Raw genomic sequence first — 273,200 nt, 5'->3', positions numbered from 1 at the left:
ACTCTTTTTAATTTTCTATCCTCCTAAGTTACTACTAGCTTAGGGTAATTATACCTAATTAATCCGTCCTTACCTCTGTATAGCATTGCTTTTAATTATTTTTTATATTTTTTTTATAGTTTAGTCTTTCTACTAAATGCGTCTACTTTTATATTTTTAGTCCCTTTAGTATACTAAATCTTAAAATAGTATAAGGTTAAGTAGATAGGCTATAGTAAGACTACCTAGAAACTACAATAGAATTTAAAAAACGCTATAAGAAAGGTATAAGAGTATTTAAAAAAACAGGTTAAGTAATATTAAAAAGAGCTAAAAATAAAGGGATTAACTAAGGGTAATAGACAAGCCGGATTACCTAAGAGATCCACTACCGGCATATTAACTATTTCTACCTTAACTTAACTAAAACCCCTTTTAGCCTTCTTAACCTTAAGTTTAGATAGACCTTACTCTACTAAATATAACTCCTTTAAGCGTACCTTTTTATAACCCTTTACTAGATGGCTTAGGCGAGTATAGGTATTTAGTTAAGCTTTTAGAGCCTAAAACGCTTTATTAAAATAATACTAAACTTTAGTAAGGGCCTTAGCCAGCTTACCCTTTAGTTTTTTAGCTACTACTAATACGCGTAACCCTAAAGTAGATTAGATAAGAAACTAGATAACTATAAGAAATAATAAGACACGTATACTTAGCGTTAGAGATAGATTAAATATTATAGGACAATTATATATTCGCTCGCGTATACTTAGTATAGAAAGAAGGTTAGTAAATAGATAGAGCTGCGATCGCAATATATACTAACTTCTTCTCTATATAATAAAAATAAGATAGTATAACTTTACTAAGTAAAAGAATAAATGTCACTAGCTAGTTATAATAATTAGACATAAAAGATCTAATAGGAGATATTAGAAATAATAAAGGTCATTAAATTAGAAATAAAAATGCCATACCTCTAATAAATAACTTAGAGATAGGAGAAATCTTTAAGGACAAAGATAAAGAGGAGGAGGATAGTATTACGGACCTTATATTAACAGTAATACGACTACTAAGAAGAGATATAAATAGGTTAATTAAGATAGTATAGAAGGCGCTAGAACTAATTAAGCTATAGAATAAGGGGTAGCTAAGTTATATAGCTAGTTATATTATAAGTTTAGAATATAAGAATATAGGAATATAGGAACGTAATGTACTAATATACTAACGTACTAAACCCTTTACTATAGGAGGAGTTATATATTTTAAGACATATAGTTTTTACAAATAGTTTCTCTTCTTTAGAGTAAATCTTAAAATACAATTAGAGTTAATCTGTTAGGTAACTACTCTACTAGTTATATTTACGTTATTGCCCGCAAAGCCCTACTACACGCGTCCACGTCGCCGCGGGTGGAAACATTATTAGGAAATCGTTTCTTTTGATGGCCAAGTGCAGAGGCGATAGTAGGGAGCCGTCGCAGCGCGTGCAGCGCGCTGTCGTCGCGGTTCTGTAGTGTTGAGCTCGCGACGCGTACGAAGCATCGCCCTTAACAACACTAGGAGTCCTACTGCCCCCGCTTAGGGCTCCTGCTCTACCATCTAGGGGGGCCATTAAGGGAAACTAGGATATGAAAACCACCCAATGTACGTCTACCTGGCTTATAGCCAGGCCCGAAACTGGCCTTATTTAGCCAGTTGACGTAGACGACCTAGACGTATAATAGGATACCTTTAGGCTTACACTAGCTCTAAGATCGCAACAGAACGCGATAAGGGCGTAGGGGATCTCCTTTTTATAAGAACTTATTAAGGCCCTACCTAAAGAACTCGTTAAGGCCCCTCTATAAAAGCCTATTTGGTATATCCAGGAGACTTAGAAGAGGGTCTTAATAGGCGTAGTGCGCGCGACCTAGACGAGATAGTAACGCAATAGTAACGCGATAGTAATATAACGGCGACGCGATAGCGACCAGATGGCTTAATGAGGTGGAAACATGGGCAAAGCTCTAGGTAGCGGAAACATAGGCTAGCTTCGACGGCCCTATAGCGTTCGGCCTACGGTCGACCTATAGGTAACTTATAGGAGGGTTTTAATAGGCGTAGTATATGTAACCTAACGCATGTATATATATAAGGTGATTTATAGGAGGGTCTTAATAAGCGTAGTGTATATAACTTAGTATGTATATATATGGGGGAGGTTTTAGAGGAAATATAGGCCAGTTAAACGAGGTCTTAATAGTTAAAGATATAGGCCAGCTTATAAAAGGGGGGGACATAAGCTTAGTTAGTAGGAGAGGGGGGAGTAGGTTGCCTGGCATAGGACCTAGTCTATAGCCCCCTCCTATAAGACACAGTCGGCCTATTATAAGGAGACTTTTATAGGCAATATGAAATGGGAACTGGCGGTAGTATAGGGTGTAGCGCCCCTATACTACTACTAGCCTCCCATAGGGCGTAGTATATAGTAGCTACTACTAGCTTTAGGGACCTTACCCCTTAGTTAGGCTCTAACCCCTAGTATACCTAGTAGGTAGGTAGAATTATATCCTAACTAAAGAGACTATTACGTGGCTTAAGAGAATGGATACGCGTGTTAATATACTAAAGATAGAACTACTCGTTAGGGTAGTACGCTAGTAAGGTACGCTTAAAGAGTAAATAGGAGTTATTTAGGCGGGAGAGGCTTAGCTAGCCTTAACCGTAGATAGTACCTAAGGCTTTAACCATACTATAGGATGCAGCTACGACGCCCTTATAAGATTACGTTAGTAGGCGCGTAAGATGGGAGTTATAACCCCTATAAATAGCAGCCTATGCCTATACCGGCGGAAATAATAAAAAGAGGCGTAAAACTAGAGGCTATAGAAGGCTCCTAAGCCGTATAAAAGTGTACTAACTCTAGGAGGAGACTCTTATATAGACTACTAGGGGGTAGGCTAGTACTTAGGCTAATAACCTATTATAAGATATTTAAAAGAACTAGTAAAATTCCCTATATTATAGGTGGTAGCAGCTAACTGCTTATGGAAAGCCCTAGGCCCTTAGGCCTAAATAAATAGGAAAACTATTAAAAAATTGGGGTAGAGGCCTAGATAAGTAGGTATATTAAACTCTACTATATAACTACCTACCATCTATAAAGCTATAAAGCGCCTTATGCCTAGGATAGCTATTAGCTGAATCCGATAGCTATACGACCCTAAAGCGCAGGAGAAACGCTAGGTAAACCCTAGTAGCACCTAGAGAGAGCCCGAGAAGACTAGAGGAATAATTATAATTAGTGTCCTAACCTAGGCAATTTAACAAAAAATTATAAAAAGTGGGATAGTTATTAACTCCTAGCTCTTTAAAACTAGGCTATTTAAGAACAGCCTAATTATAAAGTAATGCTACTGCTATAACTAATAGGGATATATATAAAGCGTATATAGAAAGTAAATAAAATACGGGTAATATATGGGACTATATAGCACTATAGATTACCCTAAAAAGAAGGTATCCTACGTTAATTACGGTAAAGCCTATAAAGTATAATAAAGAAAGGAGTGTAGGACCTTCTAATATAACGGAACCTTATAGTAGGAACTACAATAGGTCCTATTATTAGGCTAGGTGTATAGGAAATGTAAATAATAGTAGTTAATAAGTAATAATAACTGGTGGAGTGGTTGCCTAATAGATTAACTCTAATTGTATTCTAAGAATTACTATAAGGAAGGAACTATCTAGGTAGGGATTAAGGGTCCTTAAATATATAACCGTACTCTTATAAAATCCTTCTTGTATATAATATACGTATACTCTATTTACTCTATTACGGATTATATAGATCCTATAGATTATATAGATTACGTTATATAACCTTAGTTACTATTCCTTATTATATAGCTCTATCGGCTCTATCTTAGACCGTACTTATATTAACTAACTAGCTTCTTTTAACTCTTCCTTAAGTAGTTATAATATTGTACTTAAAGCGTCTATAACACTATCTCCCTTCTCTTTATCTTTGTCTTTAAAGATCCTTAATATCTTTAAGTTATTTACTAGAGGTATAATATCTGTCTAATTAATTTAGTTAATATCTTCGCTTATTATACCTAAAGTAATTTCTTCTTCTTCGACCGCTTATCGTGCTTGTACTATTACTGCGATACTATCTCTTAGTAAGATTATACTATCTCTATGTTCTTGTTATTTAAAAGAGGGGTTAGTTTATATTACGTTGGCGAACCTATCTTCGCAATAACCGTTTTCTTACTTAGAGTGCACTAAAGCGAATATTCGTTTATCTTATAATGTTTGCTCTATCTCTAATGCTAAATATACGCAACCTATTACTCTTAATAGCCGTCTAGTTCCCTAATTAATTTGTCTTAGGGTTTTATATTTAATCTACTGCTGCGTAGCTAGATAATAAACTATCTATTACTTTGGCGAAATTATATCGTTCTTATAACGCAGAACGGGAGGCTGCTAATACTTAGTAATGGGCCCTTAAGTCTCGTCTTGCGGTGTTTACTCGGTTAATCTATCTTAAGAAGGTTTATAAGAAGGTTTGTTTTAAGGAGTAGAAACTTATAGAATAAGGTTTATAGAAACTTAGTAATAAAAGAACGGATTCTTTTCTAATAGAGAAGGAAATAGATCTAAGTAGTTCGGCAACTGCTTTTCTTAGGTCCCCCTTAGGTAACTTATTCTTTAGTAATCCTTTTTTATTAATGCTGCCTAACCTAATTTCTTTTAATACCCCTATACCTTTTCTATAGCGTTCTTTAAATTTTCTAGTAGTTCTTAGGTAGTTTTATTATAGCCTATCCACTTAACCTCGTACTATATTTTATTGTTAACGTCCTTATAACTAATAATCTTTAAAACTTACTATTTATCTTTTTCCTATCCTCTATATATGTCTGCTTTATAAACCAGTGGCTTAATATTTCTATATACTAGCTCTAGTATTGCAATATACTATATAGGGTAGATCTTTATTTTAGCTAGTAGGTTTAACTTAAACATAACCAGTGAAATCCTTTAAATAATTTTAAAAGGTCCTAGTCTAACGTAGTCCAACTTCTTACTTAGTTATTAACTCTTAAAATTTTTATATAGTAGCTATACTTTATCTCCCTCCTTAAGATCTAGTTCCTTAGATCTCTTAGCATTATAGTACTTTTTTATTCTCTCTTATACTTTCTTTACTAATTTTATAAGGTTTATATATAGATTTATTAATATCTTTATTCTTTCTTTAGCTGTGCTACTTGTTTTTCTTGCTTGCTATAGTAATAATAATATTCTTAGCTTATATCTATAATTTGCCTTAAATAGTAATATACCTATTTTTTTAAGGTGTTATATTATATGTAAACTATATAATTGGTAATAATAATACCTAATTATTCTGTATATAATCAATATAATGCCTTAGATACTATTCTAGCGTTTAATTTAGTCTTTCCGTTTAATTATCTATCTATAAATAATATACGGTAGAAGTTGCTGCTTAAACTCCTTATTCCGCTAAAAATACTTCCTAGAATGCTGCTACGAATCTTAGATCCCTATCCGATATAATTTTACTTAATACTCCGTGTTTTGTAAATACTTCTTTAATATAGATTCTAGTGATATCTTCTACTAATATTTCTTTTATATATGCTATAAAGTATCCCCACTTTATAAGCTTGTCTATTATTACTAAGATTATATTATAATCTTGTCCGGTAATAGGATCTCTTAACTTTAGCAACTTAATAATAAAGTCCTATAATATAACCTCCTATAGTCTCTCTGGTATTTTAATAGGTTATAGCCCTCTATATGGCTTATGCCTTATTAGTTTATTCCTTTAGCAATTTAAACACTTCTTTATAACTTTTCTTATAATATTTTAGATTCTATTAATAATATATTCTTTTTAGAGTCTCGACACTAAGCCTATAGCTCTATTATGTCCTTAAGTTAATCCCTTATAGAAATCTTCTATAAAATGCTTTACTATACTTCTTAGGATATACTTTACTTCTTAATTTTCGTATATATCCGTTTATAGGTCTTCTAATTATGCTTTTAGAATTCTTTATACCTAAAAGCTTTCTAGTATCTTGTAGACTTTATCTGGTTTATTGTCTTCTTAAGTTGCTATAATTTTTAGATAATTATACCTAATTAATCCGTCTATATTTTTTTGCAGTAAAGCCCCTAATGGCTTTCCATTATTTTGCAGTTTAGCTTTCCAACTTAGAGCGTCTACCTACGTATTGTCTATACCCTTAGTATACTAAATCTTAAAATAGTATTTTATAAGTATCTCTACCTATCTAACCTATCTTTAGTTAAGTTTCTTTATTGTTAGGAATCCTATTAAGTTCTTATAATCCGTCTTAACTATAAATAGTTTTTCTATACCTTGCAAGAATGCTCTTTATTCCTTTAGTGCTATAACTATACCTAATAACTCTTTATTATAGATGTTATAGTTTAACTCTAGTAGTATTATCTTTTAACTATAATATGCTACTAGGTGCTATTTATTTTAATATCTTTATATAAAGTACGCCCCTAGTATATAGTCTAATATATCTATTTCTATAACCGTCTCTAGTCCTAATTAATAGATTTTAAGAACTAGCTCCTAGGTGAATAATTCTTTAACTTTTTTTAAAGAGTTCTTACTATTCCTCTCCCTATATCTATAGTTTTTCTTTTTTTATTAACCGCGTAAATAGTTTAATATTCTTTAACCATTATACTATAAACCTCCTATAGTAATTGTAAAACCCTAAAAACAATCGTAACTATATAACGTTCTTTGGTTCTTACTAATTTACTATAGCCTTAATCTTCTTTAGATTTATACTAAATTGGCCTAGTTTAATAATAAATCTAATAAAATTAGTCTTTCTAGTAAAGAACTTATATTTTTTAATTGCTACTAGCATCTGTTCTTTTTATAGTCTCTTTAAGACCTATTTAATGTGTTCTCTGTGCTCTTCCTTAGTTATAAAGTAGATAATAATATTATTAAGGTATACTATAATAAATTTATCTAAGTGTTCTCCTAATATATTGTTAATACGCTTTTAAAACGTTACTAGTGCGTTTATAAGCCCGAATTGTATAACTAATAGTTTATATAGTCCTTCCTTTAACCTAAAGGCTGCCTTTTATTTGTTGCCTTCCCTAATTCTAATCTAATGGTACGCCTATCTTAGATCTATCTTTATAAAGATTTGCGTATTACCTATCCTGTCTTAGATTTTGCTAATTAAGGGTAAAGGATACCTATCCTTTCTGGTAATGCTGTTTAACTGTCTATAGTTAATACATAGTCTTAGTTTACTATTCTTCTTTGGTATAAATAGTACTAAATAACCCACTAATAACTGCGATGGTCTAATATATCCTTTTCGTAGATTTTCTTAGATAAACTCTTTTAATGCTCTACCTTCTTCTTTAGTAAGCTTATAGATTGGAAAGAACTTTAGACTTATTCCTAGTTCTAACTCTATTTTATAGTTCTATACTATATAATCTAACAGCTTTTTACTTTCTAGTGACTATGGTTTTTTGCCGTACTTATAGTATCTTTTTAGTATATAACTTAAGCCTCGCTTAGTTTCTTTATATATTGCTTTAACTTAGTACTATACTAACTTAGTTTATTATCGCATTTTACAGTATTAAGTATTTTTAATATTAACCTAACCTATAATTTAATCGATTTTTGGATTATATTCCTATAACTAAGGCATACTTAATACTGCCTTATTCCGTCCTAATGGTAGGATATTAAAAGATATCTTAATTTGTCTTCCTTTAATAGTTATTTAAATAGGTCCTGTTTTAAGATTAATAATCCCTCCTTTATAGGTTATTAAATCTCCTAAAATTGTAACTAATAGGTAAGGTTGCTCCTTCTATCTGTAAGGTAATCCTATTCTCTTAACTGCTGCTAGTAAGATATAGTTTTACGTTACTCTATTATCTATTAGCGCTTTAAACTGTTAATCTTACCATTTAACTTATAAATTTAGGTGTTGTCCTTAAATTCCTTTAAGGGTCTAAGGCTCTATTACTAGCTCCCTCTAGTTCTATAGGCCTCTACTTTTCCTAACTATTAGCTACTTAATCCTATTATATTTAGCTTACTCTTTAGCTAATACCTAGTTTACTTTTTATCTTTAATATACTATAGATATATATTCTCTAGGCATTCTTACCACTATTATCTATCTAAGTATTCTTCCGTAAGGAATTTTTCTAGCTAAAGTATTAAATCTCCTAATTCTTAAACTTCTATTAGATACTAGCTATGTATATACTTAGCATTCCTATACTATTGCTTGTTTAGCGCCTAATATATCCTTATAGGGTATTTCCAATTCTTTTCCTTTAGATTCCTATATATTTTGTATTTATTATCTATATATGCAATCCATAATAGCGTATAGTGTGCTAGGTGCTTTGGGTTAACTCTTAGCTCGTCTTTATCCTTAAGTTTAAACCTCTATTATGTTAATCTAAATATTATAACTTTATTCGCAGGTACTAAGATACGTTTTTTACTTCTCTAGTCCTCTAAACGCTCCCCTAAATCCTTTAATATTATAATTAAGGCTCCTTTAATATAAGTTATAGCCTTTTCTATAATCGGGTGGTCTTAAATAACTCGTTTATCTAACTATATATAAAAATATTCCTACTCGTTATTGTGTCGTTGCCTATACTACTTTTAGTACAGCTACTAGAGTGTATACGGTTTGTCCATAAGGAAGTATCTTCTTATTACTACGTCGTAATAGCCTTTTATATATTATTCTTTGAACCTAGTAGGAATTCCTAAATCCTCTTTATTTTTTAGTTTGGTAAGCCACTTAGCTCTTAATATGCCTACCCTAGGCCTATTAGTAATTCTTTGTACTAGTACTCTGTCCTTTATACGTCCTAATATGCTAGATTTCTTATCTAGTTTCTGTTCTTACTATGTGATAATTCTTTACCTAAATTCTTCTATAGTTTTTTTTGGTTTGCGTCTTATAGATAGATTCTTAAAGTCTTCCTACTTCTTAATCTTAGTATTGACTTTTTAATCTTTAGGCTAAACACTGTGTTCTTCTAGTAAGTCTTCTGGGTCTATATATTTATCTCCTAGCTTAACTACTATTTATATTGCGGATTCTCTAATCCCTTATCTTTTACTTATAGGTGTCCTTATTCGTACTCCGAATTTTTAATCCCTTAGATTCTTCAATCCTAAGCTTACTTCTAGCTTAAGCTTAGCTCCAGCCTTAGTCCAACTAGGCTTATTTAGTATTCTTATCTTATCTTAAGAGTTTTAAATCTTATTTATCTTGTCTTAAGAATCTTATACCTGTGGGAAACTTCGTCCTAAGCTTATTCGTATATCGCTGAACTAAGCTATTACTTTACTCTATCGGTTATCGTCTATTATAGGTCCTTAAGCTTGCCTTATCTTGTCTTAAGAATCTTAGTTATCTTATATCTTATCTTAAGAATCTTAAGCTTGTGGCCTTTTGCCTTTATTAAGTGCCGAAGTGGTTTATTATTTTACTTCTCTTATATCTTATAAAGCGATAGATATCGTATCTAGTAGGGTCTTAATCCCTACTAATATTCCCTATTCTATAGTGGAATTATCCTTTATCTCTAGTATAATATCTCTAATAGCTACGTATTCCTAGTAAACCGCCCTTATTGCCTTATTATTACGAAATGTTTCGCCTATATTAAATTTATCGTCTTTAATGTCCGATCTGCGAACTAGTTTATTAGTTTCTTTATACTCTACTAAGTGTGGCTCCTATAGCTAATAGCTTACGCTATACTTAGCGTCCTTATAAATTCGGTATGCGTTATTATAATAAAACGTAAAACTTTTAATTAAATATTCTTTTATTCCTTATAGCATATTATTATCCCTCTATACGTATATATCGTCTACTAGTCTTATCCCTTTTACTATATAGTAACTCTAACCACTTCTATAGTCTTTAATATAATAATCTTATTTTCCGTAATTTATATAAGCTCCCTTTTTAAATTATTTTTCTTGTTATAGAGTCCGCCTAAACGTCTTCTGCTATTAAGATCCTTAATTTAACCTCTACTCCTTAGACCTTTAATTACTTAATCCTTATCCTCTAGGTTTCTATAATTTCTTATTTTACTTCCTAAATTCTCTAGTACTACTTAGGTCCATTAACTCTGCGCTATACTATAGTTTTTAACTTAGCTTTAGTTATTGCGTACTCTACGCCTTATATAATAATAGAACTCTATCCTAACCTCTTTTAGCCTATTCCCTTTAGTAGAGCTAATTATTAATCTTAATTGCTTAATCTATTAATTCCCGTAGGGTTTCCGCATCTTCTATTAAGATAATTACGTTTTAGACTTTAGCCTTAAGTCCCTATTTATACTATGCTATAAGCGCCTTATTATTCTACTTAACTTATATTGCTAATGTCTGAAATTACATTATATACTTAATTGCTAAGGTTTATTATATAATGTTTTGGAGTTTTCTTTCCGCCGTAGTTGCTGCCTTTAGGTCTCTAAATACTTATATAAGTCGCTTTATGAACCCTTCTTAGCTTAAGAATATAAATCGCACCTCCTAATTAGTAGTCGTTATTCCGTTTATCTGTATCTCCGTAAGGTAAGGCTTAAACTATTTAAGTGCCCTTCCTAACAGAAATAATCCCGCGTAGGCTATTTAATCCATAAGTGTTAGTAGTTTTGCCCCTTTCTATATAACCTTAAAGTGCATTTACGTAAGAAATCCTTTAAGCTTAGATTTTTCTCCTAAGTACCTTTTAATTAATGGTAACTTAATCTTCACTGCTCCGATCCCATTAAGCCTATTTTCTAATATTATATTATTTTTTATTAGCTGGTCGACTATCTCTTATAGCTGTCCAACCGTTATAGGTTGCTATAAGTTAGTATCTGCTATACTAGTGTTATTACCTAACCTTAAAGTAGTTGCCGCCGTTAATGGCGTTGTGGTAGCTGCTTTTAGTAGCATATTATCCGACTTTCTGTTATTTAATACCGTAACTAGGTAGTAATTATGTAACGGAACCGTAGCAGGAACTACAATGGGTCCTGTTATTAGGCTAGGTGTATAGGAAATATAAATAACAGTAGTCAATAAGTAATAATAACTAGTAGAGTGGTCGCCTAATAGATTAACTCTAATTGTATTCTAAGAATTACTATAAGGAAGGAACTATCTAGGTAGGGACTAAGGGTCCTTAAATACACAACCGTACTCCTATAAAATCCTTCTTGTACGTAATGTACATATACTCTATCTACTCTATTATAGATTATATAGATCCTATAGATTATACAGATTATATTACGTAACTTTAGTTACTATTCCTCGTTACATAGCTCTATTAGCTCTATTCTAGACCGTGCTTATATTAACTAACTAGCTTCTTCCAACTCTTCCTTAAGTAGTTATAACATTGTACTTAAAGCGTCCATGACATCTAAAGCTACCTTAAGGGTATCCAAACGAAAAGAATAGCCTTCTTAACGCAGTCGCTCCGCATATAAGAAGCTATAGAAATAATACACTAATCCCTAATACTAGGAAATTTCATAATTATTACTAATAAGAAAAGAGGACGGGAAATATTATACCTAGAGACCTGAGAATAACTACTTAAACGGGGACTAGGCAAACTATTATTTATTAAAAGAGTAAGTAGAGATAGATTATAAGCAAAGCTCTAGCTTCGCGCTAATAGAGTAATAACAATTACTAGCAAAAACGAAGAGGAATAGGATATAGATATAGATAAGCCTATACCTACTTAAAATAAGTAGGTGCATAATTATCTAGTATAACTGCGGAAATGTAAACTAAGAGGCGTATTACCCCTTCTTTAATAGCGTTATACTAGCGGACTACTAGGTCCTTATAGTCTAGAAGCTGGTATATAACAAATATACTAAATTAACTTACTGCCCTAAGGGATTTACGCTTATATATAACCCTCTCCCTATAATAAAGGTCTGCTTTATAATTAGCTAAAATATTAATACCGCGTATTAGAAACGCAGATAGTACGGCCCCTTTATTATAGCTCTTTAGCTACGCCTAGAAGGACTAGAGACTATAATTATTAACATTTATAACCTACGCGGAGATAGCCCCTAAATTAGGACATGGCCGAAGGTTAAAACGGCTATTAAGGAGGCTAAGGGAGAAATTATACTCCTAGGTAATTTTAATGCCTACTACCTAATATAGGGCGGAAAATATATAGCCAGCGAAGAGCAGGCGAAACGCCTCCTAGCCGAAACTGATACTAAAGGTCTTATACTTGCCACACTAAAAGAAGAACTTATATGGAAAAGAGGGTAATAGGAGAGTATAATTAACCTCACGTTTATATTACCAGACCTATACAGGAAAGTTAATTTCTATAGTATAGTTAAGAAATAGGCCCTTATAAAAGACCATATACCTATTTATATCTAAATTAATAATATAGACTATTCGCTAGCGAAACGCTAGCGCTTCGCCCTTAGAAAGCTAAACTTATAAGACTTCCTCTAAAGCATTTAGGAGCTTAACTAAACCATATCTAAAGATCCCCTCTATGCCCTCTAGGAAGGGATAAAGTAAGCACTTAAAGAATACTACCTATAAGTACAGCCTAGTAAGCAGGCCCGCTAAGAATAGTTGCTATACGCTATATAGCTACACGCTAGCGCCCGCTAGGCGCGATAACAGCTCTAAGCTTATAATAACCCCTAGAACTATTAAAGATATTTAGTACTAAGCAATTAACTACAAAAAGAAACTAAGAGAGTTAGTCGCGATAATTAAAGGCGCTTTATTTATAAACTTACTAAGGACTAGATAAAACCTTATAATAAGGGACTCTAGATTCTATTAAAGTAGAGTAAAAAAGTAAGCGTAGTAAAGGCGAACCCCTACCTACTAGACCTTAGGAGGTCTGCTAAAGATCCCCTAATAGATAACAATACTATAAAAGCTAAGATTCTTATAGCTAAGTTCTTCCCTAAAACGAGAATAGCGGACCTAAACAATATTAAGACAGAAGTAATAATGGAATAAAGGGTACTTAATATTAGCCTAATTATCTTAATAGAAGAACTTAATAAGCTAATTAGGAGCCTTTTAAATAGAAAAGCTCTAGGACTAGACGGTATACTAAATAAAGTTCTTAAAGTAGTTACCCTAGTTATTATAAAAGACTTAGTAAATATAGCTAGTTACTACTTAGCTAGCGGAATAATACTAGAAAGCCTTAAAGAATCTATAACTATAGTTTTATAAAAGGAGGGAAAAAAGGACTATTCTCTCCTAGGCAGCTATAGACCAATTACTCTTAAAAATATACTAGTAAAAGTCCTAGAGAAATATATAGCTAATATTATATCTAAGGCAGTAGAGGAGTATGGGCTACTTCCCTAAAACTAGATAAGAGTAAGGCGTAAGCGATCCACACTATTAGCAATAGGACTACTTAGCTCCTACGTATAGATAGCGTAGCGAACGCGCTACGGGTGCGTAGTATTAATGCTAAGCCTAGACCTAGTAGGGGTATTTAATAATATCTTATATAAAAGGCTTCTACACATCCTAAAAAGAAAGGGCTTTTTAAAGTAGCTTATAGACGTTATATAAAGCTTCCTAATAGTATATAAGACCTATATTAAGTTTATAGGATATAAGAGTAACTAGATTTAGACGCAGACAGATATCCCCTAGGGGTCTCCCCTATTACTAATTCTATTTCTCTTCTTTATATTAAAGCTCCTAGAGGAATTCTAAAGCCCTAATAACAGTACGCTAGGATTTAGCTTTATAGATAACATAAACCTTATTACCTAGGGGGACTCTATAGTAGAGAACAATTGATAGTTAAAGACTACTTATAACTACTACGCGGTATAGGCAAACTGATACGGCGTAACGTTCGCCCTAGAAAAATACTAGCTTTTATACTTTATAAGGCAACAGCGCCACACTATTATAGACCTTACGTTTACCATACACATTACTAGCTGCGAGATAGCTCCCTAGAAAACCAGTATACGGGTCCTAGGGATTTAGGTAGACCCTAAGCTCTAATAGAAAAAATATGTTAAAAAGGCTATAAGTAAGGGCTTAGCAGCCTTTAAAGCGATATTAAGGATCACTATGTCCACATAAGGCCTATTAATGCGCCGCTTGCGCCTCTTATATACGGCTATAGTTCGACTAGCGATGCTATATAGTGCCTAAGTATAGGGAGTATGGGATAATAATAGAACGCTAGTAAAAAGCCTAATTAAACTGCTATAGAAGGTCTAGAATAGGTGTCTTTATAAGATTATAGGGGCATATTAGTAAACACTAATAGCTATAATAGAGAAGGAAGCAGCTATCCCCCTAATACAGCTCTATATAAAAACGATAGCCCTCTAAAGAGCTATTAAGACGGCTTTTAATAGGGTAGAAAAGGAATTAGCAGAGGCACTTAACGGTATTTAGAAAACACTAGTAAAGCGCTAGTGAAAAACAAGACGGCTACTAGTACTACTAAAAGCGCTTAAAGACTACGTAAGGGACCATAAAAATAAGATATAGGGCTTTCTTATATACTAGAGAGACTATATAAAGCGAGAAGCTATAATAAATCCCTATAGGCGTAGCTAGCGGAACGCTAGCAGAATATAGATGGAGCGCCGCTAACGTATAGGAGGTTACTAGTACTACTAGTAGGTAACCACCCTTATTATAAAATAGGCTGACCTAAAATAGCGCTAATAGTAGTAGGTAAAGGCTAAAGACCGTATAGAAACTATATAGAGGACCCTATAGGGCAAACCTATAATACTATTATATAAAGACCTAATAAAAGTAGAGGCTATAGTACTGTTTCTTCTTTATATAGAGGTAATAGGGCTTAATACATAGCTTATATCTATTAGAGTACTAGTAATTCTATTACAGTATAAATACGGCTAGATAAGATAGATAGTTTACTATATATTACTCTAGTGTCTATACTACTAAAGGGTAGACTTTATAGCAAAATACGCGTCTAAACGCCTTTAGGATATTTTAAGCAATAAAAAAAGCGCCTAAGTGGCCGTAAAATAGCTAGTATAGTTAGGTGCCTTAACCTAGTTCTAGGCTATAAAGGTAATAGATATAGAGGATATAAGTAAATACTAGCCCTTTTAAAGCTTAGAGGACTAGTAAAAGAATATAGGTAAAAGAATAAGGGAAGAAGGGGTAGAGTAAGATCGTCCGCGATACGTAGTTAGTCGGCTTAAAATATAGACTTTTAGATAGGTAGAAGGCGAGCTACTAATGCCCCAATATCGGAACGCTGTTATCTCTCTAGCATAGCCCGCGACCGGGTTTTCTCTAAGTTAGAGTTTTTCCTATAGAAGGCACTAGCCTATATAGACCTACTAGGGGGACCGGGACGGGCGGTAAATTAAATTAATTATTATTATTATTATATTTACGTTATTAACTATTCTATACCTATATACCTAGCCCATTAACAAGTTTACCGTAGTATTTCCTACAAGGCTTTATTATATTAGTACTTCCTATTCTATAGGGACCTATATTAAAATTAACAATACATTTTATAATAGGTTTACCCCTTACTAAAATAAGAATAGACGAGGTTGCTAACGCTATTTTAGTAATTATTAATAGATATATAAAGTTTTTTGGGGTACTTTGCTATTATAATAATAATTATAGTAGCAGAATTAGCAAACCTATTTTTAGAACGGTAGCTCTTATTTAGTATACTAAGGGGAATTATATCTAATAGAGGTACTGTATTTAATAGCGCATTCTAGTCTTTATTTTATCTCTTATTAAAAGTATAGCAAAGAATAAGTATTACCTTTTACCTATAAATAGATGGGCTAACGGAGCGTCTAAATGCGTTATTAGAACACTACCTCCGCTACTATATTAATTACTAATAGGATAATTAGATATTATAGTTAGCTTTAGCGCAATATATATATAATATAAGTATTTATAGTAGTATAAAAATAACCCCTTATAAAGTATTCTTTGGGGTGGGAGTAAATAACCTATAGAACGTTAAGGATATTATTCCTAAAAGGGAGGTGCTAATAGCGTCTAAGAGAATTAAGCAAATAAGAATTTGTAAAGAAGAACTTAAAAAGCATTTACTAGACGCCTAGGCTATATAAAAAAGGTACTATAATAAAAAAACATATGCTAAACGAATTTAAGATAGGAAATAAAGTCTTACTATTTATAAAAAATATCTAAATAAAACGTATTAAGAAGAAGCTGGATTACCGGTGGCTCGGACCCTTTAAAATAGTTAGGAAAACTAAAGGAAATTAAGCCTATAAATTAGATTTACTAAAATTATATCTAATATATCCTATATTTTATATTTCCTTACTAAAGCTATTGTCGGGAATGAGGCAAGCGGTCGTCACGTATCGTCACGTGTCGCCGCGGCACTAGCGTGGTGAGGAACCTTAGGTTTCTTACCTACCCCCTAATTCTTAACAACAAGCTTTATTAACCAACATCACTATAACCCTACTCGAGTAGTCGTTATTAGTGAGTTACCCTATGTAACCAATACTGATTAGTGGTTAAATATACAGTCAACTATAGAGCAGCTAGGTTTTTAAATAGAAGAGATAGTCTTATATAGGGGTGCTATATACGCTTATATGGAATGGATCCCGGCGATACTGTGCTACCTTAGACTTGCGAAAAACTAGTAATAGAAGTGTTACTAAGTACTAGGAGATACCAAGTTGCGTCTATTACGCAGAACAATTACGTTTATAAAGATTTAGTCGAGTACTTTAGGTTAGAAGTGTTACTAAACCTAAGGTCCTAAGTTAACGTCTAAAACGCGTTGAATAATATCTTAAATTGCCTACCTTTGGACAGTAAACCTACGAGATCCTATAAAACCAAAAATCCTGCCTACCTTTAACGTACGATACCTCGTTAATTCTACCTACTATAGCATTAACCTATCCAAAGAAGTATAAGAAAGATATTAACCTAAAGATATAGGACAGAGCTATAACTAACTTTATAACCGCCAAGTAACAGGACCTAAATAGATTTTTAGTATACCGTATAGAATACTATAAAGATAGCGAATATAATAATACCGCGCTATAGTATTATATAAAGGAGGACTTTATTAAATGGATAAAGGAAATATAGGTTCCTATAAATAAAGATATCATATAGGACTTCCGTAACTTCCTTTAGGAGTATAAAGTATTTGTCCCTATAGATAGGGGTAGTATTAGGGATAATATTTAGGAATACGTTATTAATATAAAGGAAGAGCATAAATGGACTCTATAAGAGATTAAGCACCAACTACGCACTATAAAGAAGCTTAAATCATAATAGAACCTAAGTAATACACCACTAGAGACGTGTTCTAACTCTATTACTCTAGGCACAAGTTCTAATATTCTATATCCATTACCTCCACCTCTGTTTTTAACTCCCCTGTATTAACCAGCTTAACCTATAGCCTTAATTAACAACCCCTAATAAGCGCAAGATCCCCTTACTTCGCGGTCTAATAACCTTTAAACTCCGCCAACTAGATCTACGTTACTATCGCAGCCTACAATATAATACAGCTAAATACTAATTAGAGGCACCTTAAAAATGCTTATAGAGCTTATAAAGCTCTATTTAAAATAGGAGAAGAAGTTTAGCGGAGAACTATATAATATCCTTAATTTAAAGTTACGTATCTTTTATAACTATTACTAGAAGGTTAAACTAAAACCTAATTAATACCATATTACTTATTTAGTTATACTTAAGGGCCGAGCTAGTACCTTCTATTATAATTATTTGGTAGAAAAAGGATATAATTTTAACTAAATAATATATAAAATAAGATGCCACTTTAAAATAGAGGAGAATAAGTAGCAGTATATATTGGAGTAGAGAGAGACTACCTTCCTAAGAATTATTGCTATAAACCCAGGTACCTCTTAACTTAATTATCTTTAAAAGCTCTTTAATTAACTTTAGATAATTTAGCATGGTTTATCCGAATTATATTAAAAGGACTTTAGCCTACGCGATTAAGTTATTAGCGTATACTAAGGTGTTAAAGAATATAACCTTACTCTCTTTAACCCTATAAGTACTTATAAAGGAGTATATACTTAATTAAGATCCTCTATCAGCACCGCCCTATACTCTTAAGAAGTATAGTAATTTAACGCCTAACTCTAACCTACTTTAATTAACCCGGCTATCTAACACAATTATAACTGGACTAATTAAATATATAGTGGTTATAGCAGGGGATATGGTAGAGGGTATAATTAACGTTAACTATAAAGCAATTGTGGAGGTCCTTATAGAGGTTTATTTTATAACAATCGGCAGAAGAAATACTACGTTTATAAGAAGCCAAATTGCTAGTTAACTAGACACCCCCTTAATAGACAAAAGGAGGCATATAATAAGTTTCGCTAGAGCGCACAAAATGTCGGAAACTAAGAAGTTACTATAGCCTACTTCTAAAGCTTCTTGGTTTAATATAAAGGCGAAGAAGACCTTAAGGGTAAAATTAACGAGGCTAAATAGCTCCTTATAGATATAGAAATTGAGGACTACTCTCCTAACTAATACTTTACTAAGTATAGTGAGGTAAATAGCACACAAACCGTTGCTATCCTTAATAACTAATCTACGCTCCATTCTATTATAAGGTTAGATATCTTTAATAAGCTAAAGAAAAGTTCTGCATTCTCCTTTAACAACAAATACTTAGCAAACATCTTTTATAGTATTATACCAGATACTAAAGCCGCAGGAGTATCTATAGTAGGAGAACCTTAAGTCTAAGCTCTTTAGCAGCTTAATAGTTCTGTTTAGATTAACTAATTAACGGTAGGCTAATATACAATTTGCTTTAGCAAGGGTACTATAATCTTTTTTAGCATAATTAAGGTCCAAACCCTGTTAGGATATATTACTTTCCACATTATTCCCACAAATACCCCGTTTCTATTCTATATCCAAAATATAAATAAATTAGGCGTTAAGCTTAACAACCTTAAGAATATGCTTATTTAGGGAGATAATTGGGTACCCGTCGTACGTAAGTAGGGTCACCCTTAGTTGCTCCTTTAATAGCCAGAAAGGAGCGTTGCTTAGAGTTACTTAACCGAGTTAGAGCTACGTTAACTATATTATTGTTTTAGCTACCTATCCGTTTACTAACTGCTTAGGGTTCTTTAATAAGCAGGTTATAAAGTTAAGGTTAAGGCGATTAAATATCTTATAAAGTACTACTATTACTACCAAATAAACCAGAAGTCCCCTGGCTAATTTAAGTTTACCCTTAAAGACAACTATAACTTTAACTTCTGTATTATTATAGATGTTATATATCTTAGCGGTAAGCTAGTACTCTAAGTTATTAACTTCTTAACCTCCTTCTAAGCCGCACGCTTTTTAAAAGATATATCAGCTAGGAATATATAGGATACTCTTTAATTATGCTAGATTAATGTCTACCTAGGACCCCCTAATTAAATCGTTTATAATATAGGAAAGAACTTTTTATCTACAGAGTTTCGATAATAGGTAAAGGCAATAACAATTAAAATTAAGGAAGTCCCCGTTAAGGCATATAATAGTATTAAAAAGGTAAAACGATACCATACGCCATTACGCCGCGTATATAAGATTATTTCTTTAAAACTAGAGGGTGCTAGCGAAGAGCTTATTCTATAGATGGCTGTTAAGGCTGTTAATAATACCGCTAGCCCAAATAGGCTCGTACCTATATTGCTAGTCTTTAGCGCCTACCCTTAAATAACTACTAATTCTCCACTATCTCCCTCTATTATATAATAAGCTAAGGCGATTTATAAGGTAATAAAGGAGGTGCAATATCTCTATACTATGCGCTAGGTTAACAACGCACTAGGAATAAAAAATGGCCTAAATACCTTAACTATGCTTAATCTGCCACTCTAATCTAAGGTATATGTATAGTGTAAAAAGGGAGGATGGTTAGGCCCATATAAACTTATTATAATTAATAGTTAAACTTACACTCTTTAGATGCCCTATAGACCTACTTAATTCCGTTTAACTATTATTAAGCTTTACTATAAAGATAATAGTTCTAAGCCTTTATAGGATACCCTAGAAGATACCCTAGGAGATGCCCTAGAGGAGAACCACAATTAACGTACCTTAGAAGGCGACTACGACCCTAATATAACTATAGTAGATACGCCGTAACTATAACGCGGTAGAGGTCGCCTAAAAGGATTACAAAACCGCTAACATCTTATCAATTTTAAAGAGCAACTTATTGCCGCTATTAAGAATAGAGTTAAGCTATTAATAGCCTTTATAACAGCTAAAGAGAAGGCTAACTTTAAGCTCGTAAAATAGCTTTAAAAAAAGGCTATATTATAACTCTAGGAGCTCCTTTCTAAGCATCTAATAAGCAGGAGATTAACGGTCTTATTATAAGAGGAGTTTTTAAGTTTAAGAAGTATAACCTTACTAAGTTCGATAGGGTTTGTATATTTAGGTTAAGAATAGTTAATAAGATTAAAGGTAAAGCTACTGATACCCTATTTAAGAAGTTAAGGCTAGTTATTTAAGGTTATAATAATAATAGTAAGGAAGTAATTTTTACGTAATCCCCTATAATTTAACAAGCTAGTTAGTAAGTTATTATTACGCTAGCTCCCTCCTTAATAAAGAATAGAATGGCGGTTTATTTATAAGATATTACCTAGGCCTATACCTAATTAGAGATACGCCTTTAGCGCTTAATACTAGCATACCTTCCAGAGCAAATTCGCTACCAATATCCCGAAGATATAATTATAGTTATACTTAAGCCACTATATGGAATTGCAGAGGCAGGAACTTATTAGTGGGCTACTTACAGCAAGCACCATAAAGAGAAGCTTTTAATAACTACTTCTATATTTAATCCCTACTTCCTTATTATAGCCACGGGAACTTTATTTAGAATTATTGGTATATAAACGGATAATATAATTATCTTAGGAGATAACTAATTCTTAGCTCTTAAAGAAGATAAGCTAGTAAAGGTAAATCTTATAGCAAAGCTAAAGGAAAGACTTAATTTAATAACACCATTACTCTTTAATAGATGCATTATTTCCCTAAATAAGGATTCTATTACCTTACGCCAGAAAGGTTAAGGCAAGAAGATTAACGTTATTAACGTTAATTCTCTAAAGTAAGGATATATGGAGCAACGCGCTTGCGGAGCTTATATAGCTTCTATCTATTAACCTAAAGCTTCCTTTAATCTCTTTATTGCCGCTTAACACTAAGAACTAACTAAAAAGGATATTCTTGCCCTAAATAAGCGTCTTTTCTAATAAAGGAGCCATCTTAATTAAGGACTACTCTACGTGCCTATTAACCTTCCTACCACTAAGCTTTTTGTATTTGTTAATAGATCGTTTATAAATAATAAAGATTTTAGCTTTTAGCTAGGATATAAGATTATTATCGCAAACAAATCTACTAGAGAGAGTAACTTTATAATCTATAATAATCTTATCTATTAGAGCTTAACTAAGAGCAAACGTATTACTTAAAGCGTTCTAGTGTTAGAGATATATAGAATAGTTAGCGGAGTTAATATAGTAATTGCAATTGGAACTATCTTAAAGATAATTATAGATCAACTTAAACTCCCTATTATCCCTATAATTGTATGCACCAACTTATATTCCCTCTACAAGTATTTAGTTAAGCTTAGTACTATAAAGAAGAAGCGCCTTATAATTAATATTATGGCACTTTAGTAGTCCTATAAGCGTTAAAAACTCTTTAAAATCTAATAGATTAATAGCTAAGATAACCTAGTAGATGCAATAATAAAGGCAAACCTAAATAAGGTACTAGAGACATTTGTTAACACAAATACTCTATATATATAAGTTAAAGGTTAGGTTAAGAGGGAAATTTAGAGAAGTTAAGATCTTATAGAACTTTAACCGCCAGTTAAAGTTATCTAATTAGTAAGATTCTTGCCAAGAGCGCCGCGCCTAATTAATTTAGGTAGCGGTATAGAGTTCTACTAACGCTATTCGTTAAGCTAGCCAATTAGGATTTTCTATCCCCGGGATAGAAAATCGCCATTGGCTTGGCTAAGAGCGGTAAGCGGAACTAATATCTTCGCACGAACCCGTACATCTACCTACGCTACCCCTTCCCCTTTATTTCTTCTTCTTCTTCTCCTTAGCTTTATATCTTTATATATTAGCAATCTATAAGTGTATATAGATAGCAACCATAAAAGAAGAGTTGTTAGTGTTAGGAATGAGGCAAGCGGTTGTTACGTGTTGTCACGTGTCGCCGCGGCACTAGCGTGGTAAGGAACCTTAGGTTCCTCACCCACCCCCTAATTCTTAACAACAAGCTTTATTAACCAACATCACTATAACCCTACTCGAGTAGTCGTTATTGGTGAGTCACCCTATGTGACCAACAGCTATACTAGAGAAGAAATAGTATAGAACCGCTACTACCTAGCGAAATTAATAGGGAACTAGAATAGAATATAGAAGATATTTTAGACTAAAAATGGCGCTAAAAGAAGCGTAAATTTTTAGTTTATTAGGAAGGATACTTTAAGGCGTATAATAGTTAGGAACTTAAGGAGTACCTTTAGCTAGGATATAATATAGTAATTAAACCCTTCCTAAAGATTAAAGGTAAAGATTAAGTAAGGGTTCCGGATATACTATAGATAAGATAATAGGGAAGACCTTATAAATTAAAACTATAAGGTTAAGCATAGGCATTAAAAATAGAAATGTTTTATTACTATAATAGGGATCCTAGAACCCTATAAGGGGAAGCCTATAGGATCTATAGGAGAACTACTAGGGATACTATTTAAAGAAGACGCTGTTTAAGAATAAGTAGTAGTAATATAAGAAAAGGTTTTAGGGATTTAGAAGGACCCTCTAAAAATAAAAGGAGAGTATTTAGTCTAGCACTAGAGATATATAATAAAGTTAATAGTATAAAGAAGAGTAAAAAGACAGCCTATAAAGAATAAATTTTTTTAAGAAATTATAAAGTACCTATAGGAATACTACCCGTTTATTATATATAGGGATTATAGTAATATACTGCCTTTATATAAATTGTTACTAAAGCTTAAAATAATAATAATAATTCATTGCTTAACGTCCGATTTGGATCCCTATTGGGCCTACGCGGACTACTTCTTATGTACATGTGGGGAGAAAACTCTATTTGAGAAAACCCCGTAATCTATCTCCCTGCCTTTTGGGACTCGCCTATAAGGCGCCTATAGGGCGCCTGCGAGTTACCTATGGTGCTCCTACTACCTTACTTTTTAACCTCTTTAGGAACTACTGCTGCCGTAATAAGCCTACGGACGCGCTAGTATCGCATACTTTACTCTACTACTGTAGAGTTATTAGGGGGCGCCCGTTACTCGCCCCCCCCCGCTCTCTATTACTATTTCCCTTATAACCCAGAACTAGTTTAGTACATTTTAGCTAATAAGCCACTAGGTAACCGCCTTAAGGCCTTTTTATGTTAAGAGCAGTGTATTATAGTTCTCTATGCCAGCTACTAAGAGTATTACTTCTTGGTTAGTGCGTAAGGGGCATAATAGTATTACATATTTTAGTGTCTGTCTTAGCCAGCTATATTCGCATCTTAGGCTACCTACTAGGACACCTACCTAGTAGAGCCAGTCTTTTAGTCCTATTATTTCTGTTCTTAAGAGTATTGCTATTATATTTTCTGCCTTTATTAGGCCTTCTTAGAGCCCTAGAGTATTTACCCCCTATAGCGTTAACTATGCTACGGCTTGGGTTCCTCTTGCCTTAGTTAGCCTCTATATCTTTAACTCCTATACACCTCTCTAGCGTTGGTCTAACCAGTATTACATTACGGTAGATAGTTTCCCGGCGTTCTTTTATGCTCTACTTTAGCTCCTTTCTCTCTCTTGCTGTTATCTTTACTGGCCTTTTATACGTCTTCCTTTCTCCTCTATATGGGCCTAGGCCCTAAAGCAGCACCATTCTTCTTCTGCTTTTTTTATTTGTTTCTCTAATATGTCTTCCCTACTTTGGGGTTATTGGTTTGTTCTCCTGTAGGGCGCCCTAGGGTCCCTCTATAGTTTATTTAGGCGTGTCTTAATATACTTTATAACATTAGAGTTGCGTTTATTTTGCGCCCTTTATATTGCAGCGGCTTTAATATATAGTTATAGGGGGGGAATATTGGCTTCCTTCTTAAGTAGTGCTGTGGCCGTTCGCTTATATGCGCCTATTATACTCCAGAGGTAGGCTATTTAGACCTTTTAGAGTGGTTTAAGGAGCGACTTAGGGGGGCCTTTCTTAGATTCTCTAATAGCCCAAATACTGGACCTATACGTTATGGTTAGCCGGATAACTACTATGTATAGTAGGCGTAACCTCTGGAAGTATAGACCCTATATGGAATTAACGATCCTAGATAATATGATGTACTATACTTGGCCCTTACGGGCCGCTTGCGCCGTATATGCGCTCCACCGGAGCTTGCTGTCTACCTATACTCCTAATACCCTTAGGCCCTAAACTAGTTAACCCCTAAAGCCTTAGATGCGAATTATGTGCTAAAGATCTGCAGATTGGTTACGTTTTCTTATAAAATGGATTAGCTAGTATTTCTCTGGTAAGAATTGGACTTTATATCGTCTTGCCTATTCTATATAGGTGTTATAAGCTTTCTCTAGTATTCTGCAATTCTCTGCGGCTGTTGGCCCATATATAATTAGGTTTGTATCGTCAACAAAGCCTATCCCCTAGGTCGCCCCTTCCTTAAAGGAGTCAAGTAGGTTGCTTATAAAGAAGAGGAAGAGTATAGGCGAGAGGGGTGAACCTTGTGGTATTCCTGTTGCAACTGCGATAGGGGGAAAGCTTAAAATAAAGGCATCCCTAAAGTATAAAGTTAATTCCTAATAATAGGGCATCTTAGAGATACCCAAGTGGCTCTATATAAAGCTATTCTATAAATAAATAAAAAAAGGAAAGAGCCAGATAATAACTTAAATACTAGCAGTAGTAATAGGAGCCTCCTCTTTTATCTTAATGTTATTATTAACGGTATTATTAATACTTCTATCCCTAGAAGCATTAGCACTTCTACTAATATTCTTCTTAAAATAATAGGAACTAAAAGGACTAGTACGGGTAAAAAACTAGTAAGGAGAACGTTTATTTAGACTTTTATTACTATCTTTAGTATTTCTAGGCTCTAAATTAGTATCTAAATAGGGATCTAAAAGCTATTAGCTAAGAGAATTAGCATAGTTCCTAAACGTAATATTAGAGAAACTTACCTAGCTAAAAAGGCCCGCGTAAGAGTATAAATGTTATTATTTATAAGGGTAAGCTGCTTGTATATATGCTCTTAAACACTATATATCTAAGATTATTACGTCTCTATAGTAGTAGAGACCCTTATTAAATTAAAAAGCCTATAAGTAAGGGTAGATACCTTTTATCCCTATTTATCGCTATTTAGATATAGGCGGAAATTCTAAATAATGTAATAGAGCTTATAAGTCTTACGCGTATAAATAGCGGGGATCTAATATAATTAGTGAAAATTTAAATTAAATAGAATGGAAAATACTAGAACGTAGGTTTTTCTCCTACTACAGTAATAGAAATACTTAGATTTATTTTTACTAAAGTAAGGCATTTTATAGGCGTAGGACGGGTCTAGCGTAAGCGCGTAAATGTAATAATAGCAGCACTTTAAAGAGATTACTATAGGAGCAATAGAGGTGGTTTAGGGTAGCACTAAAACAATACTACTACTAGTTTAAGGACGTGCAGTACAACTATAAGCTATTATAAGAAAATACTATAGGAAGTTAGTATTATTAACGGAAATAAAATAGGGATTTTATTACTTATAAAGGTATTATAAAAAGAGAATAGAGCAGTTATAAAAGAATAGCTAAAGATATAGAGGCTAAAAGCTAAGATAGGGTAAAAATAGTCTGCTAAAAGACGAGATGAATAGTGTTGCTAATAAAAAGACGCGTAAGAGGCGACAGCTTATAAACTAGAAGAAAATTAAAATAAAGACGTTATTACTAGACCCTATTTTAGGTAAATGGAGATAATAGCTAGTAGACGTATTATATAGGATAACCTCTAGATTAACTTATAACAAACTCTTATAGTAAAAAAGGTAAATCCCACCCTATTGTTATTATTATTATAGTTCTATTATAAAGGCATTATAAAAAGCTATAGTAAAAGAAGAGCGGAGGAACTAAAGATAAAGTAAGGTTCTACGCTAGTAAAGAACTGGCTATAAACCGTATTATAGAGTACCTTTCTACTAAGAATTTCTCTAGTAGTTTTACCTAAAACTTTATAAAAGCTTAGTAAAGGCGAAGTCTTAAAGGACTAAGACCCTTAAAGGGGAGGCAATTATAATAGAATCCCCTAGAAGGTACATATTAGATAAAATAGTAGGAGGTTTTATTTATATTCTATCTATATTTTAGAAGATATAGTTAGACAAATAAGGGGCGAAGGGTTTTACTAGCGTCTTAAAAGGATTATATAGGGAGCTAGTTCTCCTTTAGAGAAGAACTAGCAATTAGTCTCTAAATAGAAGAGGTTAAAAAGTATATATCCTTTATTACATAAAGCTCGTGCTACCTTAACTTATCTTTTACTTACCTATAACTCTTATTCTACACTCTTAATTAGATAATTATACGTTCTGGTTAAACTGGCCTCTTATACTATATATATATTAATTAAGTAACTAAGTCTACAATATATACTCTTTCTTCCTGTTTTTCTTATCTTCTTTCCTTACGCAACAACTTAATTTTATTATATAGTTTATGTATATAGCTTAATAATATCTACTTTGCTATATATTATCATCGCTTATACTTACTCTATAATAAGGCGCCTACTTAATATACGGTAAAGATACTATAGTTGTCTTCCTTTTAACTTCCATTTAGGTTCTATATAGCTTTCTTTTCTATAACTTCCTTTTCTAAAGCCTACTGCTTATTTTCTTAATTTTTATAGCCACAGCTTTATCTAATTTCTAGTCCTTTAATTAAACTAATTAATTAATATAAGGACAGTTCTTAAACTAGCAAATAGCTCTATAGTAGCATAATAGGGTATCTTTCTTCTATAACGTCCTAGATAGTATAGTTTTAGAAGCCTTGTCCTTAAAGGCCTTAGGAGCTTTATCCTTATAAGCTCTATTAATTAACTTACCCTAAAAGCCTACTATATTAGTACTAAGCTAATTTCTTCTATTTTAGGTAGTCTCTAATTATTAATAGTTGGTATATATTTTAACTAGTTAGTATATAAATATTATATAGTTACTAGCCTAGTCGTATTTATTAAATTTAACCCTCTATATTAAGGCCTAATTTAGCAATACTAGCTTTACTACTATTAGAAAGTCTTTAATTGCTTAGTCGCCGTATATATCTAGCAGGTTAATCTTTTAACAGTTATTATATATTTTCTTCTAGTACTATAGCTAGACCTTAAAGTTCTGGTTCTTTAGGCACTTTTTTACCTTAGTATATTAAGTAGATAGGTAGAGCTGATGTGCTATATTAGTAGGGGCAACCCTTTTTTTAAAAGCTACTAGCATATTATATACTAAGTTAATACCTAGTATATAGGTATTAAGGTTCCTGGCTACTATACTAGTAATATAGCTTTATAAAGAGGTTAAAGCTGCCTTTTACTTCTTATATTCCTTCTCTACTATCTTATACCTTTTATAGAGAATTTAAAGCTCGTCCTTCTTATCCTTAGAGAGAGCTATATATAAGGTTATTCCTAGCGTTATATCTTAATGCCTAGGAAAAACTAGTTTAAGCAATTAGGGTAACTAATCCCGTTTAGTTAAGGGGCTAATATACTCCTATACGTCTCCTATTTAAGCTTAAAGCCTAATAAGGTTAATCTATTTGTCCCAATTAGCTTGGTTTAATAATATTACCTTTACGGTAACAGCTTAGATAGGTTAAGAAGTTATATTAAAAGGTGCTTACAAAGATAAATTAAGTATTTAATAATAGAGTTAATTAAATTAGTTAATTAAATTAGGTGTAATACGGCAAGCTACCCAGGCTTATAGCTGTTAATTAGTAGTCTGTATACCAATTATAGGTTAAAATAAGGAAGACTTTGTCTATTTAAACTATAATTAAAAGAAACTATTTATATATAAGGAACGTGTTAGAAATTAAAGGGAAATAAGGGGGTAGATACGTAATAGGAATAGGGGGTAGTAGTATAACCAGAATGAGAATAAGGATAGGGTAATAGGCTAAATCCAACCTAAATCAACAGAAATTAATAAAACGGCAAAAATACTACGGAGCAGCAGCACTAAATTAGATAAACTAATTAACATCTTTATATAATAAGCAGAAGAGATAATATATTAACCTTTCTAAGTACATAAATATCTAGGCTTTGACGAGTAAAGCGAGAACTCTCCAATCTATTTGCATAATTGCTTTATAAAGGCTTTTTCGTTTATGGGCTTGCAAATTATTTAACCCAACTCAATTAACACCTTAAGTTAGTTAAATTGAAAGCTTTATAAGCAAAGGGCTTAATTAATTAAATTAATTAAATTAATATTATAATAGTTGCAACTAAATCTAACTAGTATAGTAGTTAGTAACTATTACGAGTCTTAGTATAGTGTTAATGTAAAAGGACCTACCTTATAACACCTAGGTTGTTTTTTACCGGCGTTTCTTTTGCCCTAGCTATTAATATAGCCTATTGCGAGTCTCAATATAGTGTTAAGTTACTTTCCTACTGTATATATTCTGTTCCTTCTTTCTATAGGCGCTTTAACTACCTATCTACTATATTAATTATGCCTTTCTTATCCTATAATCCTACTGCCATTAAAGCTCTAAATATATTAGGTTATAGTTATACACAATTAGCAGTAAGGAGTAAGCCTATAAGGCTAAATATACGTTTAGGGTCTGCTAGTATTAGCAGAATTATTAATAAATTAAGAGCTATATAAGCGAGTTATTAATAGTAAGTTCCTTTTAGTCTAGCTTGCCAATAGGCAATTAAATTAGTATAGTAAACGTTTTTAGGGTAACCTACTTATATAAGCTAATTATTATACCCTATAATATGTACCTAACGTTAAATAAGGAAGGTAGTAGCTAAGAAGGCGTTTCCAGTTAATATCTACGTAATTACCTAGCTGGAAATTAGTAGTAGACGCGTTAGTATTACCGTCTAAGCTATAATCTAAGGCGCGTTAGAGGTTTATAGGTGCAGTAAAATTAGAACAATTAGTAGGAAGGTTTAAGGTATTTATTTAGCAATTGTTTAACGCGTTAAAAGCTATAGAGCGAATCTAGTAATAAAACTCTACTTACCTATAAGACTTTAGCGCTAATATAATAGTGTAAATAACGGGTAATACCTAGATAAACTTTTTTAATAAGGTTTAGGGCATTACTATATATAAACTTTAGTATATTTCTATATAATATTAAAAGCTTTAATATTTTTTAATTAACTTAATTTAATTAGGATCTTTAGATTAAATACGTTGCCAAGACCGCGAGCTCTTAGTTAATTGAATTAATTAAGTCTTAGCATTTAATTCAATTTAATATTAAAGCCTCGTTGTTATAGTACGTGCCAACTATCAAGGTACGATGTACGAGGTGACTGTATATGATTGATAAACGATGTCGTGTAAGGATCTATATAGGAGATAAGGCGATATATATACACGTCGCTTAGGGGTTAAGTCTATGCTCGTGTTATAACAACACTAAGTTATAATAACGTGTTAGGTTAGTAATATAACACTCGTTAAATAATTGACCCAAGGTATAAGTGGTCTATTACTTTCAGGTCCTAGATTTTAAACTTCGCCAAGCTAGCTATAAGAGTATATATATTAGGTCCCGCCGCGCTTACGACAAGTTCGCAAGCACTCTCAGTCTTTTTGGCCGTATGGCGACGTGGAGGCGGGCCACGTTACAATTGTGCTTGCGAACTCAATTGTAACGTGGCCCGCCTCCACATCGCCATACGGCCAAAAAGACTGAGAGTGCTTGCGAACTTGTTGTAAGCGCGGCGGGACCTAATATATATACTCTTACAATTGCCCTCTCCTCTGCGCGCTCGTCCTCGAGCGCTCGCAGGGATTCCTCTGTGCGCCCGTTCGCGCCACAGGGATTAAACGCTAAGAGTATCACCATATTAGTTAGTCCCTAGTAACATAAGCGATCGGAATCTTTACTAACACCTTATTGCATGGATATGCGTTAGACTGTACCAGAGCGAAGTAACTAATAGGGATCGAACCCACGATACCTGGCCCCAGTAAGTTCGCAAGCACAATTGTAACGTGTCCCGCCCGCATGTCGCTATACGGCCAAAAAGACAGAGAGTGCTTGCGAACTTGTTGTAAGCGCGGCGGGACCTAATATATATACTCTTACACTAGCTTTTAATTAGTTGGAAAGCCGGCATCTAATTAGTTAGAAAAAAAGTTGTGGGCGGTATCTACCTGTAGAATACACGTGACGAATATTAAAATATTTAAGATCTCACTATTAACAAATCAATCTTTTTATTAATATCTCTATTAATACTACTATACGCGTCTTAACTATAGTAAAACCTCCTTTAATTAAGCGTAGCAAGTGCTGTTTAATATATCCCCATATTAATTTTATTAAAAATAGTCTATCTACTAAGCTTTTAAAGTAATATTAATCGTATTGGTTAAAGGCGCGTTTTTCCTATATATTACTTCTACTTTTACTTACTTTCCTAGGGCTCTAAATATAGTTTAAATAGGTAGAAAGCAAAGCTTAGCTCTACTAAGACTTGTCCTATAAAGCGCTAGTGAAATACTTTACCTAAAACTAATACTAAGGATATCTTCTTACCTTACGGCCAGAATAGTTAAAATACCCCTAAAATAGCTTAATAGCGGAAAACAATTAGGGCAATATAATAGGAGCACTATATTCTTAATTAGTAGGGTAAAGCTTACTCGCCTACTCCTTTGCTATATACTATAGATAAAGCTCTATATAGTAAAAGAGGCACTTTAAATAACCTAAATACGTCCTTACTAGAACTAGCTTCTATACCTACTCTACTACTAATACCTACTCTACTACTAATACCTACTCTACTACTAATACCTACTTTACCGCCAATACTACCTTTTTTACAGCAAGTTCCCTCGCGGCAAGCTTCCTCTTAGCAAGCTCCGACTATAACTATACTACTACCTATTTTAGCTGTCGATTAGGAGCAAATTAAAAAGTTTAGGAGTATACTATAGGCTAAATAAATAGAGACGTGCAGTTGCTATAAGGAGCGGTAGTTCTAAATAGGCCTGGCTATAGAGGGTAATAATATAGGTGTATATAAAGCCTGCATTAATAACACTAATAGCCTTAAGGATCTATTCCTTTCTTTTTTATTTAGTAAAAGCAACGGGTTTAATCTAGGGCCTATTCCTAGCTTCCTGCCTATACTTACCGTGGTAGAGGAGCCTCTAATTACGCGCGTATATATTTATCTATAAGTCGTGCTTATACGCGGCCAGCAATACCGCTATACTGGCTATATTTGCTGCTTTAGCTAAAATATACTAAAGACTTAGAGGTAGCCACTACGGCTACCTACTAAACTTGATATACTAGTTATAAGGCCTATAGCAGTAAAGGGTGGCTAATATCTAAGTTAGTAGCTCACTAAGCGGTATACTATAAGGCGCTTTACTATATTCCTATAGCTTTACTTTCTAAAGGTTAATTATCCTAATTATTGTAATATTAAAATATATAGCACCTAGCTTACTAGCTTACCTAAAAATAGCTCTATATTAGATTAGCTACCTTATATTAATAAATTAAAGTTAGATTTTAGTGGCCTAATAGCTTATCTTACTACTTCTATATAACTTCCTCCTACTAATTCTCTGCCTACTAAGCTTGGTAGTAATATATTAGATAGCGAATTTGTAAGCTTTATAATGTGTAGGAATTGAATAAGCAACTTAATTATAAGTCTATGGAAATCAAGAGGTATATATATATAAAATGGTAGCTGAAATGGGAACAGTGATCTGCAAGCAATATTGATCTGCGATTAATATATAGGGTGGCGTTAAGGCTGTCTCGGCAGCACCCGTAGTCGGTTACAGAATTTAATAATAATATACTAAATACTTTAGTTCCTAATCTAGTGCCTAACCTTAATAAATTAGAGCTTTTAGGTTGCAAGGTTTAACACTTATAAGACCTATAAGCGGGCTTAGAGGTTCCTACTATACGATAAATACCTCTCTTTAAATAATTAGCTAGCTTTATTATATATAGCGCCTTTTTTTTACTCTATTTCCTTATAGTAAAGCCAATTTTAATATATTATAAAGCCGTATAGTTACCCTAGCTGCGTACGCCAAGTATATACTTAAGTATTAGGACAGTTAGTTTAGCTACTACCCCTTATTTTGCTACTATGTATTTAATTAAATAATAAAAAAGTAGGCCCTTATATAACGAAGCCTTATAGGAAATACTATAGTAGACTTGTTAATGGGCTGGGTATATAGGTATAGAATAGTTAACAATATAAATATAACTGGTGGAGTAGTTACCTAATAGATTAACTCTAATTATATTCTAAGATTTACTATAAAGAAGAGAACTACCTAGATAGGGATTGTGGTCCTTTAAATACACAACCATACTCCTAAGAAATCTCCTTTATATATAATGTACGTATAGTATATAAGGTACGTAAGTTCCTCCCATTCCTTTTATTTAATATATAGTACGTTATATAACCTTAGTTACCATTCCTCGTTATATAGTTCTACTAGCTCCATTCTAGACCGTGCCTTAATTAACTAACTAGATGCTTTTAACTCCTCTCCTAGTAGTTATAATATTGTACTTAAAGCGTTTATAATACTATCTCCTTCCTTTTTATCTTCGTCCTTAAAGATTCCTAATATCTCTAAGTCGTCTACTAGAGGTATAATGTCCGTCTAATTAATTTGGTTAATATTATTACTTATTATACCTAAAGCTTCTTCTTCTTTACATACCTAACGTCGTGCTCGCACCGTTGCTATAATATTATTGCTTAGTGAAATTATACTATCTCTATATTCTTATTATGCGAAAGGGGGGTTTAATTTATATTACGCTAGTAAGTCCGTCTTTATAATAACCGCCCTCTTATTTAGAGTATACTAAAGCGAATATTTATTTGTCCTGTAACCTTCGCTCTACTTTTAATGCTAAGTATACGCGTTTTATTATTCTTAATAGTCGTCTAATTCCTTAATTAATTTGTCTTAGGGTCTTATATTTAGTCTACTACTACTTATCTTAATGGCAAGCTCTCTTAAGCTCTTACTAAGTTAAAATGTTCTTATAATGCGGAACAGAAGGCCTTAAATACCTATATTACAGCGTTTACTTAGTTACTCTATCTTAAGAAGGTTTATAAGAAGGTTTGTTTTAAGGAGTAGAAACTTATAAAATAAGGTTTATAGGAACTTAGCAATAAAAGAACGGATTCTCTTCCAACTAAAAAGAAAATAGATCTGAGTAGTTTAGTAACTACTTTTTTTAGGTCCCCCTTAGGTGACTTATTCTTTAGCGATTTTTTATTTATTAATACTGCCTAACCTAATCTCTCCTAATACTCCTGTACCTTTCTTATAGCGGTTTTTAAATTTAGTAGTAGTTTCTAGGTAGTCTTATTATCCCTTAACCTGCCAAAATTCGTCCACACGTTATCGATAAGGGTTGGCTAATAGAATTAATAAGATTAAGGCTCCGTGACCATACGCGTACTTTTAATTCTGTTGTTCCGCACAGACTACCTACATTATAGACGTTGGCAGGTTAAGGGATAGCCTATTTACTTAACCTCGTACTATATTTTATTATTAATGTTCTTATAACTAATAATCTTTAAAACTTACTATTTATTTTCCTCTTATCCTCTATATATATCTACTTTATAAACTAGTAGTTTAATATTCCTATATACTAGCTTTAGCATTAGAATATACTATATAGAGTAAATCTTTATCTTAGCTAGTAGGTTTAACTTAAATATAATTAGTAAAATCCTTTATATCATTTTAAAAGGTCCTAGTCTAATATAGTCTAACTTCTTACTTAGTCGTTAACTCTTAAAATTTTTATATAGTAGCTATACTTTATCCCCTTCCTTAAGATCTAGTCCCTTAGATCTCTTAGCGTTATAATACCTTTTTATTCTCTCTTATACTTTTTTTACTAATTCTATAAGGTTTACATAAAGATTTATTAGTATCTTTATTCTTTCTTTAGCTATACTACTTATTTTCTTTACTTACTATAGTAATAATAATATTCTTAGCATATATCTATAATTTGCCTTAAATAGTAATATACCTATTCCTTCTTATAGTATTATATTATATATAAACTATATAACTAGTAATAATAATACCCAATTATTCTATATATAATTAATATAATATCTTAAATACTATTCTAGCGTCTAATTTAATCTTTCTATCTATCCGTCTGTCTGTAGATAATATACTATTAATATTACTACGCAAACTCCTTATTTTGCTAAGAATACCTCTTAGAATACTACTATAAATCTTAGATCCCTATTTAATATAATCTTACTTAGTGCTCTATATCTTATAAATACTTCCTTAATATAAATTCTAGTAATATCTTCTACTAAAATTTCTTCTATATATGCTATAAAGTAGCCCTATTTAGTTAACTTATCTACTATTACTAAGATTATATTATACTCTTATCCGGTAATAGAATCTCTTAACTTTAGTAACTTAATAATAAAGTCCTATAATATAACCTCCTATAGTCTCTCTAGTATTTTAATAGGTTATAGCCCTCTATATAGCTTATGCCTTGTTAGTTTATTCCTTTAGCAATCTAAATACTCTTTTATTACTTTTCTTATAATATTCTAGATTCCGTTAATAATATATTCTTTTTAAAGTCTTAACACTAAGCCTATTGCTCTATTATATCCTTAAGTTATTCCCTTATAGAAATCTTCTATAAAATACTTTACTATACTTCTTAGGATATACTTTACTTCTTAATTCTTATATATATCCATCTATAGATCTTCTAGCTATACTTTTAGAATTCTTTATACCTAAAAGCTCTTTAGTATCTTATAGACTCTATCTAGTTTATTATCTTCTTAAGTTGCTACTAGCTTAGGATAATTATATCTAATTAATCCGTTACTATTTTTTACGTAGAATTACTCCTAATAGTTTCTTATTATTTTATAGTTTAGCCTTCTACTAAGTATATCTGCTCTTATATTTTTAGTTCCTTTAGTATACTAAATCTTAAAATAGTATTCTATAAGCATCTCTACCCATTTAACTTATCTCTAATTAAGTTCTTTTATTATTAGGAACTCTATTAGGTTCTTATAATCCATTTTAACTATATATAGTTTTTTTGCGCCTTATAAGAATGCTCTTTATTTCTTAAGTACTATAACTATACCTAATAACTCCTTATTATAAACGTTATAGTTTAACTTTAGTGGTATTATCTTCCAACTATAGTATACTACTAGATGCTATGCATTTCTATACTTCTATAGTAAGTACGCTTCTAGTATAAAGTCTAATTTATTTATTTTTATAACCGTGTCTAGTCCTAGTTAATAGATTTTAAAGATTAGTTCCTAGAATAACTTCCTTTATTTATTTCCCTATATTTATAGTTCCTCTTTCTTTATAAGCCTAGTAAACGGCTTAATATTCTTTAACTATCATACTATAAACCTCCTATAGTAGTTATAAAACCCTAAGAATAACCTTAACTATATTATACTTTCTAGTTCCTACCAACTTACTATAGCTTTAATTTTCTTTAAGTCTATACTAATATAACCTAGTTTAATAATAAATCCTATAAAATTAGTCTTCCTTATAAAGAACTTATATTTCTTAATTACTACTAGTATTTATTCTTTCTATAGTCTCTTTAAGACCTATTTAACGTATTCCCTATATTCTTCCTTAGTTATTAAGTAGATAATAATATCGTTAAGGTTTACTATAATAAACTCATTAAGGTATTCTCCTAATATACTGTTAATTTGTTTCTAAAATATTGCTAGTATATTTATTAACCTAAATTATATAACTAATAGTTTATATAGTCCTTCTCTTAACCTAAAGGCTGCCTTCTATTTATTGCCTTCCTTAATTCTAATCTAATAGTACGCCTATCTTAAATCTATCTTTATAAAGATTTACGTATTACCTATCTAATTCTAGATTTCGCTAATTAAGAGTAAAGGATACCTATCCTTTCTAGTAATACTATTTAACTACTTATAGTTAATGCATAACCTAAGTTTTCTATTCTTCTTTAGTATAAATAGTACTGGATAACCTACTAATAACTATAATAGTCTAATGTATCCCTTTTATAAGTTCTTTTAAATAAACTCTTTAAGTACTCCTAACTCCTCTTAAGTAAGCTTATAGGTTAGAAAGAACCTTAGACTTATTTCTAGTTCTAACTCTATTTTATAGTCCTATACTATATAATCTACCAGCTTTTTACTTTTTAGGCTCTATAGTTTCTTGCTATATTTATAGTATCTCTTTAGTATATAAGATAACCCTTTCTTAGTCTCCTTATATATTGCTCTAACTTAGTACCATACTAACTTAGTCTGTTATTATATCTTACGGCATTAAGTATTTTTAATATTAACCTAGCCTATAATCTAATTAATCTTTAAATTATATTCCTGTAACTAAGGCATTTCTAATACTACCTTATCCCGTCCTAATAGTAGGATATTAAAAGATATCTTAATTTATTTTCCTTTAATGGTTATTTAAATAGGTCCTATTTTAAGGTTAATAATCCCTCCTTTATAGGTTATTAGATCTCCTAAAATTATAACTAATAGGTAAGATTACTCCTTCTATCTATAAGGTAGTTTTATTCTTTTAACTACTATCTATTAGTGCCTTAAACTATTAATCTTACTAATTAACTTATAAATTTAGGTGTTGTCTTTAAATTCCTTTAAGGGTGTAAGGCTCTACTACTAGCTCCCTCTAGTCCTATAGGCCTTTACTTTTCCCAACTATTAGCTACTTAATCCTATTATACTTAGCTTACTTTTTAGCTAATACCTAATTCACTTTTTGTCTTCTATATACTATAGACATATATTTTCTAGGCGTTCCCACTACTATTATCCGTCTAAGCATTTTCCCGTAAGAAATCTTTTTAGTTAAAGTATTAAGTCTCCTAACTCCTAAACTTCTATTAGATAATATCTGTGTATATATTTAGCATTTCTATACTATTGCTTATTTAGCGCCTAATATATCCTTATAGGGTATTTTTAGTTCTTTTCTTTTAGATTCTTATGCATTTTATATATATTATCTACGCACGCAATCCATAATAACGTATAGTATACTAGGTGCTTTAGGTTAACTCTTAACTTATTTTTATTTTTAAGTTTAAACCTTTATTATATTAATCTAAACATTATAACTTTATTTATAGGTATTAAGATATATCTCTTACTTTTCTAGTCCTTTAATCGTTCCTTTAGATCCTTTAATGTTATAATTAAGGCTCCTTTAATATAACTTATTGCCTTTTCCGTAATAGGGTAGTCCTAGATAACTTTCTTATCTAACTATATATAGAAACATTTCTACTTATTATTATGCCTTTGCCTATACTACTTTTAGTATAGCTATTAGAGTATATATAGCTTATCCATAAGGAAGTATCTTCTTATTACTATATTATAATAGCCTTTTATATATTATTCTTTAAACCTAATAGGGATTTCTAAATCCTCTTTATCTTCTAGTTTAATAAGCCACTTAGCTCTTAGCGTGCTTGCCCTAGGCCTATTAGGAATTCTTTATATAGGTGCTTTGTTCCTAGTATAACCTAATATACTAGTTCTCTAATCTAGCTTCTGTTTTTACTATACGAGGATTCTATCTAAATTCCTCTATAGTTTCTTTTAGTTTTCGCCTTATAAGTAAATCCTTAAAGTCTTCTTACTTCTTAATTATAGTTTTTAGATCTTGTTACTAAGCCTTACTTATAATTTCTTTAATAGTCCTTATTCTATTGCCGAAATCTTAGTCCTATAAAATTCTTAATCCTAAGCTTGCTTCTTTCTTAAGCTTAGCTTTAGCCTTAGTTTAACTAGGCTTTCTTAGTATTCGCATCTTATTTTAAGAATCTTAAATCTTACTTATCTTGTCTTAAGAATCTTGTGCCTTTAGGAAACTTCGTCCTAAGCTTATTTATATATTACTAAACTAAGCCATTACTTTACTCCATCGGTTGTTATCTATTATAGGTCCTTAAGCTTATCTTATCCTATTTTAGGAATCTTAATTATCTCTTATCTCTTCTTAAGAATCTTAAGCCTGTGGCCTTTTACCTTTATTAAGTGCTAAAGTAGTTTGCTATCCTACTTCTCCTATATCTTATAAAGCAATAAACATCGTATCTAGTAGGGTCTTAATCCCTACTAATATTCCCTATTCTATAGTGGAATTATCCTCTACCTCTTTTATAATATCTTTAAGGTTTATATACTTCTAGTAAGCTGCCTTTATTACCTTATTATTATAAAATGCTTTACCTATATTAAATTTATTGTCCTTAATATCCGATCTGCGAACTAGTTTGTTGGTTCCTCTATACTTTATTAAGTTTAGCTCCTATAGCCAATAGCTTATGCTGTACTTAGCGTCTTTATAAATTTGGTATGCGTTATTATAATAAAACGCAAAGCTTTTAATTAAATACTCTTTTTGTTTCTTATAGTATATTATCGTCCCTTTATATATATATATTATCTACTAGTCTTATTCCTTTTACTATATAGTAACTCTACCTATTTTTATAGTCTTAAATATAGTACCCTTATTTTCCGTAATTTATATAAGCCCCTTTTTTAAACTATTTTTTTTGCTATAGAGTCCGCCTAAACGTCTTCTACTATTAAGATCCCTAGTTTAGTCTCTACTCCTTAGACCTTTAATTACTTAATTCTTATTCTCTAGGTTTCTAGAGTTGTTAATTTTATTTCTTAGTTTCCTTAGTACTACTTAGGTCTATTAGCTCCGCGCTATACTATAGTTTTTAACTTTAACTTTATTATTACGTACCCTGCGCCTTATATAACTATAAAACTCTAACCTAACCCTTCTTAGTCTGCTCTTTTTAGTAAATCCTATTATTAATTTTAATTGCTTAATTAATTAAATTCCTAAGAGTATCCGCATCTTCTATTAGGATAATTATGTCCTAGACTTTTACCTTAAGTCCTTACTTATACTGTGCTATAAGCGCCTTATTATTCTATTTGACCTATATTACTAATATTTAAAACTATATTATATACTTAATTACTAAAGTTCTTTATACTAGGTTTTAAAGCTTTTTTTTACTATTATAGTTGCCTCTGGGTCTCTAAATATTTATATTAACTATTTTGCAAACCTGCTTTAACTTAAGAATATATATTATACCTCCTAGTTAGTAGTTGTTATACTATACTCTTATACTTCCATAAGGTAAAATTTAAACTACTTAAGTACTCTTCCTATTAAGAATAGTCCTATGTAAGCGACTTAATTTATAGGCGTTCCTAGTTTTACTCCTTCTTATATAACCTTAAAGTGCATTTATATAAGGAATCCTTTAAGCTTTAACTTTTCTCCTATAAATCGCTTAATTAAGGGTAACTTAACCTTTGCTGCTCCGATCCCATTAATCCTTTCTTTAAATATCCTATTATTGTCTGTTAATTAATTAACTATTTCCTATAGCTGTCTAACGGTAACTAGCTAAGAGTTAGTGTCTACTATACTAGTATTATTACCTAATCCTAATATAGTTACTGCTATGGACGCTGTTATAGCAGCTACTTTTAATAGCATATTATTTGACTTCTTTTACTATAACCTTAGTAGTAAATATATAATAAAGCCTTATAGGAAATACTACGGTGGACTTATTAATGGGCTGGGTATATAGGTATAGAATAGTTAACAACGTAAATATAATTAGTGGAGTAGTTACTTAATAGATTAACTCTAATTATATTCTAAGATTTACTATAAAGAAGAGAACTACCTAGATAGGGACTATGGTCCTTTAAATACATAACCATACTCCTAAGAAATCTCCTTTATATGTAATATACGTATAATACGTAAGGTATATAAGTTCCTCCCGTTCCTCTTATTTAATACGTAGCATATTATATAACCTTAGTTACTATTCCTCGTTATATGGTTTTACTAGCTCTATTCTAGACCATGCCTTAATTAACTAACTAGATGCTTCTAACTCCTCTCCTAGTAGTCGTAATATTGTACTTAAAGCGTTCGTAATACCTTAACGCTACCTACTTCCTTTACGGCCGATTAAATAAAAATAGTTTATCTTTAGATAAGCTTAGTGATTTTATAAATAGTAATAAGGGTAACTAGGTTCTAAATAAGATTATACGGTATATATAAAAGCTTAAAGGCACTAGGCCCTACTAAAAGTAGAAGAGAAATAAGCTTATAGCTTATACTAAGAATATTAAGAGCGAGTCTCTATTCTTTACACTTAGCGCAACTAATCTATATTAGTATAATCTACACTCTTATATACCTCTATTTAATAAATATAAGGCTATTAATAACGCTTAATGCTATCGGATTACTTCTTAGAATCTTAATAATAATCCGTATATTACTGCTTACTAGCTATATTACTACTTTAATCTATTTAAAAAGCACGTGCTTATAGGCCTATTTAATAGCACTAACTTTTAGTCCTAATATAAGTAGTAGGTGTAAGGTAGCGGCTATATAGCTTCTTATAGAGTTTAATAGCCCTAAAGCTAAATCCGTTAACTAGTAAATTAAGGGCGGCTTTTACTAAGTACTAGGCTGCTTTTATATCTATAATAAATCCTAATTAATCTAGGCCTCCTAATCTCTAATATCCTTCTACTCTTAGCTATAAAGAACAGGTTAATACTAGTAAGCTTCTTACCGCCTACCTTATTTAATTTTAATGGCACTATAAGTGCACTAAATTTTACTGCTTAAGATTAAAAAAAGGCTCCGCTAGAGTAAAGGAGTGCCGCTTTTACTTTTTACGCTCTCTTTATAATAAGGCTGCTATATTAAAGGATTAAAATCTATATTACTAAATATTATATCTATAGTGTAATAATAAGCTTCTTAATAGCTATAATACAGCTATAATACTAGTGTAGATGGCAAATATTAATACGTTACCCGCTATAAGTATATTAATAATAGTTAATTATATAGGCAAATATTATAGTACGGAAGAGAAGAAGTTAACTTCCTATTAGGAATTACTCTAATTAGTATAGCTATACGCTAATAGCCTTTATACCTTTAGTTTAGTTATAACTAGGTTTATATATAAGCTTATTACTAAATATAATTAGTTAGCATAGGAGGTATACTATTTACTTTTTAATATTCCCCTTTATAAAGGCTCTAAAAATATAATAACTTTAAACTACTACTAGGAGGACGATTAAAGCACTATATATAAGCTTAATAATAGGCAACTAAGAGGGTGTAAATTATCTAACTATAAGAAATATAAGCGCCGCCTAAATAGGGTAAAGAATATTACTTTCCTTAATTTTCTACTCTATATTAATTACTTTACTTATAAGTATTGGCTAAGAGTAAGGCCTTAAGTTATATCGTACTTTCCGCAATATAACGGCGATTATTTCTATCTATAATATCCTAAGTTCTACTATATATAGCTTATTCTTTATTATCTATAAAGAGAGTATAAAAAAGTAGCTATTTATACTAATAGATTTAGGGCCCCTAATTATATAGCTTCTTATTAGGCTTATATTAACTCCTATTAGTACCTACTTAACTATTTCTATAATTAGAAACTAGAGGAAGGTTATAAAACTACTAATAATATTAATAAGTTTAAGGGCGATTTTATAGATAACTTAGAGCTATATTAGTCCTTTAAGGCCCTATATACCTATATTTAAAATACTAATAAAGTTAAAATTAAGAATCTTAATAGGCTTAATAATAGGGAGCTTAATTATAACTATAACTAGAGTATATATTAGGGTATATACCCATAGCTTAATAAGAGGACTTATTAGTAGGAAGTATAGCTATAGCCTTTACTATAAAGCCGCCTATTTTAAATAGTAACTCCGTCCTCCTTTATTAGGAAAAAATTTACTAGTATTTAGCTAACTATTTTAGCATTTTTAGTATTTAAAAAAGACTATACGCCTTAAGCAGTATATAGGCAGCTATATTTATACATTATATAATATTTTTTATAAACTACTTATAAATTACGTAAGTTATTTTTTAATTATTTCAAAAAAAATTACCTTTTTTAGAAGTAAAATAACTTACATAATTTATAAGTAATTTATAAAAAATATTATATAATATACTATATCTAATATACTATCTAAAAATAAAATTATATTATATTATATATAAATATAGCTGCCTATATGCTACTTAAGGCGTATAGTCTTTTTTAAATACTAAAAATATTAAAATAGCTAGCTAAATACTAGTAAAAAAATTTCCTAATAAAGGAGGACGGAGTGTAAGGGTTATTTTGGCCCTTACTCGGCTGCATCGCCTAGGGGCTCTTAGGAGTCGCCAAGGCTAGCCTTCGGCTAGCCCTTGGCACCTCCTTATAAGCTTTTTAGGCTTACAGCCCTTTCCCTCCTTATCGGTTCGTCTTAGTATGAGGCTATTGCCTACCCTTATTACCATATCGTCCTCTTTTATCGACTCCCTATATGACTTATGCTCGGCTTACCTACTCCCTACTATACACCCTAGTAATACTGCCTTACATTCAAACCGATCCTACCTTTATTACCATATCGTCCTCTTCTATCGACTCCCTATGTGACTTATGCTCGGCTTACCTACTCCCTACCGTATACCTTAGCAATACTGCCTTACACGGAGTTACTATTTAGGATAGGCGGCTCTATGGTAGAGGCTATAGCTATACTTTCTATTAATAAGTCCTCTTATTAAGCTGCGGGTACGTACCTTAATATATACTCTAGTTATAATTATAATAAAGCTCCCTATTACTAAGCCTATTAATTTTAACTCTATTAGTATTTTAAATATAGGTATATAGGGCCTTAAAGAACTAGTATAGCTCTAAGTTATCTATAAAATCGCCCTTAAACTTATTAATATTATTAGTAGTTTTATAACTTTTCTTTAGTTTCTAATTATAGAAGTAGTTAGGCTATTATTAATAAAAGTTAACGTAAGCCTAATAGGAAGCTATATAATTAGAAGCCCTAAATCTATTAGTATAAGTAGCTACTTCCTTATACTCCCTTTATAGGTAATAAAGAATAAGCTTTATATAGCAGAACTTAAAATACTATAAATAGGAATAATCGCCGTTATATTATAGAAAGTATAATATTACTTAAGGCCTTACTCTTAACTAACGCTTATAAGTAAAGTAATTAAAATAGAGTAGAAAATTAAGGAAAGTAATATCCTCTACCCTATTTAGGCGGCGCTTATATTTCTTATAGTTAGATAGTCTATCCCCCCTTAGTTACCTATTATTAAGCTTATACATAGCGCTTTAATTATTCTTCCAGTAGTAATTTAAAGTTATTATATTCCTAGAGCCTTTATAAAGGGAAATATTAAAAAGTAAATAGTATACCTCCTATACTAACTAATTACATTTAATAATAAGCTTATTTATAAACCTGGCTATAACCAAACTAAAGGTATAAAGGCTATTAGCGTATAGCTATATTAATTAGAGTAACTTTTAGTAAGAAGTTAACTTCTCTTTTTCCTTACTATAATACTTACCTATATAGTTAACTATTACTAATATACTTATAGCGGGTAACGTATTAATATTTACTATCTATGCTAATATTATAGCTATATTATAACTATTAAGAAGCTTATTATTACGCTATAAATAAAACGTCTAGTAATATAGCGGCCTTATTATAAAGAGAGCGTAGAAAATAAAAGCGGCACTCCTTTACTCTAGTAGAGCCTTTCTTTAATCTTAAGCAGTGAGATTTAGTGTAATTACGGTATTATTAAAATTGATTAAGGTAGGTAGTAAGAAGCTTACTAGTATTAAGCTAATCTTTATAGCTAAGAGTAGAAGGATATTAAAGATTAGGAGGCCTAAATTAATTAGGATTAATTGCGGATATAAAAGTAGCCTAGTACTTAGTAAAAGCCGCCCTTAATTTACTAGCTAATAAATCTAGCCTTAAAGCTGTTAAACTCTATAAAAAGCTATATATATAACCACCACCTTATACCTACCACTTATATTAGGACTAAAAGTTAGTGCTATTAAATAGGCCTATAAGTATATACTTCTTAAATAGATTAAAGCGGTAATATAGCTAGTAAGCAGCAATATACGGATTATTATTAAGATTTTAAGAGGTAATCTAGTAGCGCTAAGCCTTATTAGTAGCCTTATATTCGTTAAATAGAGGTATATAAGAGTGTAAACTATACTAATATAGATTAGTAGCGCTAAGTATAAAGAATAGAGACCTGCTTTTAATATTCTCAGTATAAGCTATAAGCTTATTTCTCTTCTACTTTTAGTAAAGTCTAGTACCCTTAAGGTTTTGTATATACCGTATAATCTTATTTAGCAACTAGCTACCCCTATTACTATTTATAAGATTACTAAGCTTATCTAAAAATAGACTATTCTTATTTAATAGCTATAGAGAAAGTGGATAGCGTTAAGGGCTTACTCTTTTATAATCTAATTAAATACGTAGTAGTAAAATAAGGGGTAGCAGCTAAACCGACCGTCCTAATACTTAAGTATATACTTAGCGTACGCAGCTAGGGTAATAGTACGGCTTTATAGCATATTAAAATCGGCCCTACTATAAGGAAACAGAGTAGAAAAGGCGCCGCGTATAATAAAACTGGCTAATTACTTAGAGAGAGGTATCTATTATATAGTAGGAACCTCTAGGCCTACTTATAGGTCTTATTAGTGTTAAACCTTACAACCTAAAAGCTCTAATTTATTAAGGTTAGGTACTAGATTAGGAACTAAAGTATCTAGTATATTATTATTAAATTCGCCGTCTAGTATATTACTGCTAAGCTTAGTAGGTAGAGGATTAACAATAGGACATTATATAGAAGTAGTAGGGTAAGCTATTGCCAGGCCACTAGAATTAAACTTTAACTTATTAATATAAGGTAGCTAATCTAATATAGAGCTATTTTTAGGTAAGCTAGTAAGCTAGGTGCTATATATTTTAACATTATAATAATTAGGATAATTAACCTTTAAAAAGTAAAGCTATAGTAATATAGCAGAGCGCCTTATAGTATACATTAAGAGAAAAAAAATTGGGCTAGTTGTTACGGTTTATAGCAAATTGTCGCAAACTGTACAATTGCGGTAGATGTATATAGTTAATAGCAATTTGCGTAAAACGCACGTTTTATAATAAGTTTACAGCACCCTAATAGCAATTTATACATTTTATAATAAGTTTGTAGTGTCTAATAGTAAATTACGGCAAAACTCTACCCTATAAATAAATAGTGCGTAAACTATATAAGTTATATAAATTATATAAACTGTATAAATTATAAAAACTATATAAATTATAATTATATTATATAATAACCAAATTATTATATATTTCTATAGATTTCTATAGTATACCTTTAAATATATTTATATTATAACTATATAAAATATAAAGCTATTTACTTTAAGTATTAAGGGGGAAGCCTCTTACGGAGGCTCTAAATTATCTACCTATTTACTTACTTACCTACCTACCTACTTACCTGCCTACTTACCTATCTACCTACCTATCTATTTACCTATCTACCTACTTACCTACTTACTTACCTACTTACCTACCTACTTACCTACCTACTTACCTACCTACTTACCTACCTACTTACCTACCTACTTACCTACCTACCTACCTATCTACCTACCTACCTCCCTATTTACCTACTTACTTACCTACTTACCATTAACTTACTTACCTACTTATTTATCTACCTACTTACCTACTTACCACCTACCTACCTATATACCTACTTACCTACTTACTTACCTACCTACCTACTCTTACTTACCTACTTACTTACCTTACTTACTACTTACTTACCTACCTACTTATCTACCTACCTACCTATTTTACTTACCTACCTACCTATTTATCTACCTACTTACCTACCTACTTACCTACCTACTTACCTACCTTACCTACCTATCTTACCTACCTACCTCCCTTATTTACCTACTTACTTACCTACTTACCTACCTATTTACCTACCTATCTACCTACCTATCTACCTACCTACCTATTTACTACTTACCTACCTATCTACCTAACCTATCTACCTACTTACTTACCTACTTACCTACTTACTACCTACCTACCTATATACCTACTTTACTACTTACACTACCTACTACTTACTTACCTACTTACTTACCTACTTACCTACTTACTTACCTACCTACTTATCTACCTACCTACCTATTTACTTACCTACCTACCTATTTATCTACCTACTTACCTATTTACCTACCTACCTACCTATCTACCTACCTATCTACCTACCTATCTACCTACCTATCTACCTACCTATCTACCTACCTATCTACCTACCTATCTACCTACCTATTTACCTACCTACCTATCTACCTATCTACTTACCTACCTACCTACTTACCTATTTACCTACTTACCTACCTACCTACCTATCTATCTGTCTATCTATACCTACCTATCTATACCTACCTATCTATGCCTACCTATCTATGCCTACCTGTCTATATTACCTTAATTTAATTAATTAATTAAATCGTTTATTATGTTCGCTAGCTAGTTATATAAACGGTTATTATATAGCTCTAGCGACGGTTATATAGCAATAACGACGATTATCTAGCTCTGGCGACGGTTATCTAGCTCTAGTAACAGTCGTCTAGCTCTAGTGACGGTTATCTAGCTTCGGCGACGGTTGTCTAGCTCTGGCGACGGTTATCTAGCTCTAGCGACAGTCGTCTAGCTCTGACGGTCGTCTAGCTCTAGCGACGGTTATCTAACTCTGGCGACGGTCGTCTAGCTCTAACAGTCGTCTAGCTCTAGTGACGGTTATCTAGCTCTGGTGACGGTCGTCTAGCTCTGACGACAGCTATCTAGCTCTGGCGACGGCTGTCTAGCTCTAACGACAGTTATTTAGCTCTAACGACGGTTATCTGGCTCTGATAGTTATCTAGCTCTAGCAACGGTTATCTAGCTCCGGCGACGGTCGTCTAGCTCTAACGACGGTTGTTTAGCTCTGGTAACGGTTATCTAGCTCTAGCGACGGTTGTCTAGCTTTAACGACGGTCGTCTAGCTCTAACAGTTATCTAGCTTTAGTAACGGTCGTCTAGCTCCGGCGATAGTTGTCTAGCTCTGGCAATAGTTATCTACTAGCTATTGTTCTAGTATCTTTCTAGGTAGGGAGGATATAAAAAAGGGTAAAAAATAAGGTGGCTACCTAGGTGTATATAGGGGGTATACTTAGCAGAGGTATATATAGAGGCTATTAGGAATATAGCGGGGACCTAATAGTAGTATGTCGCGCGTATATATAAAGGCTTTATATAAAGCTTTGTATAGAGCCTTTATACATAGAGCTTCGCGTAAAGCTTTATATAAAGCCTTTATATATAGAGCTTTATATAGAGCTTTATATAAAGTCTTATATAGAGCCTATAATAGAACCTTATAGTAGGAACTACAATAGGCTTATTATTAGGCTAGGTGTGTAGGAAATGCAAATAATAGTAGTTGATAAAGTAATAATAACTGGTAGAGTGGTTACCTAACAGATTAACTCTAATTGTATTCTGAGAATTACTATAAGGAAGAAACTATCTAGGTAGGGACTAAGGGTCCTTAAATACACAACTATACTCCTATAAAAACCTTCTTATACGTAATATACGTATGCTCTGTCTACTCTATTACGGATTATATAGATCCTACAGATTATATAGATCACGTCACGTGACCTTAGTTACTATTCCTTATTATATAGCTCTATCGGCTCTATCCTAGACCGTGCTTAGATTAACTAACTAGCTTCTTCCAACTCCTCTCTAAGTAGTTATAATATTGTACTTAAAGCGTCCGTAACAGAGCCTCTATATTAGGGGGGAAAAATTTAAGTATATTATTATAAGCGAAAATTAGTGTCTGCGTAGGTTGTAATTTTAGCAATTTACTATAAACATATAGATAGGGCAGGCGCGTGTATAGGTAGCCTATATATTTATAGCAAATTGCTAAAATTGCGTCTTACGCAGGTTTTGCAGACCCCGATTTTCGCTTACAACAACGTAGGTAAAAAAAAAATCCTAATATACCGCTTAGTAAACAGTTAACTTAGGTATTCGCTACCCTCTATTACTATAGGCCTTACGACCAGTATATTAAGTTTAGTAGGTAGCTATAGTAGCTACCTTTAAGTCTTTAGTATGTTTTAGCTAAAGTAGTAGATATAACTAGTATAGCGATATTACTAGCTACGTACATATACGACTTACAGATAAATATATACGCGCGTAATTAGAAGCTCCTTTATCACGGTAAGTATAGGTAAAAAGCTAGAAACAGGCCCTAGATTAAGCTTATTGCTTTTACTAAATAAGGGAGGAAGGGTTGGATTTTTAAGGCTATTGGCGTCCTTAATATAGGCTTTATATATACCTATATTATTACCCTCTATAGCTAGGCCCATTTAGAACTACCGCTCCTTATAACAACTATACGTCTTTATATATTTAGCCTATAATATACTCCTAAACTTCTTAATTCGCTCCTAATTAACGGCTAAAACAGGCAGTAGTATAGCAGTAGTTAGAGTAGGTATAGGAGCTAGTTCCGGCAAGGACGCATTTAGGCTATTTAAAGTACCTCTTCTACTATATAGAGCTTTATCTATAGTATATAGCGGAGGAGTAGGCGAGTAAGCTTTACCCTACTAATTAAAAATGCGGTGCTCCTATTATATTGCCCTAATTATCTTCTATCGTTAAGCTAATTTAGGGGTATCTTAACTATTCTAGTCGCAAGGCAGGAAGGTATTATTAGTATTATTTTTAGGTAGAGTAGTTTACTAGCGCCTTATAGAACAATTCTTAGTAGTAAAACCTAACTCTATAAGAGCTCTCCGCTTAAAGGCCTATAAAAGTAAGTAGAAGTAGAAGTAATATATAGGGAAAACGCGCCTTTAATCGATATAACTAGTAAAGCTTTAAAAGCTTCTTTAAAGGGCCGTTTTTAATAAAGTTAAGGCGGGGCTTATAGACATAGCACTTGCTATACTTAATAACAGTAAGGTCTGCTGTATTTATAATATATATAGTGGCATTAATAAAGGTGTTAATAAAAAGGAAGGTGTAATATTAAGATATTTTAATATTCGTCACGTGGACTCTACTATAACTTACTACCTATACTTTTTTCTAACTAATTAGAAGCCAGCTTAGCGGGGTTTAAATTCTAGGACCTAAAAATATAGACCACTTATACCTTAGGTTAATAATAGGTATTCCTAAAATATCTACCGGTTTAAATCTCTATAATTAAACGTTGTTAACGTTTTATATAGGGGTTGTTGATTAAGCTCCCAGGATATAATTTTTAAAGTTTAATACTATACTAATATTATAACCTTCTTATAGTGGCTAAGCACCCCCTAATCTCCTCCCCCTCCTCCTCTCCCTCCTATTACTTAATGCTAAGCTATTACGTTGTCGCTGGGGTGGGCAATAACGTGGTTAATTGATTATATTAGCCGTCGCTATTATAACCGTACCGCCTCCGCCTGTTAGGGGGAGGGGTCTTGGTATATAGTTATATCTCTTCTTATACGTATATTTAATCGAGTTGGGGTAGTAGACTTACTTTACTTTTAGCCATATAGCGATTTAGTTATTAGGTATTAAAAATATTTAGTATATAAAGCTTTATATTGGAATTATAATCTACTATATTAGATCCTATATAAAGGGCTTTATATTAGGGCTCTGCAGTTTAAATATATACTAGATCTGTAACTAACACAATCTTTAAGCCTAGCTTAAATAGGGCGCCTTAGTCACTATAGTAGATTACCTTGTAGTAACTAAGGCGCCTTAATCTTACTACTACTTTTAAATTAAGTAAAAGCTCTATATAGGGGGGTCCTAGGGGGTCTCCCCCTGGAAAACCTTATCTCTATATGTATTAATTAAAGTCTATATAATAAAGCTCTAAATTAAAGCTTTGGGTTAATTAATTGGCTTATTACTTATAAACTCGTGTCAAAATTTCCGTTGGGGGGTACTAACGATCCGCATGTTTTGCAAGCCTGTTCGTTTGATTGTTGTTATTGGATTCATTGTTGTATTTATGCCTGAGGCAAGTAAGAAGCGAGCGCACTCAAAGGAAGCAATGTCGGCGGAGAATTTTTTGAGGGCTATGAGCAGGTAGAAGCAGAAGTGGGTCCGATTCATTCAATACGTGGTTATGAAGGCTCCAATATACGCCGGAATCTAGATGTTACGACAAGATGTCCACGCATTTCATCGAGGATGTTTGGGTTGCTTGTGCACCACTTTCAAAGATCTATGGAGTTAGGAGAGCTTAGTTACGCATGGCACCTTTGAGGAATTACAACTAAGAATGTATGCCACTCGTCAGAACAAAGCCAGAGCACTCTTCAATGCTTGTGAATTATTACAAAGCTTGAACCAGCGCCCTTCTTACGATATTTTTATTATGACGGAAGAAGTGAGAATGTGATACGAGTCTTCTCTTTATACGTCCTTTCTTTCATTGCATTATTTAGGTTTTAGGACGGCAATTAAGCCTCTTTCGGTTTCAGCGTGGTTTTCAATATCAATATTGCCAATTAGATTGATCAATATTGTTACTAATCAATATTGGCGAGTATTGGCGAGATTTGTAATATTTACAGATTTTCTTGGCACCCCTTTAAAATTTTAACTTTAATATCGTATAGATAAATTATTAAATATTATAGCTTCTAAATTAGACTTATACTTTTTAATATAGAGGAGTTATTTAACTGCTAGTAAAAAAAGACTTTTAACCTATAGATACTAGTTAGTAGGGATTTGCGAAGCAAATCCTATCCCTCCATCATACTACACAGCCCCCCGCCCCGCTACGCTCCCTCTATAGAAGATATAAAGTTGGCTGCTGCGCAGCCTCCTTTATATCCTCACAGAGGGAAGCGTAGTGAGGTAAGGAACTGCGCTGCGGGGGATAAGCTTTAGGCAGAGCCTCGTGTAGAGCTTTAGTAGAGCTTCGTGCAGAGGTTCGCGCAGAGCCTTATGCAGAACCACGTGCGGCGTGCAGGCGTGTAGACGTATAGATGTCTAGACGTGCAGACGTTCGTATAGGCGTTTATATAGACGTTCGTATAGGCGTTCGTGTAGGCAATTAATTAATAAATCGATTAATTGTAGAGCCGTTCGTATAGACGATTATAGAGTCTTCCTAGTATATCAGTGCTGCGTATTAGTAGAGCTTAGAGTGGAGTGTTGTGTAAAGCTTCGAGTAGAGCCTCGCGTAGAGCTTTTGAGCAGAGCTTGAGTAGAGCTCCGTGCAAAGCCTTTGAGCAGAGCTTCAAGTGGAGCTTTGATAGGGCTTTGAGTAGAGCCTCGTGCAGAGCTTTAAGCAGAGCTCCGATAGAGCTTCGAGCAGAGCTTTGAGTAGAGCTTTGAGCAGAGCTCCGATAGAGCTCCGAGCAGAGCTTTGAGTAGAGCTTCGAGCAGCTTCAAGCAGAGCTTCGAGCAGAGCTTGGTTAGAGCTTTAAGTAGAGCTTGGTTAGAGCTTCTCTATATAGACCTTGTATTTGGGCTTGTTTTTAAAGGCCTTGTGAAGGGCTTTATATAGAGCTTTAAGCAGAGCTTTGTATAGGCGTTCGTGTAGACACTCGTAAAGACGTTTGTAGAGACGTTCGTATAGACGATTATATGGGCGTTCGTACGGGGCGTTTATATAGGTAATTAATTAATCGATCAATTGATTGTATAGGCGTTCGTACGGGCAATCGTGCGACATTTATAGAGCCGTTTGTAGAGACGATTGTATAGCGACTAATCGTATAGGCGTGCGTACGGCCGATTGTAGAACCTTCCTAGTATATTAGTGCTGCGTGTTAGTAGAGCTTTAGAGCTCTATATAGGGCTTTAAGCAAAGCTTCGAGTAGAGCTCTAAGTAGAGCTTTAAGTAGAGCTTCGTGCAGAGCTTTTGTAGAGCTTTAGTAGGACGCGTACGGTTGCAAAAAAATCTAACTACCTTTCTACTGCGCCACTATAAGGCTATTATATAACCAGCTACTTGTAAATAACGTAGATAGCAGAGTAAAGAGGCTATATTAGAGACATAGAGCTTTAATTGCGTATAGTTGTGGTGCAGTTAGGGGTAGTTAATATTTAAATTAATCGATTTTGGTAAGGGAGCGCGTGCTAAGACATTTTATAGGATGCAAATACTTTTATACGAAAGAATATATTATAAACTGGCAATCTATGCCAATAATTTATATAATATTTATTTTTAAAAGAAGTATATTTCTATTATAATAATTTTATCTAAAAATTGCCAATATTCCAATATTGACACTGCAAATATTGACAAATGCCAATATTTTATTGGCTGGATTTTCGCTTATTGAAAACCACGCTGTTCGGTTTATGTATTACCTTATCATTGTGTCGATTTAGGTTAAATTTAGCCTATTACCTTATCCTTGTTCTTATCTCGGGTATACTACTACCCCTATTTTAGTTATATACCCCCCCTCCCTTTCCTATTTTAAACACCTACCTTATATATAAATAGCTTCTTTTCTTTATAGTTAAATAGACAGAGTTCTTATTCTTTACTTACTTATTAGTGTATAGACTACTAATCGATAGTTATAAGCCCGGGTAACTTACTATATTATACCTATTTAACTAATTAATTTAACTAATTATACCCCATATTAAATACTTTATTCGTCTTTACAAGCACCTCTTAGTATAACTTCTTAACCTACCTAAGCTATTACTATAACGGTAATATTATTAAACTAAGCTGATTGGGACGAATAGATTGACCTAATTAAGCTTTAAGCTTAAATAGAAGACGTATAGGAATACGTCGACCCCTTAACTAAATAGGCTTAGTTACCCTATTTGCTTAAACTAGTCTTTCCTAAGCCTTAAGATATAAAGACAGGAATAACCTTATATGCAGCTCTCTCTAAGGATAAGAAGGACGAGCTTTAAATTCTTTATAAGAGGTATAAAATAGTAAAGAAGGAATATAAGAAGTAAAAGGTAGCTTTAACCTCCCTATAAAGCTATATTACTAATATAATAGCCAGGAACCTTAACATCTATATACTAGGTATTAACTTAGTATATAACGCACTAGTAGCTCTTAAGGAGAGGGTTACCCCTACCGATATAGTATATAAGCTATACCTATCTACCTAATATATAAAGGTTAAAAAGGGCCCAAAGAATTAGAACTTTAAGGCCTGGCTATAGCAGTAGGAGAAGATATATAACGACTACAAAAAGATTAAATTTCTAGACGTAAACGGCGACCGTATAATTAGAGATTTTCTACTAGTAGTAGAGTTAATATTACTAAATTAGGCCTTAATATAGAGGGTTAAATTTAATAAACACGACTAGGCTAGTAACTAGATAATATCTATAAATCGACTAGTTAAAATATATTAAAACTATTAACAAATAGAGACTGCCTAAAAGAGAAGAGATTAGCTTAGTGCTAATATAATAGGCTTTTAAGGCGAGTTAATTAACGGAGCTTATAAAGACGAGGCTTTTAAGGATAAGGCTCCTAAGGATAAGGCCCCTACTATACTATTTAGGACGTTAAAGAAGAAAGACGCCCTACTATACTACTGCGGAGAAGTTTACTGGTTTCCGGAGTGTCCTTATATTAACAAATTAGTTTAATTAAAGGACTAGAAATTAGACAAAGCTATAGCTATAAAAGTTAAGGAAAGGATTATAAGCGCATTAAATTAGACTAAGTTAAAAATTAAGAAGATAAGGAAGGAGGCTTTAGGTAAGGAAGCTTTATAAAAGGAAGCTGTATAGAGCCTAGACGGAAGTTAAAAAGAAGATAACTATAATACCTTTGCTGTATACTAAGTAGGCGCCTATAACGTAGGTTCTAACTATAAGCTATATAATAGCGTAATTCTTAATAACGGAACTACGATATACGTTATTAATAATTAATTAAGATTCGTTAACGAGCTCTAACTAAGTAATGACTTTATATATACCGGAATGGGCCTAAATCCGGTTAAGGGTATAGAGACAGTAGTAGTTATAATCTAGACGCTAATAGGCCCTAAAAGGATCCTACTGGCTAATATAGCGTATATACCGGCGTTCTATACAAATTTGGCCTATTTAGATAGGTTTAATAATAAGAATATATAGTGGGATAATAAAAAGAACCTACTATATTATAAAGATAATTGTAAGATGTTTACTTATTATAGGCGATATTATAACTAAAACACGCTTAAATATAATAAACTAAAGGCCTTATTTACAATCTAATTGCGAAACCCCCTTCCTAATTAGGAAGTAGTAGGAAGGCTTTAATATAAGAGACTAGGTTATATAGGACCTAACGCGATTAAGTATCTACCCTGGGAAATAGGTGGTGCAAAGCTTTAAGGACCAGCGATAATTGACTATAATACCTATGCTGTTAGTAAGGCTTACGAAATTGTATTAAGAAGAGCACCTATTAATAAGGTAAAGAGGCCCTTTAACTATATACATATCGACCTATTTTAAGAGATTGTGGCGTATAACGATTATATTTAGACGATATATTTCTATAATAAATTTCTATAAATAAACGAGGTAGAGACCTTTACTTATAAGTTGTTATTAACGTAAGTAATTATATAATATTTAAATAAGGTAAAGCGTTGATATAATTAGAAGATTAGGGTTATCTAAATTAATAGTAAAACTTCCCTTAATGGCGACTTCTATAGTTAGACGGCCTAAGAAGGAATTATAGTAGAGCACTCGGCCCTATATATAAAGTCTTAGAATAGTTCTATTAAACGTTCTAGGGGGGTGATTATTATCAAGTCTTATTATATGCGAATTAAAGCTTAATTACTAGAAGAGCTCTAGTTAGAGATTATTAGAGCTATAGCGTATCTAATTAATAGGACACCAAACGCCTAGCTTGACTAGATAATACCTTTTAAAAAGCTTTAGTTAGTACTAGGGCTCTTACTATTAAAACTAAATATAGCTTATTTATATATATACGGCTATAGAGCTTACCCACTTAAATATAACCTTCTATATACTTAAAAGCTTAAGTTAAGGGCTTATATTAGATACCTAGTTAGGTACTAGTTAATAAATATCTTTAGGGTCTATATACCTAGCGAAAATAAGGTAATTTAAATAAGAGATGTTATATTTAATAAGTAATTACTCTATAATAATAATTAGCTAAATCTTGTAAATCTGCTCCGTAAACGCGCTGATTAAATTTTAAAAGTAATTAATATATTATAAATTAGCAGGACGCTTTAGGAAGAGCTTAATAAAACATTAGATAAGGATAATAAGACTTTAAATAAGATTTAAGTGGATAATAATAGAAATTAATAGGTAGATTTTGGTGGAAATTAAGACTAAGTAACTAATTAAGATAATAATTATAAGAGGCCAGCTTAACCGGAACGTATAATTATCTAATTAACAGTATTACTAGTAAGTAGAAGGTAGAATAAGTTTTTATATATTAAAGAACAAATGCTTCTAACTACTTCTATTTAGAGACTAATCGCTAGTTCTTCTCTAGAGGGAAACTAGCTTCCTATATATTCCTTTTAAAACGCTAATAAAACCTTTCGCCCCTAACCTGTCTAACTATATCTTTTAAAACATAGATAGGATATAGATAAAACCTCTTACCGTTTTATTAGATATATACCTCCCAGGGGATTCCGTTATAATTACCTCCCCTCTTAAGGTTTTAATCCTTTAAGACTTCGCCTCTACTAAGCTTTTATAGAGTTCCGGCTAAAACCACTGGGGAAACCCTTAGTAGAAAGGTACTCCATAATGCGACTTATCGCCAGCTCTTTACTAGCGCGGAACTTTACTTTATCTTTTATTTCTCTGCTCTTCTCCTACCCTAGCTCCTTATAGTGCTTTTATAATAGGATTTTAATAATAGTAATAAAAATTTAGTGGGATTTACCTCTTTAATTTTAGGAATTTGTTATAAATAGATTTAGAGGTTATTTAGTGCGATATATTAACTAACTACTAACCCCATTTACCTAAATGGGCTTTAATAATAACATTTTTTATTTTAATTTCTTTCTGTTTATAAGTTATCGTCTCTCCCTTATCCTTCTATTAATAATACCATTTATCTCGTTCTTAAATAGGCTGTTTTCATTACATCTCGCCTTTTAGCTTCTATATCTTCAGCCATACTTTTATTACTGCCTTATTATCTTTTTTTAACGCGTTTATAAGCAACAGGATCCCTACCTTATCTCTTATAACAATGCTAACTTCTTAAAGTATTCTCTTATAATAGCTCGTAGTTCTTTTACGCGTCCCTAGACCGGCGGCAGTATTATTCCTCTCCTAGTAACGCCCTAGACAGCGTCTATTGCTTCTACAGCAGTTTCCCTAAAATGCTATTATCGCTACATTTATACTCTTACGTAGGATCCTTCCTATATCTATAAGATGCCTTATTCTAGTAAAAATAAATCTAAGTGCTCCTATTATTGCAGTAGGAGAAAGACCTACGTCCTAGTATTTCCTATTCCGTCCTATTTTAGATTTCGCTAATTATACTAAATCCCCGCTATCTATACGCATGAGACTTATAGGCTCTAATGCGCTATCTAAGATTTCCGCTAATATTCTAATAGTAATAGGCGGGGATAGAAGGTATCTTCTCTTACTTATAGACTCTTTAATTTAATAAGGGTTTCCACTACTATAGAGACGCAATAATCTCGGATATATAGTATCTAGGAGTATATATACGAATAGCTCGTCCTTATTAATAATAACATTTGTACTCTTACGCGGGCTACTCTAGCTAGGTAAGTTTCTTTAGTAACTTGCTTAGGAACTATACTAACTTTTTTAGCTAACGTCTCTCTAATCCCTACTTAGACGCCGATTTAGAACCTAGGGATACTAAGGATAGTAATAAAGGTTAAGATAAACGTTCTCCTTATTAGTCTCCCGCTTATGCTAGTTCTTCTAGTACCCATTATTTTAAGAAGAATATTAGTAAAAGTGCTAATGCTTCTAGGGATAGAGAAGCTGATAATACCGTTAATAATAACGTTAAGATGGAAGAAGAGGCTCCTATTACTACTACTAGTATTTAAGTTATTACCTAGCTCTTTCCTTCTTCTTATAGAATAGCTTTATATAGTGCTTCTTAGGTGCCTCTAGAATGCCCTATTATTAGGAATTAACTTTATACTTTAGGGATGCCTTTATTCTAAGCTTTAGTAACAATCTATATAAACGCAGTGCACTACTATAATTCCTATATATAATAAACGGGTAGTATTTCTATAGGTACCTTATAATTCCTTAAAATTTCTAATTCTTTATAGGCTATTCTTTTGCTTCTCTTCGTACTATTAACTTTACTATATATCTCCAGTGCTAGGCCAGATACTCTCCTTTTATCCCTAGGGGATCTTTCTAAATCCCTAAGGCCACTTCTTATAGTGCTACTACTCCTTCTTAGACAGCGTCTCCTTTAAATAGTATCTCTAGTAGTTCTCCTATAAATCCCTATAGGCTTCCTCTTATGGGATTTTAGGATCCCTATTATAATAGCGAAACGTTTCCGTTCTTAATACCTATACTTAATTCTATAGTTTTAATTTATAGGGTCTTCCCTATTACTTTACCTATAGTATATCTAAAACCATTTCTAAATCTTTACCTTTAGTTCTTAGGAAGGTTTTAATTACAGTATTATATTTTGGTTAAAGGTGCTCCTTAGGTTCCTAACTATTATATGCTTAGGAGTATCCTTCCTAATAAACTAAAAATTCGCGCTTCTTTTAGCGCCATTTTTAGTCTAGAATATCTTCTATATTCTATTCTAGTTCCCTATTAATTTTGCTAGGTAGGGGTAGTTCCGCACTATTTCTTCTCTAATATAGCTTTAGTAAGGAAATATAAAATATAGGATGTATTAGATAAGATTTCGGTAATTCTAATTTATAGGCTTAGTTTCCTTTAGTTTTCTTAACTATCTTAAAGGGTCTAAGCCACTAGTAATCCAGCTTCTTCTTAATATATTTTATTCGGATATTTTTTATAGATAGTAAAACTTCGTCTCCTATCTCGAATTCTTTTGGTATATATTTTTTGTTATAGTACCTTTTTTATACAGCCTGGGCGTCTAGCAAGTACTTTTTAAGTTCCTCTTTATAAATTCTTATTTGCTTAATTCTTTCGGACGCTATTAGTGCCTCTCTTTTAGGAATAATGTCCTTAACGTTTTAGGGGTTATTTACTTTTACCCCAAACAATGCTTTATAAGGGGTCATTTTTATACTACTATAGATGCTTATATTATATATATGCTGCGCTAAAGCTAACTACAATGTCTAATTATCCTGTTAATAATTAATATAGCAGCGGAGGTAGTATTCTAATAACGCATTTAGACTCTCTATTAGCCCGTCTATTTGTAGGTAGAAGGTAGTACTTATTCTTCGCCGTATTTTTAATAAGAGATAGAATAAAGACTAAAATGCACTATTAAATACGGTACCTCTATTAGATATAATTCCCCTTAGCGTACTAAATAAGAGCTACCGTTTTAAAAATAGGTCTGCTAGTTCTACTGCTATAATTATTATTATAATAGCAAAGTATCCTAAAAACTTTATATACCTATTAACGATTACTAGGATAGCGTTAGCAACCTCTCCAGTTCTTATCTTAGTAGGGGGTAAGCCTATAATAAAATCTATTATTAATTTTAATATAGGTCCTTACGGAATAGGAAGCACTAATAACTCGCCGTATAGGCGATGCCTAAATATCTATATCCTTTGGCACGTATTATACCTTAATATAGTAGTAGATTCTTTAATTAACGTCTAATACGGATCCTATCTAGGCCCACGCAGACTACTCCGTACACAAGGGGAAAGTAATATTAACAGGAAAAACCCCTTGCTATTGGGGGGAGGAAAAACCCTATGAGCCACCTTAGTAGGATAAAAAACCCCGAATTGCCATGCCTGCACGAGCAGCGGCCCTGCGGGCCTATAGCTCGTCCTCCTCCTTAGATGTTTTAAACTCCTTAGGAACTACTGCTTCCTTCTCTAGCTTATCTAAAGCTAGGGTTTACTACGTCCTAGCTAGGCCTTGCCGATCGATTGCTGTGTGCTTGTAGTTGTGCCCTATATCTTAACCACCCCTATATACTGTCTTTTGTTAACTATTGCCATATACGCCATGCCTTTCCCCCCCCTAAGGCCTATCGAAGGCGTAAGGGGGATTCATCCGTTCTACTATCCTAAAACTAAAAGATAAAAGCGGGATGTGTGTGTGTGTGTGTATTTAGGTATCTTTTGTGCCTAGGCCCTAGTCACTAGGCCCTCTCTAAGGGCACCACTCCGTTAAGAGGAGATAAGGAAAACCGTACGGGGTTATCCAGCTGCCGCTTTTAGTAGTATTATAGCAGTACGGCGAGTGACCGCATGCTCCGCAGGCGATCGCCCTAGGGGTTAGGAGGGGCTGTATATTTGCTCGTTCGTTTATTCGTTTACGTTTACTTATTCGTTAATATAAGGTCGTTAATGCTTTCTACTGGGGGACGGGGGGTGATATCGAATACTATGTATCCATGTTGGATCGTATAGGTGCCCTGGATAAGAGAATGTAGTAGTCGTTGTACTGTAGAGAACCAACAGTAGTGGTTTTTAAGATTTGGCGTATGCATAAACACATGGAATCCTTGGCGCCCGAATCTCCGAAAAAACACGCCAAAAAACCAGAGATTTCAGCACCTGCCATTATTCAGATTATACACCTAATATACACGTGAGGCTTAAGTTTATATACAAAATAGAGTTTATATACTAACTTTTGGTGTTCTTTTAGCAATGGATCGGGTTCCTACACGCGTCCCACGCTCTCAACGCGGCCTCTCTCCTTCAGTCCGAGCACGAATAGTTCGATACTCTCTTCTTGGCTGGCGGCTGAGTATTATTGCTGAGGAATGCAGAGTATGCCCTTAGACAGTATACAACATACAGAACAATATAGGCAGATATGGGAGTGTTGTGAAGCCTTCGTATTTACTTCTTGGGCGACCCCCTAAGCTGCTGGCGGCGGACATAAATGCTGTATTAGAGTGGCTACTATATGAGGGCTGGAGACAACAAGCAGAGATTGTGCATTGGCTTGCCTTTGAGCGAGGAGTCCTTGTAAATCAGTTAACGGTATCACGAATGTTATAAAAACAAGGATGGAGTAGACAGGTCGTATACCGTATATCTTGCACGCGTAGTGAGACACTCTGTGAAGGCTGGCGACAGGATATGCGTCGATTTACTGCAGATAACTTAGTGTTTCTGGATGAGTCTATTTTTAATGAGAAGACTGGCTGGCGCCACCGAGGATGGGGCCCAATTGGTGAAGAAATTCGATACGAGGCCGACGTACGAAGAGGGCCTATATGGAGTATCTTAGCCGCAATGGGCCTTGACGGTTACCTGCCTTGTATAGGTGTTCGAGAAGGATACTTTAAGAGGGAGGAGTTCCTTTATTGGCTATTTAATAACTTATTACCGGCGCTGACAGAGAAGTATGGCCATTGTACACTGGTTATTATACTTGACAACAACTCTGTACACGTTGATTGACAGGTTATTGAGATTATTGAGGGAGTAGGTTACTTAATACGCTTCTTACCGCCGTATTCGCCCGACTTTAATCCTATTGAGTTAACCTTTTCTGTCCTTAAGGCCTGGATAAAACGTTACTATCATTTTATACGGTTAGCCTACCTAACCTTTGGTGACTTTCTACGAGCGGCAATTGCACAGAGTAGGTGTGATTAATTCGCGAGGGCGCATTTTTGTCACGCAGTAAATGGCCTCTATATGGAACGTGAGGAGTTAGATTGGGTGCGTGAACAGCTAGCCGCCTTTGAGAGGGGTGAACTTGATATTACGGGGGTAGAAGGGCCTGCTGATGAAAGAGTTATAGGAGAAGTAGGAGGGGGGGTAGGGGAGGTGCTGCCGGTATAACTATATAGGTACTCTAAATCTAAATCTGATATTGTAATAATATAAGGTATCTCTGTTACTGTAGGCGCCACCTATAGTGACAAAGACACCCTATATTACAGTAGTAATAACTGTTTATCCTTGAGCAAGCCCTCCTAATAGAGCAGCAGCAGCTTGCTGTTTACGATATATAGGCTTAAAAGTAGACAACTCTTCCCTAAATCCTTGCGCTAACCTATTACTTATACCCAGCTGAATAGCAAGTTGATATAGCCTTGATGAGCCGTTCTCCATCTGCTTAAGATCCTTGATCTTCCAGTCCTGTTCCTCAGTAATATCCTTTGCCCGCTGCCACTTTAACTTCCGCCGCGGATCTCGTATGAACCCTATCTTCTAATCAAAGAACCTTTATACAACATCTGCCTCGTCCTCTTCAAGTGAGTGTGGTTGAATAATAGGGCTCGAACCCGCGACCTGCTGCGGCGGTAGAGTGCTTACTGAAGGCTGCGTACCTGTAGGTGGGGCAGATGGTGTATATATAGGACGTGGCAGCTGCTGTTGAGGCTGCTGAGAGTACGCAGGAGGCTGGGCGGGAGGCTGAGGAGAAGGTTGGGGGGGCGGAATACTCGGTGGTGCGTATAAAGGAGGGTGCTGTATGTAAGGACCTGGTTGATACTGGTATGCAGGTATCTGTGACTGTAGCTTTTGGTCCCGTCGCTGCTCACGAGCCTCTTGACTCTTCTGCATAGAGCTTATACTGTCTATTATCATCTGCTGGGCAGTTATTTCAAACTGCATCTTTTGCATATCCATTATTTGCTGTATTGCGCTCTTTGTTTCTTGTGCGGCAGTAGCCTTATTTGATAGTCGAGAAGCTCTTGTAACAGGGCCGTTAGATCTAAGAATTGCATAGACCTTAGGAGGAGGACTGTGTTGTGTTGCCTCGCCACGGGTTATAGTAATTGACTAGGCCTCATGTTTACCGACGCCGACTCTATAGTGTTGGTTATTATACGGGTCTATAAAGCAGACACCTTTGCGATTGTTGCACTGCTTAGAAGTACACTGCCACCGGTTATAAAGCTCCTTTTGGTAGTCGCCTGCACGCTGTAAGGATTCCATACGTATAGTATTCTGATCCTCTAGTCTGCTTGTACGAGTTTTACGCTTCGAGGGCGTTGTATCTGCAGGTAGTGTATCCTCACTAGGTATATCCTTATTTGACAATGCCGCTTTTTTCTTTGCCTGATAGGTGCTACATTGTATCCATAGCTTAAAGATACCCTGTAGAATTTCACGCCGGAACCGCAACGCGTATTGGTGATATATAGCTTTAAGGTCGGCAGCTTCCTCCTCGCTAAAAGTATTAAGATGCTGAGTATACCTAGATCCGCGCCCACCAAGTGTTTTAAGAATAGCAACGCGTTTGTTAATAGTATAGTCCTTATTATCTAGGACGCGATCTACCTCGGCGTAAAGAGCAAGCTCTACGTCTGAAAGGTTGAACTGAGGGAGCGGTATTGAGCGCAGAGTTTTTGTATGAACCAGCCGGTTATTGACGCAGACCTTTAGAATAACCTGTAGAGGATTATCTGGTATAGAGGCCGGCTCACTGCCCTTATCCAATTCGGAAGTAGGAGGCTCCTGGCGAACGGTAGTCTTGCGTTGATTCTTGGCTGGCCTCTTTTTACTGCCTCTACTAATTACTGGCTCTGGAAAAGTAGCTGCTTCTGGCAGGGGGTTATTATCTTTAAGATCTATTATCTCCTGATCCTCCTCTGAATATCCGTGTGGCTCCTCTTGAATCTCCTCCTCTGACTCCTCTACTTCTCCATTATCTGTATCGCCTTGCTGCTTAAACTGAACTTGTGTAGACCTCTGCTTTGGGGGCTTAAGCACTAGCCTTAAAGTAGGCTTTACAGCGGACTTTGTAGGAGGCTTTATTGCAGACTTGGAAGAACTTGCGGTAGGCTTCGCGGTCGGCTTCGCAGTAGGCTTCGTAGCAGGCTTCGCAGCAGGCTTCGCGGCAGGCTTCGTGGCAGGCTTCGCGGTAGACTTCGCGGTAGACTTCGCGGTAGACCCCGTGGTAGACTTCGTGGTAGACTTCGAGGTAGAGGATCTACCCCCTTTCCTTGTACCAGAGGCTAGAATACCGGCGCGAGTGCGAGGTGACACTAAAACACCAAGAATTAGTATACAAAATAGGTTCTCATATAAAAAAAAAGCTTCACGAACTTTTAAATCTGAATAATGGCAGGCGTTGAAATCTCTGGTTTTTTGGCGTGTTTTTTCGGAGATTCGGGCGCCAAGGATTCCATGTGTTTATGCATACGCCAAATCTCACTATCTGAAAATTTTTCACTACCGCCCTTAACGCCTACAACCACCACAGGTCCTGTCCGCACGCTGTGCGACGTCTCTGCGTTGGCTCTGGATCTGAACTTCGAAGACCAGGTTCGTAGCCGTCACTACGTACAGGTGCAGAGTCCGATTTCGACGGCCTTATACCTTAATATATAGTCCTTAACCTCTTTAGATATTCCGTCCTAAAAGTATTTCCTTTAAATAGCCTTAAGGGTTCTGTTAGCACCGTAGTAACCCCTAAGAGGGTTGTTATAGAAGACCTTTAGAATTTTATCTTAAATCGCTTGGTTCTTTAGGATATATATAGCACCCTTAAAGCGCAATAAACCCTTTTAGTCTTGCTACTATAGCTTCTTAGTAACTCCGGCTAAGTTAGTCTTTACTATATTTTTCTACCTCTCCCTAAAGGCGAAGGCGTTTTTTTATTAAGCTTAAAGAAGAAGATCTAGAAAGGTTTTGTATAAATTACTTACTTCCATTTTACCTACCGCTATTATGGACTTAAGGCATAGTATAAGACGTTTTGAACTATTAGTGCTAGTAGATTCTCCTACTGTTATATAGTATGCCACGCTATAAATAGGTATCTCGCCTATCCCCCTTAGATCTAAAAACTTATAGCTAATACGCCATTGAGTTAAAGGTGCCGCGATACCTCTAGCATATCCTATAGAATTCTTGCTAATTCTAGGGTACGCTAACTTTATAATGTCTGCTTAGTCTATAACCTAGTCTATAACTATATCCTACAGCTCTATAATTATATTGCTTTGTAGCTATATTGCTAGGACCTCTACCCTATTATAAAATTCTATAGTTCTAGGGAAAGAGTCTTCTTCCTTTTTAAGCAAATTTTGCAATATAGGGATTATTTCCCCTATACTGTTCTAGATTCTCCCTATCTTATAATCCGGACGTCTTAATAACCTATTAATAGGATTTATCTTTCCTGGGCAGTATATAATTTTAAAGTTATACTATAATAGTGCCTCTACCTATCTCGCTTGTTAACCGCTTAGCACCTTTATAGTTATAAAGTATTTTAGGTTGTTATGGTCTATAAGGACTTTAATAGGATAATTACTTCCCATATAATAATATCGCTAGTGCTTTATTACTGCGATTATTGTGAGTAGCTCCTAGTTATATATTATATAACACTACTCTATAGGGGTTATTTTCCTTAACTAAAACGCCACAGGATATTATTTTCCGTCTTTTAATTAAGATATAATTGCCCCTAGGGCAAAGCCAGATATATCCGTTTTAAGGTATATACGTAGCTTCTAGCAGAAGTATATTAGGATAGGCGCTAACGTAAATAAATCCTTTAACTGGTCTATTACCTACTTAGCAGCTTCCCTAAATATAAAGGGTCCTAACTTCTTGCTATTCTTAAATCCTTTTAGTAGATTAGTAATTAGGAGTATTACTTATAAATAGTAAACAATAAACCTTTAGTAGAAGTTCGCCGTGCCTAAAAAAACCTATACTTCTCTAAACGTTATAGGGTATAGCTATTCCCTAATAGCATCTACCCGGCTTTTCTCTATTAATACTCCGTTAACGCTAATAATAAAGCCTAGAAAATTAATGCTAGTAATATAGAATAAGTATTTTTTTAGGTTTATGTAGAGCTTATATTCCCTTAGTTTTTTAAGTACTATTCGCACGTAGTGCGTATATGCTTCGTAGTTATTAAAATAGACTATAATATTATTAAAATAGACCACATATATTATATCTAATAGGCCTAACAATACCTTATTAATATAGGCCTAAAATGTCGCCGATGCATTAGTAAGCCTAAATAGCATCACTAGGTACTTAAAGTAGCCATACTATATTTAAAACACCGTTTTCTATTTATCGCTGGCTTTAATCCGGATTTAATAGTATATATCTTTTAGATCCAGTTTTATAAATATCTTTGCGCCCAACAGCCTATTAATAAGCTCCCCTATTAAGGGTAGCAGGTAGCGATTCTTTATAGTAATCCTATTAAGCGCCCGGTAGTTAATATAGAGGTAAAGGGTTCTATCCTTCTTTAGTATAAATATAATTGGTGCCCCTACCGGGCTTATAGAGGGCCAAATCTATTCTTTCTAAAGATTATCCACTATATACTAACGTAATACGGCCAGTTCGTTTTCTAATAAGTTATATAGTGGTCTAAAAGGAGGTTGCTTATCCCCTATATCTATCTCATGCTTAACCAATATAGGGTTAGGTAAGGTCTATATAGCCTCTTTATTAGAAACCTCTTCTAGGTCCGTATATTTTTACAAAATCTCTAGTTTCTTAACTGTATATAGCCGGATATCTGAAAATAAATACCCTATGTCTTTATTCTTGGGGTTAAGAGTGGCATATATGGTATATGCCTACCCTTCTTCTTACACATAGCTTAGGAAAGTCTCTTAATCCTTAACTATAATACGTAATTAAGACTTCTGGTGTTAATACAAGGCTAAAGGCTAATTAATATCTAGATTAACTTAGCGAAGCTATAGGTATCCCAGAACAAGGTTATACCCCTTAATTTCTGCGGCGTAGAAGTGTATCTCCTACGTGTTCTATAGACCGTTACGGTCCTAGCTAGTAACGGGAAATGTCTATTCCCCGTAGTATAGAATCCGATAGCCTTTAATACTTTAAATAGTGCGCACCTATAAGCCGCTAAGGTCCAAATCTAATTCTTTTACTAGTAATTAGGAAATAAACCCTATACTTACATTACTGTCCATAAGGTAGTCTCGCGTTACCTATTTATTATTAACTTAAATAGAGACAGGAATAACTATACGGTAGTTTACTTCCTCCTTCTCTAGCTAGCCTAGTATAAGGGAGTAAAGATTTACTAGGCTATCTCTTTTCCTAATTAGGCCGACTCTTACTTCTTTTACCGGCAGAAGCGGCTTATATGGCCCTTCTTACCGCAGTTATAATAGGTGCGTATCTCCTAGTTCCCTTCCTACGGATTAGGTCTCTGCCTATTATTATTTTAGGGTTAACTAGCGTTGCTCTAGGGCTACGAGGCCTGCTTACATTGTCCTTTTATAAGGTAGTTAGGTCGGAATCTACTGTAACGGAACCTTGTAGCAAGAACTACGATGGGCTCGTTATTGGGCTAGGTGTGTAGGAAATGCAAGTATAAAAGTCAACAGCGTAATAATAACTGGTGGAGTGGTTGCCTAATAGATTAACTCTAATTGTATTCTGAGAATTACTACAAAGAAGAAACTATCTAGGTAGGGACTAAGGGTCCTTAAATACACAACCGTACTCCTAAGAAAGTGGTTGCTCTATCTACTCTGTCTGCTCTGTTTGCTCTATAATAGATTTTATAGATTATATAGATTATACAGATTATATTACGTAACTTTGCTTACCATTCCTCGTTATATGGTTCCACGGGTTTTATCCTAGACCGTGCTTGTATTAACTAACTAGCTTCTCCTAACTTCTCTCTAAGTAGTTATAACATTATACTTAAAGCGTCTATAACACTATCTCCCTCCTCTCCATTTTTGTCCTTAAAGATACCTAGTATCTCTAGGTCGTTTACTAGAGGTGTAATGTCCGTTTAATTAATTTGGTTAATATTATTACTTATAATACCTAAAGCACCTTCTTCTTCCTCTACAGCCCGTTAGTCTCGTACCGTTGCTATAATATTATCTCTTAGTGAGATAATACCATCTCCGTGTTCTTGTTGTGTAAAAGAGGGGCTAGTTTACGTTGCGTTGGCAAGTCCTTTATCCCGGCAACCTTTCTTTTATTTAAAGTGCACTAAAGCGAATATTTAGTTATCCTGTAACGTTTGCTCTATTTCTGATGTTAAATATACGCGACCTATTATTTTTAATAGTCGTCTGGTTTCTTAATTAATTTATCTTAGGGTTTTATATTTAATCTAAGGCAGAAAAACTTAAGGATGATCTTGCTATAGCGCTAGCGGAAGCCTATTATTAATCCAAAGAATCTGCTCGTGCCCTTAAGGCTTAGTAGTCTGCCTTTGCGAAAGTTTAGCGTCTTTAACGCGTTTATAAGAAGGTCCGCTTTAAGGAGTAGAAACTTATAGAATAAGGCTTGCAGGAACTAGGCGATAAAAGAACGGACTTTCCTCTAATAGAGAAGGAAATAGATCTAAGTAGCTCGGCAACTGCTCTTCTTAGGTCCCCCTTAGGTGACTTGTTCTTTAGCGATCCTTTTTTATTAATACTACCTAACCTAATCTCTTCCGATACTCCTATACCTTTCCTATAGTGTTCTTTAAATTCTCTAGTGGTTCCTAGGTAGTCTTAGTATAGCCTATTTACTTAACCTTGTACTATATTTCGTTATTAATGTCCTTATAATTAACGATCTTTAATACTTGCCATTTGTCTTCTTTTTATCCTCTATACGTGTCTGCTTTATAGGCTGGTGGCTTAATATTCCTATATACTGGCTTTAGTATTGCGATATGCTATATAGGGTAGATCTTTATTTTGGCTAGTAGGTTTAACTTAAACGTGACCGGTGAAATCCTTTATATAATTTTAAAAGGTCCTAGTTTAACATGGTCTAATTTCTTGCTTAGTTATTAACTCTTAAAATTTTTATATAGTAGCTATACTTTATCTCCCTCCTTAAGATCTAGTCCCTTAGATCTCTTAGCATTATAGTACTTTTTTATTCTCTCTTATACTTTCTTTACTAATTCCATAAGGTCTATATAAAGATTTATTAATGTCTTTATTCTTTCTTTAGCTATACTACTTGTTTTCTTTGCTTGCTATAGTAATAACGATATTCTTAGCTTATATCCGTAATTTGCCTTAAATGGTAATATGCCTATTCCTTCTTAAGGTATTGCATTATATATAAACTGTGTAATTAGTAATAGTGATACCTAATTGTTCTATATATGATTAATATAATGCCTTAGATATTGCTCTAGCGTCTAATTTAATTTTTCCGTTTAACCGTCTGTCTGCGGATAGTATATGGTGGAAGTTACTACTTGAACTCCTTACTCTGCTAAGAATACTTCCTAAAATGCTGCTATAAATCTTAGATCTCTATCTAATATGATTTTACTTAGTGCTCTATATCTTATAAACACTTCTTTAACGTAGATTCTAGCGATATTCTCTGCTGAGATTTCTTCTATGCATGCTATAAAGTATCCCCACTTTATAAGCTTGTCTATTATTACTAAGATCGCGTTATAATCTTGTTTGGTAATAGGATCTCTTAATTTTGGTAACTTAATAATAAAGTCCTATAATATGACCTCCCATGGTCTTTCTGGTGTTTTAATAGGTTATAGCCCTCTATACGGCTTATGCCTTGTTAGTTTATTCCTTTAGTAATCTAGATATTCCTTTATAATTTTTCTAGCTATCCTCTAGATTCCGTTAATAATATACTCCTCCTAGAGTCTTAACACTAAGCCCGTAGCTTTATTGTGTCCTTAAGTTAGTTCCTTATAGAAGTCTTCCACGAACTACTCTGCTATGCTTTTTAGGATATACTTTGCTTCTTAATTTTTATATATATCCGTCTATAGATCTTCTAGCTATGCTTCTAGAATTCTTTATGCCTAAAAGCTTTTTAGTATTTTATAGACTTTCTCTAGTTCGTTATCTTCTTAAGTTGCTATAATTTTTAGATAATTGTACCTAATTAATCTGTCTATATCTTTTTGTAATAAAGCCCCTAATAGCTTCTCCTCATTTTATAGTTTAGCTTTACGGCTTAAAGTATCTGCCTGCGTATTATCTGTACCTTTGGTATACTAAATTTTAAAATAGTATTCCGTAAGCATCTCTGCCCATCTAACCTGTCTTTAGTTAAGTTCCTTTATTATTAGGAATCCTATTAGGTTCTTATAATCCGTCTTAACTATAAATAGTTTCTCTATGCCTTGTAAGAATGCTCTCTATTTCTTTAATACTGTAACTATACCTAATAACTCTTTATTATAGATGTTATAGTTTAACTCCGGTGGTGTTATCTTCCGACTATAGTATGCCACTAGGTGCCATCTATCTTAATACCTTTATATAAAGCACGCCCCTAGTGCATAGTCTAATATATCCGTCTCTATAACTGTCTCTAGTCCTAGTTAATAGATCTTAAGAACTGGCTCCTAGGTAAACAACTCTTTAACTTTTTTAAAGAGTTCTCTTTGCTTCTCTCCCTATGCCTATAGTTCTTCTTTCTTTATTAACCTCGTAAGTGGCTTAATATTCTTTAACTACTGCGTTATAAACCTTCTATAGTAATTGCAAAACCCTAAGAACGATTTTAACTATATAACGTTCTCTAGTTTCTACTAATTTACTATAGCCTTAATCTTCTTTGGATCTATACTAAGTTAGCCTAGTTTAATAATAAATCTAATGAAATTGGTCTTCCTGGTGAAGAACTCGCATTTTTTAATTGCTACTGGCATCTGTTCTTTTTATAGTCTCTTTAAGACCTATTTAACGTATTCCCCGTGTTCTTCCTTAGTCATTAAGTAGATAATAATATTATTAAGATATACTATAACGAATTCATCTAAGTATTCTCCTAATATATTGTTAATACGCTTTTAGAACGTTGCTGGTGCGTTTATAAGCCCGAATTGCATAACTAATGGTTTATATAGTCCTTCCTTTAACCTAAAGGCTGCTTTCTATTCGTCGCCTTCCTTAATCCTAATCTAATAGTACGCCTATCTTAGATCTATCTTTATAAAGATTTACGTATTGCCTATCCTGTCTTAGATTTCGCTAATTAAGGGTAAAGGATACCTATCCTTTCTGGTAATGCTATTTAACTATCTGTAGTTAATACACAGTCTTAGTTTACTATTCTTCTTTGGTACGAATAGTACTAAATAACCTATTAATAACTGCGATGGTCTAATATATCCCTTTTATAGATTTTCTTAGACAAACTCTTTTAACGCTCTACCCTCTTCTTTAGTAAGCTTATAGATTAGAAAGAACTTTGGACTTATTCCTAGTTCTAACTCTATTTTATAGTCCTATACTATATATTCTAATAGCTTTTTACTTTCCGGTGACTATAGTTTCTTACCGTACTTATAGTATTTCTTTGGTATATAACTTAGTCCTTTTTCTGTTTCTTCGTAGGTTGCTCCTACTTAGTACTATACTAACTTGGCTTGTTGTTGTATCTTACGGCGTTAAGTATCTCTAATATCGACCTAACCTATAATCCAGTCGATCCTTAAATTGTATTCCTGTAACTAAGGCATGCCTAATACTGCCTTATCCTGTCCTAATAGTAGGATATTAAAAGACATCTTGATTTATCTTCCTTTAATAGTTATCTAAATAGGTCCTATTTTAAGATTAATAATCCCTCCTCTATAGGTTATTAGATCTCCTAAAATCGTAACTAATAGGTAAGGTTGCTTTTTTTATTTATAAGGTAGTCCTATTTTCTTAACTGCTACTAGTAAGATGTGGTTTCGCGTTGCTCTACTATCTATTAGCGCTTTAAACTACTAATCTTACTAATTAATCCGTAAATTTAGGTGTTGTCCTTAAATTCCTTTGAGGGTCTAAGGCTCTACTACTAGCTCCCTCTGGTCCTATAGGCCTCTACTTTTCTTAACTATTGGCTGCTTAATCCTAGTGCACTTGGCTTGTTTTTTAGCTAATACCTAGTTTGCTTTTTATCTTTAATATGCCATAAACATGTATTTTCTAGGTATTCCCACCACTATTATCCGTCTAAGCATTCTTCTATAAGGAATCTTCTTAGTTAAAGTACTAAACTTCCTTCCTCTTGGATTTCTATTGGATGCCATCTATATATATATTTAGCATTTTTGTACTATTGCTTGTCCGTTATCCAGTATATCCTTATAAAGTATTTCCAATTCTTTTCTTTTGGATTCTTATATATTTTGTATATATTATCTATATACGCAATTTATAATAATATATAGTGTGCTAGGTACTTTAGGTTAACTCTTAGCTCGTCCTTATCCCTAAGTTTAAACCTTTATTATACTAATCTGAACGTTATAACTTTATTTATAGGTATTAAGATGCGTCTCTCGCTTCTCTAGTCCTCTAAACGTTTCTTTAAATCCTTTAACGTTATAATTAAGGCTCCTTTAATATGCGTTATAGCCTTTTTTATAATTAGGTAGTCCTAGATAACTTTTTTATCTAACCATATATAGAAATCTTCCTACTTATTATTATGCCTTTGCTTATACTACTTTTAGTACAGCTACTGGAGTATATATGGTCTATCCGTAAGGAAATATCTCCTTATTGCTGCGTCGTGATAGCCTTTAATATATTGTTCCTCGAACCTAGTAGAAATCCCTAGATCCTCTTCTTATTCCAGTTTAGTAAGCTACTTAACTCTTAGTGTGCCTACTCTTGGCCTATTAGTAATTCTTTATACTAGTGCTCTGTCCTTTATACGTCCCAATATACTAGATCTTTTATCTAGTTTTTGTTCTTGCTACGCGATAATTCTTTATCTAAATTCTTCTATAGTTTCTTTTGGTTTGTGCCTTACGCTCTAATTCTTAAAGTCGTCTTACTTCTTAATCCTGGTATTAACTTTTTAATCTTTAGTTTAAACACTTTGTTTAACTAGTAAATCCTCTAAGTCTATATATTCGTCTCCTAATCTGATTACTGTTTATGCCGTAGATTCTCTAATCTATAAAGAAGCTCTTTGCCTCTTGTCTGTGGGTGTTCTAATTTATACCCCGAATTCTTAATCCCTTAGGCTCTTTAATCCTAAGCTTGCTTCTAACTTAAGCTTAGCTTTAGCCTTAGTTTAACTAGGCTTACTTAGTGTTCTCATCTCGTCTTAAGAGTCTTGAATCTCACTTATCTTGTCTTGAGAATCTTATGCCTGTAGGAACTTCTGTCCTGAGCTCATTTATATATTTTTGAACTAAGCTACTGCTCTACTTTATCGGTTATCGTCTGTTATAGGTCCTTAAGCTTACCTTATCTCGTTTTAAGAATCTTGGTTATCTCTTATCTTGCTATAAGAATCTTAAGCCTTTGGCCTTTTGCCTTTATTAAGTGCCGAAGTGGTTTGCTATCCTACTTCTCTTGCGTCTCGCAAAGCGATAGACATCATGTTTAGTGGGGTTTCGATCCCTACTAATATTCCCTATTCTATAGTAGAATTATCCTCTGCCTCTAGTATAACATCTCTGAGGTCTGCTTGCTCCTAGTAAGCGGCCCTTATTGCCTTATTGTTACGGAATATTTCGCCTAGGTCGAATTTATCGTCCTTAATGTCCGATCTGTGAACTAGTTCGTTAGTTCCTCTATATCCTATAGGTGCTAGCTCTTATAGCTAATAGCTTACGCCATACTTAGCGTCCTTATAAATTTGGCATGCGTTATTATAATAAAACGTAAAACTTCTAATTAAACATTCTTTTGTTCCTTATAGTATATTATTATCCCTTTATACGTGTATATCGTCTGCTAGTCTTATACCTTTTACTATATAGTGACTCTGCCCACTTCTATAATCTTTAATATAATAACCCTGTTTTCCATAATTTATATAAGCTCCTTCTTTAAACTATTTTTCTTGTTATGGAGTCCGCCTAAATGTCTTTTGCTGTTAAGATCCCTAATTCGGCCTCTGCTCCTTAGACCTTTAATTACTTAATCCTTATCCTTTAGGTTTCCCTAGTTTGCTCTATCTCTTATAGGCTTTTTTAGTACTACTTAGGTCTATTAGCTCTGCGCCGTACCATAATTTCTAACTTAGCTTTTATTGTTGTGTACTTTGCGCCTTATACAACTATAGAACTCTATCCTGGCCTCTCTTAGCCTGTTCCCTTTAGTAGATCTAATTGTTAATCTTAATTACCTAATTTATTAGTTCCTTTAGGGTATCCGTATCTTCCATTAGGATAATTACGTCCTAGACTTTAGCCTTAAGTCCCTGTTTGTATTATGCTATAAGCGCCCTATTATTCCACTCTACTTATATTACTAGTGTCTAGAACTATATTATATACTTAATTGCTGAAGTTCGTTACACGAGGTTCTAGAGTTTTTTTTCCGCTGTAGTTATTTCTTCTAGGTCTCTAAATATCTGTGTAAGTTATTCTACAAATTCTTCCTAATTTAAGAATATAAATTGTACGTCTTAGTTAGTGGTTGTTATTCCGTTTACCTGTATCTCTATAAAGTAAGGTTTAAACTACTTAAGTGCTTTTCCTAATAAGAATAGTCCTGCGTAGGCTATCCAATCCACGGGTATAGGTAACTTTACTCCCTCTTATAAGACCTTAAAGTATATCTGCGTAAGGAATCCTTTAAGCTTTAACCTCTCTCCTATAAATCTCTTAATTAATGGTAGCTCAATCTTTGCTGCTTTTATCCCATTAAGTCTTTCTTCCAACACTATATTATTATCCATTAGCTGGTTAACTATTTCCTATAGCTGTCCGACCGTTATAGGTTGCTGTAAGTCAGTATCTACTATATTGGTATCACCTCCTATCCTTGAAGTAGTTGCTGCCGTTAATAGCATTATGGTGGCTGCTTTTGGTGGCATATTGTTTAACTTCTTATATTAATACTATAACTAGGTAGTGATTATATAACGGAACCTTGTAGCAAGAACTACGATAGGCTTATTATTAGGCTAGGTGTGTAGGAAATGTAAGTATAAAAATTAACAGCGTAATAATAACTGGTGGAGTGGTTGCCTAATAGATTAACTCTAATTATATTCTAAGAATTACTATAAGGAAGGAACTATCTAGGTAGGGACTGAGGGTCCTTAAATACATAACCGTACTCCTAAGAAAGTGGTTACTCTGTCTGCTTTGTCTGCTCTATTCGCTCTGCGATAGATCTTATAGATTATATAGATTATACAGATTATATTACGTGACTCTGCTTACCATTCCTTGTCATATGGTTCCACGGGTTCCATCCTGGACCGTGCTTGTATTAACCAACTAGCTTCTCCCGACTCCTCTCCAAGTAGTCGTAACATTGTACTTAAAGCGTCCGTAATATCTACCCCTGTTATTAAAGCTAGGTCTAGTCCTACGCTCTTTATTATTAGCGTCTCGTTCCTTTTACTTACCTAGATGGTCTCTTTTAGCATTTTTAATCTAAGTAGCTTTAGAGATAAGCTTTTCTTAAAAGGTAGGAATTTCGCCCTTTTCTTATATGGCCTGTTGAATCTTAGGTTATAGCTTAGCGAGTAACTAGTAAAGTTATATAGCGTTATCCTATAGATCTAAGTAGGGTATATTATCTTCTAGTTCTTCTAAGTAGTTTATAAACTGGACTACAGTCTAACTATCCCACTATTTAGCGTTGTGGTATCGCTAGTTATAGTCTATCCCTTAATTAGTAGGGTCTTAGACCTAATTAACCAACCAGGTCCTAAGTTCGCTAAATTTAAGGGGTATAGTAAGTTTCTTCTTATAGCGTATCTATAAACTCTTAACAGTGCTATATAGAAAGGTAGAAGTAATCAGTATCTAATTATACTTATTAGAGTAACGTTTTAGATCTAGCCGAAACTTAGTTTTATATTAACGGATAAAACGATTATAGTTCCGGAGACTATTACTATAGTACTTATTAGGTTCCTTTATACGGAATTTAGGTTTTTCTAATATTACAGTATAGTGTGGCGTTACCCCTTTAAGTCCGCTTCATGTCTAGGGTGTTTATACTTCTCCCAACTATTTTTATAATTATTCTTAGTAATCCTAATATACTTATCTTAATTATATCTCTAACTCTTTTGTTTTTTATAGGGTCTCGCGTAGCGACCGCTTTAATAACTCCCTAGCGGTAATCGTTTCTAAGGGTCTCGCAAGGTTGGACGGACTAGCTATAGCTTCTTTATAGGAAGAGGGAATGCGCTCCTCTGGGAAGACTCTCTAAGCCTTTTGTAGTGGGGGCGTTATTTTAAGGGGTAAGGAGGTATAGCCCGTTATCGTTAATTAATAGCCATACGTTCCTTCCGTAAAGGATTAAGAGCGATTAGAATTATAAGAGGCTAGCCTAACCGGAACGTATGATTATATAATTAACAGTATTACCAGTAAGTAAAAGGTAAGTCAAAGGTAAATAAAAGGTAGAATGAGTTTTTATATATTAAAGGACAAATGCTTCTAACCACTTCTATTTAGAGACTAATTACTAGTTCTTCTCTAGAGGGGAACTAGCTTCCTATATATTCCTTCTAAGACGCTAGTAAAACCTTTCGCCTTTAACCTGTCTAACTATGTCTTCTAGAACATAGATGGGATATAGATAAAACCTCCTACCATCTTATCGGATATGTACCTCTTGGGGGATTCCGTTACAATAATATAGCAAGCTTATAAACCTTAAAGGACGATTTTCTATCTACCCTAAATAAGACGCTAGAACCTTAATTAATTCCTACTAAAGAATCCTTAAGCTCCTTCGCTCCCTCTACCCGTTAACGACTATATTACGAATATATACCTATAGAGGATAACTTATAGGATAAAGACGGCGTAGCCGTTAAGGAAGATAATATTATAAAGGGTAAGTAATTAAAGAGGCTACCTAAATAGTATATAGCTTATTTAACTTACCTTAAGAAGGTAAACAGCTTTAAAGTACTTTAGGTAGCCTTCCACATAAGCCTAAAATATTATAGGAAAATCTATTATAATAAGCTACTACCTCTGCTTAAGAACTGGAAGGAGCTTATAAAACACTAGTATAGGAAAGAGTTCCTTACTACTACTATAAAGGAATATATAGACCTAGACGGTTATAGAAAATTTAAGGTTATAGATAAGACTCTATTAGTTAAAACGGTGCCTATAACCTAAAGATTTACCTATAAAATAAATACTAATGGATATCTAACGAAGTTTAAAGCATAACTCTATATAAGAGGCAATCTATAAGAATTAATCTATAAGGACACCTATATGGCGACTTTGGCAGCTAAGGTCTTTAGGGCTCTTATAGTAGTTATTACAGCATTTAATTTGGATATTTAGCAGGGCGATATTATTAACGCGTTTACAAATAGCTTAATTAATAAAATAGTCTATATTAAGTGTCCTAATGGATTTACTATTAAGGGTAAATGTTTACTTTTATATAGAGCTCTCTACAGACTTTAATAATTGCTATATCTTTAGTATAATAACTTAAGTTAGGAACTAACCAAATTAGGGTTAAAGCCTATTAGTGGAGAGCTATATCTCTACTATAGCAATCAACTAATTATATTTTTCTATATAGACGATATCTATACTATAAGTACTAAGGGGAACTAGTTAAAGCTTCTAAGCTTTAAGAATGCGCTTATAAAGAGATATAAGATAAAGGACTTAGGTAAACTATTCTAGTTTCTAGGAATTTAAGTCTTAAGAGATAGGAGTTAGAAGAAGCTATAGCTCTATTAAGACTCCTATATTAAGAAAATTGCTAATAACTTTTATTTAACTAATATACGCTTAGTTAGTATACCTATAAGTACTAATAAGCTCCTACTAAACCTAGAGGAAGCTTTAAATTAAAACACCTATATTTATTAGAGGATAATTAGCTTACTTTTTTATATGACCTATATTATAAGACCTAATATAATAATAATAATTCATTGCTTAACGTCCGATTCGGATCCCTATTAGGCCCACGCGGACTACTCCTTATTTACATGTGGGGAGAAAACTCTATTTAAGAAAAATGAGAAAACCCCGTAATCCATCTCCCCGCCTTTTGGGACTTGCCTACTTAGCGCCTATAAGTCGCCTATAGTGCTCTACTACCTTACTGTTTAACCTCCTTAGGAACTACTGCTGCCGTAATAAGCCTACGGACGCGCTAGTATTACAAACTATTACTCTACTACTATAGAGTTACTAGGGGGCACCTACTACTTGCCCCCTTGCCTTTTATTACCATTTCCCTTATAACCTGGAACTAGTTTAGCATATTTTAACTAATAAGCCACTGGGTAACCGCCTTAAGGCCTTTTTATATTAAGAGTAGTGTATTATAGTTCTCTATGCTAGCTACTAAGAGCATTATTTCTTAATTAGTGCGTAGGGGGTATAGCAGTATTACGTGTTTTAGTGTCTATCTTAGCTAGCTATATTCGCATCTTAGGCTACCTACTAGGACACCTACCCAGTAAAGCCAATCTTTTAGTCCTATTATTCCTATTCTTAAGAGTGTTGCTATTATATTTTCTGCCTTTATTAGGCCTTCTCGGAGCCCTTAGGTATTTACCCCCCATAGCGTTAACCATACTATAGCTTAGGTTCGTCTTGCTTAAGTTAGCCTCTATACCTTTAACTCCTATTTACCTCTCTAGCGTTAGTCTAACCAGTATTACATTACGGTAGATGGTTTCCCGGCGTTCTTATATATTCTACTTTAGCTCCTTTCTCTATCTTACTATTGTCTTTACTAACCTCTTATACGTCTCCCTTTCTCCTCTATATAGGCCTAGGCCCTAAAGCAGCACTATTCTTCTTCTGCTTTCTTTACCTGTTTCTTTAATATCTCTTCCCTACTTTGGGGTTATTAGTTTGTTCTCCTATAGGGCACCCTAAAATCCCTCTATAGTTTACTTAGGCGTATCTTAATATACTTTATAACATTAGAGTTATGTTTATTTTACGTCCTTTATATTATAGCGGCTTTAATATATAACTATAGGGGGGGAATATTAGATTCCTTCTTAAGCAGTGCTATAGCCGTTCGCTTATACCCGCCTATAATACTTTAAAGGCAGGCTGTTTAGACCTTTTAAAGTAGTTTAAGGAGTAATTTAGGGGGGCCCTTTTTAGTTTCTCTAATGGCCTAAATACTGGATCTATATGTTATGGTTGGCCGGACGACTGCTATATATAGTAGGCGTGACCTCTAGAAGTATAGACCCTATATAAAATTAACAATCCTGGATAAAGCAATAAACTATACTTAGCCTTTATAGGCCGCTTATGCCGCATATACGCTCTACTAAAGCTTACTATCTACCTATACTCCTAATACCCTTAGGCCCTAAACTGGTTAACCCCTAAAGCCTTAAATGCGAATTATATGCTAGAGATCTATAGATTGGTTGCGTTTTCTTATAAAATAGATTAGCTGGTATTTCTCTAGTAAAAATTAGACTCTATAACGTTTTGCCTATTCTATATAAGTGTTATAAGCTTTCTCTAGTGTTCTGCAATTCTTTGTGGCTGTTAGCCCGTATATAATTAGGTTTATATTATTAACAAAGCCTATCCCCTAGGTCGCCCCTTCCTTAAAGAAGTTAAGTAGGTTGCTTATAAAGAAAAGGAAGAGTATAGGCAAGAGGGGTAATCTTTATAGTATTCCTATTATAACTGTAATAGGGGGGCTCTAGTATCCGCTAAAGACTAGTAATATTTCTTTCTGGCCTGTAAACCCTTAAATAAATTATATAATCTATTCTGGAAAGCCCTTTACCCTAAGGATATATAGGAGACGCTTATGGGGTATATTGTTATAGGCACTACTAATATCTAGGCTAAGCATTAATACTATAAAGTCCTTTCGCATCGCCTATGTAGATTTAATGGTGGTAGCGAGTAGCGTAAGTGCTAATAGTGTTAGGCGGTTCTTTCTTGCCCCTATTTAGCTTTGTAGTAGTAGGGCGTGTTCCTCTACCGTATCTGCTATATGTTCCGCTATTACCCTTTCTAAGATCTTACTAAGGGTGTTTTCTAAGGTAATAGGGCGGTAGCTTCCTGGGATTAAGTAATCTACTTTGCCTTCTTTTTATAGGACAACCGTTATTATAGATCTTCTAAGTTATGGGTAGTAGCCTATAGCAAAGTATGCTCTAGCTATATCTGTAAGCCAAGGTACTATAAGTAGCCCATAGGTTTTTAGGGCCTTATTTAGAATCCTATCTAGTTCTAGTACTATATTATTTAAAAGGCGGCTAATAGTTCTAGCCATTTCCTTTATTATTATGTCGCTGTTAACCCGCAGGCAAGTCACCGGTATTTCGCCCGTAATATTACTAAGGTCTACTAGAGCTAGTTAGGGGAAGAACCTTTCTATAAGGATCTTTGCCTTCTTATTATTGTTGTTTATAGCCTATAATTCTCCTACTCTTTATAGGGGTGGTAGGTATAGGTCTTCTACTAGGCGCCCTGCCTTTTTCTTTACCTATTTCGCTATAGCCTAAAGGCCCTTATTATAGGGGAGGCTTAGGTTAGAAGTATACTCGTTTATAAACCGTCTCCAGTTATTCCTTACTTCTTTTTTTAGGGTATTCTTTAGCTGGTTTCTTATGTCTTTATATTATCTCTCGTTTTTAGGGTTATAGCTACTTATATATTTCCTTCTTACTTATTATTAGCTGGTAACTAGAACTGCGCATTATATAGACTATATATGTCGCGCGTAGGGGCCCGGTTTTAAGATCAGGCAGTACTCTTTTAGCCTATTTTTAATCGCTACCTAGATCCTTTCTAGTCTTCGGTTAATTTCCTTAGGGGTAGCTAATAAGCCTTGCTTATTTAGTATTAGGTGGATTTCTTCTAAGTCTTAGAGTTGTTATTTAACTATATTAAGGAAACTATTTATCTTAAGCTTCCTTATTACGTATCTTTTTCTATTTAGTTACGCTTTAGTATCTAGGTCTAGCTATATCTAGATAGGGATATAGTCTAGGGTAAGTGCCCATTCTTCTTTAGGGTTGTACCTTTTAAGTCTCTGGTATAGGCCTTCGTCTATAAATATAAGGTCAATTGTACTTCTAACGGTGCCTTATTGCCATATAATTACTCCTAGGGGGGTAGCTAGCTTAAGGCCCCAGATATCTATAGCTCTTAGTAGGCACTCTAACTATTAATCTATAGCAATATGGATACCCCCCTACCGCGGGTGGTAGAGGTTTATGTCTCCTAGTAGAATAAACTCTATACCTTCAGTTTCTAGTAAGCTTATTACTAATATAATATTCTTTATTTATAGGACCCCTTCGACCCTAGGGTTATATACATTAATAATTTATACCAGTCCCCTATATATTTGGATTATTATAACTATAATATCTAGGTTAATTACCTACGATAACTATAAGGACAGGCTAATAGCCTTGCTAATTATAAAGTATACGCATATAGCTACTTTTGGTTTGTATAGGAGCTAGAATCCTTAGGGGCAGTATATTAATTGTGTAAAGGTATTGTAATACGGTTCTTATATAGTAAGGATATAGTATTTCTCTAGGTCTAGACTGTCTAGTAGGGGCCTTATAAGGCGGTGGTTTATATTACCGTAGTTATACTATATAATAGATAGGTAGTAGACCCCCGATAAGGGTCCTTTAACTCTCCTTTATTCCTCGCTTCTTCTATTTCTACTTTCTCTAAAATATTTAGAGCTTCTGTCTCTTGTGTCTATACCCTAGTTACTACTTATTTTATATAGAGCTTTCTATTCCCATATCTTATATTCCTATTAGCGCTTCTATATTTAAATCTGTTATTATTACTAGTTCTTCCCCTGTTCTTACTAGTCGGCTATATACCCTTTATAGGTTGGCTACAAATGTTATATTTGCCGCATTAAGTCTAATTCTTAATTGTCTTAGTCTTAAGCCTACTGTTACTGTCTATAGGGGTCTTCCTACGGGGCGTTCTCTCCCTTGTGTCCCCTATGACCCTTATATCCCTAATTAGTCTGGTAATATCACGCGGCGTTACTTTTAGCCCGTTAAGGCTTGGGATAGCTAGCCTAGCCCTCTAGTATTAAAGGTAGGAAACGCTAGGAAGGCGCCTATATCCCCCTAGCTTATTACCTGTTATTTCTATTTATATAACCTAGCGTATAGTTATTCCCGTAGCTGTTAAGCCCTTACCTTCCGTCTCCTGTATTTAATGCAGTCTTCTCTCTCCTACGCCTTATATATACTTTAGTAGCAGTTCGCGCATTTTATTTAGTCTTAATTTAAGTAATATCTTATATTATAGGGGCCTATACAGTGGCCGCAGTACACCTATACTGCGCATATAGATTAGGTATGTCCCTATTATATATAGCAATAGCATTATTCTAGGCGTAGTCTGTAGTTATAGAGCCTTATATTATATATAAGGCCATTTATAATTATTCCTTTTTAGATAAGGAGTTTTTNCATTCCTNGTATATNTNTNCTAATAATAAGGNAGCNATNCGTTNGTCNNGNATCTCCCTANNAAGTCTNCNGCGACCCTTATATCCTNTTATTATTCTNATTATATACTTAGTTTNCATTTTCCTATTAAAGCTATTAGATTTAGGTGATTTTAAGTCCTAGTATAAGGCGTTCCGTTTATCTTACTATCTCCTATATAATTACTATATTATCTACTTAGCGTCCCTTTTCTACCCTAAGGCTTATAGAAACCGCTAGGACTTTAACTAGGTAATCCTCGCGGAGTACTTTTATGCCAATACGTTCTCCTAGCCTATCCCCTACCCTTACGGCTTATTCCTTTGCCTATTGGTCCTTTAAGGTAACTCTAATATCTCTACTCTTAAGGTATTAGACTATAATAGCGTTATAAACCTCTTTACGTATCTCTATAAGGACTTCTATTTCTAATTATCCCCTAAGCCCCTCTACTTATTCTGTATTTAGTTATATTATAATTATATACCTAGTTATTAACTTAAGGGGGGTAGGTTCCCTATACTATAAAAGCACAGCTACGGCGGCCTAGGTGCGGTTCGCCGGTAAGGGGGAATTATACTTATTTTTAATTTTACTTAGCCGTTAGAGGATTTAATTAAGGGTTTACTAAAGGGGCGCCTAAGATTTACTGAACTGGCGGAGCCATTCTGCTAGCTGTATTAGTTTATTATAGCTAACGGTTACTCCCCCGCAATTCTAGATACTAGACGCGTCTAATAGGCTTTATATTTTATTAGATGCCTTCTTAATAGAGGTATTTCTGCTTTATGGTGTGGTATTCGCCCGTCTTTATTATAGAGGGCTATTACTAGGCGTAGTTCTAGCGGTCGCGCGCGAGTGCGAGCCACCGTCGTTCGACGTGTGCCTCCCCTGCGATGCATGCATCTCAGGGGGATTCTCTAGGTGTTTTTTAGGGTTCTTTTGGTTGGTTTTAGTCTTTTTGGGCCAGGTGTAGCAAGAGCTCCTAGAGTTGGATCGAGTGTCCGATATATATATATAGAGGGATAATAGTGCACTATAGACCTCTTATATAAAGAAGTAAGGTGTAAGGCAGTATTGCTAGGGTGTACGGTAGGGAGCAGGTAAGCCGAGCATGAGTTACATCTAAGACCTAATATAGTAAAAGCTTTAAGTAAGCTATCGGAATTCCTATAAAATCCCTTACCCCTATATAACGCCGCAGCTTATTAAGTAATCGCCTACCTATATTAAATAAGGATGCTTATAATTAAATATTTAGAATATAATATAGGGAGTTAAGTCTTTACGGGAGTAAGCGACGTAGTATTTAGAGATAACTTAATAAGTAGACGTAGTACGAAAGGATATTTATTTACCCTATTTAGGGGACTAATTAACTAGCGCTCTACTAAGCAGACGTTAGTAATAAAGTTAAGTACTAAGGTAGAGCTTATAGCTCTGTTATATATAGGAACGGAATTAATCTAGTAGAGTTACTTCTTTAAAGAAATTGGATTAACCTTAGATAATAGGCAAATAATTAACTATAACAATCTATAGACGATTTAACTACTTATAAAGGACGGACCAGAGCTATCTATAAAGCTCCAACACGTCGATATACACTACTACTGGTTACGTTAAGAAGTACGTAACAATCGAATTAAGATTAATTGGACGCCTACTGTAGCAATGGTAGCAGACGGCTTAATAAAAGCTCTGCCAAGGCAGAAGCACGAGACATTTATTTATTAATTAAATTTGGTTAATATTAAGGACAGGATCTAAATTGACTAAGGCAAGTAAGAAGATATGGGGTATTTTTGACTTAACACTATACCAAGACCCGTGATATAGCTTTGACCTATGAGGGCTTAAAGCTGGGGGGGTGTGTCGATTCAGGTTGAATTTAGCCTATTACCCTATCCTTGTTCTCATCTCGGGTGTACTACTACCCCCGTTTCAGTTACATACCCCCCCTCCCTTTCCTATTTCAGACACCTACCTCATGTATAAATAGCTTCTTTTCTTCATAGTTGAATAGACAGAGTCCTCATTCTTTACTTACTCATCGGTGCACGGACTACCGATCGACACATTGGAGTAAACGCCACATGAGAACGCCGGGCCTGTATGCAAGAAATTTGCAACACTAGAAACGGTGTTGTGGCAACAGCCTCAAAAATGAAGACTCAACAGGCAAATCACTTTCCCAGTTGACTGTAATACTACTTGTAACTCTTCCTAAATTAAGAGCAAGAGATGGAGAAGTTCAAAATCACGTGACGATAGGCAGTCATAAATTAGACGCTCCGTAGTAGAATTTAAGCTGAACTCGTCTTGCTTGGTTACGGGGCAGGCACGGCAGAAAATTGCTTATATATGCTCCCTATATTTTTAAAATTCTATAATAAAGCGTCTGGGAGCTCATAGGTGTCGCTTTAATAGTAACTAAAGGTTTTAAGAATTAATCTTTTTCCTTTTTATAATTATATTTTTTAAGTAATTTAGTATTTAAACTTAATAAGTATATGTTAGGTGCTATAGTTTATTTAGTGTAAGTTTTTGTAACGTGGCGTATTTGAACACTACCTGAGATCTTAAGAGCACTCTCCGAGGCTCGGATGAGGAGGGAAGGGCTAAGCCCGAGGAGCTTATAAGGAGGTGCCAAGGCTTAGCTCAGCCCCACTAGCCATTGAGGCCATGCAACACAGGATAGTAAGGTAAATGCGATATTTCGTGCTCTCTTCATTTCTACTCTCGAGGTGCAAAATCAGCAACTTGTGTGTTGCGTCCCCTTTTTGTAAGACTTCTGTTGTTCTCATACGCTAATTAGATGCCCTTTCACCGCCTCCTCAACGTTTAGGACGAGTTCTTCAATATAGGGCAAGGACTCTGGGATGGATAAGGCTTCGAAAGGCTTCGAAAGGCCGACCGATACCGGGAAATCGGCACCGCTATCGTGGGATCATGGTTCAGCATGCGATGGTCATACCTCAGAGATTTACTCTGTTTCCGACCTTCCTTTAGGCAGCAACGAAAGCTCTTACCACGGTTCACTACTGTATAACGCTCTACAGCTCCCGGGAAGTTTCCCGGAAGTACCTCAACTCGTGCCTCAGCCATTGCAGCATTTTACACCTGCTGATAACTTTAGGCCAAGCCCAGATATGGACATCCATGGCCACAATGGCTCCTCCAAGCGCAAGCGTCCCATGAGCGTCTCGTGTGTGCTCTGTGAGCAACGAAAGATCAAATGTGATCGTGGACAACCAAGCTGCGGATACTGCGTCAGACTTGGTCATATGTGCGAATACAAAGAGCGAAAGAAGCTAGGCTTGAGGGCTGGCTATGGCCGCGAGCTCGAGAGTGGGGGACATAATGCCCAGGACAATCCAGCAGGCAGCCAAGACATTATGTCGAACATTGAATTTGCTCCTCCAGAGACCACAATCCACTTTGCGCGTCCCGCTTCTCCGCCACCACAGGCACCACAAGTCTCTGTATTTAGATCTTTTTTAGCGAGGCCCGCGGCCTTCACTGGCCCAGCATCGAATGCCTGGAAGAAACCTCATCTTGACACGAAACCTACTGCGCAGTACCCAGCTCTCGCAAGTATAGATTGGAGCTCTACACCCAGCGTTAATATTAGCGGCAAATTCGAGACTACCCCCGATTCTTTCGATTTTGGTTACTATGAGGGTTACTATGAGTACCTATCGGATGAATGGGAAGCTGGCCCTGCAAAAACGCATTCCAACTCGGATAGGAGAGAACAAGCTAGACCTGAAGTGCTGCCTTGTGTGGTGGCAGAACAGGAGCAATCTTTTACAGATCCATCCTTGAACCAGCCAAACTCGACATCTCCACCACTGGAAATGGTGTCGCTAGATTCCATATCACTGCAACAGACTCAAGCGCCAACTACTGAGGTATCTCACGTGCAGATGGGTCAAGATATGTACGAAACCGACCAGAGCATGACACGTACTCCCCATCCTAGACCGTATCATTCCACTACCGACCTTCAGAGCCTACAGCAGCGACATTATCCGTCTCGTTTCGTGAACCGACAGGCAACCGGACAAGCGGTTGGCATGCCATGCCATCCAACGTGTACCTCAATGATGCCTCAGAATATGTCACGGCAGGCATCGCCATCAGCTCAGATTGGTCCGAACAAGACACAGAATTCCAAGGATATGCCTGAAGACATCGAGACCCCATCGTCACTGCCTTCCCTTCCACGTGCCTTAATAACGCCTCTGAATATGTCACGGCAGGCATCGCCATCACTTCAGATTAGTCCGAACAAGACACAGAATTCTAAGGGTATGCCTGGGGACATCGAGATCCCATCGTCACTGCCTTCCCTTCCATGNGCCTNAATNACGCCTCNGAATATNTCACGGCAGGCATCGCCATCNNNTCAGATTNGTCCGAACAAGACACAGAATTCNAAGGGTATGCCTGGGGACATCGAGATCCCATCATCACTGCCTTCCCTTCCACATGTGCACGCTGAACCATCAAATCGATATGAGCTAAAAGCTGAAGAGGGAAGTGAAGTGATGACATTCGAGCCCGACCGTCGAAATAGAAAGGAAATCGATGTGGGCGGCAAAGAGATCCTTCGTAAGCCAGTGCCTTCTGATTCGGGATATCACAGTGGCCTTGGCACAGATACACAATCCGTGTGCTCGATAGGCTCTGTTGGAACTTCCGCAGGACTTCCGCAGGACTTCTTGCAGGAGTTCATCTCCTTCTTTGGGGACATGCTAATCGACAAAGCTGGTGTCCGTGCATGGGCAGGATATGCTTTGGCTCAACATACTCCAGAAGATATCGAGCAGCGTCTAAATGGGCTGTTGAAGGACTACACTGTAGAACTATCGCTAGCGACAGAGTCCTCACAAGGAGTGGCTGTACAACATACGATCCCAAATCAAGGTGGCAGAACGGATAATCGCATTGCTTCAGGAGCTATCAAGCTCATTCGCCGATATCGACCGAAGATTGCTCGCTATTTCCGTGACAACGCCGTTTCAGCCCCATTGACCCCCATGTCGATGACCGCGCGCTTCCGGGAATTAAGTAGGCAACTGTTCCTCACTGAGAGGCTTGATCTCTTTGGAAGGACAACACCAAGTCGAAGGGATCCCGATGAGGCTATTAACGGCATGCAACCGGAGGACGATATCGAAGACGATGCCCACGATGGCGAGTATCTGGACAATCTAGCTCCGATGCGAGACTTTCTTGTGTCAGGTGAAGCGTTTCAGAATTTGGCCACTGCTATGCGCCGAAGCCTTTACTGTGATGACCGGACCGGTATGGATGAAACCAGACGCCAAGTCTTGGAAGGGCTGTCCGAAGCCGCTGATTTGACCTACTGTCCGAATTGTTCAGACTCCCAAAACGACAGGAAAAGATGTAGCAATCACCAATCATTCTACAGCGTTCAGTTCAACGTTACATGGGGTCTGCGGGGGTTTCTGCAGTCTCAATTTGGGAACCGTGCACCTCGAATTGGTTCACTAGTCGCTTTAACTGGTTCTGTTTTGTACGCTCAAGCAACAACGTGCTCTGACTATCTTCAAACCACTTGGCCTCGTAGTGGTGTATTCTTTCTCTCTACATTACAAGCCGCTGTTGACTCTGACGGGAACTTAGATAATCAGAAAAATGGAAATAGCACAGGTAAGGCCAGTTTGCCCCTCCTAACACCCTACATTACAAAAACCGCTTGGATCTTGATATCTACTCTTCGGTGCTTGTATGTGCTTCCCAAAGACCACCCTACGAACATTCTACGGCATCTCTTATTCGCTTTCACGGCTATTGAAGTCTTTAGCTGACACGAAACCAGCTTCTACTGAAGGCCTTGATCTCAACATCGCGCTTCCCGAAGGGAGTTCAGAAGACGATGCCTCCGTAAGCAGTGTGGTGATTGATGCTCATGGAAGCGACCAGATGCTCATAGAGCTAGCGCAACAGCTTGCCTGGACTGGAGCAGTATTGAGCTCTTCGCCATATGGGGAAAAGCTAGCTTACTCCCAAGCAGTGATCCAAAGCGTTGTACCAGGACACCTATTCACCATAAAGTTCCAATCCGAAGAATTACATCCTGTCGAAGACCCTTGCTGGCTTCCGCTCTTCTGCGGTGCATCCATTGCGCGCGGCTTCCCAATACCTCCTCGCCAAGACGAGATGGGTCTAGAAATACCATTGGAAATTATGGCCGGAATAGCGGGTGTTCGACATGCAGTGGAGTATGAAGGTGGAGTGATCATGAAAGGATTCTCGAACATGCTCGTTCCAATAAAACGAAGCGGAAATCGTGTCCAATGGCATCTTGTATCGAGTCCTAATTGCGAGACGCGTCTGTCCTACCGAGATGTCCTCGACCGTTGTCAAACCCGAGCTTCCTTAAAAGAAGTCAGCCTCGAAAGCCTTCGTATAACCCGCGCTATAGTTGGTTGGTGCAGCGCCGTGAGTTCGCTCTTAGGTTCTAATACAGCCGACTATGAAAACATAGATTATTCAGGGGCCGAGGATGCCGATAGTCCTCTGAAATTTTCAGGGGGCACTCTTGGCTTCCAGCAATTTGGAATTGCCCAACTTGACTTTACACTTGGACCCAAAGACGGCAAATGCCACTTTCAGCGAAGTGGTCCTTACAAAAGGATCCTTGCTGCTGCGGAAAAGGCTCCCATTGTCCTATACGATACGGCAGAGAATCGAGCATGGCTCATGCCAGCTTCTAGTGTTATACTTCACGTAGCTCATCATCGCAACTGGTTAGAGCCTTTCGAGGTGGGCGGCAAGAGGATCAAACTATTGTCAACGAGTCCAAATGGTCCGTCTGCCAAAGAGGCGCTCTTGAAAAACGCCTCTATCGAACTTTCGGACTGCGAGCAGTATACATTCAAGGACATGGTCATCGACATCTGGTCACTCCTCGAGTTTCTTATAGACCAAAATGTACGAAGGGATCGAACGCCAGGAGCTACGGTCAAGGGCACTCTGCAAGATGTCGTTCAAGGATTCGAATTCAAAGCTGTGGTTGAAGAACGCTCTCCATTCAGGCAAAAGCAAACAGTGATCAAGAAAACAAGCGGTGGTTGGCCAACCCTTGCCCGGGACATCGACGCTCTAGTGCTTTTTGCGAATGGGTATGGAGATGTTCTACGACCCCTGAGGAATAATAACCAGGGTCTGTGTAACTCTTGGCAGAGCGTACCAAAATGGAATGACTACCTTGCAACGACTGTTAAGACCTTAAAGGACCTCTTCGATGTCGCTGGCTGTCGGCTGAACCAGACGTACTTGACTTCAACCCATCTGCAGTGGCATCGAGGCAATTCCTCCCTCTTTGAGCCCTGCAAAATGCCAGGAGAATACCAGTGCCAATGCGACCGTTTACAACAGATCATCCCGAAATCAGCCGTCGGCCGAGTTGTTCCACCGGGCATACTTATCGATGATGGTGCCGTTGTTTTTGGTCGATCAGGGTCTCTGCTCCAAGGCTTGTTATCGGCTCCACAGTTGCAAGAAAGCAACAGCATCTACAGCCAGCCGAATGTTAGTCTTGCGCCAATACTTGTGCGACAGGATCCCGACGAAACACTCTCTGTCTGTTTGGACAGCGAACCCTCTGCTCGGAGTGGCTCGGATGCCACAGATTCCACACCATCAAGTTTCACATCATGCACGTCTCAAGAGAGTGTGGCTGCTAACATGGTCGATCCAAATCTCGATGCGGACCGTACCCCATGCGCGAAAAAGCGATGTTGGGTTCCCCATGACTCTGTGCAGGTCCAGAAAGCTCAACAACGGGATATCTTCTCACCCCAACCGAGTAAGCGAGCTAGGAGAAGTCAAAACTTCGATGCGGAAGGGTTTCAGCACCAGCAGACATACAAATCGGTTGCCTGGCCCAAAGGCTCATCTCTTGAATCTGTCGATACTATGGACCACAACACCACAATCCAGCGAGAGTCTCGTCAAGCCTTGCATATCCATAATGATAAGCGGAGTGAGCGGGACTCGGAGAATGTCTTTAAATCTACTGCGGAGGATGCTTGTAGAAGCTCTCTTTCATCCAGAGAAGCCGACCTATCCGAAGAAGATCAATATCCCGAATGCGGTACAGCCTCAATGTCCTTGTGTAGTGACAACTTAAGCTTTCCTTCCCCGTCACAGTGTTTTGAGTCTGCAAATAAGGCCCATTCATTGCGACGACAAAGGAACTTCACCCGGAATGGCAATGCTGGGGCAAGCGCGGGCTGAACACCGTTTGCAGTTCGGCCTCGAACACACACTTCCATCCATTGCTCGGAAAAGTAGTCAGCAATGAGACACCTAGCTCTTTTCACACGCATAAGTTGTACTGTACGCAAAAGCACCGTCGCGGGGGAACATTGGAGAATTTTCGCTCAACTTCCACTCCCCACCCATCAGCATCCGCACCCCGCAGCCATTATCAACACAGCATCGAATGCTCTCTGCGAACGACTAAGGCATTTTCATAATGCTTGCGAGTGGCCTGATACCTTGCAGACTAGCAGTGAGCGCAGTGATCTATTTGAACTAGTGTGGCGTGGATCTGAGGTCAAATCCACTCCAATGCTCCAGTCCAAATCCAATGCACCATACCAAAATAGGAATAATAGTTACCTATATAGGCCAGCTCGGACCCCAGTTTAGGACCTAAGCCTACTGATGGAATGAGCTAAGGCCAGTTGGCGTAGCGGGCATGAGGCGGCTCTAATTTGTTAAACTTTATCGAGGATAATTTCCTTATTTCTCTTTCCGTATACTTGTTTTACTCGTTTGCTTAATATATTGTCCAGAAGTATCTGACTTGATGAGGTTTTGAGGGCCGCAGTCTGCTCAAGCTTTCGAGTGAGTTGGAGGGTCTCTGGGGAAAGCCAATATGCTAGCGCTGTAATTGTGCTCATGAAAGTTTGAGACTTCCTGTAGCAGTTTGCGGAGATGGCCCCTTTGACAGTTTGGATGAGATAATGAGTTATTTCGGAGGTGTCCGGTGCTAAAGAACATGCCAGAAGGTTTAAGCCACTATGAGTAAATGCTGTCGGTGAAGCGTCGACAAGTTGCCTGAGTCGATAGGGGCTGGGATTGATGGAGGCTTGGAGTACGACAACTGATAGGCCTGCTGGGATTCGAGAGCCACGGTTTGATCCATCCAAGCTCGCTCCAAGACAAATTCCCATTGAAACTACATGTAGGCATTAGTTCGCCTAGCTAGAAGCCCCAACACAATACCACTCGTTCGCCCAAAACTCGCTCCCGCAGTTCTCCCCATTCGAACCCAGAACGGCATTCCACTGGTAGAGCTGCGCAGGTGTAATGCCATTCTGCGTCGCGAAATCGTAGCATCCAATGCCGCCCGTGGCCTCCGAAAATTTGTTGCAGTTACTCGCGATCCCCGACTGCGTCGGCCCTGGCGCGGTGACTGCAGTCGAAGTCGCTGCTGAAGTTTTCGTTGTTGTTCCGCCCGAGACACCGACGCAGTACCACTCGTTGGCCCAGAACGAGCTCCCGCAGTTTTCACCATTGGTGCCAAGCACGCTGTTCCAGGCGTACAGCTGTGCCGGCGTGATGCCATTCTGCGTCGCGAAGTCGGAGCACCCGATGCCGCCTATAGCTTCGGCGTACTTGTTACACGTGCTGATGATTCCTGACTGGGTAGGGCCGGGGCTGATACCGACGTTGTCGATGTCGTTGGACCACTTGTACCAGGCTATTAGGTGAGGCTCCAAGAACCCGGGGAGGGATCGCTTACTTTGAGGTTATCGGACCGGTGGCCACCACCACACTACCGTTCCCTTGTACAACACTTACGTAGTAGTACTTTTAGAACTAGAACTGAGTTGCGCAGTTCTCGCTGGAAGGTCTTAGCACTGGGTTCCACGTGTACAGCTGTGACGAACTGATACTGTTGAGCGTGGCAAAGTCGACACATCTGAGTCCTTGGGCAAGCGTCTGCCACGCGTTGCATAGCGGCGAGACGCCAGTTTGCGTAAGGCCTGGTGCGGGTACAGGTGTGCTTGGCCCAAGAGCGATTGTGGTGGTTGGGGTGACAACACCACGTGAGAGAAAGTCAAGACGGGAACTCGAATTGTCCTCTCGTCTCGGGCATCTCCCAAGGAGTGAGGCCCCTCTCGAACGCCGGCGACTGGAAGTAGTCGCGTCGATAATCGCAGGGAAATGTGTTGTAAGCCACCACATACTGGCCTTTTCCGTCTATCCTGATGTACGGCAGGTGGCGGAGAAGCGCAATCATCTCTTCGTTCTTGCCAAGAAAGGCGAAGTTTTCCTTTGTGATGTTGGGCCAGCCGCTCTCCGGAGGATACAAAATGTCCCTAGACTCGAGCCATGGGAGCTTGGAGAGGAATTCGTAGAAGTCCGTCAGCGTCGCGGTGATCTCTTCTCAGTTGTAAGATGGCAGCTCCGGCGAGGGAGGTTCCGAAGATGTCAACATCGTTATGATGGTATGTGACTTATGCTCAGAAGTGAATCTCAGTGAGATATGCTCTAGGCGAACGAGCACGGGCTAGCGAATTAGAGCTACCCCGGGCTGAATTTTGTGACGTCAGAGAGCACGCTTGTGTAAGCGGAACACAACTTAAAGGGGGCGATTCGAATCGCATGGGTGGCCAAGACGTTAATTGTCTTTTATCTCCTTTAGCGAGTTGCCGATATTTGCGAAAACGCAGTAACGCAGCCCCATCAAATTTTCACTATGCTAGCTACCAATTGTACGTTCCACATCCATCACGAATGTCAAAGCTGTGTTTGAAACCTTCTCTCCTTCAATCCGCTAGCGGACCTCTCCGTGCTCATCTCAGTATTTTCTCCCTGCCCCAAGTCTTGCGACCCGCCTCTCGGCAGAGCAGCATGGCCTCCTACCTTCAAGAATCTCATGACCGCATCTTCGAGAACAATCGCGCTTGGGCCGCCAAACAGAAAGAAAAAGACCCTGAGTTCTTCACAAAGCTCTCCGCCGGCCAAGAACCAGACTACCTGTGGATTGGCTGCAGCGATAGCCGTATTCCAGCCGAGCAGATCACGGGACTCAGCGCCGGCGAGGTCTTCATCCATCGCAATATCGCAAATCTAGTTTGCAATACCGATCTCAATGTCATGAGTGTTGTCGATTACGCTGTGCGACATCTCAAAGTTAAGCATATCATTGTCTGCGGGCACTACGGTTGTGGAGGAGTCAAAGCTGCGCTCACACCGCAAGATATGGGACTCCTCAATCCGTGGCTACGAAATATTCGAGACGTATATCGATTGCATGAGGATGAATTGGATGCGATTCCAGATGAGTCGAAGCGGTATGATCGCCTTGTGGAGCTTAATGTGATTGAGCAGTGTAGGAATATTATCAAAACGGCCGCGGTGCAGCAATCTTATGCTACGAATAAGTTTCCCATCATGCATGGCTGGGTGTTTGGATTTCAAGATGGTTTATTAAAGGATTTGAAGGTAGATCATGAGAAGATGTTGCAGGGAATTCAGAAGATTTATAACCTTACGCGAGGGTCATGACAGGGACTTGTGAATCCGGAGATTGGATATACGGCATTCACGGACGGTCGAAGAACTATACACTATATGGCTACATTTCAAATTTTTCATGTGCTAGAGGCTCTTTGTTAATTCTCTTACTATAGCCTGTGGCATCAAAGGTATCATACCCAGGGTGGGGCATGAGCGGTATCAATCCAATCCATTGCAATCCGGATTGAAGTAGTCCGATCCAATCCAATCTTGCTGAGCCGCAATCTATGGCAACCCAATCGTGGATCCGGATCAATCGGATTGATGACGATTGAGATCTATGTAATTAAGCCGCAAGTAGTATAATGGAGTATGTCGTCAAAAGTTATCATAAAATATAGAAGATTCTTGGAAATTTATCTAGTTCGATGTAGAGTTATTGATTATCGTCATAGGTTATCGTCATAGGCTATCGTCGTAGATACTAGCCGTATATAATTAAGGGGCCGTTCGGTTTCAAAAGCGTCAGATTGAATCTGAACTAAAAGTCCGGCAGAAAGAACGCGTTCCTTCCCTATTTGACACGCGTCTGTGGCTCTACGGATTGCACCTGAAGCCTTCAGATTCAATCTGGAGTTCAAATGAGGAGCTTCGAGCTCCTGATTTGAACTGACGCCAGGACCTCAGTCCAGATTCTATATAGTTTTAGCGCGTTTTTTGGGCGGTCAGAGGGAAACAAAATTTTGTGGCTGAAGTCAAGTTGAACTGGAATTCAATCGAACAGTCGCCTCGGAATCGGATTGGAGTTCCAGATCAACTCCATTCTGAAGCCCTCATTCTGATCTGAACTTGCAACCGAACGACCACTAACTAGATACTCTTCGTTCTTACTCGACACCGTGCTAAGCCTCGTGATATCAATCCAGTGCAATCGGATTGATCCAGATTAATCTACCTCGATCCACTGATATCACCAATCCCCACTAGACTAGATTGGATTGATTGAGTCAGCTCATGCCCCACCCTGATAATACCTAGTAAACCATCTTGAAGTCTTGTTCCGTTACGAGCGGACTGATCAAGTTGCTTATCCCATTAGTTTTAATTTGCCAGCTTTGCCATTTTTGGTCACTCAGAATCTTTCCAATATAACTCCCGTCGAGATTCATGGAATATACCCTGACAAGGTAAGAGTACTGGGGTGTTGTCCACATGAGCTCGGTATCCCATAAGCTGGTGGAGGCCGCCTCGAAATGTGACCCGTGCACGAACACCAAAATATTGACAATCGGCCCAACTAAATACACCAACAAAGCTTCATAAGCAAAAATACAACTACTATAGGCCGCAACATCTTAACCAAATACCATTGAATATAGGATTAAATATATACATTATTCGGGCGATATTAAGCTTTAAGGTCACGATTAATCTAAAGCTTTATTGTGATAATAAGGAGATGATTTGGAAGGAACTAATTGGCTCGGTTAAAAGTTGCCTGGGATACAAGTTTCCGATCTCTATCCCTTCGCCTAGCAAAATTCGTCCTACAGTTATCGATAAGAGCTCAGTGCACGGATCGCCAGATAGTAGGGGATAAAACTCCAATCCCCACTCCTCCTCCCTCCGCCACAAAGCCTCCTACCTACATAATCGTCCCTCGGACCCTTGGGAGCGCGTGCTACCCCGAATTCTGGAGTTCCTCACGTGCCGAATCTTGATAGGTGCAAGGGTGCACTCGCCTCACAGGAATACGAAAAAGGTGGTCAAGTTTTCTTGTAAAACCACATTATCGTTAGAATTAATTTAATTTTCTAACTCTACAGTAAAGACCTATTAACACTCATATCGTACTGCAGAAATCCCACACATAGGTTTAGATATCTCAAATTTCTACGACAGAGGGGCTCAACGGTAATAAAATCTTTGCGCTGCCGGTTTACAGCTTGATTATATGGAAACAAGAAGCTAGCGATTGTTGTTCGGTACTGATTTCAATGGTCTTATATCCCCTTTCGTTACCAGAGAGAGTTCCCGCACGAATATCTTTTCGTCAGGAAAGGCTGTGACAGATATTACGGGAAAGGCCAACCCAGCATCCCCGTAGTTAGGAAAAGCTCATCCTCTTGAAACTTCTTCTCAATGGCCTTCAACTGACTCACATCCCAGTTGCACCATATGAACCTGCCAGCCGCGAATGCCGCTTCAGGGCTCGCGGCCCACAACATGAAATGAGCAGGAAGCTTCACTGGAGTAGTACACCATATTAGTAATTACATCTGCAGAGTAGACTCATTACAAACTACATAGAGTGGGTGACATGCTTACCATCATCCATCGGCAGACCCTCAAATTCCGACTTCGAGTTGAGGACCGTGTCCACTACACCAGGATGAACCGTAACTACTTGGACATCTGGATACTCGGCTGCGACGAACTCGAACAGTTTGATCGTCGCTAGCTTCGACGTTACGTAAGACGAGGTCCCTTCCACAACCTTCACAGGAAGTGTTATGACTGCGGATGAAACGGCGACAAGAGAGGCATTCGGATTCCTATTAGGTAGGAAAGCATTGGCAACGATAACGCTACCCTTGATATTGATCTAGACCGTTGTTAGTAATACTCGAAAATGGAAAGCAAGATACCAAGAAGAGCTTCCAAATGAACGCACCTCGAAGCCCAGCCACCATTCATCAACATCAAGGTCCTTAATCGGGCTTCTCTTCGCCAGATATCCCGCGTTCGAAATAAGCACATCCCACTTCCCTACCTCCTGCGCCGCCTTCCGCACCGCCTTCTGATCCGTCACGTCCGCAATATGCAGCACGACATTGACACCGGGAACGTCACTCTCTACAATTTTCTTCGTCTCCGCAAGCGTTGCCTGTGTTCGGCCAAGTATATGAATCGGTGTAGCGCCAGCAAGAGCATATGCTCGGACAGTCTCCCGGCCTATGCCTGTCCCGCCGCCGGTAATCACGACAGTCTTGCCGGCCATGGACAGCTCAGGTCGTGTGGGATCGATGGCAGCATAGGTTTCGTTGTGCCATTCGGCTACTGGGGAGGGGAAGAGGGGTTTCATGTTGGCTGGGGTTTGTTGATTTGGTGAAGAGGTTCTTGAAGAGTATATATGACTGATGACGATCAATTAGTGTGAGATTCCGTGCTGTAGAGGGGTTGGAGCCATCAGTTCCATCTGGGGATGTGCTTTGATATATAGACGCTCCTCTACAACCACCGACATCCTCGGCGTCATTCACCGAGCATGTTGAAAGCGAGAATCTAATTCTGCAGGCCGTTACATCATTTTGGGGTACCTAAATCAAGTAAAAGAGATGCGTAGAGCCAATCGTCCTCTGGGCTTACTGCGAGCTTTGCTCACGCAGCAGAACATATTGCTTACCCACCTAGGATCCTAGACTTTCGAAAGTTATGCAAAGATCTGCATTCGAATGGTTTGCGCGATTTTAATTGGAGGGTTGGGTGAAGGATTCTGCGCTAATTCGACCTTCCGAGCACAACGCACCCGACGCCAAGTATAACGGCTGACCTATGCCAAGCATAACGCTAAGAATAGTATTGGGGCTGGAGGTAGGGTTTATTGCCGTAGGTCCGGATATCGTGGTGAAGATAATAGAAGGCAGTGTCTCCTCTGAATGTAATCTTCTCTCATTCTATTGCCGGGTTTAACATAACAGTATGGAGAGCTGTGCTGTTAGCGCCTCATAGCTCGGCAAGCTAACTTACGGGAGCTAAAATAAGAAGCATAGCGTGGCTTATCATAAGGCTTGTGAAGCTTCAACCTACTTCATACACTGTGGAATTTTCCATGCACTTTCAACACCGTTGCTCTCCGCACTGACACTGCTACAACATGTTATTGCTCTTCTTTGGAATTTAGCCTAAAGTGAGTAAGGCGTATATCGTATCTGCAAACCATCTCGTTATGTGCGGTACGGGAGCCCAGGAAGCTACACTAGTCTTTTATGGCAACCCTTCTCCATTGTAAGGACTTTGGATAGTAACAATTAGGCGCATTTTGTGCCTAGAATGCCAATTAGTTCAAAAACTCAGCTGATAAAGACGAATCGCTCTTGTTGCTTTACTCCGCGTTTAGAGGTAAGAGGACCAAACTTCTAGCAAGTCATGAGCCATTTCGTAAAGTTGTAACACCAAGTTCGCTGAGGAAGACCAAAGGCAATAGTATCATTAAAGTATTTCTATACTGAATAGGGTATATATACAAGTCCCCCATCTCCAACAGGAGAAATAAAGGAGTGTCACAGGCCGTTAAACATCCCATCCCATCTATCAAATTCAACAAATAAATAGGTATCATCAGCGATTATCAACAATCAACAACGAACAACCAGCCCCACCCAGTCCCACTATCCGACCCTCTCGCAAAACTCCCCAGGCCGAACTAGCAGCCATCTATCTTCTAAAAATCTTCCCTCTTCTCGATCTTCGCAGCCTCCAGATCCTTCTCGTCGCGCGGGATGTTCATGCTCCCGATCCGGCCCTCCGGATCGACCTGGCCCTCCTGCAAACCGACATGCGACTCGCGATACGCATCGAGCTCCTTGCCCTTGAACAGATTCAGATAGATGGGGAAGCTCCACGCAATCAGGAAGAACGCCAGCGGGATGACCATGGCATAGCGGGTGCCGATGCGGTCGGCCACATTGCCCAAGATAGCGGGGACGACGGCGCCGCCGCAGACGGAGGCGACGAGGAACGACGCGCCGCGCTTGGTGTGGCGGCCCAGGCCGCGCAGGGACAGCGTGAAGATGGTCGGGAAGATGCAGCTCTCGAAGAAGAGCACCAGCATCAGCATCGCGAGGCCGCCCCAGTTCGCCTTCTTGCCGTGGCCCGTGTCGGTGCCGATGGCCGCGCTGATGAACACCATGATCAGGGTCTGGTACGCCAGCAGGATGTACCGCGGCTTCGTGACGTACATCAGCCCCGCGGCGGAGAAGCGGCCGATGGCGAAGAGCGCCTGCGCAATGGCGTGGAAGTTCGCGCCCTGGTGCTGCGCGGTGATGGTCGGGATGTCCGGGCGCGCCTGCGTGTAGAAGTTGATGAAGTAGCCCGCGATGCCGACCTAGGCACCGACGTAGGAGAATTGCGCTGCTACGCCCCAGAACAGCGTGTATTGCTTGCTCGGCTTGTCTTCGTAGCCGGTGGTTGAGGTGGTCATTTCAGCCTGTTCAGAAGGTCAGTTGGGGGACTAGAGGAGGGGCTGGGGAAAACTCACCTGGTCAGCCATGTCGGCGTCCGTGATTTCAGGGATCGGAGCGAAGTAGAAAACGACCGCGAGCAGGGCAACGAAGACTGCGATGCCGAGATAGACGTATTGCACGCTTGTGAGGGATTTGGCATCCGCGCCTACGTTCTTGAAGATGACATAGCTGGCGTGACGACGGAGCCGACGGCTTGGAACGACTGCGACAGCTCGAGACGGAATTCAGACCACTTGGGCGGGCCGCAGACTGCAATGTACGGATTTGCAGAGGTCTCGAGGGTGGACAGACCGGAACCGACGATGAACATGGAACCGCAGAATCCGCCGAAGGAGCGCTTCACGGCGGAAGGCCAGAACATCAGTGCGCCGACACAGTAGATGGATAAGCCGAGAATGAAGGTGTAGCGGTAGCCAAACTTGCGCACGAACCATCCTGAGTAGGTCAATGGCCCGATGAAATGGGCACTGTAGAAGGGAGTTAGCTGCCGCTCTTTACAGTCGCGAGTTTGACAGAGAGGTTGTGAAGATAGTGAGCACTCACCCGAAATAAGCACCCTGGAGACCAGACGACTGGCCCTGAGTGATATGCAGGGCGACCTGGAAGCGCGAGCTGAGGACATTGAGAAGACCATAGGCAAAGCCCCAGAGGAAGAATAGAATGGTGACTAGAGTCACGGGGACGATGGATTGGCGGGTGGTGTCTGGGATGCACCCGTGACAAGCTTGTCACTAACGCCCTTGCGGCGTTTGCCAAAGTCCAATGCCTCGACGGCGGAGGGCCGCCGTGCCTGCTGTTCGTGGACTTCATGGATTGAAGGCTCCTGCTCACCCGTAAGGCCGAATTTGAAGACCATGGTGGAAACGGATTGGCAGCAGTGTTCAGGTGTGGGTTTGAGTTTGGGCTGAAGTCAAGAAGATTCGAAGCTCAAGTCAATTGAGAAAGGATGAGGGGCAAGAGAATGGTAAATAAGTGGAGAACCGGGCCAGCTCCAGTTCAACTGAAGAGGATCTGAGGAGCTTGGGAGCTGTGCAGATGATGATTCTGTCCCGGGGATGTCGCAGGCAGATAAATACTCCGGGACTACGAAGAGCTTCAGGCTTCAGAGGTGCAGATATTACGTGCCAAATCCAGATGCAAAGCACAGTTCAACACGGCATGCCGGGCGCTGGGCACGCCGAAAGGGGACTCGCGTGAGAAACCTCGTACAGATTTCCCGGTATCTGGGGTTGGTACGAGTGCCGCTGACAAACTACAACCAAGTGACGCAGCAAATCCGAGGCGGCGACGCAATCGGACGCATCTCCCGCGGCAAATCACCCGCAACTCCACTAGCCCGCTTTGCTCCATTACCTTTGAATGAGAGGACTTTCTTGCTCCACCGTGAACCTTCTCCACCTAGATTTCCCCTCGCTCCCCAGATACCGAGATAGCGCTTACAACGCCTCTTATCCCCTTCACGGTGCTCCATCCAGCTCCACTGCATACTCATTTCCCCGCACAGATCACTAGCAGGTCATTATGCGGTGGCACAGAGATGCGAGAAGATCTGGTGGCTTGGCCGACGCAGGTATAGGGCTGAGAGCAAGCCAGAAGCCACCAGGGCCAACAAATCCCTTTGCCGTCATCACGCTGCCGCAATCGAGATGCTGGTTGAGTTGAGATGCGGGGTGGCCTCATTGTACGCGAGGTATGTCTGAAAGTGGACCACAGCCTTGGCACCTGCACTTGTTCCCGCTTTCAGCAAATCTTGCAAGCCATGCGTGGTCAAAGGCAGGGGTGTGCTGAAGCTTATTTCGGTGCATCACGTATCACCGTGTATTCGCATGGAGTTGAGTTCAGGGGAATACCTGTAGATACCTGTAAATACTCCTTCGAATAATAGTCCCATTCTCATTCGACGAGGGCTCCCTGCCACTGATAGAATGGCTGGGATAGCCTGCCGTCTTGATCGGGCTGGAATCCCTTAGAACTCTTTTCCCCCAACCATTTTCACGTCTGTGCGGCTGAAGCTAGCCACTATCAAAGTACCCTCCGGTTTGCCTAATTCTACAGGGTCCGGGAGGTTCGGCCCGTGCGCGCAGCAGCGGTGGCATCCAATTTCGCTTGAGCTTCGCCTAAATTAGTATGTAGAGCTAGCAGGAAGGGGTGTAGTACGTAGTTAGGGCTTGAGCCACGGCCAACCTCGAATTCGGAGCTCTGAGCTCGATTTTGAAGCTATTCTGAACTCCCCTCCCTCACCAAAAGTCGTGGTGTTATAAAGCCTCTTTCTCCTATTAATATAAGCTCCAAACACGGGCGCATACACGCATACTGGCGCCGGCTATAAGAAGGGTTTCAAATAAAGGCGTACTGTCAGTCACCCATATTTGGAGCCATATTAAGGAAGGCAATGGGGTAACCAAGATCTAGAGGTGATATTACGATTCGGTAGGGGAGAGGAGTTTAGAATAGCTTCAAAATCGAGCTCAGAGCTCCGAATTCGAGGTTGGCCGTGGCTCAAGCCCTAACTACGTACTACACCCCTTCCTGCTAGCTCTACATACTAATTTAGGCGAAGCTCAAGCGAAATTGGATGCCACCGCTGCTGCGCGCACGGGGGGGACACCGAACCTCCCGGACCCTGTAAGGTGGGTTGGGCAATACGAACTACCTGCCTGTCCGGTTATTATTCGCATCACGCAAACCTGGCCTGACCTTGCCCCAACCCAGGCACAGGGACGTGATAAGCACCGAACATCGGGCATCCTCGACTCATGGGGATGCTCCGACAGGCGCCGTTTGGTCACGACCTAACTCGCGCCATGCCCGACGGGGAATCTCCGGATGGCCCAATGCAAGGCCCAACAGTCCCGCTGCAGGCTCTCCCAGGCGGCCCGCCAACACGCTAACATCCTGTCAGCAGATTCTAGCGTGCTTCTGGCGCTCTTCTAGCGCCCTTTGCAAGCTTGTCAGCGCTATCTGGACTGCTATCTGGACTGCCATCTGGGAGGCTTGGCGGGCTTATGCATGCCAGCATTTGCATGGCGTCTTGCTGTAGCATGACGGAGCCTTGTCCTGTCGTGCGCATTAGAGTGAACGCTTGAGCCTCAAGCCGAGCCAGCTCGTTTGTTGGCTCCACTAGGATATTATCAGATTATCAGGGGTGGATGCCTCTCCAGTGGGGATGGGTCTCCGCTGCTACAATCTGGAGTCTCTCCAACTCCCGATGTGAGCTTCCCTGATCACTTCATTCCTTTCCTCTACAGTTTCCTTCACAAAACTAGGAGAACGCTCCAAAATGCTAAGTCCTCACGTACGGTCAAGTAGAAGACGCAATATATTAAAACACTTAGACTCCTACACTTTTGCGTCTTTTCGTTCTCGATTCTTGATTCTTTCCAATCTCAAAAGGCCTCCGCTCTCGAAGGTTACATAAGATAGACTGTTTATTGGACAAGGCAACATATCGAATAAGTTTAGAACGCTCAGAGAAGCACAAAAACTACGCCATCTTTGTAAAAGACCAAAAGAAAAACCAAAACTCCGGAGAATGTTGAGGGAGAGGTCATAGTGGCAACCTTGCTATACCCTACACATCTCGTGGATGCCGCGAATCATCAGAATTTTGGCCCACAGAAGCTGACTGCAAGCTAGGCGCCGACAACAACCTCGTGCCGAAAGATTCAGAGGTATTAGCTCCAGGCGAAGTTAATTGTGGCGCTACTACTGCTTGATGTTCGGATAAGGAGTGAGAAGGTTGCGTCCGCACGAACGCAACATGCCTCTGTCCATGACTCCGTTGCCATGCCTCCCTCTTTTGTTTTTCCTTTCTTCGGGCCTCTTTCTTATCCCGGACCTTGAATAGGCTGTCTTCAGGCATAGCAGTAATCACATCATCGATGGCGTCTCGGCGTTGAAGCTCTCTCCGTTCCTCCTCCCACTGCCCCTGGTTCGAGTCTGTTACTACAAGAACATGTACATCAGTAAAATATCTAAAGTCAAGCACCCTGAAATCTTACACGTACCTTCTTGGGTTTTCCGACTGAAGATTTTTTGAATTCGATTACCGAGCCAGCTAATTTGCCTAACCAAGCTCAATTCGACGTAACCTTGCGCACTCACATCATCCGCGTCAAAGAAAGACGAATCGTACTCCGAAAAGGCGTTGACATCGAAGAGAAAGTCGTTACTCAGCACAACATCTACCGGGAGGTTGTCGAGGACATGGAAGTCGCACTGATAAGAAGTATCAGAGTCATCAAAGGACCAATCTACATCTTTCACTAGACCTCTAGTAAACGCCCGTGAACCATCGGCGAACTCGAGTTCTAACCGATAGTCCTTCTGATCGGAGATCTTGAAGCCACGCTGCATGGCATATGCAGTTGAGACCAGCATTACATCTGAACCCGTGTCAGGGACGGCTACAGCACGTTCTCCATCAAGCGAGCCCCAAACTCTTTGTCTTTGGGATCCCAGAAGCTTGGCCCCTAGACATGGTGGAAATGGTAATAACTTCATTTTGATCCGACGTGCGAATTTGGTCAGAGTTTGAGTGAATTTTAGGAATTTTCCACCAATGATTACGTCATGTGTACACTCAGGGAGTACGGAGAACAAAATCTTGAATACTTTCGGTTCATTAGCAAACTGCCAGGGCAAATACGCTGTTCCGACGGATCGAGAAACTTTTCCAGTCGGCAGTTGAAATTTAAGTTGTGAATCGCGCCGAATGTCAAGCTTATTCCGGACAGCAAAATCTAGGGAAATAACGTTCTTTTCCGCTCCGGTATCTGGGAATGCCATTACTTGTGCCCCGTTGAGGTTACCGGGGACTTCGTAATGACGCTTGTTTGCAGGATTTATTTTTCCAACCGTACCCGTTACAACCCTTGCACTCCTAAGATTCTCACTTTTCTTAATTTCGAAAACCTTTTCAGACCATAGTAGAGACTCAAGTTGCAAACGATGCCGAAAATCTTCGAGAAGGTCATAATTAAGACCTTCCTCCAAGCTTTCGTATCGTATTACAGTTCGAGTAGATTCTTGCAAGTGATACTGCTCTGCTATGAATTCTTTCAAACGATCCTGCTCTGCTATGACTTCTTTCAAGCGATCCCCCTCTGTTATGAGTTCTTGCAAGCGATACTGGTTTGCTCTAATTTTTTTCAAGAAAGCCCGCTCCGCTCTGGTTTCTTCAAAGCAAGCCTGCTCTGCCATGATTTTTCTCAAGAGAGCCCGCTTTGCTATGATTTCTTGCAAGGGATTATACCATGCTATTAATTCTTTCAAGCGATCCTGCTCTGCTATGATTTTTTCCAAGCGAGCCTGCTCTGTTATGATATGCCCGACCGGTATCAGGAAAGACATAATATCTTGATACTCTACGCCCCGACCATCAAAGAAATAAAATTCGTATTCTTTAATCTTGGTGTGACGGTACTTACGAACACTCAATGTTTTCTAGCGTGGAAAAGCAATTTGTGCCTAACCAGGCTTTTCAAGGCTAAATTGGGGCCGGCTGTCGGGCGCTCTCGAAAACTACCCAGTTCGTGGCGTTATTGAGCAGAGTTCAGTATCAGGAGTCCTAAAGTAGAAAGGCGAGCAGGCTAGAAAAGAGTTGGCAGTTGGCGGGACAGAGTCTCTGGGGACAGAAATGAAAGTCTGGGAATGTTGAGGTCCAAAGCTGAAGTTGTGCTCGGGAGAAGCGGGCTGTGAAGCTGCCAACGCAGCCGCCAAGTCTCAAGTCTGCCTTGCGCTATCACCAACACACCAGACAGTCTGGCTGAGAAAAGCAAGAATCCCTCCAGCGCAAAGGAAAAATGTCTCGAAACATCGCGAAATGCAGCAACCTTCTTCCGCCGACATAGAGCTCGGCGCTTTGCCTGTGGTAGACCGTGATGGCTACAGGGCTGTGGCTGCCTGGATAGCTCGGGACCCGGACAACGAGACCTTCATCTACCGCAGATTCGACCAGCTAAGTGCACGCAACTTGCTTTATTTGCAAAGCGAGCTCCTAGAATTGGAAAGGCGTTTGGAGCGACTCGATGCTGAGACAGCGAAGAGCGCTGACATAGAGTTGAAGGACTCGGCTAGGAGGTGGGAGATATTCTCCAAGAATGCTGAGAATCGGGTAGAAGAGCGGGACCGTATGAATCTTATTTTTGAGATTCGGGCTAAGATTAAAGAATATCGTAAGTTAGAAAGTCCATGATCTTTTAAATAAACTTCTAGCATATTTTGCTCACCCGACTAGATAAGGCTTTAGTCCTTCAAAGTCAGGTTGCAAAGCTCAACCGCCCAAGTAGTCGAGTTGTCGAGACGTTTCGAATCTGGTTCGATGGAGGAAAGCGGAAAAATGGTGGTCCAAAACCCGATCCTGTGCTCGGAGGCCAAGCAAAGTATATTTTGGACAAAGAACAAGACCTGGCAGCATTGAAGACACCCGCAGATGACGATTTCCTCTCTCGGTTCCTTCAAGACCACTGGCCAGTCACTGTAAGTGCAGAGTCCACCTTCATACTTCTGGTGGGGTTAAATACTCACCTACCTTCCAGAGCCGCCACCCTGGAGATCATCGAGATCGAACCGGCCATTATCAGGAGCGCCACGTAGTCTGGACGGTTGCGATCATCAGCACAATCATCGCAGCCGTATTACTTGTGGGTGCAATCGCCGGCCTGTACGTCGAGCAGCGCCCGAAAGCTCGTCTCGGGATGATAGCAGCATTCACAGCGGCCTTCGCATTGAGCGTGATACTACTCACGAATGCCCGGAGATCAGAGGTATTTGCAGGGACAGCAGCGTTAGTGTCCGAACCCAGATCTCCATATATTTTGATAGCTGACAGATTTTCGTGAGCAGATACGCAGCAGTGTTAGTCGTGTTTGTGAGCGGAAATCTTGCAGGAACTGGTGCGACCGGCAGTCAGGGAAGCAATGGAAGTAATGTGTGAATGTTGAGGAGCACCTACTGAATGGTTCGACCTGAAAGGAAAAGAAGGTTAAAACCGACCTCGAAGATGTGCGGAATTAAGATACAAGTGACTTCGCGTTGCGTTTTGGTCAGAGTGGTGTCATACTGCCCACCTGCCGCCTTGACCATAAAGGGGTTTGGGCGATTGCATACATCAGCCCGCCGACTGGGGCGTACCTATTTGCGGCCTTAGAGGATTCTCATAACGGCTATGGAACTCCAGGACACGGCCCAAAAGCCTCACAGCAAAGCCATTTCGAAAGCCTATCGCAAGCTTATGGAGATTTGAAGAAGAGGGCGCCTCGAAACGCACTTGCATAATCTCCTCAAGCTAACTTGCGGGGCTCATCAACTAGAATAACATTCAGGGGCAGAATAGTGATGGTCTAAGTAGACAGTTGATTTAAGCAATTAGGTTAACAGGGGATTCCTCGAACATACCAAGGAGAAGCCCTGGAGAACTTCAGCCTTCGCCCAATCACATCATGCGGTAGGCAAATTTTGGCCTCAGTCGTGTTCTGTGTACGACAAAACTGGAGATTCATGATGGGATCATTTGGGGAGGGGAACGAATAGTATATTTTAAGGATACGCCTAGTCTATAAAGTCCGCTATGGAGCAAATTCTGGAGTCTAAGGTGCTTTGCTACGATGTGTGATATTCTAAAAGCTGATGAATTCATACTTAATTGGTATCGCATAATCACTGGTGTGGTATTTGGCGGGCTGAACTGTTATAGTTAATGCCGTTGCCAACAATATGAGCACGCTTGAGACATTTTCCGACGAAATTTCAGGCACTTGACTGTATATCCGTTAAATAAGAACCCTATCAGATCCGCCGTATCCTCGGCTCGTATCAATGCCGCCTCAGGCCGCGTCTCACGTGTCACAGTTCAACGTCACGTCTTAGCTCAAGCAACTTACAAACGAGTGACTAAATTCAAAATAGCAACGAGCCCCTACCTAGCGCCAGTCTAAAATCTATAAGGATATCATAAGGTGAAAGACCAAAAATAATCTAAAGCAAGCGCAAGAAAGGATAATCAAGAATAGAAGTCAAAGGTGCAAACAAGAATAGAAGTAAAGGGGATACAGGAATTGAAAGATAGGCTTGGGAGGTCATCAGATTGTCGTGCCGGAAAAGAACAGAAAACAGCAAAGTATGAGGCAAACAGAACAGAAGCAAGCAATCAAGGGGTAATAAAACATCAACATCAAAGCATAAACAATCTAAAAAGGTGACAAGAATGAAGAGGAAAGAGTGTCAAAACCGCCCAAAAAAAAAGTTAACAGAAAAGAAACAGAAAGGATAGAATCAGTCCTGAAAATCATTTGTGGCTGTAAAGACACGAGTGGAGAGAGACATCAGTGTCCTTACGTACAACGAGAGCATCTGAAGTGCGAACATGTAGGGCAGCGTTCCGGACAAAGTTCGTATAGGTTTGTTCCCCCGCATTCACAGCAAATCCATACATCATCTCCCATATTAGTAATAATGCTCGCATTGTTGAGGCCGCTAACGTGGTGTTCGTGGGGAGAGGATGCCGGGAGGCGACCAAAGGAGGAGCTGGGAGACGAACTAGCAAAAGCACCACCGGCAGGTGGCAGAGAATCGGTTGGAAAGCCCATGGCTGGGGTATCGCTATACGGCTGGCCGGGACCTATGCATGTACTGCATCTTCGATGGCCACACACCGGACAACATTGATCTGCGTTTGCTACGAGGTTTCCTCCATTGCATTCGCAGCAAATCCACATGTCCACGGGCACAACTGGTGCAGCTTCTGCCATAGTGAATGGGAGGTCTATTTGATAGCTGTCGTGTGAATGAGAAAGGCAACCAACGAGGGGACCCGTAAGGGTAGATGAATCGATGGAACTCGTAAAGTTGTATGCAGAGACAAGGGTAGCCGGTTTAGGACTTGTGAAAGACTGACTTGTCGCAGCTAACGAAGGGTTTGAGGAGCACGCGTAGCGAGAGCTGGACTGTCGATATTGAGATTTTAACGGTATGGCGGTGAGGGAACGGGGGAGAAAAGAATTGGCGCAGGATTCCAACGAAGCAGCTGAGATTCTAGAACACGGGATAACGGACGTGGCTTGAATATTAAGACTCCCCTTCACGACTCGTTGAAGTAAAAGTTGCGGTGACGCTCCAGAATATAAGAGAGAATGAGGCGGAGTCAAAAGCGGAAGTGGAAGGCGTCCAATTTGGCAGTTTCGATAAATTTTCGGTGAAGGTTTTAAGTGAAAGTAGAAGAAGCTGAAGAAGTGTTGAGCGGCTGGTCCGAGAGAGAATGTACTTACGATGTTATATAGAAGTATTTAAGGCCTGCTAGGTTGCACGAATGGTGACTAAAGAGGGAGGAAGGTCTACTTTCACAAGCCCCATCTTGCACTTGGGCGAAAAAAGAATGCCTTCGAGGCGCACTTCGCGAATGCCTTGTAAGACGTGAAGATGTTACTGAAATTGGGTGGGACAGTAGACATGCTGCCCTGTTAAGGGGTAAAAGGTTAACGGGCTAGCTGCCTCACGATATCTTCGGCGGTCGCCGCAAGATACACAGCCCGCATCTAGGGGAAGGTCTTGGGGCAGACGAATAGGATTGTAGTTTAATTGAGCGGTGTAATAGAGAGGGCATACCAAGCTGGATCGCCTTAAATGTAACGCAGCCGTTGACCATGGGGCAGGTGATCTGTATAGCTTAAATTGAGAGCCTCACTCTAAAGCTCCGCGCTTAGTACTATAAACATAAAACTATGACCGAAACAAGAATAGAGCGGGATCAAATGGCTGGCGGTCAAAAATAACCTTTATCCTCGATAGTTTTAGCATAGTGTTCGTTTTGAATAGAGGAATGATATTGAGAAAAAGGCGTTTCTCAAACGCGCGACTCAGGAAAAACTCGGGCGTCATGACTCTTTCATAAGCTAGCTCTTACGCTCTTGAATCTTAGGCTTTCCCAACTAATGACGCTTGCTCTCTCCGGAAACCTCAAGAAGAAAGGCACGATAGAAAAGCTCAGCTACGGGTGCAGCTTCTACGCCCAACGCCTAATTCAAATATGATGCTTAATTTAATAGCCGTAAACGTCATCGGTAGAACAATGCTTCTGCCAAAGCGTAAGGCAAATAGTGCTGCCTTGCGGGCTAGGCTGACTCACCAGCCTTATGGAGCTATCACTCCGGGATGCCGTTCTTGGGAAATCTTTCCATGATTCCTCTCATAGTGATTGTCCTTCCGAAGCCGGAGCATTTTTTGAGGGACAGATACGCGTGAGCTGCTAGCCGGTGTACATATCGTGTCAACGTGACAAGAGTACGCCCGGCCGGGAGGGCTCTCAGCGTAAATGAGGGCTGTGTTCGTGTGATCATGTAAACGGTGTGACAGACAAGGAACATTCTTGTCCTACTACTGGAATCGAGAAGATGTTTTGGGCTATCGTGGTGATGTTTTTTTTTCGGTGAGGAAACTCGGAGCTCCAATATGGGGCTTGCGCGTGCCAAGCGCCGGGCTCAGCCACGAAATAAGCTGATCCGTATCGTATTGTTTATCGATAACAAGTCAACAGCATGTAGGCGGAAAGAGGGCGTCCTTGGGTCAAGAAAGTCTGTGGTGGGATATCACACTAAACGGCGATAATTTAGTCTCCGGGCAAATAACAGCCAATATATGCACGAACACGTGGATGTCACCAATAAGATGGCAAAGAAAGCTAAAGTCCAAGACCTGTTGTGCATGTTTGAGAAAAGAACCTAGCGCAAGATAGCTGCAGGGCTACGACGCCCAACAGTACAGGTACTAAGTAACCAAATGTGGAAAATGCAGGTGCTTAGAATAGCCATCCGACGAATGTGCGATAAAACCATCCAGCCTTCTTATTCTTTTGCATCATTGCTTGTTGCGCCAAGAATTCCTCCTCCTCGCGGTCGATCTCGGCCTTTCCGCCGTACATATCTGCCATCTCCGGCCTAATTCGCTTTGTGTTATGCCAATACTTATAACCCAAAATCATGGCCAAATAAAGTGGAATGCCGAGATAACCCGTGATGAAGTTCTTGTAGTCAAAGTTTCCGTAGTCTCCTTTCGTGAAGACGTTGAAGTTCTTTGTCACCGCGATCAGACAGCAAAAGAAGAGGGCCACATAGGAGCCATAGATTCCTAAGGGCGCAGTGTATGGCATCGCATCGTCCGAAATCCCTTGGGCCTTGCGGGCCTTCACGAAGAAAATGTGGGTCACTAGAATTGAAATCCAAGTGAGAAGACCAAAGATGGTTACGAGGTTGACAAAGTACCCAAAGACAACCTTGGAGCTACTGCTAACGTTCATGAAGGCGAGCAGGCAGAAAAGGGCAGAGAGGCCAAGCGAAAAGATCGGAACCCCACGTGCGTCAGTATGGGCAAGAATGCGGGGTGCTTTCCCTTGAGAAGCCAAGCCGTAGATAGTACGGGATGCAATGTAGAGATCGGAATTCGCAGCGCTGAAAACGAACAACAGAATGCAGCCGTTGAGAATACCTGGGAGAGCCTTGATGCCTGCAAGAGAGATGGCAACAACAAAGGGTGAGGCGGAGGCCTTGCTACCCTGCTTGTTGGCAAAGGCAAGTTCTGGAGAGTTGTACGGCACGATCATGCCTAAAAGGAATACGCTGAGCACATAGAAGATCATTATTCGCCAGAATGTGAGCTTGATAGCGCGAGGAATGGTCTTGCGCGGATTTTGTGCCTCTCCGACGGTGACACCAACGAGTTCCGTTCCTAATTTGATATTACTAAGGATTACAATCGGGGGCTGTTTACTACCTAATTAACTTACCAAGGTAGGCGAACACAGCGGTGATCATTGAGCTCCAGAACCCAAGGAATTTCCCCGCGGATCCAGCTACAATAGTTTTAGTAGAAGAAATAGCATATCCGCCGAACAACATACTCTCTATGTAAGGCTTGAAAGCCCCAGGATTATGGTAATATCGAAATCCTGTCCTATCATGATTTGGACCTCCTCCAAGTGCCAAGATCAGCGAAAGGAGAATCACAGCACAAATAACAATGACTTTAATGCTGCTGAGCCAGAACTCGAATTCGCCAAAATATCGGACACCAAAGTAATTGATGGCAATAATAACCACTAAGAATACGGCAATGAATACACCTGGGTTTATGCGGTCAGGAGGGCACCAGTACTGAATGACCAGAGCGGCCGCCGTAAGCTGGTTTGGTGTAACGATGATATACTTGAACCAGTACGTCTATCACGGTTAGGTTAGCGGGACCATTCCGCTGACTCATTTTGCTTCTTGCGATTCCTCATCGAACGGTGAAATCCTGAGGAACTCACATATCCAAGGGCAAAACCTAGAGCGGGGTCAACAAATCTAGCAGCATAGCCCGCGAAACCACTGCCCAGAGGCAACCAAGCTGCCATTTCGCCTAGGCCACACATCACAAGGTAGACTATGAAGCCGACGAGAGCGTATGATATTAAAATTGAGGCTGGTCTGGAAGGCATTAGTGCCGTATGAACACCTTACAAGATAGAATTTACGTACCCAGCTCGCGCGAGCGCCGCCCCAGTTCCAATGATCAATCCAGTACCGATTGCACCACCAATCGCAATCATAGTAATGTGACGGGCTTTGAGACCGCGGTGTAACCTGGTGCTGGCAGCCTCGGGCGTCGAATGGTAGTCTCCAGTCGGTTGATCCGCAGAAGAATAATCCGCCTTGCCATATTCTTCATTTTGTATTTGCGGGTTGCCTTCCGAAGAGCCATAGCTTTTCCTGTTCCAGATCGCCATTTTTACAAAGCTATATATCGGATAAGAAGATGAGTGATGCGCACGGAAGGTTAAGATGGTAATGAGCAGAGTGAAGAAGGTGGGGATATGTGGGGAAGACAAAATCCATCAAACTTCTAAAGGCAGATCTGCTTTGAGCTTGAAGCTCGGAGATACCGATAATTCAGGGAAATACACAAGACTCTGTGAAAATTAACGATCTAACGAGTAGGCTTATTGACCGCAAGGCGATAAAGGAACGCGGAGAGGTAGCACAAGGCTCGACGGCTCATACCCACATGGCTGCAGGGACTTCGTCGGGGCATCCGCAGTCTTTTAACCTCCGCTTGGAGGTCCGATGGCTCGCCTTATTCACCGCGAGGGTTCTGATCTTTCTCCGAAGCATCCCTGTTCAGGCGAAGGGCGTATCAGCTTCAACACGATCTCGTAAGACCTCGGCAAAGAGGAAAACTGCATCCATTATCCTTGCACAAGGCGCTGCCGAGCACCGATACATTCTTGTCATTTGGCTTGGACAGCGCGGGCCAAGAAACCCCAAGACCGTCCTGGTCAAATGTCCGGACGGAAAGGTGGGGCCTGTCGGGTCAGCACAGATGCTAGTGAGTAGGGTGATGGCCGGGCTATCACCATTTGACAGCCCTTTGTTATGAATTCTTCATGTGCAGCTGGAGAGAGACGAGATATCTGAAAATTTTTTCCAATGTCGAGTCTACACCGGGTGGCTGAGCGATTCGCCTTGAGCCTGCAAGCCATCGATCTTGCCCCACTTGGCGGGCCGTTGCACCAAGCCATACGAGCCTCCGCGTCAACCCGATCATCAGGCAGTAATGCGCTTCCTTATAGGGTTACAGAAAAAGGTCAAACAGTAAGGCTGGAGAAAATTCGTATGTCATGCCTGGGCGTGAGAATTCCCTCGTGACTGTGCACGGCTTGCCCGAACTAGAAATTGGTATAGCGGCAATTCCTGCTTCATACACGCTCATGAGTGTACGAGCCGTTTGGACTCGTTCCACGGCTGATATACGAGAGCTTAGTATCGCCTTATCTACCTTGGACAATCGAAGCCTCGTCTAGTGTCCAACCCGCCAACTTGTTGATTAGATCCTTGTCATACTCGGGCTGCAAATCCCTCCCTTCCTCATCCAAAGACCCCAAGTAGTTCGTGATATCTCTTCCGTCAAACTCTCTCATCTCAAACCCGTTACCCATGAATGCAAACCGATTCGCATCCCAGTATTCAATCTCAAAATCCTCGTATCGAGGTGCTCCCATCATCTCCAAGAAATGGAGGCGGCTGCCAGGCCAGATCGCAGCCTGACCGTCTGCCTTGCCTTGCTTGAACCAACTCCGACACGGGGAGGTCCAGGCGGTGCGTTGGAGGAACAGGTCCGCGTGCTGGCGGAACTGCAGGGAAACGTCCATCCGAGGACGGAATGATTTGATGTTCTCAACCTGCGCTTTTCTAATGACGCTGAACATGTACTTGGTCCACTGCTCTATAAGTGGCATGAAGCTGCCGTGTCCGAGAGGGCCGTACGGTCCGCAATAGGAGAAGTAATTAGGGAAAGTAGGGATGCTAATGCTGAGGTAGGACGTTAGGCCATTTGCATCGCTCCAAAGATCACGGATGTCCTGACCGTTGGCGATGAAAGGGAAGCGTGGAAGCCAGGATGTATCAAACCCTGTAGCGCAAATGATCACATCAACCTCGTGAGATTTACCATCATGGTCAATGAAGCCTGTAGGGGTTATTGAGGAGATAGGGTCGGTGAAAATAACGGCGTTGGGCGCGATCAGAGCCTCGAGATAACCTGGAGCTGGAGTAGGACGACGGCAGCCCGGGTTAAAATTCTTCGGGATTACCTTTTCAATGAGGCGATGGTTATTGTTGAGTTTTCGGCTCATTTCCTTGAGGGACAACTCTCGAGCCTGGGCTGCTTCTTCGCTGCCTTTGATTATGAATTTGAATCGTTGATTCAGCTCGTTCTCGATCTGTTTTTGATATTCGAGGTACTTCTTGGGATGCTTCTCAAGGTATTCAAGTTGCTCTTTGCTATCTGTGTAGACACTGTAAGCACAAAAGCATCACATACCAGCAGATTCGGCATACACGCAAAGTTTGCCCCATCCTTCCCAGCCCATATCTGAGCAAATCCCGCCGTTATCCATATGGGAGAACGTATCCAATGATACAGCATTTCAACTCTCTTCTGAATGGCCGCCACTATTTGCACCCCACTACTTCCAGCTCCGATTACAGCCACCTTTTTCCTAGACAAATCATACCCCTCCTCATAGTTAGCGGAGTGCATTAACTTACCTTTAAAGCTATGCAGACCAGGTATGTTCGGCCACTTCCAATTGTTCAATACCCCACCAGCGTTGATAAAAAACTCAGCAGCATCTTCAATCACTTCATTCGTCTCAAGGTTTCGTATTTGCATCCGCCATACGCCTACATTATTGTCCCATTCTACTCGTTCGATTTGATGGCGTAGCTTGATGTATTTGGAGATGAATTTGTTCTCTTCTTCGATTGTCTTCAGATACTGCCAGATTTCAGGAGCGTAGGAATAATAGTGAGTCCAGAGCTTGATCTTCCATGAAAACTGGTAGTTGACAGAAGGAACATCGCAGGCACAGCCTGGATATCTGTTGAAAGTATGTTTGTTAGTAAGTAAAAAGATGGTATTCTTGTGCGCTTTACTACCTATTCTCGAGCCAAGTGCCACCAATATCCTGATTCTTCTCGTAGCATACTATATCCACATTTTCCATCTGCTCTTCGGCCTTTTTGAAGAAGTTTAAAGACGAGGCGCCGGCCCCCATCAAAATCACCTTAACTCTCCGCTTGACGCCCATTGGCTGTTCTCGGATCCTGTAGCCATACCGATCTGTTTCTGGAGCAGGTTGATCCCTAATATTAATGTTGGCATCGACCCTGTTGTCAGCGCTTTCATGAAGATTTTTCAGGTTTGCATTCGCAACCATTTTGCACGGGTTAGGGCAAAAGCAGAGCGCGTAGGAGTGGGGCGTCAGAAATTAACCATTGAGCTGAAGCACAGGTGAGATGGTCAGATGAAGCTCCCAGTGCTTGAAAACAGTGGGTACATAAGGTAAGCTCGACTGATGTCAGAACGGACTCGAGGTTAATATGTCAGCAACAGAAATGTTTGATAACCTCGGAGATAATAAATATAGTAGATACGACTTCATAAAGAATTGGCTTTCCTGCGGCAGCTGTTTGCCGTTCCCGGTAACAGGTGCGGGGTAGGGGCAAAGTGATGACAAGCTCACGATTTGCCCCCCAGCAGCCAATGCTAATAATTAATATTTGCACTGTCCATTATAGATGTCACGCAGCGATTGCAGAGTCGATATGCTTATGGCTCATGTGTAAACTCGCTGTGGACATGTTCTTGCCTGGACATGGAGGTATGCAAATGTGCGGATTTAAGCTGCACGCCGAAGAAAGCCCGCATCTAACTTTAGCCGGCGCGCGAGAGGAGGAAAGTTCGGGAATGCAAGTCTTCTCAGGGGTCCAATAGACGTAGGGCTGAAGTTGAGTGCTCCTTGAAAGGCAGCGCTTGTAAGAGGAGGCAGAAACTGATGGCACGTGGGCTGCACGTCAGATTACCTTCAGGCAGCTATGGGGACTCGGATGGAGTCGTAGAAGCCGTCTTGACACACGGTCGGGCGTGTTGATATGGGAAAGAGTCTGAAGTCCCGCTTGATCACCTCTGATGAAACACAGTCCTCAGCGTGCTTGGCAAACCCCGTGACCGGCTGTTCAGCGACTCACAGACACTCAGCGGAGCAACGCAACAGAACCCAGCCGCAGATTCGCTGGCGTTGGCCGACCTGACCTACATTTTCGTGCTTCCCATAAGACACCTGTCGATGATCGCTTCGCTCTGACGTAGACCAGCGACACCAAGTACTCATTCATCCACCACCTCCTTCGATCCGCCACTACCTCTGTTTGGCGTGTCCCGCGCCGACTGCTGTTCAACCATCCACGACTGCGACGACTCGCAACGTCGCGAACCATAACCCGCCCAAGCGTTGGCAGCTCCGGCAGCGCCAACCACCTACCCTGAGGCAACATCGAATACGTCTTTCGTCTCGTTTTCTTCCGAAAGTCGACGAGGCCTAGGACAAGGCAGATGTGGATATCGCAAAAAGCGGGAAGAGGTCTTGCGCACCGAGTGCTGCATATTTCAACACTAGTTTGCGCAGCCTCGTGAATGACCCGGCCCGCACGCTGTTCGGAACTCGAACGCTAAGCAATAATCCGCATGAACAACGACCATGGAATACTATCAAAATGGGCAACGTCGTTACTACAGCAGTAACACTGCACAGTCGCAGCAACCCTCGGGCCAGTATCAGAACCCTTACGATCGGAGGACGCCGAGCTTCGATAATGCAGACGATGCGACCATGGGAGCAAATGGTGGCGCGAACAACTATGGATATCCGGTTATAGCAGCGCCCGCAAGGCGCAACAGCGCTGCTCTGCGACAAAATGACGAGCTCTTCATAGGCGATACAGTTTCACCAACAAGTCCTCCAGTTCCTAACTCTCCCGGGTACGGATATCAGTATCAGGCTCAATCGCAGCCCGTACAAACACCGCCATATAATCCTCAGCAGTTTACTCCTCCAGTCTCTCAGCCTAGTTCGCAAACGTATGCGGCGCTGAATAGAACATACACGTCCGCATCGCATCAGCCGTACAACCCGGCGCTTTACGCCGAGAGCAACATCGCCAGGCAGAATACCGTGAGCCATCCCTATGGCTTTTCTCCCACTACGCCATCCTCCACATCCCATCCTACGCCCCCACAACCGCCTTACTCTTCACCTCAGTTAGCGCAGCAATCTCAATTTGGGCGGACATATTCAGTGCAGGACCATCGGCAGCAGTCCCATCAATCTGCTTACCCTCCAAGCGTAGTTTCTGCCTCTCTTCCACCTGGTCGGTCAGCTTATATGCCTCCTGCGCCTCCGCCACTGCCAGTGCCTCCCGGAAGCGCGTCATCTCCTGCCGATGACTGGGGAAACATTCCCGCAAGATATCCATCGGCTGCTCAATCATATTCTCGTTACAGCCATACTCCAGATTCTGATTTATCTAGGCAAAGTACCCGGCCCCCCCCGCCATCTTATGATACTGATCACAGCTCTCGTCATAATTCGCAAAACCGCATTGAGAGATATCCATCCTCGTCTAGTCATCAATCGTCAAACCAGCTTCCTCCAACGCCTCCAGCGCCTCCACATCGATCACCACAGCGAACAGATACTGTTGGCCGTCGTCCTCTTCCCCCGCCGCCACCACAGGAGTCAGACAGCGATGACTATTTCAGCCACCCGAATGGGAACAACTATGTTAATCAGGACGAGCTTTTTGACCAAATTGAAAACACTATTAATGTTGCAGGAAATAACCCGGGCGCGGCCTCTCATAGCCCAAGCATCCAAATCAACCAGCCTCCTGTTAATGGGAACGAATCTCAGTTATCTTACCATGCTCCATTAGACCAGCATGGCTTTGAGCATCGGAATGGTGGTACCATAAATGGTCATTTATCGCCTTATCTGGCCCAGGAAAACTATAATACCAGTGATGAGAGTGATATCGAAGCAGCAGCAGGTTTAGCTGCTATGCAAATGGCGGAAGCACAGGAAGAAGCTGACGAAGCTCGGAGACGCAGCGGAGGCAGCGGGCTATTCAGTAGCTACACGTCCCAGCAACCTGTTCAACAATACAGCACCCTGGAGGTCAATAATGAACAACAGATCAGTGCTAGCGACAGTGACTATGTCCCCGTCGATATGGGCTTGTATGGTGGAAGCTACGAACCTCACTTCTCTTATGGTGGAGGACCCAATCAATTGGCAGCTGGGTCCAGCAGCTTAGAAAATCACAGCCAACCAGTCTCGTCTTCTGGTTCACAGCGAAGATCTGAAGCTGCCAGTGATGCCGACGCGTACGATTATCCAACCGATCCCATACATCCTTTCCCCCCATTTTCAGCAAATGCAAGGGTAGATACGTTTGGCACTGGAGGGCTTTCGGAACCTAGTGCTATTAGGCGGCGGCTGAGCTACGATGAGGGTGACGAGATTACTCTGACCGACACGCAAACCGCTGCTGCTGGGGAGCCACCGGACATGTTTTATCATCCAGGAATGTCTGTGCGTCGCCCTCTACCTCCGCCTCCCGCTAGTGAACAACGCCGGTATCACACCACCAGCACCTACAACTCGGATTGGAGACACCAACAGTCGTCTCGAATGTCGTACCCCTCAGCACCGGAATCCATGCAAACTCCTAGTGGCTCATTTGTACCGCGGTCCGCATCATTGCTCAATCATAGCAACACGCCACAGGCAATTCCTTTGCCTAGGTCTAAGACCGACGCCGAACAGCATAGAGCTCGTCAACAACAAGCTGCCAGGACAACGCTTTATGGAATTGATAGTGATGGAAACACACAAACGCCTGCGAGCTCTGATGCTGTGACTCTGGATCTCCCAGCGCTTCCCGCGGGCAAGCGATTCAACCCGGCCAAACTTACACCTAGTGATTTCAAGAAATGTGTTGAGCCCTGGGCGCTAAGTTCGATTATCGCATGGCTCAAGAGCATGGCTGAGGGGGAAGCCGATCTCAAGGAGCACGCCATCAACGAGGGCTTAGTGGCACTTTTTACACACAAAGTTCCCACGATGAATGTAGCGGACGCTGAAACTCTCAGTAGTCGTGTTGTGGCAGAAATGTATAAGGCGGGCACTCTTGTCCATGAAGAGGAATGGCTTAAATTCAGCTCTGAAACAATGACTGGTGTAATTTATCAGTTGACTGGGTCGGGCTGCTACGCACCGCAATTACACAACTACAATACATCAGGTAGATGTTACGCTCATCACTGCCAGAGGACACTGAAGAAAATCGATCTCCAGTCACAGCCAGCGGCGCCGCAGTCAGATGATTGGGCCACCTTTTACAAAGTTAAGAAAGAAGATATCGGAGGAGTCAATAAGAAAGAGGTTGAGCGCCAGAACATTCTTCATGAAATCGTTCAAGGAGAAGACAAGTTTATGGAGAACCTGGATGTCCTTCGTTTGCTCTATCGGGATAGGCTTCTTGCTGCTCAACCAGCGGTTATACCACCAAAGAAGCTGAAGGCTTTCATACGAGATGTCTTTGGGAAAGTTGATCTTGTGAAAAAGGCGAACGAAGATCATCTCCTTCCACAGATGAAGTACAGACANCATGAGCAGGGCCCTTGGGTGGTGGGATTTAGTGACATATTCCGAGAATGGATTCGAAAAGCGAAACAGGCATACATTGAATACGCCGCAGCATTCCCTTACGCAACTTTCTTGGTCCGGCAAGAAGCAGATAAAAATATGCTATTCCGTTCATTTTTAGACGAATCCCGGTCCAACAAGATGTCCAACAAACTGAGCTGGGACACTTATCTCAAAGCACCTATCACGAGGCTGCAGCATTATGGTTTACTTCTTGGTACCGTGCTTAAGCGAACCACGCAGGATAATGAGGAGAAGAAGAATTTGCAAATAGCCATGGAGGAGATCAAACAGGTCACTTTGGAGTGTGATAATCGAGTGGCTGAGATGACCCGCAAAGTAGACTTAACGGATCTACAAGCTAAGCTAATTCTTCGGCCGGGAATGCAACGGGTTGAACTCAATCTTGACCACCTCGGACGAGAGCTGATTTTCAAGGGTGATTTGCAAAGAATGGGAGGCAATCGGTTCACCTGGCTAGAGACTCATGCATTGCTTTTCGATCACTACCTTGTTTTAGCTAAAACTGTTACCCAAAGGGATGCCGATGGCGGTACAAAATCCGAGAAATACGATGTTTCCAGACTGGTAAGTTTATACTACCCACTTTTCAAGCTGAAATACTAACTTTCACGTAGCCGATTCCAATGGATCTTCTCGTACTTGAGAGTGAAGATGATGACCCAGTCGTCAAGTCCGCTGTAAAAGGTATTGCATCTGTTACAACAGTGACTGGGAAGGGCGGGCCTCAGGATTCCCGGCTTGGACGAACCACATCGAGCCAGAGCCCTGTCCCCGGATCTCTCACCCATACAAACACTTCTTCGTCACTTGGATCTCTTGGTACAGTCTCGTCTGGCAAAACTATGGTCAACACAACTGTCCTAGACGCACCGAAAGATGAAAAGATCATGTATCCTTTCCGGATAAAGCACTTAGGCAAAGAGGTCTATACACTGTTTGCCCCGACTGCTCAAAACCGCGCAGACTGGTGCGATAAGCTTATCATAGCGAAAACAAAACACGCCGCAGCTCTCTTTGCCCAGAATGCCGAGCCGTTCCGCTTGCGTGTTATGGCAGATGCAGCGTTTGCTTATGAAAGCGCGATGCCTTCGCAGAAAAGTATTACTATCAAGGGAACGCCACTTGATCGAGCGATTGAAGATGTGGAGAAGATCTTCTCAAACTCTGGTCGTCCTGTACCAATATGCAGGGCAAAGGTTAATTGCGCAACTGCATTCCATCAACCTTACGGGAAGCAAATGGTTGCAATTGGCACGGATATCGGTGTCTACATTTCGGAAATGAACAACCCACGTGGTTGGTCGAAGGTAGGTCCTATGAGGAACATATTTTTTAACTTGCGTAACTAATTAAGCTCAAGGCCATTCAAATACCTAAAGTCACTCAAGTTGCCGTCCTAGAAGAGTTCAGCTTAATGTTATTAATATCAGACAAATCCCTAATAGCGTATCATCTTGACGCTGTTTGTCCTGTTGGAGGTGCCGCACCAACAAACGATTCAGCGAGGAAAGCTCCGCAGAAGCTGTCTGGGGCCCGAGATGTTGGCTTCTTCGCTACAGGCAAAATGAAAGATCGGACCCTTGTGTTTTACAAGAAGCGTGAAGGATTATCATCAACATTTAAGGTATGCTTTTCTCTACTCTCCTTTATGAACAAAACTAATGCATGATTGTTTAGGTCCTCGAGCCTGTCTACCAGAAATCAACTGAGAAGAAATCTCGGTTATGGAAACAAGGGCGTACTGAGTTTTTCCGCGATTACGATGAGTTCTATATCCCGACCGAGTGCTATGGCATCAATCTCTTTCACAGTTCCCTTGCCGTGTCCACTTCCAAAGGCTTCGAAGTCTTAACTCTAGACAAGAAACAACCCTGGTCTGTCCCTGATCTCAAACAACCCCATGTCGCTACTATCGCCAGCAGACTTGTGGGACAGGATCCTCTAGGCATGTTCCGCCTTTCAGACCAGGAGTTCTTGCTATGCTACGAGGAATGCGCTGTGTACGTCAACAAGCATGGTGATATAAGTCGTAGTGTGATAATGGAGTTTGTGGGCAAGGCAAAGAGCGCGGCTTTGTACGGCCCGTACGTCCTGCTCTTTGATCCGGACTTTGTGGAGATTCGAAATGCGCAGAACGGGCGACTAAGGCAGGTCATCGCGGGCAGAGACGTCAAATGTCTTGATGACGGTCTTAGCGGGGGAAGCTCTGGACAGAGGACCGTGAAACTTAGCTTACAGCACCCGGAACAAGAGCGTTGCCAGATTGTTGTGGAGTTATTGCTTAATGAAGGCCAGAAGGAGTGATGGCTTAATTAATTCAAATGTGATCTGGGCTGGTTGGTTACGAACGAGCATGGGAAGCAGGAGTGTGAAAGGATGATCTGTTTTTGGATGGGACATCTCCTATTGGTTTGACGATACCTACGCTTCTCTCTCGTAACTTTAGGTTGTTTTTATTTCTCATCGCTTCATGTTGATGCACTTTTGGACGTATGGGGGAGGGGGTCCAACGATTCTCTACTACGGCATTAGCATGACCCTCTCTTCCCTGGTTATGAACCATTTCCGGCTTTCTGTCATGACGGTGCGGCGTTTGGTTCTTTTGGGGATGCTATAATTGGGGTATTCGACTGACGCCCTTCGTCTACCGATTATATATGCTGTATAGTTGGATACTCCTGGGGAGTCTCACCGCTTAGCCACCTATTTTAGTCGGTTCTGGACAGCATAAGCTCTGCATATAACCCTCGTCTAGAAGCCGCCAGCAGTTTCTTATAACTTTCGTATACGCATCAAACTCCCCCACTACCCAACCCCAAACTTCCCTCGGTTCTCGAACACCATCGCATCCGTCGGAAGCGAGACGAAACGAGTAGCCCGCTCTCGCTCCAGGCCTCCTGTCAGTGCAGCAGCCGATTCAATCCCTGCACCATCCACAGTCCCACCTCTGCAACCCTAGAAGGATATCCCCACAGACAAGCCAGCCCAAAGGCAAGCAGAGCAGCACAGACATCACTTGCTCATATCGGCAAGGCTGAGCTGGCCTGACGCAACGACTGGGTCGTCTTATCAAACGCGCCAGCCTGCCTCCGCGCGCAAACAGGTCAAGTGTTGCGGAGCAGCGAACCCACTCGAGGGCCTGGTGTTGCAGCCTCAGCACTGGCAAGCCGAGCAGGACGATCGGCGGCGCTGCCCAATCTAGCACGCCAAAGCGCAGCGCAGCGAGCTCTGGCAGGCGTTGTGTGCGCGGGCTGAAGATCCCTGACGTGAGCCGAGCAAGCCATGCAGCGCCAGCGACGCCGGCCTCAACGCCAGGGCTTGTTCCCCGCGTCGTGCCACCAACACCATGGCGAGCCAGGGTGAGCTGCCTGCTGGACCGAGGATGCTATCAATAGCGATGAATATCACTGTTGTGTTACCAAGACTTTGGTTTCTTGGCCGGGTTTGCGGGTTTAAACGGGTTGGGTCTCGGCCCCCAGGTGCGGGTTCTGACTCGAGGTTGGACGATCTGTTTATCGCTATATTCTAGTTTCACTAACCATAGACTTTATATTTCTATCCAATTTTTCCTTTTCTTCCCTCCCTGGGTAAGTCCCTGACACTCCACTCCTCGAGGAGCGGACCAGCTAGTCAAGATCGAAAAGGCAGAAGTGCTAAAGCAGGACTCCGACTCCCTCACCGGCTCTCTCAACAAACCATCACCGGTTCGCCATGAACACATCCACAGCCACTCGAAGCTGACCAAAGCTGAAGAAATGGCTCAGATCGACGCCGTAGCCACCACGGATGGCGTCACGTTGGCCTCCTTCAAGCACCTGGATGAGAAGAAGATCCTGCAGAAGATGGACTTGCGTCTCATCCCTATGCTCGCATTGCTATACCTACTGTCTTTCCTTGACAGAGCCAACATTGGCAACGCGAAAATTCAGGGGTTGACTGAGGATCTGCATATGACCGGCCCGCAGTACAATTGGTGTCTGACGGTGTTTTTCTTCACCTATGCCGCGTTTGAAGTCCCGAGTAATTTGCTGCTGAAGAGACTACGGCCGAGTATCTGGCTGCCAACAATTATGGTGGCGTGGGGGACAGTCACGACTCTTATGGGCATTGTGCAGAACTATCATGGACTGTTGACTGCACGGATATTCCTTGGAGTGGCGGAAGCGGGGTGAATAGAGCGTTTCCATCCTAATACCAGCAAGTTCCTTAGCGGCTGAGATTCGTGTTTCTAATGCGCATGCAGTCTTTTCCCTGGCATTGCCTACTACATCACAATGTGGTACTGCCGCCACGAAGCTCAATTGCGACAGGCGCTCTTCTTCAGCGCCGCCAGCATTGCGGGCGCCTTCTCTGGTCTCCTTGCCTACGGAATTGCACACATGGACGGTGTTGGCGGCCTTGCAGGCTGGCGTTGGATCTTCATTCTCGAGGGCATTTTAACCGTGCTTGTGGCTATATCAGCCTACTTCATTCTATTCGACTTCCCGGAAACCGCAAGCTTTTTAACGTCCGAAGAACGCGCATTCGTCGTGTATCGACTAAAGTATCAGGGACAGGTTGAGGGCCATACCGGGCCCCAGGTCGCACAGGATGACCAGTTCAAGTGGAAGTATGTGAAATCCGCGTTCTTGGATTGGCAGGTCTGGGTGAACATCTGGGTGTATTGGGGTATCGTTTGCCCGCTTTACGGTATCGGTCTCTCTCTACCCACGATCATTAAAGCACTTGGGTACACCAGCTCTACAGCACAGCTCTTGACTGTCCCCATCTACATTACAGCTGCCGTCCTTGCCAATGGCGTGGCGTATCTTAGTGATCGGAAAGGCAAGAGGTCGCCTTTCATTCTGGCCTGTTTATGCATCATGGCCGTCGGCTTCATCATGTGCATCTCTTCGCACAAGCCGGGCGTCATCTATGCAGGTGTCTTCATCGCAGCTTGCGCGCTGCATCCCGCGTTCCCGGGCAATATCACATGGCTCAGCAATAATCTTGCAGGAAGCACGAAGCGTGCTACGGGACAGGCTATCCAGATCGCGATGGGAAATCTCGCTGGCGGTAAGTACACTTTGGTCTATTTAATTCAAACTTTTGCACCTGCTTTCTCGCAACTTCTGGAGTGATTTACTGACGTGTCCTCTCTAGCGATGGCCTCTAATTTCTACCGCTCGAAAGATGCGCCACACTACGTTCTCGGCCATGTCCTCGAGCTCGCTTTTATATGTGCCGGTATCATTGCTCTTATTATTCTAGTTGTTAACTACCGTCGTATCAATGCAAAGAGAGACCGACAGATGGCTGAGGGTGCACATAATGGATATACGCCCGAGGAGATGAGCGCATTAGGTGACCGTGCCTTGACTTTCAGGTATATTTTATAGACTGTACCATCAGGAGTCTGTAGAGCGATAGTTTTAAGATATCGGCTGCAATATGTCGCGTAGCAATTTTGTATGAGTGGGATCCTGTTTTGGTACCCATCGAAAGTCGAGCATTATTCGGCTTAGAAGACAACAGCCAATCCTCAACTACGGCACTGAAGTCCTGTAGAGATAGTAGACCATCCAGATACTTGTGCTAAGTTCGTGTGCCCGTGGAATCCAAGATCAAGTCGTAGAATATGGCATCTGCTTTCCTAAGTACTTTCCCATGTGAAGTAGAAAATCTTAGTTTTCATCCGGCTTCAAAAGTCCTGTATTCCCGTCTCTCCGGTAAGCTCCCTCTCGCCGTCGTCGAAAGCCCATGTCGGTTCTTCGTCTTCGAAATATGCTTCCTGTCGTTCCTGTTCTTCAAGATCGTCCAAGTCTTCATTCTCATCTACTTCTTTGTAATCAAAGTCTGTGTCGTCGCCCCGCAGAAACCTCATTCCCATCTCATGCCGCCACCACTCCATTCCCTGCTCTTTACTCAGCGGCACCTCGTCTTTCTCCTCCGCTATAATCTCGCCATTTGGCCCGCGCCGGTACGTGAGTGTAGAGTTCGGGTCAGGGTGGGCGAGAGCTTCCAATTTGGCTTCGGAGCGCATAATATCAGCTTCAAGAATACCGGAATACCCTTTCGCTCGGCCTTCCGCTTCGCGTTCTGATGGTGATTGAAAGCGTCGGATAAGGCGGTCATAGAGGAGAGGATCTGCCAGTTCAAGGGAGGGGTTAAAATAGTCAGGGTGAGTATCGAGATATCGTTTGCGTCTATTCTTAACCCGAATGCGCTTGGTTCGCTCGCTTTCTTCCTGCTGATGAGAGTTAGGAGAGTCATCGCATAGCTCCATGGCTTCTGAGGACTGCGGTTGCTCCATGTAGACTCGAACTGGGAAGTACGGCATAATGAGTTGTAAATTTGTGCGCAGCGTTGCGGATGAGAATGGTGAGGTCTAGATAGGAGTACGAAGTGACGCCACGTGCCAAGAGTTCGGCGCCACTGCCACTAATCCAAAAATACGCCAGTGGCTTCCGCGAGCCCCAACACCAGGGTCTCCATAGTGTTTCAACGCTTCAAAACATTCAGTATAGGAGGTCATCCATGAGCTAATCTTTCTCTCTTCTTAATGCGCCCTTTTTCTTCACCTTACAACCTCTTCAACACTAGAATACGCCTTTACGGGGCGAAGAACCGCGATTCATTAACTTGTTGGCTCACCTGGGCCACGGCGGCGAAACGCAAAAGGTTTAAGAAAAGGAAATATCCCTTTGAAAGGATCTTTTGATATTCATACTCGACTTATATTTTTTTCTCTTCTTCCGCGTCTCTCTCAATTTTTTATTTTATTATTTTTATTATTATAAGGACGACATTCGTTGTTACTGAAGAGGCTTTTATTAAGCTCTGCTGAGAACCCCTGACACGTACCACATTGACCGTAGAACCTATACAATCACCATGTCTTCAAGGCCGAAACCGACACCACGGAAGCCAAAGGCCGCGAGAGAGGCCGAAAGAAATGCTCGCACTGTCCCAGTGGCTACCTTACTGAAAAATATCGGTCGTGCTGCTGCACTACTAGTCCTAGCGGGAATATCATCACCAGTTTCCCAACTCAGCCTGTCTCCAGTTTATGGTTCAATACCAGCATCTGTCTACCACCAGAGGGCAATAACTGTTACAGCTTTGCTAGCGTTCATGGGCAAAGGCACTTTGAAACGCTACCTACCTGACAATGTTAGAGAATACATTGCCGTTCTGGCATACTGGATACCTACAATCCAGTTTCTTCTCTTCACATACAGCTCTCAAACCGGGCCTGAATATGGCCCCGTGGTTACCGAAGCGGCCACATACTTTCCCCTCCTGCTCCTCTCTGTCTACTCTGCCGGCCGACTACTAGAGTGCCTGGATCTTAGCCGCTACAGCCCGACGGTTGCGGACATGGCCCCTGCCTTGGGATCATATGTCACCGTGTCTTTCATATCCAAAATTGCTGCAGCTGTCTTGCCGCAATATATGGGCACCCATCCCACCTTCGCTCGTGTGGGTCTCCAAATGAGCGTCGCCTCCGCCCTCGCAGCCTTATCCCCCTCCTGCTTGATATTCCTTGCCGTTCCCGCAATGCTACACACCATGCTAGCCAACCCACACTATGTCTCTGACAAAGCAGTGGCGCTATTGAACGACACACTACAGACACATAACTTCACGCTTCTAGAACGAAAGGAGTCTTTGACGGGTTATTTGTCCGTGTTAGAAAGCAAGGAGACGCAGTTCAGGATCCTCCGATGTGATCATAGCTTGCTGGGCGGAGAATGGCTTGTGACTCCTGAAAGGGCAGCTCAAGGCCAGACGCTCCCCGAACCAATCTTTTCGGTTTTTGCGATGCTAGAGGCGGTGAGACTTGTAGAGCTTGAGGGCCAGGATACGAAGCCTGAGTCAGAGAAGAGCGCTTTGGTGATGTATGTCTTCAATTTCACTTGTTTTTCTCCCCTCTCCTAGGGCCATTATTCTTTACTTTCTATGTACTCTCCGGCCATTTGATTGCCTGTATAATCCTTGGAATTTCTTCACTTTAGACCTAGCACTCAGAAAAGACATCTGACATATCCCCAGCGGCCTCGGCATTGGAACCGCTCCCAACGCCCTCATCGCCCACGGCATCAACACCACAATCGTCGAACTAGACCCCGTCGTACACTACTTTGCAACCAAATACTTCAACCTCTCCTCAAACCACATCGCCGCCATCGACGATGCCGTCTTCTACGTCGACGAAAAAGCGCGCTCGCACCCGGGCAGCTACGACTACATCATCCACGACGTCTTCACTGGCGGCGCAGAGCCCGTCACGCTATTCACCCTAGAATTTTTCCAAGGTCTAAAAAGCCTACTAACAGCCAACGGCGTCGTGGCCATCGTACGAAACCCCCCCCCCCCCACCCCCTCCCTTCACCATCAAAGCAAAGCAACGACTAACCGCAACCCCGAACAGAACTACGCGGGCGACCTCTCCCTCCCCTCCACCCGCCTCGTCCTCAACACCATCCACGCCATCTTCCCCGCCTGCCGCCTCTTCCGCGATAACCCGCCGGCCCCCGAGCAGCCCGGGGCGCCCGACTTCACCAACATGGTCGTGTTCTGTGTGAAGCGCGACGGCGGCGGGGCAGGCGGATCTGCCATCGGCTTCCGCGAGCCCACCGAGGACGACTTCAGGGGCAGCTTTGCTCGCCGCAACCATCTGCTGCCGAAGGCTGGGCTCGAGATCGCGTTTGACTGGCGCCGCGGCGGCGGCGGCGCGCAGGGCGCTAGCGGGGATGTGTTGAGGAGGGGCGCGACGGGGGAGCTGGAGAGGTTTCAGGAGAGGGCCGCAGTGAGCCATTGGGGGATTATGCGGACGGTGTTGCCGGCGAGGGTGTGGGAGCTGTGGTGAGCCGACGGCGAGCCTAGGGTGGTGGTAGTGCTGTGGGTTCGCGTGGTCGGGCTGGGGTAAAATGGGTGCGGATACGTTTGGGGGTTGGTTGCTGGCTTTTGCGGCGGGGGATTGGTTTTGTCGCTTTTTGGGATGTTGAGATGAGGTTTCGTTGCGTGGTGGTTGGCTAACGGGAAAGAGTCGCCTTCTTCGGCGCCTGTTTATCATATATTCACTGCTAAAGCTCGCGAATCCATATCATATCTCATTTCCATGTCTAGACTGCTTGCTGTGACGATGTCCTTTGCTCGGCAATGGCTTCATTGTCTGCTAGTGGCCCGAGTGAAAGTGGTTCCCAGAGCAAGAAAGGAGCGGGGAAAGGGCGGCTTCCTATTTGTTTAGATATCCCTGACTAGCCGTTTCTCGTTCAATTGACACGCTTGTCCAGGCGATGCTGGGTATATCTGCGCGGAAGGTATCTTCATGTTAAAAGATTAGTGATATCTGGTCTTGCGTCCGCGGCTCCGTCAATGCGGATGAGTGATGATGACGTACGGAAATGATGTCTTCAGGACTTGTGTCAGAGAGCTGCGTATCAACATCATTGCGCAAGAGGTTGGGTCAGCGAGGGCGAGGGGGACGAAAAGAATGTTTAGGGGAACGGGACGGGTAGATCTCATTTCTTTTTGCATTGCCCCGTGGAGGAAGACTTCTCAACCACCATCATCTCACAGTTTTGTAAGCCAAGAGATGTTCATCTCACTAAACAATTCTAAACCTGAAAGCAACTATCCTTAGCAAAAGCAGCTGTAAAAGAAAGACAACAAGCGGGGGGCAGCCTCAGCCCCATTAATGTGACCATTAAATAACGACCTAGAATAAAAAAGCTCAAAACACACGTCAGCGCCCTGCTCATCCACAACAAACCGCGCGTCTTTTCCGCACCTTCACCCGCGTCAGGCCCGCTCATATGATCCACATCGGTGGGATAGGTTGCGTCCTGAGTGGCGTCCAGGGACCGCGGAGGCGGAACGCGATGCGTGGGAGGAACGCGGCGGCGCAGGGACGGAGGAGGGCTGCGGGATATACGCAAGCGAGAGGGACGAGTAGATATTCGTCATGCCTTTTTTTTAACCTCGCGGGAATTGATGAATTGAAAGGTAAGATTTTCACAACCTGTACTCTTGTGAGGTTAGAGCGGCACCTGTACGGGTTAGAAAACGATCCGAGGATCGGTCATGTTACGTGCTGTCATGGATGCGATAAATGACGATACGCTCCTCCCTGCCCTTGCAATTGAAATGAAAAGAGCATGTCACTGCCCAGGCCGCGAAAATGGCAGCGCGAAATGCGCGATGCGGCTGAGGCGCCCAGACAGCCCCGGGGAAGCCGAAGAAAAAAAATTTATGTGGGCCCGGACAACGGCAACTCGCATAGTCGGCATACTTAGCAGCCCTAACAAAGGCTGGGGAAGCTGCAAACGATGGCGAGATTCTAGAACCCGCCGTTGGACCCGCGTGGCAGGGGTGCGAACTTCCCGTGCAGCGAAAGACAGCCCATGACGTGATGCGAAATAGGCCGGGACGAGATGTCGCCAATGCAGACACAAGATTTCCAAGCCGTTTCGAGATAACACGGGTGGGGGTTAGGAAGGAGGGGTAATGGTTGCATGCAATGTCTGCGGGGTTCATGGACGGGCAGATCAGCTCGAGCCGCATGAGAAAAAAAATCGAAAGACCATTTTTAGGCAAGAGAAAAATTTTCAAAGTGCATAGATAGACAGCTAAGCAATGCCCGGCTCACACGCTTCTCTTGTCTTAATTTTGACAGGTCGTTATTTGTAACGGTGCAAAAGGATTTGACGACTCTCATTTGGAGCTATCTTTCTTTCGGATTAAAATGAATGCTCGGAAGATATAGTGCTAACGCTTTCGGAAAAGCATTGCCGACTGCTGCAGCGACATCAGCTGAACAATAGATAGAACTAATGAGAATCGGGAAGCCGGCCGTTCATATCTACCACATACACGATGAATTTTCGCTGTACAGTGTGCTTCTGGAAAAGAGTAAAACCTAGACGATGCGTAACGTCAAGGAAATGACAGGTTTAGGGGATCCTGTACTAGCCCCAGCCTTAAAATGAGGCTTCGCAAGCCGCTGAAAGACCAGCTTGTACTAAGAAAACGCCGCCCATGCTTAACGCAGCCACACAAATCCAGAATAAAGTAAAATGGGGAATATGAACAAGTTATTGCCATCCGTCGCCCATGTCAAACCGATGTTGAAAGGCCTTTGCAAGAGGCTTTTCGGGCTTCGGAGGAATGTGGTGGTGTTTCTTCTGCACTATCATCTTAGAGGTTGCTTTGCTGCCTTTCTTTGAGACGTCAATACAGCAGGTTTGATCTTCGAAGCTCTCGGGACAGCAGCATTCAATTCCCCTGACATAAGGACTAGTCATCACCTCGCGGATTGTGATGCGCTTATCCGGGATAGGGTGCAACATCTTCAGCATGAGACGTTTGATAGCTGGTGGTTCCAGGGAGCCGAACAATGGACCGCACTTTGGAGCACCATCTGGCGCGTCTTTGATCAAGCCGTCGGGGTGATTGGGAAGCCAGTGATCCCATCCTTTCTTGAATCTGGCGTAGTTCTGATACTCTGGTTTGGCAGCTTGCCATGGGCATCCGCCGCAGGTCATCGTCAAGAATACAACGGCGCAAGACCAAACATCGAGAGGACGAGGATCATAATTGCCTACTAAAATGTTAGCGTATGCCAGAACATTGTGTGTGAGGAAGCTTACCCTTCTTTTCGAGAACCTCTGGGGCAATGTAGGGAAGACTGCCGCAGATACCTGGCTTAGACAGGCGAACTTCGCCCATATTCTTTCCACACTCCCCTCCTGCCGCGCGTAGACCCGGATGCTCACCACAGAAGACTTCGGCAACACCAAAATCGGAAAGCTTTAGGTGACCTTCTTTGCTCAAAAGTAAGTTTTCCAGCTTGATGTCGCGGTGAGCAATACCGTGGCTGTGCAAGTAGTCAACTCCTCGAAGTAGTTGCTTGAAGAAACAAAGCCGGTCTTGGAGCGAATAGTAGCCGTTCGAGCAGAAAAGCTTCCGTTCAACCAGGGCGTAAACCTCTCCATAGTTACAAAATTCCATAACGTGGTTCCAGTGTCCGTTGTGAGTGCATAATCGTACTGTTTCAACAATGTTTGGGTGGCGCAAGCTCTTGGCGATGCTGTACTCAGACTTGATCTTCTTGATGTACTCCTCTTCGTTTTCGGTTCTTTCTCTTTCCCGAAATTCTTTAACGGCGACCAGCTCCTCACCAGAGACACCTCTCCGAGCCATGATACGCACTTCCGCAGTAGCACCTCTCCCTAATCGCCTTCCACGTTTTCCTGGCATCAGACTCGAGCTTTTAAACTCCTTATCCAGTGCGCAAAAGTCAACTGTAAACTCATCAGGCAAGCTGGTACTCAATCTGCGGGCTTTCATACCAACACCTTCGGCGGCAGGCCTGGAGAAGGTGTTAACAAGGCCTACTGTAGGATCGTCGGTACATTGTATCCTCGGGACAATCTCCGTGCTTGCTGATCGCCTTCGGCCCATCCTAGAACTTTTTTCTCCTTTGCTCCCTTTTGTGGCACCACCCCAAGTGATACCCGACCTCGGTCGAGCCATACCACTCAATACAGTCGAAGACTGGGAGTGCTGGTATTTGAAATTTCCGTCCTGCGGTATACCTAAGCTGTGTTCACCAGATATTGTGCTAGAAGGCGAACTCGGGGTAGGCGGCGTGTTGGATGGTGAAGATTTCGGAGAGTTTCGAGCCGAGAGAGAAAATGAGCCATGTCGTCGCGTCTTCATTGCGTTGTGTTCGGTGTTCAGGGCGGTGACGTCGGGTCCGGTGCAGAGAAAAGTTTCTTTGCTCGGCTCCTCCCGACCGGAAAGAGTCCGGTGAAGTTTACTCCGCACAAATGAACCAACACGTTTAGTAAGACCCGGTTTTGGTTGTCCTGATACGTCGACATTATTCGATGTCTGCGTGCGGGGAGTTGGAGGGGGGCGCGGACCCGGCGTCAATGCTGCCGACTTGGTCTTCATTTCAGGTTGTGGTGTGGAGGCACCAGTGTCCAAGTGGCCGTCGTCGTGATGGAAAGAATGTGAATGAGTATCACTTGTAGGTGTGACGGGCTCGACGGGCTCGCTAGCTGTCTCGCTGCTCTCGTCTTCCTCTGGTATAGGAGCTTGGCAGTCGATTGCTCGGGAATCTCTGAGGTGAGAAGAGTCGACTTCTACCGATGCGTCCACGGAGTCGTTCTTATGGAGGTTTATCGAGCTCGGCCTCTCCATTGCGACAAGTCCGAGAGTTTGCTCGGTTTGAGTCGAAGACATTGTGAGGGCCTTGGCTTGCTTGGGGCTGAGCTGCAGACAATTGCGATCTGCAATCCTCGGCACAGGCCGTGTAACCAGATCTGGCGGGTACAAGACGCTATGGATTTAGGACAAGAAATTGGAAAGCTGGGCACCACGGTTACGCCCTTTGGAGGGAGCTTGGACAGTAGTACGTGGAGGTCAAACTAGTTGAAGAGTAGAAGCGTAAGGTGGGGACGGTAGAGAGTAAGTTGAAGAAATGGATTATAATCCAAAGCGCCATGCGAATGTGAAGAAAGAATAAGTAAGGGTTTGGCGACGGTGAGAGGCTGGATTGCTTTTTAGTTTGGGGAAAACGGTGTTGGAGAATCGCGAGGTGCGAGACAGCCCTGCAGGCCCAGGCGCTGAGGCACGGCAAGCAGATGCCGATCGGGCCACTTGGTGGGCGAGAGCCTGGGGCGTGATGGCAAAGTGGGTTGTTAATGGGCCAGGGAACCAGCAAGTAACCAACGGGCAAGCAAAAGATGGATGGGACGTAATCCAGGGCGCTCGTCCACAGGCGACACAGCAACTGCAACGAAGGGTTTCAAGGCAGACGAACGCGCTGCGACACGCTTTTAAGACATTTGGATGAGGCTTTCGGCAACAAGGCGGGCCTGTTCAAAACGCACCCCACTGCGCGAAGCCACCTGCAGCAGCTGCAGCAGCTATGATACCGTAGACGGTGCAGATGATCGCTCGCTGGGATGTCGTGGTTGCTCTCTGACCTCCAGGCTCAAGATAAAGAAAACTGGCCGCGCCGAGTTTTGCGCCCCCCTAGCATCGCATTCGGCCCTCTTGGCACACGTTACCCCGTTTGCCTGCGCGCTCGCAGGCAAAGATTTCGCCATGACCTGGCCCTCATATCTTCTGCTTGCCGGATTGCCCGATGAGGCCACGCCTGCAAAAACGCCCGCTGTATTTTATATTCCACATTTTATGTAACCATATCGCCCGCCAAACAAGATGCGAGGGATGCAAGAATAGCTCCCCGCCCCGACACCGATCATGGACAAAGGTGATCGTGGACCCGCCAAATCTCCTTTGTGAGATGACGCCAATGCGGCATTATTTTCTGCATCCAACCACCCGCCCATCTATATTCCGGGCCGCTCAGCCCTTCCAATTGCCTGGTTCCTGTATTTGACACCGACATTCGCCTGCTGCTTATTGGCGATGCTGGAGCCCTGGTGTTCCTGGCTCTCTGGCTCCCTGCCGTGACCGTGTCAGTGCCCGTGAAAGCTTTCGCGCGCGCTGCCAGCTCAGGCAGAATCGGGCGCCCGAAGCTATGTGCACCGCCTACAGGAGTCAGGCTGAAGGGCAAGTGGAAAAGCCCCAGCTGAAGCATCTCGAAGGCTTATTCACGGCAACCCGATTACTATCCCTGTATTGTCACTCTTTGCCGCGCTTTGCGATTGGAAAGCCACGAGTGGGGGATTGGAAGCCGTCGACAAGCTTCGCGTTGCCTTTTCTGCTTCCCTGAACATGCTGCACATCATACACAGTCCCTTATAATATCCAACAACTTTGCAGACTGTCACCGCTCATCCTTTAACTGGACTGTCGGTGAATTCACAACACTGCCACAGACCACCGAACGACCTGCGCACAACCCCACAATATGTTGTAAAACGCCTAACCCCGCAAATCTCGATGCACTCTGGCTTCTCCTTGACCGGCCGATATCCTGCAGTGCCTGCATGCTCAGCTTCAATCGCGGATTTGGAGAGCCGTCACGATGACATTTCTCTATTCCCGACACTTGCGGCTGGAGCGGCTGGGGCGGCCAGAGCGGCCACCCCACGCCATTTAAAAGACGTCACCTAAGTGTATGCCGGAAGCCAAGAATAGCATTCGCGTACAGTCAAATCTTTTTAATACGATACCGTTTGTTCGGCCGACTTATCGTAATACCAATGGTATTGTTATGTCAAAAGTCACGTGTAGGTGAATAAGCAGGAAAAACGGGGATTTAATACCTAAAAAGGCTTAAGATATCTACCTCACGGGCCAAATAGGACTCTTTCCCATACAAATTCTCTACTGGTTATACCGATATTGGTGGTAGGTGCTTAACGATACCGTCAAAAGTCAGATTATCGTAATATTACACTAAAACCTGTTTGATCAAGGGGCGTAGATCGTAATATAAATGACATCGTTATATACCCAATATCGTATTAAGGAGTTTTGACTGTACATGCACTAATGACCATGATATTCACGCAGGACAAGTTCCCCGACTGGCTCCCCCTTTTAGCACGAGAACAGCCACGTCCCGCGCGCCAACGGAGTCGTTGCGGTGAGCTTATGTCTCTGATTTCACAGGGCCTGGATACCAATGGATTATTTTGGCTGGACTCTTCTCCGTCCGAGGCCCATCCCCCACAGCTCAAGTCGTGGAACCTGCATTAGTCAAGAGCTTACCTCGTGTTTTCCGTATTTCATCGATGCAAAGAATCATTTAGCCTGGGGTAAAGTAAGGATATGGGCCTGTGCTCGCTCACTTTCATTCGTGGGGGGGGGCCGTTCCACCTCCACATCTCCACAATCCACAGCGTGGTGATGCTCATGCATATCGTTTTATGCACATTGCCTTTTCACAAGGCGACATCGGTTACGTTTTCATGTTGCAGCACGTGAGGTATTTCCTCCAAAGTCAAAATTTTCACCTTGTGCAATCCCCGTCGTGCATAACTGATTTCCAGGGGCGATTCGGACAACGACAACACCGGGAACCCCTTCAATCGCATCTTACCTTCATCGGCTTGGCAGGCCAAGAGTGCCCAGCCTGCAGGTACTTTGAATGTTAAAGAAGTCTTGGCTCGGAGGACAACGAATACCTTTGATCGACGTCAGCGACAATCTTCAGCATCACAGCATCACAGCATCACAGCATCACAGCGTGCCCTATTCCTCAACATTTCTCGATGTCGCACCATGAGGCTCCTTAGTGCCGTTTGCAGGCGGATACTTGGCGGGTTGGCGTTCTTTTGCATGAAATACCTTGCCATGCATTGGTCCACGACTCTCTGCATTTCCCGAGTCCGAACAAACCACATCTGCGCCGATCGCACTTCGATCCAACGGCAGACACTCTTTTCCCCCTTGAGACTGATCACTGCTCTCTATTCTCCTGCTTTTCTAGATCATTTATCGGCTCTTGGCTACTTCCTTTTTCGTTTCCTTTAACGCCGACCCTCCGTACTTCTTAGCATTTCTCCTGTTTGATAGTCCCTCCCGCATCTCATTGCCGAGTCTAATCTGATGATCTTCAGGGTTCCAAGAAGTTTTTTTAAACGCCATGCCTTGTCAATTGCACTCGTCTAGAGCATGTCGTACTCCCGCCGTGGCACTTGGCGAGACGCGGCCTTCAATCTAAATCTCCAATGTTATTACGTAGACCGGGCTTGGCTTCTAGAGTCTCTATTGCGTTCATTTATTATACCATGCCGGCGTGCGTCGGTCTTCGAGTAGGACTCCGAATCTTCGTCAGCTTACTCTTGGTCTTGTGCTCCTCTACCACACCAAGCACCCCTTGTGGATGATCAAGTCACTCTCCGGCGGGAAACATCTTTGCACCCGGAGACGCTCAGCTGAATGCACCGAAAGGAGAAGGTCATAGACTGGAGGCATCTTTCCGAGGATTTAAATAACTTGTTACATTAACTGTGTCTGTTTATGGAATGTCACGTCCGGACTTCTACCGGAATGTCATTGCGTGCCTGATCAAGTTCTTCCGCTTGATCGGGAATGCTATGCCCCATATACTTACGACACATGATATTTCTGCGCCGATATCATGTTTAGGAGAGCGACGCTCCTCATCGCCAGGAGCAGAATACCCTGTGGCATTACACAATAACTTTGCCGCCTGGAAGAATAGAAGAACGAATCAGGGAATCCTCACTACCTACAGAACCTCCGTAAGACACTGACATCTCACCGACTTATTCACCACCCCACGGTTTCTTAAACATAAAATACTACCATATGGAGGGATGTTCCCAGGCTTAGAATTCCAAGACTCCCTCCACGTCACCATGGTCATCCGGCATTCTTCAGGTTGACAACTCAGAGGCTCCACTCTACTGGTTAATCTAAGGTCTCTGTTGATTTGAAATTCTCAGCAAAATTAAGCCAAGAATTGCTGTACATTCCATAGCGCAAGCTGTGCAAGGCTGATCGCTCCCGTACCACTCTTGGCAATGAAAACTGGCGCGATAGGCGGCTTGGCTTGAATCACAGAGCACGCCAAGCACTGCCTTGTAGATCGAAACATAGGAATTAGTACCTCAAATCTCATACCCAGTCTTTCTATCACGTAACCGGAAGTTTCCGGAATGACAGCGTGGGCTCGTACGGGGATGCCATACGTCTAGGCATTAGAAGAGGTCGCAAGATTCGGTACTCCTGAACTTACCACATTTCCTCTGCAGATGCACAAACGTGTCCACCCCCTTAATTCTATTTTCCACTTAACTTTCGCTGTTATCACTTTTCTATTTCTACCCATTTTTCAACCTTTTAACTTCCATTATTTATATCGGCTTCTCTGCTGTGCCTACCAGCTCTCGCCCAGAGCCAGCACCTTTTCACTCTTTTCAACTAGGGTATTCCCGAAGGGCCTGCCAAAAGGCATCAAAGACGGCGAGAACGCGCCTGATGCAGACCACTTCTTGCCACTTTCACTCTCCAGTAATGTCGGAAATGAGCTGAGGCCTGCCTCACTCTTCCACAATATACTACAATTCCGGCACTGCGACGCGCCCTTTTTGCCGGCCGCGACACTGCCGTCTGCGTTCGTGAGCATTAGATGCATCGTGTATTCGGAGCCGCAGACGCGGCATATCAGCTTCTCTTCTACAGCTACCGCTTGTGCGGTTGTGGCGCTCGCTTTTGCGCAAGTAAAGAGAGGTTTCGGGGCCATTTTTGAACAGCCGTGCGTGTATATCTATCAGAAGATCTATGGTATGTTTGTTAGACAGGGATGTGATGAGAAAACCGGTGGTTACGATACGGTTGAGGTTTATATATCCATGATGATACTTCTGAACAATGCTGTTAGCTGTATGAAGTTGCTGGTCTTCACATTGCGATGGTATAGGCTTTGTGTGGAAATGAATAGTATTGAGACCTTCAACACCACCGCAAACCCGCATTGTTAATACGCAAAGCAGCACGAGACACGAGAGTGCTCCCCGCACTTGTAACTTTGTCATGAAGCCATCACAAAGACACAGCTCGATGCACGCTCTGCGTTCAACGTCCTTCTGGCACCCCAGACAAATACCATTACGCAAGCCCGTACTACCAAAGCCTTCATCACTTTACAATACTCACGTTATAATGACCCTTGAATGACCTATTCCACACCTCTCAGCCCTTCCACCCAATCATCTCGCTGAATCGTGCCCAGGCCCTCAAACCCGGCGTAGTGAGCGTCGCCAATGCGCACATCAATCGTCCCACCCTATCCCAGCGCCACATCATTCGTCACCTTTGCGGGTCTGAGCAGGACATCCACCAACATCACAGTTGCGCGCGGGCTGAAGAGATATCGAGTATACGCGTCGTTGGATGCGCTGGCAGCATGCACGATGGCATGACTGCTGCTTTGTCTTTACCTTAGGAGCCGAGCCAGACTACAGCAAGTTTATTCCTTAAACCCGGCAGCCAGACTCACCCTTTTTTTGCGACCTTTCTTTGTAGCAGGGCTAGTTAGCCGCTTGAGGCGGGCTGCTGCCTATCTGTTCCACTCGAAGCGCACGCCACGCAATCCGGCCCTATTTCTCCTTTTTTCTCTCACTCCAGCATCCCCAAAAAATGCCCAAGCCCTCCCTCCCCTTCCACAACCACTCCAGCAGCACTCGCCACGGCTGGGCGGTGAAGAACCACTTCGTGGCGGCGTCGGGCGAGTTCGTGGGCACGTTCCTGTTCTTGTACTTCGGCTTCGCGGCGCACTCGATGGCGGTGGAGCAGACGGACGCGGTGGCGCTGGCTAACGGGCAGAAGAGCGCGCAGATGGTCGTGTATATCGTGCTCGGGTATGGGTTCAGTCTGCTAGTGACGGTGTGGGCGTTCTATCGGATTAGCGGCGGGTTGTTCAATCCGGCTGTGAGTGTGCTGCTTTTCTTCTTTGCTTTGCTTTGTCTGCTTCGGTATTTTGTCATGTTGGAAGGTGAGGGGATGGGGATAGGGGGAAAGGGAAGAGAGGAGGGGGGAGTAAGGTGTTGGACTCGATACAGGCTGACAACCACAGGTCACGCTCGGCATGTGTCTTGCAGGCCAGCTGCCCTAGACGCGGGGGAAAGAGCAAGGACACCTTTCTCGCGTCGGTGGGTATTGGGTTGGCGTTGTTCGTCGCCGAGTTGGCGGGTGAGTCGGGATCACTTTCATTCCTTCTCCGTCGGGATAAGAGACTGACTGGATATTATAGTGGCGGGTCGCTGAACCCGGCGAGAAGCTTCGGCCCTTCTGTTGCCGGGACTTGGTTTCCTGGATACCGCTGGATTTACTGGGTTGGGCCTTTTTTTGGGCGCCGCGGTTTCGGCGGGATATTATCGTTTCGTGAAATATTTCAACTACGAAGAGGCTAATCCCGGACAAGACTCTGCTACCAACGATTTCGTAGTCGATTAATGCCGGAAGGGAGGCCGCTGTGTTGTAAAGTACTAACCGTATTTTTACCCTGAAGTTGAAGATTGTCGTGCTTGACGAAATAAGAGCAAAGAGGCAGAGCACGAAATCGATGACTGATAACACGTGGGCTAATTTGGGCTGGTTTTGGGCAGTTTCTGGTGTGGCGCATGAGGATGGACACGAGAAGCGATTTCAAAAGAGAATGTTCCGCTGTAGATCCCCCCGTAGTTCATGACGATTAGCGTCGACTTGTTTCTGCATCCTGCAACGTATAACGGTCTTGAATTCTCCAATACCCGCAATATCCTGAAAAGGGGCCGGAAGCCTTGTTTTTTTAGCTCCGTGTGAACTCGTGCATGTGTAACCGTGTGGCGAAGAGAGACCACCACAATTTGTTCTTATGGCTCGTGGAGGACACGACGATTAATAAGGCATGAGCAGTGGCAAAGTGTACAGTTGGCAATAGACGTTTCGTGCCTGAAACCAGCGGTGCTGAGATTGAATTCATAAGACGTTGTCATATACCTTAGAAAATGAAAAGGCCCGGCAAGTCGGGAATGGAAAACGGAAACGTTGAGGCTCCTGATCAAAAACCTGGGCTCGCAACGTTTCCTGAATGCCTGGCAGCCAGGTATGAGGTATGAGATAAGGCTTACGCGTGCAGAGGGTTGCCACGGTGGCGAAGGGATTTGCATCGAGGGCATGGTGGGATAGGTTGGTTTATGGTCGGTGGTCACGGTGGTCTAGGGATCTAGGGCAAGCCTCACCTACAATGGATGGAATTTGCTCCAGTACGGGCGTCCCTCTTAGCTGCAGCTCGCCCAGATAATCACCTCCACCTTCTGCTTCTCCTCCAGCTTGACCTCGATACACTCTTTTGTACGAAACACGATTATTGATTTATTTTGGTTTGCTTTCCCCGTGCTGCATCTTCCCGCGTCGTCGCCGAGAGAATTCCGCGAACGCGTCAAAATTGTAATGGTCGTTAGACCTTAGCACCCACAAGCCACACTTCGCAACTTGTAGCGAGCCCTGGCGCTTTCAACGTACGCAACCGCGAGCTCATTGCTCAGCAAGGAGGGGACAGTGGGTGAGGAAGGAATGGGGGATCTCAAAACCAGACTCAACAATGCCCGGTCCAAACTTTTACGGCGAAGCTCCGCGACTTCCGCAAGGTCCACTGGTTCATCCGCTGGTGGCAACGGCCACGAGCGAAGTAGCGCCCTTCTGCCCTCCTCGTCCTTAACCAAACTACCAAAAGTCTCCACCCAGCCAGCCGACGATGAAGAAGACAACAGGGATCGCTCACCGTCAGTGGACTTGTCGAAACACACTGATCAACCTGAAACCATTGCCGACCGGCGGACCGAGAGCCTAAACTCAAAGGATCTACAACCGCAAGCACTCGAGAACAGCATCGCATCGCTGCCCCAAGCCGAGTCTGCCTGTCCCACCGTCACGCTCGAGGAGCCAACACCTATCCACGTCCCTGCCCATCCCGAGACTCTCTCAACAGATCAATTGACATCCAACGACCTGTCCCAAGAGACTGGGGAGGAGCCTTCTCCGCTCCCCGCTCGCACGCTCTCTCCCAAGCCACGCCCACCACCTGGAGTTATAAGACGACAATCACTGGTTACAACTTCGAATGCGCGCATAATCAGGACGCTGCTGGATCCAGAAGACAACCCCCCGACATCGGTGACTGGTGCTGGCACACACGACTACTTCTCCACCGGTCCTCCAACCTTCAACGCAGGCATGCTGCATCGAAAGATATGGGTGAAACGGCGGGATGGTTCTGCTACACTGGTACAGGTACGGGAGGATGATTTGGTGGATGATGTGCGCGATATGATACTTAAGAAATACGCCAATTCACTGGGCAAAAGCTTCGATGCACCAGACGTTAGCTTGCGAATCTTCCCGCGAGATGCCAACCAGAAGTCCGGGGACCGAGTTCTGGGTCCTGAAGAGGAAATGTGCAGGACCTTAGACGCATACTATCCTGGCGGGCAGACTGTTCATGAGGCCCTCATTATCGACGTGCCGCAGAGAAGGACACCGAAGCCATCCCCACGGGGGACTCCGCACGGCATGCCGTATTACTATGACGAATCAAGACCAATTGATAACGCTGCAGAATATTTTCCGCCAATGCCGGTCGTCAACCCCTCACCAGCTGCTCTAACCACTGTCTCTCACGACAGTCGAGCCTCCCTATCACATGCTGCTCACGAACGATCAATATCTGTGCTCAGCACTGGACAGCTGCCTCCACTGCCTTCGCCAGGAACGTCTCGTCGCGCACATCACGCCCGTCCAAAATACCCTCGAACCCATACCGCGTCTCCAACAGCATTGACCAACTCCACCATTACCGTAAACTCCTCTCGTCCCTCGAACCGCCCACGTCATGATTCCTCCGCCTCCGACACTAAACATGCAGTACCATCCGCTCCTCTTCTCCCAACCCCTCCCGCTGTAGACACAACTGTACCGAAGCAAACATCCTCACCGTCAACACCCCGCGTTTCCTCTCCTCGACCAACTAAATCCCGCAAACGACAGAAACCGCCTCTCGATGCTCCTTCCCTTCCTGCTGGCCTCCTTGATGGCTCCGTACCACCCATAAACGTTCTCATCGTCGAGGATAACATTATAAACTTGCGCGTCTTGGGGGCTTTCATGGAACGTCTCAAGGTGAGATGGCAGCGTGCCATGAATGGACGGGAAGCCGTGACAAAATGGCGTTCTGGTGGTTTCCACTTGGTCCTGATGGATATTCAGCTGCCCATCATGAACGGCTTAGAAGCTACCAAGGAGATAAGGCGGTTAGAACGTGTGAATAGTATCGGCGTTTTCAGCAGTGCAAGCAGCGAGGCGCCTGATTTAGGGATGATGAAGGATGGTGAGGGCGGAAAGGCGATCAAGGAGGAAGATAAACTCGGAGACGGGCTGCTGTTTAAGAGTCCAGTCATTATTGTGGCGCTTACGGCCAGCTCCCTGCAGAGCGACAGGCATGAAGCATTAGCGGCGGGGTGCAACGACTTTTTAACAAAGGTACGTTCTCCAGATTTTAAGATGTGGAGATTTTACAAAAATCCGAATTTTTACTAACGAGCGATGGTATGTAGCCCGTCAACTTCGTCTGGCTCGAGCGCAAAGTCAAAGAATGGGGATGCATGCAAGCTCTCATTGACTTCGATGGCTGGCGCAAATGGAAAGACTTCGCCGCGCAATCCGATACTTCCAAAAGTACCTCAAAACTATCATCCAGTTTTTCCAGCACCGCGCCCAAATCAAAACCTAATACGAGTCTCACTGCTAGCTCTACCGCGAATCCCGAAAATAGGAAGAGCATCAACGGCAGTAATGGAGTAATATTGCCAGCTGCCGCGGCAAGCAAAGCAAAGAAAAAAGAGGACGACAAGGAGAAAAGGAAGAGCATAAGGGAGGCGATGAGCGTGCCAGTAGTTGAGGAGAAAGAGAGCGGGACTACTAGTCCGGAGTTGGATAGTTCAGGGAGTCCTTAATCCAGCAATCAACACATTCACTATTATCTCTTATGTCTTCTTTAAGACTTACGTACAACCGGGTGTGGGAATCAAGTATGCAGAACCATTGAGCTTCTTATCTTACATTGGGCACCGGACTGCGCTTCTCCGCACTCACACATCCCGCGGCAACATTTTTTCGGCGGTAAATTGTTTACTCCTCGATCTACCGAGCTGAATCAGGGCATACTTCAGGGCGGCAGCAGCATCTTCATCATCATCTGCTTTTTCCCTTTCTCGCCATATTTGTGCAAGCGTTCTTGAGCATAGAAGCCTCTTTCCGCTTTGGCCTATTTCTTATAAGTCACAGAGGCCGGGATTCCGAATTCTACAACTAGCTTGGTGCAGGTACGCTGGGCGAAATAACTACATTTTTTTCTTTTACTTCTACCGCCACAGCTGCGGGTCACCGCCCTTTTTATTAAATGTATGTTTTTAACACTAACGGAGGGAGGTTGTGTTCGGGCATTTTGCACGCAGAACGAGGATACGAGAAGTCTGGGGATGGATTTGGTGGACTGGGTAATCGTAATCCCAAGTATACAGTGTGGGGAGGGGAGCTGGTCGTGGTGCGAGATACCTTGGTAGATTAATCGAGTGGATGAGACATGACTTTTATGGACTAATACGTTTGGGTGAGGCAGCTTGCGTACCCGATCGGTGCTCAGATGCTGCTGCTTTCATCGCCAGCAGGTCTATGCCAATCGACAATCTTCATTACGTCGGTCTATTTCGCTCCTCTCTTCCAGCAGCAAAAGTTCCGCAAAACAACCCCACGGCGGTTATATGGCAAAACCTTACTTAGCGGTGTTGCTTTCTGCCTTTTAACAGAGCAGTGGCTAACGAGTATCACCACTTGTATTGCTTCGATCGGCTCACGACTAATTATTCTTCAGGCGTCCTCACCCTGAAGGCATGAAACGATACGCCAATCTCTCCTGGTAAAAAATTTTCGGGTCGGGGACTTTGAGTTCCACTAGTGAGATCCTGCCTAAATGCTAAAGGCTTTGTATAAATGAGCCCCTTCCCTCCGTTTCCTTTTGTCCTAGACATTCTCAAACCCATTATCACCCAAGGGCCATCCTGATAACTCTTCTACTACATATGAACCTCAACCCATTCCAAAACAGTTGCTGATAGGAGCTCGTTCGCGCGAATATCATCTCACTAGAGTAACTCCAGTGCTCTCGCCTTTTAGATTTCCAAAGGATTTCTCACCTTCACATCCACCATCGACCGCAAATTCACAACGTAGGTGAGGCCTTTCCTAACGATCCTGAAGCCTATCAGTGTACCTCGTAGGTTCAAGTTCATCCACTTTATACTCAGCGCCGAATGACTCAACCAAATTTAAGTTCATCACACCACCACATCCACACAACCTAAACTGATCCTCGAATCCCCAAACCCACCGCACCCCAACACAGCAATTCCTCTCCTCCCAACACAACCCACACCATGAAAACCAGGTCCCAAAACCGCGCCCGCAAAGGCTCCAAGTTGCCCATCCCCCCCGCAACCCTCAATCCGCCAACCTCCAAACCGCGCAGCCGCAAACTCTCCAAACGCAAACAACGCACCTTTCCCACTGCCGCCACCACCGCTCCAGAAACCCCCGAACCCGAACCCACCTTCAACCGCTCTGAGCCCACACACTCAGCAACCCACCACCACCCCCCCAACCACCCTCCTCACCCTCCCCCCAGAACTCCGCCAACCGATCCTCCAGCTCTCGCTCCCACCCTCCCGGCTCAAGTCGATGGACGAACTGGAGCTGAAGGCGCACGTCGCGGCGCTCGGCGCCATACACCCCGTCATCCGCGCTGACATGCAGGTCGTGGCGCGGCAGTGGGAGAAAGTGCGAGCCGCAGCGTGGAAGGAAGTGTGGTGGATGAGGGACCGTTTTCCTTAGGGCTGTTATCATTGGAGCTACGTCAGACGCTAATATAGGGTGGCTATTACCAGCCACCTGATTATTGGTGTATATATATACGAGCTTCTTACTCTATTAAACATGAAGTTTTCCTCCTACTTTTGACTCCCCTTGATCGTCTATTCCAACATGGGCGGAGGCATTAGTCGTGGAGTCGGGTTTGTCCAGAGGATGAGGGGGAGCATGCGTACAAGAGCTAAAAATCCATCGTTGATAGATCTGGCTCTTGCGATTATTTTAAGCCTATATACAGCCCTAGACCTTACGTGGGTAGCTTTAATAATTCGGTTAAAGAAGGTGACTGCTCTACATACAAAATAAGTCGCGTCGCTCAACAAAGTCTGGAAAAGCCAGACCATAGAATCAACTTTTTGACCAAAAAGGTTAGCGATATCCGCTGGCGGATATAGGTATGTCCGCTAGTTGATTCTCTGCATCTGAAGTAAACTGTAGATTTCACGAGGATTATAAGTCTGCATCATCTCCAGGCCAAAATCTCTCGCGCCGAAATCTCCCGTGTTGGCAGGATTAGAGCGATGTTTCAGCAAGTGGATCCGCCGCGAACTCCGCCATAGGTGACATCACGGGTAATCCAAGTGCCGGGTATGGCATATATGGTTTCGGGAGGAAACCCGTCAAGGGTGGCACCTGTACCGGCTCTTTTTGCTTCCGCCGTCGTTTTAAAAACACCACCATGAAAAATAGAGTTTGTTTCGCGATCAAAGCTACTACACCATATACACCCGCAGCCGCAGCAGCTGCGCCAGGTTTGCATAAAGGATGACCTGTGGAAGCAGGTATGGTCAGAAAAGAATTAGCTAAGCATTGCAGTAGTGTGGTGATTTGTATGGAGGTTCTGCAAATTTGAAAAGAAAGGCTTGGACGGCACTCACCTAGATTTTGGGAGACACGGGCGAAGGTATAACCAGCAAGACTATCCCAGCCGATGCCGAGGAAAAGTAATATTGGTCCTTCCGTAATGCGCCTCCTATTGCCATAATAATGAGTTGAAAATAGTATGATGGATCCTAAGTCACAAAGTAAAGGCGCGCCGGCCGCAGCAGCTGCAGTGATGAGATAATTCGGAGCTAAAATTTAGGTAAGCCTATGACGTTGCCCAAAAAGTTCAAACAATCTCGTACTTTGGCCTACAAGATAACCATTCACTGCCAAGGTCATTGATATCGAAGTTCCAAAAGCCGCGATGGGTAAGCTTATTATGAAGATAATTTGATACGCAAACCGCGAGCGCGCGAAACCGACGACCGTAAATAGAACGCAAAAGATTCCGGTTTGGATGAGCCCTCCTATCACGCCTGCCTGGCACAATTTTGAAACGTCGGTCCCGTTCACTCGAGCAAATGTTGCAGCAGCTGCAGAGCCAGCAGCGATGCCAACTCCCACAAAAACCACTATACCCACAACGAAGATAATGATATACAGAAATTCCTGTTTAATTAATGAATAAAGTAGTTTTCGGTGATCTGGTGAGACTATGCGGGGAAAATACGAGTCAATGAGATCCGGAGTGTGGTCTAGTTGCTCATTCTTAGCGATAAACGGATATCCTGGATAACTTAACTATTAATGGTTCTTATACGAAATTTTAACTCTTACCTTGCGTTTCCCTGTCTCGAGGATCCGGTGGTAGCGGGGCCTGAAATGTGTTTACCCGATCAGTTGGCTCCATTAACGAGGGTCCAATGGCGGATGTGGGGTTATTCTGGGGATCAGGGCTAATTTCTAAGTCCTGTAGCCCTAACAGGAGTGTAAGGACTTCCTCGATTTGCTGTCGTCGCGGAATGTCGTTTTGTGCAGACAGCCATGCCTCTGGCGAGATGAGAGCTTGCCGAATGTTGGAGCCTGCCCAACGAATGAGTATCATGAATGGAATGCGATCCTGACTTGTCTTTACAGCCCTTTGGAGTAGTTTCGCTATGGGGTTGGAGGTATCAGACTCAAGCACGGCCATTGACAGCGCCTCCAAAGCGTATTTATTTGAGAGGGATATGTCCGCTTGCAATTGGAATTGATGAGCAAGATTTGCAAGCACGCTGAATGAAGAAGGAAGTTGAGCTGAGATATTCGGCTTCATCACGGCGTTGATATCGCGGAACACATGGCAGAGTGGCATAAGGTATGCAATCCCATCAGTAAAGGCGACAATGTGTCCAAGGACAGAATTGTTCGCCGCGTCCACAACCCAAGATCCGGAGTCTCCTGCCTGGAGGTCTGTATAACAATAAGAAGGTGGCTATGTATAAAAGGATTACCCAACTTACTAGTGACGGACTCGAGTTTTACAGTCCATACCACCGTGGATGGCCCTGATGCCAGGCACAAGTATGCCTTGTTACCTAACAATACTCCTTGGCAAATACCAGTTCGACCAGCTATAATATGAACTGCTTTATATACTGGCGAGGTGTCGTACTTGGTGAGATATACTCGATTTGGTCCATATTCGGAGCCCAATTGAGGCACTTGTCCCGACTGGTCTGTTGCACTGGTCGCTAAACCAACAATGGCATTTGGACGCAAGATTGAATCATCAATCCGAAAAAGAGACCAATCAGACCCTTTCATGACAGATTGTCCGATATCTGGCCAGAAATATGCAGGAGATGGTTCGTCTTTTGGACTAGAGCTAACGTTAAGCATCAGCGAAGATAAGGATGGACGGTCCTCCGGTTTTACCCAGTTATCGACTACCAAAGCTGGCTCAACATCATCATCAAAGGACTTTTCATCTACAAGAGTATCGACCGAGTTGAGCGAGTAAGGTGTTTCTGAGTCTCCATTTTGTCTCTCGCCTTGGCTACCGGAATCTCCATCTTCTGGCGTATGAGCGGTGGTGAGCGCATAAAGCTTTCCATCTATTTCAATGACACCACCCATTGTAGACATCCATTGTCGTCCCCTGCTATCACTGACTTGCATCAAAAGTCCACAGAGTGTCCATTCCGCTAATGATATATCGCCCCGGTAAATCTCGTCTGCGGCAGACGTTCTGACCAAGGCCCTGTCATAGCACAGCTTGAGTGGCTTATATTTCTCACGAATAGATCGCTGGGAGAGAATCGCATGGAAGGCTATAATCTCCGCTTCACTTCGTAGTCCTTTGATGCATATATAAGGCTTTTCTCTAGTGGAACTAGGTCTGATAGGAGAAACGGAATTGACAATTGCGACGATGGTAAGGCAAAGATTCCGAGACGGCAGACCGTGAAACCAAATTGCGTTATGAATATCCCAGAATTTCATGAATTCCTGAAGCTTATTTTCGTGCTGTTCCCAGGCTTGTTATTCAATCACCCAGGTTTCAATATTGAATTGAATTGAATGCCAAGTCTCAATCAATTCAATCAACTGAGAGCTCGCTGGCTTGGCAACTCAATCAATATAGAGGTTCTAGTTGAATTGAATTGATTGATAAATATTGAATCTTTTAATATTATATAGAAATATGCTGAACATAACATATAATAATGCTTTAAACCTTATTGTTCTTAGACCCCCTTACCAAAAAAGGGTTACCCGAGCATTACTCGTTGTTTACACTATCACATTATCGCCGGGATCTTGACAGGTAAGAAAAGTTTTATAACTAGATTTGCCCACCAACAATATCAATTCTATTACCACTATGAACAGGGGGTACACAACAGGATAGTAACTCAACACTATGCCAAGACTCGCGATAGACCTATATTAACGGCAGGAGCGACGGAAACGACGGTAGAAAGCGATTCGGGCGCCGCCAGGTAGGCCCCCCTGCATCAACACTATGCCGAGACTCGTGATAATTACTAACTACTACGTAGTTGCAATTAATTGCAATCGTTTCAATATTGAATCAATCAATTCAATCAACCGAACCTTCTGCTTACAAAGCTTTCAATTCAATCAATTCAAGGCCTCAATTGAATTGAATTGATTGAGTAACAAGCCTGGCTGTTCCTGAAAGGTAGCATTCTCATCGGCAATGAGCTTTAGTGTGGACGTGAATCTTAGTGTTTTTAGCTGCTCTCTTTTGCGCTGTTTTACGGTAACACTCATCGAAGGCGTCTGGAAACTGGCGTAATTCTGGCCGTCTTTAGCAGTTACAACCCTTGGCGATGGCTTTTGAGATGATCCCTGCTCATTCACTGGCTGTTTTCCCTTTCCCAGTGGTATATGGAACTTCCATGCCGCAGGTAAGGATGGAATGCCCGTGTCAATGGAATCGTATCGAGGTTTCTTAGGCGGCTGGACCGATGATACTGTTTCCGTATCGATGGCACTATCAGCGCTTATCCGCAGAGTTTCGCGACTTGGAGCCATTAACATAGTAGCCATCCCGAATAGGTAGGCGACACATGTGAAAGGTCTGCATCAACTAGCCGTCAAATCCTGAGTCTGCTGGACATCGTGCGGCTGAAACGAACGCCACCAAATCTCAGGCAACGCAGCCTTACCCAGGAAAAACATAGCTCACGAAGCTGCAGATCTGCACCTCCACAGGACGAGAACTGTACTGGATTTTCGAGTGCTAAGAAAAGATGTCGCTGAATACTGTCGCTCAGCCTTCTGTCGACGTCGACCTACTTCAGACACCGTTCTCCGAGTCTCTAGATGACGAGATCAAGTCAACCGTTGCGAATGCTATATGGGGATTTGATTTGGAAGACTCGGACAGATTGATACGCCTGGCCTATTATTTCGATTACTATATTGACGAAACGACGTCGACGGTAGTGAGAACTACTAAACGCGACGCGGTTAAAACTCCGATCCAAAGTCACGCAGAACTAGTGCGCTTCATCCACCTCCTCAAGCAGCATCCAGCCAAGACGCGCAAAGACATAAAGCTAGCATGGCAAGTATCTGATGCAAGCTCAACGCTAAATCTCGATGCGGCACTTGATCTCGCCGTCAGAGTAATGTTCATGACAAGCTGTCGGTCGCCAACAGCCTATAATATTATCACTACCGGTCAAGTTTTCCGCCCAATATGGAAGGAGAAAGAATCTCTTGAGAGCTTTATGGGAAGAATTTTCCCTCGATATGAGCTTGATGAAGGTAGCAAAAGTGACACTATTAGAGTACAGAAGCTCAAAGCATATTATCTAAACGACTATGCGAGCATTCGCATAAATTGGACAAATAACTTGCCGGACCATCTAGCACTACAAATAACGGGTCAACGGAAATCACTTTGCGTGTTCCGTCATTCCGGATTCCTGGAGATGTCTTCTCACGCACTGGTCGAAGAGGATATAGGAATACCCATGGCTCAAAGCCTAAGCTTGTAAGATCTAACCAAATGATTAATATATCCCATGCTTATGCTTTTACAGAGGGTGTCTCCCACCTGACTTGGTTAGTGAGACCCTGCGAACCATCAATCTGCTCTTTCCAGAGAATGATGAAAAGTCTCGCCTGCTACTGAGCAAAGAGGTTCAGGAAAAGCATCTTGATCCGCGTCTGTTAGGTCCCTTTCAGCTTTTCCATGGGTACCACGAGAATCCTAGAAATATAATGCTACCGGCTGATATAAAAGGTCTATTCGAGAATTATCATTACTGGGGCGAACGCTTATATCGTCTTTGGAAAGAGGCAGACGATCCTACTCCAATGACAAAGGTTGAGATATGGTCTGAAAGCAGGAAATCACCAAGGTTCGTTTACTGGGCCGGGGTTATCGCATTGTCCTTCGCTCTGTTCTTTGGGATCGTTGCATCAGTGCTTGGTGCCGCTCAAGTTTGGATATCCTATTGCAGCTGGAAAGGACCCACGAAAGCCGGCTGCGGAGGGCGTAGCTGATTACAGACACAGTATAGTCTAGTATAATATATTTTAGAAGGGAAATTATTTGAATAGACATGACTAGTTTACTTTGTTTTAGCAGCAAATAGATCAGAACAATGTATTAAAAGTTGAGATGCAGCTTATTAAATATCAGACATTGTCTAGATTCTCAAGTTTAAATACTTGTACTTCTATTTATTAAATGGTATCTTGCCAATAGCTAATGGGGTTAAAGTTTTGTATTTACAGCATCGCTATCTGTCAAACGTTGAGGTCACTGTCAAGTACCACGTTATGACTCACACCCTGTTTGTTGCCACCTTATGTCTTACTATATATTTCCCATTACCTATCCATTACCTATCACCGACTGAGTGGCAATATACCGACCTTGTGGCGATTGAGTAACAGTTACCAAATCGTCGTCAGCGTCGTCGTCAGTCTTTTGCCCCTACCTCATGTATATATAGAGCTTCTAGAGCCAATCGACAGAGTCCTTATGAGTGACTTGTCCGCCCGACACTATCCCTAAGCCCAAAATGGTATCCCACTTTAATTTCCCGAGCCAGTGACTTTATACTTATGTTCTTTCCAGCATCTTCTACTGTTCCCCCGGCTTCTCTTCAGCTAATCTAGAGCTCTATATCCTCTAAGCTGTCTAAATTATATAAGTCAAGCTGTCTACCCCCCTATCTCCTATAACCTATGATAATGATAAAGTTTATTCCGCCCGGAGGCACTAAGCCTAAAGGGCACTAGTACTATATTACATAATTACGCTTCCTTTAGTCTCGCTATATTCTCGTATAAGCCCGTACATATGCCTTATTTAGTATTCCCTAGTATTATTTATGCCTTATTCTACGAGATCTCGTGGGTGGTTAGTAGCAGGTAGTCTTGGGGGGGCTGTTCCTCCAAGTATTTAGTGTTCTATCTTTGGCGATTAAAGCGAGATCTGCTGGTAGCACGAGGGTGTGTAGTATAGGTTGGTTAAAGCGTAGAGGAGGGGGGGAAGTTTTTAACTGTGGTGGACGGGTTATTAATTTAATTCTGCCTTAAGTTATCTGGTGGCTATTACGTATTTTACTATCGCTCGGACCGCGTCCACGTTTAGTGTCTACTATCTAGAGTTGGTTAACGCCTTCCCCCTAAAATAGAAGGATAAGCTGCCTCTTCTTATATCTGTTTACTACAGCATTTGCTCTTAATATAATATCCATTTTATACACCTAAAAAGAAAGTATTTAACTGTTTCTCTTGCCTATCTATAATTATATTAATCTAATTTTGCCGCTCTAATGCGGTATAGATACCTATTAAGTTATATTATTTTTATCCGTAACTAGGCTAATATATTTACCTCTTTTTACTTAAGGGAGTTATATAGCCTACGGGTATATTTACCTAGTAGTGCTATGTTTATTTTTCTTAAATACCTTCCTACTCCTTTTAGTAGTGTTTTCCTACCCTACTATTTTATTCTTGCGGTGTTTATTATTATAGCCTTGGCCTAGTATTATTATCCTTACGGTAGGCGTCCTTATATAGTGGCTCGCTGTACTATTACTTTTGCCTTCTTACCTAGTTTGAACTCCCCTTAAGGGACCCATATAATAAGAAAACGGTTACTTCTTTACCTTAACGTGCGGGCTATATTATAGATTTATGTAATACTTATTTAGCTAAATTATTGCTTAGGTTAGCTAATTACTAATAGTGCTGCCTAATTATTGGTAAATATAGTAATCTATCTCTCCTATAGATCTAACGGTAAGCACCTTATCGCCATTAATATTGCCGCTAGTTTAGCTATATATAGGTTCTATTCTACTCTTAGTCCTAGTATAATTAAGTATATAATAGCTTCCCTATTTAGCGTATTGCTAAGGGTATTATAGATAACACCTCCTATCCCCACTATGCCTCTTTTTTTAGACGAGCTTGTTACGATCTATATACCTTAGGTAGAGTTAGCGGCTTTAGTTGCCCTATCTTTATTTAGGTTAATGCTTATAAGCAGTTAGTCCTCCTATAGTAGTACTACGTAGGGCTAAATAACCTCTATCTTATCTATTGGTATATATTAATATATATAGGCTATCTTCTGTAGTAGGGACGTAAACCTTTAAAGCACCTTTATACGGAGCCTTAAGAGCGGGTTCGTCTTATATAGCGTATTAAGGTTAACCTATAACTTAGTGGCCCTCTCCAAATACCACTTATATACTAACTATATGCTTACTTCGGCCTCCCTAATAACCGTAGCTACTATATAGAAAGTTCCTATAATTGCCTACGCTCCAATTTTTTGTATTTTATTTATTGCGGCTATAGCGGAACCCCTACAGGCGTGCATCTAGATATTTAAGGTATAGTCCACCGCTAGCGCTACTGTTGCCCTAAATAGTTATCTTATAATTAAAGGGGATACTATCCAAAGTCTTTTTAGTACTATAGCTACGACAAGGCCCTTAGTGGCTGCTTTTGCGATATATTACTTATACTAAAGCTCCACATCCATAACTACCCCTAGGATCTTAACTGTATACCCTAGTGTAACTGTTTTTCCTTTAATTATAAACGGGGTAGTATTAATCCGGTCCGCGTTTCTTATAAAGTACACTAGTATAGTCTTTTTACCTTTAAACGTTACGCCGCTTCGTTTCTCCTAATTTATTACTCTATTAATAATAGCCTAAATACCTTCGCAGTTTACTACTGCCAATAGTCCTATAACCTATATATTATAGTCATCTATAAACGCTATTAAGCCTCTATTTATATTAAGCTGGTGCTAGACTAAATTGGCGTTAAAAAAGAGGAATAGTATTAGTAAGAGCGGCGATCCTTACGGTAGTCCTACTTATAGTAACTATTACTAATTAGAGGTATAGCCGTTAACTAAGATAGTTACTATACGATTAGAGTAGAATATATTAATCTACCGCACTAGCACTAGCGGTATACCTCTTACTATAAGCCTCTATAGTAGCCTCTCTTTATATACTCTATTATATATACCCTTTATATTAAAGCTAATAAGGCTAAGCACCTTCTTAGACCTCTACGCGTTATAGATATATTCTTATAATAGTAGTAGCGCCTATTTAATAGAGCGCCCCTTCCTTACCCTAAAGTAATTTATAGGTAGTAGTCTAAAGGTCTCTACTATATGCGATATTCTCTTAGCGACTATAGACTTTAGTACCTTACCTAACATAGACAGCAGAGAGATAGGCCTTTATGCCCTTGCCTTTATATAGTCTCCTTTATTCGGCTTCTTAAGCGGTATAATCTTAGCATTTCTTTATTAGTTAGGAAGGTCGCCCTTATCTAGTAAAGTCTAAAAGAGGAGTAGGACCCTATCTTTTATTACCAGCTATATCTGCCTCTATACTATTACTAGTAGGCCATTATCCCCTGGCGCTTTTTAAGGCTTTACCGCAAATATCTTCCGTTCTACCTCTTCTATTATAAGACGCGGTATTAGTATTAGCGTTTGTTAAGGCCGCAAACCCTTATCCTCTATTCCTACTGGCAGCGGGGGAAAGAATATAGTTAATAGCTCCGCTGCTTGCTTATCTTTGTCTTCTATAGTAGATCTATCTATCCTTACTAACGGTGGTATCTTATTAAACGCTAAGTTGCCGCTTAAGTTAAGGTATTTTACTGCTTACTAAATGTTTATATTATCGGCTAGGAAGTTATTCCAATATATCCTTTTCTATTTCCATATTACATCGTGGTATTCCTTTAAAGCCTCCTTTACTTATTACTTTAGTTCTGGTATTATCTAGCCTGCTTAGTATTAGTTCTTTGCCCGGTTCTTCTAGTAAGTATATACCTAGCGGAGCTTCGTAAGGTCTATTATCCACCACCTTTTTGTATATAGTAACAGTCTAGATTTTGGAGTTAATGCGTGGACTGCCTCTAGCACTACCTCTATAAGCCGGTCTATTTACTACTGTACTTTACCGCCCACTAGGATAATATAAAGGGCGGTGGCAATCCTATTTCTAATTTTATTCTATAGTATATTTTTAAAAAGCATTCTCTGTTTTATAGCGCGTTTAGGGACCGCAATATTAAATATTGTCTTAATTACCCTATAATTAGATCCGTGTTCTGTCTTATATATAGTGCACTTTACTATTATAAATACTAGCTTATCTAATGCTAGGATTAGGTTAATCGTTATTTTACAGTTACTATTTTGCTATGTTTTTATACCCCTAGGTAGTAGGCTATATAGGGAGTAATCTTCTATAAGATTAATAATTGGGTCGGCTTCTCCCTATCTCGCTAGTAAGACGTTATTTCCTCCCTATAGCTAATCGTGCCGATTAAAGTCTTCTACGAGTATTATATCGGTTCGTGTACCTATCTTGTTCTATATTTTTTAGATTAGTTAGCATAGTTTACTAGTTATATCTTATAGTGCTTCTATATTCTTTCCCTTAACGTATACCAACACCACCAGTACTAATCTATTAGAAAGGCGCAGTACCGCCGCAGTAAGGTCTACTAATTGTACTAGCACTTATACGGCCTTAATATCTTTTTAAATCTATAGTATACTCCATACTACCCACCTCTCTTTGCGCTGGGCCGTGGGTATTACCTTAGTCTAATTTAGGTATCCTATAGGGACTATTACGACCATATCGTCCGTTTTCTATATATATGGCTCTAATATTGCTAACACTCCAAAGTCTTTTAGTTGTTTATCGTTTATTAGGCTCTGCTATACCGTACTCTACTTTTAGATATTTAGTTAAAGTACCTAAAGTGTCTTATATATAGCGGGTAGGATAAAGCACTTAATAATTTTTACTAAACAATTTATATGGTCCTCCGCAAGGTATATACTTTAGAATTTATCCTTGGCAATTATTATAATAATATCCTTCTTAAGCGCATCTAGTATATACTTACGGTCTTATATATGCGAATGCTTTGTGTCCTAGTATCTAATACTAGTAGCATTATATTAGACCGCTTTTAGGTTTATAGGTTCTAACATAGGCTAATTCCCCTATAATATAAAAGTATTAATCCTATAGCAACTGTGCTACTTTACTACTTTTAGTAACATATATAACCATTAATCTATATGCCTTTCCTATGTCTTTTTTACTAAGCTATCCTATCTAGGCTATATATACATTATTCTCTTTTCCTAGTACCTCTACTGCTTTATTTTAAATTTTTCCTTCCTAGTTAAGAACTGCTGTTTAGTTAGTATTATTAATTTTTACTAGATAGAGCTGGTCTCGTAATACCCGAATACTAAGTGCTAAGGTTTTTTAGGCCGCTTCTTTTATATGTTAGAGCTTAACTTTATTTCTATAAGTTATCCTAATGCGTATAGGGTTCCTAGGGTCTTTAATTACTGCTGCGCAGCGCTAGCTTTTATAGCCTTCCGTTATATATATACTACTTTTAATTGCTTACCTAATTACCCCCAGTTATGCTTTATTCTTATTTTCTTCTTTAACTCTAGATATATTAACTATATAGTATAGCGTATTAGTAATAGTTAATAGCATAGTATTCCTTAACGGGAAGGATGTTAGGTTACTTAGTTAACTATTTAGCGGCGTATAGGCAACCTCCGCGTACAACGGATCCGCGCTCGGTAGTATTTAAATATTAGACAATTGGGTTTAGATTACCTCCATCTTTTCCGTAACCTCTACTCTAAGCGCGTTAATCTGCTCTATAAATATTTTAGTAAGGGCTTTAATTTGGTTCGCTTATACCTCTTTCTGTTCCTCTATTGCCCCTAGTAGTAACGTAACTAGGTTAGTTAGCACCTTAATCTGCATACTTATTATATTTGTCTTCTTAGTTGTTACTTAGTTTGCCATAGTAGCTATTGTTGCCGATTGCTCTGCTCTCTTTTCGGCCATTATGCGGTTTCTTATTAACCCTATCTAATCCTTAGGACGTAGTTTTTTCCCCATACGCTTCAATCGTGGTGCCCTAGGGGCCACTGCTGCTACGTGAACCGTATCTTCTATATCGCTCTCGTAACTATCATATTTAAAGGCCTTGGCTGTCTTAACGCGTTCCCGACGCGATTAACGCGACAAGCCTCCTTCCCCCTCTGTCGTCTCCATCTTCCCTCTCTCAACTTGAATACTGCGTGTTAGGGGGGGGGTATATAATATAGATAATCGCTGACGTCACCATAGGTTAATAAAGCTTGCTCATTTCTCCTATAACCTATCCCTTGCACTAATGGGTGACAATAAAGTGTGGCCCGTGCGCGGGGTAAGGGCTTACCTCAGCAAGTTCAGACCATAGAATCAATTAGCGGACATACGTATAGACGTTCCGGCCACCTTATGCACGGTCCCACCTCATGCACACCAAAATCCAAAAATCGCGAAAATTCAAAATATCATAACTCTACAACCATGGATCCAATTGAGGCCGCTCTTGCTGCTTTAAGCTTGCAATTAAAGCCTAATTACACTTAAACCGCTAAGGAGTTTGGAGTAGAGCGATCTACCCTCTTACGCCGCCATCGCAATATTATGGGCTCTAAGGAAGCTGGTTACGAATTACAATCTTTTCTTACCAAAGAACAATCCAAAGTGCTTATAACTTATATTAATAAGCTTACGGCTCATGGCCTACCTCCTACAGTTGCTATAGTACGAAGTTTTGTGCAAGAGATTGCTAGAAAACAGCCAGGACCTCACTAGATTCCGCGCTAAATTAAAAAGCAAGGCGACTCTCTAAAAAGCCACTACCTCCGTCCTATAGATAATCTACGCAAATAAGCTAAGTCGGCTTATTACTTTGGCCTCTACTTTGCGCTTTTAGCCGAAAAGATTAAGAAATATGGGATTAAGCAGCAAAATACATACAATATGGATAAGAAAGGCTTCCTAGTTGGTATACTCTTAAAGGCTAAGCGGGTGTTTTCTAAGGCTGCATTTAAATTAGGAAAGATTAAGCATACAATATAAGATGGGAGTAGAGAGTGGATCACGGTTTTGGTAATAATTTATACAAACGGAACAACCCTCTTACTAGGCCTTATCTACTAAGCAGTTAGTAGCAATATATAAGATACCTAGCTTTAAGATTATAATCTAGATAAACACCCCTACTTCTTTGCTTTATTACCTAGTGGCTAAACAAACAATAATCTTGGATACGCCTGGCTAGATACTATCTTTAATAGGGAGATAAAGGCAAAGGCCCGAAACGGAAGAGATTGGAGGCTTCTTATCCTTAATAGGCACAGCTCTTATATAAATATAAAGTTCCTAAACTATTATAATACGCAGTAAATACTTATAGCAGTATACCCACCTTATTCAACTTATAGACTCCAGCTACTAGATATCTATCTTTTCTTACTACTTACGATATATTATAGCCAGAAGTTAAACCAATTTCTTTATAAGAGCTAAGGCCTCTACTCTCTTACCAAAAGAGACTTCTTTTAGTTATTTTGGGCTGCTTATAGAAAGGCTTTTACTATATCTAATATTAAGAGCGGATGGAAAAGGACAGGCCTCCACCCTTTTAATCCTAGCGTTATTATAAATAAGCTTAACACTAAAATAGAAGATAGGCCTTCCTTAAGTAAGTTAACACGTTCGCGTCTTACGGTAGATAATTAGCGGGAAGTACGGAGGCTTTTTAAAGAGACGCTTTCTGATGTACTTAATAAACGCGCACGGCTCTTACAAGATACAGTTATAAGTCTTATAACCGAAAATAAGATCCTCTAATATCGCCTAGATAGGCTTACCAAAGCTCTACACAATAAGAAGAAGAAGCGTTGTTAAGGCAAGCCTTTATTTACCTAGCTTGCCCCCCCAAAGCAGGGTAAGGCTGTCTTTTATAGCCCTAGGAAGATTCGGCAGGCCTAAGAGCTTTAAGCTAAGTAAGAGTAAGCTAAACACTAAGAACAAGCTCTTAAAGCTAAGGAAAAGCTTTAACGGCAAGCCCAAAAGGAAGAGAAGAGGCGTATAATAGAACTATAAAAGGAGCAGCGGGCGCAAAAGAAGATCTAACGGGAGGCGGAGGTAGAGGCTTAAAGGCTCAAAAGACAGGAAGCTAAGGAGGCTCGTAAGGCTAATCGTTAACTCAAAAATAAAGCTAAGAAGCTTTAAATATCACGGAAGGCTCAAACCAAACGTAGAGAGGTAGTAGAAGATGAGGATTTTATTGAGATATTGGATACCAACAAGGAGACCCCTCTACCGAGGGCTCTAAGGCCTCAACGCCAACGCCAAGCTCCAGCTTACCTAGGAGATTATATTATATAGCCAGTTCGGATCTTCTAATTAAGCCGTGCTTAACACCAAAATTTGATCCAATTTGACGTTGTATTGCGATTTGTATAGCCTTAAGTTTGGTGATGCATTTGGCCAAGAAATCGTGCACGAGCCGTTAGCGTGCACGAGCCGGCCGGAACGTCTATCCGCAGGCGGATATCGCTAACCATTTTTGTCAAAAAGTTAATTCTATGGTCTGAGGGACTTTCCTAGACTTGTTAAGCGACGCGACAAACGTTAGAAAAGTGCCTCAGACGTGATTCTGGTGGTGCACCACAAACGTGGTTAGTCATTCGCTTGCGGGCCGATTGACTCCGCACCAACAGAATCGCGTCTGAGCTCTGAGTTAAGGGTATTCAAGGAAATTATGCCGGGACGGAACATTATGACTCCGACGCATCTGGCCGATTTTGAGGTCTGCCCGCATTCCACTCTCGGTGGTAGTTGAGGAATCAGTCCTCAGTCGCTGACCTCGTGCTTTAATTCAGGCATATCCACCCATACATTCCTCTATAATGCCATTCATGAAGTTACGAACCACGAAACGAATCTCTTGAACCTGTATCATCTTGTCTCCTGCTCGTCCACCTTCTCCTGTATCGCATCAACTGGATTTCATCTTCGACTCTTTATCTGCAGTACTTTCATTCCAGTGCCTAGTTCCGACATTTGTGCGTCTGTGTTTGCTCCTTAAACCTGTGTGCATTGGGAGACCCTGTCAGACCTTTTGGTTTGATCGTCCTCCAAGATCCTACAATCATTCGCGGACTCGCACTAAATCTTCAAAATTGTCTGGCGGGGAGACTCGAATTGTCTTCCTTACCTAGGCTGCTAAAGAATATCTTCATTAGTAAAGCCACGCAATTGTAAACTAACTACACCATGACAACCGGTACGTTGTGTTATTCCCAACCTCCTGAAGTTTAGAAGTATAGGATGGTTTCGATGGAGAAACTTGCCGGCATTTTCTATTGAGAATTGCTTACTTACGAAACTGTGCCCCATAGAGACGACAAAGGTGGTCCCATTAACGTGTCATGGACATTCGCGACCAGTCACGCATCTTAGCTTCTCATCTGTCGTTGATGATGATCAATATTATCTTATATCAGCCTGCAAAGGTATGATCATCGTTACGCTGTTTCAACAACCAGACTGATATGCTGTTTAGACAATAATCCCATGCTTCGTGATGGAATTACAGGTGATTGGTGTGCCTCACTTTCCCTACCTTTACTCAATTTTTGCTGATCAACTGCACCAGGATCGGAACCTTCATAGGCCACAAGGGCGCAGTGTGGCAAGCTAGACTCTCCTCAGATGCCACGCTAGCCGCAACTGGATCCGCCGACTTCTCCGCGTAAGGCATTCTCTCGTTTCATCCAATCTGCCTCTAACCTTACCGTAGCAAAGTATGGGATACCCACACGGGTGAAGCGCTGCACACCCTCCAACACAACCACATTGTGCGCGCCGTGGCCTTCCCAAACCAGCCGCATCCTCAGATCCTCGCAACCGGCGGTATGGAGAAGAAGCTCCGGATATTCGACCTCTCCCGAAGTAGCAGCGCCTCCTCATCTCCAACAAACCCCTACGACCCATCCTCATCCGCTACACCTCCTAGCTACGAAATCGGGCCCGGCGTCCACGGCGGCACAATCAAATCTATCGTGTGGGGACCCGACCGTAACATCCTGATCACCGCCGCCGAAGACAAGAGGGTCCGGTGGTGGGATCTGCGGACCCGGTCCACAATCGGCGAGTTCGCCGTCGAAGGCGCAGTCGGGACCTGCGAGCTGGACAACACGGCGGGCGAAGGCAGTGGCGTGGGCGGCGGCGTGCTGAGTGTGGCCGCAGGGAAGAGCGTATACTTCTTCGACAGCATGCAGCCGGCGGCGCTGATCAAGAGCGTCAAGACGCCGTACGAGATCGCGAGCGTGGCGCTGCATGGCGCGCAGCGGAAGTTCGTCACGGGCGGCAGCTCGCAGAACGACACTTGGGTGCGCGTGTGGGATTTTGACGAGGAGAAGGAGTTGGGTATGTTTTTGGTGTCTTTCCATCCTGAATTTTTGTGGTGCTGACACGATACGTAGAAATGGGCAAAGGCCATCATGGACCCATCTGGTCCGTCAGCTTCTCGCCCGACGGCAAGCTCTACGCCACTGGTAGCGAAGATGGCACTATTAAATTATGGAAATTCACCACCGGGCCTTACGGCCTTTGGAGGTAATGGACAACAGATGAAGTCACAGAGAGTTTAGTATTGCTGAGGTGGGTAGGGCGGGGAGGTGGACTATGGGATAAATACCCTCAACGCCGTCATGACATGGATTGCGAAGGCCTGCTGAAAGATTGCGGCCGATTCGTTTGTCCAGCAGTGCCATTATCAGTGATCAGAATTCAAACTTTCAGATTTCAGAACGTACATATTAGATTGATATGCGATGAACAAATTCGATGGCCGAATTACGTCAGGCATGTGTCTTGACATTATAAAAATCGACTTTGCACCACGAAACCCAACACCATGCCAAGAATCACCAATGCCGGGCCGACTAAAACCCCAACAGATTTCCTGATCATGGCGGGTCCGCTGCGGCTGTCCATTTCGAATGCTTCACGCAGCGTGGAATGGCTATCTGGCCTATGGTACAATTGTAGGCGCGATTACTTTGAGCAAAACCAAATCACATCACGATCCCAAGAGTGCATTTGAGCATAAGGCTTGTCACATTACTACTTTATGCGCTAGCCATAACCGGCCCATCTATTGTGTGTACATGTAGGCATCTGGGGTTAGAAAGTGCCATTCATCCAATCGCCTCAAATTTTCCATATCCGTATAAAGTCGATCGTTCCGAGTTCCCGTAAACCCAAGCTCCGTTGTAAACCGATTAGTATGAAGTACAGAAATGTCTTGGGTAGTCCAACCACATCCATCCATTCGCCGAAACACCGTTACATGAAAGAACAGAAATGGCCAACATCCAAGGTGTTCGTGTCTCCTTTACAAAGTCATGTCGATATCGAAGTCATCCTCGTTGACTGCGTCATTTCCGTTCGATGTCGCGTTAGCAGGGGCCCCGGTGACAGTCTCACCGTTCGTCACAGCTGCATTGCCTTCGGTGTTGTAGTTGGTCCAATAGTCTTCCATCTCCGCATCGAGCTCTTCGGCGGTCTTCTGAGGCCGACCTTGGACTAGTGGGCGGCCACGGTCATCGCGGCCGCGACGGTCGTTGACGGGGCGACGAGTACCTGGACGACGGCCGTTGTTACCGCCAGCACCAGCGCTACGAGGATTGCCGCGACGAGGAGCAGGTGAGCGCTGACGATGTCCACCGTTCTGGCCGGGAACATAGCGGTCGATACCCTCCGGGGCCGGCTTGCTAACATCGCTATGTCTCACTGGAGAGTCGCTCCTGTCCCGACGGCCACCGTTGCGCTCCGCCCGGCCGCCACGACCCTCAATGCGATCAAAGAGGCTCCTTGAGGCTGGTGCCACGTTGTCAAATGGGTTGCGAGAGGGTTTAGGATTGCCAGGCCTAACCATTGAGAGGTAGATTTGTTGGTCCAGGGCTTTCTGTCCGTGATACTCACGGATCGCCTTCTCAGCGTGCTCAACTTTGTTGTAGGTGACATAAGCTATGCCTGTGCTGCGGTCATGGCGATCAAAGACAATGTCAGTCGCGAGGACTGGACCCTGTTTGGCAAACAACTCCTAGGGTTGTCAGAATGGTTGACTGAAAATGATTGCAGCATGATGCGAGTGTTATACCCCTAGTTCCTTCTTATTGATTCCCCAGTGCAGGTTGTCGATCCTGACTTTGACTCCGGCGGGAGGGCTGTGGAAGTTGTTAGCTACATAACATGAAGGGTGCGGGATTTTACTTTTGAGAGTCTGGCTCTGGAGAATGCCTATTATGACGTCCTGGCTTGTATGAATCCCGCGAAGTGCGGCGCGCTGCTAGAAATATAAACATGTGTTCAATGTGTTACTCAGAGACAACCCACCATCACTATCGTCCTGGTACCTATCGTGGACCCATTCGTCACTGCGAGCTATTAATAATTTTCTGAAAATCCTGAATACAATGCATACCGGTCTAGGTTACGAAACTGCTCTCTCGGCATAGGCTATTTGAACAAAGGAAATTCTATGTCAGCGAAAGTCTTTATAAGTGGTAAACTCCGAGCAAGCGTTGTCCTTTCATCACACCGAGTCTCATTCGGTCGGGGGCGAGGGAAATACGACAGTGGAGAGTCGCTGAGGAATGATTTTGGATGTGTCACAGGAAGGACAGGGAGGAGGAGGAGGTGAGACCTGAAGTCATCCAAATGAGATTTCAGTCGGTGGAAATGAATGTTGAGCAGTGAACTCACCTTTTTGACCCCATCGCGGGGGTAATTGTTCTGGCGACGGTCTCGAGGACCGCGTTGGCCGCGTCCGCGATATCCTCCACGGGAGCCTGCCTATAAGTTGATGTTGATGTCAGTCACTGTTGTGGAAGACATGCTGCGATCAGAAGGCTTACCTGGCGTTCGTTCATAGACTCATCTAGAGACTGATTCATTGCTGAATCAATGATGAGGAGTATTGAAAGAGATGATTGCAAGTGGGCAGCCTTCTACGATAGATGCGGTTGCTATGCCCAAGACGTTGGCTTTGTCGGGATAAGCGTTTGTGTCGGAGGTGAAGAGTAAGTGCAGGACAGTGAGGTGGTGTCCATGTATCGAAGCCAAGCCCAAGAAATAGCCTTGCTGAGTCATGTAAAATAAAATACGTACCCAGTAAACGTATCCAAGCTCCACCCTCAGAAGCGACCCCTCCATCTCATCATTTTCCAATGCATCGGAGCCTCTTGTGCTCATTACGAGAGATAAGAGTATTCAACCAGATGTTGTCGTACTGGGAGGTCCTTAGATGCAGGCCATTGTCCATTGAACTGACCTTTCGCTCAATTTGTTGCACAGGCACACAACTTCAGGCGAGATATTTTGGATTTATACACTCTCCTCCCACATTCTTTCTTTCTTTGTCTGCCTAAAGAAAACGCAGTGCCTTTTTGAGTCATCTTATGTAGTCTTACTGCGGCCTTTGCCTCCGCTTTAATGTCCCAGCTTGGGGTTAGTGAATATACCGTAGCCGCTTCGAAGCTTCAAGCGCTTTTGAATCAACAATCAACCAAGACTCCATGAACATCTATAGCCGATTATTTTTTGGGCACACATTGTATCTTTATGCCAGTCTCCAATATTTCAGAGGCGATATTGAATCCCGGGTTGCTTAGTGTGACGATAGATACGAAGGTCGAAACGTCTCTCTCCACAACTCGAGACGACGGAACACCTCCAACACCAAACCATGCAATAGTCTCGCAAAATTATCAACGAACGCGCGTTCAACGAATTATTTCATGTTGTGGTGCCAATTGGAACTCCGCGTCATTCCCACCAGGGGCGGACAAAACGAGATGCGTCAAAAGTGATGGCACCCGCTTTAAGCAAACACCAAGCCTTTGTGAGAAGTACAGCCGACATGAACACACCAGGCAAACCGCCCAAGCACAGCAGCTTGCATTAGTCTTGGAAATATAAGGCGCTGACAAGTAGGTAACGGTTAGTGAACACACTCTCAGAGTTAATGGCAGTAATGTTGAGTAGCACTACTAATCACCTCTACTGTACTCTTCATCCCTCCTCGGCTGGTATCCTTGAATTCCTCCAACCGGTACCCCGATGAGCTGCTACTCAAGATTTCTAGGAGCACATGGGCCGAGCGCACTCCTAGATCCAACCGTAGTTACAGGCTCAGCTTGAACATCGCCCAGTTAGAGATACTCAGCTCTTAATACACACAACATGATAAGAGCTACTGTCTCCTTTAATTAAAAAGGGCAGTCTGCTCTTAGCTTCCGCTTCTCATCCGATGGCAACCACATCGCTGTTTCGAGGTGCGTCCGATGAGACTTCCTCACTGACAGATACCAATTTGCGATGGAAGCAGGAGCGAGGTACCTCCGTGTATAGACGGTAGCGAATTCTACCTAGGCCGATGTATCGAGTCTTGGCGCCATGGACCTTCATAAGCCGCGATTTCGTTCGCATACAAAAGTTCACCGTCGGCTGTTGGTTTGATCAATGAACCCTGGAGAATGCAAAACCATCCGGGCTATTATCAAGAATGATGGTAAATGTTTTCATCGTTCATTCGGCCACGACAGATACGTATGGACTGGGGGATGGAAGCAGTCATGGAAACATATCCACCTCATATTCTGAGCGCCTAAGGATGTCGTGACATTTGGACAACTACTGATGGTATAAACCCTCTTAATCACTATTGGGAAGAGAATGCTAAGCTGAGGTGCGGATCTGTTAAAGCATCCCAAGGCGAAGTCCAACAAGTCCTTGTGCTCCAACGCAATTTAAGGATACAGCTGAGGCTCAAAACATCCTGGTTGCGCAAAAACTAGCTGCCATGTGCCGTGATGGCTTTGTTTGCCAACCAACTACGCGTGGAGGTGGCGTTAGAATCTCTTCCGCCTCCAATCGTCATTGTTCTGCTCCAAGGATAGCAGGATCTGAACGCATGAGCCATGACCCTTCTCGCCCCATAACTGATTCGAATGGGGGATAAGCATCTTTTGGAATGGATACTTGATTTTTTCCTTTATGAACTAATAAAGAGCAGATTTGGATACTCGGACAAGTCTGAACTCATTTGACTGCAAGAGTACGTGCTGAAGGCTATAGAATATGCCATTCGGTGTGACCCGGCTGAGCAGATGTGATCGAACCTATCTCAAGAGTTCGGAGAGATGTGTCCCTTCAACAAGCACCCCGAGGTTTTCTCAACCAGCAGATAGCATGTAACTTCCGAGACCTCGACTGTGGGGTTGATCTCCAAATTCATGAGGATGGGTCTAATGCTACGTTTTCAAATGCAGATGACAAATGTCTTGTGGCAGATAGTAATCCGGCAGGTCATGAACCTAAAGCTTATATCTCATGTCCATCCAGAACAAACTTTGCCTCCAGTCCAGATGATCTATCAAGACACAAGGTATATGGTAAAATAGGGCAGCCGCCTCTGTATCCTGAAGTTGTTGTGAGAGTTCTCCGAGGCCGCCGAATGCTATGCGCCGGTCGGCCAACTAGTGTATGCTAGTTGTGTAGGCCTACATTGTGAGTCGCAAGCTGATACATTCCATTTCGCCGAAGCTATTAGTGGTGTGCTAATCCATTTCAATGTTTTCGCAAAACCTACGAGATGCTCAATTATATTCCGCGAGCCAGCAAAGACGTTGTTTTAGAAAGGATAAGAAATGCACCAACCATTTAAGAGCCCCTTTGCTAGAACCGCTCGGAATGTCGCCTATGTGTAGTGGCCACGCTCGCCTGAAGCATGCTAGCATGGACACCATGATCTTGTCTATGCTGATCTAGTGGAAGCTAGTCAGAGTGTCTTGTATGCGTCGTTTCCGGCATTGTGTAAGTGCTGAACTTGCATGAGTATCTTATGCATCTCTAAGAAACGTTAGGGTTCGATCACGAAATCCATCTTGTTGGGAACGTTCCGAAGAATGATATTTGTGCGGGGATCTAGGCCCGCTTCAATATGACATTTTGATATGATGTTTTTCGCGTTTCGAAGGCTTATGGCTAGACAAGATCTTTCTGACATGACAGAGAGAGCAAGAGGCCTTCCGCTATCACCGCATTCTACGTCGTTACGACGCGAGGGTCGATGCCATATGTCCGTCAGCAGCAGGTTGTAGATCAGCGCAGCAGAATGTGGCCGGCGTATGTGCAGAAGCGCGTCTGCCATAGTGTGAGCCGGTATATGACTACGCTAGGAGGAGGGCCGTTAGAGTCTCACGAAAAGATCTACGGTGCGGAATGCTGATTGTAGGAGCAAGAACGAGAATAGCGAGTTACTCAAAGGAAAGGTCCCACAGATATTGCCGTTTCGATTCGTCAAGTCCGCCTTGATCTAAAAAGTCTCGATAGCTGTAGATCTGTAGCGGTCGCTATTTGTCTGCTTGCTGTCGGTCATGGCCCTCGGGAGCATCCCTTGATGGCACATCTTGGTAATCGTCAGCCTTTGAATAATAGAAAGGGCTCAGCGGAGAAAGCCCGTGGTATTATGAATGGTGAAGGCTGTATTTACGTTTGTTATATGTTGAATACTATGCTTAACGAAGACGCATAACTCGTCCAGGCTTTCATGCCTAAAATGGCAAAATCTGGGTGAGGGAGGGACAAGGAGTCGGATCGAGTATTGGCTTTGTCACAAGAGGGAAGCCCAAGAGAAAAGACCCATCTACAGGTTTTAAAAGAAGATATATAGAAAGAGTAATTTTGGTGGGGAGTTGGAGCAGTCTTAGCGGATGAGGTGTTGCAAAAAAGGAGGAAAATCGGTTGGCCACCACAATACATCAGTAAGTGCAGTAATGGCAATAACTATATAACCATAATCAGCCCCATGATTCCGATTATTGTATAATCGAAGAAAGTGATTCTGATTTGGTTATGTAGTTAAATTGATTACGTCTTTTAGGCACGGACCTCCACGTGATGTTATCTACATGTGAGTTATCACGTGTAGATAACCCACTTGCCCCAGAGCTTTACCAGAGCTCCCCCTTAAAGCTCTACCTCTCCCTCTTTTTATTTCCGCTATTTCCGCAGTTGATTATATAGTTATATCTACATAACATAATCAGCAGGTGCGATTATGATTAGGTTAGTTATGTTTCCTATATAATACAATATAATCGTAACTAACTAACTGATTATTGCCATCACTGAACAAGTGATCACAAACTCCAATCGAACCACCCTTTTACTGCACCGCGCTGAATAAATATAGCTGCATAAAGAAGCACGGTAGGACGTAGATTCTGTTTCTCGAAAATAGACGGTTCGAAAGGGATAAAGATGCTACTTTGGAGGACCTTCCAAGCAATCACTCCCCTCTTCACCACATCCAAGTGAATCAAATGAAGGCCATGTCGGCCAACGACGCACAATGGGCAACTCTGAATCTAAAACCTCACCACCAAGCTCCCATCCGCAATCAATCGAACCAACAGCTAGAGAGCAAGCCACATTCATCAAGCAAAGCTCTACATCATTTTAAAGCCTTTATGCGTCACTACCAAGCATAAACGATGTCCGAACACCCTTGCGGCGCACTTGCGAGCCCGTCCTGCGACCTTGAGCTTTTAGACGACGACGGCCGCCCAATAGTGGCGTGCACGAAGCACGGGCTGGGGTTGATGACAGCGGTGACGGACGGCCTTCCGAGGCTCGCCAGAGTGTACGTACTAATCGACGCCAATTCAATGATCTGATTAACTGACTTTACCTAGTTTGGACGAGAAGGTTGGCTGCGAGGCGGAAGAGGAGGGGGGGGAGGGAGAGGAGGAGGAGAAGGGGCCGGCAGCGCCTAGTGCATTCGTCTGGCGAAATATAGAGGTGGGGGGAGGGAGGACGACGAGGATGAAGAGGATGATGGCCAACAGGGCCGAGGAGGAGAGGAAGAAGTTCACTGCGGCTTTTACGGCCCAGCAGAAGAAGGCTTGGGACCTCCAAACGGAGGTGTTCAAGTTCCTCCTCCCTAAGGTACAAGAGAAGAGGATGGGGGAGTTGAGCCAGAAGCTGGCGGAGCCTCATGGTTAGGGGGTGGGGGAGGTGGAAGGGGAGCAAGGGGAGCAAGGGGAGCAAGGGGAGCAAGGGGAGCAAGGGGAGCAAGGGGAGCAAGGGGAGCAAGGGGAGCAAGGGGAGCAAGGGGAGCAAAGGGAGGGGAAGAGGCAGCGCCGGGAGGGCTTCGGGAGGGCTTCGGGAGGGCTTCGGGAGGTGGGTGGTGGGGTGAGAGAGAAGAAGGCGTAATGACGAGCGGAGAGTCAGAATCAAAATAAGTCTTGGCTGCTCAATACTTTTCCTGTGACACCGTGCTAAGTAACTGACCTTGACTCTTCGCTACCATCTCTAAGCTTTTAATATCACCCCAAAGTAACGCCGCTGCTCGTATACGAAAGACCCAATACTGGATTCTGTGAAATCGTGTCACATAACGAGAAATTTGACATTTTGCGTAGTCTCCGTCACCAGCATGAAATAGAGGCCCGGCAATAGCTACACAGATAAAACCGTATTGCCTAGTTACTCGCATATAAGAACCTACTCCTAGGTTGCAAGACAAAGGATCACAATAGTATTCAGATTTGTGAGATAACGCTGAAGCAACACCAGGACTCACATATAACAACTGCTGTTTCTCTTACCTGAAAAGAAAATTACGGGTCGCGACATAAGAAAAGAGTATGGGAATAGGCTGCATAGATGTAAACTCACTCCTCAGCTACGGCTCTGGATATATAAAGCGTATCGAGACTCTTGATTGAGTGATAACGCACCTTAGTAACCTGGATAGATGAGCTGTTGGCGTTGAACATTGAGATTCTAATCTCTTGTCTAAGAATACTAAAAAGAAGCTTGAAAATAGCCCCACGCGCGATCGACGATAATAAATTCAGTGAAAAAGTATCCCATAGACTCGTATTCTATATACTCATCTTTGTATATTGGGTTGAAGATATTCACGACATTTGCTGTATACAGGGCAAGAGGTGAGGTCGGGATTGGCTTCAGCGGACGCCGCACCGCGCCAAGAACGGCAGGCTGTCGTGGCTGTCCACAGCCCCCTTTGGCTTACTTTCGCCTTCCTCATCATCTGTTTACCCGGTCATCATGCAAGGGAGATCGCGGCCAATCCGGGATGATAACGGTCAGCTCGAGCTCAGCGGAGTTCACCGGTCCCTGCACGTGGGGCCAATTTCTGGAAATTGTATGGACGGCGAACCCAGGGAGAATGTAAGATGTACCCGACCCGTTGCATCCTGCCAGGAACCCTGCCAGGCACGCACTGAGCCCCCGTGGTACTCGTACCCATTGCGAGGTGGCTCTGCCTGTGCTACGCCAAGCCCTTTGCGATTCCTTCAAAAGCTGCTGCAAAGGATCGCTGCTGGGCCTCCAGGGCTGTTAGCTACCTCGTCCATCCACCCTAGCTCGACAGAATGCGTGCTTCTACACTCGTCGCCTGCGTGGCGAACTTCGCGTCAGCTTTGGCCTGCGACGGCTGTTATGGACCGCAGAACGATGTTGTTATGACCCGTAATGTGCGCCGCATGCAGCCTGATGCCGAGAATGCGACAACTGGGCCAAGGGGTCCTCTTGAATGGGGTCAAATCAATTTCTTGCATACCACCGACACGCATGGCTGGCTTGAAGGCCATATCAAAGAGCAGAATTACGGTGCTGATTGGGGCGATTTCGTTAGCTTCAGCAAGGCTATGAAGCAAAAAGCGCGTAATTTGGGAGTCGATCTGCTCTTGATTGATACGGGTGTATGTTGAATCAAGGCTCAATTACTTTAAAGAAATACCTGTAATTGACTGGTTGCACAGGATCTCCACGATGGTGCTGGTTTGAGCGATGCAACCTCTCCCAATGGCTTAATCTCCAATGCGATCTTTGAGAACCTGGATTATGATCTCCTCACTATTGGCAACCACGAGCTTTATGTGACAGAGATTGCCTACGAGACCTTCAGTAACTTTTCGAGGGTCTATGGGGACAAATATCTCACTAGCAATGTGCAAATCATTAACCCAAAAACTGGACAATTTGAGTATATTGGCCACAAGTATCGTTACTTTACAACGGAGTATGGTACGTAAACTCCTGGTCAATCGCTTACAGACGATTGACTCTCCGTGTGCAGGACTTCGAATCATGTCCTTTGGAGTTCTCTTTGACTTTACTGGAAATTCGAACGTGTCCAAAGTAATCAAAGCTAAAGATCTTGTTCAGCAGTCCTGGTTCTTGAATGCGGTCAACTACACTGAACCAATTGATTTATTTCTTATTATCGGACACAACCCCGTCCGGACTACGTCTAGTACAAGTACTTTTGGCACGATTTACAGTACCATCCGGAAAATGCGCCCAGATGTGCCCATCCAAGGTTTCGGAGGGCACACGCATGTCCGGGACTTCACCGTTTACGATAATAAAGCCACTGGAATAGAGTCAGGTAAGGGGAAAAAATAAGTTCATCCTAAGTCACATGAGCTAAATTTTAGTTAGGCCGTTATTGTGAAACGCTTGGCTGGTTTGCAATGACTGGAATCAAATCCTCTAGTGGTACGGCAGCGCACAATCCCCACGGTGTACCAAACCCAACTCGAAGCGCTGTATCAGTGAGCACTGGAGCTGCTAGTGCTGGTTTACCCAAATCCACCACTCCGTCATCGCTACGCTACGCTCGCCGATACCTTGACTGGAACCGACTGACGTTCGCCTATCATGCTGAAGGCAGCCAAGACCATACCTTTGACACTAGCAAAGGCAAAACCATAACCTCTGAGATCACAACTGCAAGGAAGCAGCTAAATCTTACTTCTCTTTATGGATGTGCCCCCGAAACGTGGTGCCAGTACTGCAAGCCCTTCCTCGCCGATGGTAACATTTTCGGCCTGCTACAAACTGCTTTGGCAACGGTAGTAGTCAACCAGTCACGAGCAGACACGCCAAGATTGGTTATTATCAACACTGGAAGTGTTCGCTTCGATCTTGCGAAGGGACCCTTTACCTATGACGATTCCTTCATCGTCAGCCCTTTCACTGATGGATTCCAATTTATCCCCGACGTCCCGTGCTCACAAGCCAAAGTAAGTTAAAAACCGAACCTCCCTATCACCAACCCTCACTAACACCACCCAGCAAGTCCTTGGTATCCTGAATGCGGGCGCCTTCCAGAAAAAGCGCCGCGACCTCTCGACTCGAGATTTCGATTTCCAGCCTCTCATCGCAGACCGCGACACCTGCCTGGACCCACCAGTCACACACGACCACCAAGACCTGCGTGCTCGCACTTACCCAAGTGGCCGTCTCGTGCGCCGTCAATCCACCACTCCCGTCCCCGGTTACACGACCAGCGACGACTTCGGCACCGATGGCGACGACACTATCCACTCAGTTATCCCTTTCTACTCACAGCCTAATGACCTGCAGGCTAACGCGTCATTCCCAACTGACGGCAGCGACCCGGAGACGGTCGACTTGGTGTTCTTAGATTTTATCCAGAGCTATATCTTGAATGCACTCAAGAGAGTTGGCGGCAGTTACACGAGCGCGGACGTGTCGTATTACCTGCCAGAGACGTTCACGACGAACAACTACCTACCGGCGTATGCGAAGATTGCATGGCAGGCAAATGTGCCCAACTGTCCTGTCGGTGCGGGGATTGGGTTTACTAAGAGGGAGGCTGGGGATGCGTAGAAAGATTTTGTGGAGGATGGAAAGCGGTTGAGGGTGCATATATATATTTACATGTATACGTACATAAGTTTCCAGCGTTTTAGAATACGAAAGGATTTACGATGCTTTTTATCCTTAGTAGGATGAGATGTGAAGGCCATTATTAATGCGTAGTCTGCACTAGCGCAGAGGCCCACCCCTACTTACGAATCAATATCTCCAAAACGCCTGATCACGAGAATTTCCCTAGCCCATCTTCCCTCACCTCCTCACTCCAAGGTCTTCTGATACTCCAGCACCGCCGGCATCTTTACCCCTCCGACCCTCACCTTGCTAAAATCCGTCTCCACGCCCCCCTCGACGTCTGGATACGGTCCCATCGGCGTGATGGCATGCGGATTGATGTCGTGATGGCTCTTCGTGTACTATTCTCACGTCAGCCTTCATCTATGCGCCCTTCCCCAGTAACTCCCAGAGAAAAAAAAAATCCAAAAAAATAAATAAAAACCACTCACATTCTCCTTGATGTGTTTAAAATTGGTACTTTCTTTGAAGCCTTTGACATTCCAGTACAAATTCTTCAACCAATTATTCAACACCGGATAATCATGCCTGATAGTCCCCAAATTGCACTTGAAATGCTGCACATACACGGTATCAAACCTGATCAGCGTTGCGTACACCCGCAGATCCAGCTCCGTCAGCGCCTTCCCTAATATATAAGGTCCCCCGTTCTGCGCCACAATCTCTTCGAGCCGATTGAGTGCGCCGAAGACCGGTATCACGCCGGCGTCGTAGCCGGATTGGGTTTGAGCGAAGCCGGCTTTGTAGACGCCGGTATTCAGATCGCGCTGGAGCCAGGTGGTGAGGGCGTCGATTTCGGTGCGCAGGGAGGCGGGGTAGAGGTCTAGCTCGGTCTGGGGTGAGGGTAGGATGGAATTGAAGGCCGTGGGGAGCCAGCGGAGGAGCTCGGCGGATTCCTGTGGCGTTGGACAAAGGGTCAGTCGCGCGTACTAAACGCACTCGCTCCATACTCCCATTGCCGCGTTGGAGTTAGAATGCAGCGTGTAGGGAGGGGCATTGGGAGAGAAAGAGGGGCAAAGAGCGTGGGACCAGCACCACGATGCCAGTGCCCGCGCAACTTCCGTCTTACATTGTTGACGATGGTGTCGCCCTTCTTATCCCACAGCAGCGGCACGCTATATCTCCCCTTATACTCCTTATCCGCCCTAAAATACACTTCGTGCAAATACTCGCTGCCGAACAGCTTATCCCGCGTCGCGCCGGGATACTCGTCGTCGCTCTTCGGGAACCGCCAGCCTGGCCAGCCCTTCTCGTCGCCTTTCGGATACGGCTCTACGATTGAGATATCGATGAACGAGGTCAGACCGAGGAGGTGCCGCACGAGGTTTGCGCGGTGCGCGAAGGGGCAGAACAGCCCGATGTAGAGGTGGTACCGGCCTGCCTCAGGGGGGAACGGGCTGTCGGGCGCGATGACGCCGTGCCAGCCGTCTGCAGTCCCAAGCTCGTGGATTGGTTTCGAGGAAGTACTCGTAGTGCTCATGTTTGCTTTTGCTGTCGCAATCGGCGTTCTTCTGCCAAATATAGATCTAGCGAGCACTGTAAAATCGGTAGAAGCTGTGGTTCTGCAGAGGAATCTAGTAGAGCACATATACAACAGCGGAGAGGGAGGAAATATGGCAGGCAGTGATATTATATTGTGGCCTCATCCCAGCTCCTCCGCAGTTGTGCCTCATAAATCACAAAGACGGCGGAGTATTGTCAGATGAGAAGCGTGATTGAGCGGCAGAATGGGAGTCGGCGTGGAACGCGGTCGGGAATCATGAAGGGCTTGGCGTTTGAATGCCTCGAGTACGCTAAAATTGCAGTGCAATGCGCCTAACGCAGGGATTCCCTTCCTGTTTGAGCAAGCGAGCATCGCCCCTCCAAACCCGCATGACCCGAACGAGTTTCGAGTTAGAATGGGCGATCACAGGGACCGGCTCTCAGGAACTTATCCACTACTTAAGATAGACTCCATCATCTCTAAGAGATACGATATCCGCGACCGCGATTTCTCGGCAGCATCTCAGACTTGTCCATAGAACATGTTACATGGTTTTTAAACTGGCCATCAGCCGCTATGAAAAGGCGGATGTCGGTTATGGAATAATTTCTTTTGTGGCTGTCTCGTCTTCCTATCCCTATTGCTCTCCTCGGCTCTCAAGAACGACATTGTATTCCCAATTGCTTCCAATTCCAATACTCTCCAGTCTAACGCACACCAGCACGAAATGGACTCGGAGCTCCCACCCCCCTTCGTGACCGTCCCCAGCCTCACGAACCTCCGCGACATGGGTGGCTGGCCGATCGTCGACAGCAACGGCACCGTTCTCTCCACCGTCCGCAAGCATATCCTCTACCGCGGGCCTGACCCCTCGCCCGTGAGCGACACCGGGCTGGCCAAGCTGCACGAGCTCGGTATCACGACGTCGTTCGACCTGCGCTCGAAGCCGCAAATCGACAAGGCGGGCGGGTACAAGGAGCTCGCCGGCATCCAACGCACCTGGTGCCCCGTATTCAGCGAGGCGGACTACTCGCCGCAGAAGGCGGCCGCGCGCTACGTGCAGTACTCGAGCGACGGGACCGAGGTACGCGACCGATAAAGCTTCTCATCTCCCCACCCCATCTCTTTCTCTCGCCTGCAGCAAGTCTCTAAGCGCGCCGCCGCGAACAGGGCATCGTGGAGGCCTTCACCGACATCCTAGTCCACGGCGCTCCCGTCTTCCGCAACGTCCTGCTGCACGTCGCCGCGCTGACGCCCGCCGCGGACGGGGCCGCCGGCCCCGCGTGCCTCGTCCACTGCACAACCGGCAACAACCGCACCGGCGTGCTGATGGGCGTCCTGCTCTCCCTCCTGGGCGTGCACGACCGCGACATCGCGGCCGAGTACGCGCTCTCGAACGCGGGGCTCGCGCCTATTCGCCAGCGCGTCGTCTCGCGGCTCGTGAAGAGCCCGGTGTTCGCGAATGATGGCGAGGCTGGCCGCGCGCGCGCGGAGCGCATGGTCGGCGCGCGGGAGGAGAGCATGCTGGCGATGCTGGAGATGGTGCGGCGGCGCTGGGGCAGCGCCGAGCGGTATGTGAGAGACGCATGCGGGCTCACGGACGACGAGGTTGAGAGGCTGAAGTGGGTTTTGGGGGGCGGGGATGTGGGGGAGTGCTTGGAGAAGGCGGCGTCTTAGCTTTCAGTAGAGGCCTGGATTCTTCCAGATGATGCTACTGCATTATATGCGGCTAAGGTGTTCCGTTAGGCCAAAGTCGCACGGGATATTAGAACATGTTCGTATTTAGGAGAGATCATATAGATATCATTCGTGGCTATTATTCGTGGCAATAGTATTCCCTACGCTGTTAATATAGCTATAAACGCAAGAAGTTAGTCGTATTCTATGTTGTGTGACAAGAGATACGAGTTTTGGTTGAAGGCCTGGAAAGCTCGAGAACTGCTTGTGCTAAGGAATTTCTGGTTTTCATAAGTATCTCAACCAATTCACGAAGGCATAATCGTGAGACCGTATTAAGTGTGCGCCTCAACACACATATAGCAGGGTCAAAGATGGTAGTTAACAGTTAACTACAATGTTCGTCTTCTCTAGAACTAAGTGACGGTATCTTTAAGACCAGCTGTAGGTAAATTTCCTTTCCAAAGCGATATATCTCCACGCAGTACCCGCAGTTTCAAGGATCTCTACAGCCTTCCGCAAAACCAGGGGTTGTTGCTAGGACTGTGATTGGCCATTATTAGGCGAAGTCAATCAATTGTATTGATTATGTGAACCTGCAGGGACACGTGAACGCGTGATGATAAGAAACTATTCTAATGATCACTTTTCTAAAATACTACCCCCTTTTTAGCCCTCTTCGACAGTTAGCGTAGGCGATTATATTATATAATTATAACTATAATTATAAGATTAATTTTATTGCAATTGGTTAGTAGAACTAAACTTGGCCACCTCGTTAAGATAAGGTGTTTGCGTAGGCTTCTAGGCTATAATAGAGGCTGCTAGTTCGCTAGGCCATTAAAGTAGCTTATAGACGGTCTTCCGTACTAGTTTACGAGGGTTAGAGGGCATAAATGTTATTTAGTAATAGGTTTTATAGAGTCAAGGTATGGAAAAGTAGGTCAAAAGGTTAATATTTAAAGCTCGGAGGTGGCAGTATTCTACTTTAGGAAATTTCCTAGCCTAAAAATGGAGGCGGTCTGCTAGCGCAAGCAAAACTCAGGGCTCGAGCAAATCCCCGTGTTTCGCGTTAACTCCTAGCGCAACTCCCAGCTATAGGGACGCGAATACAAGTTCCTTGCAATCGATAAGGATCATATCTCTTTTGGTTACTGCTTAAATGCCGAAACGCTACCTTCGCCCTGAAGACTATACGGTGGGATGGGTTTCTGCACTCCCGGTCGAGCTCGCCGCGGCAGCAGAGCTGCTGGACGAAGAGCATGAAGACATACCCCAAGACCCCAATGACACCAACCTCTACACACTCGGCCGTATAGGTGAACACAATATCGTCATTGCTTGTTTGCCGGCAGGTCAGATAGGAACCAACTCAGCCGCCGCAGTCGCTGTTCAGATGCAGGCAAAGTTCACATCTATCCGGTTCGGTCTGATGGTGGGCATCGGAGGCGGCGTCCCAAGCGATGAATCAGATATTCGGCTTGGAGATGTGGTGGTTAGTCAACCGTACATGCAGCATGGGGGAGTAGTTCAATATGACTTTGGAAAGACTACACCGAGCGGATTCGTACGGACGAATTTCCTTAACACACCGCCAACTATCCTACTGAACGCGCTTGTGAAGCTACAAGCTAATAACACTAGACGCAGGGGTGTTCTCTCAGAATACCTGTCCGCACTTTGCTGTGTACCAGAATTCGCACGCGGCAACGCAGGCCCCGATATTCTATTCGAGTCAACGTACAATCATGTTGGAGGGCCTACATGTGAAAAGTGTAGCATAGACAGATTATTGGAGCGGACTAAGCGTGGAAGGCAAGAGATTATGGTTCACTACGGCACAATAGCCTCTGGTAATCAAGTCATCAGAGACGGCGTCACTAGAGACCGACTGAGCTCGGAGCTTGGTGGTGTCCTTTGCTTCGAGATGGAAGCAGCAGGGCTAATGAATAGTTTTCCGTGTCTCGTCATTCGAGGCATCTGCGACTATGCCGACTCGCATAAGAACAAGAGGTGGCAACCTTACGCAGCCGCAACAGCAGCCGCGTGCGCTAAAGAGGTCCTATCAGTCATACCTGCGGGTAAGTAGCCACAACACCTACCGTGGATGAAGCCATTGAGGGGAATGAGGGTTAGTGTAGCGCGTAACGCTTACTCTATTCCCTTTTCTAAAAAGAATTATCCATCTTTGGTGTACTATATCTAATTTGCAACGTAAATATAGCTTACAAAGTGGACGCTTTTGGAAAGTCTCTTCCGCTGGATAATCATTCGCGATTCTTGGCTCTCTCAAAAAGATCGGAATGGGACTTAGCTCAAGAGGGTATACCTTAAATCTTTTGCCCGCACAATTGCAGTATTTCTAATACCAAGCAGGAATTGCCTCCTATAATATCTTCGAACACATCTCTGCCTATGAGCCAGACCGCACCTTCCAGGACTACTTACGGAACAGGTGCCCGAACACTACAACCTGGATATTAGAAGATAAAAGGTTTATAGCGTGGCTTGAGAATAGAAGTCACCCGTGCCTGTGGCTATCTGGTAAAAGTATGCATTGTATGTCGGCTAGTTAAAGTTACATGCTCATTGCTGTGCTCTAGTTGGCTGCGGAAAGACTCTTATCACGTATGTTGCCACGGTAACGTCTTGTCCTACCCTAAAGTATTAGAATATTAATATCGCTTAGGAGCACCGTAGTTCAGCACATGGTACAGGCATCCCAGAAGACGGATGATTTAGTGACCCATTTTTTCTACAGTCACTCGAAAAAATTCCAACTAAAGGCAATCTATCTGTTTAGAAGCTACGTTAAACAGATCCTCGGTCACCTAGATATGATTGGAAAGCCGTGTCCCTTACGCATAATATCTTATGTTAAGCGATTCTACGGTCCAAAGCGGTATCATCCTAGTTTCGAAGAGACTATAGATAACATCTTCGTTCCCCTGAGCGAGTTACTTCCGACTACAACATATGTTGTGGATGGGCTCGATGAGTGCGGGCTAGAAGAAGTACGAAAGGTACTTAAAACCTTTAGGGAATTAATGTCGCCGCATGGCCCAAAAGTTTTTATCTCTGGACGCGAAGGCCTTGACGTGACAACCGCTATACCAGACTCTATCGCTATATGCATATCGAACGAGGACAATAGAGAAGATATTCACCGTTTTATTGAGTGGAGAATTGAGGAAAAGATGCTAGAAAAGCAGATTACCGAGAAGGAGTGCGTGCTTCAAGACATTAAGAGCAAACTTAATGAGAGGGCTGATCGCATGTTAGTACAGCACTTGTAGTAAACCCCAAATTTACCCATTGCTAATGTTCGAGGAGGATTTTATGGGTGAGTCTGCAACTAGAGGCTCTATGGGACGAATGCTCCACGGACGCCGATATCCGAAAGGCCCTCGCGAACCTACCGAGGGATCTAAGCGAGACATACGACCGCTGCTTGACGAGGATAAGCAGGCAACATAGTCGCTTCGCCCAAAAGATTCTGCGCTGGGTATGTGCAGCTATTAGACCTTTAAAAATCGACCAGCTTAGGGAGGCACTTGCGATTGATGCCGATACCGGGTGCCTTGACCGAGAAAATATGCCATTAGCACAAGAGCTTTTGAAATGCTGCTCTAACCTCATCACTCGAGACCACAACGACCAAGTCCTCCTCGTACACCACTCCGTGCGTCAGTTCTTGGAGGACCAAAAGGCTGATGCCCGACTCTTTACTACTGGCTTTGAGCTAAACGCCGCGGAGCTTGAACTCGGGAAGCTTTGCGTGGCGCACCTTACTTCCCCTGACTACGCTCTCAGTTTGCAGCCCTCTAATGCAAGCAAAGGCTCGACAATTAAAATGGGTCCCACAGCAGTTGAAAAATTGGTCCAACCTATCTCATGGATGCGGTTCGCCATGCCCAAACCCAGATCAGCGCAGATTTCTTTCCCTAGAAATTCTTCGAGAGCACCTCCTATCACGGAACTGTCGTCTTTCTTCCACTTTGCAAAAGAACAATGGGCACCTCTTACCCATGGCATAGTCAAAGATTCCAAGTGCTGGCACAAGTTCCGAACGCTTGCGCTTGAACCAAATTTGTCATGGCGATGGCATCCATGGGAACCTATAGGAGAATCGCTTGATTCTCACTATTCCGGCTTGTTAGGGTGGGCTATAGTGAACCGTCACCTTCCACTTCTCGATCTTCTATTCGATCCACAAAACCCTAAGCCCAGAACCGATATCTTCAACCTACCATTTTATTACCATAACAATCTTCCAGCACTACATTTAGCATCGAGGATAGGGAAGATTGAGATTACTCAACGGTTACTTCAAGTATGTAATCCTAAAAAGACAGACAATAACGGTCGAACCGCTCTTCATCACGCCGCAGAGACAGGTCATGCGGGTATTGTGGTACTATTAGTCAAAAAGAAAGCGAACTTGAAAGCAAAAGATGACAAAGGACAAACGACTCTGCATCTTGCGGCAGGAAACGGGCACGAAGTGGCGGTACGGGCGCTAATCGATACGGGCGCGGACGTCAACGCGAAAGATAATAAGACATGGACGGCGCTGTTCACTGCAGCGGGGAACGGGCACGAGGCGACGGTGCGGATGCTGGTCGCACTAGGCGCGGACACCAACGTAAAGGATAACATCGGACGGACGCCGCTGTCATGGGCAGCAGGGAACAAGCACGAGGCGACTGTGCGGGTGCTGGTCCAGCTGGGCGCGGATGTCAATGCGAAGGATAATGTCGGACGGACGTCGCTGTCATGGGCAGCAGGGAACGAGCACGAGGCGACTGTGCGGGCGCTGGTCCAGCTGGGCGCGGATGTCAATGTGAAAGATAACGCCGGACAAACGGCGTTGTACATTGCAGCAGTGCGGGCACTGGCCAAGCTGGGCGAGGACATGAGCGCGAAGGATGACGCCGAACGGAGGGCGCTGCTTATGGTGGCGCAGAAGGGGCACGAGGCGACGGTGCGGATGCTGGTCGAGCTAGGCGCGGATACCAACGTAAGGGATAACATCGAACGGACGCCGCTGTCATGGGCAGCAGGGAACAAGCACGAGGCGACTGTGCGGGTGCTGGTCCAGCTGGGCGCGGATGTCAATACGAAGGATAACGTCGGACGGACGCCGCTGTCGTGGGCAGCAGGGAACGAGCACGAGGCGACTGTGCGGGCGCTGGTCCAGCTGGGCGCGGATGTTAATGTGAAAGATAACGCCGGACGGACGGCGTTGTATATTGCAGCTGTGCGGGCACTGGCCAAGCTGGGCGAGGACATGAGCGCGAAGGATGACGCCGAACGGAGGGCGCTGCTTATGGTGGCGCAGAAAGGGCACGAGGCTACTGTGCGGATGCTGATCCAGCTGGGCGCGGACGCCAACTTAAAGGATAACGTCGGACGGACGCTGCTGTTGTGGGCGGCAAGGAACGGACATGAGGCAGTGGTCAAGCTGCTGCTGGCGCGCAACGACGTTGAGGCCGACTCAAAGGACAAGTACGGACAGACGCCGTGTTGTGGTGGGCGGCAGTGAACGGGCACGACGCAGTAGTCAAGCTGCTGCTAGCGCGCAACGACGTTGAGGCCGACTCAAAGGACAAGTACGGACAGACGCCGTTGTGGGTGGCGGCAGTGAACGGGCACGACGCGGTAGTCAAGCTGCTGCTAGCGCGCAACGACGTTGAGGCCGACTCAAAGGACAAGTACGGACAGACGCCGCTATCGCGGGCGGCAGAGAACGGACACGAGGCGGTAGTCAAGCTGCTACTGGCGCGCAACGACGTTAAGGCCGACCAAAGGATTCTGAGCACGGACGGACACCGCTGTCGCGGGCGGCAGTAACGGACACGAGGCGGTGTCAAGCTGATACTAGCGCGTAACGACGTTAAAGCCGACTCAAAGGACAAGTACAGACCAGACGCCGCTGTCGTGGGCGGCAGAGAATGGACACGAGGCCGGTAGTTAAGCTGCTGCTGGCGCGCAACGACGTTGAAGCTGACTCAAAGGATTCCGAGTACGGAAAGACGCCGCTATCGCGGGCGACAGAGAACGGACACGAGGCGGTAGTCAAGCTGCTGCTTGCGCGCAACGACGTTGAAGCCGACCTAAAGGACAAGTACGGACAGACGCTTGCTGTTGCGGGCGGCAGAGAACGGACACGAGGCGGTAGTCAAGCTGCTGCTTGCGCGCAACGACGTTAAAGCGCGACCTAAAGGACAAGTAGGACAGACGCCGCTGTTGCGGGGCGGCAGAGAACGGACACGAGGCGGTGGTCAAGCTGCTACTGGCGCGGCAACGACGTTGAAGCTGACTCAAAGGATTCCGAGTACGGAAAGACGCCGCTGTCGCGGGGCGCAGAGAACGGACTCGAGGCGGTAGTTAAGCTGTTGCTGGCGCGCAACGACGTTGAAGCCGACCTGGAAGGACAAGTACGGACAGACGCTGCTGTTGCGGGCGGCAGAGAACGGACACGAGGCGGTGGTCAAGGCTGCTGCTGGCGCGCAACGATGTTGAAGCCGACTCAAAGGATTCTGAGCACGGAAAGACGCCGCTGTCGCGGGCGGCAGTAAACGGACACGAGGCGGTGGTCAAGCTGCTGCTAGCGCGCAACGACGTTTAAAGCCGACTCAAAGGACAAGTACGGACAGACGCCCCGCTGTTGCGGGCGGCAGAGAACGGACACGAGGCGGTGGTCAAGCTGCTGCTGGCGCGCAACGACGTTGAAGCCGACTCAACGGATTCTGAGCACGGACGGACGCCGCTGTCGCGGGCGGCAGTAAAACGGACACAAGGCGGTGGTCAAGCTGCTACTAGAGGCACAACGACGTTGAATCCGACTCAAAGGACAAGTACGGACGGACGCCGCTGTCATGGGCGGCAGAGAACGGACACGAGGCGGTAGTCAAGCTGCTGCTGGCGCGCAACTACGCTAAGGCCAACTCAAAGGATTTCAAGCACGGACGGACGCCGCTGTCGCTGGCGGCAAGGAACGGACACGAGGCGGTGGTCAAGCTGCTACTGGCGCACAACGACGTCGAGGCCGACTTAAAGGATTCCGTGTACGGACAGACGCCGCTGTCGTGGGCGGCAAGGAATGGGCACGAGGCGGTGGTCAAGCTGCTGCTGGCGCGCAACGACGTTAAGGCCAACTCAAGGGATTTCAAGCACGGACGGACGCCGCTGTCGCTGGCGGCAAGGAACGGACACGAGGCGGTGGTCAAGCTGCTACTGGCGCGCAACGACGTCGAGGCCGACTCAAAGGATTCCGTATACGGACAGACGCCGCTGTCGTGGGCGGCAGAGAACGGACACGAGGCGGTGGTTAAGCTGCTGCTGGCGCGCAACGACGTTGAAACCGGCTCAAAGGACGAGTACGGACAGACGCCGCTGTCGTGGGCGGCAAGGAACGGACACAAGGCGGTGGTCAAGCTGCTGCTGGCGCGCAACGACGTTAAAGCCGACTTAAAGGACTATTTGTACGTACAGACACCGCTGTCGTGGGCGGCAAGGAACGGACACGAGGCGGTGGTCAAGCTGCTGCTGGCGCGCAACGACGTTGAGGCCGACTTAAAGAACGAGTACGGACAGACGCCGCTGTCGCGGGCGGCGGGGGGCGGACACGAGGCGGTGGTCAGGCTGCTGCTGGCGCGCAATGACGTTAAGGCCGACTCAAAGGACAAGAACGGACAGACGCCGCTGTCGTGGGCGGCAAGGAATGGACATGAGGCGGTGGTCAAGCTGCTGCTGGCGCGCAACGACGTCGAGGCCGACTCAAAGGATTCCGTGTGCGGACGGACGCCGCTGTCGCTGGCGGCAAGGAACGGACACGAGGCGGTGGTCAAGCTGCTGCTGGCGCGCAACGACGTCGAGGCCGACTTAAAGGATTCCGTGTACGGACAGACGCCACTGTCGCGGGCGGCAGAGAACGGACACAAGGCGGTGGTCAAGCTGCTGCTGGCGCGCAATGACGTTAAGACCGACTCAAAGGACAAGAACGGACAGACGCCGCTATCATGGGCGGCAAGGAACGGGCATGAGACAGTGATCAAGCTTCTACAACCCCATAACACTCCTTTTTAACTATTCCTCCACTACACCTCCTTCCCCACCCACCACTGTGATTGTTCTTTCTCTTAAATACTGCTTTAGGAGTGGGAACTCTGCAATTATGTGTAAATATTGGTATTAAAATATTATGGAGATTTCAGGTCTGCTTGTTATAACGGCCTGTAACCGAACACTTTTTAACAATTGGGCTTGGGTAAAGAGCTGCACAATTACTCGAATGTCATTTCACCCTCACATTCATCCAGCGCACCAACTACAATAAGTAACGATAGGTGAGGGAAGTTGCTGTCCAGTTTTAATAGCGGCTGAAGGATGAGTTGACGTCACTAGTTGCGGAGAGCTTGGCTAGTAATCCCGCTGTGTTCCGCAATAGCTTCGCAAATGTAGCGCTTAACAGACAGTGACTTGTACAGAAATTCTGGTAGAGAACTTACCGGCATGGCTAGTATCTCCACTACCCCTGGAGAAGAAGCTTGCTCCAAGGTGTCCTTGTTCATAGTATTCTCGCGCCATGGTCCGGGCAATGGTGGACTTCCCTGTCCCGGCCAAGCCGTTCAGCCAAAATATTCACCGCTCATCTTGTCCATCCCATGCTCTTATCTCCTTAGGGATGTTAACTCAAGTATTCTCGAGGCATAGAGGTTCATGTTGTCTCTAGGAAGAGTTGAAGGCCGCCTGGGTAGCATTAAGTAGTTTTGCTAGGCAGCGCTCCTGTTCACTAGCGTCGCTGGGAAAAGTTTAGTATGATGGTGAACGAACCGTAAAGAAGGCTAATTTCTTGAAGTATCTCACAACGGGTGGCCTTACGCCCATCTACAATTTTCGTTACCGTCTCTTTATGCGGTGTCGTCATTAAAGAAAGATGCACGTTGTGCGCTGCCTGAAACACGTCCTGCCAGTCGACGATAGCGTCAACAATTTTATTTACTATCAAATCGAGAGCTTTAAGACGGTGCGGCTGCTCTAGCTTAAACTAAGAGACTTGTTTCCTGTGGTACACTTTATCCAATGTATCTAGCAACTCCTCCGCAACTGTGCTGCATGATCTACAGAGCTTCTCGAACATCCATCGCCAGCAGAGGTGGCAGCATCTTTGAGCTTGTTGTTTAATAGGACTAGGTCATTTGTCGCTGTCTAGATATCAGTGTTTTCCGCCAGTGCGCCTTCGCTAGACCGGTAGAGTTGGCCTTATTTCAAGATTATCTTTCCGCTGAAGTCCACGAACCGGACGATGTTTCCAACGGGGCCGATAGCGGCAAGTGTTTCCATTATGTGATAGCGCGGGGCTCACAAGGTAGAGAGTCTCGCCGTCTTGGGAGGCTAGCAAATGTAGGAGTTCATTATCAAGATTAGATCGGCGCGATAGAGGGGTCCGAAGTAGAGAGGCGGCAGCGGAGTTGCTACAAACCTTAGGCAGCCGTAGCAACCAAAACCTGCCATTGTCGCGAAATGGGCAGGCTCCAGCGGAAGGCCGGCGTTGACCGAGAACCAGAAACATGAGGCTGAATATTGTGTTAGAATTCTATGCCCCAGCCTCAGCCCCCCCAGCCCGGTTGCATCACGACGCCCGAGTTCCATTGTAGGAGGCGAAATAAACAAAAGCTAAAACACAACTCAATGAGCCACCAATAGCATGTATCGGAAAAAAGGAAATCAACTGTCGGACAAATAACTTGACTTAGGGTTTAGCTGGCACAGTAAGTAATTTGAGGTTGATGCCTCTAGCTTTCGTTCACGGAACGCTGCCTAAAAGCTTGGCGCTCACCTCCGCAAAGGTAAGGCATTATTTCTACGATGCTGGCTTTTATGGCCATTTGAATACATAGAAGGATGGACCTAGGTCATAGGGTATACAGATTAAAAAGACATATATTTACTTTTACTCTCATGGCCGGTTGTAAACAGCAGCAGGGTATTATTATGCATACAGCAGAGCAATGTGAAGCGTAATTAATCATGAACCATGGCTACGGGAAATGCCAGTCCAGGTTGTTATTTCGTTACCTTCTCAGATCGTATTCAACGGCAAGAAACCGTCTCTCCACGTAACTCGCTATATATTCTCATACGAGCGGCATTAAGCCTTCTTCTGGTAGGTAACAAGAAAGGAGCTCCTCACTAGCTACAACTCTCCCTTACCACTCAGACCGCATTTGATTTCGGTCTGACTACCTCATCCTCTGCCTCTATAGACTGGCTGTCGGCGTGTTCAAAGTTTGAGTGGGATGAACGAGATTCACCAAAGAGCGGGTCCATGTCTTCTAGAGAGCGCCGCTTGGTTTCAGGATAGAAGAAGTAGATGATCTGAATATTGGTTAAAGTAAATTTAACATGTAGCATAACAAAACTCAACGCCACATTCAAAACGCGGGGAAAGGCGTCGGATATATGTGAGAGACAGAAAAGGAAAACTTACCACAACAGACGCAAGATTGATAGACATGAATATGAAATATGTCTTCGAGCCGATATTTTTCATGCCCACAGGCCAGACTTGCGCAGCAACAATGGAGCCAATGGAGCCGCCCGAAGCGGCGAAATTGAGTCCACGAGCGCGGAAGTTAGTTGGGAATATCTAGGACATCGTCAGCATTGAAGAAGTCGGTTAAATGATAAAATAAGAGCAAACCTCTGATCCATACACCCAGGCGGCAGGGCCGAAGCCTAGAGAATATCCAAAAGTGAAGAAGAAAATGAAAACCACGCATGTGTAGTCAGCAGCATGATTAATATTTTTTGGGTATTCTATTGGTAGCACCCCATTTATCTGCAAAGCACGAGTAAGTAAAAAATGGCCCTTCTCTATTGTCGCATATGGACATACCAGTAACGCAAGTGACATAACCAAGCAGCCCACTATAAGCGTTAGGCGCCTCCCGACCCTATCTATTAGTAGCATGTCTATTATAGTACACCCGATCTTTAATGTGCTTTCGATCCCACCCACCATTAGCGACATCCGCCGCCCAAGGCCGAGCGAAATGAAGATGGATGGAAGATAGTACTTCATGGCGGTATTGCCGCACATCTGCGCCATAAATTGAAGTAGTGCGGCGCGCCAGAGGCGTTCGAAGAGGGAACGATGCGTGAAGAGAACCGTCCAGGACGATTTAGTGGCGGATCTATGAGCTTCAACACTCGATTGGATTTGTACGAGCTCGGCGGTGACGGCAGGATCTGAGGGGTCGACGGCCCTGAGATATTGGAGGGAGGCTCGCGCACGATCTAGTTGGCCTTTTTCTACTAGCCAACGGGGCCTGTGCCCATTTTCAGTAAACGTACACTATTGAAGAATAGACTTGAGAGATATCGGTTGAGAAACACATACGTTTCCGGGCAGAATGGCACTCCAATGCAGAAGATAAGTGCGGGGATATACTGGACAGCAATTGATAGTCTCCATCCCAGATACACTCCCCGGCCGGTCTCCCAAAAAGTCATGCCATATCCAACCCTTCATTATGTTAGCGAGGTGCCTGTTTAGCTATTGGCAAGGATATAAAACTTCCTTACCAGAAGGCAACCGCAAGGCCTGTAACTAAACCAATATGATTCATCACTACATAACGTCCTCGTTGCTTCGCAGGCGCAACTTCACTGTGATGACAGGTTTAGCATAAGCTATACGGGAAGTTGGTATTTGACGAACCTCTGGTATAGGGGCACGGATGTGGATACTACTGCAAGCCCGAGCCCGCAGATAATGCGTCCAATGATCATCATTGAATAGGCACCTGATCCTCCAGCACCCGCCTGCAAAGCAGCACCAATGCACGTCACAAAAACTCCGACAAAAGCTGCCCATCTTCGTCCAAGATAATCGCTGGCTGGGTGGGAGAGAAATACATAGCTAACCCACGTCCCAAGGTAGTAAATCGCGGTAATGAGGCCAGTGTGGGAGGCACTGGGATGGTGAAGGGCTTTTTTGAAGCCGGGATGAACATAAATTGTAGCGAGGATGCCAATATTATAGCTGTACAGTTTGCCTTCAAGTTAGTCATCTATCAAGATGGAAATGTATCGGTATCAGACATAGAGAAGAAAGGTTCGTCTAATCACGTGTGAAGCAGAAGCAGGTCGAAAGAGACATACCCCCAGACGAAAGATGCTAGCGCAAAGAATGCGCATAGACGGTGCAATCTAATAGCGGCCTTTGAGGGAATTAGCTCCTTAAAAACAGGAGAGACCGCCATTCACGTGCAATCGTAAATGAATATAGGTAAATTAGGCAGTGATCAAGCGAGCTCAATGACGATACTTAGGAAAATCAGACCCGGTAAGATAATAAGTCGACCGAAATTCTTCAGTTGACGCAGGAAGTGTCCGCTATTTACTCCTGTGGCATGACATTCCCCGCCTGTGGCTTGAGTCCAGATGGGCATCTAGGCCCTGCGCGCAGCTCGTGTCTAGCGTTGACTAGTGTGCAGCTAGAAAAGCGAAAAAAAAAAGTGAGCAGAGCCCGCGGATGCGGGGCATTGGATTGCCCTTATCAGCGGCATATATGCTACGAAAGTAGACATGTGCAAGCCCATGGGATCCGAGGAGCCGCTAGGGAGCGGGCAAAAATAGCCAGCTTATTAGCATGCTGCATTTCGGTTGTGAATTGGTTACTCTCACCTTTCTGATCCATCATAACGAAACTCCATATTACCATCCACATATCCCACGGATTGGCGTGTGAAGGTCAGCCGATCAAACCTTAATGCATGCCCTTCTTTCGGCTAGCACTACCGACACCGCGGTCATGGCTTCTTTAGCGTCCGAAGATAAGTTTTGAAAGTTGATCTTGGCTGAGGAGCAAGTGGAAACTTTGGAGTGACAGGAAATAAAAAGCTTGGCCAAACCCCTAAAATTCGGCTAAACCGGCAGCGGGAACGGGAGCGAAAGAGCGGAGGTCCCGTCGTGATTTCACCAATCAATTCAGCCCTACAAATCATGTCAAATGTTTCCCTAGCCCAGAAGGGACCCCTCCTTGCAACACCCTTCGTCTAAAGAATATGTTCTAGCCCTAGAAACAATCAATTTCTCTGCCTAAGCCCTTCAACCATACCCGGCGTTTATTATTTGCACAAGCTGTCAAGCCCAATGGCATTGTATCAGTGGCGTTCTAAAGGCCCCTGCACAATACGCCACGACGCCCTTCGCAACCCCTGAGCTGAGGTGTAAATAGAGGTCCTTATGGCCGCTCACTGAATGGATTGAGCATTCTTTTCAACCCTCTCGGTGAAGGCCAAAAGGTTCTGAACCTCATCAACATGGTCCACTTAGGTCGCGATTGATGGATTAACCCTTGATAGTGTCGCTCTTTCAGTCGTTCTTTCTATGAACACACGCTCATTTTAATTCTTTAACTTTGTTTCATAAAATATCGCACTAAGACTACACTTTCTGATAGTTTCTGTGAACTGTTGTTCGCCTGATATTCTCTCAGGATGCACAGTAAAGAAAATTGTGAGGAGGAAATCCTCCTGAGTGAGTACTTTTCTTTAATTTATCCTCAACCGCTCAGTGCGCTAAACAACCTCCAAAATCAGCTCCACCATCTCCTAGTAATACAAATACCAGAGATACCGGTGATGATGCCAAAGCTGTTACCTGGATGTCACTTCCTAATAAGCGGCAACTATTTATCCTAGCTTTATGCCGCCTATCCGAGCCACTCTCGAACACCTGCCTCCTTCCCTATATCTACTACCTCATAAAGTCCATCATCCCCTCGGACGACCCTTCTGCATCCCAAAAAATCTCACGTTATTCGGGCATTCTAGTTGCAGCTTTTCCACTCGCTCAATTTACAACCAGCATACTTTGGGGACGATTGTCAGATAGTCATGGCCGTAAACCTATAATCATCATCGGACTCGTAGCGAGCGTAATTTCCAACTTAGCATTCGGCTTCTCTAGGAGCATCGGTGCGCTTATGTTCTGGAGGGTTTTAGCTGGGTTAGGCAATGGGAATGTGGCTGTAATGAGGACGATGACGGCGGAGATTGTTAAAGAGAGAAAATATCAGACCCGTGCTTTCTTGCTCCTACCCCTTGTATTTAACTCGGGCATGGTAGCAGGATTGGCGCTAGGTGGCTGTTTGGCTGATCCGGTGGTTAATCTACCATGGTTATTCGGTCCTGACGGCCTTTTCAATATCGAACGACATCCGGAAGGTGTGGCATGGGCATTGAAATATCCGTACGCTTTACCGGCGATTACAAACGCGCTCGCGCTCGCATTTAGTCTTATCCTCGCGGTGTTTGGACTCAAGGAGAGTCTCCAAAGCAGAGAGAGTAATAGAGATTTTGGAGTAGTGCTCGGCAGATCGGTTGTCCGCTTTATTGAACGGATCGTCTTACAGAGGCGCTCAGCTGGTTACGCCGCAATCCAACTCGACGAGTTTCTAGAGGCGGCCACAAATGAGATCGCCGAAGGTAAGTTTTCTAAGCCTCTCCCGTCAATATCTCAACCTCCGCCGCCCCCGTTTCGCAGCATCTGGACACGGGAAGTCCTCGTCACAATGATCTCTTTCGGCCTACTCCCTTTACACAACTCCGCATTCATGCACATATTTCCAGTCTACCTCTGCACACCGTCAGCCGACAATAGTAACGCGACATTCCTCTCCTTCAACGGTGGTCTCGGCTTAACATCGCCCTCCGTGGGCCTCTGGCTTTCTTTCTTTGGTGTTTGCGGGATCCTGCTCCAGCTCTTCATCTACCCACGCATGCAGGCCAAAATAGGCACACTCGGCTGCTTCCGCGTTGCTCTTTTCACCTTCCCATTGGCGTATCTGTTCGCTCCTTACCTTTCGCTCCTTGGGAATCACGGATTCTCGCGCTGGCCATGCATTGCCGTCATTCTCTGCGCACAGGTTATGGCTCGCACAATTGCAATTCCGAGCACGGTTATTCTACTGACCAACGCCGCGCCCGCTAAGAATGTACTAGGAACTGTGCACGGCGCTGGAAACATGTTTTCCAGCTTAGCGCGAGCAGTCGGGCCGGTATTTGGCGGCGTGGTATTTGCGTGGGGCATGGAGAAGGGAGTTGTGGGCCTTGTTTGGTGGCTGTATCTCACCATTATCGCATTGATTGCTCTGGCATGGTCCTATACTATGAGTGCTCCAGATGGCCCTAATGGTTATAGACGGTTATGAATTTCTTGGCCTATATAGAGAGGTAGTTCTGTAATGTGTTACTTTCCATCACACCATATGTCATGTAGCGATAGAACAGAAAGTTGATAGAATTCGGGCAGGGGATAAACATCACGATACTAGCACCGTTTTTAATATCCTAGGCGAGACTCATTTAGCGTCGCAATGTGCCATGGTTACTTTTAGCGAGCTTCTAAAGACATCTGGAATGAGTGGTTATCACCAATGCCTGACAAATTGTTGTGTCTAGATATAAATTAATTAGGCCTATAAAGACTCATCTGCGGTCATGGATAGGTCTCGTGAGCTACTGAGGGAACTTCGGAACCCCATCTAAAGTGCGTTGCGCGGCGACAGCCAAGCAAACTGCGCCTCAATTTCAGAAGGTGAGGGTGATCCTGCAAGGCCTATTTTTGGCTTGGGGCTTTGGGAATGAGACTTAATTTGAGTCACTTTGAGGGTGTGGGAGAATGAGGATTTCGTAATCGCTGAATTGTGGCGTTGAGATCCTCTTATCGATAATCGCCCTGCCACACCTTCCACGCTAGCTTCTCCGAGAAATTGATATACACTGAGATCAACACCACGACATCATTCCCAAATTTTCAATATTTTTGGATTGCGCACCGTTGGAGGAGTTCAGCACCATGCCCCGCAAACAAGTGTATGGAAAACGAGCGAAGGCAATGCCGCTCTTTTCTTCATCTTCCGTCTTCACCTCGAGTCCAGCCAAAGCGGTGCCCCTAGCGAAAGAAAAGGATGAGAAAATTGAGGAGATAGAGGATTTGGCGAGTCGGCTTAGAGGATTAGAGGTTGACGATCCGCTATCTAAAGCGGATACGACCCAGGAAAAACCTCGGAAAGCACTTAGGACAAGAGATGGGAACGCCGCAGTGTCACAGAATCCAATAAGAGTGGAAGAGCCTAAGGAGCAGTTGAAGTCAAAGCCAAAACCCCCGGAGGCCAAATTCACATCAAACAAGGAGTCAAATCCAGCATCCACAAGGCTAGAAGATGATCTAGCATCACAGCAATCAAGTGCTCTAGAAGTACCACAACCAGGATCAGATGCATGCTCTGCATATGTCCGACCTCTATTGAATCTCTGCAGCGATCCAGCAGCTCGCAAAATTCCTACTCCTTTCGAGACCTGGACTACGCATTTAGAACCGCACTTCGACATTGCTAAAATTGCCGAAGCGTCCTACGGCGAGGTATACCGTCTTTCACTTAAAGAATCCATACCAGGCTTCACCAAAGCAGACGAATCTGTCCTTAAAATCATCGCGCTAAAGCCGCCTCTCATCACGCAAGACTCACCCAGTACCAGGATAGTCCGCGAAAGGGCGTCTGAAAAAGAAAAGGCATGTGAAGAGAAGATTGCCTGGATGAGCTCCGTGTCCTCCGTCCTGTCCGAAGTACAGCTCCTGCAGCGCATGACGCCCGTTCCTGGCTTCACAAATTTCAGAGAGGTGCGTGTGCTACAAGGACGACCGGGCCCGCCGTTTGTAGCTGCATGGAAAGCCTTTAATAAGAGTAGGCCGAGAGGACAAAAGAGTATTTTTCCGGATCCGGGTAAGAAAGGGAGCTATGGTGGTACGCAGTTATGGGCCGTGATTGAAATGCAAGATGCAGGGACGGACCTGGAAAATGTGGTGATTGAGGATATCTGGAGCGTATGGGATGTTTTCTGGGGCGTGGTGCTTGCAGTTGGTAAAGGGGAGGAGGGTATGAGATTTGAAGTACGCAGTCACACTCCCATCCACCGCCATTGATAATAGCACTGCTTCTTTGACGATAAAATTCATTGAACTAATCACGAATACCACAGCACCGCGACCTCCACCTCGGCAACATCTGCATCCGTTCCCACAGCCCCGATGACTCTCTCTCCTCTCCCTCAATCCGGACCACACGCCGCAAACTCGGCTTCACAGGTCTTGAAACCACCATTATCGACTATACGCTCTCTCGCGCCGATATGGATGACACTTCTATTGTCAACCCCTCATCTTCGGCTCCCTCTGAACCAGACGTAGCATTCCTAGACTTGGAGCTGGACCCCGCAGTTTTCGAAGGTGACGCGACTGAGGAATATCAGTACGAAATCTATCGCTACATGCGCGCATCCGTGTACCTACTTGACCCGCTCGCTGACCTCGGTTCGCGCTGGGAAGAAGCAAAATCCGGCGGGCATACGTGGCGCGAGTTTCATCCGCAGACTAACCTGCTATGGTTGCACTTCGTGCTGTTCAAGCTACTAGAGAATATGACATGGCCATCGTGTGCACTGTTGTTGGATCGGGTACCGCAAAGAGAAAGAAAGAGCGCCAGGAGGAGGGCATTGAAGTTAGAGAAGATTCTTGGCCAGCTACAGAACTTGCTGGAGCCGGAGGCGCTGCCAAGTAGCGGGCTGGGAAGTGTAAAGGATTTGGTGGCGCTGGCACTAGTGGAGGGGTGGCTAGAGGAGGAAGATGTGTTAGGATTAGGGGTTGAGGAGGGAAAAGAAGCAGATGCTGAGAGCGGTTGAGGCTCTATAGGCACTTGGTTGTACGACTTGAGGAATGCGGGGAGGAGTTGTTAGTGGAGCGTTTCTAGCCCACTATGGCCTCCTTAGCTTGACTATCAATACAGTCCTCGCACGGCTACCAAAGGGAGATTCCGGCTCTCTGCTCTTGAGGCTTGCAGATTGCTCGATATAACGGCAATGATTGGAACATCCGGTATGGGCCATCCCACAACCGCAATCTAAACCATACGAGCCCTCACAAAGGCTTGATGGCGGCAAAGGCAAAGACATACTGTTATAATGCTATAGCTATCTCAGCATACAGCAGTTTCATGACAGTCATCGAATTATAATATTATCATTGAACTAGAATATAATTATCCAGCATTATCAAGCCACATCATGTTGATCTCTGATTAGAAGCATTCTCCGCTAAGCCTTCAACAAGAATCATTCTAGAATGACCACAGTATAATTCTCTTCGATAAAATCTCTCATACCATAAACATTAGGATGTTGTTGACGAAAAGTTGACACAAATCTAGAGACATCGCTTTCTTCTAAGAGTGCAGCATTACCAAGCAAACCGATAGGTTCTTCCTGAAGAATGGAGTAGTTTCTTGCTGCGTATACGAATAGCAAAGCATTACAGACAAGTATAAGGAGCAGAATCCCCACGATCACCCACGCAACTGGGCTTACGACGAAGAGCCGAGTCACTGAAGTAGAAAGGGTGCCTTGCGCCGCTCGCGGACTATTTCCCTGCTGGATCAATTGGTTATCGGCCAAGCTAGCATAAAGGGTGGTGAAAATATCTTCGGTCGAATTTTTGAACAACTCTGGTATCATTTGCATCCTGGGCCAACGCATAAGAGTGTACAGAAAATCCGAAAGCGTCTGCATATATGCTATCCGTGGGGTCGAAGAATGTATCCCTTCCGCTAGTGACGTCCTACGAGATGTGGACCGTGCGCGAACACCAGAATCAAAAGTGCGCGCATGATCACGGAGCCTTGATCCTATTGATTCTATTGGCCGGCCCTTATCGATAACAGTAGGACGAGATACACCGGCCGAAGGGATAGTCATGTAGGGTTGTTTCAAGAGTTTGGTATAATATCGGATGAGTTCCCGTTGTGTTACTTGGCGTGAATGAGACATGCTCGGGAGAAGCGTTGGACCGAAATGACACTGTCAGGGAACCGGATGTACGCCAATACGGCGGTATGCAGGAGATTACGCTCAAGTTGGCTACTTTAGATGATACTACTTCGGAATATGGCCCAGAAAATATACCGATTCTGCTGTAGTCAGACCCGTGGCATTGTGTATCCTAGCTCACTGCCTCGCCACTCAGTCCGAGCGCTGCATCAACCAAAACCTCCACCGGGCTAGCTACCCAGACACCCAGATTCACTGTATGGATTGCTTTTTGGGAGATCGTGCTGGATTTGGTATTAGTCGGACAGTGACTAGAAATGATCATGTGATGACTTACTTTACTGACTATAATGCTCAATGCTAGCTCAAGGAGTAATGCGCTTGTCCTTAGTTTGCGAGGCAGATTTTGTACAGTTTTTTTCGGAATGAATTTAGTGTACCTTGACTTGGAATTAAAAGGCTAGGCATAAAAGCCATTAAGATGGCTCTGTTAGGAAACCCCGTTAGTTACCACGACCTTAAGATTAGCGTGGCCAAATGCTTTTAGTTCTAGTCATTCATGTTGTTACTGACTAGAACGAGAGGAGCAGCGTTTCTCTTTCAGTCCTTGTAGATGACAGGTATATCGTGAGCACGGCTCACTTTGGCTACATCTTCTAGTACTTTTCCTTTTTTGACGTGAATATAATGAAAGCAGAGAAATTTTGATTTTAACATGGCGTACTCAGCCACAAGTATGTAAGAGTGATAAAATTCTTGAAAACATGGTAGTAAAATACAGATAAAAGTAGACTCACACCTACGGTATCCAGCTCTGCTATATGATATCGGTTTTCCAACATGAACTATACATCAAGGTATCATCATGAAATTCACACCGTTGACCGCGTAAAAGACCCGGTGGCCCAAGACCCTCCTGATGCGCCAGACCCGGTAAAACTAAACGGGCCTCAATGTCCGACCCTCCCCTCTGCGCACCCTTCCTACCGTCCCAATCCAGTCACCCTGCCAAGCGCCATTCACAAACTAAAAATCTTTAAAGCAGTCATCCCACCGCTCCCGCATCTCGGGTCCGTACTCTTCCCGGCCTTCGGGCTCTGGCTCGTACTCATCGAAGTTTCGCGTATCAGCAGGTCCCCTAAGGTGCGGTACGATTGGGCCTTGCACTTTGCGGTGGTAGAGTGCGCCCCAATCAATATTTCGGAACCAGGGGTGCGCTTTTACGGCGCCTGCGCCGCCTTTGATGTTGCCTAGGCGCTTGGAGGTGTCCACGGTACAAAGACCTGCAATAAGGTCACGCGCATCGGGTGACATTGCAGATGGGTAGCGGACACGTCCTTCCACGATTCTTAAGGAGAAGTTTTAGCTGAAAATTAACGGCTATTTGGCAGGATACTTACTGCTCGTATATTTTCATAGGATTCTGGTCCCAAAAAGGGGGTTGGCCAACGAGGAATTCGTACACTAAAATTCCGAATGCCCACCAGTCGACGGCGCAACCATGNCCTTGAAAACATGTTCCTCAGTAACGAAGTCCTCCAGCGGCACTACGTCCAGACTTACCTGTGTTTCTGATAACCTCAGGGGCAAGATATTCAGGAGTTCCGCATAGTGTGTAAGTTTCCCCTTTGGACGTGTCAGCTTAAGGACGAAGCAAAAACTGCTTATACACCTACTGTTATCGACCTTCTTTGCAAATCCAAAATCCACTAGTTTTAGATGGCCCTCTGCATCTATGAGAATATTCTCTGGTTTTAAATCTCGGTATGCTACTCCTTCCTTCTCATGTAAGAATTCTAGTATCAGAACAATTTCGGCGGCGTAGAATTGAGATGTGGGTTCGTTAAAGCGTCGTGCTCTTCGAAGGTAACTGAAAACCTCGCCTCCAGGGCAATAATCAAGCTATTTAACGCGGATAACTTTTAGCGATGACTATCCCGACTTAAGAAGAGCTTCAACAACGTACAAGCATGTAAAGAGAATCCGCATCCTGGAAACTCGCTACCATCGTTGTAATAAAAGGGTGACCTGCAACGGCTGCAAGCACATTTCGTTCGTTGCGCACATGTTCGACTTGCTTGAGCCTTATGACTGAGACATGGCTAGATTAGCTAGCTGCAAGATGCCGGTGCAATCACAGGTCACTGCATACCATCGACTTTCCGCAATATCTTTAAAGCAAAAACTTTGTTCTGATCTCCACTCTTTGGGTTGGTGAGTTGCACCAGCCATACACGCGCGAAGGTTCCTGTGAAACGCCATTGTCAGCATCACCCGTAAAGCCGCCCACCGCAAGTATCCATACCAGTGCCCAGTGTTTTAACGAGCTCGAAATCTTCCTGGCGAAGAACTCGCGATGAGTGTCCAACCATCTTCTGGTTCGCGTCGGTGATTTGCGCCGGACTTAGGGGGCGTTTAACCTCCTCCCACTGCGCGAGCATGCGCTTCTCCTCATCGCGCGCGGGGTCCATGGCAGCCGGATCTTGATCGTTCTGAGCCGGCGACAGTAACTGGTTGGGCTGCGGAGAGGACTCGCGATTGGAGTGGTCATGGTGGAGCAACTTGTGAACTACCGCCGTGGCCATGATCGCGAGGGTTGCAGGTGCAGTGTGTTTCCTTCTTTCCTAAATCATCGCTGGGGGTTGAGGGGTGCTAGCCGGATGCTGAATGGTGAGAAAGGACCTGCTCGAGGTCGGAGTGGCCGAGATTTGTTGCATTCAACCGTGGGGTGTCAGATCCAGAGACCGATGGCGGGGTTACATGGCAGAAGGAGCTGGTGGAGATGACGCTTGAGGCTGACTAGGGTCTGAGGGGTCAATGACTTGGACAAAGAGCCGCGATCAAGGCAGAGAGGAATCCGGCTGCAAAACTGGACTATCCAGTGAATTCTTGCCCTTCGTCCCATCAATTTAATCGAGAATTGATTCTTGCTTCTGTATAAGAACACGTTGTCTGACGTGTCCGGAGTATAATGCTCCTTCTTTAGTAAAAGTCCGACACGGGTGAGAGTCAGGCATATCCCTCAGCTCCGCGTCTGCGTCACGGATTACTCGCATCCTAGCCTTGCAAAGGTACGTAGAGCGGTCAAGGCTTGCCCAACGAGTGTCCGTTGGTGCATTGCTCTAAAGCATACCCGCCATCATCCCGAGGATTTGGCGGATTCAATGTTCACAATTCCGGTGGCGCAGCAGGACACTGAGTAACATAGGTAACGGGGTTTTGACCGCTCTCTGACCATTTTGAACACCAAAAATTGCCAAAATGCTGATTTAGTGGCAAATAACTAGTAAAAACTATTATAAGTCATCGCATCGTTAGTAAGAAGTCTTGAAGATATAAATATATATAATAGTCTATATAAAGCCGATTTTTGGTATTTTACTGTTTAATTGGCCACTGAGTTGGCCCCTCATCTGGGGACTCTTTGTCGCTTGAATTGCTTATGTCATCGTCCTCCTGAAGTTGTTTGACAAGAGCCGCAGCCGTAGCGGCGGCAGTAGAGGACTCTTCCGCCCGCTTCTGGAATTCATCCGCAGTTGATTATTTCAACGTTGCATAATTGCCTTAGAGTCGTTTTTCAAAAAGTAGTGGGAGGAACTCCATGGGCATTCGCGCAGGCTTAGGGGCTGCGATATAAGCCGCCTGCTCGTCAGGCAGTAAGGGCGGCTTATATACGATCTTCCGCATTTGGTGCTTGAGGTCAGCGGGGCGTAGACGTAGATTGGTGGTGTATTTCGTGGAGTTAAGGTGTGGAAAAGTGGCTGAGAAACTCCTGAAGCGGCAGTATCTTCTTTAGGCAATAAGCTAGCTATAAAAAGAAAGCGGGCTGCTAGCGCGGTCATAACCCAGGGAGGTCAAAACCCTGTTACCTACGTTATTTGATATTTGAATGCAGTAGGAAAAGTCGCTAATACGGCGTGACTAGATATAAAAATAGAGCTAAGTAGTTGAGCGTTTCCATTCATGCACCTCTATATCTCGTTGCCGGCGAAGTATGAACGAGAAGCATACCTTCCGATGTAGAACACGGAAATTTTGATGTTTGATTGATGCTTTCCATGGGCGTAGAACGTCCCCATTGTTACCGATTATGAAACCTGACCAATTGCTTCCTCCGCTTCTTACTGTACAATAGGATCAATTGGAGTGATCGTACACGGAATTGCTAGCAGACATCCTCATCCATTGCTACGTGTGTTCAGGATGAGTGCAACGATAAGGCTATGAAGACTATTAGCAGGCGCATATCTTGACTGAGCTTTGGGTTGGCCATCACACACCCGTAAAGACCCAATACTTCGGCGAAAATCAGAATCAGAACCATGCCCACAAATATCCTTGACTGACGCATGTAAGCCCGAACGCCCTGATACTGTTAGCCACCATTTATTGCTCTTCTCTTCATGAAACGAACCATATCTCCCACTATCCCAATGGCATAACCCGCCGCCAATCCTGTTAGGCCGACTGATAGCCCGGCGGCAAGATGCATAAAGCCGCTAAATAAGGTATATGATTTCGTTGGAGGTGGCCTCATATCTCCTGCAATGAGGACCGATATAACTAGGGCGTAGACTGCCAGAATACCCGACATGACGACAGGAATTAGGGACTGTGGGGGAGGTTGCCCATTAGCGATGAGCACATCCGACTGGAGAACGGAATGAGCACCTTCATTATCAGGTCTGGTCTATAGGTGCCAACACCTGCAATGCCTATCCCCGACTTCGCTGTTCCATATGCCGCTCCTACACCTGTGTTCCTTCGATCAGTAAATTGCCTTTGGGCCGTAACGGCGGAGCTGGACTTGACAAACATCCGAAAATCATCTGCCGTAGGGTTCAGTAAACTACTAGTCGTACATATGATGTATGAGAACTTACAGCGAATGCGATTCCACCCTATGACATGTCAGCTGCAGTGCTTGGATGCTAGGGATGCTACCTTACCATGCCGAAGAAAGGCGCAAACTTCGGGGCTAACGCCGACTCCATATTGACAGCTAGAAGGCTATTCCACAGGGAATTTACTTAGATGGCTGTAATGTATGGAAGCTAAGTGTAACTGCAGGCAGGTGTGGTGTTTGCGATAGCTGCTTGGGTGACGATCAATAGCTAACTGCCCTGGGCCTTGTGACTTTAGCGAGCCAAGCCGTCGCCGTTTGAGGTGATGAGAAGGAAGCACCCTAGATAGAGATCTTGTTGATGAGACTTTCCCGCAGATTCCGCGTCTCTGCACTTCAGCTATCCGCTATTTGATCTATTTGAGTTTTTTTCAGCCTCCTTTCCCCCTCCCGCTCTAGCCATAGACCCTTTCGCGGCCCACACCGGCCACCAATAGGACGGGGAGATAATACCCTACCTCCGAACCAAGCACGACGACGTTCGCTGCACCAACATCGGCATTCATCACATCAACGCAAGCCTCTGAGGCGTCATTCCTTTCTGCGACGTCGCTAAAAGCCTTCCTTGTTATCTCTTTAGAGCTACGTGCCGCTCTGACAGCCAGTTCTTTCCCACGCCCCATCCTCGGCCTCAAGTGCATTACGTAGCCCGTCTACCATCGAAAGATTTTCAAAACCAAATACGACGCTAGCGGATGCTTGATAACTGTCTTGAAACCTTCGAAAGGATAGGCCTATATGGCAGACTATAGTGCTCAGCAAGGGAGAGAATATGCACGAGCTCCGCCTTACGGCCACGCTTCAAACCAGCAAAGAGATGCGGCGTTTGCGAACATCTTTGGGGCCACGCCACCGCCAGGACGATCTCAGACAATGACCTCGCAACCTGTCATGAGGCCTCCAGACCGAGCTCAAACCATGTCCACTCAGACGGCTGATATGATGCAAAGGGCTCCACCTATGAGGCAACCTGTGAACGGGTATGGCCCACGTCCGAACGGATATGAGCAGGCCCCTCCCAACAATTACAGTCCGTCTTCCCTAGATAACTACAATAGACCTCCGCCAAATGGATACGGCCCGGGACAGCCCCATTCGGATGGCTCTGGTCCTCTGGCAGCACAACGTCAACCTCAACCACAGTATTTGCCACAACCTCTACGTCCGGAACGTCGACCTTATGGCCAACCGCAACGGTTAGATGTTCGAACTTCCCCTCCTGCACAACCACCCTTCAATAAGCCTATTCCCAACAGGTTTCCTGGTGGAGGGCCTGGACCCGCACTAAATTCGGATCAGTATCGCTCCCAGTCCATGGCGGCTGGGCCACGCCCTCAATTTCAGCCGCCTGGCGGACCAGGCTACGGTGTATCTCCTGCTCATACATTCCGCCACCAACCATATATGAACCATCTGGCGAGGACAACCGCTCAAGGCCGTGTCGTCCCTGAGCGGCCGGACGAGCGCGCAATGTCTATGACTTCTTACGCGAGAGATAGCGAATATGCGCAGACAATGAGTGGCCGAGTAATACCAAATCGTAGGAGAGAATCTGGGGGGCGGGATGGGACTTTGATGGATCAGAAGACTCCTGGTGGCTCGCCATCACCAATTGACGTTGGACCAGGAAGCAAAACAAGAAGCACAAGTCAGAGTAGTTTCTCATCAAGGGCAATGTCTATGGCGTCTACTGTGGTACCATCCGAGCGAAGTGATTCTATGACCTTACGGCAGAGTCCATCCACTGCGACTAAACCAAACCCCACGGTCGTGCAACAACAAGCAATGATGGTGTCACAACGCAGGGCCCCGCTTGTTTATCCAGCGCTGTTATCGCGAGTGGCAGAGGTTTTTCGGGATCGGATAGGCCTAACCGAAAAAGAGAAAGATGGACTAGTATACAAGAGCGCATTCACTGGAGCAGAAGCCGTGGACCTCATTTCATACATCATAAAAACGACAGACCGTAATCTTGCGCTACTCTTAGGCAGGTCCCTGGATGCGCAGAAGTTTTTCCACGATGTAACTTATGCCCACCGTTTACGAGATTCCATTAACGAGGTCTACCAATTTAGGGAAACTTTGGTAGAGGATACTACAGAAGTTAATGGGGTTTTCACACTATTGACGGAGTGTTACTCTCCCACTTGTACCCGAGACCGGCTTTGCTACTCAATAGCCTGTCCTCGTAGACTAGAACAACAAGCGAGGTTGAACATGAAACCACAACCGGGTCTTAGACGAGAAGAATCACGCGCAAGTTTGCACGAAGATCAAAACGACGAACAAAAGCTTTGGATCAACACTGTATCGAAAGAAGTCGCTGATAGTGTGGGTGACAAAGAGAAAAAGCGTCAAGAGGTAATTTCGGAGTTGATGTATACGGAGCGAGACTTTGTAAAGGATTTGGAATACCTTCGGGACTTCTGGATGAAGCCGCTGCGCAACCCTACTGGATCACCAATTCCGGAGCATCGACGAGAGAAATTCGTTCGGACGGTGTTTTCTAATTGTCAAGAAGTCTATATGGTCAATTCAAGAATGGCAGAGTCCCTTACCAGGCGACAACAACAGGGCCCAGTTGTTCGCAATGTCGGAGATATTTTCTTGGAATACGTGCCGCACTTTAGCCCTTTTATTAAGTACGGATCGAACCAGCTCTTTGGAAAGTATGAGTTTGAGCATGAGAAGAGAACGAATGTGTTGTTTTCAAAATTTGTCGACGAAGTCGAAAGGATGAAGGAATCAAGAAAGTTGGAACTTAATGGCTATCTTACCAAGCCAACTACCAGACTGGCGAGGTATCCCTTGTTACTAGAGAACGTACTTAAGTACACTGCGGACGACAATCCCGATAAGCAAGATGTTCCGAAAGCCATCATCATGATCAAGGGCATCTTGTCCAAAGTTAACGTCGAGTCAGGAAAAGCCGAAAACTACTTCAACCTGATGCAGCTCAATCGGGACTTGAAATTCAGGCCTGGAGAGTACGTTGATCTTAAATTGACTGAGGAGAGCCGTCAGCTAGTATTCAAGAGTTCTCTAAAGAAGAGTCCGACGGATACGACAGGAGACATTACATGCTATCTGTTCGACCATGCCATCCTCCTGGTAAGGGTCAAGACGGTAAACAAGCGAGAAGAGCACAAGGTGTATAAGAAGCCCATCCCACTAGAACTGCTCGTTATCACACAAATGGATGATATCATCCCCAAAATGGGCATTGCAAAGAGACCATCCTCAAATTTGATTCCTGGGGCGCCGAAGAATGACAACGCTAAAACACAAGGATATCCAATCACCTTTAAGCATCTGGGCAAGGGAGGCTATGAGTTGACTTTATTTTGCAGCACCCAAATATCTCAGCAGAAATGGATGGAGCATATCGAGGCCCAACAGAAGAACTTAAGAGAAAGAAGCAACATCTTCACAAAGACAATTCTTAACGAAGGGTTTTTCACTTCCTCAATCAGGGTTACCTGCTGTGTACCAATCGGTAGGTTTTTTATTAAGATAATATTAAGTCTTGTGCTAACCTTCCCTAGATGGTGGCCGCAAACTCGTTTTTGGAACAGATTTTGGTGTCTACGTCTCTGACCGAAAACCGAAGGATGCATCATTCAAACCCAAACGAGTCCTAGATTGCAAGTCTGTAACCCAGATAGATGTGCTCGAGCAACATCAGATCCTTCTTGTCTTGTCGGATAAGACATTGTACTCCTATCCTATAGAAGCACTCGACCCAGAAGATAGCCAGGCGGCGGTCGTCAAACGCGGTAGGAAGATTTGCCACTGCAACTTCTTTAAAGCTGGCATTTGCGTGGGACAACAGCTGGTAGCCTGTGTCAAGACCACGTCGCTATCAACCACTATCAAGGTGTTCGAACCAATGGAGAACCAGATCAAGAAATCAAAGAAATCAGGCCTAGCTAAGATGCTAGCAGGCGGTCAGGACGCTCTGAAACCGTACAAGGTAAAGATACCGGATTTCTTTGACCCAATCCCACAAATCTTCGATAAGAATCAGTTTTCTTTAGATACAGCTTCGAATTCATCAGAGGAGGATTCGACGGAAACAGATGAGACATGTTATTCTAACTTATCGTTCTATAAGGAATTCTACATCCCCACCGAATCTACATCCATCCATTTTCTGCGCTCGAAACTCTGCGTTGGCTGTGCTCGTGGCTTTGAGGTGGTTAGCCTCGAGACCCTCGAGACGCAATCGTTGCTTGATCAAGCGGACACATCGCTCGACTTTGTTGCACGAAAAGAAAATATCAAGCCAATCCATATCGAGCGTCTTGCAAGCGAGTTCTTATTATGCTACACTGATTTCTCCTTCTTCGTTAATAGAAACGGATGGCGGGCAAGGCCTGACTGGAAGATTATCTGGGAGGGAAATCCACAGGCTTTTGCGATCTTCAACCCGTATATCCTTGCGTTTGAGCCAAGTTTTATTGAAATCAGGCATATGGAGAGCGGCATGCTGGTGCATATTCTAACGGCAAAGAATATTCGAATGTTGCACTCATCCACTAGAGAGGTATGTCGCCGCAATTCTAACTCACTCCTACAAACCAGACCGAAACAGTTTGGAATGATCTGGCTGATAAAGAGTTCGTACAGATATTATACGCCTATGAAGACGAAATGGGCGAAGATGTCATTGCAAGCCTGGATTTCTGGCAGACACCGCAAAGCCCACCTGCGCATCGCTCACACGGTGCCATTGAGAACAACCGATCGTATGAGAAGAGCTGAGCGGATCCCATCCAGTCACTCTCGCTACTTATTTTGGAACCTGTTTGCAAACATTCAGATATTCAGTCATTCGTCTCCCTCTAAACTACATACCCAAATGCAGTTCTCCCGTTGGCAGACCTTCACGCCCATCGGATGCGCGTGCGTGGGGAGGATATGGGGCGTTTAGATGCAGCATATGCGATTCTTCCTGTTCTCCGTTCTTGCTTTCCCTTTCTACTTCTTTTAGTACCGGGTTCCCTGTTTCTGCGGTGCGAGCTTATTTTTCCGAAAGAATTTTTTGCAGGCTTCTGCGTGAGCTTGGGAAGAGGTGCGCGCTTGGGCCCGAGAACCTGTGTATAAACATTGTTGGCTATGGCGCAGCGTGACTCCTATTCTCTCACTTTGGGCTTTGTGTCTTTGGGTGAGCGAGAAGGATTCTGAGGGCGTGTGTGGGATGCTGTGCTTCTGGTGAGAGGAGGTTGACGATAAGGACGATGGCTATTGTGTGAATGAATGAATACATCTAATTGTGAATGGATGTGTTACTTATCACTTCTTCTGCTCGCGATGAATCTTGCTTCGCCCCCGACGCGAGAGGGCTGGAGACCAGACAAACGCCCATGTCCCTTGTCGAAGTAAGTAGTCTAGGAGGATTTGGGATATGTAAAAGGGCCTAATCGGGGGCTGTTAGCTCATTCTAAGTTTAATCTTCGTTAAAATCTCTAAAATAAGCCAAACCCCCGGTTCCTGATCACGCTATCGAAATATTTTGAGTAGCTAGCAATGATTGATATCTTTAAAAGCTATTTGTCCTATAATATACTTATGGATTATATACACCCCCCTTGCGCTGTTAAGGTGCACACTTAATTTTTGGTGAGCTCAATGTGCCATTGTGGTGGCTTCGGATACTTTGGACACCCATCCATTACCAACATAGTGAGGACCAAACGAATGCCACGGCGTTAATGCTTCTATCAACAGCGCATGGCATATCTAGAGTTGGGTGGGGAGATTTTCGCGAATTTTGCTGCACAAGGATGTGAGATCTCTTAAACCATAGGTCGCTAATGAAATGAAATGGCCAATTGCTATATCACTTATAAGTTTCCTTCTTTCTCTGTGTCATACATCCTCTTCAACCGATAGAAGCCCGGCTCAGCCATCTGCAGTCCCTCTATGATTTTCTTGCTCCATTCCGTCTCGTTCGCCCTTTTCAGATCTGCCGCCGGTAACTCCTTGCCATCGAACTCATATAGCACAAGCCATGTCGGGATTTGAGGTTCAAGTCTCTTGAACTCGTCTAAGACAGTCGCATTGACGACTTTGAATCTTCGTGCACGCCTGTAGCCGGGCACTTTTTCAATAAGCGGAAGATGTTCTTCTCGGTACCAGTCGTCGAAGTCGGCATCCGTACCTTCAGCCGGTGTGAGGGCGCCAGATATGATGAGCGAACCAGGATCTGAAGAAGCGGTGTCAGGAACACATCTCTCAAAACAGTTTGGTACTCGAATTCTTCATGGCCAATTGTAACGACGCACCTTTCGCAGCTCCTCCTTCCTTCTCATGCACATGTATACACTCATAAAACCTCGTATCAAACCTCGCCTGCTTGAAGACACCCTCGAGGAGTTCTTTCTCAGGCTCACTCTGCCCATCTAAACTTCGGAATTCCTTAGTCTCTCGAAAGTTCATATCCGGCATTTCGTACACAGTGAGCCATGATGTGCCACTAGATAGTGTGCCGGGAAAGGGAGATGGCTTGATGCCTTCGTAGTGAGCTGCGCGAGGGGCGCCGGAAAGAGCGGTTACTTCATGAATGTGAACGTTTTCGTACCAGGAGCAGAACTTTTCTGGGGTCAGGCCTGGCTGCTTGACCCGAGAGGCTACCCAGAGAATACCGGAAGGCATTACGTGCTGTGTAAGATTTATACCGGAGGTTTAGGGTAACCAGGAATCAGTAGATGTGCGGGCAGAACCCCATAAGAAACGTATAAACCTCATACGAGTCAGCTACCCGGCCGAGTCACCCCATTAAAATCTATTTTAACTCTGCTACTATTAAAGATATTTAATTTTATATAACTATTTATATGCTGTGTATATAATGTATGGATGAACACAAATAAATCACATCTCATAGATGAAGATTGGGTTTTCACAGCATCACCCAACATATCATTCAGAACAACTAGGTCAACCAGGGAGAAAGACCTTCGAGCTAGAGTTTAGACTTTAGAGTGCCCACAGCGTCACACATGTCGGGGTCTCTCCATCGCTACCGCATCTGATCACATCGGCAAATTGTTAGGGTGCCAAGACCCTGGAGGCCTCCTGGTAGGATTTGGTTTTCCTGATCGTCCTGATCGTACTGACAGGCTCCTGGACAGGAAAACCATTTCCTGGTCGCCCTGGCAGGCTCCCGATAGGGTCTTACTATTTTAATTAAGAATTTAGGCCACTATTTTTTATAGTTATATATATAAAGGAATAAATCTTTATAAGTTTTGTCTAAGTACCTAACTAGGAAAGAAGGCCTTTTGTATAGAAGTTGATTACTGCTAGTTAATATATAATTTATTATAGTTTCTCGCGTGAGGTGCAGGCTCTACGCCGCCCGGATCAGACATACCAAAAAGGTAAGCGGTTATCTGGCACACTTGCCGGATACGTTGCGTAGAACAATATATAAGCGAGGTGACACGACACCTGACATCTTGCTATTTAATTAATTACTGAAGTTAATAAAGGGACGTTATATGCGCGCATAGCTTCTAAACTAAATTTAAATTCGCTAGCTTTAAAACTAGCAAGAGCCCTCTATAAGATCTACTCTTGATCTATATTGAACGGTTGGTTGTGTAGAAAATGAGGGGTAGCCGAGTTCTAGGGGTCCGAGCCTCATGCTCGGTGCGCCAAATTTGATAACGCCACTCCAGGCGCCCCTTTAAATAAACGAATCACGCCTCGATAGATAAATATATTTTACACGTGCACTTCTTTCCCAACCAACTCTTCGATTCCTGACTCTCCACTCCTAATACCCCCCAACCGAATCACCCGTATACAACCTCGTAACCCCACCTCCAGGCCTCCCCGTCTCCTTCTCCGCCACCACCCTCCTCCCCTCCTGCATGATCCACACCCCGCTGCTTGTCCCCAGCCTCCCAGCGCCCGCCCTCAGCATCGCCACCGCGCCCTCCAGACTCCTAATCCCGCCGCTCGCCTTGACCTGCATGCCGCGCGCCGCGCGCTGGCCCAGCACGTCGCACGCGGCGCGCATGAGCAGGACGTCCGCCTCCGTAGCGCCGCGGCCCGCGAAGCCGGTCGAGGTTTTCACGAAGTCGAAGCGCGCGGCGGCCGCGAGGTGGGTTGCGGCGAGGATCTGGGCGGGGGTCAACGCGGAGGTTTCGAGGATCAGCTTGAGGAGCGTTGGGGCTGGGCAGAGCGTGCGGAGGGCGGCGAGCTCGGTGAAGATGGCGGAGTAGTTGGGGGGCTGGGCGGGGTGGGTCGTCGTAGTGGTGTTGCTGTCATTCGAGGGGACGGAGTACGGGCCGCTGGTCGGCGGGGTGGAGGAGTTCGACGCCGTGATACTCTCGGTCGTTGCGTCTGAGAGCGTCTGTTTGTGTGAGGGCGCGGGAGGAGGGGTTGACGAGGCGCTTTTCGGTGAGGGGGTGGGCGCGGAGGTTAGGATGGAGTGGTTCAGTACGATGTCGAGCTCGCTCGCGCCCGCTTTGACGGCCTCCTGAGCTTCCTGCAGCTTTGCGTACGTGTCGTAGGTTCCCTCGTGGAAGCCGACAACACAGGCGACGACGACGGAAGAGCCGCGCAGGTTGGAGACACAGCGTGCGACAAAGGGGAGGCGCACGCAGACGCTCTGTGGAGGAAGGAGATGTTAGCTTGAATAATGCTACTGGCATGTAGAGAAGCGGGTTGCTGTGGGGGGATTGAAGTTCTTTAGCAGTGGAGGAAATCCTATGGCTCTTCCAACCAAGATATAAATCTCCAATTGCTCTTAATCCGTGTAGAATCTCTTCATGGCAAACATAACAAAACCCACCTTAAACCCCTCCTGCCTCGCCTCCGCACACAGCGCGTCAATCTGCGCGGCCGTCGCATCCAGCTTCAGCAGCGTATGGTCGATGGTCTGCGCAAACTCGCGACTCCCGGCCGCCGGCACGGGCCACGCCTTGTCCTGCCGCACCACCGCCTTCTGCGTCTCCGCAATCTGCGCCGCCCACTCAGCGTTGGTGTAGCGGTCCGTCATCGTGTCCAGCTCTGGCGACACGCTCGCGTTGAGGGAAGGGACGTCTGTGGACAGGGATGAGGTGGTGGCGCTTCCGAGGTCCGTGGACGCTGCGGAGGCTGCGAATTGAGGCATCGTAACGTTGGTGAGTGCGCTGGCTTTTATACTATTTGATGGGGCCAGCGAGGGTGTGTGCCTTGGTTTTTAAAGGCGGTATAGTGGTGGGTCTTTGAGGCTTAAGGCTGATGATGGAAGTGGTGTTTTGCATCTATTAATGGGCTGCAGCCAGATCGGCATGGATCTTGGTACTTCACGATGCTATTGGCACGGCAAGCATCTTGGTCATGCGAACAGGCTACAATTCATTCCAATTTCGGCGATTGGTTGTGAATTAGCTACTTGCCAATGGTGATTGGATAATATCTTGGTTTTGGGCTTTTTTGGAGTCTATCGTACCCAGTGGTGTTGTAGAAGGGAGAAGACTGTAAACATCGTGCACTAGAGAGGTATGGTCAAAGTGGAGAAGGCTGAAGAGAGTAAAGGCAAAAGGGATTGACACGAAGTAATTTTTTGGATTTACACAAGGCCGCTAGCAGGTGGAGGTATCCTCGATGCTTGCAAACCGGTCCTCGCTCTAAGCAGTGCGCTCAAAGCTCATGCGAATGCCATCTCCCCTCCCACATGCATGTACACAAAGGCAGTAGAAGAAGCCAATATGCCAACCTGACTAACGCACAAAGGAAAAATAGTGGGTTGGTGATCAACGCTAGATATCCGGAACTCCCGTTTTGAATTTTTGGCTTGATTCGAACGAAGATCCCTCTTCTATCCTGCAAGTCGACTCGATTGATACCCGTGAGATCTACCGCATCGTCTCGAAATACATCTTCGTCATAAAAACCATCATAATTCCCCGTCACCATTCATATCCATCGCCCCCTACTTCCTCCTAAAAGAACAACCTTCTGTCAACCGGGCCTTGCCACCAGTGGGTTGGCAGAGTACTTGTGAGCAGCCCTGGCAAACGACGACAGTCTGGGCGTGTGAGAAGACGGTGGTGATTGTGAAGCAGCCGGGGCACTTGACGTCCATGAAGAAGGATCGAGGAGCGGGCACTAGGGTCTGTAAGTGGTTGTCAGTCGCGGAACCTAACAGTTTAATATCGTAGGCAGACCTTTAGCTTATGCTTGCGGACCTCAGCCTGAGGCGTGGGGTTGAGGAGGTCAACTGCGAGAACCTGCAGATCGTCGAATGTCAGCATAACGTTCTACATATCAAAAGTTTTGATTCAAAATTCCATTTCCAGGCAAGGCAAAAAGATGGTTGAGCTAAAGGTTTATTATGAAGGTCTATTAAAGCTTGTGTTGATGGGAAATGCGATGTCGTGTGCCTCCATGGAGAGAATTCGCCTCCGTTCAGGCTATCATGTAGATCGGGGCAGGCTCACCATCTTGCTTGACTTTTTGTTGTTCTTGACAAGCTGTTTCCGTTGGTGATTTGATTGAGGTGGGTGTTGAAGATGGAAACAGCGGGTGCAGTTGGCTCAAGACGGGCTTCTGGAGATATCTCGAAGTGGGATTGTGACGGCGTAGATGCGGAAATGTAGACGTTTGTGGGAGTTCTCGGCTAAATTACTCTTCCTGTCCCAAAGGGGAGGCGAGAACGTCAAGGCTGAAAACGTCGACTCACACTTTCACCAACATACAGGGAGTATAGACTATGACTGGTTAGTTTTCGGAGTCCATGACTGTCTCTGGAACATGATGAATCATTTTATGAGTTTTGTGGCGCAGTTGAAACTAGTTGCGAGGCACGTGGGTATATTCCTTGATCTCAACTAGTACAACACTTCAGATTAGTACACCACGAATAGTATTCTTGGTTTATGCCCAGGCATCCAGTTACTATGTACGTGTCATTCCATACCGAAATAGAGAATGAGTCATGAGGTTTCTCGGGTATAAAAATGGGAGCAGTGCGACTCCACTGCACTTGCTGAAGCAGGGAGTATTTTCAATTCCTTCTTTATTGCTTCGTTCTTTTAGTCGATCATTTACAAAATCCCTGCATTCATAATTGTTCAATACTTGCTGTCCATTTTCTTATATTAATATCTTCCTGCCATCCTGCGCTCCTTGTACACTATTCTTTCATACGTATGCTTCCGTTGCACCTTAGGTAGCTCGTGAATATTATTGACCAATGATCAGCATCAGTACACTTTCCTTTAAATTTATAAGGAGCACTCGAGCGTTACAACATTATTTTCATATCATTTCCCGATTGCGGTTCTTCTATTTTCTTTCTCTGCACCCTTCATGACTACCTTCTGCCTCACTTCCTTTCCAACTTACATTTCTGCCACCGCCTGGTAATGTTATCGTTTTATTTCCTTCATTCATGCGGCATTGTCTTGGAGTAGTCTCTAACAAGTAGTAAACCATTCCCATCCCACTCTGCCTATCCCAACACAAATAAACGGACATGCGATACCATCCCTCTTTACCGTCCATTTTTAGTGCGATACCGACACTCTGCCATTAAACCAACCCTGATTACTTCCTATGCGCCGACGTTGAGAAGCGCTGAATTACCAAACGGACTCGGATATAATTTTGATGCTACATTATGGAACCATTCCTGTAATTCCCTGACCTAATATCATCGCCACTCTGTATATCGCTACCGTATCCGCGACCACACTAACGAAAATACAACGTTGATTTGCGAAAAAACAACCATTGCACACTCACAACTCTGGTAGCGAGAGCGATGCCGACCTCAATGACGAATGGGATGTAGTTCTATTAGGCACCACGAGTACACCAACAGGATCCCAAACCTATCAAAAGTCTACGTGACATCATTCCTCCATATCAGCTATTTCTCACTCTATACGCTCACATCCGAGGCCTCGGGGCCGCGAAACTGTGCAGTGATGAGCTTTTTCATACACCTATTCCGCCTAAGACGAATAGGGTACCTTTTTAAATCTACGACTTTTACATGCGCACTTTTATTCGTTTGATCTCTTCCTTTTTGAGAAATCGGCTCTTCTTCCGTTGCAACAGTTTCCTTCGAAAACATTATATTACACCTAAAATGTAAAGTAACACGATTATCGAGTTACTGGCAGGACGTAAGAGGGTCTTAGATAGGTAATTGTGGAATGGGAGGAGAGAACATTGCGGGGGAAGTTTCGAGTGTAAGGCTTCGGTCGACCGATTCTGGGAAGTTGCGAGAAGCACTGGGGAGGATGTTTTGGGGGCTTCGGATAGGAAGAGTTTGATTGGAGGGAGACTTTGAGGATTAGTAAAGGAAAGGAGGACCGTGGGTGGACTGAAGGATTGGGGAGGTTTGCAGCAAAGGAAGCGTACTGAGGAAGGGGAATGCATGGCTTATGCGGCTGCTAAATCCAGACAAGTATGAGGCATGAGATGATTGGGGAAGATTTTTGGTAGGGGGAACAGGGCAGACAATGACGCAAGTTTCTCTCACGAATATGTATAGCGCGGTAGATGGACGGGATGGCTCATCAAGTGTGAATTTTTAACCGCTATATATCAAACTCTATTTGCCACACACACTCGCCATCCATAGATAACTGAGAACTCGTGCGCAGGTGAGTTGCGTGAACCATAAGGACATGCCAGAGCCAAGAAAACCCGTCAATGCTCCCCCCAATGCAGTCAAGTTGCAGCATCTACTCCTCATCCTCCTCACCCTCGTCATCATCCTTCTTTTCAGCAGCCTTGGCCTTCTTCCTCCTGACACGGCCGGGACGCCCGCCACCAAATGGCGAAGTCAGAGCGAAATCGATGTGCTTCTGAGAGTCGAGACGGACAACGAAAGATGGAACATTGACGATTTGCTTGCCGACGCTGTAATGAACACAATGTCAGTTTTTAAACTTATATCTCCCAACGCAAATTTGACTGGAGGTTGGAATGCAGTTTGATGTGAACTTTCGATAGATTGCCTAGGGTGGTGACTAACCGGATGTGTCTCTGACGAATCAGGACACGAGCGTGGTGGATGCTCTTTGCGAGACCAAGCTTGTAAACGCAGGTCTGGAGGCGCCGCTCCAAGAAATCTTCGATTTTAAGGGCGAGCACATAATCGAGTTTCATGCGGGATTCATCAAGCACACCAACACGGACGAGACGGCGAATGAGGGCATTGCCTTCGAAGAGGCGCTTGGGGTCTTTCTCGTCGAGAGTAAGAAGTTGACTGATTACTCCGTTAGCGAAGGTTGCCACAATTTACGATAACAGCTGAAACTGAGGGTTGAAAGAGTTGGTGTAGGAGGATTGCGGAGGTGGAAGAACTGGAGGATGAAATTGAGAATCACATACCGGGCAGCACGACGAATCTTGGATAGCGTCAATTGCACACGCCATACCTCGCGCTTATTGCGCAGGCCATATTCGCCGACGAGCTTCAACTCAGTGTCCCTATCCTATCCATTAACCTAAGAACATCCCCGACTTAAGCAGAGAGCAAGCTCTAGCTCAGTGGCCTGAGGGGTATAGCAGCAGCTACGTACAGACGAGCGGACTCGAAGGGGCGCCGCGGGACGTGGTACGTCTTGGAATAACTCCTGGGAGCCATGGTCGCGGTTGTCGAAGTGTCGAGTTGGTGATGGAAGACCTGCTTGTGGGACGAGAGATTTCGAGAGGTGGATTTGCAGTGCGCTCGCTTATCGGGATTTCAGAAAATCCGTCCACACACCAAGTTGCGGATTTGACGATGCGAGACTGAGATGACGACTAACAACTTTTCGACGCTTAAACCGCAAACCCGTGAGTACCGCTGCTTTCGGCTATCATAGAGGGAAACTGATTGAATTCTAGATAACACATCGTCGCAATGGGTCACTCAGCGGGTCTTCGCGCCGGTACGAGATATGCCTTCTCTCGGGGCTTCAAGAAGCGTGGTTATATTCCTCTCTCGACATACCTAAGGCAGTACAAGTGAGTAGGCGATAAATATTCTTTCCTCAAATTTGTACTGACGAATTTTGCAGGGTCGGTGATATCGTCGATGTCGTCGCAAACGGTGCCGTCCAGAAAGGGTCAGTGAAATCCGCGATTCTCCTCACTCACGCAATACCTTTGGTCTCCAGTCAGCGAGCAATATTCTAACCTCCATTCAGCATGCCCTACAAGGTCTACCACGGCAAGACTGGTGTCATCTACAACGTTACTAAATCAGCTGTCGGCGTCATCCTCTACAAGCAAGTCGGCAATCGCTACATCGAGAAGCGCGTTAACGTCCGCATCGAGCACATCCGCCTGTCCCGCTCGCGTGAAGACTTCCTGTCTCGTGTTAAGGAGAACGCCGGGAAGATGAAGAAGGCGAAGACCGAGGGTGTACACATGCATTTGAAGCGCCAGCCCGCGATGCCCAGGGAAGCAAGGACAGTCACCACGAAGGACAACTACCCGGAGAGTATCACGCCAATTCCGTACGAGACGACGATTTAGAGTGGTGTGGGTGGTGAATGGAAAATGGGGTTGTGGCTGTTGGGATGGGAATTTTCTCTCTGGATGGGCGCTTTTGAACATTTGAGGGCTGCGTTGTACCTAGGGTCGTCATGCATAAGACCTGGTTTCAATTGATAGCTTGTGATCACATCGAGTCCTTGTGCCATGTGTGATGGAAGGTAGTGTTCATGCATAAACAACAAGCGCCACCAATCCAGGGAATCAAGAATAAATTCACAATTCACCAATCCTAAAGTTGTATGGGCCTGGTGAGACCCCTACTTCCGAGTTGCGCCTTGACAGATATGGAGGTTCAAGAACTAAATTTAGCTCCCAAAGCCAACTATCCCTTCCAACGCCAAATTTCGCCCTATCGTTATCGATAAGAGCTAGCTAATAGAATCAATGGGATCAAGGCTCAAAGGAGGGCAACGGCCAGAGCTGCGGGGGGGGGGGGGGTTGTTTTGCCTTTCGAGTCGGTAGAACGAAGTCTATATCATTAGAAGTACGATTGGTAGGCATAGTTGATAATTGTATTTGATTGAATCTATGTAGGTTATACGCGTACTTTTGGTTATGGTATTCGCGCACATTTTTCAAGTCATCAATTACCAAAAGATGCTTTTACATGCCACCATTTCTCTCCAGATTCCTACACTAAGATCGACAGCAGACTCCCACCACCCAAATCGCCGAAGCAGTAAAACTCGCATACCCTAAATAGTAAATAATATGCCAATCAAAGATCCTCTCTAAGGAAAAACCATCGTCGATGGTCGAAGGGTTGGTTCGAAAGTCCAGGTCGGAATTCCACAGAACAAGTAGAATAAAGCAGTCGCCTTATAATCATGTACAGAATAATGCGAAGAGAACATAGCAAACCAAGAAAGCCAAAAGGGAATAAAAATAAAATGAAGGGTATGAGAGAACCAGAACTCCGATTCATACATAACGCTAAGCAGAAAAGAAGGAATGGGGGTATTGGTCCACCCAAGATAAAGAAAAGAATAGTGTTGTAACAGGATATAAGGGAGGTCTAAGTGGGTCTAAACTCAGCAGTGGAGGGGTCCATCACACTACATAATTGTGCAGCTCCGGTCTCTGTCTTTGGAGTTCTTTACTGAGAGGGCAACGCGTGCAGCTTCTGTAAAAGCTTCGTTGACGCCGCGGTTCTTCATTGCGGAACATTCTGGAGGATTGTTAGTCGGAACTTCACTTCTCTACCTTCTTAAGCCCTTATTTAAACAATCAGCTGAGTGCTAAACATGTTTGAACTCACCCAGATACCGTAATGCCCTTATCCTCTCCGCAACTTTCAGCCCCTCATCATAATTAATCATAGGCTTCTCCGGCTGCGGATTCTCGTCGTCGTCTGCCTCCTCACGGCGTCGCAAGTCACATTTAAGAGCTACGAGCACTAGTTTAACACCTGGGCAATTCTCGGCAATTTCCCCGACCCATTTTGTTTCTACATTTTCTAGGGAGTCGGGTGAGTCAACCTGGTATGTGTTGTAAGCGGCGAGTCAGGAAGGACAAGAGATATAAGGTTAAGAGCTGGGAAGAAACATACACTAAAGCATAGCATTATGGCATGGGTATCATCGTAGGAGAGAGAGCGTAGGCGATCGAATTCTTCCTGTCCGGCTGTGTCCCAAAGACTGAGTTCGACGTGCACATTGTCTATGAAGACATCTGCGCAGTGTTAGGCCACAGTAAATCCACGATAGGTTCCGCCAGAAGAATAAGCGTACCGTGCACATAGTTTTCTGCGCTAGAGAATTAGCTGCTGATATAGACATATTTAAAACGCGGTCAGGGCATGCTCACCAAACACTGTAGGCTCACTACACACGAAATGCGGTGGTCAATTGGCGGACACTTGCAATCTACCAGCGGCAAGTACTCACTATACTGTTGGAAAGTATCTGGAGGTACAAGCACAGTCAGCCTTTGTCCTTTTTTACAAAGGGCTGCATGGAGGCTGAGGCAGATAAGGCATACCCTCTCGTGAAAACATTCAGCAGCGACGTCTTGCCGCACGCGCCGTCACCTCTACAGGATGCTCGTCAGTTAAGCCCTTTCCTGTGTTTCCTCCTCAAGTTTTCAATTATATTCACGAACAGGTAGACGTACAAAAGCACGAGTTTTCGCTGCACGGACTTTGTTCCGCCACAGAGCGGCATTGCGAGAATAGGATGAACGGGTCGGCGTTTAGGGTCGGCGTTAGGTTTCAGTCGCGAAGGAGGAATGTTAGGGCTTATTGAGATACGAATGCGTGGCACGTTAGGATCGCAGTCGTGCGGAGGATTTCAGGTAGCGACAGATAGGCGCTGAAGTCGACAGTCGAGTGGAGGTCGGTGTGAAGTTGTGGACGGGTCGGGGTCGAGAGCGGGTAGTATGAGCAATGTAAAGTCCAGTTGGGGCCACGGTTCGCCTCTCCACCATCTCCGGACGCCTGGAAGCCGACGCGAACATGGCGCAGCCTAGCTGACTGCGAAAGGCGCTCTGATTGCCTACAAGGCTGAAGCATCGGATAATAATCAACGGTTGCTGAGCCTATTCGTTGCATGTTCACGATATTTATAGGTCATGCTTGTGTGGAGAATGCAAATATATTCAAAGGGGGTATCACTCCAGTAAAATCTCCTCTACCATGCTTAAGTAGGGCAAAAAAGCAATATTAGATATCATCCTTGCTGTAGTTGCCCCGAGATCGTGCGATTCGATCTCCCAAGTCCATCTCGCCCGTTTTGCGGTGTATGCCTGCCATAAATCTGTGCCCTCCGTCCGATTCTCGATGCTTGGAAGTCTCACGAGCATCCTCTTCATCCCTTTGTCGGACCCTATTTTTGCGTTCTTGCTCGACGGCTGCTGCATCAACCTGCATCCTCGTCAGCCTATCTTGCACATCGTCTGCTTTCTTCTGGGGCGGACTGCGTGAACGCCGGCGATTATCTGTATATCTTCGACGTGGGGATGGCGATCGCTGGCGACTAGAAATTTCTCGTGGCGGACTGCGCGATCTGCGGCGGCCATTAGAGTGCCTTCGTGGAGGCGTACGCGATCGCCGACGTTCATCTGAGCGCCTCTGATACGGGGAACGAGAACGTCTACGGTCGTCTGAGCGTCTCTCATATGGCGACCGCGACCGCCGACGGTGGTGATGATGATGTGACCTTCGATCCTCGTGTCTCCTACTGCGCCTTCGGTCATCATCCTTCCGCTTGTGTTGAGTACGGGAAGATTCTTTCAGGGCCTTTAAAGTTGCCTCCATCTGCTGCTTCTTGATCGCCATCAAAGGGTCGTCGCGGACTTTTACAGCTGTATCTCGAGCGGTGTTTGCGTTGCCGCTGAGACTATCCAGAGGAGCTGCAGCCCCCTTCTTCAATTGCTCACTCTCATCGTTCTTTATCAACCCATCAATGCGTCGTTTGCCAAGCAAATAGCCCTCCATCTCTTCCGTGGTGCCTGTCTGACCAGCTGCTGGGCCAGCATACATCCAATCGACACGATTAAGCCGCGTCGGACCTCCATTTGCCTCTGCAAGTTTTTGTAGCTCTTCTATTTGTCTCTCTTCTGCCCGTTCCTTTTTTAACTTATCGATGAGCTAGATATGACGAGTTAGCAACGCTACAAGCAACAGAAGCAACAAAAGAGCATACCTTTCTTTCTTCAAGCGCCTTACGTTCTTCCTCATAGACACGCGCTTGGTTCTTGAGTAGATTCGGATTCCAACTCTTCTTCAGATTCAAATCTCCACCCATGTTGGCGGTCGGAAAGGAGATGTCCCTTGATGGGTGGATATGGGTGCAGGACTAACAGCAAGCCTAAGAGCGCTGAGTAAATGACACAGCAGTGAAGGAGCTATCCAAACTGTGGAACAGTGGTGATAGCTAGACAACGCGAAAATGGTGGTGGTCGTTGATGAAAGCTTAAAGGTGACGGCTGTAAAAAACGGCAGGTGGCGGGGACTTTAGCTTTGGAGCGAGAAGCGATCTGTTGTCATTGCCACAGCGCCACATTTTGAAGAACTCCACCACGGAATATGCACTTTACAGATTTATTAAGTGCGTAAAGGAGTCATTAGTTCTATGATGAAATTCTTTATCGACTTAGCCAAACGAACTAAAGCACTTCATACAAGCATAAAGGGTAGAAAGCTGATTGGCAACGATTAACTGGACCGCGGCTTGGAGCCTCACTAGCGTCGGCCATAGTTAGCGAACCGCGGGGACGGATTCCACCAGGCACCAAGCAACCCTCTACCTTCAATACTAATCTTCTTCCTACAACCTTCTAGTTTCCTTTTTTTTTTGTTACGGCTCCTGTAATTTGAACATAGCTCCTGATTTCTCTGCCCTCAAGTCTCTGCGACCTCGCGCCCACCTACCGTAATGTCTGATGATGATGATTTCATGCAAGATTCTGACCAGGAGGAGTATGAGACTCCTACTACCCTAGAAACTTTCAAGCTGAAAAACAAACAGATACGACTTTGAGTACGAAGATGACGACGATGAGCAGGGCGGCGACGTCGATATTGAGAACAAATATTACAATGCGAAGCAAATGAAAGGTGACAATCCTGAGGAAGCAATAGATGAATTCCTAGGCGTACCTGCACTGGAGGAGGAAAAGGGAGATTGGTATGCTACAGTGAGGCAGCTTGCATACGACTTCGACTCACAATGTGCTTTCTAGGGGATTTAAAGGACTGAAACAAGCCATTAAGCTGGAATTCAAACTTAAGCGTTATGACAAGGTCAGCATACTTTGCTAGGGTTTTATATTGGAATGAGGCTGACTATCTACAGGCTGTTGAGCACTACCAGGAGCTCCTCACTTACGTCAAATCGGCTGTCACCCGTAACTATTCCGAAAAGTCCATAAACAATATGCTTGATTTTATCGAAAAGGCTGCCGAAGACGCCGAAGCGCATCGTTGTATGGAGAAGTTCTACGCTCTAACCCTCGAATCTTTCCAAAGTACAAACAACGAGAGATTATGGCTCAAGACGAACATCAAGCTTGCGAAGCTATGGTTGGAGCGCAAAGACTATCGGCAATTGATAGACAAGGTTCGGGAGCTGCACAAGGCGTGCCAGAAAGAGGATGGAACAGACGATCCCAGTAAAGGCACATATTCGCTAGAGGTATATTCTTTGGAAATTCTCATGTACGCGGAGACCAGGAATAACAAGCGCCTGAAAGTAAGTGGTTCATGCCACGTGTTTTAATTTTAACTTGCATGCTCATGACTATTTCCACGCAGGCACTGTATCAGCGCGCACTCAAGGTTCGTTCCGCAGTTCCACATCCCAAGATTATGGGTATCATCCGCGAATGTGGCGGTAAGATGCATATGAGCGAAGGTAAGTGGAATTGCAATTGCGTCGGTGCGAAGAGTTTCTCACCATTTCATAGAAAACTGGAAGGAGGCCCAAAGCGACTTCTTCGAGAGTTTCCGGAACTATGATGAGGCAGGATCACTCCAGCGCATTCAAGTCCTAAAGTATCTTGTGTTAACCACGATGCTGATGAGATCTAATATCAATCCGTTCGACTCACAGGAAACGAAGCCCTACAAGAATGATCCTCGCATATCCGCCATGACGGATCTAGTTGATGCATACCAGAGGGACGACATACATAACTACGAGAAGATCTTGCAGAATAACAAGGATCTCCTTGCAGACCCTTTTATTGCTGAGAACATTGACGAAGTTACGCGTAACATGCGCACAAAGGCCGTCGTCAAGCTGGTTGCACCTTACACGCGGTTCACGCTAGCGTTTATATCCAAGCAACTCAAGATCTCGCTTCCAGAAGTGCAAGACATTGTGAGCTTCCTTATCGTGGACAAGAAACTGCGCGGGAAGATCAACCAGCACAATGGCACGGTGGAAATCGAGAGTAGCACAGACATGGATCGGGTGCAGGCAATGCAGGAGTGGAGTGCTGCTATTGGATCCTTGTGGGCGACGGTCCTCAACGACGGAGAAGGCTTCAAGTCGGACGAGACTGGCTCTCAATTCTCACCCAATCCTCAGTCAGAACATGGAGGAGCAACGGCGACACAGAGAGGACCTTGGAATCTCAATGGGCTCGGCTCCAAAGTTGGAAGGGCAAAGGGCAAGGGTTCCTCGGGACGATTGCCGGGAGCTGGGAACAAAGGATGACTCGCAGCGGTGTTCTGCAAGCCCGCCGATGAACAACCAATGGATGGGGATTGGGACAGGCGACGGAGCGGTGCGGTTTCACGATACCGTCATGGAGGCTCTGTCGATTCAAAGGGTTGAAACCTGCTGTTAGATGGCACAAAATAAATGGTAATATTGCTCCCGCCCGGTGGTACTTGGTATGGGCTTCCTTTTGCTTGCACACATTCCACACTGGCGGCGTCTCAGCGAAGATCGGGGCGGACTTGTTCGGGTAATATCCAATGCGGCCATTTCCTTCGACACTGCTGTGTATGTAACCTGGCCTCGTTTTCTGCGTTGCAACTAGCCAAGCCCTTCAAGCACCCAAGCAGCAATCCAAGCACCCAAAACGCCCAAACTCTCAAAGGATCCAAGGAGAGCGAATGTGCGGAGAAGGAGGCGCCGCAGCCAGCCAATGGCCCTGAGCCGCCGGACTTGCCTCTGGTGTCGCTGGGCCAGGCTCGCAGCCGTCTCTCGCTGTCGCGCGCGATCGCGTCGGGGAAGCGGGAGGGCTTTCGCGTGAGGCAGTCAGAGTCTAATGGTAGCCAATATATTCAACGGATGATCCAATCTGTGCAGGCCCTCTGGAGTTGGCGTGTGGGATATCGCTGGGCGGGACGGCTCTTCGTTTCGCTGGTCGCTCCGCGCGCCACCACGGCCAGCAGCGAATCATGCGGCGCCTGCAAGCCCGAAGTGACAGGAAACAGCAGATGCGAGCCTGGTCTGCCAATTTGTTGTGTGAGAGCTCACTTTTCGGTACGTCGCTGCTACTGCCTGCCCCATCATGCCGACTCCATACCCATGCCGCTGCCATCTCTGCCCCTCTGCCCACTCTGCCCACTCTACCCAGGCCAACACTCTGGTGGATCCAGCGCTGCTCAATTGATTATCTACACGCGCTTGCGATGCCCTGCGTGTGCCCTGCGAGAACCCCCGGCTGCGATGTATTCGCTGCAGGCCTGAGCCTTGCGTGTCCTGCTTCTGAGTCCCTCGCCCATGCCTCGTTCATGTCTCGATGCCTTTCTTTTGCTCGCGGCCCCCGGGCGCTGTACTCACCCTTAAGCACCCTTAAGCACCCTTAAGCACAGCTCTCCCTCTTGTGCGCCGCAACCCTCTCGCATCGTCCCGGTTTCGCTTGAAGCACCCTTCCCATCACTCCATGTGCATGAGGCGCCCTTAGCGTTGAGCCAGATCGATTTGATGGTTCTTCAAAGCTCGCAGTGCAACGGAGGCTCACCGTTTCAATCCGTCTGCGTGAATGTTGCAAAGCGCATTGGTACCTGGCAGCATATTCAATAACACTTCCAAGCTCCGTAGATCGAGCTGGCTGTTTTTCTGATATATTGGCGTGTCCCTGGTAGACGCTGTGGGTATCACAGCAACGACACCGTCTCTGCACCCAACGACGCGGGTCTCTGCGCATACTAAACTAACCACCACTGCCTCCTCAATGGATGCTTCGTGAGTGACCTAGGATTTGCTGCGCTGCCGAGTCTGTCGTGGAATCGACCTGCTGCCCAGCCCGCTCTGGACGCTGTCCTTTAGTTGATGAAGCTTCACTCAACACCATCGTGACGACTCGCACTCCCTCCGTCGCCCAAGCCGCCGCCCTGCTCGCCCTGCTCAGCTGCTAGCGAGGCCATGAGTCGACCGTCGGTACTCTCCAACAATTTCCATTCTTATCAACCGCAGCCATTCCCAGACCCCGTCCTCACGTCGCTGTCAAGTGCCTCATACAGGCCAGTTCAGCTGTCTCTCCGGCCCCCGGAGCTTCCCGCCGGCTACAACACTCCGCACATCAACTCCCGCACATCCACCATCAGGATGAGCGGCTCAGCCTACATCCCCGAAGAGGACCTGGCGCACTTGCAAAAGCTCTCGAACGAGTATGAGCCTGAAGTGACGGTGAGTCTCCGCGACGTTGCGCCAGCGAAATCTTCTAATGCTGTGCAAAGGGTCCGCTGGTCGGCGAACGTCGGTCAAGTAGCGCGATAACCACAGAATATGCCAACGCCGACCCCGTCTACAGGACGAAGACTGCCGTGAGTTTCGCCGAATCAGCTTGACTGCTCTCGACCACTGTGCTAACAATTGGCGCAGGCCCTCCCGTCGAAGTACTCCCACTACCGGACTTGCAGAGGCGATGGACACTGCGGTTGGAGAGGTACATAGTTTACAACCCACCATGTAGCTGTGCTGTGTGAGACACGAGGTTAATCTACTTGTTTAGCTATCGCCTTCACGTACTATGAGGCTCTGCTACGCCTCGGTGATAAGAACAAGTTCTTGGAAGAAGAAACAAGGCTGAGGTCACTGCACAATCTACTCAACACCATTGGGTTCCAAGAGGACCTATACGAAGACTTTGCCGATGAATGCTTCGAACTTCTTCGCAAGACCGCCGCGTCGGTTCCTGCAGCAGATGATAGTGCTGCTGCAAGCCTTCTCACCAGCTTCAACGATGTAGGCCTCTCAATGGCCATCATCACTTATTTTAAGGTAGGCTACTGCTAGCTGTATGACTCGCGTCTACGCGAATTCTACCTCAATATACATTCGGAAGAATCGGGGCTGATTACATTCCTGCAGCTGTTAACCAGTGCCTGGATTCAAACCCATGCCAACGACTTCCAGCCATTTCTCCTTGACCAAGACATCAGGGAATACTGCGCTACTCAGATAGAGCCTTCCATCTGTGAAATTGATCATGTTGGTATGGCTGCTCTGGCCGAAGTCCTTGTCAAGCCCGCTGGCTTAGCCCTCGAGGTGCTTTACCTGGACCGATCTCCTGGAGAGGAGATCAATACTTATCGCATCGATCCGCTGGGTCACGATGGTGTTCCCATTCCGGACCCGCCAACGCTACGATTACTCTATCGACCGTGAGTAGAAACGTTAGCTTTATCCATTTCAACGTTTCACTAATTTTCTGAAGGGGTCATTACGACATCCTTTACAGGATGGAAGATATCCATATTCCTCAGGCGCCTCTTCATGTTGCGCTCGTAGGCTATACTGACGAATTCGTTCCAGTAGGCAGAGGAATGTCCGACGTGATGACATTGATACCTGGAATGTATCCCACCGGGCTAGGTCCGAACTGGCCGGCAGTTTCGTATGACTACCAACCAACACCAATTCCCCAGCCGCAGATGACTGCTGTACCAACATACGCTCCTATTCCCGTTCCAATAACAACTCAAGACTATGTCAGCCATGTGAACCCGACCATTCCAATAGAATCGCCGGTTAATATGTCCATAAATTCTCCCACGTCGATTGAGCGTGGCGGACCGTTCAGACCTTCAATGTACGAGCTGGAGCCTAGATTTCATTCTGGACATTCTCACTCTCTCCCATTCCAGACATCGATCTTCAGAAAGTGAGTCTATTCCCTTCAATGTCTGCTACTTAATAAATTCTAACCTGCATAAAGCTCGCACTACAATACGGCGCACTTCCTGAATCCAGACTTCCAGCCAGAAGAGTGGTCGCCAGAAGCAGAATACGTGACGAGCAATCGCTCAAGACATAAATCATCATCGCAATAACATGCGATTAGTCCGTCCGACTCGACACATCACCCTAAACCAACATATTAAACGACTCTCCTAGGAGGTCTCTCTGCGCCATTTAGCGAAAATGAGCACGGCGTTTACCGAACTCTTCTTATTTGTTTATGCATGTGCATAACTATCGACGCGGCCCACGAATCTTGACGAAGTCCGACGAAATTCTTGATGATCATAACTCACAACGTTCATCCTTCCATCCATCATATATCCTATATTCCTGCCTTTTGTCTCCACCTCGCTCAGAGTCTAACTCTCTCTAAACTCCGCACTCTACTCTTTCTATATCCTTTCTTGTTCCTTTGCACACATGGATTATAACATTCATTGCCGTATTTTGGGTGGATATCTGTTTCCATTTCTTACCCGAAAACGCAACCCAGACTGCAAAGGCCCGCGAGGATGAATGACCCGTCATGATCACATCACAAAGACTATTCGACCTCAGGGTGCCCGACGTTACTTAGAGTTGAGAATCTTTAGTTGTTATGTGCGTTGCTTTGCTTCTTTTAATATCCTCTTCCAACCGAGGGTCTTATTTGGTATAGCGGTCGTCCTGCGTGTTCTTGTTCCGCCTTGTCCATCTTCTCTGCTACGTTGAATAAATTCCCCGTCTTTCCGGTTATTATTTCCTGGCCTGCCCCTGCATTGGCCCTACGGAGTACGCGTTTTCGGTCTCATGGCGTGCTTTTGGCTCGTGATGGGGTTGGCGAAGAGCTGTATTAGCTGCTCAAGTGGGAAGGAACTGGGTTGGGCTTATCAATTAATGGATGGAGCGAATGGTGAATACTACGCCCGTGCTGAACTAACAACGATGCGCAAATGGCAGTGTTGGGTGGCAGAAGGCGATGGGTGCGCATTAGTGGTGGTATCGCGAGCTAAAAGAGCGAGAGAGGAGATCTATTTTGGGGAGAGAGGAGTTCGCTCTGCTACCCCCACCGTGTTACTCTCTATATCTCTCTCGTCTTACCTTCCATGAGCTTCCTCGTCTCTTTAAAATCATCTCTTATTCCCTCAAGGTGGAAGGTAGAATCTAGACTGCGGAATACAAGAATGCGATTGTACCGCTACTGGTTTTTAATCCTACATTGCGTGTGTGCATTTCGAGAATGACTATCGTAAATTTCCTCGACCGTCCTTGTCCAAAGGTATCCCCCAGCTTTCTTCAAGTTCCCATCCAACGCTTGTTGTGCCCGTGCCCCCTACTCCAGATATTGCCCCCAGATGTGCTGGGGCGTGTTTGTGTCCAGCCAAATTTATCCTCGTCCGTTAAAGCGATCCTTCCATCGCGCGCCGCAGGGAAGGGAGAGGGAGGAGCTGAGGAGGACATGCCTGGAGATACTGAGAAAGGACAAGAGGAATAGGAGATTCAGAGACTACAGCTGGGGTTGCCTTGTAAACCTGCGTGCTCAAAGAAGCGGCAAGTCCGCCTCTTCCCGATTCAGCCCCTGCGCTCAGTCAACCATTACGCACATGCTGCCTAGCGATGTGGCTGATCGATAGCATGTCAAAGTCCGTGCGCCTCAGCGCAAATCTACTCTTTTCTCCTGTCTGGACAGTCCAATTCCTCTTTCGGCTTGGACTGGCGCTTTTCAGTGCTTTTCTCCTCCTGTTCATCAGCAAATCCGATAGCTTATCTAGGGTTTAGTGTCCTTGGCCGCTACTTTCCATGTAGTCAGCCATTATGAAGCTCTATGCGGGAGGTGAGGTGTGTTGACTTTCTACACAGTCGGGTTGATGCAGAGGCATGGCTTTTGATGTCTCGGGGCTGGGTCTAAGGCATTACGTTCGGGAGGAGATAGATGCTGAATCCATTAGATGATAAGTCCGAGAGCTGGGAGCTAAATTTTTTGCTGTCGGGTTATATGTTTTCGCGTGGTGAATGAGTTTTGGAGGAGGGGGCAAGTGTATTTTTATAGGAAAGGGAGTCGAAAACTTCTTTGCAGTGTATATTTAGCATTCATGGCTGAAAGTGGATGCGATGAAGGTGTTAATATTTCAGATATAGATGCCACAAGATTTCCTTTACCAGACCCTTGCTCATTTCATGCATGTGCCTATGCCCACGACAAGTCTACAAAACGCCTAGCAAGTCTACAGCATCCCGCCCATCCGCTCTTTCGCAGAAATATGCATTAACACCACAATACTCCTGTGAAGCAACACAAGAAACGATGAGATATTGAGGAAGAGTTGGGCAAAAATCGTGATTGATCACCGTCCTGCCAACTCCTCCAACATTTTCAAACTATCCCTGTCGCTGATTTTTTCATCGACGAGCTCCCTCTGCGATCTCTCGTATAATTCTTTGTCGTATTGAGTACTGCCGCTCTTCTGCTCTTTATATTCGTGCGCAGAGTCTGCTTGCCCGGATATGCCATGTTTCCGATCATCCATCTCATGCGCTGCTCCCATTCGGATATCAGATTCAACTTCGTTCGTCCCAGACCTATCGTCATAATCATCCATATCCATTGCCTGGAACACGCCAGTGTCACCTTGTTCAATTTCATCGTCAATGTGCTCTTCATCCCCTTCATTACTACCGTTTTTCGTCTGCTCTTCGAAATTCCGCTCTTCCATCGGACTAGGTGGTGCACTAATATCCGCTACCGGTGCCTCTACAACCAGTAAGCCCTCGTCTGCCCCCAAACCTTGTGTCCCTGTCTCAGCGTTGGACAGGCGCTTTCTACGCGGCGGCAGAGGGGGCAGGGGAACAGAGTGAGTAGAAGAGAGTTTGCGCTGCAGGGGCTGCGGTGTTTCTACAAGTTTGTTCTCTTGATGTGCTAGAGGCTCCTTAGGTGGTGGTGGTGACGCAGGATGTACCGGCGTTTGTGTGGAAGATACAGCAGCAGTAGCTTGTCTGGGCGGCGGAACGGGTTTCCTTTTCGCCAGGCTCGCCAGTGCAGATGCGCCAGCCGTGCTCCAGCTAGCAGTCCGCTTTTCCGGCTTAGGTGGGAGAGGTAGCGGCGTACCCGGTGGTGGTAAAGGCTGACCACGGCCAATTGGGTACGCAGGGGAACCGAGAGAGGCGAGAGTTTCCGTATCCTGTGGAGATTGATCAAGAAGAGAGGGTTGGGATGTGGATGCGGTAGCAGTGGTCGGTGCAAGATTATCTTTAGAGGTAGAGAAGACGGAGGATTGGTGAACAGAGAAAGGACTCTGAGAGGGCGAAGCGGAGGATAAGCCGTGTTGCCTGTTCGCAAACCACATTTTGGCAGCTGCTGCTATCGATTGCCGTTTCTCTGGGGACGCAAGAGCGTTTTTAGCCGCGGAGAGGGAAGGCGTATGTCTTGGCTTAGTTTGAGTGCTGCTAGTAGTAGAAGCAGTATCCGGGTTGCTTGCTAGGCTAGCCATCGTTGACTGCCTGCTTGGGGATGAGGAAGGGAGGAATATGGAGGAAGCTGAGTCGGGGAGTGTTTGGGAATCTTCTTTAGAAGCTTGAGAAGAGGCCATTGAAGAAAGGCTATCCTTTTTAACTGCCCGCGCTATCAGACTAGGTTGGGAAGGAGAGCCGACTGGAGATTCAGCTGGAGATGTCGGTTGAGAGCGTGAAGAAATGACCTTCATCGCACTCGCAGCATCTTGATGGCCCTTTCGTGCTTGGATTCGCAAAGCCTCGACGGTCGCTGGGTCCATGTTCACTATTGGAGTGGCGGCGCTTGCAAAAGAGCCAGACCTGATCGCTTTTGGTTTTGATGAGGGCCTCACTTCAGCCCCAGACGAAGTTGCTACCCTCTCACCATTGCCATCTAGAGAAATTGTTGACTTCGCAGCCTTTCGCGGGGTCAGTCCGGTTGGAGGCGTGTCAACGAGACTGGGCATGCTCATCATCTTGTCCTTTATACTCAAATTCGGTGCAGGCAGAGGCTCGGATTCGTCTGACTCTGAATCCTTGTCGACTTGATCAACAAGGCCGTGTTCGGCAGCTTCGGTTTGACGATCCGGGATCGGCCCGACTTTGACATCGTCTGCCCATATGCCGCCTCTGAAACGCTGTAACATTGTATCATGGAATGGTATGTCATCCCAGTTCGGTAAGACAAGTGTTTCAGCTAGAACCTCCCTGATTCTACTTTCGATCGCTCGGAGAATCACGCCGTATGTGATCTGGCGGGAACTTACTATGGGTTCAATCGACATGTCCATCTTGGGCACTGTCTCAAAGGATATCCACAGCCGGTTGCTTGGAGGTGGCTTGATTCGAATCAGGATATGGCCTCCAAGTTTTTTCAGAATTCCAGCTAGGATCAGATTGACCTCACGAGCTTTGAAGCGTCCAAGCTCAATACGAGCAACAGCTGCGATCTCGAGTCGGAAGTTGCCTTTGTACTTAACATCGGCTTCGATCGTTAAGTCTCCGTCCACAGTCAACTCTTTTAACTTTGGGTTTGTTATGAAGGGTGCACAATCTCCCATATCAATCTTCTGCAGCTTTATGCTATTAATAAATGCAGGTTTCGGGACACGAGCAATCTTCTTCGTAATTTTCATTCGGATGAAGTCTTCAACATCGGATGTTTTATACAATCCGAGAAACAGCCTTCCCACTAATGCATTGATCCAGCGGGTCTGGAGATTTTCCTCGGAAGCATGAAGCTGCTGAACTAGTTTAACGAGATGAGCAGTCTCAAAATGTAAGGGTGTAGGCGGGCTTCCTGGAGAACCCGGCTGGCGTTCTTGGTTTTGCAATAGCGCATGGTAGAAATCCTCTTTCTCGAAGCAGTTCTCAGAGAAAATGAAGAAAGGCTTTGGATCAGAGGGTCCGATGTCCCCAAATAACCTCTTCCTCGTCAATCTAATGCAGTTCCGTTTTATCCATAATTCTCCCTCTGGTATATTTTCCCCTCCGGCATAAATATCTACATCGTAGTGGGCGAGTGCGATTACATGTCGGACTTCGAGTTGCTCGACGTCGTCATATAGCATAAGATGGCCGTGCCTACACAATAATTAGTCTCATTGTAGGTAGCGCGGTGTTCCCTGGGGCGGTCCCACGAACCTGAGAACGACAAAGAACACGTTTCGCGCCTTCTTGGCCTTCCCATTCCCACCATCCAGTGTCGGTGTTTGCAGTTTGTTACGATCGAATATGCTTCTATACATGCTCTGATAAACACTCGGGCTCTCTGCTGCTACCACCGCCCCGGCAGGTGTGGTCCTTTCCGGTGGTTTCCCATTTACACCTCCAGGTACATACTCTCGGCATACCGCAAAGTATCCAGCTGCAACGTCCGGCTCATGGGAGCGGGGTTTGAGTTCATCTGGAAGACTGTCTAGCTCGGATTTGAAGGTGTCACCGCTAGCAGCATGTCCTTGAGTTGCACCTTTACTCGAGGCATCGGTAGATACTTGCGAGTCCCACGCAGGAAAGGTCAAGTAGGCATGGCATAGGATCGCGGCGAGGAGGAGTGGAACGAAGGTAAGGCCACCTAAGACGTAGATGAAGACGAAGGCGGAGACTGTTACCATCGCTGTAGAAGGGGAGTATTAAGTTTACAATCAGCCGCCCGCATTAGCATCTGCATTTGCGCGAAGCTGGGATGTGGCGGTGCGACGTTCTGGGTGTTTTGAACAGACAAGGCTGGAGCTGCCACATCTCAGCTTAGCGAGCGTCGAGCTTATCACAGACTGCGATAATGTTCGAGCGTCACCACAGCGGATTTGGAAGTTCAAATGACACATTGAAAATAGTGGCAATTTGTTTCGATCCTATCCTAAACACCTATTACTAGGAGCCTATCTTCAGTATCATGAAATCGCTTTTGCACGATCGAGCCGGTAGAGCCATGTATGACATCAAGTAGATTAGTTAGCCTGCCCTCCCTTCCAGAAGCCTTCCAGCAGTATGATACGACTAGGGATAAGACAAAAGATATATGAAACTTAACAACTAGCTCTTCTAGCAGGCATGGCGGTATTGCATCCAAAGCAATTGCAGTAGAGACCTGAAAAGGTGTCAAGGAACAGCAAGGGCGGAACAGCAAGGGGGATATGAGCAGGGGTTAAGAGTGTTGCCGAGGAGGGCTTTTCCCGATCCGGAACAACAGACAATGATGACTTATCTGATCCGATGTATTACCCTGTTTTTGCGCCCTCGTATGCCAGTGACCCCAAATAACTCCGATATTTTGGCGCTAGTGCACCCTCCGCATTAGGGAGGGTCCCCCCGAACATTATCTAGTGAAATTGTCTACATGCCACCACGAAGCAAGGTTAGGATGATGTTTTCAACCAGAAACAAGGAAAACCACCTGTAGCATGAGAGGGCGTTGTTTAGGCCCAAGATATAGAAGATGAACTCCCATTCATCTATCTGTGACTACATACAAGATAGGCAGTTCCGTCCAAAATGATTTCACGTCACTATCAAATTCTCGTCTCTCGCAAGTAATTGAATGTACAAAGAAAGCAGAAGGCAAGAAAATTTTCCATAGTCTAATTTGAGTGGCCGTTCATTGTCGTAGAAGTTTGTCGAGAAGACTTCGAGAACCTGAGAGAAGAGAAAGTCAGTTACTAACCCAACGCCAGAAGTCTTACAACTAACTCGCCTATTGCTTGCGGCCATCGCGACCTTCCATCCACATGTCATAGTCTCTGAATGAGTTTGCACCGTTGATATCCCATGCAATAAACTTATCGCCCTCATAAGGATTCCAGGCCAGCGACTCCCCATTGTTGGGATTGAAGAGGTCGCGGTAAGGAACACCCATCTCAAGGCCCCAAGCATCCTCACTCGCTTGAATCATCGAGGTCTCGGCTAGCGGATTATCGCGAAGAGCGTCCTCGTCGGAGACCAGCGGTTGCTCCGGCGCCTGGTGCTGGTTGAGTGCAAGAAGGATTTCGTATTCCCAAGCGGTGTTTCCAGCGCTCATTGCCTCATCATCTTGGGGAAGAGTGAGCAAGGATGCATCGATATTGGATGGTGCAGAGAGACCTCCGATGACCGGTTCACTGACGTTGAGCTCAAACTCTGAAAAGGGCTCTTTGGAATAAGAATCAAAGTCAAAGTACTGAGCTTCAGCATCTTTTGGCTGAGACATATACTCAACGTGAGTTAGGTGAGATTCTTGAGCTAGTTGAGTTGACGGAATTTGCTGACTTGCTAGAGCAGCTGAGTTTGACTGAGCTGGCGAGGCTGATTGAGCTGGTGAAGCTGATTGAGTAGCTTGGACTGAGTGGAGTTGTTGTTTTCGTTGACAGCGAGCACGACGCTGGGCTAGACGTGCCGCATTTGCGCTGGGGTGAGCGATCATGGTTAAAGATTGACCTGTTGAACTGATTCCTGAGGGAATGCCGGCAGTTCCTGCAACATTTGCGATGTAACCAATGTTGCGGCAGTGTTTGACAAGATCTTCGACGGACAAGGTTGTTGTGAAAGAGTCAATGTCAAATTCAGGAATAAACTTTCGAAGAACGATCGGTTGACCATCCTCAAGAACAGAAACACTCCAACCCATCTTATCCATGTATTCCGACGGAGAGAGCAGGCCAAGGAGAGGGCAGACGATGGAGAGGAAGACATCCAAAGGCGCATTGTCTTTGCCAACCTCATCACGAATGACTGACCATGCTTTAGCAATGAGGGTCCACTTAGGCTTCCAAGGGTCTGCCGGCCATAGAACAGCCATGGCCATTGATAGTATCTTCATGACCCAGAGAAGGAATTCCGGGCAGCATGAATAGTAGCCTGTTTTCATTAGCGAAAGAAAGCTTTCACAGTATATGATGAATTGAAAACTCACTTCTAAATGCCATATAGGAATTCAAGGCCTTTTTCAATTTCCCTGGAGCAGTAGTACGGCCTTCAGTAGGTGGAGGATGGAGTAGCATGAAAGCAGTAAGCCCTCTCTGTGCTTCTGGATCTTGGATAGACTGTAGAAGTGTTTGCATTTGCTGACCATTGCGGGTGACTAGAAAGTGCTGGATTTGAATTGCGGTAGGAGCTGCCATCTAGGAAATCTTCGAGGTTCAAGGTTCTTGATGATGAAAGGCTACGCACAAATGCGGCGTGTCAAAGAATTAACAAAGAAAGATTGGTGTTGTTCAGTGTGTTTCGGAGCTTTGACGAACAAGAGGGTTGGTGAGAGATTGAAGATAGAAGTGGCTGGACCGCAACAAAGACACTAGATTTTACAAAGCGATTTCGATTCACATCGAAAGGGACGTTGGGCATTCACTTAGAACCACTTCATGTTAGGTAACTAATTATCTACGTAGTTCGCCTTTGAATACCATCCTAAAGAGCTAAGTATGAAGGCCAGAACCCTCAGATCTCAGTCGCCACTATTACCATCTGAAAGTAGTCATCAAAGTTTGGATCGCTAGCTACGTCCTCAACTCCTATAACCTGATCTACAGGGAATTAAATATAAGCCATGTCCAACCTGTAATTGCTCTTCTGAACTTACTCGCAAATTCTTCTAATTCCACAAAGCTCAGTTTTGGATCTTGGCGGAGTTTATAACTCTGAGGTACATTTTCCTCAGAGAAATGGGCAAAGAGCTTCAAAGATTAGCCAGTATTTGATTAGAAATTTGGGCGTTGATTACAGTTTGACCAATTATATGATTATCTTCAATTGAGACGCCTTCAAACTTTCTCGCGAGGTCAGGGCACTGCTAAAAATTAGTTGAGGTTCTCCAATTAACTATCGTACAAATAACTTTCGAGAATCACTTACATTGCTATCAAACTCTCGGAGAAATCCATCAGCCTCTTGTTTCCCTTCAATACTACCGGACTAGAAGTGTTGAGTTAGGAAATTTCGTTAAATTTCTCGCCTTTAGTACTATTAGAGATCGTGACTTACGGTGTAAAATACCCTAGCTGTGAACCAGTCCACCTGCTCTCTTGCGTGCTCTATCCATCTCCGCAGAATTGCCACGCCACCCGCTGGGATGCATTGTTGATAGGAATCTCTAGCAGACCCGAAGACTGAGAAATCCCACTGCTCTTGGCCGGGAGATAAGCAAGATGAGAAAGGTACTTTCACTCCTGGCATGCCTTTGGAAAGAAACTGCTCCCATGGCATCAAGTTAGGCTCAAAGCTAGGGCGCCAGGATTCGTATTCTTGCTCGCGTGCAATAACCCAAGAATTTCTGTAATCTTCCACTATATCCATTGCTCGAATGATCTGGACTATGAGCCTGCTAGCGGGTTGAAAGAATGAAACGTAACCTTTATCCTTAGGAAAGAGCTTGGGGAATTGTCGGAGACGTCGACATTCCGCTATTACTAGTCCAGACCAACGGAAAAGAATGGCATGATATTGTTCGCCGGTATTATTGAAGTTTAGGCCGTAACAGTAGAAGATCCTTTCCAAGTTCTGGAGCACATGGTTTAGGAATAACGAGTGGCATGATCGTTGCACTATGTTACGGTCTAGACGCGTACCTCATTAGCTATAACGTTAAGTTTTAGTTAGCAAACGTACCATCAATAACGCCACGACCAGGATGAGTTGCAAGAGCCTCAGAAATAGCAAGGTTCAGTTTGAGATCGGCTGTGAGGTTAGCGAGGGCATTTAGCTCGAGGCCAGTATCTGTTTCCGGCATCTCGTAGAAAATTTGTATATTTTGAGAGACAAGATTATTTGAAAAGAATTAGCAGAGAGTGAAATACAAAAAACGGAGGCGGTAAATCAACTTGTGATCGAAATCACCAGGCAAAAGATGAATCAACAGGCGGGCACATTGTCATTGGTCTTCACAGCAACCTCACTTTTCACATCCCTCACCCATAACTCTTCTTCCCATTTGCGTTCACTTAGTTCTGCAAAAGTCAATTACTTTCTGCCCTAATCTGACTTATCGCACCACTAACATGGCCGCCCCTTCTATCTTTGCTTGTTTAGGAACGTCAGATGCACCTTAAGCGACCCTGGCAGGATTCACTCGGCTAACTAGATTATGACATCGGGAGGATTATTTATTCGCGGAAATACAGTTCAGGCCATCGGTGATTAAGGTCTTGACCATCTTGCTGAGCGCTTCTCACGTTTGGTCCGGTTGTGGGTGAATATCTATTTAAACACAAATATTAATATATACCACTTGTTCCCTAAAAGCATCGAGGAAGCTATTATGCCCTCACTTCAACGGGGTGAGCAACAATGATGGTGATAGTACGGCTCCTGATACTACGTTTAAGCCACCACAAACTTTAGCACTTCGGATTAGTAGCCGCTGGATCTTGTGCCATAGGCATAGACACAAACAGCTCGGAGTGGAGAATCCTGGTATGCTTAACGAAGAATTATGTGAATTTAATCACTTTTTGAAAATTCTATTGAACTTAGTCACTGACTGACTATCCGTTGTAGGAGAATAGCCAGCTCGCAATAGCGATTGGCGAAATGGGAATAAAGCCTTCAAGGATGTCTGGGGCGTTAAAGCCAAGAAGCTCAAGCTTGAGCATGCGCAAGATCATCTAGATTATAAATATAACCCTCGCAAGCCGGAACAAAAGAAGCGTAGTTAGCATAAGATTATCACCCAAGCTGTTCATGGTGCTGCGAAGGCTCCTGTGCCAGACGAGATCCCGAGCGAACTTTTTCGAGTACCCTCTCGAAGGCACAGTTGACCACCTTGACATCGAAAAATATGTTGATAGATCGAACGTACAATACGCCATTTCTCCGGGGTACCACTATGTGAGCTGCTTGAAATCCATGACAGATCGTCACAATGATCAAGCTGCGCTCGAGCCCTCAACCACCCTGCCATCTATTAAAATCACACCACTTGAAATTAGCTCTTTGAACCGCCATGCTCTCAACAATGAGATGCTTATGGGATTAGTTGGTAATAACAACGGCATAATAGACTTCAACAACGACGTTGCATTCGCGCAGATCCGCTGTGCCACCAGTCCATGCCAGCATTCCAGCCTGATCATCGGTAGAGGCAGGTTTGATGCAACCTCTTCAGTACTCGGATGGAGTCTTAGCGCAGGCTGAACGGCACCTTCTGCTGTTAGTGGAGACCTGCTTATTGAGGAGATTGCTGCACTCACTAACGCGGCTTCCCTCGACCGCAGCGTTGAAAGCGACTTTGATCGTTTCTTTAACTTTTTTAATGACAATTAGCAATTGAGGGACTTGGTTCGTGGATAAGATGGATTAGATGTTGCTTTCCCTACTAACTTTTCTCTGGACTGTGCTTGAAACATTGGATTCAATTGCTTGCTTTTGTACGTAGATAGAAATTCCTCATACTCTCAAAAAAAGACTTGATCGCACCTTTGCAGCTGTGATATCTACTGCCCAAGTCTGACTGAGATTTTCTATTTCCTTTTCTCACGATAGATATCATTGGCCATACTGGCATAAGCGTTCCCAGCTTAATCATGGTAACTCTCGTTGCTCATCCTGAGCGAAACCCTGGATAGGTTTTCTAGAGCGAAAAATGATGATGTTCAGCCACTACCCATGCCATTCGACAACGCCTGGACATAATGCAATAAATTTTTGCGGGCAGAAGGTATGAATGGTTTAGAAGAACGGAGTGCCATGGTTACTCTTTTCTCTGGATTCTCGGTGGCGTCAATCTACTATTGCCATACTACAACCATGTCAGCGGAGTGCATAGAGTCTCTTTTTCTTCATAGATCAATCGACACACGATGTTCCTGATCTGATATTTCTAGTCGAAAAACCATGACCATTGATCTTTCAACGCAACACAGAATCCATCTACGCCAGTATATATATATGATCCTTTTTATGAATAGAGAGAGGGAAAGTGTTGATAGAGCTAAAACGCAGCGTTGCCGCTATCTTCAGTTGCCGTCTCAAGACTCTATCCATTTGGCTGGCAATCCCATACCGTTGACTAGAAAATACTTAGATGAGGAACTCGTGTGTAGATGAATCTGTGGGAGAAGAGAGACTATCCCTTAACCCGTCAAAATTGGACATTCTCTTATCGATAAGATTTAAGCCAATCGGACAGGTAAATACAAAATACCCAATCAATAATAATAGTGAATCTTTATCGATAACAGATGGGCGCTGACGGATCAAGGGATATATACAAGAGGTGGGTGAGTCATAGGCACCCATATCTAACCCTGATGTGGTGGTGATCGACACCAGGTCGACACATACTGAATCCATCCACACCACCAGGTATATTCCGTCCCTTTTATGACTAGGTAGTAGAAGAGGACCGAAAGAATGTAACCGCATTATTGGCACTATCTGGGGGCTGCTCTGAGGAATTGTAAATCACGTGATATGGAATCTTTTGGGGTTTATACATCCAGGACGGAAACTAAGGGGTTTGGCAGTTCTTCGGAAATTACACCCCAAATTGATATAAATATGAAGAGAATGGAATAGTGCTGTTAGTGCTATTTGATGTATGTTGCATAGAGCTAAATGCGTCTGGTAACGGGCCTGAGACAGCGTGGGCTCAGGCGAGGTAGGAACTTTAAGGGTATATCCAGTAGATCAAATATGAAAATGATAGAGGCACCGAGAGCAGAAAATACTCCTGAAGCAACTTAGGACCATTCGTATTGTATGAAATGCGTCTGATAATGGGACTGGGGCTTGACCGCGATCAGTGTGGTTAGTTGCCCGATGTCCACCTAGTGCTGATCACTACTATATTAAAGTTGGATCAAGGGTGCTTGTATAGAGCCTCATTTTCTTCGTAGATATGAAGGCCACGGGGTTAAGAGCAGCCTGCAATGGAAGGGGATTGGCTATGCGGGGTGACGGATAGGGGGGCTTGGAATCGGCTCGCGGGGACGGCCGATGCCCCTGTGATTCCAATCGCATTCATCGGCCAAGGAAACACCGGCACCAAGATTCCTGCCCCAAGCAAATTCACCGCCACGCCGACCTCGCGCGTCACGAGCGGAAAGACCTCCGCGCTAATCAAGGGAGGGGACGTGCCACCGGTCGGGGAGTACACCATTACGAAGATCATAGCGAAGATGCTGATAAGTGGCGTGCGTGCGGGGCTACCGTCGGGAATCTTGAAGCAGAAAGCGAAGACGGGCATCAGCCAGGCCGGATTGGGGGGCCCAGGCGGTAACATGATCGAGCGTCCGTATTTTTCCGAGGGCCAGTACGCTGGCAGGCCAAAGATGTAGTTTGCAGCCCCGAATGCCAAACCAGCGCTTGCAATAACTTCAGCACTGATGTCGGCGCCAAAAGAGTTTTTGTAGACAGTCGTGCTAAGAAACGCTGCGAGGGTTAAATGGGGTGCTTGAGCGTGGGCTTGGGACGCTTACCGATCGTGTTCACGCCCGTCATCTGCTGCGTGATCATCGCTACAACCGCGCTTAAGAGAGCTCTTGTGCACCGAGGTTCTGAGAAAAGCTGGCTCAGCCGTCTCCAATACCCGTTAACGCCGAACTGGTACGTATGTGGATTATCCTGGGGTCCAACCTCGCGTGCTCCAGCCTCTTTGTCAACGACTGAAACTGTGCCGTCCTGAACGTGCTGGATATCGCTACTCCAAAGCCTGTCTCCAAGATCGGGGAGTTCCTCGACCGCTTGAGGACTTGTCTTCCGCTTCTCAATCAAACGGCTCTCGACCTCGAGCTGAGCGTGTGCATACATAAGATCTCGGGCAGCCAACAGCGGTGTGGGTTGGATGATGCAGAAGGACTCCAAAGCTTTTCTATAATAGCCGTGTTTCATCAGGAACCTCGGTGATTTTGTTCTTATTAGCTGTGTCCGTTGCGGACATGGAGAGAGCCAAAAGCCTACCAGGCATGAGGTAGATCAAGACCAGCAGAGGTATTGTAGGGATGAGGACAGTACTCGTAGGGATTTGCCAGCTCTTGCTAATGTCCTTGACATAGCTAATTATGATTATATTAGCTGTGGGGTCGGGGAACATCCTTGTTGGGTCTCAGTAGGCGACGCTTAGTTCCAGAAAGAAGTCAAGGCGTACCCAGGGCATCAGCCAGTTGCCAGTTGGCGAGCATAGCACCGGGAATATTCGGCGGAGCTACTTCGGCGCTGTAGATTGGCACTAGAAAAGGGGAAGAATCGAACTATCGACGGAAGCCACGCCACCAAATCATGAATGAAAATAGGGTTGGGTCTTATGTGTCAAAGAGGGCTAATGCAAATAGCCAACTTGAAGGTATGGGGAGGAATTGAATCATTCGCTAGAGTATACTGAGGAGATATGGGCACATATAGGACTGACTTCCGCTATGGTTCACGAAATCGGTCTTACCTATTGAGGCCTCAGCGCCAAGAGCGAGGCCAGTTATCGCGCAAGAATCAAGGGTGGAAGATCTTAGTTGCACCACACATTGAAGCGAAAACAAACAGCGGTGTAATAAGGACTCTACAAAACATTTCAGAGCATTGTGCATGAGGAAGAAGGATTGGATTATAATTGTTTTAAGTATGAGATTATCACTTAGCCTCTTTTCCACTGCACTGAGATGCTCCAAATCTCTGTATTCCATACCAAACCCACTGACACAAATGAAAGACTTAGTGTTGAATGTATATCCACAACACTTTAGTCTTGCAACAAGCCCAAGCTCTTTCATTGTCGGCCTGTGTTTTGTCACCCATAATTCCGTTCGGCTAGTAGCGCGGCTGAAACACGATTGCCGCCTCGATCCGATGATGTTTGGCTCCGATGTTTGGCTCCCGATTTCGTCGAGCGTTCCTAAGTTCTCAGAAATGATGCGAGCCTATCCTCTTGTTCTGCTTTCTCTTGCACTTTACTCTGCACTTGTTCGTAGACCGGGACTTTCACAGCATTAAATGACGACGGCCTTGATATAACGAGGCTAAATAAGATGGATACCCTTGATTGAGGGCAAAAAAAAGGCTTTTTGGACTGCCGTCCTCGGACAGTCCAGAAATGTCATTGTTAGCTGGCCCAGAATATTGTGAAGTTCCACATCAATGCAAGAAGTCGTTAGGTTGTGGAGCATATTGGACTTTGTAGACCGTCTCGTTTAATGCCTCGGATAGAGTAGCGGCCGACACAAGTTAGTCAGGGTCGTCATCACGATTAAGAACCACCACCTCCATTCCAATCGCTGGCCCAAATGAAAGTGCAGCAGCGCCACTGTGTTCCTCTTTCTTTGTTGCCGGAGGGTCCAAGGGGTCTGTTGACGTGAAAGGTTAGTGTTAAAGAAGGATGTGTGTAGCATGTAGTAGGAAAGGGTAAATTGATGCACTAGAAATATAGGCGCATGGGAATTAAAAAGCGGACAGATGACCGACTAGGAAAGGTGGACTTAAAATGTTGCCTAGCGGTGGGGAAGACATGAAGGGTGAAGGTGTGTTGGGTCCATGAAACTAGGAATAGATGAAAAGCATTTGAGATGAAAGAAGAATGGCCTAGGAATTTCTCCAAACCGCCATTTTGTGGGCTAGCGAAAATTGGACTGATTATCATTATATCACTCACCTCGGACAGATCCAGAACTGTCGCCCGCAGTTGACGCCGTTCTTCTTGGTAGTGAGAGTGATGCATGGCTCATCATGCCCCTCGCAACGCGGTGCTGGTTTCTTCGTGAAGAGTTTCGTCCAAGATTCTTTCGAGACTATAGGATCAATGAAATCGGCATCAATTCCTTCTGAGCGCATGGAAGGACTGCGAAGTAGAGGAGAAGGTGACGGTTTAGCCTTAGGAGTAGTTGGAGTATCGGATGTTTCGCGGCGGGTATTGCGGGAGGATCTTGGTGTGTTAGGAGCAGGGCTAGCTGTCGTCAGACCCGCTGTTTCAGACACCTGCTCATTAAATGTAGGTTCTAAAGGAGAGCCATTCGATGCAGATTCCTCGAGAGCACCAAGAGATGCTATGTTACTTGATGTGGAGGTGGAAGCTTTGGGTTTGAAGAAGCCTTTGAGGGATTGTTGACCTTTCAATGTCGCAGTTGTGTTGGAAGAGCTAGAGGATGCCTTCGTTCGTTTCGCAGGTTTTGTAGGCTGCGAGTCATTCGAACGACGCTTCTTCTCAGGTGATCCCGTCGAACTTGAAGTGGAGCGAGCCGTCGATGACGGGGCTAGATTCTGGCTGGCAGATGCAGAACCTGCATTAGATGTGCTCGCCGTGTCCGTCTCTGGTGTGTTGCCAGCACTGTCTACAATTGTTGACGGTAACGTAAGTAGCTCGATGCTGCTCTTACTGGTCGCTGGAGAAGGCTTGCGCGTGAACATGTCCTTGATGCTTCTGCGCTTGTCAAACTCTGGGAGGAGCTTCCCTGAGAAGGCGGGAAGGTCTTTAGTGGAATACTCTCGCAATCTCTTACCATCTTTAAATATGCCTGGCGGGTTCATGATATCAAATATATTGACCTCCTCGCCACGCAGTTCGACTTTCTGTTTGAAGGTTGCGTAGACTGGGCAGTGATCCGATCCCTAGGAATCTGCGTTAGCCCAAAAATGAACAAAAGTGTAATTCCAGTTTGCCCACCATTAATCCTTCCTGGATATTAGAATCTGATATCCAGCTCTTCATCTCAATGCTACACAGCACATAATCAATCCTCGACCCGTAATTGCCTGGCCGCGCATTGATTTTCTGTTCCCAATGCGTATACATTCCCTTCCTGCCCTCATGGAAGCCTCTACAAATATCCCATAACACCGGCTTCTCCCTTCCTTCATCTCTCTCACCATACACTCTACCACCCTCAAGCAGCTGATTAAAGAGACGCCTGTTCGGGGCACTGAAATACTCTTCACGAGTAATTCCCTCTTTCCTCATACTTTCTTCAGCTTTTGCAGTATCAATCTCCTCCCTCGAGACATTCAAATCACCCGTCAGTATGACCTTCTTCCCCATCCTCTCCAGATTTCTAATCCGTGTATCTAGTGCTGTGACAAAGCCGTAGCGGAAATCGTCGCGCATACCATTGCTATTGGCAGGACTATATACACCAAACAGTACGAACGCCGGAAACTCTAGTACGACGCATCGACCCTCGGCGTCCAAGACGGCTGGATCGACGCCGAGGTCGGCGATTTGCGTTGGCGTGGGATAGCCGCCTATGCACTGATCGTCTGGGAGCTCACGGTAGGGTGTGGAGGAGTCTGGGGGACAAAGAACGCCTAGGAGGCCCTCTTCGGCATGAATGGGAGCGCAGACGGATTGGCGGGTATAAATTCCTACGCCGGAGTAGCCTGGGGTTTGGCAATTAGTGTTTGTTCCAATTGCACCTCTATGAATGACACCAGTGCTGAAGCTAGCGCCGGCATTCTGGGGAGGGACGGAGGTGTTATTCGGCACCTTTCTTATGCTTCGGCAAACTGAAGTAGCAATCCCATCCTGGCACCAGTACCATATCGTCCGTCAGATCCTTCCGTTGAATTTTAAGCTCTTGCATAACCACTATATCCGCCTCGAGGATGTCAAACATGCCATTGAAGGTGCGCGTCTCGCGCCATGGCTGGTAGCCAAAGGGATTGCGGATGCCGTTTACGTTCCATGTCGTAATGCGAAGAGCCATGATAGCGGTGGTTTACGTCTTGTGACGCTTCATATCCGCCGGTGAGGGTTTAGATGAGAAGGAAGCGGTGGAGATCGCATAGACAAATGGAAAAGAAAAGGACCTGCCACTGTGAGGCGCGTCTAACTCACCTCGCCATCAATCGCGAAGTCGCCACGACGTCAGATGGCCAGGAGTTCAGGTTCGCCAAGACCGTCTCTGCTCCCGCATCGGGAAATGCCGCACGAACCTCACCTGACGCCGAACCTCTTCGCGACGTCACCTCAAGCTTTCTAAATTCTTGCTCTTTGCCCACACCCAGCTTCTCCAACTCAATTGGATTCCGTAAGCCACCCTCTCCGCTCTGCCAGCTACTATGCTCTTGCAGCGTGCCCTAGTTCGCTCGACGCAGCGTTTGGCGCGCGCGCCCGCTGCCCGGACTGCTTTCCGAAAACGCCCCTACTCCTCTGAGCCGAGCGGGCTCACCGGTGCCGCAGATAATGAATTCAACAGGGAGAGGCTAGCTGTCAAGCAACATGCGACTGAGACAAGTGGTGAGTTTAATGCCGATTCTTGGGCCCGCTATCTTGTTTGTTGGAGGTGTGAAGACTTTAGTTCCGAGTGAGGAGGAAGAGATGGATATAAAGGAGAACGAATACTGTTAGAGTAGAAGCCTGACGATGCTTGAACGAAGTAATTGTGGAATGGAAAGTGAACCAATGCTGATGTTTATATTCCCCGACAGATCTCTGGCGCAAGCTGTCAATCTAGTAAGCCTACCTTTCTCACTTCGACAATTTACCCGGGTTTGGTTCCAGAGCCCTACTACTCACGGGCCTAAGCCAGTGAGACTCGCCCGATTCTCCTATGAAGGAGTGAAATAGAACGAAAAAGCACAAAGTCGAATAGAGGAGCGCAACGCGCAGCCTCGTAGAGAATCGAGCAAAATCGAACAGTGAGCTAATCAAAGTGCGAATAGTGCCGTAGTCCCGGCCCTCATCATCTCAGGCGCCAACGCCTACAAGCTCTGGAACGAGCACTGGGAGCACAAGGCCCACGAACCGCCACGCTCCGAGCAGCCCGAGTACTCCTATCAGAACATCCGAGCGAAGAACTTCTGGTTCGGTGACGGTGACAAGGTGAGTTTAGTTCCCTTTATCACATCTCATATTTCATCGAGTGATGGAATGGCTGAAGTTTGGCGGAGACGCGTGTGCTTGGAAACTAATATGCTGCAGACGCTGTTCTGGAACGACAAAGTCAACTACCACAAGAAAGACGAGTAACAAGCTCGCCTCGCCTTATCTTGGCCTTTCATTGAGTTTTCGCAAAGATAGAACTGGAGCCGGACGCCGACAGGAAGTGAAGTGGGAGCGGCATTGTACAAAGTATTAGCTGAAGGTAGCATGTGTTCTGTGACATAAAAATTCCATTAAGTCGTCAATTCTGTTGTGCGCTCTGCACTTTATGCTTCCTTGCCTCTTAAAGTGATTGAATACTGTGCTGTGTTTCGGTGCAGATTCTTAAATGGGTTACTTTACTCTCATCTCATCCATTTGCTCTATGATGGTGTCTCCGTTCAGAAGTGGTCCACCCGCTACGCCCTCATCTTCCATTGCATAGCCGCCCGTTCAAATTTTCAACCTTGCCTCAGACGTTCGGAGCCGGCGCGAACTCGATCCATCCTTCCAGATCCACATCGCCGTCCCCCATCCTTTCCTTCGCACTTTGATACGTCTTCAAGTAATTTTCAGCCCAATCCTCAGCCAGCTTCTCGTCACCTCTTAACCTCGCTATCAGCGCTTTCTTCGCCAGCATCTCGCACTCGCCGTTTATATCTTCAATACGACTATAACCTGTATATCAAGTTAGAATAGGATTCACTGCTCCACGTTGTGGAGGCAGGGGGTAGAGGGACCGGATTCTCCTCTCGAGGACATGAATAGAAAGCGACTTAACGCTAATTGATCCGCAAAGAACGGTAGTGGAAAAGGGGCGGACTAGGTAGAGACTGGAGAAGGAGAAACGTACATCCTCTGGCTCTATCAATGTATATCTCGGCCTTACTAACTTTGGCCGCACGCTGTCGGACACCGGTAGAGGTGTTATCGTCTTCTTGACCTGCCATGCCCATATAGGCGTCTGCTTGGAAGGAGTAGAGTTGGGCGTAGAGGGCAGTATCGTTGCTCTCAAGGGCCTATGGAGGGAGGAGTTAGAAACTAGCGGATACGAGGTATGCGGTAGAGCGTTGAAGGATGAAAGAGAGGGATAATGAGGAGGTGTCAGTATTGCTGTATCCATTTAATCGCAGCGCAACTCAGGGACGGAGGTCTGCTTCATGAATCATGCTGAATGGGTAGAATGATGACCCAAGGAATAAGACCGAAGTGTCAGTACATACCTGAGGTATAACAGCATCCAATAACCTTCCGGCAGCTTTACTCTCCCCTACTGCATTCAAGATATTTGCCACGACACCAATTGCCTCCCAAAGAGTCGGCATCAGCCGCGCTCGATACGCTGTACTAGCCGCCCTAACCGCAACGCTGAACCCTTTCTCCGGCTTCCCAACCTTAGCGAACAGCGTTGCTTTAGCAATGAGCATGGAGATGCGTTGGTATATGTCCGCACTTTCATCCTTAAGCTCGGCACCTATGTCCTCAATCAAGTTGAAAGCTTTAGAGAAGTTACCGGACATAGTGAGGTAAGCGATGCGAGAGTGAGAGAGCAGGAATGAGATTTCAGGGTCTATGGGTGCACCGGATTTCAGCTGGGAGAAGAGATGGGTGCAAGCGAGGAAGTCGCCCCTAAGTCTTTTTTAGCTGTTGAACCAATAGGGAGTGAGGGGCTAAGAGAGGGAATATGGCCATGTCGTGAACGTACCGTCGTAAAGCTCTCTTCAACTTGATGAGGCCAGTATAGCTGACGATATACTGGTGGAATTTTAAAGTTCGGTGGACCTCCAGTTGGATAGACTCGAGCATGGAAAGAGCCTCGTCATATCGGCCTGACTGCGCCGTCTACGTGCGTTAGGATGGTAGCTACAATAAATCAAGGAGTGATATACCGTGAAAGCTAAGCGGCAGATCGCTCTGATGTTCTCTTCGATTGGCGAATTGCTGTTGTAGCAATGGAGGAGAAGTTCGCAATAAGCAGTTGACAAATGCGTTATGCCTATTCAAAGACTATTAGCGCCTCAGGTATGAGAAACTCGTATATGATCTCATACCTAATCTTGAGAAAACAGTTGACTGCATAAGCATCTGGCCTCCATAGTTGCTGAGAATATTCTCCCGCACATTTAGATGGGAAGCCTGGAATATATGTTCGAATATACGGGGAACACTCTCGCCCTATGTCCATCATTAGTATAGCCGAACCTAATCTGCAGTAGTAAAAGAGCCCCTTACATTTGACAGACCAAGTTTTGCTTCATTCAGCAGTGTAGAACTCAGAAGGCTATACATCTTACTCTCCTTTGCCTTTGCCTTCAAAAATGTTAGGCCATCTCTTTCGGAACCAAGCATTCCCATATAACCTGCTCCTTTCATCTGTTTCGGATACGCTTTACTCATGTGATTGAGCCAGCTCAGACTGAAGTTCAAGCAGCTCATGTCTTGATTCTCCCTTGCGGTTGCGATAGTTTCGTTGATGGCCGCAATTGCTTCACTAAAACATCCAAAGTCCGCCTGCAGTATCGCCATATGGAGGAGAGCGTACTGATAATGAATCTTATCTCTCGTCTGCATGGCGTAGTCGTAGTAACGATGAAGGTTATCAAATGCGGATGTGTAATCGCCTGCTCTCCATGCATCGAAAAATCTAGATGCAGGTTAGTAGGTATCTTACATATATCAGATATGCCTACGCACTTCAATAGGTGAGATTGCCTCAAGACTGTACCAGATGGTCCAACCATGTTGCGAAGCTGCAGTTTCATGTCGTCTGGTAGCCGGCAGCCGAGTCCTTTAGAACATTAGCAAGAAGATCACCGGCGGTGAATGGTAAATTTCATACGTTGTAGGCGATCTATCTGAAAATCTAGCATGCGATCAATGTAATCAGTGCTAATCATCTCTTCTGCTTCATTCGGATCATCCAAATGTCCATAAACTGCCTCAAATAACTCATCTCCGGGGTTCAGCCCGAGGTCTGTGACATTGATGTCAATGCTGGATCCCGCAACTCCCGCAGTGCGCCTCGTCCACGGAGCTGCGGGTACCCTATATTTGACAAAAGCAGACCACAGTTTGACCGCATCATGGAACTGCAGACGAGTGAATTCCAGTTGAGCTCGTCGCACAAAAGTTCCAAGGGGCGATATACGAGAAAGGAAAATCCGATCTGGCGAATGAACGATATTTGCCTCAGCTTCTCTTATAGCGTCCTCTCGGGTCCTTACAAGCAGTTCGCCTAGGCTGTCGAAGAAGGTGTGGAGAGCATCAAAAGAATTGATCAACCACATTTCCTTCAGAAATAAGTCCAGCAGGGTTCTACCAGGAATGCTCGATATATGTGCCAGGAGGACATTTTCAAACGCATTGATGGAGAAGATAACATCCTGAGTACCATTGGAGATGCGTTCACGTGGGTTCGAAGGAGAGGGTGGAATGAGATGAGAAACAATGAAAGAGAGGATAGGTATTGTGGCTGAGCTAGGGACGCCCGAGTTGCAGTAGAGGTTGACAAGCACCAGAAGACTGATTTTCTGGGGCGTCAAGTACCTCGACATATTTAGAGCGACCAATACGGCCAGCAAGAGAGTTTAGCGGACATGGACAAGCTGTTATCCACTGAGCGAGTGACTCTGACTGTATCAAGAAACGCCTTCCCACGGGTGGTGGGTGACTTATCAGATCAAGTTGATGCCAAGGCCCGGCTGACCCATGGCCTGTGCGCGCGTATGGACTGGGTTCGAGCTGGCGATCTGTTTTGGTTATTGCCACGATATCAATTTGGTATGAGATGTTGAAGATCTTCACAGCCAAATACGCAGTGCAGCTCTATCCCTTCCCCTGGTAGCGTTCTACCATATGGTGGTCCGTGCACTGGCAAAATAATAATTGGCAGACTTGGCGAGGACAAATTATCCTATCCAGTTAGGCGGATAATAATCCTATCCGAGGATAGCCCGGATATCGGATAATATCCAGATAATATCCAAATAATATACTACCTATAGCCCCACCAATATAACTCTATATTTTATAAATAGAGGCCTATTTTATAGCTCTATTCTAGGGCTATAAAATAAGCCTTTATTTATATAATTTAAGGCCGTTTTAGTAGAGTTATAGGGGGTACTTATTTCTAGGAATGGAGGGGCCGGATAAGTTAGCGGAGAGCCTTAAGCCATTGCAAAGCACCCCCTATAACCCTACTAATAACGCTCTATATTTTATAAATAATAGCTTATTTTATAGCCCTAAAATAGGGCTTTATTTATAAAATATAGAGTTATATTAGTGGGGCTATAGGGGGTATATTATTTTAATAGAGGGCAGTACACGCTGCTACGGCTTAACGATTTTTACCAATCTTTTATAGTAGATAGTAGAGGCTCTATATAAAGCTCTGCACGAATCTCTATAAAAGCTCCCCATAAAACTCTACTTAAAGCCCTATTTAAATCTTTAAGGCTTTACTAATATATAGTACTAATATACTATAATGCTCTATATAACGCTCTATACAATACTCTATATTAAAAACTCTATATATAGAGGCTCTATATAATACTCTTATAACGCTCTATATATAAAGGCTATATATATATAGAGGCTTTACATATAGGGCTCTATATAACGCTCTATATTAAAGATTATATATAAAAGCTCTACGTCCGTAGCTTTATATAAAGCCTAGTACTAGCTATATTTATAGTATTATATAATAAAAATAAAAGATTTAGTTTTATAGTTAAAATTTTATAAATACTAAGTCTTATCTAAATATTATATCTGTCACGGCTAGCTTCCTATAGGAGCGATCCGATAGATTAAGTAACAATAAGGGGCTATATTATGAATAGACTAAGGTAAGGGCTTAAAGAAAGGGGCGCGGTAGACGACTATGTACGTGTTCGGTTGTTGGGGCAACGCTAGGGCAATATTGATCCGTAACTGATGACGCCTTAATAGTAGCTATGTAGACGAACCGTTATATCACCCCCCTTTAAGCCAGGAGGATCGCCCTCAATCCTCGTAGTTAGGCTCTCCTTGTCCGTCTTGCCCTTCTGTCCTTCTTTGCTTTATTGTCTTCCTCTAAGGGCTCTAGATCTACGTCCTTGTAATACGCCTCTAGCTATTATAATAGCCGTACGGGTAGTCTAGCGTTATGAGGTCTCTTATTATAGAACGCCTTAATTTTATAGGGGGCGCTAATAAAGCTGTTTACATTATACCAGGTGTCGTCTAGGTTGTGGCCTACCCAGTTAACCTTATACTATAGCCTTCTGTAGTAGGTTCTACTAGTAAGGATCTTATTAATCTTATACTCTGGCTTGCTGTTGATTAGGATTGGCTCCTCTAGCTCCTTGTTCTGGCCCGGCAGGGGGTTATTTAGGTCCTTTTGTAGTTAATTGGCATGGAAGACGTTTGACATCTTTATATTTAGGGGTAGGTCGATAATATATAAGTGTCCTTTTATGCCTAGAATCTTATAGGGCCCTACGAGCTGTCTGTCTAGCTTGATACTTAGTTAGTTAGTAGCCTAGCCCTTCCTAGTAACGTATACTTAATTACCTACTTTAAAGTCTGGTTTGTAACGGTGCCTATTAGCTTGCCTTATCTACCGCTTTTAGGCTTTTACTAGGTTGTCTCTTGCCCATTTAACTGCGTCCTAGGTTCTATATATAAAAGCCTAAGCTTCTTATCGTGTTAGCTTCTTATAAGGTGTTAAGGTTGCTTATATACGTTCCTCCTAGTTAAAGTAAAGCCTTAGCTCGTATGGTGTAAAGCCAGTAGATTTATGCGGTAGGATTGCCTATACGAAGTCTATATAGGGGAAGAGCTCTAACTAATTGTCCTAGTAGTGGTTAATAAAGGGTCTTAAGCGTTGGTTAATGTACTGGTTTAGTACCTCCATATTACCATTAGTTTGCAGGTAACTAGATATAGAGAGCTTTTATTTAATACCGGTTAGCCTATATAGCTCGTCTATAAAGGCTAAGATAAATTAAGGTTCTTAATCTAATATAACCGTCTCTGGGAGGCTATACACGCGCCAGACGTGCTAGTAGTATAGGTTTGCTGCGTTAGCCGCGGTAGCAGTTTTATAGTAGGGTAGTGAGAAGGCTCTCTTACCTAGTTAATTAATGACTATAAAGACGCTGTTGAAGCCCTTTTTATCCATTAGGAAGGACTTAAAATTAAAAGAGATATGCTGCCAGTAGCGTTTACTAATTAGTAGGGGGTATAGTAGGCCTAGGGTTTTATTGTAGGGTATATAGGTCCTTCTATAGGTCCTGCAGTTTCTTATATAGGTATTGCAGTTTAAGGGTAGTCTTAGCCAATAGTATTGGTCCGCCACAAGTTTTTTAGTCTTTGTTTTGCCTAGGTAAGCGGTTACCTAGTAGGAGTATACCTCCGTAATAAGGTAGGTACAGAGGTAGTTAGTATTAGGGACTATTAGCTTACTAAAACGGGTTAGTAGTCCTTATTAGAGCTTCTAGCCCTTCCTGTCTTACTTAGCTAGCTGGCGTAGCCCTACTAGCGACTGACTAGTTTAGTTAGCCTGGAGGATCTGATTAACTAGCTTGTATGATTCCCATTCGCGATTTACTGCAACTAGGAGGGGGTTCTTAGAGGTTGCCTTTAGTATAGCGATTATAAGGGCGGGGTTAATTAAGTATGTGGTGTATACGGCTACGTCCTTCTCCTTTTATGTCTTTAGGTCCTCCTACTTTCGTAATAGGGTATTAGCTACTATATTTGCTGTGCCTGGCCTATATATAATCTATATATAGAAATTAGCTAGTAGGTCTACCTAGCGGGCTTACCGTGGACTTAGGAGTCTCTTAGTTATAAAGTACTTAAGGGCTTAATAGTCTATAACCGCTATAAAGGGAGTACGCTAAAGGCCAATAAGGTAGCCTTGCTATTCCTATAGGCCTCTTATTACTGCTAGTATCTTTTTATTATAGACCTTATACCGCATCTCTATAGGGGATATTATTTTTAAAAAGAAGGCTACTGGCTTCCAGGTCCCGTTATCTTATAGCTAATTTAGCACCCTAGCTACTACTCCGTTGCTCGCGTCCGTCTTTATATAGGTGTCTTAGAACGGTAAGTAGTGCTTAATTACGCTGCTAGATAGTATAAGGGCCTTGACCTATTTAAAGGCTTTAAGCTCTTCCTCCCCTAGCGGGTGCTATGCTTCCTTCTTTATAAGCTTACTAAGTGGTTATACGACTCGGCCGTAGTCCTTTAAGAAGGCCTAGTAGAAGTTATAAAACCCTAAGAAGGATTACACCCCTTTTATAGAGGTAGGGGGTTCCTAATCCTTAATTATAGATAGCTTGTTAGTGTCTATAGCGATTCTATTAGTACCGATAATAAAACCTAGGAACTTTATCTCTATAACGTTAAACTCGCTCTTCTTAATATCCGCTTATAAGCCTGCCTCCTAAAGCCTCTATAGGACTTTCTTAATATAGACTTCGTACTCTAGCGGGTTGTCTAAGTAGATTAGGATGTTATCTATATAGGCTGTATAGAAATCGTTTAGGTAGTTAAAAAGGACGTTATTAATAAATCTCTAGAAGGACGTAGGGCTGTTATATAGTCTAAAGGGTATAATATAGTACTTATATGATCCGTACCTTGTATAGAAGGTAGTTAACTCTTCTACCTCTTCCTTTAGCCGTATACGGTAGAAGGCCTGCCGAACGTCTAGCTTAGTGAAGATCTTAGCCCTTAATAGCCTGGTTAACGTCTCCTTAATTAATAGCAGCGGGTAGCGGTCCTTCTTGGTAATTGTATTAAGCTTCCGAAAGTTAACGCAAAATTGCTACCCCCCTTTTAGTTTCTTAGCAAATAGGACCGGAGCTATAAAGGGTGCATCGCTTAGTATAATAAACCCCTTCTATAGGTGCTCCTATAGGTAGGCCTTAACTAGCTCTAGCTGTTTTAACGATATGTTATATAGCGGGCTAGGGGCTAGTTCTCTACTGCTGCCTTTAAAAACAATATCATGGTCCACCCTCTTGTGATGCGGTAGTAGCATATCGGAGGTAGCTTTTAAGAAACCGTTAGCGTATTCTTAATAGGGCTATAGCAGCTTTTTATAAATAAGCCGGCGGAGTTCTTCCTTATTGTTAGGTAGGGCGTCTAGTCCCTTCCTATCCTCTATTAGCTGGTTTATCTTATAGAGGCTAGTATATCTAATTACTACGTCCTTACGCTTTGCCCCTCGTAGGAAGTTCCTTGCCTTAAGTAATGTAATATCTACTGCCCTAAATTGCCTAGTAGATGAAGGCCTTCTTACTCTTGGCTTTGTTGGTAGAGTAGGTCTAGGGTAAAGCTAGTCTTCTATTTTTCTAATTATGTCTTAGGTATTAATCTTCTAAGTATGCTTATAGTTATATAAGGTCCGTTTAGCTTGCTTTAGCCTAGCCTATCCCTCTAGCTTAATTTTAGTAGATAACTTTTTCTCTTAAAGTTTACTAATCGCGACTATACGTTTAAGGATGCGTTAGGGGGTAGACTTGGACTCTTAATCTAGTAATACGTCTCTTTAATCTATATCTCTCTGGTAATCCTCATTAATTAGCGGGGGTAGGAGCTCCTTTCTTGGTATAATTACGTCCTGCCTACTATAGTAGTTCTTCTTAGTTTGCTATACTAAGACCCGGTGTTTATAATTAATAAGGGCCCTAGTCTTCTTAAACTACCTACGGCCGATAAGAAGATTATGGCGGCCTATATCGTAGAATAGGAACTATATAGGGACTTGTTAACCGTCTATAACTAGGTTCGCCTTAAAGAGCTATCTAATAATATCTGTCTGCTAATTGTTATGGCCAGATACGGCGACTCCTTATCCTTTAATCTTGTAGAGCTTTGGTTATAGTTATTGCTTAATAATTAGTAGTAGCTTATAGTGTATAAAGGCCTCTCTGCCCGCACTAAAGTCAAGTAGGCTCACTATATTAAGAGCCACGCCGCTTAGCGCGATCCTATATAGCGTCGTAAGGGCTATGCCTCCTAGGATCTCTTTTAGCCGCACAGGCGCTGTATTAACTACTCCAATCTACTCTAGGCAGGAGACTTCTCTTAGAGCTGCTTATTTTTTAACTCCGCCAAGTCGGTGACTATCTTATACTCTTTGCTTTAGTTAATTGCTTTAGCTTCCGTCTTCTTTAGCGCTATACAGTTGTTAGAATAGTGCCCTTACTTGCTATAGTTAAAGTAGGTAATAGGCGTTTTCGCGGCTAATGCTGGAGTTAAAGACTGCCTAGGGGGAAGACCTTTAATCTCTTCGGCGCCCCTAGTAGAAGCTCTCTTACTAGCCTAGGCTGCTTTGTAGTTACTTTATTCCTTATCTATCTGCTTTAGACCTTAGGCGTACTATTAGGTAGTCTTGCAATAGGCCTAGAAGCTATAGTCTTTGTCTACTACCTTAACTTCTATTTAGACGCGTAGGCTGTCATAAAGCTTATTATAAAGCTCCTCTTTCTATTAATCTTGCGGCATCCTTAAGATATTTGCTAGCCGTATAAAGTTAAATTAGAAATTGTTAAAGTCTCCTAGGTATAGCATCTTAAGGCCTTTAAGTTCTTGCTGGGCCTTAATGCGGCGATCTGGGTCCTTAAAGACGTTCTTTAGGAACTCTAGTACCTCTTTACTAGTAGGGTTGCGTTCCGCGTTACGCTCTGCCTCTAAGTACGGTAAGAGGTGGTCGTAAGCTTTACCCCCTACACGCGTCTTAATATACGCTACTTTTGCATCTTCTTCTTGGCCTAGGTTATCCCGGTAAAACTAGTCTACATTAAATTAAAGCTTATTTTGTATATAGCCGCTTTAGGCTTAGTAGGTAGGTTCTTTTCTATCTATAAGCGTAGGTAGATTTAGGAACTTCGCCGTACGGCTTAAGCCTATAGCGCTACTTGTCTAAGAGAATGGTGTCCCTTTTTGCGTTATCCGTGCTGGCGTGTCTTCTTCCTCTTTATTATCCTGCCGACCTAGGGCTTATACGGTAACCTTGCGGCCTATCTTAGATATCTTCCGGTTGGCTTTATAGAGCTTATTAGTCCTATTATTTAGGTACTCCTTAAGCTTCGCTATCTTTGCTTTGGCCTCCTCTTTTATATTAATAGCCTTATGCGCGTAGTTATTTGCAAAACGCTATAGTATAGCAATCTGCTATTCTAACGCCTTCCTTTGTATTCCTTAGAGCCTCAGCTCCTCTATAAGTTTAGTTATAGGTATCTTAGCTAGGCTTTAGGTGGTCGCGGCTATATACTCCCTTTTTATCTCTATCTTAAAGTATATAGGGTTCTCGGCGTCTTCCGATTGCGCTATAAAACGGTCCTATTTGCTCTTTATATCGTCCAAAAGTTCTATCTCGCTATAGTACGGTTAGAGCTCTGGCGGCTTAAGTGTTGCGTCTATAGGTTCCTCGCGGCCTACCAGCGCTAGGTCGGTGGCTATCTCTAGTATACTAGGCCTTAATGCGCTCTTTCTTACTATAGTGTCTCTTTTTGCTTCCTTAGGCAAGTCCTCTTGCTGCTAAGATTGTAGTTGGGGTGATCCTTTTAATCTGATTGCCGTAGTCTCTTCTTTTAGCTGCTTAATCTGCTGTTGCAATTGCCTGCCTCGAGCAGGGCTTAGTGGGTTGGTTGGTCTGTAGTCGTAGTAGTAGAACTAGCTACGTGTTTGACTGTTAGACCTAGTATTGTGTCGCCTCTATAGGCTAATTGAGGGTGACCTTAGTCTAATGTCACGGCTAGCTTCCCGTGGGAGCGATCCGATAGATTAAGTAATAATAAGGGGCTATATTATGAATAGACTAAGGTAAGGGCTTAAAGAAAGGGGCGCGGTAGACAACTATGTACGTGTTCGGTCGTCGGGGCAACGCTGGGGCAACATTGATCCGTGACCGACGACGCCTTGATGGTAGCTATATAGACGAACCGTCACAATATCTAGGCTATCCTTAGATAGGATTATTATCCGCCTAACTAAATAGGATAGTTTATTCTTTATAAGTATATCCTATAGATTTATAAAGGATAGGCTAGATAGGCCTCTTAGATAATGGACCTATTAGCTAATAGTATTTAGAGACTATCCGGATAGTCTTTAGATAGCCTTAGCTATATTTAACATATAATTATTTAAAGCTTAGAGAGGTCTAAATATCTATAATAAAATAAATATTTATTAGCTAAGTAGTTATATATATTTTTAATTAAATATTATTATATTATATAGAGGCTCTATATATAAAAGCTTTATATAAGGCTTTATACGAGGATCTATACGAATCTCTACGTACAGAGGCTCTGCGCGACAGCTCTGCGTACGACGGTTCTGCGTACGGCGGTTCTGCGTACGACGGCTCTACTACGGAGGCTCTATATAAAAGCTTCGTGCAGAGCTTCGTGTAGAGCTTCGTGCAGAGTCTCCATACGCAGAGCCCCATGCAGAGCCTCCATACGCAGAGCCTCCGTACGCAGAGCTTCGTGCATAGCTTCGTGTAGAGCCTCCGTACGTAAAGCTTCGTGCAGAGCCTCCATACGCAGAGCCTCCGTACGCAGAGCTTCGTGCAGAGCTTCGTATAGAGCCTCCGTACGTAAAGCTTCGTGCAGAGCCTCTATACGTAGAGCTTCGTGTAGAGCCTCCGTATACAGAGCTTCGTGCAGAGCTTCGTGCAGAGCTTTTGGTAGAGCTCCGTGCGCGGCTCCCCTAAAGCCTTATTCCGCAGAGCTCTTATAAGCTTTATATCTATACTTACCCTTAGGATATTTAGATAAAAGTAGTACTATTTTAAAGCGCTTTATAAGCTCTATAAGTCTATACTAATAGAAAAATTATTTATTTAATATTGGGGGGTGCATTATAAGTGTAAGTATATTAGGGGATTTTGCCAAGACTATCCGGAGACTATCCGGATAGTCTCCGGATAATATCAGCTGATAGGTCTATTATCCGAGAGGCCTATCCGGCCTATCCTCGCCAAGTCTGATAATTGGGCATCTTAACTTGATCTGATTGGTTCTACTGGCTTTGCTCTTATCGACAACCGTAGGACGAATTTTACCAGGCCTTTTTAATACTGCCTTTACTTACCCAAGGCTTTGTTTCATCTCACCATAAAATTCGCCGAGCTTGAATCCCTTCACGAGGCAAGACTGGAGGAGATTTGGCCGGCAGCGGCCCGCACCTTGGCATTGACATGTAAGGGAGTAGTTTGCCAGAATTGTTTTTTCAAATTCTCTTATGGTTAGGGGATGAAACTACTTAATCCCCTTCTTTCTCGCTAGAGTAGTCCTCATAGTCCAGCGCGTATCCACCTCACCGTTCTTCTTTACCTTCGTTCCTCTAAATCCCCATTCGGAGGCGGTTCACACATGAGGCTTAAGAGAGGCGACTGTATGCGTCTAATACTCCTCAAACTCACAACATGAACCATTCGTGGTCTTCTGCCGCTTTGGATATGAGATAGTCACTTGGATTGCCTTTTAGATCCGCGAAGACCTCTATTTCCTCCCTGTAATATCGCGAGGAATTTCCATCCTAACGTCCGGAGTCATATGCGGAAGTTCGAGGTTGGGTTTCTCCTAAATTGGGCGGCGCGGTCTGGTTTTTACCTCAGCTCAGACGTGATTTTTTTTGGCTAGCGTCGGAATAACAGCTACGCCGTCTTCCTTCGTGCAAAATCACGTCTGATTACCTCAGCAAGCTCAGACATGATTCTGTCGGTGCGGATTTTCAATCGGTCCGATGGAGAACACGGTCAATTAGAAAGTCGCGACTTAAATCAATAATTTTGCAAAAGGACAATATGTGACACATATTGACTGCCCGACATTGCACGCATAATGTTTGAAATGCTTCTGATCTAGATTGCTGTTATTGCCGCATATGAATGACGAGACTCATTCAAGATGACTCCCAAGGATTGCTTAAAGAGGATTCTCGGAGCATCCTTGGTCCACTGGAGGCTCTCATCAAATTACCTGCCGCTGCCGCATGAGATAGAGAGAGGACTAGTCAACGAAGTGGATGCGTCGGCTTACGCGCTACGAGTTTTCAATTTTGGATAGACTCGTAGGAACTGTTTTCTATCAGCGTTTTGCAATTGCGTAGCATTTTGGGTAGAGACCGAGCTCTTAGCAAGGATGTAGTCGAGGTCATGAAAAGAATAAAGAATGAGTGCGCGATTCGTAGTCGACGTGCCGAAGGGCGCCTATGCTAGAAGCGATCTGCGCTGGGGAATACGTGGGGAATGCCCTAAGTGACCCGAGTTAATTCATTAGCTGATAAGTTTACCAAATGCCCAATATGTGCTGACATTAGAGGAGTCCCGTGCCGCAATATCAACGGCGTATGACTTGCCGGTGACTTAGTACTCGTCGGACACACGCTAGTTGGCCCAGCAATGACAAACAGTCTCGCACCGTTCATTGTGAGGAACTGACTTTGGAGCAATACGCTTGGCCTGGTCTTTAAGCTCAGGAATATCTCGTCTCCACTCTAGACAGGCCTCTTGGCCACGTAGCTACGCTGGACGTTAACTACCAGCAGTTGGGTTTCCTGAATTAATACTTCGCAGTGATACTGGACATTGCGATACGAATATGTTGATATAGAGTAGTCTTGGAAAAGGTATCGAAGCGCTGAGGGGCGGCAATTGAAAGCAGGTCAACATCATCTCGGAGCCCCGGCCATCGGCCAGCATCGGCCTTGTCGACAACGAACAGGTACTGGTACACCGATGAAAGCACAAGTACAGGAATTTCGTCAGTGGAGTACCACATCTTTTGCTCCCATAATTGATGTAGCGCTTTAACGGCAGCTCCTCGCATGATCGCCGCTTGGGCTGCTCTGGTATCACCACTCACTGTGAAGGAACTGACTTGCTGCCATTCAGAGATTGATTGTTCCAAAACAGCAGCGAAGAAAAAGGCATAATTAAATTTGAACGAAGGTGCCACACTGCCTGATTCGACTACGAGCTTGGAGCGAGGGTCCACGTAGCGGCGAGTTTTAGGAATTAAGAGATCAGTCCCGTCGATGCTGTTTTCCCAACAGTTCAAGTTGTAAATGGACCAACCTAAAGACCAGCAATGCTTGTTAAGCTCAACGAGGTATCGCAAGTGATTGCGTCCATTTTGCCGTGGTGCTCCGATAAAGGCCAGATCAGCCATGAAGAACACACGCCGTAATCTCTCAGGGGACGAGCAACTGAATCGAATTGGTCTTCCTTGGTAATTTAAGGCGAAGAGCAAGACAAAGCATCGAAAAGCTTTAGGAATTTTGTGGTTCCAAATTGAATTCATACCGATTCGGAGTCGTGCACCTGGGCGGACATCATGTGCTATGTGTCCATAAATGGCCTCAAGAGCAACGATCAAATGGCAAAACAGAGCTTCGAGACGGAGATTGGCGTCGAAAGGGCTATGAAAACCGCCGCCATCCGGAGTCAAAACAACACTCGGGATATCAGATCGGCTTTCTGAAGCTGGCGTGCGAACTGTGTGCTCTGCGTCGTTTTCCAAGCAATGCAAAACGAGAGTGATGGCGTCAACAGCAAAGTCGAAGAATTCTCCAAGATCTAGCATAAGTCTTCCAATCTCGTGTACGAACGGCTCCATAATGATGAGTACCGAGTCTTGGTCTGTCGGCACAACCTCGTCGTTGTAGTATAGGTTTTCGATCGATTCTTGTCTGCAGACGAAATGGAGAGCTTCCAAAGGATATAAGCTGTCAAGAAACTCCAGCTCATCCCATATGCCATTACTGTCGGTATATGCATCAAGAATCCAAGGTGCTATCTCGGCCACTATGGCAGTGATTTCCATCAGCTCACCATCACTATTCCAGAGGCATTTAGGCCTGCAGGCTCGTTGAAAAAGTTGTATATCAAGGTTGGTCCGATCTAGAAAACAGAGTAAGTGATATAGACGCGCGGAAGTTTCAGGGACTTGCTTCATGGACAGTTTCCAAGCAGCGAACACAGAATGTGGATATGAGTGCGAGGCTGCCTTTCCTAGGACCTTTCTGAGTAGTTTGTCATGCTCTTCTCGGAAGAATCTACCATACTGGCCTAAGTCCCCTACAACTTTGATATAATTCCCAGCAAGATCAACTGCAAGGGCAAGATAGTCCATTTGAGCGACAATTTCTCCTGCTTGTTCTAATTGGTTCTGAGTGGGTCGATCAATGCGAGCTGAATGTAAGAGCAAATCTCTTGCAGAGTCTGGCGGAAGCCCTTCAATTTGCATGACTCGATCGCTTCCAACTAGATCTGCCGCTTCTTGTCGTCTCGAGCTGACAATGATGCTTCCGGATCCATCAGTGGGGAAATACTGGCCTAGAGACCGGAGAATACTCAGCTCGTCGGCGTTGTCGAAAAGAAGCAGCCATGGACTTATTCTCATTCGTAGCCATCTTTTGAAAGCATTGATATTATCGAGTGCATCCAACTTAACGAGCCCGGTTTCTCCTTTTCGTGGTTGGACTCTAGCTGCGGTACCCAAGAAGAGCAATCGTGCTATGTTTTCAAAGCTTTCTGAGAGTGTTAATTCCGATCTGCAGTCAATCCAAAACACGGCTCCGAATTGATCTCGATAGTCCTTTGTGTAATGGAGCATTAGTTGCGTCTTTCCAACACCACCGAGACCTGTCAACGCAACGACGTTTGGCTGCTGTTGTCTGCTATCGTTTTTCGTCAACAATAGTCGACGCAGCTTTTTCTCATCTGCCTTTCTCGGTACAAAGTAATGCACAGGCTGGAGACCAAGAAATTCATGGTGAAAAAGTCTGGGCTCCTTGTGAAATCTTTGGAAATCATACAGCCTACTAGCTTTAGCGTTGCGCCAACATCTATCGCTGCGCTGAGCTTACGTTGGTGTTGATTCCTGAAGAATTGTAACGCAATCCTTAAGCTCTTCCCTACGATCATCCAAATATGCATTTGTCACGCTGAAAATCAAATCCATCTGCTTCCACTCTTCTAGCCCGACGCCTTGCAACCCCTGCTCTACTTCGAAACGAAAGTATCGATTGTGTAACGGCTGGCTCTCTGACGCGAATGACCTTTTGAACTGTTGTGCTGTGGCATTCGTATCGGTGGCAATGCTTGCGCAGGCTTTTGCAACTGAGATGAGACTTTTCCCTAAAACTTTCGTTTGCCCAACGCCTGTGCCAACGCTGACCACGCATGCGATTTTTTGGCCAGGAAACTCCACATTCAATTCATCCATCAACTGAAGAATTGGATTGTTGTTCAGCAATCCGCCATCTCGTAGTGTAGCACCGTTACTGATCTTTACCGGGTCGAAGAAGCTTGGAGCGGCCGACGTCGCTCTGCCAGCTTCCCAGATACTGCAACCTAAGGCGGGCTCCTTCATGGAGCTATAACTTCGGAGACGAAGCGGCTTGCTGTTCTCCATCGTAACGCACACGAAACTGCACGAAAAAAAGCCATCATTAGTGGAAGGAAGTAGAATGAATGGAAGGACTTACACTTTACACCGCTGCGCTGGATTGACGAGTAGCGGAACGTCTCTTGTATTTTCCTTCCCTTTAGGTATCTTCGTACCCCCGTCCTCCAGCGGTTCATTATCCTCCACAACTTTCCTAATCTCTGACTCTAGCTTTTCGGCAGAAAATGGAGCGGCACCAACCAGCTTATGAAGCAAGCTGCCACCAAAAGCCACCCGTTTTCGTGGTGTGAAGACTGTCGACGAGAGATCTTTGTATGCCTTGATGCAAGACTGGACATCCATCTCCTGATTGATACGACATGTCAGAAATGAGCGGAAATAAACCAGATAGTAACGATCAATCCTTACCAGCCTCCCAAGCATCAATGCAAGCAACCTAGTCGCACTGAGAAGCTTGCATCAAGCACACAGCCTCGTGAACTTACCCTCCAGTACTGGTCCCAGCTATCACATCAAACACCTCGCAGGGCTTCACTCGTTTCTTTGGATCGTCTGTCGGTCGAAGTTGATACATGATGCGCTCAAGTATATAAAGAGTGGAGAGACCCCTTATTCCGCCTCCATCTGCATTTGGGCATTTGTGTCAGCCTCGTGTCCAGAATCTTATATATGAGCGCGGTAAATTGTAGGACGTGATATGTACCGAGGGAGAGCACTCGAAGACCGTTCTGCGGGGTATCCGAGGTATCCATTGCTCCTATGCATTAAGAGAGAGAAGAAAAAGGCTTTCGACAACGAGGAGAAGTGAAGAGTCTTGAGATTAGGCTAGGGCACCGTCATTTTTGCAAGATTCTTTAGCCCCCACTCTGGTTGGGCAGAGAGTATATCGCTGGTATCCAACCATAACGCCCTATCTCGGTCCCAAACGATCATTACCTCAGAAGCTCAGACCAAGAAATCGATTGCGGATATAGGAATATCCGCACCGCCCGCTAAGCTAATTTAGGACGGTAATCGTTTTCTTGGTCTGAGAGACTTTGGCGAGATTTGTGGGAAAACCTAAACATTTACGAAGACTTTACTACGGTTGCAGGCAAAACTTTTGTGGGTGGGGTGTAAGCGTCCAGGGGCCCTGGCAAAAGGCTCCACAATATAATACTCCAATCAACTACCCTGTTTCTATGTAATATAAAGTATCTTCTTCTTGTTTACTTTTAGCGCGTCTCTTTACCTTTCATTAATAATTATCTATTATTATTGAGCCATTAACGCCTCGTTAAGTTTTAAAGCACCTTACTTGTGATTAACGTATTTAAGTTTATACTTTACGGAGCATCAAATGGACACACAAAGCTATTGCTGAACATCTTAATTGTATAATTCGTTAAGTTGAACACACGCTTCTCTCTGTCACGGAACCCCACCGCAGGGGTCTCCATAGGAGAGCCCCGTGCTCTCGCGTACACCTCGCGTACAGCTTATGTCAGCTACGCGTAGGTATATCACCTCCTTACGCCCTCGACCCTTACGATCGATCGCGCAACGTCTTGTAGACTCCTCGAATACATACGCTCTGTAGCCACTGCCCTCGTTCCGTGACACTCTAATTACGTTACTCCAAAAAAGAAGACCGGATAAAAGGCCACCCTCACCCTAGAGTAAGTGGGTGAGATTAAAGTATTTATCTGTTCGTCTAAAAATGGAAGACTAATAAGCTTCTTTACTCTTTCTATTGATCCTTTTGTATACTTTCGTGTCTTTAAACACGCTATTTAAAACGCGTTAAGAAAAAGAGGCTATTTATAATGTATAGCAAGAGCTAAGCCTCCTCTCTCTGCTATAACCCGATAAAAACGCCTTTAATTTGCCCAAGAACACTTAAACTAGACTTAGAAACAATGGTGTCTTATCCTTTAAAGTAATGAGATATAGGCAACCCCTAGAAGACACCGAAGATAATAGGTAACGTAGTGTCACGGAACCCCACCGTAGGGGCCTCCATAGGAGAGCCCCGTGCTCTCGCGTACACCTCGCGTACAGCTTATGTCAGCTACGCGTAGGTATATCACCTCCTTACGCCCTCGACCCTTACAATCAATTGCGTAACGTCTTATAGACTCCTTAAATATATGCGCTCTGTAGCTACTGCCCCCGTCCCGTAACACGTAGAAGGCAGAGGAGGTGTTACGGACGCTTTAAGTACGATGTTACGACTACTTGGGGAAGAGACGGAAGAAGCTAGTTAGTTAATTTAGGCACGGTCCAGGATGGAGCCAATAGAACCATGTGACGAGGAATAGTAACCGAGGTCACATAATGTGCTACGTATTGAACGAGAGGAACGGGAGGAACTCACGTACCTTATATATAAGACGTATATTACGTATAAGAAGGATTTTATAGGAGTACGGTTGTGTATTTAAGGACCCTTAGTCCCTACCTAGATAGTTCCTTCCTTATAGTAATTCTTAGAATATAATTAGAGTTAATCTATTAGGTAACTACTCCACCAGTTATTATTACGTTATTAACTTCTATACTTGCATTTCCTATACACCTAGCCTAATAATAGGACCTATTATAGTTCTTGCTATAAGGTTCTGTTATATAATTACTACCTAGTTATAGTATTAAATATAAAAGGTTAAATAATATGCCACTAAAAGCAGCCACTATAACGCTATTGACGGCGGCAACTATATTAAGGTTAGGTAATGACACTAGTATAGTAAACACTAACTTATAGCAACCTATAACGGTTAGACAGCTATAAGAAATAGTTAACTAGCTAATAGAAAATAATTGTCACGGAGTAAGTATAAGCGGTGATAATATATAGCGAAGTAGGTATTATTAAGCTATATACATAAACTGCGTAATAAAGTCAAGACGTTGCGTAAGGAAAGAAGGTAGGAAAACGGGAAGAAAGGGCATATATCGTTGACTTGGTTGCTTAGTTAACACGTACATAGGTAGAATAGGGTTTAGGTCATAGTTCTAGCAGAACTTAGTAGAATTTGGTGGAACTTAGCAGAATATAGCAGAATGCTATAGATTGCCGTTAGATTGCCATTAAATTGCCGTTAAATTACTATTTCGCGGTTAGTCTCTAATTACTAAGTTGGTAAAAATAGGTAGACGTGTGCAAGGTATTACGGGGGTGTCCCGTAACAGTACCCCCCCTTTAAACTTAAGCTTCTGCAAGATGGGGCTATAGTAGTTCTAAGTGGAGTTTATAAAAGTCTTCTACGGCTTATATAAGTCCTATAGAGTTAACGGGTTCCTATAAGGACTTAATAAAGCCTCTCCATTTTATAAAATATATATATTAGCGTTTCCGTTTGTTATACTTAATATTATTAATTCTTTTAATAAAGTACTTATTCTTACTATCTACTTTAACTAGTAGGGGAGGGTCTTATATCTATCTAGGTAGGGCGTCTAATATAGGGGCAATAGGGCGGAGGACTAACGTATAGAATACAGGGTAGATTTTAACCGTATTAGGGAGCTTTAGTTAGTAGGCATAAGGAGAGATAACCTTTTTAACCTTATAAGGGCCAGCGTTCTTCTAATTAAGTTTCTTAATAGGTTATTTTATATTTAGATTTCTTATATCTAGCCAAACAAAATCGCTAATTTAGTAGGCCGGTACTAGGGTTTGTTTCTTATTCGCTGCAGCTTTATAAATAGATTAAGCCTATATTATCTTATTAGTAAGGAACTATTATAGTTCCTCCATCTTCTCTACGAATTTATTTGCTTTTATAACTTATAAGGCGTAATAAGTAGGGTAAGGAACATTACTAAAGGGTTTAAAACCCATTTATAGGTACTAGCCGTAATTAGCTAGGAACAGGGAGACTTTCATAGTTTTTGAGACGGAATTATTTATAGTAAACTTGGTAAATACGAGCTAGTTAATCTAGTTATCCTATAAATACAACGTGTATATCCAAATATACTATTCTATTATAGCATTTACGCATTCTATTTAGCCATCTATTTTTAGATAATACGTAGTAGATAACAGTGCTTTAATATAGAGTTAAGTAGTTAGTTCCTTCTAGAATGCTAAAATAAACTGGCTGTCTTTATCGGAGATAATTGTTTTAGGGAGTCTGTAGAGTTTCCATACGTAATTTAGGAATAGTTAAATAACGGCAGGCGTTAACATATTAGGGTAGGCGATTAAGTATCTTATTTTAGATAGTTGGTCTATAACTACTATAATATTCATGTAGCCTCTACTCTTAGGAAGGTTAATAACAAAGTTAATTAAGATATCCTTCTATCTTCGGTCTGGAACGGGCAGCGGCTTTAAAAGACCGTTATACGTCTTATGCGAGGCTTTAGCTCGTTAGTAGGTATAGCAGCTAGAGATATACCTTTATATTATATTATACATATTCGGCTAATAATACTCCCGTTAAAGTAGTTCTAGGGTTTTTCCTTAGCCTGGGTAGCCGGCAATAGGTAAATTATATACATATTTAAGGAGTTTAAGCTTAAGCTTATTATAATTAGGGATAACTAGATAGTTCTAGTAATATAAGCGATTTCCACGGGCTTTATATTTACTTAAAGAAATCTTTTTAAAGCGTCTAATGCCATCTTATATTAGCTTAAGCGTCTCTTAGATAAACTTATTATTTAGGTATTTATTAACTATAATCTATTTAATTAATTGATTAGTTATTTTAAGGACGTATACCGTAAGATCTTTAGTAGGAGGGTTAAATAGTTTAGGGCGAAGTAGGGTTTAATTTTGGTAAGAGCGCGCTTCTTTTAGGGCTGGCGCGTCTTGCGAGCGTTAGGTTAAAGTATTAGGCTTCTAACCTTAGACACCTAAGTAGTACGTAATTAAGAATCAGAAACGAGATAGATATTCTAACTAGCGGGCCTAACGATAACTTAGCTGTTTCGTGGTTATAAAGTACTATAGGTTCTTATAGTCGCTAAGGACCTTAATTAGAAATCTAGCGCCTTCTAGTTCGGGTCGCCATTATTTAAAATACCTAATAATAGCTAACAATTCCTTATTGTAGATCTCGTAGTTATATTTGGCTGGGCTTAGTTGTTTTAAGAAGTATACTATAGGGTATAATACTCTATCCTTATTATACTAAGACAGAATGCCTCCAGTAACGTAGTTAGATAAGTTAGCTTTTATAACACTTATTTGGTTTAGGTTAAAGTATTAAAGTATAGGCGTAGTAGTAAACATAACCTTTAAATAGGCAAAGGCCTTCTTATATTCCTTATTAAAAATAAAAACTTTATTCTTTTGGGTTAAAGCTATAAGGGGTAAAACTAGGGCGGAGAAGTTATTAATAAACCGTTAGTAGAAATTAGCAAATCCTATAAAGGCTCTTACGTCCTTAATATTCTCAGGTTTTTGCCAGTTTATAATTGCTTTAACTTTCTTTAGGTCTATTTATATACCGTTTATAAAAATAAGGAGTCTAAGGTATAGGACTTCCGTTTTATAGAACTCGCATTTATCTATATCTAATTATAGACTAGCTCTATATAGGGCTTATAGGATAAGGTTAACGTATTTCCGATATTTGGTTAGGTTATTACTATATATTAGGATATTATTAATATAAGCAGTATAGAAGATGTCTAGGTAGGGGCGTAGGGTATTATTTACATAATGTTAAAACAAGCTTGGGGCGTTTGCGAGGTTAAAGGGTGTTATTAAGTACTTAAATAGTCCATATCGGGTACAAAATGTAGTAAGCTATTTGTCCCCTTTTATAATATAGAGACGGTTAAATACAGAGATAATATTAAGCTTCATGTAGTAATAAGCCTTACTTAGTTGGTTTAGTGTCTCCTATATTAATGGGATTAGATATTGGTTTTTAATGGTAACGGCGTTAAAAGCTTAGTAGTCTATATAAAAGCGTAGACCGCTACCGGGTTTCTTAACGAAGATCACTAGTGCAGCTATAGGTAATAAGCTTACTCTAATAAATCCTTTGCTTAGGTTCTTATCTAAATACTTTTATAATACTTAGAGTTCGTTTTAGAATATCCTATATAAGGGTCCAAATCCAGGCTACTTTCCTTCTTTAAGTATAATCTTATAGTTGTATAATTGGTATTCCGGTAGCTTATCGGCTTTCTTCTATAAGAATGCCTCTAGGCGGTTATAGTACTCTACTAGTACCTTTATAGCAGGGTTAGTGTACTTCTTTAGTACTAAGGCCTTCTTAATATTAGCTATAGTGACAGTAAAGATCATATATTTAGGTTTTTTAGCAAGTTACGCTAACGGAGTAGCTCCAATCATGCGGATATTTAGGGTACCGAGCTCATTTGGCTCGTCCGTAGTTTCTTATTTAGGTTTAGGTTTAGTATTAGGTACGGAGTTAGTATTAGATTTAGATTTAGGTTCTTTAAGTATTCTTTTTATTATAGGATACTAGTCCTTCTAGTAGTTTTATATACTAAGCTTAAGTTTCTGTTTAGTTTAGGGCGGTATAGTACTTAGTAATAACTTATAGAGCTTAGTAGAATTTTCGGATCCTTAGTGGGTGTCGGTGGAATTCTTATATTAGTAAAATTCGGTAGAAATCTTACGTTAGTAGAATCTAGTAAATTCTTTAGATTTTGGTTCTAGGTCTAAGCAGCGAGTTATAAAGCACTTCTACTTATAACAGAAGGCGGTAAATAGAAGCTTAAGGTTGTCCTAATCAATAGTTACTTTATATAGCTTTATTTAGGGTTATTTAAGAATTACTAAGTAACCTAGGGTGGTAATAAAAAGCTTAATTAGTTCTTTATAGTTTAGGTATTAGAGTTTTAGGGTTACCACGTAGGTAATACGGCCTAAGACAGTGCGTTTACTATTAAATTTAAATACGTTAATATACCGGTTAAGGGGGATTAGGGTAAAACTATTATCTTACATAAAGATCTTATTAATAAATCCTATGCCGCTAGCTCCTATATTAATTAGGATTTAAGCGTTAGCCTATTAACTATTCTGCTAAAGATAATAGTTAATAGTTATGCTATAGTCCTAAGAGTTAGAGTTCGTAACGTTAAATATATTTAATAAGATCCTGTAGTAGAGCCGTCCTAGAGAGCGACTTAGCTCCAGGACCTTCCTTTTAGAGGTAATTAAGGTAGGGTTCTTATAGGACGTTAGCTGTAGCTTTATCCTTATAAATAGTGCTTACTAGACGTAGGGGTGGAACTAAATAAAGATTAAGGACGGTAACTAGAAGATTAATATAGTAAACGGCTGCTAGTGCTAGCCGTTTATAAATTATTTCAGGGTATAGGGACGGAGCAGTAGTTTAAAAGGTGGGAGCTACTTCTATATTTAAAGCAGAGGCCTAGCTTAATACGTTGTTCTTATTTAAAGAACCTTAATAGGGCGTATCCTAGGGTCCTAGTGTTAATATCCATAGCGTTAGGGTACTTAGGTTAAGATAATAATTTAATAGACATTTATAGGGTTATTATATTATACTAATAAATAGGCTTTAGTATAAGGCGTAGTATATTATTATACCGTTTGTTAATAACGTTTACGTAGGCGTTAAGAGTTTCCAGGAGGTCTACGCCTATTAGGGAGGTTTTTAGTTTAGGGCTTAAGGACTTAATAAGGCTGTTAATTAGTGCAAAGTTATTCTAGCCTATTTCCTTTATATAGCGGTTAAATTTAGAGAAGTATACTAGGAAACTTTTCTTTTCTTAAGTTATTTAGTTTATCTTTCTTTAAGCAGTGGCTTAGCGGTTTAGGTCACTATATATAGCTTTAAGAAGTATAACTAGGCTTTATACTTAGTTTAGTTAGAGAGGTTTAATAAAGTTAGCTATGTCTTCTCCTAGTTAACTTAGGGCGTAATAGAGTCGGTTAGCTTTAGTTAGGTAGCGGTTAGTATTACCGGTTAGCTTATTCTTAAGCCGGCTTAAAAATAACTAAAGCTTTCATTATTTACTAGTAAATACTAGGGGGTCTAGTAGTTTCTCGGATCGTTTTAGTGCAGTAGTCGGTTCTATAGGGTAAGTAACTACTACTAATTCGGGGCTTGCGTTCCGCGTGTTTATCTCTAGAGATAGCGTTTAGTCTTAGGGCCTTAATATAGACATCTTAAGGATGCGGACTTCTTCTTAAAGTGCTTTAATCAATTATTATTATTATACTTCTTATTTAGCTTACTATTAAGTTAAAGTGGCTTAGTGCTGTGCAAGGGCGTCTATAAAGGACTTCTATATACCTACTAATTATTCTTAAAGTACAGCTATAATAGCGTCGGCCGTTGCGGGGGCTTTAGGGTTGTTCTGCATTTTTAGAGGGTAGTATAAGTTTTTAACACAACGTAGTGTTACGGAGTAAGCATAAGCGGTAATAATATATAGCGAAGTAGGTATTATTAAGCTATATACATAAACTACGTAATAAAGTTAAGACGTTACATAAGGAAAGAAGGTAGGAAAATGGGAAGAAAGGGCATATATCGTTAACTTAGTTGCTTAGTTAACACGTATATAGGCAAAATAGGGTTTAGGTCGTAGTCCTACGTCAGGAAAACAGGAAGTGGCGCAGGAAATTTAGTTTCGCTAAAAGTGTTTTTAGGGCCCGGGGCTAGCTTTCCGCCATATTAGCNAACCCCCCCTNGCCCGGGGCCAGCTTTTAGCCATATTAGCTGACCCCCCCTAGCCTAGGGCTAGCTTTTAGCTATATTAGCTAACCCCCCCTAGCCTAGGGCTAGCTTTTAGCTATATTAGCTAAGCCCTAGAGCTATACGCTAGCACTATNCTAGCTTATAGCTATAAAATAAATATTATTACTATTATTATATTTATTGCTATTAGGGTATTAAAATCCTAAAGGCCTCCGGGCAGGCTCCTAGCAGGCTTCCTAGTAGGCTCCTAGCAGGACTTTAATTTTCCTTATCATCTAAATCGTCCGAAGTACCATCGGGTCCCCGCTATATTCCCGACAGCCTCTATACGTGCCTTTGCATACCCCTTGTACACCTAAATGCCACCTTTACCCTTCCTTCCTTCCTTACATCCTCCCTACTTAGGGAGGCACTAGAACGGTAGCCAGAGGACTGTGACCAGAACCAGACGACCGTCGCCAGAACCAGACGACCGTCGCCAGAACCAGACGACCGTCGCCAGAACCAGACGACCGTCGCCAGAACCAGACGACCGTCGCCAGAACTAGACGACCGTCGCCAGAACCAGACGACCGTCGCCAGAGCCAGACGATAATCGTTTAAACGACCAGCCAGCAAACACCATGATTAATTCAATCGATCGATCGAATCGAACTAGAGCCTTAATATTATCCTATTACCAAATCAAATCGAATTAAGGCCTCTTAGGGAGGCACCCCAGACGACCACTGTTCAAACGTATAGCCAGCGAACGCCCAGAGAGAATGATTCGAATCAATATAATCAATCGCAATTAAATTAAGCAGAGCCTTCGATCGGGCCGACCTCTCCCCCGAATTATAGATATAGACAGGTAGGCATAGACAAGTAGGCACGACCGGCAGGCACAGACAGGTAGGCACGAACAAGTAGGACGGTCAGACGGTAGGACAGGTAGGACAGGTAGGACAGGTAGGACAGGTAGGACAGGTAGGACAGGTAGGACAGGTAGGACAGGCAGGACAGGCAGGACAGGCACTAGGTCCTAGTTAGGAAATCAGTAACATGGCCGGCGCGATCATCGGGAACGCCGCCAAATTGACGATTTGGAGACTCTGCGAGAGATATCCCTTATAGCTACTATTAATTTTAAATTTTTGAATTTTGAATTTTGAATTTTATTATAATTATACATATTGCAGCCTATAGGAAATATTATATAAAATGTATAAAACGTATAAAACGTATAAAAATGTGTTAATGTTGCTAATATGGCCCCGGGCTAGCCCCGGGCTAGCGTAAATAAGTGTACATAAGCAGATCAGCGGATCCAGCTAAAATGACCCCGGGCCAGCCCCGGGCTAGCCCCTGGCTAGCCCCTACCACCCTCCCGTTTTCCTGACGTAGCAGAACTTAGCAGAATTTGGTAGAACTTGGCAGAATATAGCAGAATGCCGTAGATTGCCGTTAGATTGCCATTAGATTGCCGTTAGATTGCCATTTCGCGGTTAGTCTCTAATTGCTAAGTCGGTGGAAACAGGTAGACGTGTGCAAGGTGTCACGGGGGTGTCCCGTAACAATAATATAATGTTAGAAAATAGGATTAATAGGATAGGCGCAGTAAAGGTTAAGTTATTATTAATTAAAAGGTACTTAGGAGAAAGATTAAAGCTTAAAGGATTCCTTATACAAATATACTTTAAGGTTACGTAGGAAGGAGCTAAGCTAGTAACACCTATAGATTAAATAGTATACGCAGGATTGTTCTTAATAGGAAGGGCACTTAAGTAATTTAAGCCTTACCTTATAGAAATCTAAATAAACGGGATAATAACTACGAACTAAGAAGTAAGGTTTATATTCTTAAGCTAGAATAGATTTATAGAACGACTTATATAAATGTTTAGAGACCTAAAGGCAGTAACTATAGTAGAAAGAAAACTTTAAGATATTATATAATAAACCTTAGTAATTAAGTATATAACGTAGTTCCAGACGTTAATAATATAAGTTAAGTAAAATAATAGGGCGCTTAAGGCATAGTATAAACAGGGACTTAAGGCTAAAGTCTAGGACGTAATTATCCTAATAAAAGATGTGGATACCCTAAGGGAACTAATAAATTAAGTAATTAAGATTAATAATTAGATCTACTAAAGGGAACAGGCTAAGAGAGGTTAGGATAGAGTTTTATAGTTATATAAGGCGCAGAGCGCGTAACGACTAAAGCTAAGTTAAAAACTATAGTATAGCGCAGAGCTAATAGACCTAAGTAGTACTAAAGAAGCCTATAAGAGATAAAGTAAGAAACTATAGAAACCTAAAGGATAAGGATTAAGTAATTAAAGGTCTAAAAAGTAGAGGCTAAACTAGGGATCTTAGTAGTAGAAGATGTTTAGGCGGACTCTATAGCAAGAAAGATAGTTTAGAAAAGATGTTTATATAAATTATAGAAAATAAGGTCACTTTATAAGGGATTATAAAGATAGTTAGAAGTACTATATAATAAAGGGAACTAGACTAATAGTAGATGATATATATATATATAGAGGGATGATAATATACTGCGAGGAATAAAAGAGTGTTTAATTAAAAGTTTTGCGTTTTGTTATAATAACGCATACTAAATTTATAAAGACGCTAAGTATAGCGTAAGCTATTAGCTATAAGAGCTAGCACCTATAAAATATAGAGAAACTAATAAACTAGTCTATAGATTGGATATTAAGGACAATAAATTTAATATAGGCGAAATATTTCGTGATAATAAGGTAATAAGAGCGGTTTACTGGGAATATGTAGCTATTAAAGATATTATACTAGAGGTAGAGGATGATTCCACTATAAAATAGGGAATATTAGTAGGGATTAAGACCCCACTAGATATGATATCTATCGCTTTACAAGACGTAAGAGAAGTAGGATAGCGAACTACTTTGGCACTTAATAAAGGTAAAAGGCCATAGGCTTAAGATTCTTAGGATAAGATAAAAGACGACTAAGATTCTTAAGACGAGATAAGGTAAGCTTAAGGACCTATAACGGATAATAACTAATAGAGTAGAGTAACAGCTTAGTTTAGTAATATATAAATAAGCTTAGGACGAAGTTTCCTATAGATATAAGATTCTTAAGACAAGATAAGTAAGATTTAAGACTTTTAAGATAAGATAAGAATACTAAGTAAGCCTAGTTAGACTAAGGCTAAAGCTAAGCTTAAGTTAGAAGCAAGCTTAGGATTAAAAAATCTAAGGAATTAAGAATTTAGGGTATAAATAAAGACACCTATAAGTAAGAAGCGAGAAATTAGAGAATCCGCGATATAAATAGCAACTAGACTAGGAGACAGATATATAAACCTAGAGGACTTACTAGGGAAACATAGTATTTAGCCTAAGGATTAAAAAGTTAATATTAAAATTAAGAAGTAAGAAGACTTTAAGGATTTATTAGTAAGACGTAAACTAAAAAAACTATAAAAGAATTTAGATAAAGAATTATTATATAGTAAGAGCAAAAACTAGATAAGAGATTTAGCATATTAGGATATATAAGGGATAGAGCGCTAGTACAAAAAATTACTAATAGGCTTAAAGTAGGTACACTAAGAGCTAAGTAGCTTACTAAATTGGAAAATAAAGAGGATCTAGGGATTTCTACTAGGTTTAAAGAACGATATATAAAAGGCTGTTATAATATAGTAATAAAAAGATACTTCCTTATAGACAAGCCGTATACACTCTAACAGCTATATTAAAAGTGGTATAGGTAGAGACATAATAATAAGTAGGAAGATTTCTATATATAGTTAGACAAAAGAGTTATTTAAGACTACCCGATTATAGAAAAGGCTATAACTTATATTAAAGGAGCCTTAATTATAACGTTAAAGGGTCTAGAGGAGCGTTTAGAGGACTAAAGAAGTAAAAGGCGTATCTTAGTACCTGCGAATAAAGTTATAACGTTTAGATTAACATAATAGAGGTTTAAACTTAAAGATAAAAATAAGTTAAGAGTTAACCTAAAGCACCTAGTATACTATACGCTATTATAGATTATATATATAGACGATATATATAAGATATACAAGAATCTAAAGAAAAAGAATTAGAAATACCCTATAAGGATATATTAGATAATAGATAAGCAATAATATAGGAATGCTGTAAGGGATATTATTGCGGACACCTTAGGTTGCCCTCAGGACAACCCCTAAACGCCCCTTAGATAGTCGCCGGTCACGTGCCGGAGGCACATACCTATAGTATATAGTCTCTACAATCCCAGAGGCCTTACCTCCTTAAGGATTCGTCTCTTTTACCAATCTATCTTATTCCAATTGTGTCCTTATAGCCCCCTGTCTACAAGATCCCCTTATATTTAAATCCTTCCTACTCTTTTTTAGAAGGGTAGTTGGCTTTAAGGACCAAATTATTTATTTACAACCACTATTTTCCCTTAAAATCTCGCGATAACCTAAATAGAAACTCCACGGATACCTTATAGAAAGCCCTCACGTAAAGGCAGGAAGGTCCCTCTAATAGCGAGAGATTATAATAATATAACCCTTTAGGCAAGACGGCTAAACGAGCCCTAATACCTAGATGCTTTAGGAGCTTAAAGACTCTTATATACCTACAGTCACTAGCAACGCTAAGGAAAATACAAACACCCTCTATAACAGTTACAACACTACTAAAAAGTAGCTGGAACCCCTCCGGCCCCACCCAGGCCAATTAGAAGATTAAGCGCTAAAGGCGACTCTAAAATCTTCCCCTAAGCTAGAAATACTAGAGGAATACACTAATATATCTAACTAGGGAACCAACCAGAACCCTCCTAGAAGACCACTAGCCTACAATTGGCATAGTAGCGGTATATAAACTGCTTATAAGCTAAGCGGGCCTACTCCTTTAGGTAATTTAAGCTAATTACTAACTTAAGACCCAAGCCCCGTTAGGAAGCCTATACTAGCTACTAGTACTAATACTACCTTTATAGCAGGAGCCTCCCTAGGCCTAAGTTTGGAAGGTTAAGAGCCCTATATTAATCTCCTTTAAGACGGATATTGGGAAGCTGTTATAAGGCTCTTAGAAGCCATACGGGAGGAAGCCACTAATAAATATATTAAAACCCTTTAAGGGCAAATCTAGATCTAGTAGGGTCTAATTTAAGCTAGATAAATTCTTTTATAACCTAGTTAAGGCTAAGGGCTTTTTAGGGGCTACCTAGTACCTACCTAAGAAGGTATAGAAGACTTAGAGAGGCACCTACGTAATAAATAGAAAAAGGATATAGACTAACTAGCTAAGGCCTTTAATAGTTTAAAACTTCGTTATAGACCCAATGCCTAATAGCTAGACAATTGGGTTCGCGAGGTAGACAACTTCTTTAAAATACTAATAATATAAAATAATACTAAAGAGCGTATACGTTAGATTATCAGCAAGATTAAAGACTAATTACTAAACTAAATCGCGCTTAATTAACTTAATAAAGAGCAAATTATAATATAGCTACAGCTATAGACCTTCCTAAAGGGTTAGACCTAAGATCTATATATTATATAATATAACAATATAAAACAATTCTAGAATAGTATATAGCTAGACTATTAAGACTTCCGCTAGTTTATAAACTTTGTGGAAATTTATACTTAATAAATGGATTTAGAGCCCTTTAAAAATAAGGACGGCAGCATCTATAAAAAGGAGAAGATTGGATTTATCTAAGCTAGAATTAAGCTAGCAATTCGTAATAAAATAAAGCGCGTAGGAGCCCTACCGCGGATTACCGCATATGCGGATTTTAAATGAGCGGTTCTAAATACTAAGGATACGGTAAGGAACCAGACCTCTTTTAGTAGGAAGCTAGGGGGTTACTAAAAGTGTGGGCACTTTAGTAGTAATATAGGGCAGACCCAACCTTTAAAGAAGCTGTTCTTAAAGAGAACTTTAGAAGGGTTAAAGTTAGAAACCTTAAATAATAGAAAAAACTCCTAGGGCTAACCTAATACCTATCTAGTACCTTTATGGGAATACTCTAAGAAGTTAAGAGAAAACTTTAAAGGTAGATTTTATTGGAAAAACAAATAAGGCAATAACCGCACTAATAATCTAAAAAAAAAGCCCTAGTTATAGACCTCTCTTAGCTGCAACTAAGGCAAGATACGGAAAAAGAGACTCTCTATATTACTATTAAGCTAAAAATAACACTCCCTATAGATAAGGTATAATAGTTCTAAGCGCTATATAATAGCGGCGCTAAAATCAATCTTATATAATATAATTTAGTAAAAGAGTATAAACTTATCCTATTATAAAGGTGGCGGAAACCTATTGCAGGCTTCCTAGATAAGT

General features: G+C 43.3%; 60 protein-coding genes across 60 annotated transcripts; 29 read left to right on the top strand and 31 right to left on the bottom strand.

Moving 5' to 3' along the window:
* The first annotated feature begins 60,943 nt into the window (after positions 1-60,943).
* Positions 60,944-61,514, top strand: K441DRAFT_716901 (uncharacterized protein). The gene has a single exon (XM_067653984.1). The coding sequence runs from the start codon at positions 60,993-60,995 to the stop codon at positions 61,314-61,316; it is 324 nt and encodes a 107-aa protein (XP_067505265.1). The 5' UTR covers positions 60,944-60,992; the 3' UTR covers positions 61,317-61,514.
* Positions 61,515-61,592: 78 nt separating this feature from the next.
* K441DRAFT_676650 (uncharacterized protein) lies at positions 61,593-62,495 on the bottom strand (the record flags this gene model as incomplete). The annotated part of the gene is made up of 3 exons (XM_067650980.1): positions 61,593-61,641; positions 61,918-62,068; positions 62,195-62,495. 3 exons carry the CDS (start codon positions 62,493-62,495, stop codon positions 61,593-61,595), a joined length of 501 nt encoding a protein of 166 aa, XP_067505264.1.
* On the bottom strand, positions 62,195-63,944 carry K441DRAFT_695697 (uncharacterized protein). Its single transcript, XM_067652832.1, has 2 exons — positions 63,918-63,944; positions 62,195-63,856 (listed from the first exon to the last, which is right to left on the bottom strand). Coding segments are annotated over exons 1-2 (1,209 nt in total). The 5' UTR covers positions 63,919-63,944; the 3' UTR covers positions 62,195-62,648.
* Positions 63,945-86,770: 22,826 nt separating this feature from the next.
* Positions 86,771-90,491, top strand: K441DRAFT_555456 (uncharacterized protein; the record flags this gene model as incomplete). Its single annotated transcript, XM_067643278.1, has 3 exons — positions 86,771-87,908; positions 88,081-89,731; positions 89,789-90,491. The coding sequence occupies 3 exons, from the start codon at positions 86,771-86,773 to the stop codon at positions 90,489-90,491; spliced, it is 3,492 nt and encodes a 1,163-aa protein (XP_067505326.1).
* Positions 90,492-91,462: 971 nt separating this feature from the next.
* K441DRAFT_609340 (uncharacterized protein) lies at positions 91,463-92,463 on the bottom strand (the record flags this gene model as incomplete). The annotated part of the gene is made up of 2 exons (XM_067645509.1): positions 92,137-92,463; positions 91,463-91,922 (listed from the first exon to the last, which is right to left on the bottom strand). The coding sequence occupies exons 1-2, from the start codon at positions 92,451-92,453 to the stop codon at positions 91,463-91,465; spliced, it is 777 nt and encodes a 258-aa protein (XP_067505262.1). The 5' UTR covers positions 92,454-92,463.
* Positions 92,464-92,772: 309 nt separating this feature from the next.
* K441DRAFT_658487 (carbonic anhydrase) lies at positions 92,773-94,144 on the top strand. The gene has a single exon (XM_067648359.1). It carries the CDS (start codon positions 93,123-93,125, stop codon positions 93,777-93,779), a length of 657 nt encoding a protein of 218 aa, XP_067505261.1. The 5' UTR covers positions 92,773-93,122; the 3' UTR covers positions 93,780-94,144.
* Positions 94,145-95,806: 1,662 nt separating this feature from the next.
* K441DRAFT_676647 (NAD(P)-binding protein) lies at positions 95,807-96,816 on the bottom strand (the record flags this gene model as incomplete). Its single annotated transcript, XM_067650979.1, has 3 exons — positions 95,807-95,979; positions 96,060-96,336; positions 96,406-96,816. 3 exons carry the CDS (start codon positions 96,814-96,816, stop codon positions 95,807-95,809), a joined length of 861 nt encoding a protein of 286 aa, XP_067505260.1.
* A 1,359-nt stretch (positions 96,817-98,175) lies between these two features.
* On the bottom strand, positions 98,176-99,833 carry K441DRAFT_676646 (L-fucose permease Glucose/galactose transporter-like protein; the record flags this gene model as incomplete). The annotated part of the gene is made up of 6 exons (XM_067650978.1): positions 98,176-98,799; positions 98,851-98,940; positions 98,992-99,097; positions 99,127-99,444; positions 99,521-99,644; positions 99,692-99,833. 6 exons carry the CDS (start codon positions 99,831-99,833, stop codon positions 98,176-98,178), a joined length of 1,404 nt encoding a protein of 467 aa, XP_067505259.1.
* A 2,715-nt stretch (positions 99,834-102,548) lies between these two features.
* Positions 102,549-104,179, bottom strand: K441DRAFT_676645 (uncharacterized protein; the record flags this gene model as incomplete). The annotated part of the gene is made up of 2 exons (XM_067650977.1): positions 102,549-102,922; positions 102,985-104,179. 2 exons carry the CDS (start codon positions 104,177-104,179, stop codon positions 102,549-102,551), a joined length of 1,569 nt encoding a protein of 522 aa, XP_067505258.1.
* A 622-nt stretch (positions 104,180-104,801) lies between these two features.
* K441DRAFT_555045 (uncharacterized protein) lies at positions 104,802-105,914 on the top strand (the record flags this gene model as incomplete). The annotated part of the gene is made up of 4 exons (XM_067643257.1): positions 104,802-105,153; positions 105,216-105,457; positions 105,517-105,764; positions 105,824-105,914. The coding sequence occupies 4 exons, from the start codon at positions 104,802-104,804 to the stop codon at positions 105,912-105,914; spliced, it is 933 nt and encodes a 310-aa protein (XP_067505257.1).
* Positions 105,915-109,553: 3,639 nt separating this feature from the next.
* K441DRAFT_73645 (histidine permease) lies at positions 109,554-111,873 on the bottom strand. The gene is made up of 5 exons (XM_067654312.1): positions 111,487-111,873; positions 111,276-111,435; positions 110,868-111,186; positions 110,754-110,819; positions 109,554-110,695 (listed from the first exon to the last, which is right to left on the bottom strand). The coding sequence occupies exons 1-5, from the start codon at positions 111,732-111,734 to the stop codon at positions 109,770-109,772; spliced, it is 1,719 nt and encodes a 572-aa protein (XP_067505256.1). The 5' UTR covers positions 111,735-111,873; the 3' UTR covers positions 109,554-109,769.
* On the top strand, positions 111,862-112,580 carry K441DRAFT_73698 (uncharacterized protein). The gene has a single exon (XM_067654320.1). It carries the CDS (start codon positions 112,013-112,015, stop codon positions 112,382-112,384), a length of 372 nt encoding a protein of 123 aa, XP_067505255.1. The 5' UTR covers positions 111,862-112,012; the 3' UTR covers positions 112,385-112,580.
* K441DRAFT_658479 (FAD/NAD(P)-binding domain-containing protein) lies at positions 112,371-114,931 on the bottom strand. The gene is made up of 3 exons (XM_067648358.1): positions 114,445-114,931; positions 113,845-114,386; positions 112,371-113,791 (listed from the first exon to the last, which is right to left on the bottom strand). The coding sequence occupies exons 1-3, from the start codon at positions 114,723-114,725 to the stop codon at positions 112,776-112,778; spliced, it is 1,839 nt and encodes a 612-aa protein (XP_067505254.1). The 5' UTR covers positions 114,726-114,931; the 3' UTR covers positions 112,371-112,775.
* Positions 114,932-115,578: 647 nt separating this feature from the next.
* K441DRAFT_695689 (uncharacterized protein) lies at positions 115,579-121,881 on the top strand. Its single transcript, XM_067652831.1, has 4 exons — positions 115,579-119,642; positions 119,693-120,385; positions 120,439-120,702; positions 120,756-121,881. Exons 1-4 carry the CDS (start codon positions 116,046-116,048, stop codon positions 121,380-121,382), a joined length of 5,181 nt encoding a protein of 1,726 aa, XP_067505253.1. The 5' UTR covers positions 115,579-116,045; the 3' UTR covers positions 121,383-121,881.
* Positions 121,882-122,720: 839 nt separating this feature from the next.
* Positions 122,721-124,607, top strand: K441DRAFT_73537 (MFS general substrate transporter). The gene is made up of 3 exons (XM_067654296.1): positions 122,721-123,246; positions 123,322-124,133; positions 124,221-124,607. Exons 1-3 carry the CDS (start codon positions 122,834-122,836, stop codon positions 124,454-124,456), a joined length of 1,461 nt encoding a protein of 486 aa, XP_067505252.1. The 5' UTR covers positions 122,721-122,833; the 3' UTR covers positions 124,457-124,607.
* Positions 124,608-124,758: 151 nt separating this feature from the next.
* K441DRAFT_686565 (uncharacterized protein) lies at positions 124,759-125,343 on the bottom strand (the record flags this gene model as incomplete). The annotated part of the gene is made up of 1 exon (XM_067652005.1): positions 124,759-125,343. One exon carries the CDS (start codon positions 125,341-125,343, stop codon positions 124,759-124,761), a length of 585 nt encoding a protein of 194 aa, XP_067505251.1.
* A 522-nt stretch (positions 125,344-125,865) lies between these two features.
* K441DRAFT_73502 (spermine/spermidine synthase family protein) lies at positions 125,866-128,190 on the top strand. Its single transcript, XM_067654290.1, has 3 exons — positions 125,866-126,958; positions 127,113-127,416; positions 127,492-128,190. The coding sequence occupies exons 1-3, from the start codon at positions 125,952-125,954 to the stop codon at positions 127,927-127,929; spliced, it is 1,749 nt and encodes a 582-aa protein (XP_067505250.1). The 5' UTR covers positions 125,866-125,951; the 3' UTR covers positions 127,930-128,190.
* Positions 128,191-130,156: 1,966 nt separating this feature from the next.
* K441DRAFT_555814 (Pkinase-domain-containing protein) lies at positions 130,157-132,269 on the bottom strand (the record flags this gene model as incomplete). Its single annotated transcript, XM_067643299.1, has 2 exons — positions 130,157-130,662; positions 130,712-132,269. 2 exons carry the CDS (start codon positions 132,267-132,269, stop codon positions 130,157-130,159), a joined length of 2,064 nt encoding a protein of 687 aa, XP_067505249.1.
* Positions 132,270-136,518: 4,249 nt separating this feature from the next.
* On the top strand, positions 136,519-137,638 carry K441DRAFT_73445 (uncharacterized protein). Its single transcript, XM_067654280.1, has one exon. The coding sequence runs from the start codon at positions 136,769-136,771 to the stop codon at positions 137,495-137,497; it is 729 nt and encodes a 242-aa protein (XP_067505248.1). The 5' UTR covers positions 136,519-136,768; the 3' UTR covers positions 137,498-137,638.
* Positions 137,639-138,155: 517 nt separating this feature from the next.
* K441DRAFT_676635 (uncharacterized protein) lies at positions 138,156-138,971 on the top strand (the record flags this gene model as incomplete). The annotated part of the gene is made up of 3 exons (XM_067650976.1): positions 138,156-138,446; positions 138,617-138,707; positions 138,796-138,971. 3 exons carry the CDS (start codon positions 138,156-138,158, stop codon positions 138,969-138,971), a joined length of 558 nt encoding a protein of 185 aa, XP_067505247.1.
* A 1,000-nt stretch (positions 138,972-139,971) lies between these two features.
* On the top strand, positions 139,972-142,791 carry K441DRAFT_73407 (uncharacterized protein). The gene is made up of 2 exons (XM_067654268.1): positions 139,972-142,034; positions 142,109-142,791. Exons 1-2 carry the CDS (start codon positions 140,073-140,075, stop codon positions 142,505-142,507), a joined length of 2,361 nt encoding a protein of 786 aa, XP_067505246.1. The 5' UTR covers positions 139,972-140,072; the 3' UTR covers positions 142,508-142,791.
* Positions 142,792-143,792: 1,001 nt separating this feature from the next.
* On the top strand, positions 143,793-144,419 carry K441DRAFT_658462 (uncharacterized protein). The gene has a single exon (XM_067648357.1). The coding sequence runs from the start codon at positions 143,987-143,989 to the stop codon at positions 144,353-144,355; it is 369 nt and encodes a 122-aa protein (XP_067505245.1). The 5' UTR covers positions 143,793-143,986; the 3' UTR covers positions 144,356-144,419.
* On the bottom strand, positions 144,420-144,904 carry K441DRAFT_73431 (uncharacterized protein). Its single transcript, XM_067654274.1, has 2 exons — positions 144,533-144,904; positions 144,420-144,435 (listed from the first exon to the last, which is right to left on the bottom strand). The coding sequence occupies exon 1, from the start codon at positions 144,818-144,820 to the stop codon at positions 144,581-144,583; it is 240 nt and encodes a 79-aa protein (XP_067505244.1). The 5' UTR covers positions 144,821-144,904; the 3' UTR covers positions 144,420-144,435; positions 144,533-144,580.
* K441DRAFT_73415 (uncharacterized protein) lies at positions 144,905-145,844 on the bottom strand. Its single transcript, XM_067654270.1, has 3 exons — positions 145,604-145,844; positions 145,355-145,549; positions 144,905-145,246 (listed from the first exon to the last, which is right to left on the bottom strand). Exons 1-3 carry the CDS (start codon positions 145,638-145,640, stop codon positions 144,990-144,992), a joined length of 489 nt encoding a protein of 162 aa, XP_067505243.1. The 5' UTR covers positions 145,641-145,844; the 3' UTR covers positions 144,905-144,989.
* A 3,044-nt stretch (positions 145,845-148,888) lies between these two features.
* Positions 148,889-150,387, top strand: K441DRAFT_695679 (uncharacterized protein). The gene is made up of 2 exons (XM_067652830.1): positions 148,889-149,751; positions 149,801-150,387. Exons 1-2 carry the CDS (start codon positions 149,003-149,005, stop codon positions 150,264-150,266), a joined length of 1,215 nt encoding a protein of 404 aa, XP_067505242.1. The 5' UTR covers positions 148,889-149,002; the 3' UTR covers positions 150,267-150,387.
* Positions 150,388-159,000: 8,613 nt separating this feature from the next.
* On the top strand, positions 159,001-160,930 carry K441DRAFT_658454 (serine/threonine kinase receptor associated protein-like protein). The gene is made up of 6 exons (XM_067648356.1): positions 159,001-159,446; positions 159,562-159,675; positions 159,726-159,765; positions 159,819-159,914; positions 159,963-160,591; positions 160,648-160,930. The coding sequence occupies exons 1-6, from the start codon at positions 159,437-159,439 to the stop codon at positions 160,782-160,784; spliced, it is 1,026 nt and encodes a 341-aa protein (XP_067505241.1). The 5' UTR covers positions 159,001-159,436; the 3' UTR covers positions 160,785-160,930.
* Positions 160,931-161,262: 332 nt separating this feature from the next.
* K441DRAFT_695677 (uncharacterized protein) lies at positions 161,263-163,262 on the bottom strand. Its single transcript, XM_067652829.1, has 7 exons — positions 163,087-163,262; positions 162,935-163,024; positions 162,654-162,688; positions 162,566-162,606; positions 162,443-162,515; positions 162,330-162,396; positions 161,263-162,272 (listed from the first exon to the last, which is right to left on the bottom strand). The coding sequence occupies exons 1-7, from the start codon at positions 163,123-163,125 to the stop codon at positions 161,562-161,564; spliced, it is 1,056 nt and encodes a 351-aa protein (XP_067505240.1). The 5' UTR covers positions 163,126-163,262; the 3' UTR covers positions 161,263-161,561.
* A 3,294-nt stretch (positions 163,263-166,556) lies between these two features.
* On the bottom strand, positions 166,557-167,070 carry K441DRAFT_73244 (uncharacterized protein). The gene has a single exon (XM_067654245.1). It carries the CDS (start codon positions 166,991-166,993, stop codon positions 166,730-166,732), a length of 264 nt encoding a protein of 87 aa, XP_067505239.1. The 5' UTR covers positions 166,994-167,070; the 3' UTR covers positions 166,557-166,729.
* A 170-nt stretch (positions 167,071-167,240) lies between these two features.
* Positions 167,241-168,322, top strand: K441DRAFT_658449 (uncharacterized protein). Its single transcript, XM_067648355.1, has 3 exons — positions 167,241-167,299; positions 167,354-167,876; positions 167,929-168,322. Exons 2-3 carry the CDS (start codon positions 167,728-167,730, stop codon positions 168,236-168,238), a joined length of 459 nt encoding a protein of 152 aa, XP_067505238.1. The 5' UTR covers positions 167,241-167,299; positions 167,354-167,727; the 3' UTR covers positions 168,239-168,322.
* A 1,424-nt stretch (positions 168,323-169,746) lies between these two features.
* On the top strand, positions 169,747-171,901 carry K441DRAFT_555052 (uncharacterized protein; the record flags this gene model as incomplete). Its single annotated transcript, XM_067643259.1, has 5 exons — positions 169,747-169,965; positions 170,026-170,290; positions 170,343-170,654; positions 170,708-171,291; positions 171,344-171,901. 5 exons carry the CDS (start codon positions 169,747-169,749, stop codon positions 171,899-171,901), a joined length of 1,938 nt encoding a protein of 645 aa, XP_067505237.1.
* K441DRAFT_658447 (uncharacterized protein) lies at positions 171,740-173,677 on the bottom strand. The gene is made up of 3 exons (XM_067648354.1): positions 173,034-173,677; positions 172,396-172,860; positions 171,740-172,305 (listed from the first exon to the last, which is right to left on the bottom strand). The coding sequence occupies exons 1-3, from the start codon at positions 173,550-173,552 to the stop codon at positions 172,150-172,152; spliced, it is 1,140 nt and encodes a 379-aa protein (XP_067505236.1). The 5' UTR covers positions 173,553-173,677; the 3' UTR covers positions 171,740-172,149.
* Positions 173,678-173,924: 247 nt separating this feature from the next.
* K441DRAFT_634565 (uncharacterized protein) lies at positions 173,925-175,312 on the top strand. The gene is made up of 3 exons (XM_067646409.1): positions 173,925-174,117; positions 174,169-174,531; positions 174,618-175,312. Exons 2-3 carry the CDS (start codon positions 174,175-174,177, stop codon positions 175,122-175,124), a joined length of 864 nt encoding a protein of 287 aa, XP_067505235.1. The 5' UTR covers positions 173,925-174,117; positions 174,169-174,174; the 3' UTR covers positions 175,125-175,312.
* Positions 175,313-176,205: 893 nt separating this feature from the next.
* K441DRAFT_72990 (purine and uridine phosphorylase) lies at positions 176,206-178,583 on the top strand. Its single transcript, XM_067654206.1, has 6 exons — positions 176,206-177,205; positions 177,349-177,447; positions 177,501-177,674; positions 177,728-177,752; positions 177,814-178,350; positions 178,407-178,583. Exons 1-6 carry the CDS (start codon positions 176,287-176,289, stop codon positions 178,444-178,446), a joined length of 1,794 nt encoding a protein of 597 aa, XP_067505234.1. The 5' UTR covers positions 176,206-176,286; the 3' UTR covers positions 178,447-178,583.
* Positions 178,584-180,671: 2,088 nt separating this feature from the next.
* K441DRAFT_450796 (ankyrin) lies at positions 180,672-182,879 on the top strand (the record flags this gene model as incomplete). Its single annotated transcript, XM_067641691.1, has 2 exons — positions 180,672-180,887; positions 182,658-182,879. Coding segments are annotated over 2 exons (438 nt in total), but the record flags the coding sequence as incomplete, so codon positions are not given.
* A 2,370-nt stretch (positions 182,880-185,249) lies between these two features.
* On the bottom strand, positions 185,250-187,670 carry K441DRAFT_72896 (general substrate transporter). Its single transcript, XM_067654183.1, has 8 exons — positions 187,296-187,670; positions 186,853-187,176; positions 186,717-186,800; positions 186,532-186,657; positions 186,028-186,460; positions 185,833-185,970; positions 185,620-185,778; positions 185,250-185,507 (listed from the first exon to the last, which is right to left on the bottom strand). The coding sequence occupies exons 1-8, from the start codon at positions 187,394-187,396 to the stop codon at positions 185,346-185,348; spliced, it is 1,527 nt and encodes a 508-aa protein (XP_067505232.1). The 5' UTR covers positions 187,397-187,670; the 3' UTR covers positions 185,250-185,345.
* K441DRAFT_72927 (uncharacterized protein) lies at positions 187,432-187,886 on the top strand. The gene has a single exon (XM_067654189.1). It carries the CDS (start codon positions 187,547-187,549, stop codon positions 187,826-187,828), a length of 282 nt encoding a protein of 93 aa, XP_067505231.1. The 5' UTR covers positions 187,432-187,546; the 3' UTR covers positions 187,829-187,886.
* Positions 187,887-188,473: 587 nt separating this feature from the next.
* K441DRAFT_609280 (MFS general substrate transporter) lies at positions 188,474-190,473 on the top strand. Its single transcript, XM_067645508.1, has 2 exons — positions 188,474-188,675; positions 188,738-190,473. Exons 1-2 carry the CDS (start codon positions 188,636-188,638, stop codon positions 190,348-190,350), a joined length of 1,653 nt encoding a protein of 550 aa, XP_067505230.1. The 5' UTR covers positions 188,474-188,635; the 3' UTR covers positions 190,351-190,473.
* A 905-nt stretch (positions 190,474-191,378) lies between these two features.
* K441DRAFT_460918 (uncharacterized protein) lies at positions 191,379-192,835 on the top strand (the record flags this gene model as incomplete). Its single annotated transcript, XM_067641774.1, has 2 exons — positions 191,379-192,092; positions 192,182-192,835. Coding segments are annotated over 2 exons (1,368 nt in total), but the record flags the coding sequence as incomplete, so codon positions are not given.
* Positions 192,836-193,219: 384 nt separating this feature from the next.
* K441DRAFT_658440 (uncharacterized protein) lies at positions 193,220-193,759 on the bottom strand. The gene has a single exon (XM_067648353.1). It carries the CDS (start codon positions 193,712-193,714, stop codon positions 193,310-193,312), a length of 405 nt encoding a protein of 134 aa, XP_067505228.1. The 5' UTR covers positions 193,715-193,759; the 3' UTR covers positions 193,220-193,309.
* A 958-nt stretch (positions 193,760-194,717) lies between these two features.
* On the bottom strand, positions 194,718-196,881 carry K441DRAFT_658439 (Pkinase-domain-containing protein). Its single transcript, XM_067648352.1, has 7 exons — positions 196,326-196,881; positions 196,173-196,268; positions 195,987-196,111; positions 195,697-195,922; positions 195,584-195,646; positions 195,421-195,526; positions 194,718-195,368 (listed from the first exon to the last, which is right to left on the bottom strand). Exons 1-7 carry the CDS (start codon positions 196,603-196,605, stop codon positions 195,047-195,049), a joined length of 1,218 nt encoding a protein of 405 aa, XP_067505227.1. The 5' UTR covers positions 196,606-196,881; the 3' UTR covers positions 194,718-195,046.
* Positions 196,882-197,916: 1,035 nt separating this feature from the next.
* Positions 197,917-199,174, bottom strand: K441DRAFT_658435 (vacuolar ATP synthase-like protein 16 kDa proteolipid subunit). The gene is made up of 7 exons (XM_067648351.1): positions 198,970-199,174; positions 198,904-198,921; positions 198,837-198,849; positions 198,692-198,774; positions 198,435-198,632; positions 198,301-198,386; positions 197,917-198,241 (listed from the first exon to the last, which is right to left on the bottom strand). The coding sequence occupies exons 1-7, from the start codon at positions 199,012-199,014 to the stop codon at positions 198,199-198,201; spliced, it is 486 nt and encodes a 161-aa protein (XP_067505226.1). The 5' UTR covers positions 199,015-199,174; the 3' UTR covers positions 197,917-198,198.
* Positions 199,175-199,661: 487 nt separating this feature from the next.
* K441DRAFT_676619 (CNH-domain-containing protein) lies at positions 199,662-203,687 on the top strand (the record flags this gene model as incomplete). The annotated part of the gene is made up of 3 exons (XM_067650975.1): positions 199,662-202,419; positions 202,469-203,469; positions 203,553-203,687. 3 exons carry the CDS (start codon positions 199,662-199,664, stop codon positions 203,685-203,687), a joined length of 3,894 nt encoding a protein of 1,297 aa, XP_067505225.1.
* A 791-nt stretch (positions 203,688-204,478) lies between these two features.
* On the bottom strand, positions 204,479-205,605 carry K441DRAFT_658432 (uncharacterized protein). The gene is made up of 2 exons (XM_067648350.1): positions 205,211-205,605; positions 204,479-205,131 (listed from the first exon to the last, which is right to left on the bottom strand). The coding sequence occupies exons 1-2, from the start codon at positions 205,578-205,580 to the stop codon at positions 204,770-204,772; spliced, it is 732 nt and encodes a 243-aa protein (XP_067505224.1). The 5' UTR covers positions 205,581-205,605; the 3' UTR covers positions 204,479-204,769.
* A 1,101-nt stretch (positions 205,606-206,706) lies between these two features.
* K441DRAFT_555390 (aldolase) lies at positions 206,707-207,936 on the bottom strand (the record flags this gene model as incomplete). Its single annotated transcript, XM_067643273.1, has 2 exons — positions 206,707-207,546; positions 207,730-207,936. The coding sequence occupies 2 exons, from the start codon at positions 207,934-207,936 to the stop codon at positions 206,707-206,709; spliced, it is 1,047 nt and encodes a 348-aa protein (XP_067505223.1).
* A 918-nt stretch (positions 207,937-208,854) lies between these two features.
* Positions 208,855-209,176, bottom strand: K441DRAFT_556006 (40S ribosomal protein eS27; the record flags this gene model as incomplete). The annotated part of the gene is made up of 2 exons (XM_067643310.1): positions 208,855-209,037; positions 209,090-209,176. 2 exons carry the CDS (start codon positions 209,174-209,176, stop codon positions 208,855-208,857), a joined length of 270 nt encoding a protein of 89 aa, XP_067505222.1.
* Positions 209,177-211,618: 2,442 nt separating this feature from the next.
* On the bottom strand, positions 211,619-212,526 carry K441DRAFT_686546 (40S ribosomal protein uS4; the record flags this gene model as incomplete). The annotated part of the gene is made up of 4 exons (XM_067652003.1): positions 211,619-211,796; positions 211,912-212,145; positions 212,271-212,369; positions 212,462-212,526. 4 exons carry the CDS (start codon positions 212,524-212,526, stop codon positions 211,619-211,621), a joined length of 576 nt encoding a protein of 191 aa, XP_067505221.1.
* Positions 212,527-212,784: 258 nt separating this feature from the next.
* On the top strand, positions 212,785-213,771 carry K441DRAFT_704993 (60S ribosomal protein eL21; the record flags this gene model as incomplete). Its single annotated transcript, XM_067653563.1, has 3 exons — positions 212,785-212,888; positions 212,942-212,989; positions 213,071-213,771. The coding sequence occupies 3 exons, from the start codon at positions 212,785-212,787 to the stop codon at positions 213,399-213,401; spliced, it is 483 nt and encodes a 160-aa protein (XP_067505220.1). The 3' UTR covers positions 213,402-213,771.
* Positions 213,772-214,477: 706 nt separating this feature from the next.
* Positions 214,478-215,584, bottom strand: K441DRAFT_555138 (uncharacterized protein; the record flags this gene model as incomplete). The annotated part of the gene is made up of 8 exons (XM_067643264.1): positions 214,478-214,590; positions 214,681-214,900; positions 214,972-215,093; positions 215,153-215,167; positions 215,229-215,245; positions 215,309-215,326; positions 215,403-215,453; positions 215,535-215,584. The coding sequence occupies 8 exons, from the start codon at positions 215,582-215,584 to the stop codon at positions 214,478-214,480; spliced, it is 606 nt and encodes a 201-aa protein (XP_067505219.1).
* A 414-nt stretch (positions 215,585-215,998) lies between these two features.
* Positions 215,999-217,325, bottom strand: K441DRAFT_634510 (uncharacterized protein). The gene is made up of 2 exons (XM_067646408.1): positions 217,064-217,325; positions 215,999-217,008 (listed from the first exon to the last, which is right to left on the bottom strand). The coding sequence occupies exons 1-2, from the start codon at positions 217,163-217,165 to the stop codon at positions 216,082-216,084; spliced, it is 1,029 nt and encodes a 342-aa protein (XP_067505218.1). The 5' UTR covers positions 217,166-217,325; the 3' UTR covers positions 215,999-216,081.
* A 470-nt stretch (positions 217,326-217,795) lies between these two features.
* On the top strand, positions 217,796-219,580 carry K441DRAFT_555155 (PCI-domain-containing protein; the record flags this gene model as incomplete). The annotated part of the gene is made up of 6 exons (XM_067643266.1): positions 217,796-217,839; positions 217,889-218,047; positions 218,103-218,163; positions 218,216-218,611; positions 218,674-218,773; positions 218,826-219,580. 6 exons carry the CDS (start codon positions 217,796-217,798, stop codon positions 219,578-219,580), a joined length of 1,515 nt encoding a protein of 504 aa, XP_067505217.1.
* On the top strand, positions 219,303-220,622 carry K441DRAFT_72410 (uncharacterized protein). The gene has a single exon (XM_067654104.1). The coding sequence runs from the start codon at positions 219,728-219,730 to the stop codon at positions 220,562-220,564; it is 837 nt and encodes a 278-aa protein (XP_067505216.1). The 5' UTR covers positions 219,303-219,727; the 3' UTR covers positions 220,565-220,622.
* Positions 220,623-221,425: 803 nt separating this feature from the next.
* K441DRAFT_555074 (cysteine proteinase) lies at positions 221,426-223,152 on the top strand (the record flags this gene model as incomplete). Its single annotated transcript, XM_067643260.1, has 7 exons — positions 221,426-221,506; positions 221,557-221,643; positions 221,702-221,765; positions 221,832-222,100; positions 222,191-222,483; positions 222,537-222,983; positions 223,038-223,152. The coding sequence occupies 7 exons, from the start codon at positions 221,426-221,428 to the stop codon at positions 223,150-223,152; spliced, it is 1,356 nt and encodes a 451-aa protein (XP_067505215.1).
* A 1,996-nt stretch (positions 223,153-225,148) lies between these two features.
* K441DRAFT_634502 (uncharacterized protein) lies at positions 225,149-228,729 on the bottom strand. Its single transcript, XM_067646407.1, has 2 exons — positions 228,176-228,729; positions 225,149-228,115 (listed from the first exon to the last, which is right to left on the bottom strand). Exons 1-2 carry the CDS (start codon positions 228,643-228,645, stop codon positions 225,388-225,390), a joined length of 3,198 nt encoding a protein of 1,065 aa, XP_067505214.1. The 5' UTR covers positions 228,646-228,729; the 3' UTR covers positions 225,149-225,387.
* Positions 228,730-229,724: 995 nt separating this feature from the next.
* Positions 229,725-231,126, bottom strand: K441DRAFT_751160 (uncharacterized protein; the record flags this gene model as incomplete). The annotated part of the gene is made up of 2 exons (XM_067654427.1): positions 229,725-230,863; positions 230,919-231,126. The coding sequence occupies 2 exons, from the start codon at positions 231,124-231,126 to the stop codon at positions 229,725-229,727; spliced, it is 1,347 nt and encodes a 448-aa protein (XP_067505325.1).
* Positions 231,127-235,853: 4,727 nt separating this feature from the next.
* Positions 235,854-236,848, bottom strand: K441DRAFT_555485 (uncharacterized protein; the record flags this gene model as incomplete). The annotated part of the gene is made up of 3 exons (XM_067643281.1): positions 235,854-236,371; positions 236,419-236,563; positions 236,726-236,848. Coding segments are annotated over 3 exons (786 nt in total), but the record flags the coding sequence as incomplete, so codon positions are not given.
* Positions 236,849-237,274: 426 nt separating this feature from the next.
* K441DRAFT_72340 (uncharacterized protein) lies at positions 237,275-238,020 on the top strand. Its single transcript, XM_067654089.1, has one exon. The coding sequence runs from the start codon at positions 237,518-237,520 to the stop codon at positions 237,920-237,922; it is 405 nt and encodes a 134-aa protein (XP_067505212.1). The 5' UTR covers positions 237,275-237,517; the 3' UTR covers positions 237,923-238,020.
* Positions 238,021-238,175: 155 nt separating this feature from the next.
* On the bottom strand, positions 238,176-240,621 carry K441DRAFT_686539 (DNase I-like protein; the record flags this gene model as incomplete). The annotated part of the gene is made up of 4 exons (XM_067652002.1): positions 238,176-238,272; positions 238,578-239,530; positions 239,586-240,295; positions 240,402-240,621. The coding sequence occupies 4 exons, from the start codon at positions 240,619-240,621 to the stop codon at positions 238,176-238,178; spliced, it is 1,980 nt and encodes a 659-aa protein (XP_067505211.1).
* A 353-nt stretch (positions 240,622-240,974) lies between these two features.
* On the top strand, positions 240,975-241,917 carry K441DRAFT_658421 (mitochondrial cytochrome c oxidase subunit VIa; the record flags this gene model as incomplete). The annotated part of the gene is made up of 3 exons (XM_067648349.1): positions 240,975-241,154; positions 241,346-241,370; positions 241,580-241,917. Coding segments are annotated over 3 exons (512 nt in total), but the record flags the coding sequence as incomplete, so codon positions are not given.
* K441DRAFT_658420 (uncharacterized protein) lies at positions 241,837-245,577 on the bottom strand. Its single transcript, XM_067648348.1, has 9 exons — positions 244,618-245,577; positions 244,473-244,566; positions 244,011-244,422; positions 243,830-243,953; positions 243,668-243,774; positions 243,484-243,620; positions 243,002-243,407; positions 242,632-242,797; positions 241,837-242,456 (listed from the first exon to the last, which is right to left on the bottom strand). Exons 1-9 carry the CDS (start codon positions 245,330-245,332, stop codon positions 242,251-242,253), a joined length of 2,367 nt encoding a protein of 788 aa, XP_067505209.1. The 5' UTR covers positions 245,333-245,577; the 3' UTR covers positions 241,837-242,250.
* Positions 245,578-257,554: 11,977 nt separating this feature from the next.
* K441DRAFT_609228 (FabD/lysophospholipase-like protein) lies at positions 257,555-259,125 on the bottom strand. The gene is made up of 5 exons (XM_067645507.1): positions 258,918-259,125; positions 258,700-258,838; positions 258,623-258,650; positions 258,294-258,559; positions 257,555-258,236 (listed from the first exon to the last, which is right to left on the bottom strand). Exons 1-5 carry the CDS (start codon positions 258,964-258,966, stop codon positions 257,669-257,671), a joined length of 1,050 nt encoding a protein of 349 aa, XP_067505208.1. The 5' UTR covers positions 258,967-259,125; the 3' UTR covers positions 257,555-257,668.
* Positions 259,126-273,200: the final 14,075 nt, after the last annotated feature.

Source organism: Cenococcum geophilum (assembly GCF_001692895.1).
Source record: "Cenococcum geophilum 1.58 unplaced genomic scaffold K441scaffold_16, whole genome shotgun sequence".
Taxonomy (NCBI): Eukaryota; Fungi; Ascomycota; class Dothideomycetes; order Gloniales; family Gloniaceae; genus Cenococcum; species Cenococcum geophilum.
The sequence above is the reverse complement of the archived record's forward strand: the minus strand, read 5'-3'. Positions and strand labels throughout refer to the sequence as shown.

What these genes read in the sequence shown, in the direction of transcription:
- K441DRAFT_72896 (XM_067654183.1), bottom strand. Translation starts at nt 187,396, where the DNA reads ATGGCGGTCTCTCCTGTTTTTAAGGAGCTAATTCCCTCAAAGGCCGCT. An exon ending in GTGCCATTCTGCCCGGAAAC is followed by an intron (nt 186,461 to 186,531) that starts GTATGTGTTTCT and finishes AAATGGGCACAG; the next exon opens with GCCCCGTTGGCTAGTAGAAA. An exon ending in TTATGTCACTTGCGTTACTG is followed by an intron (nt 185,971 to 186,027) that starts GTATGTCCATAT and finishes CGTGCTTTGCAG; the next exon opens with ATAAATGGGGTGCTACCAAT.
- K441DRAFT_634510 (XM_067646408.1), bottom strand. Translation starts at nt 217,165, where the DNA reads ATGGGTGGAGATTTGAATCTGAAGAAGAGTTGGAATCCGAATCTACTC. An exon ending in AGGCGCTTGAAGAAAGAAAG is followed by an intron (nt 217,009 to 217,063) that starts GTATGCTCTTTT and finishes CGTCATATCTAG; the next exon opens with CTCATCGATAAGTTAAAAAA.
- K441DRAFT_73407 (XM_067654268.1), top strand. Translation starts at nt 140,073, where the DNA reads ATGGGGGATCTCAAAACCAGACTCAACAATGCCCGGTCCAAACTTTTA. An exon ending in GCAACGACTTTTTAACAAAG is followed by an intron (nt 142,035 to 142,108) that starts GTACGTTCTCCA and finishes GATGGTATGTAG; the next exon opens with CCCGTCAACTTCGTCTGGCT.
- K441DRAFT_73244 (XM_067654245.1), bottom strand. Translation starts at nt 166,993, where the DNA reads ATGTATTGTGGTGGCCAACCGATTTTCCTCCTTTTTTGCAACACCTCA.
- K441DRAFT_72927 (XM_067654189.1), top strand. Translation starts at nt 187,547, where the DNA reads ATGACATTCCCCGCCTGTGGCTTGAGTCCAGATGGGCATCTAGGCCCT.
- K441DRAFT_658449 (XM_067648355.1), top strand. Translation starts at nt 167,728, where the DNA reads ATGTCCGAACACCCTTGCGGCGCACTTGCGAGCCCGTCCTGCGACCTT. An exon ending in CTTCCGAGGCTCGCCAGAGT is followed by an intron (nt 167,877 to 167,928) that starts GTACGTACTAAT and finishes GACTTTACCTAG; the next exon opens with TTTGGACGAGAAGGTTGGCT.
- K441DRAFT_658454 (XM_067648356.1), top strand. An exon ending in TCTTATATCAGCCTGCAAAG is followed by an intron (nt 159,676 to 159,725) that starts GTATGATCATCG and finishes TATGCTGTTTAG; the next exon opens with ACAATAATCCCATGCTTCGT. An exon ending in GATGGAATTACAGGTGATTG is followed by an intron (nt 159,766 to 159,818) that starts GTGTGCCTCACT and finishes CAACTGCACCAG; the next exon opens with GATCGGAACCTTCATAGGCC.
- K441DRAFT_695679 (XM_067652830.1), top strand. Translation starts at nt 149,003, where the DNA reads ATGTCGCTGAATACTGTCGCTCAGCCTTCTGTCGACGTCGACCTACTT. An exon ending in ATGGCTCAAAGCCTAAGCTT is followed by an intron (nt 149,752 to 149,800) that starts GTAAGATCTAAC and finishes ATGCTTTTACAG; the next exon opens with AGGGTGTCTCCCACCTGACT.
- K441DRAFT_658479 (XM_067648358.1), bottom strand. Translation starts at nt 114,725, where the DNA reads ATGGTTGCGAATGCAAACCTGAAAAATCTTCATGAAAGCGCTGACAAC. An exon ending in GGCACTTGGCTCGAGAATAG is followed by an intron (nt 114,387 to 114,444) that starts GTAGTAAAGCGC and finishes TACTTTCAACAG; the next exon opens with ATATCCAGGCTGTGCCTGCG. An exon ending in GGATGGGGCAAACTTTGCGT is followed by an intron (nt 113,792 to 113,844) that starts GTATGCCGAATC and finishes GTGTCTACACAG; the next exon opens with ATAGCAAAGAGCAACTTGAA.
- K441DRAFT_609280 (XM_067645508.1), top strand. Translation starts at nt 188,636, where the DNA reads ATGCACAGTAAAGAAAATTGTGAGGAGGAAATCCTCCTGA. An exon ending in TGAGGAGGAAATCCTCCTGA is followed by an intron (nt 188,676 to 188,737) that starts GTGAGTACTTTT and finishes CTCCAAAATCAG; the next exon opens with CTCCACCATCTCCTAGTAAT.
- K441DRAFT_73698 (XM_067654320.1), top strand. Translation starts at nt 112,013, where the DNA reads ATGGCTGCAGGGACTTCGTCGGGGCATCCGCAGTCTTTTAACCTCCGC.
- K441DRAFT_73415 (XM_067654270.1), bottom strand. Translation starts at nt 145,640, where the DNA reads ATGACCTTGGCAGTGAATGGTTATCTTGTAGGCCAAA. An exon ending in TGGTTATCTTGTAGGCCAAA is followed by an intron (nt 145,550 to 145,603) that starts GTACGAGATTGT and finishes CCTAAATTTTAG; the next exon opens with CTCCGAATTATCTCATCACT. An exon ending in CCGTGTCTCCCAAAATCTAG is followed by an intron (nt 145,247 to 145,354) that starts GTGAGTGCCGTC and finishes CTGCTTCCACAG; the next exon opens with GTCATCCTTTATGCAAACCT.
- K441DRAFT_73537 (XM_067654296.1), top strand. Translation starts at nt 122,834, where the DNA reads ATGGCTCAGATCGACGCCGTAGCCACCACGGATGGCGTCACGTTGGCC. An exon ending in CTTGGAGTGGCGGAAGCGGG is followed by an intron (nt 123,247 to 123,321) that starts GTGAATAGAGCG and finishes ATGCGCATGCAG; the next exon opens with TCTTTTCCCTGGCATTGCCT. An exon ending in GATGGGAAATCTCGCTGGCG is followed by an intron (nt 124,134 to 124,220) that starts GTAAGTACACTT and finishes TGTCCTCTCTAG; the next exon opens with CGATGGCCTCTAATTTCTAC.
- K441DRAFT_658447 (XM_067648354.1), bottom strand. Translation starts at nt 173,552, where the DNA reads ATGTGCTCTACTAGATTCCTCTGCAGAACCACAGCTTCTACCGATTTT. An exon ending in GCGACACCATCGTCAACAAT is followed by an intron (nt 172,861 to 173,033) that starts GTAAGACGGAAG and finishes CCAACGCCACAG; the next exon opens with GAATCCGCCGAGCTCCTCCG. An exon ending in TTAAACACATCAAGGAGAAT is followed by an intron (nt 172,306 to 172,395) that starts GTGAGTGGTTTT and finishes ACGTGAGAATAG; the next exon opens with TACACGAAGAGCCATCACGA.
- K441DRAFT_695677 (XM_067652829.1), bottom strand. Translation starts at nt 163,125, where the DNA reads ATGAATCAGTCTCTAGATGAGTCTATGAACGAACGCCAG. An exon ending in CCCGCGATGGGGTCAAAAAG is followed by an intron (nt 162,689 to 162,934) that starts GTGAGTTCACTG and finishes TTGTTCAAATAG; the next exon opens with CCTATGCCGAGAGAGCAGTT. An exon ending in CAGTTTCGTAACCTAGACCG is followed by an intron (nt 162,607 to 162,653) that starts GTATGCATTGTA and finishes AATAGCTCGCAG; the next exon opens with TGACGAATGGGTCCACGATA.
- K441DRAFT_716901 (XM_067653984.1), top strand. Translation starts at nt 60,993, where the DNA reads ATGCGTCGATTTACTGCAGATAACTTAGTGTTTCTGGATGAGTCTATT.
- K441DRAFT_609228 (XM_067645507.1), bottom strand. Translation starts at nt 258,966, where the DNA reads ATGGATACCTCGGATACCCCGCAGAACGGTCTTCGAGTGCTCTCCCTC. An exon ending in TCTTCGAGTGCTCTCCCTCG is followed by an intron (nt 258,839 to 258,917) that starts GTACATATCACG and finishes GCCCAAATGCAG; the next exon opens with ATGGAGGCGGAATAAGGGGT. An exon ending in GCTGGGACCAGTACTGGAGG is followed by an intron (nt 258,651 to 258,699) that starts GTAAGTTCACGA and finishes CAGTGCGACTAG; the next exon opens with GTTGCTTGCATTGATGCTTG.
- K441DRAFT_72340 (XM_067654089.1), top strand. Translation starts at nt 237,518, where the DNA reads ATGAGGAAGAAGGATTGGATTATAATTGTTTTAAGTATGAGATTATCA.
- K441DRAFT_658462 (XM_067648357.1), top strand. Translation starts at nt 143,987, where the DNA reads ATGAAAACCAGGTCCCAAAACCGCGCCCGCAAAGGCTCCAAGTTGCCC.
- K441DRAFT_73445 (XM_067654280.1), top strand. Translation starts at nt 136,769, where the DNA reads ATGCACAAACGTGTCCACCCCCTTAATTCTATTTTCCACTTAACTTTC.
- K441DRAFT_72990 (XM_067654206.1), top strand. Translation starts at nt 176,287, where the DNA reads ATGCCGAAACGCTACCTTCGCCCTGAAGACTATACGGTGGGATGGGTT. An exon ending in CCTGTGGCTATCTGGTAAAA is followed by an intron (nt 177,675 to 177,727) that starts GTATGCATTGTA and finishes GCTGTGCTCTAG; the next exon opens with TTGGCTGCGGAAAGACTCTT. An exon ending in AAGCAGATTACCGAGAAGGA is followed by an intron (nt 178,351 to 178,406) that starts GTGCGTGCTTCA and finishes ATCGCATGTTAG; the next exon opens with TACAGCACTTGTAGTAAACC.
- K441DRAFT_73431 (XM_067654274.1), bottom strand. Translation starts at nt 144,820, where the DNA reads ATGGTCTGGCTTTTCCAGACTTTGTTGAGCGACGCGACTTATTTTGTA.
- K441DRAFT_634565 (XM_067646409.1), top strand. Translation starts at nt 174,175, where the DNA reads ATGGACTCGGAGCTCCCACCCCCCTTCGTGACCGTCCCCAGCCTCACG. An exon ending in ACTCGAGCGACGGGACCGAG is followed by an intron (nt 174,532 to 174,617) that starts GTACGCGACCGA and finishes CGCCGCGAACAG; the next exon opens with GGCATCGTGGAGGCCTTCAC.
- K441DRAFT_658487 (XM_067648359.1), top strand. Translation starts at nt 93,123, where the DNA reads ATGGCCTCCTACCTTCAAGAATCTCATGACCGCATCTTCGAGAACAAT.
- K441DRAFT_73502 (XM_067654290.1), top strand. Translation starts at nt 125,952, where the DNA reads ATGTCTTCAAGGCCGAAACCGACACCACGGAAGCCAAAGGCCGCGAGA. An exon ending in GAGAAGAGCGCTTTGGTGAT is followed by an intron (nt 126,959 to 127,112) that starts GTATGTCTTCAA and finishes ACATATCCCCAG; the next exon opens with CGGCCTCGGCATTGGAACCG. An exon ending in CCAACGGCGTCGTGGCCATC is followed by an intron (nt 127,417 to 127,491) that starts GTACGAAACCCC and finishes AACCCCGAACAG; the next exon opens with AACTACGCGGGCGACCTCTC.
- K441DRAFT_658432 (XM_067648350.1), bottom strand. Translation starts at nt 205,580, where the DNA reads ATGCCTTCCGGTATTCTCTGGGTAGCCTCTCGGGTCAAGCAGCCAGGC. An exon ending in GGAAGGAGGAGCTGCGAAAG is followed by an intron (nt 205,132 to 205,210) that starts GTGCGTCGTTAC and finishes CCGCTTCTTCAG; the next exon opens with ATCCTGGTTCGCTCATCATA.
- K441DRAFT_72410 (XM_067654104.1), top strand. Translation starts at nt 219,728, where the DNA reads ATGGTAATATTGCTCCCGCCCGGTGGTACTTGGTATGGGCTTCCTTTT.
- K441DRAFT_73645 (XM_067654312.1), bottom strand. Translation starts at nt 111,734, where the DNA reads ATGGCGATCTGGAACAGGAAAAGCTATGGCTCTTCGGAAGGCAACCCG. An exon ending in GCGGCGCTCGCGCGAGCTGG is followed by an intron (nt 111,436 to 111,486) that starts GTACGTAAATTC and finishes AATGCCTTCCAG; the next exon opens with ACCAGCCTCAATTTTAATAT. An exon ending in TTTCAAGCCTTACATAGAGA is followed by an intron (nt 110,820 to 110,867) that starts GTATGTTGTTCG and finishes AAACTATTGTAG; the next exon opens with CTGGATCCGCGGGGAAATTC.
- K441DRAFT_658440 (XM_067648353.1), bottom strand. Translation starts at nt 193,714, where the DNA reads ATGCAAATGATACCAGAGTTGTTCAAAAATTCGACCGAAGATATTTTC.
- K441DRAFT_658435 (XM_067648351.1), bottom strand. Translation starts at nt 199,014, where the DNA reads ATGGAGTCGGCGTTAGCCCCGAAGTTTGCGCCTTTCTTCGGCATG. An exon ending in GACCAGACCTGATAATGAAG is followed by an intron (nt 198,633 to 198,691) that starts GTGCTCATTCCG and finishes CCTCCCCCACAG; the next exon opens with TCCCTAATTCCTGTCGTCAT. An exon ending in GAAGTATTGGGTCTTTACGG is followed by an intron (nt 198,242 to 198,300) that starts GTGTGTGATGGC and finishes TAGTCTTCATAG; the next exon opens with CCTTATCGTTGCACTCATCC.
- K441DRAFT_634502 (XM_067646407.1), bottom strand. Translation starts at nt 228,645, where the DNA reads ATGGTAACAGTCTCCGCCTTCGTCTTCATCTACGTCTTAGGTGGCCTT. An exon ending in GTGTTCTTTGTCGTTCTCAG is followed by an intron (nt 228,116 to 228,175) that starts GTTCGTGGGACC and finishes ATTATTGTGTAG; the next exon opens with GCACGGCCATCTTATGCTAT.
- K441DRAFT_658420 (XM_067648348.1), bottom strand. Translation starts at nt 245,332, where the DNA reads ATGTCGAGGTACTTGACGCCCCAGAAAATCAGTCTTCTGGTGCTTGTC. An exon ending in TCAGATAGATCGCCTACAAC is followed by an intron (nt 244,567 to 244,617) that starts GTATGAAATTTA and finishes AATGTTCTAAAG; the next exon opens with GACTCGGCTGCCGGCTACCA. An exon ending in TGGATGCTGTTATACCTCAG is followed by an intron (nt 242,798 to 243,001) that starts GTATGTACTGAC and finishes CTCCCTCCATAG; the next exon opens with GCCCTTGAGAGCAACGATAC.